Source organism: Gymnoscopelus microlampas (genome assembly GCF_963454915.1).
Source record: "Gymnoscopelus microlampas genome assembly, chromosome: 10".
NCBI classification, from domain to species: Eukaryota; Metazoa; Chordata; class Actinopteri; order Myctophiformes; family Myctophidae; genus Gymnoscopelus; species Gymnoscopelus microlampas.
Window position 1 is genome coordinate 31,590,745 of NC_139947.1, and position 250,167 is coordinate 31,840,911.

Genomic DNA, 250,167 nt, shown 5'->3' on the forward strand with positions numbered 1-250,167 from the left:
CCAGGGAGGGAGATTATGTTTTCACCCCTGTCTGTATGTGTGTCTGAGGAGCTAATCTCGCAAACCGCTGGACCAGTCAGCATCAAATATTTTGTACAGGATGCCAGTAGGTATTGCCAGTAGTATTTTGCAATGTGTGTGTGTGTGTGTGTGTGTGTGTGTGTGTGTGTGTGTGTGTGTGTGTGTGTGTGTGTGTGTGTGTGTGTGTGTGTGTGTGTGTGTGTGTGTGTGTGTGTGTTTGTGTGCGTGCGCGTGCGCGTGCGCGTGCGCGTGCGCGTGCGTGTGCGTGTGTGTGTGTGCGTCACACTAATCAATGTAATAGTTTATAAAAAAATATCCATTTAAATAAAATAGTCAAAATCCCATTTTTTAGCAGATCTACAAGCTCACAATGTGTCGTATCGCAACAACGCGTTGTGAACTTGTAGATCAGCTATTTTCAGTATTTTGTGCAACAACATTGTACGATGAAGTATAAAATATGGCTTAAGTGGTTCATTACACTAATCAATTTAGTCAATTAAAGTAAATTAAATATATTCCGCATACATTCGTTAATTTATATTATTATTATGTTACATTATGCCGTTTTGCTGCTTCCAGTACAGTAGCTTGTGAGCATGCAGCGCCACTCAACTGGTGATGGCAAGCTTGCATATCCCCAGGCTTTGCACTCCTATAATGTTTTCTCACAAAACAGTAGGAGAGGTCAAAGCAAACAGCACAAAGTGGAAGCCAAAGTGAAATGGATTACACTCCAGGGGTGTGAAGATATAGGCCTACCTCACTTTTTTGTGTTAGAATATCAAGTGTTCCTGAAACTCCCATGCTTGGTATTTCAAAATAAGAAATAAAAGAAAGAAAGTAAAGAAAGGAAAAAACAAAAGAGAAAGAGAAATGGACCCATATAACCAGTTTCACTCTGCAAGCTAGATCCTGCTCAGGTGTACCTTACCTTTCACAAGACAGGAAGATATAGTGGAATTAACTTGAACAGGTTGTGTTTTTTTAAATGTGACACAATATATTTGTGTGCTTTTGTGACTTTCACATGACAGCAGGTAAGACAATACAGTTCTGCTAATCTAATACTGTTGAAGTGTCCTCTTTTAGCAATGTAGGAGCGTGTGGATCGAAACTATAAGAAAGACATCTATAAAAACCTAACAAAATAAACAATAAGAGTGTCTGATGAGTGTCAACAGGTTTGATACAGCAGGCAGCTGCAATAACAAAAAAAGAAAGGAAAAAAGGCTTGCTAAAAGGCCTGATTCCTAATAAACTATTTTGACACAAGCAGAAAATAATTACACTTTTGACATTTGAGCTGAAGTCTCTTATAGGTGAATAACTGAATAAATAGATAAATAAATAAGTCAATCACATTCTGAGTGCATGCGTGTCACTTAACCATAAAAACCAAACCACACACAGTCAACTCCCAGACAACACTCTGCCTCAACAACTATGGTCAGGAGAGTGAAAACAGAATATGGCCTTAATTTGTGTGGAATTCTCTGACTTTCCCAGCATGGGGAATGTGCTAAAGACTTGGGGTATGGCAGAAAACCACGGCCCAGGGGAGTATGGAAAGGATTCAATGGGTGATCATAACTCGAGACCAAATAAGGTTCACTGGATAATGTGGATATCTCTCCAGGAAAATACATGCTGAGGACACTTAACCCTCAGAGAGATCAGAAGGTGTTAAAGGGACTTTGAAGCATTATATAAAGGCATCTTTTTGTAGAGGCTGGACACCACCCCCTATGGCACTTCTCACTGTTCTCAGGGATTATGCTGCATGTGTGCACATACCTGTAGTGTGCGTGTGTGTGTGTGTGCATGAAAGCAACATGTCTGACTCGCTGTGTATGTGTTATTAACATACGTGTGTGTGCGTGTGCGTGTGTGTGTGCGTGCGTGTGTTTGAGTTTTTATAACTGTATATGTATTTATGTCTCTGGAAACCCTTTAATTCAAGTCCTTAGATCGGGATTTTTGCTTAAAGGGCAAGACCACTTTGGTAGAGGTTTGGGTTGTGTAGTTACCTTGCCAGGATGTAAATCCAAAGGTGGGCAAGAAATAAAAAATAATTGCTCCATTGATTAGAAAATGATAATTCAAAATATGCTCCTCATTGACTTGCATTGTACGGTAAAACAGCTCTCAAAGTCACTCTTTTAGCACATAAACGAACGCAAACAAAGTTGATTCAGACAATATAGAACATCACCAAACCCAGTACTGTTTTTTTTTTTTATATAAAAAAAAATGTCAACTTCCTGTTGATTTTGCCATTTTTAATAAGTAGAAAACCCGGACTGGATCCGCGGATCCGGATCCAGATCTTCAAATAGTAAAATCAACAGGAAGTTGACATTTTTATTTAAAAAAAAAACAGTACTGGGTTTGGTGATGCTCTATATTGTCTGAATCAGCTATGTTTGGGTTCATTTATGTGCTAAAAGAGTGACTTTGAGAGCTGTTTTACCGTACAATGTAAGTCAATGAGGAGCATATTTTGAATTATCAATTTCTAATAAGTGGAGCAATTATTTTTGATTTCTTGCCCACCTTTGAAGTTACATCATGGCAAGGTAACTACACAACCCAAACCTCTACCAAAGTGGTCTTACCCTTTAACTGTTATTGCTTTACCTTTCAGAAATTTCAGTTAGCGAAGCAGTAAGGACAGAGAACATTTAAATAAAATCCCATAAAGATCAAGTTTCCTCAAAATCTATATTGACTTCCATACATCTACATTCAAGTCAATTTATTATAACGTGGTATTTGACACACACACACACACACACACACACACACACACACACACACACACACACACACACACACACACACACACACACACACACACACACACACACACACACACACACACACACACACACACACACACAGTCAACCCTGGAGCCAACACAATTGAGAGGAAATTGGGGTTAGGGGCTCTGTAAATGAGGTATATCTTCATAATATTGACCCAAGAGGAGCTTTAGGTAAACTCTTTCAAAATCCTCCACTGGCAATACTGCATTCTCTGGGAGGCATTTCATACAATGAACATCACTATTTATATTCAAAAGCCTTTCTTTTCACACAATGACGTCTCACTAGGATTTGTGTTCACAGAGTATATCCGTTTACAGCGGTGTTCCTGAAACTCATGCTTTGGCTGAGTGAAAGTAATGTGACTTTCAGTACTTGATTAAGTAAGCAGTATTTCTTACTTTGTTCTGTTTTACCCATCATATATGTGTAAAACAGTCAACATACACACACGCGCACACACACACACACACAGTCACACACACGCACACGCACACACACACACACACACACACACACACACACACACACACACACACACACACACACACACACACACACACACACACACAGATAGAGATTTAAGGTTAATGCAATCTGATTATAGTCATCAGTCACCTTTCAGAAGGTCACGTAAAATCCACCACACCTACATGTATCAAACTATCAAAACAAAGCCACCATCTACCAAGATAACCATAATCATTTGTATACATTACTTAATCTACAAAAGGCTTTGCAATATCTGATTTATAGCGATCTTTACAATGAGTTAACAACATAGGAATGGTAGGCCATTAGGAAAAAGCATAGACTACAGCCTATTTATGTGTCATAAATAGGCTGGGTCTGAGTCAGGAAAACAATATTGTTTTAATTACATTACAGAGATGTGAACAAATCCATTAAGGGATTTGGGAGAAATGAACTAATAAGAGACAATTTATTGTGTATCTTATTTGAGTCAACGTCAACTTGTCACATCACAGGTTTTCAGGTGTAAAAAAATTTTTTTTTTGTACAAGCTCTAACCTTTTATCATGCAGGAAAGAGAAGAAGTAACAAGTAACAAGAAATAACAAGGAAAACAGATCAGATATTCCAGATATTAGGGCACTCGGGGTTGTGGGTTTGAATCCACCGTGGTGCATCAGGCTTTGTCATCCTGGTGACAGGTGGTGCTCGGCTCTAGTTCAACAGTCTGATAGTAGCCAAGTGGAGACTGTTCAGAAATCTGGTGGTATGGCTAGTCAGTCTATCAATGTCTGCACTCTGCATCACCTCAAAACATCAGCTTTGACAGACAGGGGCAAAAGAAGGTTTGGTAGGCCTTTACTTCATCTGCATAACAACAGAAAACAGATGTCAAGTGAAAAAACACTGACACAATGAGTCAATGACAGGAATTTGGCTATGATTGGCTTCCAAAGTTATTTGGCTTCCAATTAAAAGTACTTACACAAGTTAGCTAGCATCTAATTTGCATCTGTTGTCCCAGAGTAGATACCACAAAAAAAAGAAGTCACAAAAACATCAAATACAGTACCACCCCAAAAAATAATCAATGTGACAAATACATTGGGACAAGTTCATGCATTTTATGGAAGGCAATCCTTTAGGACCTGTATTAATAGATAGTTCTGCTACTTTGTAATGTGGGAAGAAAAATTATGACCATGTATGTTTTTTTTTTGTACCTCCCCCCCCCCCCTTTCTTTTCATATTGTTATTGTGTATGTGTATGTGTTTCTATGTGATGTCTATCTGCTCTGTTTTTGTTTGATTATTTATAGACATTTTATGAACACAAGAGCCATATTGTTATGTGTTATATAATTGAAAATGCCAATAAATATATTGTTTAAAAAAAAACAGTAAAATAATAGTTATGAGTGTTATGTTGTCTTTTACCAAAGCGTAAGGCTGCTTTTAAGCACTACAAAGCTTTCTGAGTTTCCAAGTATCCAAGTAAGTAAGTAAGTAAAGAAATATTATCATACCTGAGGGGCACTTTTTGTTTTCACATTGGCAGTGTCCAAAATGGACATGGAGCACTGAGGAACAAACATATGCCAGGTCATAACCTTCGTAGTTATGCAGACATAGGGCTCCATTACAGTACCTTTAGGGAGTGGATGTACTTTTAGAGTAATGCAAGCCAAACCAACAAGATCAGCAAATTGCAAGATAAATCAGCTCTCACAATCTGCCTGGTGACAAAAGTGCTTACTTATGTAGTACTTCACTAGGATTTATGCCAGGGTATCTCTGTATAGGTCAATTTTTAATGGTTGCATTCAGTAGATTCACGAACGTTATGACCTAATCTTGAACTAATCAAAAACCTTATGAGTGCTGCCTTATCTTGTACTTCACCTGGAATTATTCCAAAGATTCTCGGCACACTGTATGTCAGTTTTTGGGTACATATAATCACTACTGTACTGTAGGTATGACCAATGACACACTTCTTTGAAATGGTTTGAATTTAGTTTCATTTAACTTTACTTACATTCAACTTAGTCTAGTCTACTTTATTTGAATTGATCAATTAATTAGATTGTACAAAGTTATTCAGATAAAAGCTGAAAAGCAACACACGCACTCACACACAACACACACTGTATGTATGGTCGGTTCAGACATTTTACTTAATTTTGTAGAATATGCAAGGCCAAGGCCCATGTCATAGACTTTGTCTAGGTTGTGGGCATCATGAAAATACTTTGTTTGTTAGACTAAATAACAATGGAAGCAGGTACCACCACTTTTTAATTCCATGCATGCATGTAGTTTTCTTTTAGCCTGGCATTGACCAGACTGATAACGTGGATTCACTCTCACGTTCCTCCCCGGTATCATTCACGTTATCGGAAGTTACGAATGTAACTATGGTTCTGTGAATTCCCGGATGACTGCCAGTAGGCAGTTACAGTAGTGAATAATGCCTCTCGCGCTCCGCGCAGGTCGAGTATTTATATAAACAAAGTCATGTGACGCGTAGGCTACCTGTGCGTCCGCCGTCCCGGCTACATAAGCACATGATAGCCTGCGCGCGGCCTCTAAGAATCTTCTCGCCCTGAAAGATTCCGAGTGACCAGTATTACTGGCAGTCATCCGGGAATTCACAGAACCATAGTTACATTCGTAACTTCCGTTCTGTTTCATTCCCTCCTGACTGCCAGTAGGCAGTTACAGTAGTGGATGACTTATACCAGAAGTGTCACGAGGAATTGCACCCACCTCCTAGTCTGCCGTAGCAGCCAGCGGCAGGATCGCTGACGCCAGTGAGGATCCAGAGGCCACGTCAAGGCGATAGTACCTCGAGAAGGTGCACGGTGCTGCCCAAGACGCCGCCGCACAGACGTCTGTCAGTGACACCCCCTTCATCGCCGCCCAGGACGTGGCTACGCCCCTGGTGGAATGGCAGATGACATTTGAAGGGGCAGGTTTACCGGCTACGTCATAAGCCTTCTTAATTGCGTCAACTACCCAGTGGGATAGCCGCTGTTTAGACAGTGCACATCCCCTGTTCTTTCCGCCGTAGCAGACAAATAGCTGCTCTGAGCGTCTAATACTCTGCGTTGCCTGAATATATAGTCGTAACGCACGGACTGGACACAGTAAGTGGGCCCTTTCCTCCACCTCAGATGTAAACGGGGGAGGATGGAATGCCGCCAACTCTATGGCCTGGTTAGTATGATTGGGGGGCAATACCTTGGGTAGGAATGAGACATTCGGCCAAAGTGTAACCCCAGAGTCGTTCGCCTTCCAATGAAGGCATACTGGACTAATAGAAAGTGCGTGGAGCTCACTCACACGCTTAGCTGTCGTGACTGCTAACAGAAACGCAGTCTTAATTGATAAAGAGCTCAAGGACGACCCTGCCATAGGCTCAAAGGGCGCCCGGCTCAATGCCTGCAGGACCAGAGGTAGGTCCCAAGTTGCAGCACGCCCCACCCTAGGGGGGCGTAACCTCTTGGCACCGCGCAGAAACTGTGTCACCCAGTAATGCGCACCAACTGACCTGCCATCAATATGGCTATGATTAAATGATATAGCGGCCGTGTGTACCCTCAACGTGGAGGCCGCACGGCCGGCATCAAGTAGACACTGTAAATACTGTAGTACATGTTGTACAGGGCAAGAGACTGGGTCTAGACCCCTGTCGCTGCACCACGATGAGAAAGCAGCCCAGCAATTAGAGTACACCAACCTCGTGGAAGGGGCTCTTGCACTCCGCAAGGTCTCACATATCGATGGGTCAAGCACACTCAAGAGTGACTGATCCCTCTCAATGGCCATACCCAAAGCTGAAGGAGGCTCGGTGATGGATGCCATACCTTCCCGTCCAGCTGGGACAGGAGGTTCTCCCTCACTGGAAGCTGCCAAGGATCCCCGTCCAATAGACTGAGGAGCGTTGAATACCACACTCTCGAGGGCCACTTGGGGGCCACCATGAGAACTCTGTGATCTGACAATCGCACCCTGTGAAGCACAGGCAACAACAGGGGGATCGGAGGAAACGCATACAGGAGCGCTCTCGGCCAGATGTTGGCGAGAGCGTCCATCCCAAGTGGCGCACTGGCCTCTGCCAGGCTGAACCACAGAGGACAATGAGTTGTGCCCTCTGAGGCAAACAGATCTACACGGGCTACCCCGTACCGATCCCAAATCAGCTGCACCACCTGGGGGTGCAATCTCCACTCCCCAGAGGGCAGTCTCTGACGAGACAGATAATCTGCCACAGAGTTTACTCTGCCTGGCAGGTGCATTGCCCTCATCGAGGGAAATAGAGGATAAGCCCATGTCCACAGTCGCTGGGCTTCCCTCAGGGACTCCAGAGACCTGGTCCCTCCTAGATGATTGACATGATACACCACTGAGGTGCTGTCTGTCCGAATGAGCACATGCTTCCCCCTGAGAAAGGGTAAGAAGTGCTTCAGCGCCAAGGAAACAGTCCGGAGTTCTAACACATTGATATGGCGTCCTCTCCACCGAGAGCACCATACCCCCTGGACTGACCTCTTCTGCCATACCGCGCCCCAACCTTGAGGCGAGGCATCTGTTGTCACTACCTCTCGTCTCGCCGGGACTGAGCCGAGAGGAACCCCATGCAGCAGGAATGCATTGTCCCGCCACCGGCGGAGATAACCAAGGCACCTGCGAGTGACTCTGACCTTGACCGCCCTGTGTAGACAGGGGTCCATGCGAAGGCCATTGAACCACCTCTGTAGTGGGCGTAGATGTAACAGCCCAAGAGGAGTGATCGCTGAGACTGAGGTCAGCATGCCAAGCAGTCTGAGCCATGTTAGGACAGTCAACATTGCCCCCAGGCGGAAAGACCGCAGGAGGTTGTGTATCTTTTCTACCCTCTGTGTAGTCGGTCGCGCCTGCATCGATACCGATGCTAGGGACATGCCGATGAAGGTGGTCTGTTGTGTCGGAACCAACGAGCTCTTCTCGAGGTTCACCGACATGCCCAGTGCCTCGATGTGAGCGAGGACCCTGGATGTCACCCGTTCCGCCTCCCTGAAAGAGGGGGCGCAAATGAGCCAATCGTCGAGGTAGGGAAGTATCTTCACTCCTGACAGGCATAGCGATGTTAAGGCTGCCCTCATACACCTTGTGAAGATGCGGGGAGCTAGAGACAAGCCGAACGGCAGAACGGCAAACTGGTAGACTTGGCCTTGAAAGGCAAAGCGGAGGTATTTTCTGTGCTCTGGGTGTATAGGCACATGCAAATACGCGTCCTTGAGATCTATTGAGGTGAACCACTCCCCCTGTGTGATCGTCTGCAGGACGTCGATTGTGCGAAGCATCCGAAACGGAAGGACCTTGAGGTACACGTTCAACCTTCTTAGGTCTAGTATAGGCCTGAGAGACCCGTCTTTCTTTGGGATGAGAAAGTAAGTTGAGTAGAACCCCTCGTTCTGTGAACGTGGGTGAACTACTGTTATGGCTCGTTTGTCCAAGAGCTTGGCCACCTCTTGGGCCAAACACTGGGCCTTCACGGGGTCTGTGACCGAGGTCACCCTGACCCCTGAAGGTGGTGGGGGTCGGCGGCGGAACTGCAGCCTGTAACCTTGAGACATTGTTGTCAAGACCCATGCATCCTTGGCATGGTCTGCCCAATAATTCAGGTGCTGCTGTGAAAATCTTCCCGCCGCCGGCCCCCGACCCTCAGGCTGTGCCTGGAGGGTTATTTGGGGGCTTGGGGGGGCGCTGGTTATGCCATTGCCCACGCTGGGGCTGGCGAGGTGGGCGCCGCCCACCTCTGGACTGATGTTGCCATCTGCCTGCAGCCGCCTGGTCCCGTTGCCAGGGCTGCGGCTGAGGATTCAAGTAGCCTGAGCGTCGCGGGTCCCGCGCGCCACGTGGCTTAGAGGGTCGAACAGGGGGGGCCATCATGCCTCTACCCCGTTGACCCCAGGCTTCTGAAGCCTGTCGTGACTGCTGCCTACGTTCTAGTGCTTTGTCTGCCTCTGGCCCAAACAACTGGCCCGGCACAACAGGGAGCTTCCGCAGCGCCTTTCTGCATTCGTCAGACATAGGCGCCTGAGCAAGCCACACCTGACGTCGTGTCACGACCAGGGTGGACATCAAACGGCCAAGTTCACTTGACATTAAGCCGAAGGTCTCAAGAGCCACATCGTTAATGTCGCCCAACTCACTCCCTGGTTGCCCGCTCTCTAAAATCTTGGACTGGGCGAGGAGGAGCACAGAGAGAGAGTTCCCCATACGGGCCATGCAGGCAGCGGAATCATATGCCTTTGATAGGAGGCCATCAGTGACCCGGCACTGCGAGCTGGGACAGCGGGCTGTGTTCTTCAGTGCCTCATCTGGAGGGAGAACCAGCGCCGCAATGCACTGGTCCACAGGAGGTATGTGAACCAGTCCATGTTTTTCTGCCTCACTCATGGAGGCCAGGGCTCTTGCATCCTTGCCTCGGTGGGCAGGTGCGCCTGGATCAGCCCAACACTGCTTCAGCTGACTTAAGTAGTGAGGCGAGGGTGGGACAGCAAAGGGTGGAGCCACAGCCACCCGTCGGAAGAACGGGTTACTCACCACCTGAGCGGCCGGTGGCTCATCCAAACCGACCTTAGCCAGGGCAGCACGCAGCGTTGCACGCAATGTGCAGGGCCCGTCTCCCAGCTCAGTGCTTCCCGAGCTCCTGCGGGAAGTCTCTGAGCCATCCTCAGCCTGCACACTCCCAGGCTGGGGAGTACCATGAGACCCCTGGTCGGGGAAAGGGTCGTACCTGGGGCTATAACCCCCGTCATGGAACATAGAGTCTGAAGCTGCAGTTGACAGGACGTCAGCATTGTCTTCCTCCAATTCCCAGGCCACCTGGTGTGGAGGAGGTGCTGGAGGCAGGCGAGGCAGTGGCTGCACCATTGCCTTAAGGCGTTCTACTTCAGCTCGCAAATCGTCCATCTCATGGCGATATGGAGCTGTGCCAGTTGCCGCCGACTTCCTCGGGTCAGGGTCACCGCAAGACCTGCGCTTGCGCTTTTCCCTCCCACCGGAAGGGACCCCCGAGGGTGGAAGGTCTCCCCCTTTGTACAGGAGGTTCTCCACCTCACGCAGCCTGGCCTGTCTCACAGAGAGTGGCAGGATGCTACAATTCATGCATGCCTGGTCAGTCAGAGCTTCCTTAAGATGACCGATACCCAAGCATGATGGACACAATTCATGGCCGTCCTCGACCTGAAGGTGAACCTTGCAGGACGAACACTCCATATCAAGTCAGTTGTGTAGCCAGGCAATACCAGCGAGAGCTGCACACCACAAGTGTAGCTAACCAGACAGGCTAAAGTAGCTTGCTGTTAGCTTATCAGGCTAGGAAATCTGAATACTAACCAGAACGTCCAGCAGATCTGATACTCACCTTCAACAGTTTAGAACAGCTTAAATGTCAATCAGGTGTTTAACCAGGCAATCCTAGCGAGAACTGTGCAGCCACAGTACGCGTCAGGAACTTCCAGTACCTTTAATTAATTGATTATTATTATTTTTAATCAATTAATTTTTTTAATTAATTTAACTTTTTAATTAATTTAACTTTTAATTAATCCAACAAGCTATTATAGCTAGGTAAATCAGGCGAGTGCTGTGGGCAGCCCACAGCACGCGACCGACACCCAGTGTGGAGGAATCACTATCACAACACTCTGTGTAAGACAGTGTGTGTGTAGCTGGTGAACGAGCCACGCTCGAAAATCCTCCCGATAGATAAAGAAAGAGAGGAGGAGATAGTTTGACAACCACAGCCTTAAGAGGGCAATAAATTGCGCTCTCGACAACAGTCACAGGCAGGATGTCAACTCACCAAACAACACGTAGTGTCTTACTCTCTTTGGACCTGCAAAACAAAGAACCGATGCACGGATTCTCCGGAGCAATACCTACCCGCGATGCACGCCAGGTAGCGAGAAGTTCAAAGAGGCCGCGCGCAGGCTATCATGTGCTTATGTAGCCGGGACGGCGGACGCACAGGTAGCCTACGCGTCACATGACTTTGTTTATATAAATACTCGACCTGCGCGGAGCGCGAGAGGCATTATTCACTACTGTAACTGCCTACTGGCAGTCAGGAGGGAATGAAACAGAACAGTCTGTTAGTTTGTTAGTCTATTAGTTTTCTTTCTCCCTGACTGTGGAGGTAACTGTAACCAGCTTATCACCAATAGAGGGGGCTCTTTCAAACAGAAATGCATACAGCAACAACTGCCTATCTGGACAGGATAACATGGAGTGATGTTTATATAGACCATATTTCTTTTCTTCTTCTTTATCAGGGAAAATTAAATCAATATAATAAAAAAATGGTGTATGCATGTCAACAAAGATATAGGATTGACTTAGTTTAAAAGGACAAACGATGGAGCTTATCTTGCTCGATGGATGGATAGATAAATAGATAGCTCTTCTCAGAGCTGTGTGGGTGTCCTCAAACTAGATCTGATTGACACCCCCCTCACTCTCCTGTTAGTTTTGGAAGGGCAGGCCAATTTAGTCATTATTTTTGGTGCATTTTTTGATCCATTGTGTGACCTGATAAAATTGTCAGCAATTACTCCTCAACCTGGAGGAGTAATCAGCAATGAACACCGGTAGGACTAGGAGTGTTTGTTGGGTCATGCTTGACCTACTTTTATCATGTCATTACCCAGTCTATGGTCATTACAGCAATCACTGTCATTGTCTAGAAGTGCTATAAGCCTTGTAATCTTGCCTTTGTATTCCCAAATGAAAGCCATGGGGCTTAAGCAGGTTGAGGGTGTTTTAACATATTAAGCCATGTCAATTTCAGATTTTTAAATAGGCTATAATTTTGGGGTGCCTTGGATTTCTATGAGAACTACTTAGTCAGAAAGCCGCTCATCCACAGAGCATCCATAGGACAGTAGATGTTATATGTGGTGATCTCACTCAAATCTTAATTTAAAGGTGCATTTTTTTAATACTGGAACACTATAATATGTAAACTGATAAATGGGTAGGCCCTACTCTCTTCTGATTGGATGAAATTGATAACCGACCTGAAAATGTATTTTATGTTTGTATAAAAGAGCTGTAGAGATGGGGAGACCAATACAAATTTGAAATACTCCAGTAAAATAAAAAAGACCTCAAAAAAGTATAGTACTTGAGTAAATGTACTTAATTACTTTACACCACTGACCAAAATAGTACTTATTATGTGTCTGCCAGAAAGAGGGCGTAGCATCCTGGCACCATTGAAGGAGGTGTGCTGTTTGGAGGCGGACGGAGTGAGTTTGGCTGAACATCATTCTGCACCTTTTAACTACTGCATAGAGTGAGTTTGTTCACCAAATATGAAAGGGACAGTTGAAGATCTGTCACTCGAGGAGCTGTTATAAACTATGTCTGGATTGCTGGAGATGATTGCAACACATTCCTCCACAATCGTGTAGGCTATGGATTATACATCATTGGAGATTAATTTAAACATGTGTGCTACATCTTTTTATAACGACTGATTTGGGGATTATAACATGGCAAGGATCATCGACACGAGCATGCTTTCCACGGGTCTGGCATTGATCATTTTGCAGGGTAAGACCAATTATTTGTTTACTAACATTGAGACTGGACGCACAGGTGATTGTTTCACACAATCAATTCCCAACCTGTTGTTTCGGCAGCGCACCCCAACCCCCTCTAGTGTGTTGGCTAGTGAGGCGCGTCCTATCTCTATCGAGACCTGATAGAATGGGTTGCATACTGGTTCTTATCAGTGTGACGTCGTCTGTTAAGGGGTCAATAGCCTACAGCAGTGGTTCTCAAACTTTTTCGTGCCAAGGACCCCCAAATAGACACTTATTAGACCGCGCGGACCCCCATTTGAAAAGATAAACCAGGGACCCCCATAATAGAAGATTTTTATGGCTCTCTAGCAGTGATTCTCAACCATTTTAATTTCAAGGACCCCCAGTTTGACATGCATTAGGGCAACGGACCCCCATTTAATGGCATTTCTATCACTTGGACCGCAATTTATATTGTAAAATCTATGTCAATTTAACTCTGAGAGTGTACAAATGGAACGGGTCCATTTGGTTCCATTCGTACACTCAGAGTTACAGACCCATAAGGGTCCATTTGGTGCCTAATCTATCATTTAGCTGGGGACCCCCTGGAACTCCCTCAAGGACCCCTGGGGGTCCCCGGACCCCACTTTGAGAACCAATGGCCTACAGCATAATGTCATTCATTCAACTTTTATTTGAGATCCTCGGAGAAATCACTCAAACAATTAATGATGCCGATATCAGCCACACTGTGGAAAATAAAAACATAAGAACAATTCAAATCAGTTTAAATGTTACCATTTGAATCAACCATATTATGTTGACCTTTAGGCAGTGATTAGCTACAAAAGAGTTCTGGTCAGAGTTTAGCCCTGGAATGGCTGATATTACAGGCTACATTGCTGGTAAAAAAAATACTTAAATGTTTTACTTAAGTAAAAGTATGAATACTGAAATGTAGAAATCTATTCTGTTACAAGTAAAAGTCCGGAATTCAACATTTGCTTGAGTAAAAGTACAAACGTTTTGTTATCAAAATATACTTAAAGTACAAAAGTAAATGTGCTCATTATGCAGCATGTCCCATTTCAAATGTATAAAATGTCTAATAATCATTTGAAAAAAGCAGATTTATGCATGCATTGTGAGCTTGTAGATCGGCTATTTTCAAATGGCCAAAATGTATTTAGTTCGGAAGTGGGTAATGTTTTGTAATAAAATAAAAAAAATCTAAAGTATCTAGCAACGAAAGTTTTCAAATGATTGGAGTAAAAGTACAATATTTGCCTCTGAGATGTATGAGTAGAAGTAAAAGTAGCCTACTGAAAATTGGATATACCCAAGTAAAGTAAAAAGCACCACAAAAAAACACAAAATTGTACTTAAGTACAGTACTTGAGTAAATGTACTTAGTTACTTTACACCACTGCTGGTGACATAGGCTAGACTAGAGCGCGACAAAGTAGTAGCCTACTGTATATGTGTAGTTGTATATTATTTGCGTGTTATATATTTCTAATATGACGTGAAACGGCATTTTCATATTTTCATACAAGGTATCATCTTGGCCTCGGGTGCGGGTGTCTTGATCAGAGCCGAAGCCGACACACCCAGGGGTGATCAGGTCTCTCTGAAGAGGGAGTCTAACCATGTGTCTGGGTCTGGAACCAAGTCAAGATCCAAGCGCTGCACATGTTATTCCTACAGAGACAAGGAGTGTGTCTACTACTGTCACTTAGATATCATCTGGATCAACACACCTGAGTAAGTATGTAGGCTACAACTCACAATGCCTCGCAATGCGAGGCATTGTGAGCTTGTAGATCTGCTATTTTCAAAAGATTTTTATACATTTTATATGAAACGGGACATTCTGCATAATGAGTACTTTCTACTTCTTAAGTTAAAACATTTTACCAATACTTTTGTACTTTTATTCAAATACATTCTTAATTCCGGACTTTTACTTGTAAAAAAAAGTATCCCTACATTGCAGTATTGATACTTTTACTTAAGTAAAAAATGTGAGTACTTTTTCCACCACTGGTAGTTATGTATGTACTGTATGCCCCCCCCTCTCTCTCTCTCTCTTCACACTCCATCCTTCTCCATTCTCTGTCCTGTCTACATCCCTCCATCTGCTGCTCTGTGGCCTTTGATGTGTATTATCAGTGTATTATCAGTGTATTATCAGTTGTTTTTTGGTTTCAAACCCATTAGAATTAGGCTACTAGTCACTGTCCATGGTGCTGATGCAGGGAGGGAACTGAAAACCAAGCCTAAATCATATGCTCTGTACTCCGCATTAGTCCTCCTGTTTCATCATCACCCACATACTGTAGACCAAAAAGTTGCTAGACAGTTGCTTTACATACAATCATCTTAAACATAGAATACATCTGACTAGGCTATACATTTAACATTAACAGCATGATGGCTTAAAAAGGAGCTTAAAGGGCCAACGTGACAAGTGCTTATTTATTGCAGATTGTCCTATAGAGCAGTGGTTCTCAACCTGTGGGTCGGGACCCCCAGGGGGGTCCCCACATGATTTTGGGGGGTCCCCAGATGACAGTGAAGTGACAATTTATGGACTTTTAAGACCTTTTTAATAGCTAAAAAAGAAAAAGAAAATAAAAAGACTATTACTGCATCAAAAGTTATCAACAAACCATACTATAAAACATTGGCCAAATTGTCAAATAATATAAGAAAGAGGCAAATATTGCGAGGCGTTGTGAGCTTGTAGATCAGCTATTTTCACAATATTTATCTGTGGAGCGGAGTCAAACAAAATGGGGGGTCCCCAGTTCAAATATGATTATTTTGGGGGTCACGGCCTGAAAAGGTTGAGAACCACTGCTATAGAGTACAGAAGTCCTGACGTCACTCGTTCATCCCCAGGTTCGCAAAGTAATTTCTCTATGGAGAATAACATTGGGTCATCATAGAATCGTCTCGTATAAGAATTGTGGTGCAAAAATAAACAAACTCTCTCGGCGATATTGTCAGGGAGGAGGTTCTGTATCGTTTATGATAGTCAGTCACTTATATTTGATACAGTCTGTTTCTGGCGAAAATGTAACTAATTCGGCAGAAGTAACATCAGAGTTTTCTCACCGTCAGTTGATGCTTCATATCCATAAGAGTAAAACCGCCGGGGTCATTTGTTTATTTTTGGAACACAGTTCTTATTTGACGCAATATTAAATAGGTCTATGGGATTCAGAATGGGGGTGGAAAACCGTGAACCTGGTAGACAAACCTCAGATTTCGGTGCTCTATTAATCTACATTTTAATGTCAGCAGCTGGATGGCGGCTAGATCAAGCCATAGCACTTTGATTTACACTTCAGCACAATGAGTCTTCTTCCTGATGGCAGAGGTTCATATTCAGAGAGGATGTTGAGAGTCTGCAATTATCTGTGTTACCTATGAGCCACAGAGCCTGTTCATACAGGCTCTGTGGCTCATAGGCTCTCTACTCTATTACATTATTGCTATTTTGTTTATATTGGCCTAATTTCAGCTGCAAATAAATGATGTAGAATTATTTAACCTATCCTATATTTGTCCTGGTATACAGCATAGAAAATTGTCCTGAACAATACAGATTGACCAAACCTTTTATTTTTTGACCCAAACTTCTAATGTCTTTTAATAACTTATTGCACATTTCCTTGTCACCTCTTACACTCAAAATGTATAACAAACCTTCACTGCTTCCAACAGTTTGTCCTGGGCATGGTGCAAACATTCAGTGGTAGTCCAGTAAACTGTAAATAGCTGTAATGTGGGACTTCTGTAATCTATTCACATACCAGAGACAATATTCTCCCATGAGTACAATATAACATGACAAACACAGATGTTTTCAATGATCAGAGAACAAAACACATGCATCTCAAAAGCCTGGACCTAACTTAATCATACTTAAAGCGAGGAGACCTTTACATTTTAAAGTCATATTCCTTTTGTATATTGGAGATATATGCTTGTTTGGTGGACATACAGTATGAAAGTTGCTAAGTTGTCTTCTACTGCCTTGTCAAAGGGCCTGGCAAGGTCTACCGTATCAAATCCAAGTAAGCTGAAATACCACTACCTTGATGTAAAGAGGCTATGAGGTTTGGTGGACAGAGTTCAGAGAGAACTCCCCAGGTCTATCAGAGATTGGTAATAGTATACAGATGTGACAGAACATGATGGGAGGCTACCAATTCATTGACTTCAGGCTTTGATCCTACTTAACATGGTTTGAGTGCACTATAGTATTATAGAGATTGGTGCCTACTGTATACTGAATAATGGTGACAGGTTCGTGCCTTGGCTCTGTAGTGTAGATGAGTTGGTGTAAAGCAAACCATATGGCCATTGGTGTGCGGACTTCCCTTCTTCTCCATTGTATGTATTTTTGTTCAGCACCTGTGGAATCTTTGTTGGGATGTGCCTGCTTCCCTCTTGGACTCTATTTCTGGCCATTGGTTTTACTCATAGAAGTTTGTTACTATATTAACATGGGTTTCGGAGTGCACTATAGTAAAGGTTGGTGCCTATTACTGTATAATGGTGACAGCTGTAACCCACGATTTAGACAGCCCTGGGTAGGTCACCCAGTCTGGCATACTGTAGATATGTGCTCTGCGGAGCACCCCCTTCCGGTTCATTTTATTATTTGTTTATCTTTAAATGCCTTTTATGCCTATACCTGCTTTGCTATGCCTTATGTAAAGCACTTTGAATTGCTTTTGTATTATGAAATGTCCTTTACAAATAAGCTTGCCATGCTTTCACAGTGCAGTTGACCAGACATTCACAGTAAAGGTCTTTTAGTTTCCCTTTTTGTATAAACTTCTTCCCAGCCTACAAAATTGGACTGACAAATGATTTAGTTGTACTGCTTCTGTCATTAATTGTGGCCTTGTCTTATACAGTACGGACAGACAGACAGACAGACAGACAGACAGACAGACAGGTATTGATCCCATAGGGGAAATTTGCCAGAGACAGCATAGCAGTTAAGATACAGTTACAGACTAAGAGAAGTACTGCAAGATACAGCAGGATTGCATACATGATGGAATGTGTTTACATTCACTCCACTGTATACTGATGGCCTGCTCATGCCACACCTTTTTTTAACACCTCATAAATATCAGTCACACCATCTCATACCATAAATTAAACGGTTTAGCAAGGCTTTCTTTCACTTAATTTTTGCGCAAGAACCGCAGTCGGCTCTTTTGAGTACGCTGCACATGTTACTACCTGCCTGATTTACCAGTATACCGTTTGTAATTAATTAATTCAGTTAAAAATCCGTTATTTTCAGCGAGAGGAGTTGCTACTCACGCTCAGCACAAACTGTGGTTATAAGAAACTGCTTCGAGGTGTATGTTTGTGTGACTCACATTCCCCTCCGGAGTATCGTCCCTGTCAATAGGATTACAAGCACACTTATCCCATTTCATGCTTGTATTTAGTCAACAATTGTTTCATGCCAACTTGAAACCCTTGTCATAATCACGACAACCAAAGTTTAAGCTGAGCTGCAAAAAAAAAAAGAATCTCGCTATGCTGGTTGAAAATGTATGGTTGTAGATTTGTGTTATTGTGCAAGAGCAACTGGCACCAAACCGGCACTTGGAGGGCGACTTTAACAAACTGTTTGTAAATTCAGTTTGCTAGAGGAAGTTCTCTCCATTTACAGTGTAACCCCCAGAAAGTAGACAATGCTGACCACTCTGGCTGAGTAGTACACCAGATCTGTCTTAAAGGTTTTTGAAATGGCTACATAGCTATCCACTCTACAAAGAAGAGAACATATTTCTTGACAGAACTTCACAGCCTTCATATTTATATTATAGACTCAAGAACTTACAATTGATCAGAACTGTCAAAACGTACAATTGATCAGAACTGTCAAATCTTTTCCTTATCATACAGTACATTTGACCGTCTGACCATCTTCACATACATCTGTTTGGTATTTCTGTTCTTTTTCTTTGGAAGCAGAATGCTCCTTCTTTTAAAACGTTGCATAATTTTGCTGTCTTTATGCAGTCACTCACTTATTTCCAGTCCAGATAATTTAGTTAGAGAGGAGACTCATGGAGTTAATGGAAAAAGTAATTATCAGATAGGCATTTGCAGTTCATCCTCACCTGTGGGCATTAGGCCTACAAATAATGATTGCCAAGCCACAGCTAAGGATTCAATCTTAATCACATCACATGTATTAGTCCAAGACTATTTTTTTCATCCCAAATGAAAAGAGACTGAATAAACCAATCCAAGTTGTTAAGGAATAATATTTACACAATCAGTTATTTGTTGTTAACTAAGCCAAGATAAATTGATATAGTGCCATAGAGAAGTTGATCTCTTTCCGGCTGTGGTTTTGCTTGGCAGGAAACAAATTAGATTCCGTTACAGATATGAATGCACACATGCTCACGCACACACCAGCACACACAAGCACACACACATAGTTGCAGTGCAGCGCATCATTAACAGCGCAGTTAATGATGTCACACGCATCCGCCGCCATAGCACCGGGCAAGTCCTCCACCCTTCGTTTTACCACTTTGTTTATGTCCCTGTCAGCTCGCACAACTGTGAAGCAGTCTGGTTCAACAACTCAAGACTGCATGCTGTTTATAGTATACGGTCACACTTTTCGTAACTTTGGGGTTGTGGTTCAACCTCAAATTTAAGAATTCCTTGCCAAGTGTGCAGCAGCTAGAAAACTGGAAAAAAGACAACTAACCAAAATTCCCTGGGATTGGCAGTGAACCTTAAAACAATGCAGTCCTCATTTGGGTTCTTTGGCAATAACACTGACTGCAGGTTTCATGTGCACCACGGTACAAAACTTGCACATGTTGCCTTTTCTCAATGCAATTTCTTTTCCCCAGATGGAATTAGATTCACAGTGTAATTTTCAATAAATCCATATCAAGCTACAAGAATGTTACATTCCATGGTGGTCATAGATATAAACACAGATCCACTGCTAAAGCCTTAAGTTTAGTTACACATATTTTCTACACCAATATCTTTTCTAAATGTATTATAAAACAAATGAAATAATCAGGCTACACTGTTTTAAGCTACCGTTCTAAGGGGATATTATTTCTGTGTAAATTCCTAGGATGTCCTTTCCTAGGATTGACAACACAAGCTGATGAAATGATTTGGGTCACCTTGCCTCTGTATGCAACTGAAAGCATTCCAGTGTAAAACAAGCAGCACTTAAAAGCAGCCAAAAAAGTATTGGTCCATTTGCTTCAGACATTGTTTTGGCTTACTGTACTGTTTATATGTGAGAGATAAAGCTGTAAATCTGAAAATGTTTGTGTGAGTAATATGTTGTAAATGTAATTTTCTTTTTTTGTGAATGCAAGAAATTCATACTCATGATACTTGTGTTCTGCCCTTACAATACGTTTGGTATAGTCTGAATGACTTGGCAAACAGCTAACAAGTGCTCCCAATAAAGCTCCTTAGACAGTGGCTCTGTTTAAGCTCTTTACTGGTGGTCACTGTTAATTTGTAAAACTGAAAATACAGAAAAATAGAAAACACAAACATTTCAACATAATACATAATCCAGTAACATATTCTTATGCATCACAATTTAGCAAAATGAGCACATGTTGTAGCTATAGTTACATTCAATTAATTCTGCTTGCACAAACATTTATGGCTTGGCAGACAGCTAACAAGTGCTCCCAATAAAGCTCCTTTGACAGTGGCTTCGTTTAAGCTCTTTACTGGTGGTCACTGTGAATTTGTAAAACTGAAAATACAGAAAAGTAGAAAACACAAACATTTCAACATAATACATAATCCAATAACAAATGATCATAACAAATGACTTGCTAGAAAGTTACAGGTCTTGTTGTGTAACTTAACCAACAGTTAGTAAAAAACAAACTGGCATGGAAGAAAGTAGACAAAATGTGAGAAAACGGTTTACTTTAAGCCTGTTTTATACTTAGTTGTGTCCCAGTGTTAAAGAAGTGTTTTAAAGTGAAATAAATACCCCTTTAAGAAATTGCAAGTAGAGTATTTGTAGGTGTGCCTTTAAATGCAACTCAACAAAATCTTACTCTGCTTTTTGTGTATGTTTGTGTATGTATGGTGCATGAGCTATGAAACATGAAGGCGTCTGTTCTGCTTTCATTCATATGTTGGATACAAATCAAACTACACACTCATGCTTTTGAAATCTGAACCAATAACAGATCTTACTGGTCCCAAAATCTCCTCTTCTATACAGTATGGAATAGGAGAACTGAGAGATCATTAGATGTACCTCACACAGTGCTTCTCAAACATTTTCATGTCAAGGAAGGACCTCCAAATTCATATATATTCCCATTTGATATAATTTGAAAGGAAAGCCAGGGACCCCCATAAGAGAACATTTGTCACGATTCTTCTTTTTTTCTTTCTTTTTTTAAATAGACAATCTGCAAACTCACAACAACACGTTGTGATGCAATGCGTTGTGAGCTAGATCGGCTCTTTTCAAATAGCTGAAAAATAAAATGGGGCTTAAAGGTTTATACTGTTACTCAATTTGCTGCAGACCCCCTGACACCCTTTGGGGGTCCCCGCACCTCACTTTGAGAATCAGTGCACTAATAGAGATAGCTGTGTTGTGGATTTAAAGCAACGTCATTATGTGAAGCCCACTCTGTGATTCATCTGTTTTCAAGTGGGCCTCCTTTGGGACAATTGCTTTCATGTTATAGCCCTGGAAACTGGGTTTTGATAGACTTGTGTTCCACCTTCTAGACACACAGTTCCCTATGGAATATCCAACTATGGTGGACATCAGCGAACCAGGCGCGCTGCTGGAGGGATGCCCCTTGAAGTTGAGGGGGCAAATCCAACTCATCGCTGCACTTGTGCTGCGCTTGTTGGAGACTCTAAGTGCCATGATTTCTGTCAGTCAAGGTAAGCCAACCCTGCACACCAGTTCAATCACTGTAGTGAAATTGTCTCAGCTATCTCCGTCTCATTCTGGGAAGACTACTAACGCTCTGTGCCTAACTGTAGTCCAAGGTTTCCAGAAGGTGGCATACCTGTTTGGTTATGTATGCCACCTTCTGCAAACCTGTGACTACAGTTATGCACAGAGCCTATCCTAGCATTTTCAATGTACTGTACTGTACTGCACACACTGAGTAGTGTGCTGAAATTCCAAATCTCTCTATAATCTCTTTGCCCAGGCCTCTGTGGACCGTGCCAAGGAGGACAAACCCAGGGGGGCTTCTCGGATGGCGGAGGGGGATGGGGGATGGTGTACCACAGGTACACACAATGGATGGTGTACACACAAGAGAAAGAAACATGGGAGTGTGACAATACAGTCATTTCATGGTATCATAATTCTTGGAACATCTTTTCTGCACTCACCAGGCTTGGTTCCATGAACTGGATTATTTATCCTTGACTTTGTGAAATGACTTACTCGCCCTCTGGAAAGCATTCAGCCCCATCACGTTTTTACCCATTTTTGCTGTGCCTTAAAGATTTCAAGAATTATTTCCTCAAATTGTAAAAGACATTTCCTATCTTCACTGACATCTTTGATTGGGGCAGTGGGGATAGACATTTTATCAGAGGTATATATACTGTGTGTGTGCGAGTGTGTGTGTGTGTACTGTATAATATGATTTTGCCGTTTGCACATGACGTATCCTTCCAGTCATAAACCTACTTTCTTTTGGCATGTCATGCAATGGATAGTGTATAGAGCCAGAGAGACAAAGGAGTATTCACAAAATGTGAAAAGTACTGTACTATGCCATCACCGACTGATGTTTCAATGCTGTACATAGGCTACAGTAGCACAGTATACAGTATCGACCAAAATGATGAAAACTATCATTTAATAACTTAAATTTAAATGTATAGCACCTATCAAATTATATATCGCCTTTTATTGTAATATGTACAAATATTCTTTCAACTTGACTGGTTCTTATAACAAACAAAGTTTTGTTTTACACTTTGTTAAATTTGAGATTAAGATCTAATTGGAAATCATGTTTGTTGTAAGTTTTTCTCTGTGCACCATTCCAATGTTGAAAGTGCTCAAAATGTCTGCGGATGTGCATCTTGTATATTAGTTTATATATTAATAGCTAATTTACTAGACTATGTATAGCTATACATATACTTTACACTGTACATACTGTATGTATGTCTATGTACGTGCCTAGTTATAATTGAAAGTTGGGGAAATTGAGATTCTCAGCATAGCTCCACCCAGCTTCAGAAAGAGTTGCTGAAAACACCTGTATGAGTGTTCAGGGCCTTTAACACCTGTAGCTAGCATTTCATGCAATGTAGAGCCTTCAATCTTAACCAATAAAGCTGCTAATTTCACTAGTACAGTTCAAATTGCAGTATTCATAATCAATTAATTAGTACCTATCCTTCCCTATCGGGTTCAACACATTTGACTTATACAGACCTTTTTTTCACCCTCTCTCATATGATTATGAGACAGGGTGAATGTACAAATGTATGATGAAACTGGGTTAAACGTCACATCATTTTACATACATATAACAAATAATCTATATAGGCAACGGTTTATGTAGGTTGCAGCATAGGTGCAACTTCAAATAAAGTTTGTTGTCTTTTCATCTTCACAGAGAGGTCCAGGGATGATTTATTTTTGTAGGCGGAAGGAGGAAATTTGCATCTTCCTGGTTCGTATATTTGCATTGGATTTTTTGTTACTGCTGAAAATAAACTCTGTGGCAAATACAAATTCATGATACTTACAAGTTTTGTTTAGAAAGATAATCTTCACAAATGAAGACCACTGTTATGATTATTGAAGAGTAAATGTAATCACCAGAAGTAAAAAAAATAAAATAAAATAAAAATCTTTAGGCTATAAACGAACTACACCACACGTTACGTCACCACCTGCTTGTGTGTTTGGCGTGATGATGTGTAATGACCCAGACAACCTCTAATATTAAAAGTTACCAAAAAGTGGGGAAGCAATAACCTCCGATGTGTCCCCTAACTTAAAGGACAATACCAGTGTTACTACAGTACATGTACTGTATTATTGTTACTTTCAAGTGTCTATGGGTGGCCTCCAAGGCTGTGTTAACGTGTATTTTCAGATATATAAATACTAATTATGTTCCTTTCACACAAAGATTTGGAATTCCCCCTTTAGTAACTCTGAGGACCCCCTAGGAGTCCTGGACCCCTAGATGACCCCCAGTGGACGGGCCTGAAAACGTAAAAAGTGTTTCTGTTCATGTTTGATCATGATGTTTAATATCAAGTGTCCTTGTGAACAAGGTGGTTTTCCCTAGCTAACCTAATGTACACTATCATTGCCAGCAGCAAAAAAAATAAGCAATGAAGTGAAAGGTAGATATTAAGGTGTATTTCTTGAACAGGGATCCTATCTGCCCTTTAAGTTCCCCTATAATTTACTCATATCCAAGCCAAAAGTACTCTAAAAATACTGTACTAATACAGTATCTCAAATGTACAGATGCATATTTTGTTGATAAAAAAATGCAATCAATCAATCAATCAATCAATCAATCAATGTTAGGGTTTGGGTGTTTGACAAGAGGGCAGTTAGATAGGATATACTGTAGGGGGCAGTCTGATGCGTTTAAAGGCCAGGTGATTCTTACGTTGGCATTTATATCAACATACATTACTGAATGCTCCTCACACAAGGGTCATCAATGTGTCCGTACACAGACAAATGTATCCGAGGCAAGAATTGTCCATGTCTGTGGTAAATCTTTGATTTACATGTTTTCATTATAATGTTCTTGTTTTGTTCTTGTAAAGTGTGATGAAAGTGTACTGATCAGACCCAGTATTGAAATCCCAAATACGGAATAGACTTGGACCATGCTGAATTGATGCCTGTATACACAAATCCACGGAGCGCTGCACTGTAGGTGGCGCAACCATTGCTGCGGTGTCAGTCAGCTGCTGCTGCGGTTCTGTCCGTCTGTTGACGTTAGTAGAGCAGCCATAAACTAGCCTACTAGCACCTGTTGTATAGGTGCCTTGTCCCGATTTTCTGTACATCTTTGTAAAGTTAGTGTTAGTAAAGGTTAGTAAAAAGCAGGTGAAAGAGTAACGTGAGCAGTCAGTGACTGCAGCTGACTGACACCGCGCAGCAGCAGCTGACCGAGTCTGACACCGCAGCAATGGCTGCGCGCAGGGCAGCGTTCCGTGGATTCGTGTATACAACCACTGCACATGCTGACTTGCCAGTCGCCAGGTTTTCTTCAGAATAGGTAGGACACTGTCACTGATTAGTGCACACATTCAAAATGTGTAGCATGTTGGCATAGACACTACGGCACATTAGGAGTACTCTAGTATACATGTAGACTTACATGTTCGTATGAATGAAAAGTTTGTGCATTTTGTTAATGTTTGAGCACCTGGCTGATAAGAGCACAAGCTCTTATGATGTGTTTTATGAGCCATCAGTTGAGAGTTAGACCATCATTCAGCCCAGGACACTATTGAGCTATCCTATATTAAAATTGGCGAATGGGAGGACGTGCGGACCACGGCCACGTCACTCTAACTCAGACATAACCATAAACAAACCCCATATACCCAAGCCCCCAGAACCCAGTGGTTGCATTGAAGCGCATTGGACATGCTGGCCATTCATAGGTACTGCAGCTGCGGCCACTTTACATGAACAAGCGAAAACGGTTTCGACCAATGGGCTCGACTCACAAGCTTGTGCACAGGGCTGCGCACCTCTGCGACGCAAAACGCGTCACAGAAGTGACGCGCAGAAGTCCCAAATAGGCCTCGCCCATCACATTTCCAACCCGGAAGAAGGGGTGATTTCCACATCTGGTGCGACGTAGGTGTGAAGGCCACGTAGTGGCCCGAACCTCTAGTTGAATGAAACGTACTGTGTAAAACCTACAATAGGTTGGAGAAGATGGAGATAGAATAGATGATGGAGAATATAGAATAGATGGAGAAGATGGAAGATGGACAAAATCTACTCAAAACTAAAACATACGTATGGAGCTACTGAACAGCACATCCACAGTACTGGGGAAAAATCTGTTTGGTCTGTGTGTGGTTTGTGGAAATGGCTCAAATGTACAGTAGAGAAATACTGTACACTTGAGAGACTCAAGACTGCATGCATAACATACACTATTATTTATGTTCGACAGACTTTCAGAAGTTTTTTTTCTCCCACTGAGCACAGTTGGTGGTTAATCTGCTCAACATGGCTATACTCTTTACATAGGAAAAACATACAGTATATTTATCCTTCTGTGTCATGAGAATTGAGGAGCTTACAATTTACAACCTCCTGGTCAAAAGCAACAGCGTTAGCAACTACCATTGAGTCCGACCAAATCCCTGCAGTAATGTCGTTTGAATGTTAACATTTTCAGAATGTGTATATTTCCGCGAGTAAAATGCAGAGCTGAGTAGCCTGGGGCTTTCTTGCTGAATCTGGCTGAAAATTAAATGTGTACATGGTCAACTGCTGTGTTTAACCCTTATTTTAACGCTCATTATACTCATAAAACTTAATTTGCAGCAACATCCTAGTGTAATACTGTCAAGCCATTTGGGAACTGGCAGATAAAACTCAACCACAAAATTACTGTAATTAAGCAGTTTGTCACATAAATACCATGCAAAAGGTTGCCACATTGGGCAGTGAGTGGCATTAGTTATCCTTACAGCTGTGATATCATGCACATCTCAAATTCACTTGCTGGTTTTCTCTAGTTTTAAACTAGTGACCTTTGAGTGACATGCTTAATTTAGTTTTCTTCTAACAATAAGGTTACCTCTGGCCACTCAATTTTAATTATTATGTTTGTGGTGGGCTTAAATATGCACGTGTCTAATATAGTTGTAGAGTTGTCTGAAAGCCACCTACAGTATGCCATAAGAGAAGTTAAATAAACTGGACCCTGTCAGTTTTGCTGATTGTAAGCATTTGCAGTTCTCAGCTGATGTTATGCCTTACTATGAACTATAATGCAATAAATAGGCGTGAGTCAAAACTCTACATTCTAAAGTTATCACTGTTGCACCATATCCTCCATTCATTTCCTGCTTTGTTTTGTTTCATCGCTTTCCTTTCCTATTCAATGTTAACAGAAATAACAGACATTTCATCAACAACAATGATGAAGCTTAATGTGAAATATACAATATGCACTTTTGTCAATCAGGACTTGAGCGAGGTTTAAGTTGGATCTCTCTCCTATATACAGTACAGTACAGTACATAGCATATACTTCCTCGGACAGAGTATGAAACTCAAAAACCCCTACTAATACCACCTATCATCTTGGAATGTCCTCTTAAGTCTGCTAAATGCTCCCCGGGGCCCCTGTATGAACTTTTTCAATTGAAGCACCAATAAAGTTGCTCAGTAAACAGGGCCCCATTCCCACAGTGTGCCCTGGGAAAGAAATCTGCGTGGACCTCCCAGCTGATGAGTCTGTAGGTTCACGTCCCCCACTAGGGCTTACGGTTTGTTGTTTATTCTCAGGTTCACAACCAGAAAGCTCATTATGTTCATGGCCTTTTGTGTGCTCTGTGGACGATCCTTGCAGGTTATTGGCGATTGAGGAAGAGACAGAATTGCTGTGGCATACCTACATGTTAATTTGCTATGTGTGTGTATGTATGCGATATGGACCAAATCATGTTATGTCACAATATTTCTGACCAAATACCTTGATATAGATATTGTGTATTCTGCCTTACAAAGCCAAAGTGCAGTAACTATGCAAATAATTCAACTGATAACATTGGCTTTAAAGTGTTTCAATTGGCCAGCCAATTGGGTTATCGGTATAATATTATATAAGTATTATATGTAATGTAAGTAATATTGCACTAATTGTATTTATTTATTTTTATTTATATTTTGTATGTGTTCATGAGGTAATTGTTTATCCCCCAAAATCATGAAGGCTGAAGACAGGACTTCTGACGATAATATCCCATTCTTATGTGACGTGTTGTGAGCTGGTAGATCGGATATTTATTTAATGTTGAAAAATATAAAATAGGGCTCAAGTGATTAAAACCAATTATGCCATCTAACTATATAAATGGCGACCAACTTCCGCACCCTCGGTGTCCACACCCCACAGCTCTGTTATCGACTAAACAACGCACCGCCAGACCACATGTCGCCAACTGACTCGCCACGCCGGCCGCGCTGAATTTACGCCTCGCGTAGGGGACATCTCACTGCTCAATACACCTTTTCCACCGCGCAACATAATTAATTCTACTCACCAAATGTCGGACAAAACGGAAGGGGAGGCAGCTTCGTACCGTTTACCGTGCGCACGACCTCATCACCACAACTGCACGCAGCCGCTGCGGGGGTTTTTTCCTTTTTTTCCAAACTTTTTTTTTGGTCACCATTTCCTCCAGGCACCATTTCTGGTGTAACGTCGGGTGTTTCTTTTCACCAGCCAATCGCCTTTCACGTTGCCACGTCCGTTGCCACGTCGCGCTGACGTACGCTAAACAAGCGCTGCCGTGCGCACAATGCAAACGAGCCCAAAGGCGCGCCAAAATCAGCCGACCATTGCTTAGACACAAAGTCAGACCTGGCAACGCAGCCTACGCCAATCATGTGTGAGAGATCTACAAGCTATGGGGCAGAGACGCCACCGTATCTTAGCAACAACTACAGCGCTCACTGTCATTGGTCGTGTCACGCTAAGAGCAGTCTCCAGACAATGGCATCGCAGACAGCTTGCTGTTACTGCTGTAGCCATCACAGGCAGTTGCAGCACGACGGACAGGGCGCTGTGATAGCTGCCATGTCGCTAACGCTAACCTGGTTGTCATGCCTGCAGCGCCTGTGCAATCACTTTGTCAACAATGCACGTTCGTGTGGTGAATGTCTATATTGCTGCTCAGTTCGTCCATTGTAGATGGTGTATGTTTGTGTGTGTCTTCTGGAGAACTATGTCGCTCCACAGCAACTACAGTAACTAACGTAATGGCAGGACCGCCCCGTGCAACACATGTTAGGCTGCATTATGGTCATGTAGTAATTTCAGATAATTTCGCTCCGATTACAGCAGTGTTTATCAACCCTTTCACGCCGCCCCCCCCCCCCCCCCCCCCCCAAATACACGTACTTGATCTGGGACCCCCCCATTCTGTTTGACTCCGTTCCACAAGTAAATATTGTGAAAAGAGCCGATCTACAAGCTCGAAACGCCTCACGTTCAGAGGCTTTGTAAGCTTGGAGATCGCCTATTTTCTACATGATTGCCTCTTTCTTACATTCTTTGCCAATGTGGCCCATGTTTTCATAGCATAGTTTATTGACTACTTCTGTTGCAGAAATGGCCATTTCCTTTACTTTCGGTTTTTTATTGTCTCCGCCAGGCCGAAAGGCATGGCGCAACACTATGTTTCACCCCCTGTCCGTCCGTCTGTGATAGCTAATCTCTCACATCGTTGACTTGATCGCAGCAAAATAACAGCCCGATGTGGAGAGTCAGTGAGAGCTGGATAAACGACGTAAAATGTGTCAAAAGGAGTCTGTACGGCTGTCGATAAATGAACACATGACGTTGGTGGGAGAGCACATATTGTGTCTTTTGGACAAACAGCAGCGTGGTGCTGATGTTTGTTGTGTGAAGCAGCTTAATGTCAGAGTGTTTGTGTTGGAGCGCCTCAGTGCGGCTGCAGAGTTCATGTGCAACCTCTTCCAGAGAGACACAGAGACACTAGAAACTCTGCTGGGTAAAAAAAACACTGCTGGGCATTGACTTTCCTATGGACATTGATCTACACACTGCAGGTATATCTGCTACACACACAACATCAAACTACACACTGCAGGTATGATGCAGCGTTTGCATTACAGCCAGCATGCCAGCGTAGTTCCCATATGGTTTCAAGGTGGGCTAAACCATATGGACCCCATGTCAGCAATGTCAGCGGCATCCACTTCAGTCCCAACTGCGATGCCCATGCAGGCTATAAGTAGCTTCTACCTGGCCCTTAGGTGGGCCCCAACTAGCCATGTTTATGTGGGACCAAGGCGGGTCCTAACTGGGTTTGCCCATGCAGGCTTTAACTGGGTTCTACCTGGGCCCTAGGTGTACCCTAACCAACCACAGTGCAGTGCCCATCGCTCCAATTGTTGTGACGTCAGGGCTCTCAATACTGCACATTGGTGGAGGAGGAGGGGCCGCAGGGCGACCGCACACATCGCTGAACCAATGGTAGCCCACGGATGTTTCCTCTGTGGATTTACAATCTGCCCCTCTATGCCACATATCATCCGCACTACAGGGACTTCACTGACCGAGCCACGGCCCCACTGACCCTCATGACGCTACGCCACTTAAACGTGCGGCAGCATGCGCTGGGTTGCCAGGTTTGCACAGCCTGCGCCAGAAACAAGCAACCACCTTCATGAAAAAAACAAATACCCCGAAATGGTCCGCAATGTTCCAGGGGTGTCCCCGCGCGTCCCAACACTCCACAGGGGGTCAGTGGACCATCAGGGGGTCCGCGGACCCCCTGTGGACCCCCTGAAACATAACAAATATTATTTCTTCAAATTTTTTCCTTTTTCAAAAAAAATGTTCCACAGTTTCACTCCGGCGATTTGGGTCCCCCAATATACACACGGCTGGGCCCCGTGCGCGGCTGGGGTTGAGGGGGGCGTAGCCCCCCGAAACTCTAGTATCACAATATTACGATGATATCCAAAATCCCACACGATATCCTCCCATTTATTTTACATTTCAAAGTTAGGTACATTTCTGTAGCAGTGTCTAGGACAGTCTTAACATAATCGCGACTTCTGTACCAAACCACTGTAACCGGTCACAGTCAAATGGGTGCACTTACTATATGGCTTATCCAGAATAAGAATTTATTAATTATAATCTGAAAAACTGTGTACGTAAACACACCACCATACCATATTAAGTTGCATACAGTATGCTCATCTATTACACACTATATTTGAAACGTTTCCTATTGTCAGTACTGTCAGTTATACATTCATTACATTGTCAAAGAAGGTCCACAAGCCTGTACATTTTGATGTTATAAGAGCCATTTTCCACGTCTTCTAGCACCAGACGGAGTTACACATACTGTAAATATTGATTGAACATTCCTAGGCAGCAGGAATATAATTTGAATCACTGCATTGCAATATGTCTCCCTATGCTAACCTAGTATCTTGTGATAAATCACTTGAGTTTAGAGTAGTGCATTTATATAGCACATTTATCCAAACTGCTTTACAATGTGCATTACATTCATCCATTCACACACCTACGGCAGAGGAAACAATGCAAGGCACCTACATACTCATCAGGACCAGTTAGAGGTTCAGCGTCTTGCTCAAGGACACTTCGACACTAACCCGGGGGGAGCCGGGCATTGAACCGGGAACCTTCTGATTCCCAAGCTGCCGCTCTACCTCCTGAGCCACTGCTGCCCAGAGGGGCCTGGTGGCTCAGACATTCCCAAAGACTGCTCCTTGTGAGCATGAGGACCCTAATGCGCGTACACACACACGCACACACAAGTGCACACACACACAAGCGCGCGCACACACACACACACACACACACACACACACACACACACACACACACACACACACACACACACACACACACCTATTTCATTTCACAAACAATCTGAACGATAGATGTTTATTTATTGTCTACATTTGTCATTTTTAAAGGTGTAAAATCTTAAATACAAGATCGAAACCGAAACCCTTCCCCACCCCACCCCCAGAATGGTAATGCTCAACATCGACATCATTTGCACCAAGTCCATTACAGATAAAAGAAGAGCAGGTTCACTAAATGAGTGGATCATCAACTAAGCGGGAGAGCTTCCAGAAAATAGCCCCAAATTACATTTTGCAGGTTCTTAATCAGCTGAGTTTTCCGAGCATCAAGCAATTTCATCAAGCAATCTTCTCAAAAACCCTGCAAAGGTGGTATCGTGGGTGAGGGGGTGGGGGGTTGGCATGTATTGTCAGGTCAATGATGCAATTAGGACATCTTCACTGGAGAATATGGCTATTGCCCTGTCAGAGAAAATTGCCCTCTCACAGCCAGCATTCCAGCTCTAATCCAATGATGCTCATAGTTGGTTATCACCTCAGGACATTAGTCAACATCCAGAGAACAGGAATGTTTTTCAGGAAATTCATTGTACAGAACCTTCCACGTGCTTTGTGAGGGAAATCCTCCACCTGTTCAACATGTTGAATGTGCGGCGCTGAGATGCCAGCCCAGCTCAATATCTTACATGTGTGTGTTCTCTTTTTTTATTTATTTGAGGACTGGGGGACTGTAATGAAAACCGAGACTTGCGCTTTGGAGCAAATTGGCACCACGTTGTGGAGGCATTCGGAATGTGAAACGGATTAGGCTGAGTCCACGGAGTAGAGATGATTCTAAGGTTTCTCAGGCCTCCCAGCCTTTGAGGGCAGGGAAGTGTGTTCAAAGAATTCAAAGAGATATATTCAAATAGCATAGTATACAGTACACACTAGACAGATATTATACAGTAAACAGGGAAGGAACCACAAAATAAAACGGTTTCACATATTGAGTTTAACTGTTTAGTATCTATTTGGGTTTTATTTGTTTGTTCATGTATCTGTATTTTAATTGACAGTTGTTGGCTGATGATGTATCATTTTACTCTCGTCCTATCATCACTGCATACCATACAGCAGGAGGTCTCATTAGCAGTCAGTGAACCATACTTTGCATCAGTTGAAGCACCACTGACATCTGCTTCCTTCTAAAGATGAGCAATAGGTGAGGTAGAGGTCAACAGACAAGGCAGGTAAGCTTTGACATCACATTGAACAACTAAAGAAACGTGTGTTTCTAAGATTGTGTTGACATTGTTAAAAATCTCATCTTTGCATATAGAAATCTAACTACATTGAGGTGTGAGGAAATTGTATCATGATGAACTCACTCAATGGATAACAAGATGCTAATGGCCATGCCATAAACAACTAGAAAAAGTGCTCCTCGAGTACAGGTCTCCGCCAGGTCAGGTGGGTTAGTGTGGGCCAGTAATGTTCGGAATTAGCCAATCAGGCTGGAATGTGGGAAAATGGACGGATTGGACGGATCCATCTTGATTACTTGACTAAAGAGATAATATGTAGCGAGTTATGTGATGTTTGGACAACATTTGTAGGAGTAATATAAAAACAAATGTTTCGCAAACATTGGCCTCCTCCTGGTGGCGCTGTAATAGGGCAATGTTCAAAGGGTGGCATTTGTTCCTCAACGTAGTGAAAATGGGTGTGCAAAGTGTCACTGCAATCGGAAGCTGCGATGATTTGCAGCATTTTGTTCCAAACAGGCCACTCCTGCAAACTTTAGATGTCAGTCTTAGCCAATCAGTATGGAATATGAAAAATCTGATCCGTCTTGATCACATGACTATAGAGATCATGTCTGGCGATTAGCGTGAAATTTGGATAAAATCTGAAGGAGTAATAAGTCGACCTCCTGGTGACGCTATAAAACGTAAATGTGAAAAATGCAGGGCAAAGGTTTTTCCTTGGCCTCTAGGGAGTGCACGTACAAAGTTTTACATGGATTGGTGCAGTTGTAGGTAAAAACACGAATTGGCCTGTTATAGCGCCACCATAAGGCTGATTAGAACATTTTCTTCCTCTGCCTAATGGGAATGTACGTGCAAAATGTCATGGAAATAGCACTCTGTATTCATGATTTGAGGCATTTTGTTCAAAAGCACTCCTGCAAACCTAGGAAGCCATTCTTAGCCAATCAGGATGGAATATGAAAAATCTGAAAGACAGATTTGTTTAATGACTATAGAGATACTGTGTACCGATTTTCGAAAAAGTTTGGGTTGAAAATAAACCAATAAGAGGTAAAGTACACTTGCAGCATTGTACAAAGTTCTTTCCGTAACATTATTTTACAGCATTGTACAAAGTTCACACCTGTCATGATCACTTTTTGTAACATGTTTTTCATGACCACACAGTTATGATTTTGACAGATCTGGATCATGCGGTCGCCGACGACGCCAACAGACGATTTTCTCTTCCCGTGAATGTAATCTACCCTCATTTGGGTTTCTATCATTAATGTGTCAACAGACTTCAGCCTTCACTTCCCAAACAAACCAGGACATTCTTTCCGGAACAAGGACAAAGTGCACATCAACCGTGGACATCAGGTGTCCCTTCTCTATGGGTACGTACAGTACTCATACGCTTTTGTGAATGATGACATTCTCTAGTAGGCTACTGTCAGTAAAAGCAGAGACAGTTAAAGCCTGGTTCAGAAAAGCCTGCCTGCCCCTATGATGCTCACTGAAACTGTACATGTTGTGACATTTTGTCTGTTATGAGATGAGGGGGATTTTGTGGAGATACTGAGCCCGCTTCAGGAAATTAATACATAGATAACTCAGCCTTTGGGCTTTAATAAATTCTTGCCTATGACAGTGTAATTATAATTACAATTACTCAATACTCACATTGAGAAGGTCCTCATACATTTCAAGTATCCAATTTCGATGTCTTCTGTTTAATTTCTGAATCAGAGCCATTCATTATATTTTGGTTTGAGAAGTAAAATTTTGTCTTACTTATAATTAAGTCCCAAAAATATTTGGATCCTGTTGTTAAATGTAGCAGATGAATGTAGCATGCCATTGAAAGAAAAATAAGACATCTTGTTTTGCTATCATCTGTAATAGAAACCAAGAGTATGGCCGTTTTAGTGAGATTGTTGTGGACCTGAGGGTTTTACTGTATGTGAGGGACACTGATGGGCTCTGGAACTTCTGGCGAGGATCTGAGCTGAAGTTCAAGTCTAAAGAGTATCATTATTATGTGCATCCAGACATCTACTGCTCATCCATGATAAGGATGTGTGGAAAGAAAAATATCTTTAAAATGGGCCAGATTATGTGGTGTAACTACAGTATAAAAAGCACTGGAGCATGAAAATACTTTGGGACCATCAAATGCCCCATTTGTGTGCTACCTGTGGTTACTACAGACATTGGCACAGTACCCGGTAAGGATATGAACTGGCCTTCTATTTTTGTATAATACGTGACATTAAATTTGAGCTGTGATTGAATGTCAACAATTTTATGTATAGGAAATTAAATCCCATCAGTGTCTTCCTGACATGCACATTATTAGTTTGGATACCAAATTCTGAAGTAAAGGATTGATTCTGACAAATGGATTTTTTAAAATTATAAATAAATCAAAATACAAAATGAGTACCACGGTTGGATGTGGAGCTACTGTGGTATCTGGTCTGTCTACCAGGCGGACCCGAAATATACGACACTACACTGTTAAATGCTTGCTTATTTATTTTGAAAGAGAGAAAGAGGAAATGTTCTGGTTTACGTAATGTTCTGTGCCACTGTTAAGACATGAACAGAGCCCTGTGTTATTGCCAATATCTGCTAAGCAACAGGATAGCAGTCTTGATTAGATTTTTTTTTTATGCATTCCAAGTGTATTTAACTTCTGTCTGTCCCAGACTGCTTCTGGTGTTATGGTTGCGAATGCTTCATTGTCAATCCTCCAGTCTGAAATGCCTAAAGGAAAAACTTGACAGGTAGTTACAAGAATGTTATTGACAATGCTCAGATAATACCTCAGATAATACCTCAGATAATACCTCAAGAGGCTGGAACACAAGCTTTGCTGTGCTAACATCCAAAACCACAGTGGACACATCCAACTATAAGCTGTGGATAGGATGGTAGGATTTAAACTAGGTAATTCACTGTTATTCACTGTGTAATGATTAAACTTCGTGAGATCTTCTGAATATTAGAGTCTGTGTGTAGTATTGGGCGACTAGTTGAATGGCAGAGAGCAGATTAGGTCAATTAATTAGTTAACCACTTGAACCCAGGCGTTCCAAACATTTGGCGAAAATAGCCAACCTACAAGCTAGATAGGGGAAAAGGGTAGGGTACATAAGTATATACTACTGACAAATGCAAATTATAGCCTATATTTGAGAAAATATATAGACTGAAATTAAGCTAACAAACCACATAATATTACATCTGTTTAATCCATAATGAGCACAAAATAATCCTATCACAAGCCTCTTATGAAACACAGCCTTGGGGTAATGACAGAGGTTTGACAAACTATTCAATGATTAACAGTAATAAATCATGTTCCAGAGGAACGTCAGGCTGTTGTCATTACTGCTTCAGTACACCTTGCCAGATTCTAACAGATGGAGATCACTCAATGCTGCTGTAGTTCGAGGACAGACCCTTTCCCTGGTGCAGACTTAGATAAACAGATTGATTTCCTCCCTTTGTGTTGCTGCATTATAATCTCTTCATTGCTCTTGGAGCAGTAGATTTAGGGTCCAATTATGTCCCAGTACCTAAGGTATTTGGGGATTAAGGGACAGCATTAAGGGACAGCAGACCTGCTTGATATTCAAAGGCTAACATTTAAAAAACACAGGTTCAAGGGAGGCTTTACAAAAGGTGTATATATCTATATGTATATCTGCATTTGTCATAGGCTACTGGGCAGAGCTGGATGCTGTGACTATCTTTAGTCAAATCAGGCAAGCCAATGGGGTCAAGGTATATAACCCCCAAGTAAGTTTAATTTGAGTTCAACTGGTCGGAATCCACCAAAATCAATGCCTTCCAAGCTTGAGCCATATCGTACAACAGACAAATGCTTTATTTTTTTTATTTGACATTTGCTTGGATTTTCTCCAAAGTCATTAACACTTTAACAAAATACCTGAATAATTGAATCAATGTTGGCTTAACACCTACTGCATTAACAATTAGGCCTACAGGTCATGACATGTGATGCCAAGTTCAGTTTGAGGATAACAAAAAGGAATTTCAAATCAATCCCCCACAGTGTCAAAGTTACAAATTCGTGGCAGCTGATCAGTCACATTTCAGAAAGCATGCATCAACACGTGCATTTCTGACGGAGCACATAATGCGATGCAGGACCAGGTCCAGATGGTAAAGGCTGACACAGTGTAGCTGTGGAAAATAGCTGTGGTGCTTTGTGTCTTTTGGGCTTCTGCGAAACCTCTGTAAGTTCAGAGATCAATTGGCGGGTCAATTGTCTTGAAATGAGACGTAACATTGTTCCAAAAGAATAGCTAATGGTTATAAGTCCAAAAACAGATTCCTTCCATTCTGTTAAACATTTTTACTCAAAAACATCCATTCACCCAAAACCAAAAACACAGATTTTTTAGAGGTGCAGCTAATGTTGTTATAGAGATTAACTTGCAGTGAATAAACAGAAAATAATTCAGTTGCCCTCATCAGGAACATTGCAAAAGGAAATAAGGCTGTTCACAGACACGGAATTTCAAATACCCTATACTGTAGGGTGACATGCGCCATTTTTGGGAGGGAATAGACGAGAGACCTTTTCACAGCAGATATTTTGAGTGGTAAACACATTGCTGAAGGTAATTGTGGACGTTTTTTCATATACAGTAGGTGTTACTGTGGCAGCATGGACAGCCCCTGTACAGTGTACTTTATGCTGGCACACAGAAACACTCAATGAAACACACCCACAATTAACATGATTACCTGAATGTACCTGTCGAAATGTCTTCTGTGAAAAATGTTGTGGCTATGTTATGTTTCCACTGAACTGCGGCTTCACTTACGGGTGTCATTTGGAGTCCCAGGGGAAGGCAATTGCAAACCCAAGTGTTTGCATTTAACCTCAAATTCAGTTTTCTTTCATGCACATACTGTATTCTCCAACCGTTTTTGTTTTTGTTTTGTTTTTGCAGATTAATCTGATTTTAGACTGCCGCTATTTGCCCTCAATTCATGCTGTAACATGAGACACACATGTAGACACCTTCATTAACCATGGTGTCCCTATTATTATCATTATAAGGCGAACATTTTCAAATCATTCTTTTATTTTTATAATGCAAAAAGAGACAAAATAGCAGTTCACACAACACATCACACAACACAATGCTTTTAAGTGGACACTATTTTGCCACCCTCTAATTCTTTCTGAAATGATTAATTCTGGTCACTTTGCATTAAAGGAAATGCTAACTTCAACAAACTGTTGCTTTGTTTACCCTGTAAGGACTGATCACCTCCACCCGATAGGGAGATCAGAGGCCACCTCTGCTGGCCTCCGACCCTCAACCTGATCCGTAACTGTCACATCCTCGACCCATCATGATCCTTGACCCCTTCAAGTAATGAATCTCCTTGAGTTTCTCATGTGGTCTTGTGAGATGAAGCATTTTGTAGAAGAGGTGTTGTGTCTTAGGTTTCGTGGTCCTTACCATCCCACGTCCCCCATCCTGCTGTTTCACCCTGACTTGGCAGAGGTAGAATGATCAGGCACTGGTCAAAGAATTGCCAAAGGTTAGAATAACTCAGTGCAGTTTGCATATCCAGCTTAGAGCGGATACAGGAATGCTATGTGCGTGCATGTAGTATGTGACCGTGGAAATGACGGGATACAGTAAGCAGGCTCTACAACCCGGATATGTCTTAACAATATGGTAAATAGGTTAGCAGTGCAGCAAATGTGCAGCCATATATCCATTTAGACAGAACTGATGTCTTCACTGTGCATCAATGAGTAAATTTGTTTTATTTATTTTTTGCTAAATCTAAAATAATACTCATAGACTCCGCTGCTAGGGGTGTTGCAGGCTTGCAGCCCCGTCAGCCCCATAGTTTCAACGCCACTGCCAGAGTGGACCTCCATGCTCTGCTTTTCTAACATGAGAGAGGGGTCCCATGACAGTCAAACCCCAACCCATCAGAGGCACACATCCTCCCAGAGACAAGAACCCCAACACTATTTCTGGGAAATCACTTATCTCCCATGATGGTAACATGTATCTGGAAATTCATTTGAATTTTGAAGGTTGAATGAATGAACCAACCAACGAATGAATTAATTCATGAATTAATCAATTAATTAATACATTAATAATGAAATCTACCCTGACAAGTAGTAAGAAATGTAATTCCTTTTGGTCAACAAAAACACAATATGTTATGTCCCACTTAACTCAGGAATACAAACATCATAGAGTTGAATCCCATAATCTCTATTGTATGAAAGCCAGTAAAGACATGATGGATCTTCACAATTTATTGTGCAATTATATCATGATAAATTAATAATAGAAATTAACAGCAGTTTAATACTGAGATCAGAGAGATGTTAGGGGAATACCATAATATCTAAGGGGAAATGCCCCCAGCTTAGCTGTGCCCTCCCTGTAGGCCTATGCCTTGAGGGAAAACAACATGTCAACAAAAAGTCAAGCATGTCTCTCGGCGCCGCAACACCGCCGGAAAATGAAGTATAAATCGGCATTAAGAGTTCTGGAGAAGTCATACACCCTGGGAAAAAAAGAAAGTTCATACATTTTTTAGGTTTACTAATTTGCCCAGACCTAAAAAGCCTCAACATTAGTGTCACATTTTCTCACAGAATGCTGCAAGCATAAATCAATTGTAAAGGGACCTGATGATAACACGATTTCCTCTATAATTACATTCCTCTCATTCTCAGGGAAACATTGTGCTCTCTGCCTGCCTCCAGGGGATATGTCTGTGTCGTGGGAGTACGACAAGTTAAATAAGGAAAAATAAGTCCTGTTAACAGTAGGCTACAGTGTAGAGATTTATGGTGCAGCTCTCTCCCAAAACATGGAAATATTAACTGTACCAAATGTTTTATTTATGTAAGACTGAGCTTTCATCGGGCATTTCAAGCAGTAAAGCTGTGGTCACTCTTGTTCCTCAATGATTTGTCCTTAAGCAAACATTGTGTAATTGCAGCATAACTACTAGTAATATCATGTAATTACACAGTTAACATGCATCTTCAAAGCAAATTAGTGGCTTTCAGAGTAACTGACTCTACAAAGCCAAATGGGGAGAAGCTTTCCTGCTTCTATAACACTGACAATGTACCATTATGAGTGGAGATGATGAGGCAGACCGGTGTAGTTGGTCCACAGGCTTGTGATGATAGTATACTGCCATCATGTGGACAACCTTCTCTCTTCAACATAATTTGGATCAGGCTTGATAAATGGACCACTAGACAAAGTTTACAACAAGCTTTGTGTCCTTGTGCTCAGAGGGCTAAAAGGCAGAGGCAGGCTGTTATGCACTTTACTGTGCGCTCCGAGGCACTTAGTTGGCTTTTAGTTGATTTAATCTGACATTTTGCGTTGCTCAAGATCAACTTGACAGGACAAGTGGCTGATGACAGACACACTTACTTAACCGTTGTAAGGATCAACCCTATTATCTTTCATTGGTCATTTTTGCAGTAATATAAGTCAGATTTATATTGCACACAACATCATTTCAAACAGATCCTTATGCCGTTGGGCTTGCAGTCTGCGAGCTATCATCTCCATATGGTGATTAAGTGCTGGTGCAGTTCAGTTTTGTGGGTTCTATAAGCCATTGGGAGACCCATTTAAGCATGGTAATTATAGTATTTTGTACAAAATAGTTACATACATACACCAGCCCAATACATCACCCACTTTCTTTTACTCATCACACTGCTGCCTCTGCAATTCAATTCAATTCCCTTTATTGTCAAGTACAACATTTGCTGTGCAGCTTCTAAAATGGTTCATCCAACTTCACTTAGCTCTCTCTCTCTCTCTCTCTCTCTCTCTCTCTCTCTCTCTCTCTCTCTCACACGCACGCACGCACGCACGCACGCACGCACGCACACACACACACACACACACACACACACACACACACACACACACACACACACACACTTGCCCACAAAGAACGACAACAATAGAACATCAACAATAAAATAAGTGGCATATCAAAAGCCAATTCTACACTGAACCAATGCTATTGCTCCTTATAAAAACATTATTGCCTGTTATACACAAGCCAAATGTTACAAATGGTATTGCGCCACAAGAAAACATGAGCATGGAACATGAACCATGGAGGTGCTGGTCTCATGTAGGCTATGTTATTTTCTGTTATATTTTATGCTGTTTTTATTCATATGTTTACAGCATGTCTAAGCTGCCATGCTGTTATTATATTAAATGTATGGTTGCTTAAAGCGGCATTATGTATCTTTTTTTAAGGAATAAAAAGTAATTTTGTCCAATGTGTATGGTATGTATACAATATAACTTATACAATTGGATGGTTGTATTTTGTCTCCCTGCCCTTCTATTGAGACATTTAGATTGTGTAAAAGGTCAGGTCTCACCTAGACACAGGATCTGACATACATTTTCAAGATTAAATGTATCCCCTGAGCAAGCAGGCAGGCTAGAAGAGGATAGAAGAGGAAAGTTACAAAGTGCAGCTTTAAATTAAATTGTCTTGAATTCAATTGACTTCACTTTGTCGTTTGACAAACAACAAAAATAGCTCACAACATCTCACTGCGACACGTTGTGAACTTGTAGATCAGCTGTTTTTGGTATGTTGGATATGACATGCCCATAGCAGGGACGCCAGGGATGCAGTGGTTAAGGCCCTGTAGTGCCTTCCAACCCAGATGAGAGAAAAGAGATGGTGACAGGAGTGAGCTCTGCGTCTGCAGAGGCAGATCTGAAGGTGTCTTCCAGTGAGAATCCAATTATTTTCTGGCCTGTCTTTATCACTCTGGAGAGCTACCCTGTCTGCTGCTGAGCAGTTAAGCATGATTTATATTTCGTTGTATGACGGTGTTGCGTACAGAAAATAGACGATCTACAAGCTCTACAAATGAGTAGTATCAAACATAAGCATACAGTGATGTACAGTATGTCAGTACATTCTCTGCAGAGCGGTGATAGAAGGATACATATCATGCTGCAATACTGTATGCCAGTACACTGTCTATAGAGCAGTGTGTGGGTGGTGGCTGATTTAAACAGTTACACTTTTTACCCGCTTTTTCTTTTCTTAAAATTTGGAGTAGACAATTTGTTTCCTCCAATTCCCCCCTATTTTTGGCGTTTATGGCAATTCATTCCTCCCCACACATTTCTGTTGCCACTGCTGTTGTACCCTACTGGCTTACCTGTCAGTGAGAAGCCCCACTGGTAGGACGTAGCGCCTCCACTCTGCTCCTCCTGTTCAACCTTTCCCGTAGACCAGTGGCTCTCAACCAGTGGTCCGGGGACCACCACCAGTTGTCCTTGAGGGGGTTCCAGGTGGTCCCCAGCTAAATGATGGAGAGTTGGTAGCCAAAGGGACCCTTATTAGATCTTTAACCGCGTAAAATGAAACCAAATGGACCCTTACGGGTCCATTTGGTTTCATTTTACGCTCTCAAGAGTTAAATTATTGTTAAACATCTGCATTACTTAATTAAAGAATTGTCATTTTGATCAACGTTTGCCTGTTATGGTGCCACATCAATACAGCATGGAATTGTGGACAAAATCTTATCCAACTATAACCAAGTCTTGGGTCTGAGAGGCTAAATCTCATCAAACGGTGGTCTGTGGCTCAAATGCTGAATAGATAATGGACCTTGATGTGAAAAAGGTTGAAAACCACTGCCGTAGACAGGCGCCGCCCCAGCCTTTAGGAGTACATGCAGCGACAAAGATCACCCTCTCTGCCCGGCATCCCTCCCCAGAATACGGCCCAATTGTGTTTAGACGCTCGTCAAACTGAATGTACCGCAATGGATTTTAACCCAGACTTTGCAGTGGAGAGCATGGGTGCTTTACCCCCAAAGCAGTCACACCTGGGCTGGGTGTGACTACAGACTTGTTGTGCAATTGATGCACACAGGATAACAGAGTGGTGGATATCAGCCAAGGGAGAGTGGAATGGCTATAAAGAAAACTCTGTTCTAAGCTCCTACCATTGAGCCTGTTGCAAGGGTGCAATGGCTGAGAAGACGGCATGGAGCGGCCCTGACAAGGATCAGCAGTGGCTCTCAGCTCAACTACCGACCCCAACAGTGTCGGGATCAGCATCATCTTCACAGGAATGTAGCGAAGTGCATTTGTGAAGAGCAGCCACCAAGACAGGCCATGTATTTAGCAACTTTCATATAGCCACAAAACAAGCAAATATCTCCAATACACAATACACTAGTCTAATATGACTTTCAAATTAAAAGTTGTCCTTGTTCAAGTATGACTAAGTTGGGTCAAGGCTTTTGAGATGTCTTAATCTTTGAACCGTCTTGGGCATGACGTTAAACTGCATCCGACAGTGGGGGCCTGGACCTAGGGGACAGAATGAGGGTACCCCTAACCACTGTTACCTCCGGGCGGCCTTTGGCAAAGGCTCAGTACCTGACAGCCCCCAAACCAGGGTTACGGTGAAGTTCTGGGCAGGTGGGGCTCAGAAGCCTGGGAGGGCAACCCGCCTAGGAGAAGGGAAACTCCAAAATTAAACCTCCACTGCCCTGTGGCAATACCCTACATACGGGATGGGCTTCGGGAGTCAACCCCAAGGACAAATCAGGAGCTGGAGTCCCTACAGGTGGTCCGCTGCTATCCAAAGCAACGTTCCGGCAACTCCTGCGACGACGTTGGTGCCAAGCTGTATTGGCTTCTGCCTTTCCCTTGGATCCCACCAGCAGAGTGGAGAGGGGGGACCTGCTAAGTGGGTTATAGCTGGTCTCCCATACCTTGAAACCCAGGCTTGCGCACTGGAGAGGACACTCCAGCGTCGCTTCACCGCGACGGCACAACACGGGGAGCAGCAGTCTACCGGTGATAAGCCTCGCTTGATTGGCGTAAATGCGAGGCGCCAGGGGTTGCTCCTGACGGTGGGAGAGATTGTTAAGTCTCGACTGAACAGCTACCGCCCGCCTAAGCTGGGCAGCCCCCAGCCCAAAAGGTGCTGTTCCGCCACAATCCGCTTGCTTCACTGGGTGCGTGAAGCTTAAGGTTATACCTGACAGGTGGATGGAAATCCTGCACCAGGAAAAACAACATGGTCTCTCGAGACTGACGGCCGCTACTACTAGAATCTTTGAACATTGAAATAGTATTTATTTGAAAACATGTATAAAACACACATGTACCCCTATGGACCAAATATGTGTCAGCTGTATGTGCTTAAAAAAAAGAAAAGAAAAATAAACATTTGTGTTTGTCATGTAATACTGTCCTCATTGCAGAAGTCCCACTTTACAGCTATACAGTATCTGGACTACCATTGTACTGTACATTTGCACCATGTCCAGGAGAAACTGTTGGAATGGAGGTTTGTTCCCTTTTTTGGCTGTAAGAGAAGGCCTCTTTGAATCAGTTATGAGCGATAACAGTTAAAAGATATTAGAACTACAATCATCATTAGATACTGAATTACAACATGGTTTGGCAACCTAACATTGCAATTGAAAAGCAGGCTTGCCAGTGTACACAAAACAACTATGAAGGTAATAGGGTTAGCCCATACAGAGCCTGTATGAACTGGCAGTCATGAAACAAGCAACGAAGATAATTGCAGACTCTCAACATCCCCTCTTCTCTGAATATGAACCTCTGCCATCAGGAAGAAGACTCCATGTGCCGAAGTGTAAATCAAAGTGATTGAGCTGCTGAACTTTAATGTTAAATCCTGTAATAGAGCATTGTGCAATAAATAAGCACTTAGCATTCTGGTACTTTAATTCTCAGTTTCTTTTTAAGCTGCCATGTTGTTAATGTTAAATGTACAGTCAAATGTATTTTATGTTTAAGATGTTTTTATGTGACGCAACTGTCTGCTCCGTATCAAACGCACTTCGTTTTCATGATGTTTTTTATGTGAAGCAACTGTCTGCAGCCCTGCGCCAAGACAAATGTCCTCTAGGGGACAATAAAGTTTAACCTTTACCTTACAAAGGCTACAATACTAAATTCATTCTCACTCAACAATGCACAACTGAGTGTCATTAATATTAAAAACATTAGTCTTGCATGTACACATGTATTATGGTTACTAATAATACTATAATACCGGATTTTGTTGAAATAAAAACACACCAAAATGCAACAACAATAATATAGTATACACAAAATAATGCTGGATTTTGTTGAAATAAAAAAGAACAAGAAAGATAAGGTTAAAAAGTACAGGAAAAACCCACACTCTAGACCTTCGGTAAAGGGAACTTTTACTTTTGTCAGCAAAAAACTCAAAGAAACTTAGCAGCAGTGGGGAATATGCAATATGGCATTTTTAGAAGGAGGGGGGACTGCCATTTTGTATCAGAAATAGAATTTGCAGTAAAGTACATCTGTACATTCAACATTTGTGAGTTTGGTTTGTAGTCTGTTGCTTACATCGTGTAGTAGCGCTCTCGCTGTGCATATGGCTGAGTTTAATTCCCTTGGGAGGTAAAAAGGGTGGCATAAGAACAAAAGGTACTCCATATTGCTTGACCATGCATGCATGAGAACCATCAATTTCCTGTGGATTACACCAGTTATTTCTGTCATAAAGCAAACACTACTCCCCTGGATGTGTTGGTTTCTCCACCATCCTGTCCATGCAAAACCACAGAGAGAACCATTCTGCTTTTCCAGGTCCATCAAGGTACAGTTGAAGTTAGTCTCATGTCTCAGAAAGGTTCACTATCACTCCATGGACAGTGACTACCTCAAAAACCAGTAACTAATGGAGGAAAAGACTTACATGATACACATCAAGGGCCATAGAGCAGCAGATGGAGGCAGGTAGACAGGACAGAGAATAGAGAAGCAGAGAGGAATGGAGTGAAGAAAGACAGTGAGGGAGGCGAGACCTAGGCAGAGTGCAACATGTTCACTAATGCAAAACATTGGCCAAAGAACCAATTATTGTATTGACTTTATTGTTATTGCATTTCTGTGGACTCCCACAGAACCTTGGGGAAGCAATTACTCTATGTTATGATGTTTGCCTGTAGTACTTGACCCCCATTCAAGTTAGACAAAACCAGCCTCAGATTCTGCTTTTATCTCACTGGAATGTGGCCACATACATGTCTGTCTGGAATTTGAAATACAGATTTATTTATGAAAAACACAAGGGGGCTATAACCTGGATTAAAGAGATGTTACTTAATGCATTACTAACATAATTATGATAAACGTAATGAATTAAAAACAGGGGGGGCGTAGTTTGGACTAGAGGGGTATATTTTGGGCTAGGCTATTTTATACCCCATGGTATAAACTGGACTAGCCTGGAATATACCCCGGGATTTAAAAAAAAATCACACCCAGTGTGAAGTGAGGTGTGGTCTGTGGTCATCACAGTGATGGAAGCTCACTTAAAAAAGTTTGTTGTTGTTGTGTTTTTTTTAAGTGCATAGTCCTATTTATAGGTTATTAATTTCATCATGTGTCTCGCTAGCCAATCACAGTGCTGAATAGAGTCAGCCAATAGAGTCAGCCGATCACAGTACAGCTAGGGGTGTACTAATGTAGAGGGGTGTGCTATTATGAGCCAATCACAGTACAGCGAAGGGTGTACTAATGAGGTGTCCCAACCCCACTTATAGGAGCGGCTACACCGCTCAAAAACAGGCTAGCCCACTTTAACCCCTGGTGTAGCATACTTTGGACTGTTACATCTGGACCCTTAAGTGAACCACATGTTCATGCTGGTGCACATGTAGGCCCATGTGTATACACGCACTGCAGGCTTGTGAGGACTATACTGCTACAATGTAGACTGGAGAGCTTTTCTTTCTCTTCAACATCAGGATTGATAAATTGACCAATAGACAAAGTTCACAAAGCTGTGTGTCCTTGTGCTTCGAGAGCTATGGTGCACTGAATCATTTAAAGTGCTTTATGTTGGATTTAGTTGACTTAATCGGACATTGTGTCTTGCTCAATATCAGTTTGACAGGACAAGTGGATGACAGATACACTGAACTGTTGTAGGGATAAAACCTGTAGTCTTTCATTGGTTATTTGTGCATGAGTCAGATCTATATCGCACACAACATCATTTCAAACAGATCCTTGGAGTCTGCAAGCTATCATCTCCATGTGGTGATTGTGACGGGCCTCAATCTGTCTTCTCTCTCTCTCTCGTATCCTACACATTGGGGTCTAATTGTCTGATTGCTGGTTACTAAAGTGTGTGTGTTTTCCCAGCAGTGTCCGGTTTGGGTCCCTCTGAGGAGGGAGTGTATTTCTGGCCTCCTCCTCTATTTAAGAGGCTGCTCTGGCAGAGTTCATTGTCTCCCCAGCCACCATGCGTCTGCATGGCCCACTGCATTTGATTTGTTTATTTTGCTATGTTTTTGCATCCACACTACTTCGCAATGCATGCATACATACACAACACTACTGATTACTGACACTGACCTTTGTACATTTTCATTAATTCTTTGCCTTTAGTTTAATAAACATATTGTTTCTACTTTAAACCAGTGTGGGCTCTCTCCTTTGTTGCAAACATTGAGCCATGCATGCAACAGTGATTAAGTGATGGTGCAGCTCAGCTTTGCCAGTTCTATTAGCCACTGCTATGGAAATTATTTCCCTGTGTGCATATTTACATTTGTACAAAATTGTTACGTACATACACCAGCCCAATACATCACCCACTTGACTTTCTTCCACTCATCACACTGCTGCCTCTGCAATTCAATTCAATTCACGTCATCGTACATTTTCTGTGCAGCTTCTAAAATGGTTCTTCCAGCATTCACACACACATGCACGCGCGCGCACACACACACACACACACACACACACACACACACACACACACACACACACACACACACACACACACACACACACACACACACACACACACACACACACACACACACACCATTATTGCATAGTATGCTCATTCTGTCATTGTATGGAACAATTCTATTCCAATTGTTAGTCCTGTGGTGTGAAGTGTTATTATGATGATGTTGGGGTGGTGGTGGTATAGGGGACAGTGTTTTATATAGTTTATTTCAGTGATGGCTCTAGGCTAAAAGCTAACAACGCTCATTTTGAGCCTGGTGGTGCTGGTATGAGGCCATCGTCTAGCAAATGCAAAGTCAAGCTAAGCACCTCCTGGTCTGCTGTATGGAGGTGGGGCAAGTGTCGGTGATGTGTTTCATTGTTTGCTCCACTTTACAAGCACACAGTGGGTTTGGGCTGCGGCCCCAGTTGTGAAGGCTGGCCAAGCCAGGGGCCGTGGCCGGTCCAGAATCTATTGGGTGTTTACCACTGTCTCTTTTGGAGGTTGGTGCCAGGGACCTGTTGAGTAGGGTCTGACACTAAATGTTTGTTTGGGACATCCTTGGCCCTGTGGTGCCTTCCAGTTGGCAGCAGAGAAAAGAGATGATGACAGGGGTGAGTTGCATCCTTCAGAATATTTCTGGCACCGTAGCATGATCTGAAGGTATCTTCCAGTGAGGGCAGGGAGAATCCAATTATTTTCTGGGCTGTGCTTATGACTCTCACTCTGGCATGCTCTCCTGTCTGCTGTGCTATTGCAGTTAGCATGCCATGCTGTACAACCGTGTGCTAGTATTTTCTCTATGGAGCAGTGATAAAAGGACATGAGCAGCTCCACGGACTGGTTAGTTTTCGACCTGTCCGAAGTTGCAGGAAGTTGCAGGATGGGCTAGCAATGGACAGGGTTTGGATGGGGTTAGGAGTCACAGGATTGTTAGGGACGGGGAGAGGGATCGAGAGAGAGAGAGAGAGAGAGAGAGAGAGAGTGTGTAATCCTACACACTTCTCACTTGCATGTGAGATTTTGACAAGTTTGTCGAAATCTACTCAGACGTTTGACTACTCCTGATATCTGATATAGTAATTGTACCCGTTGTCAGCTCCACACGCTTCGCGTTTTGCTTCACACTGCCACTTTCGTTCACAGCGCCTTCCTTCACCCATGAGCACAGATCTTGTACTATTTGTTCCATTGTACATGCCACACTTATAGTGGCTGAGCGTGATGCAACGTGATGCAAATCTCAGACAATCAGTGAAGTCGACGGGTCAAGTTGGCCAATCAGTGAAGTCGGTTCCCATACCCCCCAAAGTGGAAATTTTATCGGACCAACGGTGTCTGAGAACCGAAAAACCACGAATATCTATATCTGTATGTCTCGCGGTCAGACAGATTTTTGAATAACAACAATGTTATTCAAAAATCAATATGATATCATCAACATTATGTCAGAGATCCATGTGGAAGCTACACCGTTAACTGGGGATTTGACCCAGTCTTGTTTCATTTTCAATGATACAGTAAATTGTTTTTTGTACACCATCCTTGCTTCATCTCTGTAAGCTGTTACCGTTTGACATAATTCCCACCACTATCTGCTAATTTAATTGTTATTCCTGAGAGGTGTGTGGGGACAGTCATCTAAAGAGAACAGAAAAGGGAACTCAGCAAGCCTTGTGGTGCTGAAGGTAAAAGCTTGGGGAGAGGTGAGGACTGAGTCTGACTGTCTGTGCATGATTGGATAGGAAGCCATTGATCCACATGCACAGGGAGGTCCTGAAACCCAGGTTGTAAAGAAGTTTAGCTGACTAACCTGCTGGGGACAATAGAAAATGCAGAGCTACATAAAAAAAACATATTCATATGTCCCCTTCTGCTGAAGGTGGGTCAATGCTGTGTGGAGGGCTGTGGTAATGGCATCCTTTGTGGATCTATTTGCTCTGCAGGCATACTGATGCTGGTGCAGAAGAGTGAATTTCATGTGCTTTAAAAACAGTCTTTCAAAGCACGCAGCTACAGCATGATGGGTGTGAGCGCCACTGGTCTATAGTCATTCAGAGTCAGACAGCTGATGTTGGTATGTCAGACAGTCAGTCAAAGGATGACGTGTAATTAAAGGAAACTAAGTACTGAATACTTCACAAATCATATTCATAGTAAATGTTTTATGGCCAAGGTCATTATAGGATGTAGTGGCAGTAATGCATTTTCTTTCTATAGAGCAGGAGGGAAATGAAGAAGTACTATCATTTAAGAGCTGAATTACCCTCAACTGTACATGCCAATAGATCTTTTCTACACTTTATATATTTCGCCACTGACAGACTCCTCTAAAGGAGAGTCAAAATGGAATAAAGCTTACGTGCAGCTTGTAAAACGTTAAACCTTCCGGATCCATCACATTTCATATTGGCAGAATAAATCTATCCAAACCTCAGCAAGTGTCAGTAAAGAGTAGCTATTAGATTTATGCAAAGCAAGTGAGCATCGATTTGCCATTAATGATGTCAGGTGCCTATTGCATCAAAACTGCATGTGAATTTGCAATAACTGACAAGGGCTACAGATAGGGCATTGACAGGGGTGGACCACAGTATTGTTCTTTATTGCCTTGATTGGACGCCTGGGCCATGCCTAAATCACTAGGGCAGAGTGATTAGGTGGCCCACGCTCAGCACAGTGGAGGAATTCTGCATGATTGGTTTGATGGTTTGTTAACCACTTTCAACCTGGCATCCCTATTTTGGCCATGTCATTAGGTGAAAATAATAAAGAATAAAAATAATTCAAAAATAGCTAATATCGGATATTTTTGCATGCCACCGTCAAAATATTTATGTAAATTGTCATGGGTACTTAGAAAAGCACTATATCAAGTTGAGATATTATTATTATTATTAGAAAATAGTCAACAGTTTAAGTGGTTATAGTGACTTTGACTGTTGACTGAACAGAAGAAAAAAAATATCAGGAATGAATGGCACAACATTTTCAGGTGGGGGGGTCCGCGGCCACATACATATCAGTTTGGGGGTCCATGGCATGAAAAAGTTTGAGAACCACTGGCCTAGTGTGCATGCATGGCATTCTGGGCGTCATGTGCAGGGGAGATGTGTCTACTCTACGCATCACGCACGGCGTCTAGGAGTTCCCTTCCCTTGCACCGCTGTTACGCCCCTCCACTCTCCTCCTCCTCGCCCTTCTAGACAGCCATCCTGGCCGGTGTGTTGTGGCTCTCTCTCTCTCTCTCTCTGTCTCTCTCTCTCTCTCTAGCTGCTCCGGCTTTATCTCCCTATCTCTCCCCGTGACCGAGAGAAGCGGCGCTCCGGGGCGGTGGCGGCTGCCTGTTATCTCAATGGTCGAAATCCGGATTTAAAGCTTGACACCCGGACCTGACAGAACAGGTAAGGCTGATCGCAGATCGTCCTGCATTTTGACGCTGTTAGTAGTGAATGAGGTTGACAGTGGCACACACACAGGTGTAGGCTGCGTTTTGCCGGGTCGCTACTGTGTGTATCAATGCTCGTGTAAGAACCGGACACAATGACATTGTAGCCCGACGGGGAAGCGTCTTAATGCTGCCATCAGGAATGGATTTGTATGAACAGAACCTCGTACTGTCATTCATTGCTCCGTCTGCGACGATGCCGCTATTGTCCCTCGAGTGTCGTGGATGGACGGAGAGGGAGAGGGTGTTGCCTTTTGCTTTAATCCGAGCAATATGGTCGATAAGCCGTTTTAATAAGCTGCATGGAACGGAATCAGGGCAGCATCCTGCTTTTTCATGCATGTCTAGGCCCAGTAGGCAGCCAGCTAAACAGTGAGCAGGTGCACCTTTTTTTGGCCATGTTTGGAGAACAGGACTGTGTAGTGTTTAAGCCTTACGTTCTGAGAGGAAACAGTTTAGATGTTTGGGTCGAACATAATAAGGATCTGTAAGAATCCTCTCCAGAAACACTCGGGCTGTTATACCAGATAGAGAATAGAAGCTAATTGAAGTGGGGAGTGTTGTCGCCGGGTGTGGCAAAGGGTACAGTCCCCAAATGTGTGTCCTCTGTCATGCTGTGTCAAGTGAAATATTTAACTGACATTTAATTGAATTTAACTTCAAGGGTGATTGATAGAATAATAGACAGCCTAGATAGTGTATTTCGAAAGTGACCAACTCTCCTTGTTTTTTATCTGTTCAATGAGTTTTAAGTTTAGGATATTTAAGGCTCTAATGCACAAGGATTCAAATAAGTTTCCTGTAGGCTTACTTGGCCTACATTTTCACTTTCAGTATTTTATTTTTTCCCCCCGAAACTTTGTAGCCATTTATTTTTTTTACCCCAATACAGTCGTTATTCCAATTAAATCCACCCCACACACATATCTGTGTTGACATTGCTGTTGTATCTTACTGACTCAACTGCCAGTGAGGAGCCCCCACCAGGAGGATGTAGGGCCTTCGTCCTACTCCTCCCGCCCAACACTCCCCGCTGACAGGTGCCGCCCCAGCCTGTAGGAGTACGCCTGGCTTCCCTCCCCCGAATACGGGGGCAATTGGATACACCATGGTGGATTTGAACCCACAATCTCGGTGTGGTGGGCAGGGACTTTACTACTGCGCCACCCAAGCGACCACTTTCAGTATTTGAATCTAAATGTTTATGTAATACAAGAAAGTATAGCCTAGTCTAAGCATTTTTCATAACCTTGAGTGCTCCTAACTCAAAACCCTAATAATAATGGGAGTGGACATTGGGGAATGTGTCTATTTTACTACCACAACAACAGCCACCTAAAACTCAGTTTCAGATACAGGATAAGATTGCTAAATGCTTAAAATGCAATGGGTTTAGGAGGGGGGGTGGGGTGATGGGTTGTTCCTTATGTCTCCTTTATGATAATCTGCCATAAACAAATATTATTTGATCCCCATGCTAAATGCACATGCAGAGAATATGTCATTGGCAAGGAATAATGTTGAACAGTGCTAAAATGTTTATTTAAGATAATGCCCCATTTAATCACACTATTGAGACATGTCATTTTAAATACTTTTGAATATGTGAGATTGTAAATCTCTCCATTATCAGTATTACATCCATCTGTTGTACTAGTTCTCTTCCTAGACCCTCACTCCTGTAGCTCCAATCCAGCCAATGCCATAGGCTAACCCAAAGATTGGCATTTCGTTTTATTTCAGCATGTAGCCTATATCTCTTGAGTGTTACACTCTGCATCATTGTCGTGGTATTAGCAGCAAGTGTGTGTGTGTGTGTGTGTGTGTGTGTGTGTGTGTGTGTGTGTGTGTGTGCGTGCGTGCGTGTGTGCGTGTGTACATACCTGTGTGTGTGTGTGTGTGTGTGTGTGTGTGTGTGTGGGGGGGGGGGGGTTGTTTGCATAGTTGCATGTATGTATTTTGAGTGTGTTCTACTCTCACATTTGTGGCTGAAGGTGGAGGTGGCGACATGATTATCAAACTCATGTCTGTCTGTCCGTCCGTCCGTCCGTCCATCCATCCATCCATCCATCCATCCATCCATCCATCCATTCATCCAGGTCTTATTCTCCTCACTTTCTAATGCTCCCATTTCAGCCTCCCTGGTGTGTGCATTGTAATGGTGTCCCTATTACTGCACTCAAAAGCTGTCTGCTCTGTCTACACCCCCTCACTTTTATCATTAAAGGGCAAGTATGGTTTGTGTTTTTGCATCTTGCGGTTGTGAACGCAACACCTAAGGGGAAATTGTGCAATATCTACTGTATTTTGGTAGGCTCTTGTCAAGGTGGTTCAAGGTTTTCCTCTGTGAGAGTGAATATAATGGAATTACATGCCACATTTCCCACAGAGCAATGTCCCCTTATCTGTGACAGTTTAGATGTTGCAGACATTCAACCTGGGCTTTTGTTAATAATGGAGAGGGCTTAGAAAGGGTTATGGTGGACATTGAAATGGTGTTTCCAGAGCGAACTCCATTACCTTTCAGTTGATACGTAACCTCTGTGCAATCTGTCACTATAGTATACAGGACTTGCCCTAAGGGTAAAGGTAAGGGTCACATGTACAACTACAAGACTCGCTATTGATAGTTTGTGTGTGTGTGTGTGTGTGTGTGTGTGTGAATCAGAATCAGCTTTATTGTCACATCATCACAGGTTTACAGGAGTAAAAAAAGGGGAGAGATTTGTTTTTGTGCATAGTTCCCATCGTATCGTTATTTACATAGAAAAAAAAGAAAGGGAAGAAGAAGAGTGGGAGTGGGGGAGATCAAACAAGTTATCTACATATTTACACATGGTACCTGAGATAAGATATAAAGGTGCGTGAGCATAGCAGCAGACGTATACTGTGCATGATATACTTATGGGCGTTAGTTAAGGTGCTATAAAAAAACGCAATAAAAAGATAAAAGTCAGTACATTGTACATGTGAGTGAATGTGAATGCTTGTGTATATGGGTGCTTGAATGTGTCTTTGTGTGTGCATACTCAAATGCATTTACATGTATCTGTGCCACTGTGTAAACACAGTGGCACTTTACAGTTATGTTAGTACCTATGCCGTATGCGTGTGAATACCTGAGTGAGTACACATGCATCTACGTTTGCGTCCATGTCTCTCCGGTAAATACACCGTGCCACAATGCCTCCCTAGAGTCCTATTTCAAGTCATCCTACAGTATGATCGATTTGTAATAGTTCATTGAACTTCGGCCAGTTGTCTGTTCACAGCCAAATTGGATTCTCTGCCAGATAACCTCACACACTTTTAAGTAAGGCCATTCAAAGTCACATTATGAATGAAGGCATGGAATAAATATTGTCACGTTTTGCATTATCAACAGAAATTATTCATTGCTTTCTGACTCAGCAAGACATTGCACTTTCTGGCAAACCCTTGACCATGTTGAAGTTGAGAACAGATTTATTCACAAATTCTTAGTGCAAAATATGAAGCTGTGTGAATGTTTGGTTATTTTGAGTAATTGAGTAAAGCAGACTTGTGTTTTGAACATTATGAAAGGCTTTTTATTTCTCTTTACAATCCCACATAAACATTCAAAGTATTGTAAAACAAATCCCCAAATGGTGCTTTGATGAATACTGTGTCATGATCTTTTCTGTCAAACAACATGATACTGTACCCTGTACTTAATCTTAATAAGTTCAACATACTGTATGGTAGATCTACAGTATACAGTTTGGACCTGTGTGGTGTGCTTTACGCACTCCTATAATGCCAAAGAAGTCTAATAGAGAGAACATACATAAACAAGACAAGAATGCTACAGCTGGACCAAATGGGGTTGAACCTACTGACATTGCCATCCTTAGAGACCCTCACAACAGGATGAATAATATTAGAAAGAAACAAAGAGAGAAAAGATTAATATTATTGTGGAGTGCGTAGGGGCTGGGATGTGTACATATTGTGTCTATTCACTGAAGGATAACACATATCAAACAACATTAAAAGCTCTAAGTTAATGAAAATAAATGACCATAACTAAAAGTCTACAGTGTGCTGTTTGACACAGAGGAAAGATCATGACATCACTCAATGGTTAAGGTTCATTCTCCAGTGAGCATGAATGCTCTGAGCAGATTTCATGGCAATCTAGATTTTGATATAAAATTGAGATAAACATTTTGGCCTGAAGGCCATGGCACGCTTCCTCCAAACAGCTGTTAGAATGTTAGGATATTGTGGGAATCCCTCTTTCAGATGGCTAAATCAGGGCGGCGTACTTGCTTTTTCCACAGTGATTGGCTATCTGTGAAAATGGGCAGGGTTTCAGGTGCTCTGCACATTCTATTTGCCAGACACATTGTGGGAAACTAATGTATAGTGTGCAAATTACAAAATTGCTTGCATTTGTATTAGCCCAATTCTTTTATTTTTTTGGACACCATATATTCCCGCTTCACCCAGTTGATGGCTACTCAGATGGTTATGATGAGTGCATGCTATTGGGGAGAAGTTGTGCCTTGCTCAGGGATACAGACACATAGACTGGGGAAAGGAGGCAAACTGGTGACCTTCTGATTACCAGACGGCCTCTGAGCCTCTCTTAAGGCTATGGCCGTCGGCCGCATACTTGAGATGATAAAATCCTCGAGGCGCCATCTATTGATCCTGATCAAAACATTGATCTGACCTCTACAGTAAACAGTGAGTGCTAAAAACATTGTGCAGACTCCATTATTATTATTTTTGTACTGACTTTTGCATTCTCATTTCTCACCACCAGGGTTACACATACAAATGGACAGAAATATTAGCTTTACCTTAAAAAAATAAAAATAACTTTGCATAGAGCTATAGTGTACGGAAGCATTCTTTATGCTAAACAACTAAACATTAAACAACATTAATAATGAATTGATCAAAAGCATTGTGCGTCCTCCTGCACACCACTAGTCTCAGATAAATCAATGTGAGGACGTGTTTAAAAACAAGAAAGAATGACATGATGGACGGCGCAGGCCCCCCCCCCCCCCCAAAAAAAAAAATAGTTTTGGGGGTCCAAAAGCATGGGATGAAAAAAAAAAAAAAAAAAGGAGGTCCGCGTTCCCCCCCCCCCCCTTAGGGGTCCCTGGAGACCCTTGGGGGTCCCTGGGGGTGACCTACAGACACGGCGAAGGAAAACTGTAAAGCCACAGCCATGCATGCAAGATGTTGCACATGAACTCTGCAGCCGCACTGAGCAGAGATGCTCATAGGCCTGCGTCCTGCGTCGCTGACGCACAATATTGTGAAAGGACGCATTCATGACACCGTCGTGGCGTCCATGGGACGCACTAGAGTTGTCACCAACAACAGAGAAAAATATAAAAATAATTCGCGATAAAATTATTAGTGCACGATAAGTATCGGCCCGATAATTATCGGTTCGATATCAGGAATTATGACGTCATCCCGATAAAACCGATAACATTAATAATAGCTCTGATGATATATAATATTTGTCAACTGTGATCTGCATGGACTCTCGCTTAGACACCGTTGTACTGGAGAAGTATAACTCTCGGTTAGACACCGTTGTACTGGAGAAGTATAACTCTCGGTTAGACACCGTTGTAGTGTTGTGCTAGTGTTGTGCTAGTTACTGAAAACCAGTGACCAGTTACCAATGCCATTACTAGTTACTTCATTTAAAAGTAACTCAGTTACTTTACAAGTTACTTACACCAAAAAGTAATGCGTTACTGTGAAAAGTAACTTTGAAGTTACTTAAAAAAAAAAGGGCTCCCATTATTGCCCTTATAGCCTTCATTTCAGTACTGTTATTGCATTGGGGAATAATACAATCTGTTGATCAACTTGACATGCATTTGCATCACTGAACTCTGCTAAGCAATGTGGTATACCAGGGGTTGCAATATAGGATTGTAACCTGCTGGTCCCAATGTCCGGAATGAATCAAATTTATCAGACATCTGATAAAAAATACCGGTCATAATTATGTTGAAGCATTAATTACAATTAAGCAGGTGCGTAAATACAGCCTTAAGGTCCTTACACACCGGCGAAAATAGCGAATATACGCAAAATTCGGACTCGTTCTGAATAATTAAAAGACGCTTTTTCGCTTCGCTTTTTCGCTTTTTCGCTCCATGTACGGAGCCATTGACTTTATAAGGTTTTAAAAAAAAACGCATTATTCGCACGAAAAAATCGCCCCGGTGTGTAACAACCTTAACACTTAGGCCTACAGCATTATATTTTGGATTGAGCTATTTGAACATGAACCATATTTGAACATGAACCATGATGAACGAGTAATATACACATTTTATATACAGTAGCAGGGTCATCTTGCACAAATACATTAATTACCTACACTACCATTTGTGCCTGGCAATCTCCTTCTCACCCATTGACTTGCATGTTAAATGATGGCGTTTCCCCTTAAAAATAATCGATCATTTCAGGAGCAAGAGCTTAAAAATCTCTCCTAAATCTAGTCAACAAGGCCTGCAGTAGGCTATGCACTGGACAAATATGCATGACATTATTTCAATACACTAAAAAACTGTGGTGGAAAGTAACTAAGTACATTTACTCAAGTACTGTACTTAAGTACAATTTTGAGGTATCGGTGCTTTACTTGAGTATTTCCAATTTCCAATACTTTTACTACTACTCCACTACATCTCAGAGGCAACTATTGTACTTTTACTCCACTACATTTATTTGAAAACTTTAGTTACTAGTTACTTTTCAGATATAAATTATGATATAATGAAACATACATTAACCACTTTAACCCTATTTTATACCTAGCCGATCTACAAGCTCGATCTGCTATTTTCAAATATTTAGTACTTTTACTTTTGGTACTTTAAGTACATTTTTATGCCAATACTTTTGTACTTTTACTCAAGTAAATTTTGAATTCTGGACTTTTACTTGTAACAAGAGTATTTCTATATTGCAGTATTGGTACTTTTACTTAAGTAAAGAATTTGAGTACTTTTTCCACCACTGCTAAAAACATGGGAAATGTTAGAGGGAGTAATAGCCATGGATACACGACGGTCGACTGTCACGATGTCCTGTTCAACAAGATTTCAAATGTATAAAAATCTTTGGAAAATAGCAGATCTACAAGCTTGTAAATCTGCTATTTTCAAATGGCAGATATGTGTAGGGCTGAAGTGGTTAATGTGTGTGTTGTTTATAATATTCTAGAGCTTAATCTACAAAGTAACTAGTAACTAAAGTTTTCAAATAATTGTAGTGGAGTAAAAGTATAATATTTGGAAATACTTTCCAATACTTTACTACTACTACTACTACTACTACTACTACTACTACTACTACTACTACTACTAGCCTACTACTACTACTAATAATAATAATAATAGTAAAAAAAATACCTCAAAATTTTACTTAAAATTTTCCTAAGTACAGTACTTGAGTAAATGTAAAAAAAAACAAACAGAAAAGGCCTATTTTCATTCCAGCTAATAAAATTCACAATATCGGTTGCATATCGGTTATCGGTGACCGATATAATCCAAACCTCTCTAAAATCGGTTATCGGTATCGGTCACAAAAATCCCTATCGGTCGGACTCTAATTACCAGTGATGTTACATGAAGGCCACTGTAAGACCTTATGTCGAAGGCCATATCCTGCCATGGCTATGTACATTCAGAGGAGAAAAACAATGCATGAGGTGGCATGAAAAGGTATTAAGCAGTCATGTACATCATTGAAGCTACTTTGTGTAGACGTGAATTGAAGTAATGCTGTTGTGTGGGTGGGTCTTTAAAAGTGAAGATGGGATGTGGTTTGCTGTAGGGAGGTATTGTGCTATTGAGATTTTTAAAAAAAATGCATGTGTGTATCTATCTATCGATGGATCTATCTATCTATCTATCTATCTATCTAACCCACCACGACAACAGATAAGTCATCTAGGCTTTTTTCATTTTTGTTATTTCATGTCATATGAAAGCAGGGAATCATAGCTACAAATACTTTTGTAAATACAGTATTCAATCAAAATACAAAATAGCAGATCTACAAGCTCACAAGGCGGCGACGCGTTGTGAGCTTGTAGATCTGCTATTTCATGACACATGTTTTGTTTGTAACTAGTGTTGCCATGTATAGTAATTATAAGCGACCTCGTTCTCTGTGAAGTTGCTTGCAAATATTGCTAGTTGCTTTTTATTTGTTTTTATTATTTTGTTGTGAGCTTGTAGATCGGCTATTTCCAAATCGTCTATTTTCAAAAAGCCGATGCATATAGGTTTATAGTGCTCATATAGCCACTTACATCTTTGGGCTTGTTTTCATTGACCTGGTTGCTTATTACTCTCTCGAAAATCTGGCAACCGTGTCATAGTTTATACCACCGAAGAAGAAAATGCGGAAGTGATCGTCTTTACAAGGCCATGAAAAAGCATAATAACGTGACTTGCGTCGATAAGTAAGTAATTAATAGCGGACAGTACTGTGTTTGGCTAAAAACAGTGTGTTTGGTAACCTCATACAAGCGCATTATTAACCAAGTTAGGCTAGCGCACGGAGGACGCACTGTTATTTTCGATTCCACTTTTACCACACATTTAACCGTATTTACTCCAATTTGCAAATGTTCTTTGTGGTTTTGATTCCTGTGGAAATTAAGATGTCATGGGAAGAATGACTTAATTTTGTGATGCGACAAACATCCGTGTTTATGTGAAACTTGTGTGTTATTGCATCTTTGCGCACTAAAGTTGTTTACATCTGAAAGAGCATTTCATCCCAGCATATGAGAACGACTGCACTTTGAATGCGAGCTGGTAAACAATTGTGCATGGAAAATGGTCATTTTGTGTGTTATTTTATTATACATGTTGTTTGCGTAGTTTTAATAGTATTTTCCATTTGTGTGTTTTCTGTTTACAGTTAAATAAGCTACTTCTACTGCAACAGCATCTTACAATGCTTATCTTTAGCACCCACTTTAAGGAGAGCTAATGTGTGTAGTTTCTCTTGGGCTGGCTGAGGCTATCAGATACTGTACCAAGTATTAGTAGTTTAGTAACCGTGTGTGTGTGTGTGTGTGTGTGTGTGTGTGTGTGTGTGTGTGTGTGTGTGTGTGTGTGTGTGTGTGTGTGTGTGTGTGTGTGTGTGTGTAATAAATTACCAAAAGTCAGTTTCGGTTTTGCGTGTTTTTATGTGTAGTTGTTGTGTTGTAGTTTGAGTGTTTTACGCCAAATCTACTACGTGTATTCGTCCCTGGACCGAAGGGAATAGCTTGAGTTAGGTTGAGCTCAGATATCGGTACAGTTATTTAACAGTCAGCCCGTGCGACGAGGAAAGTACGGAGATTGGTGTTGTTCACGTGAGGAGTGCTAGGCTAGCTCGACGTCGTGGTTCTCTTGTCGACGAGCGTCGTGGGAGAGGCGAAACGTAATCATCTCTGCCAAACCAACCCCCACGAGACGAGAGGGAGTTCGGTTCCGAGTCGGACAAGCAACGTGGAGGACGTGCGGGAGAGCCAGCTGTTCATCAAAGAGCTGAGCAGAGCGGAGCGACCCATTCCGAGAGGAGGACGCGCTCGGTTGGCCGACAACAATTACCAAACCAACATCATCATCAAAGAAATGTGTGCTTTTTGCAATGTGTGATTTTTGCATTTGACTGTGCTGTTGTCGGACGATGAGACGAATTAGTTTAGAACTGTGCATGATAGCACTGAAGGCTAACAATATTAAAATATTCTGTTACAAATGGTCCGGAATTCCACATGTAGCCTACTAGAGTTTCACAAGTACAAAAGTATTGGCTTCATAATGTACGTAAAGTATCAAATGTAAAAGTAGTCATTATGCACAATGGCCCATTTTCAAGTGGTAACATGTAGCCTAGCCTATAAAAAATATGTTTTAAACTGCCCATGTACAAGCTGACCTCATGGCACCAAAGCTAATTGTGTGTACGGGTATTTCAAGGGCTGGCAGAGAATAACGCTTAGTTTGTCGTAGTTTAAGTTGCGTTGTCAGCTCCACATCTGCTATTTGCAAACATTTTTGTACTTTGGGTACTGTAAGCCCATTTAAATACTAATAGTTTTACTGAAGCACATTATTATCTCCGAATCCTTTCTCATCATGCAGTACTTGTACATTGCAGTATTGATACTTTTACTTAAGTAAAACATTCGATCACTTCTTTCCACCATGCCATTTCATTTATATTTGAATCACGTCAGTTTGCAATGCAATTCATAACTAAAGGTCTATAAACCTGTGTGATATAATGACGTTATGAAGTACTGCTAACTGGGAAAGCAGCCCGTCCAGCAGGGGCCATTCACACACACTCTATTTGTCTTGACAATGACGTTGGCTGTAGTACCCCGGATGCGATGTTACAAACAGCTGACCTGAATGTTGTGGTTGTCCTATGCTAAACAACACATACAGTAACGTAAAAAGGAATACATAGGTTTGATGACAGAAAATGCATTTATATACTATTGCTATAAAACAACAAAGCTAGCCTACATGTTTAAGGTGACATTACACTTATGCTATTGTGCTCCACTATGTTTACACATTTCAATGTGTAAACATACAGATGCATTTACTATGTCCATGTGTATGATGCGACAGATTGAATAGCATGTTATTGACTTCATTGATGCAAAACATTTTGTATAAGTGATTAATGTCCCTGAATGGGTTTGAGCCTTATTGTTGTTGTAATGTGTGAACATGATGGCGCTCACAAATTGTGCATTTTGAGACTCGGGCGGAATGCAGTGATTCCGTGCCGCCACGTTAATATTGGAGCGTCGGGTTTATATCCTTAACCCAGCCAGGTTGTGTAGCCTACATAACTCTATGACATAACTCCATAACATAGGACAAGCTACTGTAAGTTTGTAGACCTCACGTGTCCATGAAAAGAATGTCGGGGCTCCCGAAAATGATCTCGCAGAATCGCTGCTGCGCTGAAAATAGCAGATCCACAAGCTCACAACGCGTCGCAATGGGACCTGTTGTGAGCTTGTAGATCTGCTATTTTCAAATAGCCAACGCAGCCATGCAGATCTGCAAGCTTAACCGAGTGACTGTTAAAGCAGTTTGTTTAAATTACTTTATAAAATGTTATATTTTCACAGGGATTATTTATTAGTGTAGATATACATTTTGGAGTGGATATATGTGTCCAGATGCCTGTCAGACCGTCTGCTCCGCAGGTCTAGAATGGAATAAACGGGCGCAGGCAACGTCAACAACTGGTCTCGACCAGACGTGAGATCTCAGCGTAAAGTAGGATGAAGGCCTCGTCAGGATATATTGATAAATGCCGAAAGGTGCGGTGATATCGCCGTACGTTCATTATTCGGGCTGCACCGCGTTGATAAATGAGGGCCACTGTGCCTTCCTTCCGCCAGACAGCTTTTTGTGTATTTACTATGAATATCGCCCCTATACTTAAGGCTGACAAATAACGTAATACACATCCATTCTCTCTACGTCCTGCGTGTCTGGAGGATGTTGGGTCTTTTGAGCAATTGAGCCAATGTGTATTCTCAGAATCCCATTTCACACTCGAGTGTGAAATGTGTCTGTCTGTGTCCCTCATTCACAGAACCGGTTTTCTACGTCATGACATAAGCGCACAATATAAACAGCACACACATGTCCTGGCCTCGTTCTCTTCATTTTTGATTGTTGAGACAGCAGAGAGGCAGCAATGGCACCAGCGTAAAAAAAAAAGTTTGTCCAGAGCAAACTCATCGACGCGAGGACGCCTAAACGAACGGTAGCCACCGCGATCGACCGCCTAAACCACTTTCAGGACAAGCTGCTTCAGGCTGCAGCATCAGTCCTGCTTGGTAAAATAAAGGCTGAACTCAGTGGACATTGGACAATATTTTGCAATAGGCCTACTCGCGTATAAAGATTTTCCGCTTTCCAAACGGGAACTAGTTGCAGTTTGTATTCGATTCATGGAGGATGGAGGACTCATCAAAGAGCGGGCAGTGGAATTTATTGACACCGCGGATTTAACTGCACGGTGCATCACAAAGCGCTCCTAAAAGAAACCAATCATCTACCAACTATTGTAGGCTACCCGTGTCTAAGCTAAAACATAAACATGTAGGTCGCCTACATAGGCTACTTTGGTAAATAAATCTGGTTATTTGAAGAGGTTATTCAACTCTCCAGCTGTCTATCTGCGACTCTCTCCCCCCCTTGCGCTTCAACTACATGCAAAAAGGCCGTTCGCAGCTCGCGATGCTTAAATGAAGAAATGTGCACGGAAAATCATCTAAAACTATGCGAAATAAACCCCAAAAAAATATCAAAAATAAAAGCGGGGCTTTATTGTGGCTTAAATAGATTCAAGTCGACACTTATTAATGTTTTGGTGCATTCTATAATTTAATACAAAATTCTGATGCCTCTCTGCAGAGTGATACTGCATGAAGAACTAACTCAGTGTGTAGAGGGGAGGGCGGGGCTTTAGGCTGCGTGGGCGGACACTGGTGTTGGAACAATGGCGGCGGTGCAAACATGTTCAGTTGTGAGAGGGGGCATGTTCAGACCTGAGAGGGGGCGTGAGAGGGGGCGTCTCCCTGCATGAAGCCAGCAACCAATCGGTGTTTGGAGCAAAGAGGGGGCGTCGCCCTGCATGAAGCCAAGTTGCAGCAACCAATCGGTGGCAACGAAGCAATGACGACGCGTTCCAGACCCTTTTTTACCAAGACCGCCCCCTTTTTCCCACAAACAGAGAGTCCCTGACCAAATCACGCCCCGTTACGCCCCTTTTTCGCCTAAGCCACCTCCTCTCTTTATATAGCTCGAGAGGTTAACTCCCACATACCTCACTTGCCTTTGATCTCTCTCCATAGAGGACGGCTCGCTTCGCTTGAGCCGTCCTAAAAACACACTTTATTTTCAGGTTTCAAAATTTTGTAAGACAAGACATGCAATCAAATAGTGCAAAAAGGAATAAAAAAGACAAGAAAAAAAAGCAAAAGACAGGAAAAAACAAACAAAAAGACCACAACAGTTCACCTTATAGGAATATTGATGTACTGTCTATGTGATAACTGAAAATGGACCACAACAGTAGGGATATTCGATACCAGTAATAGAAACGGAAACATATTTACAGGATTTAAGATGAAATACAATAGAGAGGATGCAGCCAGCAATCACCAGAGATCTGGCCCGCTATCTAAATAGTCCAACCACGAGGACGGTGTTTTAATTAATAACATTTTATTATGCCGCTTGATCATAGTATGATGTCATGTTTCTTTCTGTATAAAGATAATATGGAAGGCTCCCAAATAAATACAGTAGACCCCGCTGTCTTCTTCTTTGACATTTGGCAAACAAAGAAATGATGCGTTACCTCAGTGGGTCACCACACCGCAAACCAACTGTAGTAACTGTTTGACGCAGTCTGACAATACTAACTCATTTGGAGGAAGTGTACTTCATGGGTGGTGCTAGAGGAAAGGCCATATGGGGTCACCAAATCAGTTGGTTCATTCCCTGGGAAGCATGACAGTGCACAGAAAATGCCATGACAAATCAGCTAGTAGTTTTCAAAATATCTTGTTTGGGACCAAAGTTTTGGGTGAACTGACAGACAGACAGGCTGACGGACAGACTGACGTCACCATCCTAGAATGTACTCGTTGATGAGTAGAAGTTCACTCACTATGCTGTGGCCTTGAGCTTTGGCCTATTCAAAAACATTAAAAAAGGAAAATTATTAAAATCAACAGTGCATGACAGGTCCTGGCCATATGGACAAAATAAAATATGACTATTTTTTTAACAAATAAATGCCTTGATATTGTGACGTACAGTGCCATACGTCATGTGCAGCCAAATTCTGCCCAGCTACAACTTGAAGAGCACACGTGAGGCTACTGTCAGGCTACTGTGAGGCTACTGTGAGGCTACTGTGACAAGTTGTCAAGAAGCCTGGTATTACTTTTTTAATGCACTCGACAGATGATGTGCCATGGTTCCCATAGTAACTGTATCTTAAAAAGGCATGCCTGACGGCTTTGTGTTAACTATCGTTTTGGGTGACGCCTCCGCCATTGGCCCTAAAAGGGACTGTTCTGTAGTGCCATTGCAGTGTCTGTCATTTTCTTGTTAGTGTGGTTGCCCAACAGGGCAACCAGACTATAGTACTCTACACACTTTATTTCTTTATAGATAAACTTTTTTCAGACCGCATCTCCTCCCACAGTTTTTATCCCCCAATGTTGTGCCATATGTCAAAATGACCGTCTAAATCGGGAATCGTGCGCGTGTATAGGGCTAAGAAATTGGTTGAATAGTTTAATTGATATTAATTTATTAGTGCCATTAAATGTCCCCATCCACTTTAATGGAAAAGTGAAAAAACTCAAATTCAAGTATTTTTTTCTCAGAAACCGTAAGAGCTAGAGTTATCAGATTTGGAGGGATAATTCATAATATTGTCCGAAATTATTGAAAAAAATATCACACCATTCGGCCTGATGGTGGCGCTATAACAGCCCCCTTTACGTTTTGGCCCGTAACTCTTGAACCGTAGGTCCGAAAATCAAAATTTCTTTTCACCTGGATTCCTTGGGTCACTACGCATCTCCCCATATAGGCCACGCCCATTTGCGTCAGGATAGATTTTTTGATATTGATTTATTTCTGCATTAAATTTCCCCATCCACTTTAATGTGAATTGCAAAAACTCCCATTCAAGTATTTTTTTCTCGGAAACCGTAAAGGCTACAGTTACAAAACTTGGAGGGGAGGTTAATAGTTTTTTGAAAAATAATTAAGAAAATAATCACACCAGTCGGCCACATGGTGGCGCTATAACAGCCCCCTTTACCTTTTGGCCTATAACTCTTGAACCGTAGGTCGTAAAATCAAAATTTCTTTTTCCCTGGATTCCTTGGGTCACGACGCATCTTCCCATATAGGCCACGCCCATTTGCGTCAGGATAGATTTTCCGCCATTTTGAATTTTCTTCAAAACACACTTTTTGCTCCTTTTCCTTCAATTTTTTTCCAAATCTCACACAAATCGGTACACGTGATCTATGGACCCATGCGATAAACCTTTCCAAGCGTAATTTTGATAGTCCGTACCGTCCGTCCGTAAATGGCTTCCAAAGTTAGCGGGAGGGGCCCGTTTGACCAAAAATGCCATAAATCACGAACGAAACGTCCGGTCAATCCCAAATTTGAATCACATGTCGAGGGTGGTATACTAAACCAATCCCCAAAAGCATTTCTACTTTGATCCATAGGGGGCGCCACGAATGCTCAAAATGTAACCGTTTGATGCAAAAACCTTATTTTGGGGGGATCGATCCTCTCAAAATGAAACGCAAGCGATCTCAGGAGTGACAACACAATGTAATTGGCGCAGCCTCCGACGTTATTCCTCCCGGCGTATTCCTCGAGTCCCGGCGGCCGCGACCCGCGACCGGCGTCGGCGCAACCACACTCTGCAATTTCCCCGGAATTGCGACGCGTCTAGTTACTATTGTATGAGTATTGTATAAATATATGCCTTTTCAATTCGTAACACTTGGCTAGTGAAGGCCTGGTATTGTCTGTCTGTGTGTCTCTCTTTGTGTCTGTGTGTCTGTGTGTCCAGAGCTAATCTCGAAAACGGCAGAACCGATCAGCACCTAATGCTGCCAGTAGGCCACAAAAGTACCTCCAATACAGTATGGGTTTTATACTTTTTGAAATATTTTACTTTCATTTTATAATGGAAGTCAATGGGGCTCTGATCGGCTGAAACCTTGCCCAAATTTGAAGTCATATCATAGACGACTGACGTCAGGTCACAGGCTGACCACATGGAGTCCACGATCCACATCGGAGCCATGCCGCTTCCATGTTCAATCACAAGATCCACAAGATCATTTTTTAAAACGTTTTTCCATTTGCTCAGAGAGTGGCAAGGGAATGAATGTGTTGCTGGGAGTGGGTGAGAATTTGCCTGTCATCAGGTTAATGAAATGTGACTAGCATCGGTGGTGATGCGATCGTATGGCCTACACAGTAAAATCTTCAGTGTTGATTTAACTCTTGAGAGAGTAAATGTAACCAAATGGATCTGTACAAATTGATACATTATTTTTTTAAATTATTTTAATGAATTAGCACATTAATTTTCAGTTATCACATTAATATTCCTATATTCCTATAAATGCTAAGGTGAACTGTTGTGGTCGAATACATCTCATTGTATTCAGTTAATTTAATTTAATTGTGCTACACTGGACCAATGTGCCAGGCCAGTGCTCACCCACTACACTTCACCCTACAGCTGTGACTCTTCTGTATGCTACTGTACACTGCTTGAATGCACAAGGCAATGTTATGTTCAAATACTCAGTACCGTCTCTCTGTGACCAATGTACTGAAGGCCTAGATGAGGACGTGGTGTCCTGTATGAATGTAATTTCAGTTGGTAATGTGTTTCTGAACCAATGTCACAGAACGACATTGGTTCAGAAATTGTTCAGACATTGTACATTAATGTACTTTAAAGTAATTCTGAACTTGTTGAAAAGACTTAATGGGTACTAGGCTTGTCCTCTGCATGTTGTCCTTGAATTCAGCTATTTCCCACTAGCTTGGAGCAGCTACTGTCCTCAGTTTCATAATCAAATGCTTAGTTACACATCCTAACATCACTGCCTCACTAGATGGAAATTGAATGTTATATGGCAGGGTAAAATGGCAAAGGTTAATTCCACCATTAGTTAAAATGATTAATGATCTAGAGATTCAGCTCGTAAATCAAACCACGGATACACTCACTGCACATTTTGGGAGATTCCATTATCTGGGTTGTTTGATCAGATTGCAGATTAGCTTGACACTGGCAATGCCCTTATCAGTCTGGCACACACACATTTCCTACGGTAACTTCGTGGACCAGAAGTGATAACGGACCAGACACTGAACTGCATGAAACCGTGTGCGCTTGTACGCCTTGTGCTTTTTAAGATAAAAAAAAAAGAAGCACATAAACTGTGATAAGTTGTGATAAGTTCTCAGTTTGCAATTGAAGATTTTGAACTAAACCGACTGACCAACAGAGTGGCTTATAAATACTGAAAAATATGTAGAGCAAAAAACACGCTTGGAACGGATCAGAGGCAGGGTTTGAGGCATTGTAGTGTTCACGTGTTCAGTTTACCAATCAGCTTCTGTTTGTATGGCCTGATCGATATACAGTATGAGTTTAGTCTATATACTTCATTAAAAATATCTATCATTTTATTTATGTATTTGTTTGCTTAGAGTACTAACTCTAAAAAGGAAATTCGACCACATCACACCAACCCATAAAGCATTACACTGGCTGCCCATACAGGCCAGAGCCAATTTAAAGGTGCTGCTTCTGACCTACTGTATGAAGCCTTGAACGGACTTGCACCATCCTACATGTCTCTAATAACACCATACATTCCAGGACGGTCACTACGCTCCCAAGGTGCTGGCTACCTCACAGTTACAAGGTTTAAGGAAAAAAACTGTTGGGGGCAGAGCCAATGCTCTTCCTTCAACTGTTAGAGAAGCCGACTTTGCGGAGATTTTAAATCTAGGCTTAAAACCCATCTTCTTTCCTTGAATTACGGCTCCCCCTAGTTTTATTGATTTTATTGTTGTGTCTATCTCTTCTGACCTTGCTATTTTTATACTTTGTTATAAATCTTTTGTGATTTGTATATTTATTTACAGTTGTGCACTGCCGCGTATTGATTGTTGGATCATATGTGCAGGCACATATTATACACTGTTTATTCTTTGCTTATTGTGTTTTGCTTGTACAGAGTGTACAGAGACCCCTTGGGGTGATGCTGCACTATAAATAAATAAAAACTGAACTGAACTGTAAGTCGAATGTTTTCAAATAGAAAATGTAACCAAATCTAAGTTTTTCAAATCAATATCAAGGTTTTGCAATCAGTCAAAACTCTGGTAACCTTTAGTCTATGACTCTGCAAAGTCGAGGATCGGCATCGGTCGAGAAATCTGGCATCGGTCATGCTCTAACTGTACGTAAGCATTGTCATTTCCCTCCTCTACAGTGTAAACCCCTCCCATGGGAGCACATACTTGTACTCAGTGGGCCCATGTACTGTAACATAGCGCAGCATCCCCCCTCGGGCCTGCTCTCCCTTGCTGGAGGGGATGAGCTTGCAGGCTCATTGGCTAGGCCGTCGCATCATTTATCTCTGTTGTGTCGTGACACACGCTGCAGCAGACGTAGCAGTTGTGCTACGGGGCTCTGCGTCCAAGACTGCTGAGTGCCAAAGGTTTGCAGGATGTATGTATGCGGTTTTCCCTCGACAAGGACATCCTGACATGCCCGCTTCTTCACAAACCCACCCCCTGCTCTCCAGCCCGCCAAGCCCCCAACCCCCACTCATCCCACCAGTTAGTAAGAGGGGAGAGCCAGACTTCCCGCGGCTTGATTGATGGACTGGGATTGATGGACTGGCTATTAACTCGATTAGAATAAAAGTTAATATACAGTAGCCCTGATAGGTTCATTGAGGCAGGTTCAATGACTAATGGCTAATACACCAACAGATAGACCCGGGAGATGTGAAGACTCCACTAAGTATATCATACTTATTCCAAAAATATGAAAAAGGTAGCCCCTCTTAAACTTCAAGTCAAAGGGGACATATTTTTTTGGCTCACAGCAAATCATGTTTGACCCTCTTCACTAAAATTCTGTGGGATTGAGAAAGTCATGATGCTTATTAGAGGAAATGTTCTAGAAACTGGCTCAGACCCAGAGAGAAAAGTATTGGAGGCACACACTCAGTATTTTGACCCCTATATGGACAGAATGATGACTACAGCTTAAAATGCTTTTTAGGTTAAAGGACGACTTCACCCATTTTCAACTTATCTTCATATAATTTGTCCTCACTAATGCTCATGATAATATGGCACCATTTCTGTCTACTCACTCTGTGTCTCAGAGGAGGGCTGTGGACAGTTGGCTGGACAGTAGAATCCCGCCTACCAGTGACATTAACCCAAGCTAATAGAAACTGCAGGCTTTCTATTCCTGGAAAGTTAGCATGCATTAATCAATCTAATTATATCAATCTGTGTTTGTGATATCATGTGAAACAAAAACTGATTGGTCCCTGCCTGGTGATTAGGTACTGATCTCAGCTGGGTGTTAACTCTGCCCTTGTGTTTACAGTATGGTGAGTTGTATGTGTGCTGTAAACGCTCTGATGAAGGAAAGCTCTTTGCTGAAACACGTAGGCGTTTTTTTGTGCTGTGAGCCAAACAAATATGTGGAAATGTGAGTGTTTTGTCCCCTTTGACTTGAAGTTTGAGACGTGATTCCTTTTATTATAGAATACTGTATGTTTACTGGATTTCGCATTTAGCACCAAGCCCCTTAACACTGAGAATATCACTCTTGAAGCAAAACCTCTTTTTCTAACTCCGTTAGATTAGCCTATACTGTACCTGCCAGGGCATTGTTCCCTTTTCTGCCTCGTAGCATCCAGCACTTTTAAAATAATCTTGAAAAACAGCAATATCCTGGATTCAATATGCTATTGTTGAATTAGTAACTGTGGTCTTGGCACACAGGTGTTGATACCAATGAACATGACAAGAAAGGGTTAGTAGCGATAGTGATGATGATGGTGGCAAAGTGGTGGTCCCTAATATCTGCACAGTGTTAATGTAACCAGAAGTAGGGTTATTAATCATATTAAATATTAATAATTGAAATTCTAAGTGAAATGAAAGTTTCAGTATTGCCTCCACATTGCTTCTGTCATCAAAGGCTGTCTCCGTGCCTTGAAAATCTCTCTGCAGCTTCGCTACTGTGAGGAACCCAGTGACAACCCATGCTGAGGATGCTGTTTCTGCTTAGTCATAAGTAGGGATGGGACGATCTGAAAATTACATGTCTAAATATAATTGCGATTTAAAGATATTATCGCGATAATCAAAATATGCTTCAAACTTAAAATGGCACTTTAGTTAACGTTAACCCACAGCATCCCTATTCTGGGGGGGGGAATGTTTGCCCAAAATAGCCCATCTACAAGTTCACAACGTGTTGCGTTGCAACGCGTTGTGAGCTTGTAGATCTGCTATTTTTGGTGAATTTATTTGTGTAGAGTGAAATGAGAGCATACCAAATGCGCTCTTTACAGGTCCGTTTTATCGAGTATAGAGAGTTTAAGTAGTACTGAATTTGCAGCTCAACAAAAGCTAATTCACCCACATATGAGGACAATTTCACGAAAAAGTTTAATCTCTACGATTATTGAGGAACGATTACGATCACGATAAACGTTAATAACGATTATAGTCCCATCCCTAGTCATAAGGTAGATTAACATATAAAAAAGTGCCCAAAAGGCATTTATAGGCTGCATGCACAGTAAAAACCTCAGTATTTATTCAACTCCAAAAGTATAACCCAAATGGACCCTTACAGGTACTGTATATTTGAGTAAACTTTTACACTTTCACAGTTGAACTAAACACCGCCCTCCTATGACGAGGATAGTTTTTCCCTTGGTGTAAAAGGAGTGGTGCGTAGACAGTGGCAATGTTATCCATAATCGATTGCAATCTTATCTCCTGAGAATAGAGAGATGGTTCTCTCGTTGTAGAGCATGCCATTTTTGCTTGCAATGTGTCCCTTTTCTCTACTTCTCAGACGTCTCCATAAATACATACCCCTCAAAATGCCAGGTAATATTATAAGCAAATTGCTCTGTGCAGCATAATATAACAAAAGTAGAACATAAACTTCATGGACCTCTCAAAACAATACTATAAAGGGCTTTTTCAGCAATAATAAAAAATATATAGCCTATTAAAAAAATAGAAACCATACATGAAAAAACATTAATAATAAAAACAGGAAAATACAATAGCTAAGATATATATATATATATATATATATATATATATATATATATATATATATATATATATATATATATATATATATATATATATATATATATATATATATATATTATTTTTTTTCCTGTTTTTATTACATAAAAATATATATAATTATATCATTTCTTATTGTAGAAGTGAAAGCCCAAATTAAGTCTCTTATTTTGACAGTTTAGGCTTCTCTGGTAGGTAATGGTATTTCAAAGCCTGCCCTGCTCTGATCACCTTTAAAGGGGGACAACTAACCAAAACACTTTTTTAGTTGTTAATCTATCTACAAATGAACAGAATCTCTATCAGAGGAAACGTCATCAGTTATTATCCAAAATGCTCATGCCCCCACTACGCCATTATTCTGTGGCAAAAGTCCCACTGCACCCCCCTCCACTTTTTGACTCTCAAACTAGTGATGGGGGGGGTGGAACTGGGGTTTTGTGATCCTTTTCATAAATTATTTCAAACAAATTGTGAGCAGAGCCCTAAGAGCAATATTGAACCTCCAAATCTAACCATTTAAACAACCGCAGGGCATCCCAGTTTCTTTATCAAACATCGTATGAATAGATTCAAGTTTGAATTATACCCCTTTCAGACTGAATCTGCTGTATCAATGGATTTAATGGTGATTGGCGAATGTGGGAATGGATATCAAGTTAGGTTGAAAATAGGATGGCCAGCTGGCAGCATAGATACGTTGGGGAGAATGGTGTGTTCCCTGCAACAACAGAAACAGATCTATCAGCCAAGTGACATCAGTCACATTTCAGCACCGTAGAAACTCATTTGTGAGAGTTTTGGACAGAATTGCATGGTCAAAGTACTTATTTGTTTTTACCACTTAAACCCTCTATACTTAGTAACCTTGACCGGGGTTGGCTCTGTCGGTTCTTTGCCAAAAATAGCCGAGCTACACGCTCACAACGCATTGTAGATGAGCTTGTAGCTGAGCTTGTATTTTTGGCGAATGTTCCTCCTAGAATAAGGATGCTAGGGTTGAAGTGGAGGCCAGTCTCAGAGCTGTGGATATCGCTAAAATCTGAGATTACTCAGAAAGATGTAGACGTGGATAATATTAATAAATGCAGTTTTTATTGCAGTATAATACATAACAAAAGTAAAACAAACTTTGTGGACCTTTCAAAACAATATTTTAAAGAGGCCTTTCAGTAATAAAACCAAAATGTACTGAAGCATGTGAAGTTTAGCACCTAATATTTTTTCCTTTTTTTTTTACAACTTGGGTCCAGATGCTGGCGGTTTTCCTTTCATCTGCCTTGCTCTGCTATGGCGTGATTCGGAGATGTCACATTTGATGAATTCCTCCTGCCTCCCTGTCCAGCTGATGAAGGATAGGTCTGTAGGCAAGTGAGACCCACCCCAACATGTATCACTTTTTTGTCCCCTTAAAATGGCAGAGTCTGGTGTTTGGAGGATGGCATGAAGACGAATAGGCACAGACAGGCTATGTTGAATGGTGCATCATAGCCATCATTCTGCCCCGAAATGATTCCCCATCATTTCCATTGTAATCTGGCAATATATCTTAAGCAGCCAGCTGCTGTTGATGAGGCTTTTCAAAGTGCATTACATTGTTTGCCTCTTCCCTCGCTGTTTTGCTTGGGAAGGAGTTGATGTTCTGCAGTCTGACTTCGTTCCACTTCAGTGAATACGGCTTCAAAGTAGTGCTGTTGGTGCAGGCATGCAGTACATCTGAAGGGTTTGATGCTCTCAATAATTATATGTGGGCCGAGTCTGATACTGAAGGTGGAGACAGGCCTTGTCCAGCAATAGATGGACAAAGCCAGGCTGATCAAGCTATGATTGTTTTTCACTGAGAGGAGTCGGTGATACTGACGTGTGTGTGTGTGTGTGTGTGTGTGTGTGTGTGTGTGTGTGTGTGTGTGTGTGTGTGTGTGTGTGTGTGTGTGTGTGTGTGTGTGTGTGTGTGTGTGTGTGTGTGTGTGTGTGTGTGTGTGTGTGTGTGTGTGTGTGTGTGTGAGAGAGAGTGTGAGTGATTTCAGTACTGAGTTTTGCTTATCCGTGTGTGTGTGTGTGATTTCAGTACTGAGTTTTGCTTATCCGTATACTTGTCATAAAGGATTTTCAATATCTGTCTTCTGCCAGAAGGAGCTGATCTTGTTGACTTGTGTTTTGTCACACGTATCAATAGACAGTGCATGCCATGGAAATAAATTACATCCAGTTGCTTTGAAGATGCTATGGATTCATAGAGACATTTTAACACTGACTGCACATCAGGGATGTTAGCTGAATCAGTATAATTTTAAAAGTGCAACTCACATAAAGTGCACAAAAGAAGGAAAACCACTGTAATAAGTAATGTTGTAAGGACACATTTTTAGATTTTCAGTTTTCAACACAATGTAGGTATTTACACATTGATTAAAATATTAAAATATAAAAAAAAAACAGGAAAATACAATAGCTAAGAGACAAAATATATTTAATTTCTTATTATAGAAGTGAAAGCCCAAATTATTCTCTTATTTAGTCTCTTATTTTGACAGTTTAAGCTTCTCTGGTAGGTAATAGGATAAATAGGATAAGATAATAGGATAAAAGATAATACAATAACATGGGTGAAGGACACATTTTTAGATTTTCAGTTTTCAATACAATGTAGGTTTACCCAGTCCTGCTCTCAGTTCAGACGATAACATTAAGTCACTGCCCTTTCCTATCCTTTAAGAACTGGTGCTGCTCGTACAAAGCAAATGGATAAACATGGGTATTGCAATATTCTCTTTTTAGTCAAAGGTGATATGGCATAAATCTGTTTCTCACAAGCGGTCTTCTAATTAAAAGTGAGTTTGAATAGCCGACACCCGCTAAACAGTTTTGAGTGTATGAGGTAGGCATATAAAGAATGCAGTTGCGGTTTCCACAGATTTATGGTTCCTAATAATTGAGCATTTAGAATCTCATCATGTGTTGGTGTTGGTGCATGCATAAAAGCTGCAGTGCAGGACCAGTTGCTCACTTAATGCAGCTCGACTCAAATTCTATTCAATCAGTAGTCTAAACGGGTGTGTGTAAACAATGAGAACAGGTCTGCAGAGCCTCCAAAGTTTATCCATCGATATTGCATTGACCTCCGTCTCTCTGTTGTCTAATACAATTAGTCATTTGTTAGACTTTGGGCTCAATGCCACCTTTAGTTGTTTACCGTTGTCATCAGGCCAGAAACGCATTCAGAAGACACATTTTGTTAAAGTGAAGTGCTTCAGCAACAATCAATTTGAAAGTGTTGTCTTGTGCAGTTCATTACAGGCCTGTGATGCACAATAGCAAAAGCCCATCCCAGGTCAGAGCTAGCTTTAGCTTAGCTTTATGAACCTGCAGTACAAAGTACCAGAATGTAGATTACCGGCACGTCTCCTTAACAGAGTGGGCCAAGAACACAGGTAATGCCAGTACTATCACTGGTGACCAAGCTATGCAGTCAAATCCACAGTGTTCATTTATCTCGGAGAGTGTACATGTAACCAAATGGGTCCATTTGGTTACTTTGTGTGAGGGCAGGGTGGTGTACAACATCTAAAGGCTTAACCCATTAAGACCTGGAACGCATCTGTGTCATTTTTAGATTTGAGCTAAAAAGCATTATTTTACACTTTGGCTATTCAAAAATAGCAGATATACAAGCTCATAGCGTGGCACCGAGTGCCGTGCTACGAGCTTGTAGATCTGCTATTTTTGAAAAATCAAGAACATTTGTGCAAATCGTTGACTGATTTTTTTTTAAGCGAACATTTGTAACTCATATATGCTTCTGGGGGTCCCTGGAACAAAATATTTTGAAATGGGGGTCCGCGGCCAAATACATGTAATTTGTCAATTAATGTCAAGGGTCCTTGACATGAAAAAGTTTGAGCAACACTATAGAAACATAAGTCTTTTCAGAAAAAAGTTGGATTTAGAAGACATTTGTAGAATCGGTCTCAGGTTGGGTTAAGGGTGGAAGTGACTATCTATCGCTTATCTGTTTGATATAAATGATATCTCCATAAACTAATCTATCTGGTTATGAACTTGGAAATGCTTTCATTTGTATGACAGTTTAAACTCATCATCATAAAATGCCAAACAAGCCACCCATTTATAGACTGCTATGCTGCCTGGTGACATTCTGGTTGGCTATGAATCAGAAGTTCTAGTATCAGACCAGTCAGTGTCTGATTTTAATTAGATACATAAGCACCATATCTATAAATAATTATTATCTCTACTGCTCTTAATGAATAATAGGCACGCGATTGAAAGTTCTTATCCAATTAAGGATTATTTTTGATGGAAGGAATGAATCTTTCATATTGTGCTGCAAAGTATGGCTTTATTAGTAAGAAGTACCACAATATGATCCTCAAAATACAATGCAGTGGTAAATTAGCCAGTTGTTCTAGTAAATCTGCTCTGAAACAACATTCATTATTGGCACTGAGAGCAGCATTTCTTTTTTTACGATTTATTTTTGGCTTTTTATGCTTTATTTCACATACAGTAGATACAGTGAGAGACAGTAAAGGTGGGAGAAAGTGGGGCTGACATGCAGGAAAGCGCCTGGGGTCAGATTTGAACTTGGTACAGGTGCAAGATAGCCTTATTCATATGGTATGCGCCCTTACTCGGTGAGTCACCGGGGTGCCCCCAACTTTTTACCTTTTTATTTTTTATTTTTTCCTCTTTTCATTGGCAGTTCCCACCATATGTACTGTGGTCCCTGTTGGTGCCAACACCTACTGTTGGTCTGTGGATAGAGTAGACCACCACATGCTTCGGCCACTTCTTTCCACCTGACAGTGAGGACTTTCACTGGGCTAGCATAACACATGCAGAGGTTCAGTCTGTCTCTCCCAGTTCCCCTTCCCACTGAACAGGCACCCTGCCCAACCAGTCGCTAGTGCAGCGACAAGGACACAATCGCCTGCCAATGTGTGCCAAATGAGCACTGCCAAATGTGTTCGTTGGAGCTCCCGGCCAAGCCAGAAGCACCACTGCTGGGAAGCGAACCCGGGCTTCAGCGGAGGTGGTGAGTGGCGAGTGTTTTACCTCCACACCACACAGACACCAACAGGACATTTCTCTGCCATAAAAAGAAAAAAAAGTAGCAGATATAAGACAAAATTATTATCTTTTTGTTTTTACTGACTGGATCAGTGTCAGTATATTCTAGAGTTGAGGGATACACTAACTCCCCCCCACCCCCCACACTCACCCACTGCATCAATACTGCAATGTAGAAACACTCTGTTACAAGTAAAAGTCTGGAATTCAAAATTCACTTGCGTAAAAGTACAAAAGTATTGGTATCAAAATGTACTTAAAGGTACCAAAAGAAGAAAGCACTCATTATACAGAATCTCCCATTTCGAGTTTTCAAAATGTATAAAATCTTTTGAAAATATATAATATATCTACAAGCTCACAACGAGACGCGATGCGACGCGTTGTGAGCTTGAACGGCTTTTTTCAAATAGCCGGAATATTTATAGAGCTTAAATCTAAATCTAAAAAGTAACTAGTAACTAAAGTTTTCAAATCATTGTAGTGGAGTAAATGTACAATATTTGCGTTTGAGATGTAGTGGAGTAGAAGTAAAAGTATTGAAAATTGGAAATACTCCAGTAAAGTAAAAATACCTCAACATTTTACTGCCACCCACATACACACACACGCGTCTCACACACGTCTCACGTACGTACGCACACACACACACACACACACACACACACACACACACACACACACACACACACACACACACACACTTGTCGTATGTTCTTTCAAGTTCATCACCAAAAGGGTCTTAATCTTGTGAAGAAATGAAGCGTTGCGTTAGTTCATGCAGGACAGGAGTCACACGCCCCAGCTGTAATCAGCTGTCAGTCTGCTGGTTGAATGATGGACGGTTCGCTAAGCCCCACCCCCCAATAGCGATTGTCCAATTCGAGCTTGGAAACCGTTTGACAATGCTCTGACAATGCTCCCATTTAACCATGGAAGTCTATGTGAAGTGAACACTGTGGTGAAATGGGGGACCTGCAGCAGGTGTCCACAGTGGTTGGAGGGGGCATTTTTCATGACTTTTCCCAACTCAAAACTGCACTGACAAATGCAGGCTGCGGCCGTGTTGTCAAACACACACACACACACACACACACACACACACACACACACACACACACACACACACACACACACACACACACACACACACACACACACACTCCTCGGAGCACAGGTCTCCGCCAGGTCATGTAGGTTATTGTGGGCCAGCAGTGTTCGGAATTCGCCAATCAGGCTGGAATATGAAAATTTGTTTAATGACTACAGAGATCCTGTGTACCGATGTGTGTGATGTTTGGACAAAATCTGTAGGAGTACTGTCAAAAAAAAATTGTGTGCAAAAATTGGCCTGCTGGTGGCGCTATAACAGGCCCATGTGAATAATTTGGGGCAGAGGTTCTGCTCTGGCATCCAGGGAGTGTGTGTGCACAGTTTCGTTGCCATCAAGCCAACGGTGCCATAGATTAGCACAGACAGACGGACGGACACACAGACACATGGACACACGGACAGGGTGCAAAGCATGGTTTCGGCCATGCCTTTCGGCCTGGCGGAGACAATAACAAATCATATAAATATCAACCGTGTTGGTTACGTTGGCATGGTGCATATTATGAACTGCATGTTTAGAAACACATGTGCTGTTTAAGCCGTTTATATTTTTGAGACAGTCAGTGGTAGAGTCATATTTCTTCCTAGTGATAAACATTTGCCTGTTGGGTGCTCAGGTGGCACGGTGGTAAAGTAGCCACCAGTCTAGGGGTTCGAAGATAGAAGCTGTCAAGAGGAGACAGTAAACGACACACTCCTCCTTTATTCTCTCAAGAGGAGATCTGTACCTCACACTCCTCACTCCTCATCTCTCAGAGGAGACCTGTCCTGAACCTCATACTCCTCGTTCCTCCTCATCTCTCAGACAGATGATTACGTGTGCGTTGACCAGAACAGAAGTTAAATGGGAGTGATTGGAAAAGCCACCTGAGTTAACCCATTCAATTCGGGAACGCTGTGTCACTTAAGATTTCTTTGGCTCTTCAAAAATAGCAGATATACAAGCTCATTGTGCCGCACTATGAGCTTGTAGATCTGCTTTTTTTTTTTTTTCGTAAAAATGTGTGCAAATCTTTGAATATATATACTGTATATATATACATTTTTAACTCAACTTTTTGCTTCTGGGGGTTCCTGGAACAAAATATTCTGAGTGGGGGTGGGGGGGGGGGGGGGGGGTCCGGGGACAAATACGCAAAGAAATCAAAAAATGACACAGATGCGTTCCCGGTCTTAATGGGTTAAAGAATTGATTATCCTGGCAGTCTTGACATATGATGTAAGTATCTGGCAGCTGATACACACCCTGATATTAGGATTCTCCTCAGGTTGGCCTGGTGATTTACTGCTGCACTCTCTGATGGCAGCTGCTCAGGGTTGATATTCACCGGTAGGAGGTTGGCATGGAGGGAGAGATTTATTATTATTATTCATTATTAGACCTTTATTTATACAGGTAAGTCCGGTTGAGATATAACATCTCTTTTTAGAGGGGGCCCTGTCCAAAATAGCAGCAATACAAAACGTTTCAACAGAATACAAATAACATAAAAACAAACATTAAAAAGCAGCCAGATGCGCTCGGGTGGCGCACTGCTAAAGTGCCTGCCCACCACCGTGGAGGTTGTGGGTTCGAATTCACCGTAGTGCATCCGGCTTTGTTGAGTGTCTACACAAACACAATTGGCCCGTGTTTGGAGGTAGGGAAGCAAGGTGGGGAGGGGGATATTTGTCCACTGCACATATTCCTACGGGCTGGGGCGGCACCTGTCAGCAGGGAGTGTTGGGCGGGAGAGGAGTAGGACGAAGGCCCTACTGGTTCTCCTGGTGGGGGCTCCTCACTGGCTGGTGAGTCAGTAGGATAGTGGGGAAGAATCAATTTGCCTGACGACTAAAATTGGGGAGAAAACGGGTAAAAAGCAAAAAAAGAAGCAACAAGATACAGTGTAACATGAACACTTAAAAGCACCTATAGAAATGATGGCAGCTTCTCAGGCTTGACATTCACAGGTGAGAGGTTGGCCTGGAATGAGAGGTGCAACTGCTAATCAAACTAATTGATTTAATTGATTATATTAAGGAAGCCATTTCAATAGATGAATTGATTTTTTTTAGAAGTGAAAATACAGAAAATAACAGATGGGCTATTTTTGCATCACACAATAAAATATAAAATAGGGCTTAAGTGGTTAATCAGACTATTCTAGCCAAATCAGAATAGTTTGAATGGATTCAGTGTGTGTGTGTGTGTGTGTGTGTGTGTGTGTGTGTGTGTGTGTGTGTGTGTGTGTGTGTGTGTGTGTGTGTGTGTGTGTGTGTGTGGGTCTTTTTTTTTAACACACTTAAAGAAAAAGTAATCATTAGAATAACTGAGTTAACTGATTAACTATAGAACATTAGCTCCTCTGTGTCCACAGTAGAGTGAAATCCTGCCATGGAAAGATGTGCCTTAGAGCAAGGCAACTGTGTACTATCTTAACTCTTTGAATACATGCGTATTTTTAGGAGGGTATGTATGTGTCTGCAAGAAGGAAAGATATACAGTATACGGAAAAACATTTCAACAGTTATTGTCCCTAGTTAATGTCCCTAAACAAAGGAGCCTTTCTTTGGGAATTATACCACATTATAGTGTAATTAACACGTAGGCTTGATATATATCAGCAGGATCAGACAAGATTGGGGTTGATTAGAAGATTACAAAAAATGATTTGGTATGAACGGTCTCTCCTGTGTTCTTGAACAGAGAGCACATTAACTTTGATTGTCACTATACTAAATCACTTGAGCTCATGAGTCTCTTTGAGGGTTCCTTGGAGGACTGGGTTGAAGCTGGTATTAAGGAGGTATTTATGCACCAAAATAGCCAGCCTTATCAGTATTCATACATCGTATAGTAGAACACACATTTTGAGTTTGTCTGACAGTAAAGCTTCTTTTTTTGCATCGTGTGTGTATGCGTTCATGTAAATGGGCTGCTTCGCTTGTCAGAGTTTGACATTTTGTCATTGCATAAAACATGAGTTAAATTAGGCAAAAAGTTGAATTTAGACCCAGTGCTCAGTCTGGTGTGGTAAAGTCTTTCTTTTGACTATTGTATCTGTGAATACAAATGAATGATGCCCGGTGGAAGGGATGCGAGTCACTGTTATGACAGCGACTCTCCTATTAAATAGATGTCACATTTTTTGGTTGACAATTAGTTATTTTCAGTGAATAACTGAAATATTTTTTTTTGTGTAAATTAGTAATGTGTGTGTGTGTGTGTGTGTGCGCGCGCAAGTACTGTACACACACTTGTGGGGCAAAATATGCACACAGGTGTAGAATTTCAGAAATAGTGTGACCTTGTGAGGAAAATGTTTACAAGAGTTACTGTATGCTTTTTAGTTGCACGCTGATGGTGTGCACTGAAAACAGCTATTTTAAGTGCGCATCAGCCATGCACAACTTAAAGGATCACTTCACCCATTTTCAACCTCACTCATGCTCTTTATAAAATGACACCATATCTGTCTAGTGTCTACTCACTCAGTGTCTCAGAGGAGGCGTGCGTGCGTGCGTGCGTGCGTGCGTGCGTGCGTGCGTGCGTGCGTGCGTGCGTGCGTGCGTGCGTGTGTGTGTGTGTGTGTGTGTGTAACATCTGTTTACTACTTGTTGGAGCCAGTTTTATGTTTTCTTTGTTTTGTTCACTTCTTTCATAATTTTTCAAATATGTCAAATATTATTTTGGAATAGATTAAGTTATTATTATTTGAAATTTAGAAGCCTCCACCTCTAATTACACCTTTTGAAATAACATTAATTTAATTTTGGAATGTGTCATGTTGATTTAGTTAGCCCACATACATTTCCTCTAGAATGTATTCCTTTCAGAATAAAAGCATCCTTTCCATGCTAATCATGAACAGTTTGTTGTATTTTTGCATTTTATTTTGAAGGGCTCATTTAGACAGGAAGTGGTGTAGCTTGTTTAAGGTGACTTTACTTGTTTTTTGGACACAATGGAAACTGTTTGGTGAGGTCAGTGAAGCATACAGTTTTTGACCCTATTTATTTATTGAGAGGTTATTTTTTGACTTTTCCAGTTTGATTATTCTTGTGGACATTTGTTATAATAAATATTTCTTCGTTGAAATACAATACCTCTCCGCACCTTTTTGTTGGAAATAAAGCGAGTCAAGACACCCCAGGCCCTCACCATGGAAATAGAGGTTTGGTCGTTAAAATGCCTCTACTACTCTTTGATTAAACTCCTTATACAGTGCAAGGTTCTCTCATCTTAAAAGCTGAGAAGTTATCCATCCCAGCCTCCTGAGCTGTAAAATCCAGAGATGTGCAATGAAAGACAGCTGGCTGTGGAGAAAATGCTTCTTCTTTGGTGTCTAATACCACAATATCCACATCGCTTATTTATAAATGCACAGCCTGCCATTATTAGGCCAAATTAATACAATGTTCCAGTCTTCCCTAATGGAGGCTTTCTGTGAACGTTTTTTTTCTTTCTGCATTTCCTATAGCCGTCCTTTATTAATCCCTTTCTTCTCATTAGCGGCATCCCTTATTTTGTGATTTTTATGTAGTATTAGAGGCTTTTAAGCCTTCAATCGACAGCTAACTATTATGATGGCAGTTTAAAGAACTGGAAAAAACACACACTTATATACTCACTGCTGTATAGTGCAGACATACAGACTATAGGCAGGGGAAAAGATAGAACGTAATTTAGTTGGAATTCCAGTTAGCCTTAAACACAAAACCATCTCACACAGAGGAAACCGTTTTCAGAGAATGCTTCTGGCTGATGGTTTGTGTCCTGAGAGGTAATGGTGATGATAGCACACAGATCCCTCCGGAGATAGTTGAGAACACTCTGAAAGGTGCCACTACATGAGAGAACCTGATATATTTGCTGTGAGGCAGTTACTACAGTGTGTTGTTGCCGAATTGGGAGTGGAGTGTGTTGTGTGCTAAATAAAAATCTACAGATGTAGAATTAGGCCAGGTTGAAGAACAGGTCGTGGACCACAGTCCATTCTGCTTTGTAGTTTGTGTTTACTGTGGTTCATGCTTGAGTCTGTTAAAACAAACGTTTTGTCTTTATAATAGACTACAATAGACAGATAATGATAATTCCATTTACAGTGATTGCTAGCTCAAAGGAGTAGTTTAAGACTTTGGATGACCTATGGACTGCGAGAAAATGAGTTCTCAGAGTTATCTTGGGAAATACAGCATTGGTAGAAGCTGGGAGAAGCTTGCACCTTTGTCCTTATGTTCTGTTTTATTGATAGTAAGCGTACAGTGACGGCTTTTATCTTGGACAAACAGAGTTCATTTTTTTTCTCAACTGCACATCCTAATCGGAATATCTGATATATTTTACGGTTTATCGGCAGCGGTGAACGCATTGCGCAAGAGTCCACGTTAGCTTGGGCTCTGAGCAGTGGTCACCTTCAAATGACAAGCCTCATCTGTCTCCATTGCTTGCTTGCTCGTCTTAGCTAGGCGTGGTATCTCCCTTTGTCTCCCTCTCTCTCTCTCTCTCTCTCTCCTGTGTGACTCCTCTCATCTTCTCCCAATCCTTGTGTCACTCCCACACTGACCTCTGGCTCTCTAATTCTGTATCTCTAATCCTGAATATTGTCATGTTTCCCTCTGCCCTCTCTTTTCCCCCAAAACCTCGCCCTCCATCTTTCCTTCTTCTCCCTGTCTACCCATCTGTCTTTCTCTCTTCCCCCACTATCCCTCCCAGTCCCTGCCTTCCCCTCTCTCTCTCTCCCTCTCTCCCTCTGTCTCTGTGTCTGCTGTCTGTCTTGTGTGGTGCTGCAGGGCTCGCTGGCTGATGTAATTCATGCTATCTCCTCTGCTAGTGTGAGAGAGGCTCCTGAAGCCAACGCTCTTCATGCAGAGTGCTCCTGTGGGAGGCTGTGAGCCAGAACTGACTGGCTGTCTCTCCCTGGCCTATACTCTCTCTCTCACTCGTTCACTCACTGATTCTGTTTTCTGTCTTACACGCTCTCTCTCTCTCTCTCTCTCTCTCTCTCTCTCTCTCTCTCTCTCTCTCTCTCTCTCTCTCTCTCTCTCTCTCTCTCTCTCTCTCTCTCTCTCTCTCTCTCTCTCTCTCTCTCTCTCTCTCTCTCTCTCTCTCTCTCTCTCTCTCTCTCTCTCTCTCTCTCTCTCTCTCTCTCTCTCTCTCTCTCTCTCTCTCTCTCTCTCTCTCTCTCTCTCTCTCTCTCTGTGTGAAAAGGCTCATAGCGTAAATCACTGGTTCTCAACGTCCAGTCCGGGGACCACCATGGGGAACATGGTGGTCCGCAACATGCAGGTCCGCAACTCTCAGAGTTAAATTAACACAGAGGATTTTAGTTCTGTGTAGATTGGGGTCACAAAGATAAAAATGTGCATCAAATGGGGGTCCGTGGCATAATGCATATCAATCTGGGGTTTGTTGAAATAAAAACATTTAAAAAAGGTTTGAGAATCACTGGTGTAAATGAAGCTAAACGAACTGAAAGGACCACATCATGCCTGTCTGTAGCAAAGGTGGACTGGATGTGGCGTAGGGAATTTCCTCCTCAGGGTTGTAAGCAGAACCACTGAGTGAATATTTTCATTATTTTTTTCATTTATCGCATAGGTTAGCAGTGATCTGATAACAACTCTTATTACAAAGAGAAGATCTGTCACAGAGGTTCTTCGTAGGCAAATTCAATCTGTCAGCCCTGGCAAGCACTCCAGGTCGGACCTTGGAACCGCAGCAGAACGTTTCGATGGTGACTGACTGACTGACTGTGTTTATGTACGGTTGCAGGATCACAAGCCATCTCTATGACAACAGAGGCGGCTTCGGCTGGGGAATTGAAGAGTGCGATGGAGGGTGACGCCAGGAAGACCAATCAGGTGGGAGCGATGTCGAACCAGCAGCAGCTGTAGATCATTTTACACCGCCTCCCTCAATCACTCGAGGGGGGCTTCCGCCTTGCTGTTTGATATGCAAGACTGCAAACCTCACCCGCTATGCCAGTAACTTAACATCTTAACACATCTCTCTCTCACACACACACACACACACACACACACACACACACACAACATAGTGCCTTTGATAGGCGCTATGAGATGATTAGAGACATCATTTTGGCTTTCAGTTCATGGCCCGACACAATTACGCATGTCACTTGAGGCTCAGTATAACAAAAAAGAAAAATCAATTTTAATTGAAGACCGAGGAGAGACAGGTGCAGCTGCTGGGGTAACTGGCTGACTGCCTTAGGCTATGTTCAGCCCAAATAAGATTTTTTGCCTATCCAGATTGGAATCACACTGGTTTTAACGAGTATGAACAGCCAAAAAACCCATGGAAATAGATTTTTGCGAATCAAATGATTGAACCACATTCCGAGGTGGTTCGAAATGCGTTTCGATTCTGATTTCTAGAGCTGTGTCTCAGTCTGGACAATTGAGCCTGATTCATACTTTGCCGTGCAACGATGTCATTCTGCACAAATAGCCAATCTACAAGCAGACAACGTGTCACATTGTGAGATTGTAGATCTGTTATTGTCAGCGATGTCTGATAACACAACTCCCATCTTTTTTTCTTTTATACTTAATTGAGTCAAAACATGTTAACACATTGGCTGCCATCTTTTTTTTTTTTTCCTACAGTAGACTGCCAGACTTTTTCAATGAGAAAAAAAAAGTACTTAGCCGAGATACAGAATTTTTAAGTTTTAAGTTACAAGGAAGTGGATGGGAGTCTAAATCTTCGGAAAATCATATATCCTTGGTCTTTGGGTAAAAAAAAATAAAAAAAATGGATGGACGCAGATCTGCGTCCATGGCAGCCAATGTGTTAAGACAATACCTTAAGTTCATTTTTTCAACAACAAAAATCCCCACATGTTTTATGTTTAATGCCACAAATCCCATCTGAACACCTGCAAATAACTGTGTGGACAGTCTGTCCCAAAGATCGTATTTGAGAAACAAATTTGCCTGCAGTCTAAACAAAGCCGTTAGCCTAATAATTAGGATTATTGTCTTAAAGGTGCCAGAGGACCACGGAGACATGGATGATAGCTCAGAGAAGACTCCCAGTAAGGCCTCCAAGTCCCCACAGAAAAACTCCAAGCGGCCCAAGACTGTCCCTGTCAAAGTCACTCTGCTTGATGGCTCCGACTATGACACAGCAGTGGAGGTACAGTACAGTATGTTATTTAATTCTCACTTTCACTGATTGCACAAGAACATGGGAGGAAAGTGCCTCAACCGGTCCACCAATTAAACCATACTTCACTAATGGACCTATGTCTGTGTCTACAGACAGAGCCGATTCAAGAGCCAATTATCCTCTAGCAAGCGTTCAATTAGTGTCAGATTCTGCCACAAGTTATACCTATGGGAAGTGTTTTTCTTCATTAGTGATATGTGCAAATGGTGATAGAATTGATTTGGGCGGAAAAGCGGAAAGGTGTTTCTTTCGCACTGTCATCAAATCTTGACTGCGTGTCTCTTTTCCTTGAAAAAACACATGCTTGTAATTCACATCTCGCCCTGCAGGGCGACAAGAGAGAAACCATTTTCAGAAGCATGTGTTACTGTAGATCCTTCCCACAGAGGCCTTGACTCAGCACAGTACTCCAACAAGAATGAATTGGGAACAATATTTTTTTGGGGGTGGGGTGGTAATCAGTAATCTTGTGTTTTCATGTGCAGTGAACCTTTAAGATTCTTGTGGGTGAACAGCCATGCTGGTCGCGTTCATTGAAGTGATACTTTGTAATTATAAAAAAGATAAGACAATTTTTGGTATCTTGCTCAAATATCACATTGAACCTACTTGGTAGTTAGTTGTATGCCTTCCACTTTCCACATATGGTTTATCTAGCAGTGTAACTCATTGTAATGACCATCATTGTTTTGAAACTATGCCTTGTTTCTTTTCTTTTTTTATTATTACATTTTTGTCTTTGTTAAAACTAGAAAAAGTGCTCCCCGGAGCACAGGTCTCCGCCAGGTCAGGTAGGTTATTGTGGCCTCCTGGTGGCGCTACAATAGGCCAATGTCAAAAGGGTGCCATTTGTTCTTAGGTCTTGCACGGCAATCGGACAGTGCATTCATGATTTGAGGCATTTTGTTAAATTTTTTTTTTATAAAATGTTATATAATGCTATAAAAGGCAGGGCAAAGGTTTTTCCTTGACCTCTAGGGAGTGCACATACAAAGTTTTACACAGATTGGTGCAGTTATAGGTAAAAACACGAATCGGGCTGTTATAGCGCCACCATGAGGCTGATTAGAAAAATCTCAAGTGGAATTTCTTCCTCGGCATAGTGGGAATGTACGTGCAAAGTTTCACGGAAATTGCATGCTGTGTTCATAATTTGATTAATTTTATTCAAGACTGAGCAGTCCTGCAAACTTTGGAAGCCATTTTTAGCCAATCAGGATGGAACATGAAAAATCTGAAAGACCAGTTTCTTTTAATGACTATAGAGATACTGTGTACTGATTTGTGTGATGTTTGGACAAAATATGTAGGAGTACTGTGAAAAAATGTGTTTTGCAAAAAGCGGCCTCCTGGTGGCGCTATAACAAGGCCATATGAAAACATTGGGGCAGAGGTTCTGAATTGGCATCCAGGGATTGTGTGTGCAGAGTTTCGCTGCGATCAAGCCAACGGTGCGGGAGATTAGCTGTCCACAGACAGACGGACGGACGGACGGACGGACCGACGGACGGACGGACAGGGGGTAAAACATACTCTCTCGCCATGCCTTTCGGCCTGGCGGAGGCAATAAAGATGTACTTTTGGGGCTTTTATGCCTTTATTGACAGGAGAGTAGGCTGACAGGAAATGGGGGGAGAGAGATGGGAAGTGACATGCAGCAAAGGCTGTCGGGATCGGGACTCGAACCCGCGACATGCTGTCAGGCTATAGTGAGCCTAGATGCTTGGACAGCTACGCCAACGGTCCAGGCCATGTAATTAGAATTTTACAGCCAGCACCTTCTCAAACAATTTGCAGACCATTGACGTGAGCCTCTCGGTCAGATGTTATTTCCGAGGAAGAGGGGGAGGGTGGATGTTGGGCCGGATGTTTAGGCGGGGCATTCCACCACGGCGATGCTGGGCGGGTCTTCCGGCATGGCATCATGGATCATGCGAACGTCAGCGCTGCAACCGCACTGGCCGCCGCTGATGATTGAGTGTGATGTGTGATGTGAATGATCTTGTTGGCTGCCTGGACCGTATTCATGTCAGCTGCATGCTCTTTATGGTCTAACTGTCACCCAGGCAACCCCACTCATACATGAGCTGCAACAGACAGGGAGCGCCCCCCCCGCCCCCACGCCCAACATTTACAATCACCTACCACCTTTAACTCATTAAGACCCGAGGTCGATTCTACAACGGTCTTCTAAATCCTAATAGTTTTCTGAAAAACGTATGTTGCTTTAATAATCAGTGGTTCAAGGACCCCCAAAATTATATGTATTTGGCCGTCGACCCTCATCTAAAAATATTTTGTTCTAGGGACCCCCAGATGAAAATATTTGAGTTAAAATTGTTTGCTTTAAAAATATATATTCAAAGATTTACACATATTTTCACAATTCTTCAAAAATAGCAGATCTACAAGCTCATAGCACGGCACGAAGTGCTATGAGCTTGTATATCTGCTTTTTCTGAATAGCCAAAGTATAAAATATGGTCTAAAATTACGCAGATGCTTACCCGGTTTTAATGGATTAACCTAACCCTCAATCTTATTTGTTGTTGCTGACACACACACACACACACACACACACACACACACACACACACACACACACACACACACACACACACACACACACACACACACACACACACACACACATTGCGCGCATACTAACTCCTTCAACCTAGGCAGTGACTTCAGAGGTATTGGGCTTTGATAGGAAATCCATATGGTTGACGTATGGCTGCTCTTATGTGCGTCCAGGGAGAAAATAGAATGAGAGAGGGAAAGAGCAGGAGGAGAGAGAGAGGGAGTGAGGTGGGGGGAGGGAATGGGAGAAAGATGGAGAAGAGGAAGGCACCATTAGCAGAGAATGGAGTAGAGAGGCACAGGGTCTGTGTGTGTGTGTGTGTGTGTGTATTTGTGTGTACATCATGTGTGCATTCATCTTATTATGGTCCTGTGGAAAATAGGCACGCTGATGAATACAGTGAAACCCAGCAGCATCTATTATAGTGATTACAGTAATGATGTTCGATGAACAACTGGGCTGTGATGATATAAACAGAGGGAAGCCTCTCCCACATTGATCTGTGGCTCACAATGTTCTGGATATTGATGGAGCACAGTGCATTTACATGGTCCAATCCTTAACCTCCGGCTTGGGTGTTAATGGAACAACTCCCACACGTGCTCACCTCATTGCTTCACCCTGAGGCTAGGTGTCCATATGCTCTGTCATTCACGCACGCACTCGTGCACACACACACGCGCGAGCATGCACGCACATAGTCGCACGCACGCACGCACGCACAGACGTTACGCATTACATTGTTAAATTGATAATACCACTCATGAAGCTTATTCATTCAGTGCCCACTCAAGTTAAAGCAAAGACTTGTGTTATTTTCAAGAGACTATGAATATTGATTGATTTTTATCCATAATTAATTACATAATAATTATCCTTGAAAAGAAAGCAATGTCTGAAATAGAGTAGGGTGCATTATTTATTTCATAAATGCCTTTAAAAACATTCCTGGTGTTAATTATTGTCTATTGCTAGTATATTCTTCTATAATCCTGAGGATCATTTGTGTCCACGTGGTTTTCTTAGCCTTGGTTCAGCCAGCCACATGAAATTGTGATTTTAATAAACATTTTATTTCATGGTTAATTTCCAGGTTCATTAGGCTAATACTTATTTATTTTTTGAGCAAAATCATTGTTCAACATGATTATTTCAATCCTCACCTTAGATTATACCTGACCAATACAAATATACTGGAGATATTTTTTTCTTTTTTAAAGAATAGAGAAAAGATAAGTCACTCGTCAAGTTTCAGTTAACACATACAGTACAGTAAATACTGTGTACGTAATTTCATAGAAACGGAACCAAGCTAATCTCCTTTTAAGCAGCTTAAAAATAATCAAACCATCTTTGTCTCTGTTCTGAATCACACTTCAGGTCCTCGTTGATTTGAGCTGCTCTATGTCTTTACTGCGCTTCGTTTGAGCTACAGTGTAGTATAGCGAGATGTTGAATCATACCCTCCGGAATGCCGCTAGGCCATAACAGTGCTTTTCCATCACAAGTCAATGCTGGGGCGTTTTATCTTTGAGATTTCCCTGGTAGCTACAGTACACCATGACTTATTTTGATATCTGTGTGAGCTATAGGATCTCTACTTTGATTTAAAATTGACTGCTGTACAGTAGATACTGCACTAGATAACCTGCACAATGTTAATTGTATTGAAGCACCTACAGACCCCTGCAGGCTACATGCTGTATAGTACGTCTCTCGTTCATTTTCCAACTGCTGCAATCCATGCTGCTACAGTACTCACTCTCTTATATTACTTTAAAGTGGCTCAGTTTGATAGATCTGCTTTCTCCTTGGTCTGTCTTTTAACCCATTAAGACCGTGAACGCATCTGTGTCATTTTCAGATTTCTTTGGCTATTAAAAAAATAGCAGATATGCAAGCTCATAGCACGGCACCGAGTGCAGCGCTATGAGCTTGTAGATCTGCTATTTTGTGAAAAATCGTGAACATTTGTGCAAATCTTTGAATATATTTAAAAAAAAAAGTAAACTAAAATCTTCTCTTCCGGGGATTCTACAAATGTCTAAATCCTAACAGTTTGTTGTTGTATGTTGCTATAATATCAGTGGCTCTCAAACCCTTTTCATGTCAAGGGCCCCCAAAATTATTAATTATATGTATTTGGCCGCGGACCCCCATCTCATTCAAAGATTTGCACGAATTTTCAAGATTTTACAAAAATAGAAGATCTACAAGCTCGTTGCGCGGCTAGCCTTTGAATAGCCAAATAAATCTTAAAATGACACAGATGCGTTCCCGGATTGAATGGGTTAACCTGTCCACACAAGTGCTGTCTGTCTTCATCCGGTTTGCATGGCTGAGGCAATCAGCAAAATGGATTTCTGGGATTACGGCAAATGGCTGCTAATGAAATCAGCCCATATAGAACAAGTGGCTGAAATGTGATTGGGGCCAATTGGAGTGATGGCAGACTCGCATCGACAGCCCCTGATTTGGTCGGCATGCTTGGGGGACCACCTGAACGGCGTGTCGCAATTTTCATTTTGCTGGAAAATCGAATAAATTCTTGACGACCCTACTTGAGAAATCCCAGGCAGCTGTCTCTGCATATTAATCAGCATCGTACTCCCACCCAGAGAAACATCAAGACAAGACAGTGGGGTCTACCGTCTAGACTGTTATTTATTTGATTAGGGCATGGCTTGTGTTTTAATGGTTAATTAATTAGCCTTTCATGAATGTTTAAAATGTATGGCAATTACACTGCTGGATTTCTATTGCAGAGGGAGGAACAAAGATATGTGGCCTGGTTGTCATATCAGAGAGAGAGATAGAGAGAGAGGTAAGAGAGAGAGAGAGAGAGAGAGAGAGAGAGAGGGGTAGGAATGAGCAGAAGAGGGGGAGAGAGAGAGGGCATGCAAAGACAGAAGGGACCTATTACTTCTGTTTCCATGGTAACAGCTGCTTGGTTGCTTTGTCGCCATAGGAGCCGGTTTCCCCAGGAGATGAGTTTGTGTGTGCGTGTGTGTGTGTGTGTGTGTGTGTGTGTGTGTGTGTGTGTGTGTGTGTGTGTGTGTGTGTGTGTGTGTGTGTGTGTGTGCGCGCGCGCACACACGTGCATGTGTGCGTATGGAGACACACACATTTGCCAAGGCCGCATGTGGAACCCACAGAGCCCTGGTTTTCTGCCCTGCAGGTCTAGATAGGAAATAGGTGTGGCCTTATGGAGCACCAGGGCTGTGAAATGCGATTCCTCCCCTTATATGGGCATATTATAGCCCATGGTTCCTCCCACTCAACAGGAGTGGATACTTATTGAGCCCTATAGGTTCTCATCCTGACAGGACCGGGGCTTTAAGGTTGCTGGTATTTGTCTCCCCTTTTAGATCCTTTCCGCCCCTTTTTGTAATGGAAATAATCTGTACTTTTAATTATGAGAAACATACATTTAATTATGAGAAACATACATAATGACATATCAGTTCATCACCAAACACCCAATTCCATACTCAGTGAGATCAAATCAATAATGACTGTAGATGCTTGTGACATCTTCCACAGAATGTATGGTGAATGTATGTACAGTATGTCTTGATAAACATAAATGTCTGTGCATGTGACACTACATATTGTAACCTACATTGTGTGTGTGTGTGTGTGTGTGTGTGTGTGTGTGTGTGTGTGTGTGTGTGTGTGTGTGTGTGTGTGTGTGTGCACAAACAGAAATTTGCCAAGGGACAAACTCTTCTGGACATGGTGTGCGGCCATCTGAACCTGCTGGAGAGGGACTACTTTGGCCTGTCTTTCCACGACACGGACAACCCCAAGGTCACACACACACACACACACACACACACACACACACACACACACACACACACACACACACACACACACACACACACACACACACACACAAACTGATTCTCATTATTTCACTGTTGACGTAATGCAATATGGTTCACACAAATATCGTAATAAAGGCTATACTTTTATTCAGTAGCTACTACAGTCAATACTGTATATTGCCATCATTAGAAGCCACATGGGACAGATCACAGCATGTCACTTATGTTCATCCGCTTTCATGTTTCTGCACTTGATTGATAATTATTAAAGCCCAGTCGGTGGCCATGTAGTCACCACGACAAACAAGGTGAATTACATTTTGTGTCAAAATAACACACAGCCTTAATTTACTGCTGTTGTATATTATGTAGAGTAGCTGTTGGGATAATTACAGATAATCACAGCTTAAAAGTTTGGAGACTCCCATTATAAATGTTCATCCAAATAGAGGATTCCGGTTTATTAAGGCAGAGTGTTGCAGTGCTGCTGCCATCGCCCTGGGGCATGGGGCCTTGCCTTATTATTCAGAGCCTTAACTTCTACTGCTTCTGAAACTTTATTTTCTCGTGAAAACTTAGAACGTTCTCAGGGAAATAGTTTTCGTGGACTCCGAGGTCAAACTGTTATCATACTGATTTATTCAGTTTGACTAAAAAGAGAAAATCTTTCAATAGCTTTTGTGTAGTAGTAGTAGTAGTAGTAGTAATACAGTAGTAGTAGCAGCAACAGCAGCAGCAGTAGTAGCAGCAGTTGCAGTGACATTGTGATCCAGAATTCATCCAAAAATAGCACCATTTTCAAGTCCTAAATCACTGACATTGCATAATAGCTTACAATGCTGTAGCTTCGGCATTGTAAGATTTTTTTTTTAATCACTGACTTATATTTAAGACATAAGATTAGGCTAGCCTACAAACCCGTAGGCTACTTTTAGAATCGATCAGGTAATATGACCCTGGTTGACCTTTTCCCAGTCTTGTGGTGTGTGACCCACTCGCGGCTTGAGGGTAACATGAGTGACCTTTACCCCTTTAGTGTGAGTAGAATCAACATGTCCCCTTCAAAGTGGCATGCGGATTGTACAGAGCACCATGGCAGCGTCCCTCAGAGGGCCATCGGTGACATCAGACCATCTGGTTCTAACACTGGCATTTATATCCCCATTTATAGAATCATCTGAGTCACTGCAACATTCTCTGTACAGCCTTTGAGTTACAAATGGGTCAATTAACACTGAGGATTTGACTTTGTATTGCATTTTTGCAATGAATACATTAAATGTATTCAAAGTCAAATTTTGACTTTCAAGTATATAAAAGGGGTGCTTGAGAAAGAGACTAAGGGATGGTTTTGCTGGGGAATATTTTCTCAAGAGGGATTTTCTCTTCTTCTTATCAGAATTGGTTGGATCCCTCCAAAGAGATTAAGAAGCAAATCCGAGGTAAGTGCAGTAGCTGGCATATGCATTTTTTTGTGTTATCCTTTTAGCCTTAACGTCTGACTGTACCACGTGCTGTTTACATTTTTGACTAATAAAGTATTTAAATGCACACGCACCAATATACAGTATAGTGTATACAGTAAACACAATTTTTCATACCAATACTGTATGCAAAATACATACCTGCTCTCTCTCTCTCTGACACACACACATGCAGACAGGCACACAGCCGTTCATAAAATGGCCCATAAACAAATGCGCATTTAAACATTACCACCATTAACGTTTTGATATTTTTCCACAGTTGGTCCCTGGAGCTTTGGATTTTCTGTCAAGTTCTATCCCCCAGACCCCTCTATACTCATCGAAGACATCACTAGGTAAACCAATCTAATACTGTTGTTCACCTAACAGGAATACAACCCTCCCCCTTTTTTATGTTAACCCATATCTTTAATTTCACACACATCAGCCTGATGGAGGCATTGTTGCATGCCGCAACGCGTAGGTGTATTTTTCTATTCTTGCTATGCATTAGCCAGACTATTAAAGGCTTTTTAATTTTTCCTCAAGAATGCCTTGGTCTCACCTCTTTCTTTGCATCAATATTGTCACCAAAGAGCACCTTGTTGGGGATTTTCACTCCCGCCAAACTGATGCGCTCCCGCCTCCTTTCTCTCTTTCTTCTCTCTTTTTTCTCTGTTTTCACACACATCAATTGGATACCAATTTCTCACATTCGAGGCCAACTTACTTCTGCTTTGACTGTAGCGTATTTACTATTTATTTTCCCTCACCATTGCAAGCAGTTCTAAGAATTAAGCCAGCTTTCTGCCTTCGATTCTATTTTGTTTCAACAGTGTAACACGCTGCCGGTGTTGTCATTAACATATCTTTGTTTGTTTGTTATGTCAGATGACAGCACAACCAGCTATGAAAGTGATTTGTTCGAGGGTCACAAAGCGCTAACAGCCCAAGGAATTACTGTTAGCCCTAGCTACTGTACTGTATCTAGTTAGCATTTTATTACCCTGGAGGGAATCACTTTGTTTAGTCATATAAAAACAAAGAGATATCAATTGGCAACACATGTACCTTTGTATATGTTTACATTGAAGCACACATTAATTGACCACAGACAGAATCAGAGGCGACAGAGAGTTGACTATTTAACATTGCAGTCAATGGTGAGGGAGAACGTACTGTAGGCTGTACGCTACAAATGGCTGTTTTCGTTTCAACTACAACATATTTATTTCTCAAAAGATTTCAAAAATAGCATATGTACAAGCTTGCAGCGCGGCATGAAGTGATGCGCTGTGTGGCATGTGTATTTAAAGTCTTATTTATTTATATGTTCGGAAAATAGCCAATCTACAAGCTCACAACGTGTCTCATTGCAACACGTTGTAAACGTATTAATGTCGTACCTCTTGTGGAAGGTTCTGGGTTACCCTTCGTAGTCAAAAAGACCGAAGTGGAAGTACTGTATTTGGGCCATGTTTCACAGTTTCTGTGTGCAAACATTGCACCCCTCCCCCCCTCCAATCTTTTCCCAGATACTACTTATGTCTCCAGCTGAGGGATGACATGCTGTCAGGCCGCCTGCCCTGCTCCTTTGTCACCCACGCTCTCCTGGGGTCCTACACAGTCCAAGCTGAGCTGGGCGACTATGAGGTGGAGGAGCACGGCCCCGACTACGTCTGTGACTTCCGCTTTGCTCCCAACCAGACGCGTGAGTTGGAGGAGAGGGTGATGGAACTGCACCACAACTACAGGTCAGAGTGCAGAGCTAACTGGAAGGATTGTTGATGATGTGATTCATAAGGCGTTTAATTGAATTGAATGTCTTGGGGCCAGACAAAGAGGTCGATCCTCATGGTCCTGGTAGATGAGACCTTTGTATTTGTATTAATGCATATTCTTTTAGTAAGCTGAATGTCATGATACTATTGGCAAGATAGAACTGGTTGATTCCTCATGAATACGGTAAAGAGGTGATGACTGAGATCATGTCTGACATTTGTGCCACAGGGGCATGACGCCAGCGGAGGCAGAGGTGAACTTTCTAGAAAATGCCAAGAAGCTCTCCATGTATGGCGTGGACCTGCATCAAGCCAAGGTGCACAGGAATGGAATTAACGTGTGCATTACAAGTCCCTGTTTAACCACTTGAACCCTAGCATCCCTATTCTGGGGGGAACATTAGCCGAGCGGATCGGCTAATGCCGGCTGTAAAGAGATTTAAGTATTAGTTTACTAAGTAGAGGGGGTTTAAGCGGTTATTATGTTACGAGATCTGTTTCCATGTATATTAATTATTTCCACAAAATCTAACTATTTAGTCAATATCAGGGGATGTACAGTATTGTGATGGTTTCTATGTCTTCCTTGTCAGGATTCAGAGGGCATTGACATCATGCTGGGTGTGAGCGCCAATGGGCTTCTCGTCTACCGAGACCGGCTGAGGATCAACCGATTTGCCTGGCCAAAGATCCTGAAGATCTCCTACAAGAGGAGCAACTTTTACATCAAGATCCGACCAGGAGAGGTAGCTACTGTACGCTGCCTTGATGTTGTCCAGTGCATCGTGATGGAATTGGTACTGCAGCACTTCACCGCACAGATCTTGGGTCATGACAGTCTTCCCAACAAAGCTGAGACAAGTGGCATAAAGCATGACATTATTAAGAGCCAACTTCACGTTTCTGTGATTTCATGAATTCACATTAGCTGAAATTATGTGATCGGCTGTCATGACCCGTTCCAAGCAGCAACAATGAGTCATTTCATGGTTCGATGAAAATGTTACTTCTGAGCTTCATCTTGGCCTATAACAGTAGCAAACGGTAAGAGATGTCTAGTCTACCAGTGCTAACTGAATAATAACAGATAAGAGAATATCTAAGAGTATCTTTCTAAGCATGATTAATGGCTTTTGGAGATGCAGTACTATTCTTAAAGTTTAGTGTGTTGGGTCTTTGTGCTTCTGGAGAAAATAGGCCGTCTCCCTTTGTGTAAACTTCAAAGCCTGGATGGCCAGGTGTAAAGTTTTGCATTCATTATGCTCACTGTGGGTTTCTATTCCTGTAGTGATTATTTATAGTTTATCACCCGGGCATCCGTCATTGCCTTTATTATCCAACCGAGCCGACTTGTGCAGTTGCGCCCAAGGTTTGATACTGTAACAAGGGAAATTACAAATGCAGAGTGATCTTTTTTTTATATCACATACCCATAGCCTTATTTATTCAGAAAGATGAGAAAATAGCATTTGTAGTCCCACTGGGATTTCCACAGGTGTGCCCTTGTTGGTAAGCAAATCACTTGTGTGCAAATGAGCCATAATGCCACAGGTTGATATCAGAGCAAATTGCCATTGTTAGGCAATGATTTCTATTGTTTGTGACATCCGAGTGAAAGTCATGTGCTTGCAAAAAAAACAGTACAGTACTCAAGTAAATGTACTTAGGCTGAGGGGCGCCTATTTAACCCACGTGTGCCAAACCTCAACAAGCTGATCGACGCATCGCAAAGGGCAAGAGTTAGTGGGGGTGGGAGGGAGATGGAGACCCATGCAATAACCCGGTCAATGCTGGGTACCTACCTAAACACATGATCAACACGTTGTCCGTACGGTTTCTGCTTGTGCATAATATACTCTTGCTGTCTGTTGGCCATCTCTTCTCTGGCCTTTACGGTTGGGATTGTGGTTTCATTTTCTCATTCTGCTTTATCAGGCAATAAAATTATGAAACTGTTTGTCTTATCAGGCAGTGGTAAGTTTTAAACAGCCCAGCAGTAGTGTTTTGAAGAAATTGTATTTTCATACAAGGCAAAAGTTTTACTTGTAGCTTATGATGAATTATTTCTCTTTCAAAACTGCTAGACTTACCACTTTGATAATAACTTATTGATTAGAGAAACACCCATTCAGAAGAGTGAAATCCTGAGAGCATGAATTGTTCCTTTTTGGGTCATTGAGGAATTAAAATGTACCTGACATGGCAATAAAACGGCCGCGGGGAACACAAGCATATACTGTATTTCTGCCAGGAAACAGAAAAACTAAATTGATTTTTTCCCGTCATCTCAGAGTAAACACGATTCAACCCACTGGTCGTCCCCTCCGTCCGCACTACTTCCTCTCACTCTCCTTTTTTCCGTCACCCACTTCTCCTCCCTCTTCATCACCTGCACTCCTCTCCACCATGCCCCCCCTCCCAACCCCACTACGCACCCCCTACTAGTATGAACAGTTTGAGAGCACCATAGGCTTCAAGCTCCCCAACCACCGGGCCTCTAAGCGCCTGTGGAAAGTCTGCATTGAACATCACACCTTCTTCAGGTAGGACATGGCATGCACATGGAAGGCACACACACACACACACACACACACACACACACACACACACACACACACACACACACACACACACACACACACACACACACACACGTGCGCGCACACACACACACACACACGCACACGCACACGCACACGCACACGCACACGCACACACACACACACACACACACTTGCATGTACTGAAATGAAAAGAGAAATGTAATCCAGGTTTCATTTTGGTTTAGATTATAAGTAATTAGCAGATCCTCCAATGTTGTAAGTGTTTTTTTTGTTCGATGCATTCACACACAACAAACACAGGCACACACGCATAGGGTGATTTGTTTTGCACACTGCATGCTCCATTGCACAGCAAACCTCGTTTGGTACAGTAGATTTGTCAATGAAGCAACGGTCTCATGGGGCTGAATCAATAATCTCCCCCGAATTGCAAATTCCTCATCAGTTATTGTAGGCCAATTATAGTATAATAGTGGAGTGACGCATTGTATCAGTTAGTGGAGTGTAGAAGTTATCGAATAAATATATATATATATATTTGACCTCTGTTGTTTTATTGTATTTGACCTCAAACTGAATGATCCTATAGGTTGGTTTCCCCAGAACCACCTCCCAAGGGCTTCCTGGTTATTGGCTCCAAGTTCCGCTACAGCGGGCGGACCCAGGCCCAGACCAGACAGGCCAGTGCTCTGATCGACAGGCCTGCCCCGCAGTTTGAACGCTCTGTCAGCAAAAGGTACCTGCTGCCCCGCAGTGTGGATGGAGGTGAGTACGCTGATAACTGCTGCTCAAAGTGGGGTCCAAGCCGCACTGTTTCCCAAACACTGAGTCTGACTCGGGACCCATTTGTGGGTCGCAAGTAAATATATATATATATATATATATATATATATATATATAAATAAGTAAACGTTTTGACAAATCATTTTTAACAATATAAATCTTCTCTTATGGGGTTCTTGGCACAACATTTCCCGTGGCTAAATACATATCAGCTCGGGGGTCCTTGACATGCAGATGTTTGAGAACCACTGCTGTAACAAAATGACTCTCCACTTCCATTATGCCCACTCTGTGTTTTCTGCACCTTGTTTTTTTGTTTTGTTTTGTCCTTGCTTACTGTAAATGGCTCTGTATTAAAAGCTAAATGCCTAAATTGTAATTATAAATTGTTTAGTTTTTCTTTTCTGTATAATCTGTATACTTTTGTTTTGTGAGGATGAGCTATGCTGTCTCTCTCTCAACTTTCTAGCTTGCTTCAGAATCAGATCAAGGAGGTGTGCCAGAGGGAGTAGACATTATAACTCTGATGGTTGACTGGTGCACTGCTCTGATCTCCTCCCACAGCCTCGGCTCTAGGAGACAGCACAGACCAACTGTCCCAGCGAAGCTCCAGCTCGCGCACCCAGTTCATGTCCAGGGAAGACCTGGACCAAGAGGGTAGCCTGGACCTGGACCACGACCAGTACCACTTTCAGGACCAAGACCAGGACCAGTACGAAGAACAGGAGCTGGATCGGCACTACGGGCACGATCTGGATCAAGACCAGGACCAGTCAGCTGATGCCATCCCAACTCCCACCAGGACCATGGACCATAAGGTACAAGACGGGAAGTTATAGGATAAGCTGAAAGAGCCTTGGAAGATGTATAGTTATGTGTCCATACAATGCCTACTGTACATGAAGTCAGTCAAGATAACGGCATGTGTCTAGCCGAGTCAATCAGTGAGCGATTATTGAGCGTGCACACTTTACAGTTATAGGTGAATATCTATTTTACTGTAAATACAATACTGAGCAGTCTTTTTTTTTTTTTTTTATAACTTTGTTTTTATTTAGGATACATCAAAACAGTTGCATTTATCACTTTATCAAATATACTGAGCAGTCTTAAGGTGACTATAAACAATTCTCCAACCAACAATTGCGCTTGCTTTTTCCTGCGGCACACAGAGTCCCTCACAAACTGTGACAACTAACACAAGTCCACATCCCTCTCTGCAGTCCCCCCCCCCCCACTATCTCTTTCTCTCTCCTGAGTCCCTCATTCCTCGGCCTGATTTCTGTCCTCCCCTAGTCCTCTCCTCACCTCTCCTCCTCCCTCTCCCCGTAAGACTGCTCTGTATGGAATTCAAGGCTCCCTCTCCTTTCCTCGCTGTTCCTTTAATCTGCTGCTCAAATCTAACATGACCTCTTTCCTCCTGACTTGCTTTTTTTCTTTTTTTTTAACGAGCGCAGTTCTCTCCTCTAACAGTCCTTCTCTCCTTATCCCCGCTCTGACGTTAACAAGCCTGGCTAATTCTGCTTCTCTCCTTTTCCTCTCTCTCTCTCTCTCTCTCTCTCTCTGTCTCTCTCTCTGTCTCCCTCTCGCCTTTTTCTCCATCTCCCTCACCAACCTCCTCCTGGGTTGCAGGGGGAGGAGGCAGGCTCACCTGTTGACTCAAAGCCAGAGGTATTTTGGTTATGGACGCTAGTGTGTGTCTCTGTCTCTGTCGGTCATGCACGGCACACTGTGTTGTTTGTTCAGCATGGCCTGCCCCTGTTTTTTGGTTGGTTAGTTCGCCTCTTCAGGGAATGTTAACCGTCATCTTGTTTGCCATGTTTTCTTAGATTCAATTGTATGCAGGGCTATGGGAATTAACAGCACACCAGCATTTTTTAATGGATCACATCTTAGTTGGATAAACGATAAAATACATAATAATGGTCTATTCAGGCCTTTTCTTAATTAGTCATCATGGTATTTTGGGAGCTAACGTGTTGTGAATTCATTCTCTAAGGTTATATTAAATTTAGATTTACATTAACTGGCATTCAGCTCTTAACAACTGGAACAGTAGACTACGCGTTCTAAAATGTCAGCACTTATTTAATAGGTTGTACTGTATGTATTACAGCAGTGCTGTTTGTACGTTGTAATCAGGGGGATTAACTGTTATTAGGGGATAAGCAGATGGTGCTTAAACACCATGTTGATTAATAGTGACATTTTCTGTTTTCATGCTGATAGATATTATAGCACACTGAATGAGACACCTTTAAAGAATCATTTGATCGTTTTAATATAATTCTACAAAGATATTGTTCATCAGTGCACTACTAGTACTACTAGTGTATAGTACAGTATATTGCTCATCAGTGTACTATAAGTGCCTGTCAGTGTGTACTGTTATCTACTAATGGACTGAAGTATTGATAACTACAGAGGGTATTTTGTTGAGGTCACTGAGAGGGATTGATCACTCATAGCTTTGTAATCCCTCCACGTGGAATGTTTGGATGTAGAAGCATGAGACTGTCATAATCTTCTCCGCCAAACGTGTATGTCCAGCGTCAGTCCATTAATGTCTGCATTTCTTGAAAATCAAGTGACTAAAATAGGCATTAGGGATGGTCCCTGTATCCATGGCACCAGAACACGAGATGGCTCCACTGCCTTTTTGTATGAATTTTCCAATGCAGTAAACTGTTTGGTCTGTTTGTCTGTCCATCCGGCTGCCTGCCTTCTCCACTCACCTGCAGCACTTTTGCCTCTTTGTCTCTGCACACGCCCCTCCACCACCCCCCTCCCCCCCCAAATCCTCAACCTCCTGCTTTGCTTACTACACATCACCCCCCTCCCCGTCCCGCCTCATCTTAACCGCCCCGCCTTGGGCTCCTCCCCCATCTGTTGGACCAGGATCTAGCCACCCCTCGGCCCAAACAGGAGGTACTTCTCGTCCCGGCTCTCTCTTTGCCGCGTGCTGTACTTTATGTGACCCTCAGTCACCAGTGTGTGCCGTGTTGTCCTATCTATCATTGTGACCGTGATGCATTGTTAGAATAAATAGAAACGGCTGTGGAGTTATTGCTTGCCACAGTTCATTCAATCATTCAGGTTGTCTTCTTATTCCAACTTGGAAAAATCACTGTGAACATCGTTCACTCTGAAGCAAAGCTGCGACTGTAGTGTGCGTCATGCACCCTCTGTCATTTTATCTGAATATTAAAATCTCTGGAATCAATGGGATTAAGGTTGGCTTCTGTCTCAGCAAACAATTCCAAATGCAAATGAGAATGGAGCGTCGAGCTCTGTCTTCATAACAGCAAAGATTAGCAAACTGCTGTGACGTGCACACCAAGGCAGTGTGTAAAGCTAATTTATCACAATGCCAGGCTGTTGTACACCACTTTAGTAAAACAGCGTAGGGACATCAAAGCTCTTAGGGGAAAATATTAAGACCCCATTAACATTTTGTCACTGTGATCGCAGGATCTTTAATCTTCAATGATAGCATCAGTTGAAGTGAATGTTCTCTTCTACAGCCAGGGCCTCTAGTCAGCTGGAGAGGTCCTCTGGATTGCTTTTCATTAAAGATGTCTCGGCCAAGGGCAGAAGGGAGAGAAAAAAAAAGTTGAAAGTGCTTACATGTTCAGTGGAGTATAATGGGGTTTATATCTGTAGCTGGTCATCATCCAGCCCTCTGTCCTCCATCTGTGCAGTGTGCAGTGCAGTATTGGTCTCGTGCTACAGAAACAGGATTGGACATTTGTTTTGTAACATGCACCACCACACCTTACCAGAATGTAATTTTACATGGAATTTAAAGATGAAAACCACCCCTTAAAAACTCACCCACAAAGACAGGTTCCTTTTTCAAGTTTAATCCCTGTGTTGTTTAATTCTGGAAATGTCCATAAATAGAAATGGTATGCATCGCAACCGAAAGCACTGTTCTAACTCAATGCATCTATTTGATGTTCTGCATTTATATATAGACTGACTCTATGCATCTATTTGTGTCCACATTTGTGCCCTGCTCACTCCACATGAGTAGCAGTTCTTGGACAAGCCAGACGACGTCCTGCAAAAGCACCAGGCCAGCATCAATGAGCTGAAGAGGGCTCTAAGGCAGCCCAACAGCAAACTGGCCCAGAGGGAGAAACGGCTCTCTTCAACCACCCCTCCTGGAGGGACCCCCGAGAAGAAATCGGTAAGAGTTTGAGACATAGAAACCATGTGGCATATACAGTACAAAGACATATATAGGAAGCTAACCACAGTCATGTGCTGATAGTGAATACCCTATTGACCTATTCTTTTCCTATACCAAAATGCTGTGTAATTGTTATATTGGATTGGTCTCGTCATTCTTTTCGTCAGTCTTTTTTTTTTACACACATTCCCCAAATGTAAGGTTTTGGCAGGTTTGCATGCCAATTTGTCCTTCAGATATTGGTTATAGACAGTCTTTTTGAGTTACCCTGTGAATGAATGAGCGAATGATTTCTGTGGTATAGTAGTAGTAGTAGTAGCGTAATGTTTGAGGCTAGGCTAATGCAACTGTTTACTCTATGTCAACATAGGCCACTGATGATGCCAAAATGATTGACAAACAAGATGTTTATGAAGGAGCCATGGATGTTTTCTCTAAGGTGGAAAGAAATAAGACTTCTCCTTACCCTCAGCACTCTACCGTTAGTAGAGACATGTTTGTGGTCATCCCTTGGGATCATAAGGAGTCTGTGGATGGTGTGAATGGAAAAGTAACAGATGTGAATACCAGTTTAGCACCTTGGGAATCTATGAGATCTAGATCGGTGTCCCCAAACTATGAAACAGATCTGACTGCCGCAAGACTGAAGGATGTAAGCTGCATGGAAAATGTAGCTGTAGCAACTAATGGCCATTTGCATGACAGCGTGTACACAAAGAATGGGGTTCAAGAGAATGGGTATGCCATTCCAACGGCAGAAAACATATGCAGCAAACAAAGAACTGAAAGGAAAAACACAGAGTTGCGGCAGCCGTACGACTTTCAAGACAGACCAAAGCACTTTGATGTTCAGGTAGCAGCGGATTCTGTCCCAAAGGGCGGCGGTGGCAGACTTGAAACTGACAGCAAGCAATTCGAAACTTGGAAAACAAAAGACCCAAATCCTGAGAGAGCAAAAGACTCTAACAAAACTGGGAACTCACACTCGGAGGTAACCAAAATAGTTCCTCTCAAGCCACGGAGATCAAAAAAGTCTTTGAATAAGGGGAACAAAGATGCTGACAACTCTCGGACACAAACCCAAACCAACATAGTTGGGGATACACAAATGATGAAATCAATAGAGGGACCTTCTGAAATGACTGCGGTGCAATCTACCACGTACAGTGTGAGGCAAGATACACCAGCTACCAAACACGACACAACTGGCACAGTGTCACTTCAGCAGCAGTTCCAACCTCTTCAACAGCAGAATAATGACGTGGAAGATCAGCAGGACTTGATGCACCTGAGGGATATCACAGGACTAAGTCAGTGGATAGGTGGAGGCATGCTCATACATGAAGAACATCTTCAAAACTACCCAGACTTTAAAGACAGCCTCCCCTGTAGCGGCAAGTTTTCGGGCAGCCACACAACTCCCCCACGGACACTTCCTCTGAAAACCCAGTGGTCCAGAGAGACTGGCATTCGCAACAGACACAGCAACGTGGACACCAGCCACATCCACTACAGGAACTCCGGCCAAGAAACAACCAAGAGGAAGCAAGCGGTAAACCATCTGCCCCGCTTCTGTGCTTGCCCATCATCGGAAACTAAAACATTGCATGAGCTTCAGGCGATATCGTTCAAACCTTGTTTTAACCATTTACAAAATGTACGCATACTTCAGAACACCATGTGGCTGTGTATGAGAGGGTAAAACGCTCACGGTCCCTCGCATCGCATCATTGCCCGACTTAATTCACGTCCATGGCCCCAGGAGCTTACTCTCTCTCTCGTTCCCCTCCGCAAAGCTTAACATCTGCTTGGCCATCCTAGAACCCTACAGGCCTTTAAGCAAAGTCTTCATTGCTTAAACAGTTGATGGCCCTCGTAGCCCCACCTTAACTTTGTTACGTTAACACCCTGGTCTCTCCTTCCAACATCACCCTTTTTCCTCCCTGACTAAAGGTGGTTGCTGTTGCAAGGAGTGCAAGACCTTCCAAACATCTTTCTCTGAAGCTTTTTCCTTAAAAGTAAATGTTCTTTGTTTTTCTAAATGGCTGAGATGGACATTTGTATCAAATGTTCAGACTTGGCACCTCTGTAGCAGTAGTGATCAATGGAAAACCGATTAGGTGGAACCGTTGGCTGCAGAGATGCCAAAAAGCTTCAGGGCTTCGGCATTCACATACAGCAGCTGTCACTGTAAAAGTCCCACTTTACGTATTCATCCTCCCTCAGTCCCACACCAGTACAGAACACCTTTTTTGTATACTAAACAGTAACACTTAATTTGTATATTTTGAAGCATTATTTCAATGTCTTAACAATTCAAAAGCAATTAGTTAACTGCCAAGAGAGCAGAACTTAATTTTTCCAGCAACAATGCTGCAAAAAGTGAGACTTTTACAATGGCTACATCTGTACTGTATTTGTAATTATGAATATCTGAATCCTGGGATATTTTAGAACTTAACCTCAACTGTGCATGGCATCACCATTGCACTTCCAGTCATTTTTAATGATGTCAATTCAAGCTTGAGAATACATCCTATGTGCATGCTACTGAAAATAGCCTGAAGCTTTTAGAATCTCTGGGGGGAGGAGGGGGGGTCATTTCTCAAGTTTGGCATAAGCACAGCAGTTGTCAGACGTGTCAGGTATTTTCATTTTTTTAATTAATGACAATGCGGTAAAGTTAGGTACTGTAGGCATTAGCCAATGCAATTAGCTTAAAAGCTTTATGTAAAAACACACACACACACACACACACACACACACACACACACACACACACACACACACACACACACACACACACACACACACAATGAATGAGCTTTCACTCAATATAAAATGAATGCACTCTCCAACCCTGTGTTGTGCTGCAAACAGCATACCATAATCTACTGAATTGTCAATACAGTGACAGAGATAACCATTCATTCTGTTGTTCTGATCTCCTCTCTTGATAATACAATCAAAAAGACAGAAGCTACACTCAATTATGGTTTATAGCCGTCTATCACCACGGCAAACTGAAAAGGGTTCTCGGGTTGATTATTGATTTCTTGCCGACTGTTATTTTCTCTCTATACTGTCTATAGGAGACACCCTCTACACCTGCCATTCATGAGGAGCCTTTCAGCGAAGCCTCAGTGAGTCAGCTCTCATCTCTGCAAGACAACAAACTGCAAATTTAGATTACATTGTGAAATCCTGAGTGTTAATTTAACTCTGAGAGTGTATAATAATAAAATAAATGTAACCAAATGGACCATTAAGGCCCTTGTACACTCTGGGCCCTGGGCCCTATCTTGCGCGGTGCCATATGCCTTATGCCTAATCTTTTTAGGCATTTTTTTTACTTTGAAAGACATTTTAAAATAGTGGGAATAGCCGAGTAAGGCTTAAGGCAACGCAAGATAGGGCCCCACGTCCAATGTGAAATTTTATTGGTCAGTCTTTTTAAAGTTTTTAAAGCAAAAAGCATAACAAAACCCCACAGGAATTGACCTGGGTTTGAATGAAAAACGTTTAGAGGCAACTGGACAACTGGTTTGCTGGGAGAAGCACACCATTGCAGCCACTCGTCGGGTGGAAATGTTTACATTTTTGTCATCCTGTGTGCAATGACCTTTACACTTCACGTAAATCAGTCCTAAAATTTTCTCAAACGTCCAAAGCATTTCTTTTTGTTTATAGCAGCAAATTGTGGGAAAAGATTCATTCATTACACATTCTTCTCCTATCCGTCATGCAGAGGGAACCATGGGAGAGACGTTTGGGGTCCGTTTCGGAGGACGACCAAGACCACGACATGCTGTACCTGAAGGAGACCCACCTGGGCATCGAGCGCAAGTGCTCCAGCATCACGGTCAGCTCTACATCGAGCCTGGAGGCCGAGGTGGACTTCACCGTCCTCATGGACCTCCACACAGGCATGGAGGAGTTCTCCAAGGGCATGACGGAGCTCGGCGAGAGAGATTTCTCACCCGACGGAGGTCTTCGCTTCGGCATCGACCTGCTCCACCAGCAGCAGCATGTCCCCTCTGAGCTGCCGCCTCCCCTAGTGTCAGATCCTCTCGCCAGAGGAGCAAGTAGCAGCCCTCCAGCCAAGCTCGTCCAGGCAGATGAGGTCCAGAGGCCAGAGGCCAAACGGCACGATGGTCAGGTACACCAACATTAGCTTATTTTCTTTCTTTCTTTTTCTTTTTTTCTTTTTATTATTTTAGTCCCTTGTCGCCACTGATGCCTGCTGGTTGGTCTTAGAGAAGGTGTAGACGAGCATGTGTCTCCTCTGATACATGTGACGCCGGCCTGGCTGGTTCAGCGACGGAGATCACTCTCCCCACTGGGCTTCCCACTCTCGAACATCGCCAATTGTGTTCGTTAGCGCACCTGGCCAAGCCAGATGTACCGGCGGAGGATTCAAATCGTTTATTTTTCTATTAAACATTTATGTTGCATCTGATCATTGCTTTTTACAGTCTGACACGTATAGCAAGGGCATTGTTCTGTCTAATTTCTGATCTTTAATCACCCTCTTTCCCTTAGATGTTGAAGGGGAATAATTGAAGAGCTTATTTCAAAGAGCAGTGCTTATCAAAGGTCCCAGATGCAATTATTAAAATACGGCTTGCTCTGCTTCCCTCAAGCCTGTTGTGCCGAAAAAACCAAAGAGGTCAGTGCCTGTGTCATCGTCCGTGGACAGAGATCAGCAGTCACACAGAGACACACAAAGTCGTGTCACCTCCTACACAGCACTAAGCAGAGAGGCCAGCGATGTTATGGCCCCACCAACCGCGAGGAGGACCGATTGCGATATCATGGCCGCACCAATGGTGAGGAAGACCGACGTGCGGACCGAGACGCAGCCCAATGGCTCAGAGGTCACCACTACTATTGTGGAGTTCACAAATCAGGTAACGAAAAACGTAACCCTGTCAATATGATCAAGATCAAAGTAATACTATTGGCTCTTGATGTGGATAAAATGTGGTGAACAAAGGGTAGTACAAAAATGTTAATATGAAATATTTAACTTAGAAATTATAATTTCTTTATATATTTATTATAATACAATAGGACAAGGCACTTAATGACAATCTGTCTGTTTCAGGATCATGGAATCGGTGGCTTAGGAGAAATTCCTTATTCTACAAGAGAGAGTGTCTCTCCTGTGAGTGAATACTGCCTGACCTTTCCGATTTTAAAATGAACCGGCAGTGCTGTTACTCGAGAGTTGTTCTCCCTCAATGTTAGAATATAAGACTGTGATCCAAAGACCTGAATGGCTGGCTGGACACCCTTCATTGTAGATAGCATTTCAAAAGGAACTGGAAAACAAGAGTATTATCTTTTTTACGGTGTTAAATATCTGTAGAAGTCATTTTCAATGCTATCATCATTAGAATTCAAAAGTGATCAACTGAATGTTTCAACAACTAGAATGGGAATCAGCCTCTAAAGAATATCTTTTGTCAAATAAACACTCAATTTGCCTGCAATCGTTAAAACAATACAACTTGTATTTCTGTGCTGTTGCTGCATAATAGTGTACTCTAACTACTAACTACCATACTGTACATGTGATGTTGGATTTTGAATGGTGTGTGTGTGTTTGTGTTGTGTGTTGTCTGCTCAGGTCCATATGGGTAGTCTGGGAAGAGAGACAACCGGGTCGCCTATTCTTTTCACTGAAAACGTTACCTCGGCAACCACTCAGGTCACAAAGGTAGGAAACCCTCATTAAGTAGTTAATTGTTGCCTCTGATATCCACTACAGGAGGCAGATTGGCTGTTTCACTCTGAAGCCTAGACCTCCGTTTAGCTGGGTTTAGTTTCAGTGGTAATAAATAACTGATAAAGTACAATAAGTAAGTACAATGATAAAACTCACACAAATAAAAAAAAAAGATTCTCATTAACCATCTACTGTAACTATTTTCTTTTAATCTATTAAACCGCTATATACTGTAGTTTGCTGTACGTCAAGTAGCGAAAATAGGAGATCTACAAGCCCACAACACAAACTTTTAGATCTCCTATTTTTGCCTAAGTGTTTGTCTATTTCCGGCAAATGTTTGTCTATTTTTGCCTATTAAAACCTGCCCAGAACAGGGATGCTATAGGATTCATGTTAGCCTGGGATCCAGCCTGCTTGCTACGTTCAGCGTTTTTTTTCCTCACTTCGCTTCACAGTCTGGAAAGCCTCCTATCTCTGTGCCCAAATGGGAGAAAACAGCCCATGGCTTCTGATTGGTCTGTAGGCGGGCCAATGTAAAACTCGAGTCACTTCCTGACTTGCCTATGTAATGGAAATACGAGTCAAATATGACCCTGGCCAGACTGAGTAGCGAAGTGAGAAAAAGGTGAACATAGAGAATCTGGCTGGATTCCAGGCTAGGTTCATGTGGTTAAATAAGGCCTGACGCATAGCTCTTTATAGGATCCCTGGCTAATAAGCCAAATATGCCTTATACATTATAATTGCCCTCTATAACTAAAATAAAAAATACATATTTTATTTATTTTAGAAACAGTTCATCTTTCACTCAATAGGGGCAATGCAAGTTGATGATGTCATTTGCCCATGTGTGGTCTAGCCCTATGGAACTTATGGAATGCATGTGAAAATAAAAACTGACTTGATACTTCCTGAGGTTAATGCGAGCATCAAATCAATATTTTAAATATGTTTTTTATGCACATGCATTCCATAAATTCCATAGGGCTAGACCACACATGAGCAAATGACATCATCAACTTGCGAATGGCATTGCCCCTATTGAGTGAAAGATTAACTGAATTAATTAAGAAGTTTTTGATTTTACATTTTAGTTATTGAGGACAATTATAATGTATTAAGGCATATTTGGCTTATTACTAGAGGGATCCTTTTAAGTCTAAATGTTGTTGTGTGTTGCAGACAGTGAAAGGGGGCTATTCAGAGACCAGGATTGAGAAGAGGATCATAATCACAGGAGATGATGACGTGGACCAGGAACAGGTGGGTTCAGATGGAGAAGTGATTGCTCAAGACAGCTGCATGATAATATCCATCATTGTTTCATTCTGTAAAGGCCAGTTCAGATGACAGATTCACAACGAGACCAAACCGATTTAGAATGTTGCAGAGTAAAATGTCATTGGTGTGATCTACATCTACCCTACCTCAGAACACCTGAAGCTGTCACAGGAGATTAACTTCCATGTGAAACCTGGCATACGGAGAACAGCAGCTTCAATAGAGCAACATAACAGTCCTGTGTTACACTTACGATAACGTCTGACATTCAATGTAGTTGCTAGAATAACATCAGCTCCGCCTCTAACAAACCTACGCCTAACTGTTTTGAAAACAATGTGTATCACCAAAACAATATGAAGGACTGCCCTAAATTATTTGCAATGATTCTGCAATGCAGTGCTCAGCCTATTCAATACGTGGCTTTGTCTGTCTATCCGTCTGTCTGTCTGTCTGTAGCACGAACGCTGATTAATAGACAACTGATTAGCAACTGATTACTACAGTACACAAACAGGACCAGCACCACTTAAAAAGACACACATGCATGCACGGCACACATACGCACACACGGAGAGAGTCTATAACCTGCCATTTTCTATTACTCAATGAAGTAAACTCATCAAAGGCACTGCTGGGTGTGATATTTGAATCTCCAAATTGTTTACACAAGGTTTTAGCAACTATATTGAATGTAGATGTCACAAGATGTAACGGTAGGCAAACTTAAGATCTCCGATCGTCTGGCTACGCAAGACTAATTGGATGAAGATATAGAAATAGAAATGTTCTCCTGAAACACAAGAGAGAGGCAAATGTAATTTGTAGTTGTAGAAAAATCACATAGAGAAAGTCGAGCTCCTACCATAATAAATAATAAATATTTCACTCCCTTGCAGGCCCTGGCTATTGCAATACAGGAAGCCAAGCAACAGCATCCAGACATGCTGGTCACCAAGGCTGTAGTTGTCAGGGAAACGGAATCATCCACTGAGGACCCACATGGAAAAACTGAGGTACAGGAGCTGTCTCAACTTCAAACAATAAATTATAGCTGGCTCTCTTGTAGCCCTGTGGTTCTCAAAGTGGGGTCTGGGGTCCCCCAGGGGTCATTGAGAGGGTTCCAGGGGGTCCCCAGGTAAAATGTGTTAATACAGCGTCAACATGGGTTTAACCACTTCAAATACATCGGCTATTTGGAAATAGCCGTTCTACAAGCTCACAGCGCGTGTGATGCGACGCGTTGTGAGCTTGTTTTCAAAAAGTCTTGAAAGAAGTGTAATAATTTGTAAAAAAAAACTAATTCTTGTATGGGGTCCTTGCCACAAAATATTTTCATACTAAATACATGTGAGTCCTTGACATAGAAAAGTTTGAGAACCACTGTTGTAGCCTGACTGTCTCCTATGGATTTCAAGATATTAAGGTTGATGTTCTCTCTCTTTTGTTTGATCTGCAGTCCTGATTTTCTACTGTCAAGAGTGAGAGTGCCCTCTTTAGGAACAGATGTGTCAGTGCCCGACCTGAGATTGCCACACATTGCCCTTCAACAGATTACTGCCCAAGTGACGGAGACTGACACACACACACACACACACACACACACACACACACACACACACACACACACACACACACACACACACACACACACACACACACACACACACACACACACACACACACACACACACACACACACACACACACACACACACACACACACACACACACACTCTCACACACACACACACACACACACACACACACACACACACACACACACACACACACACACACACACACACACACACACACACACACACACACACACACACACACACACACACACACCTCAAAATCCTTGTCTTCGTTCAACCTGTAACTGGACGCCTTCAAAACCACCATTGTCAAACCAATATAAATTGTGCTTTATTTATATTTCCCCATCGCTCCAGTGACAAGAGATGATGGGATGCTGATTAGCATGATGGACATGCTGCAGTGGAAGGGATTATCCTGAACAACCTTTTGTGATCCTTGATTAGCTGACAATGTGGATCCAGAAGAATCCCTAATGTCTGGAGCAGCTTAAGGGATAAGCCAACTAAATACTCCCACACCTATACAGTATGGTTTTTAAACCACTTGCCTCATTGTAATTATCTTGGAGAGGAAAAGGTTGGGAACTTTTTTTTAAAGATTATCTGTACTCTTGTCAATGTAAAATCCTCTGAGGCCATGCCTTGCATCCCATGTTGACAATACCAACTGGAAGATCAAACAGTTAGACAAAATCGATGGCCAAACTTCAAATTCAACTGCTCACGCATGTCCTGCTGTGAGTAATGGCGACCTCACTCACCCCAGCCCCAACTGTAGAACTCAAACACCTCACCACAGCAACCATCTGTGAGCGATTACATATAAAGACCTTTCTTTGTAAAGACACTAGTATCCGTTAGACTTTAGGTCCAGTACTGTTGAAATGCATGCGGTGAAGCAGGGTTTTAGTGATGGTAGAACAGCAAAACCTACCCTTAGTTTTCATACTTGTGCAGCCAGCAAAATCGATACATTTGCTTCATGCTTCACCCATTACAGTACTACCTGGGGAAATTACTTTAGTTATGTATGTATAACAGTTCAACAGTGAACTGTGAACTGAATGACGCTGAGTCAGTCAAGTCTACCATTTAGGTGGAGAAGCAACCATCCTGATGACCAAACTTCCCTTTCACCTTCCTTGATGGTTTTGAAAATCCAATGTGATGCGAGTGGTGAATGTCACTTTGAGGGATTTCTACAAATGGTGTGTGGCTAAAGGGCAATGCAAGCACATGCTGTGTTCTTGATATACTTTAATCAAATGGTGGCCATGTGGTTTTATGTGCGTGTTGCTGCTTCAGAATGAGTCCAGGTTTCCTCCCTTATCCCTTAATATTATTTAGTTATCCTCAGATTCAGGTGGATGCAGTACTACTGTATAATGGGCATTTTGTGTAGCAAACACATAGAGTAGGCTCACACTCCTTGTTCAAGTTGCCAAATGCGCTTCTGCATCACAGACACTACTATTTGACATAACGTTTGCATGATAATGTCTTGCATTATTAGATTTGAGTGATATTAATGTTAACTCATAACAATGGTGGAACAAGAAATGATATCAGAACTTCTTGGATTAATATGGTAGACTGATAACGTCCATTGCAAACATGAAGAGAAAAAAAAGGAAGAAGGTACAAATTATGGAGAATGAGAAAACTCAGAGAGCTCTGGTGTGTGTTCAGGAAATTAAGCCTCCCAAACAGGAAACTGAAATCTTTAGTGCAGAAACTGAAATCATCACAGAAAGTGGGCACACAACAGATTCCGTTTTGTTAACCCCAATGTCAAAAGAGGACATGTACATGTTAGTCCTTATCGTGCACATCTTCCTCCAGAAAGTAATTATTGGAGCTGTTGATGTTCCAGTGTGTTTTTCCAACTTAAAATAATAATAATAATTTTATATATATATATATATATATAAATAATTTATAATGTTTTTTTTTTAATGTTATGAGGAAACATTGGTTAGACTCTTATGTGCCTGTTTTCATGATTCATTCATTTTAGCTCTGATATCAAACCTTTCACACTATGAATTAAAAAATGTCTTCATCTTACAAGATGCCCAAGATTACTCTCATAGCACATTATGAATAAGAGCCATTAAAATAATTCACAAAATTGTTACAAGTGATATCTGGGAGCAGGATATTTCATTATCTTCAGTTGTGGTGTGTTTTGGTACAGTACATGAATGTTAGAAGGATGCCATAGACTTTGTAATGTGCCAATGTAAGTAGCAGTCACATTGTACAAACAGTTTTTTGTATCAACCTCTTCCAACAACTTTATATTAAGAAGATACTTTTCATGACTGATGGGTTATTAAGTTACTGGCATAAGTATGACATGGTAAAGTTACCCTTTAATTCAAGGATCCTAGCATTACATTACTTGCCAAATATTTGTCCCCTGGCTAAATTAATGTCTTCAACATTTCTACTTGTCAGCTAATTAATGGAGAAAATGCCTGTTTTGAGAAACTGCTGGACCTTTCAGGTTTATGAAAACATTACATTGGCTTTCAGTCACCTTTCAAAGTCAAAGTGCAGATGTGTGTGTAACTCATGTTGTCTTATCTGTGGACAGCCAAGCTGTGTCATATTTTATTTTTTAAATCCTTTCAAGTGTGACTAACTCAAAAGATATGTGGGTGTCATTTGTAACAAACCAGAAAACAGGTCAGTAGCAAAGCATACTTTGTACTGCAAAAATGGTTCTGTATGGTGCATTCTTGTGAATATGTGAACTGGTTTCAGAATAGTGGCAAAGGTACTGATGTACACTAGGGGGCACCAGATACCCAAGAGAGGAGAGCCCTTGCTACAGTGTTCAGCAACATGCATAAGTCCTTCCATTACCATCGGTCACTAAGGAGGGAAAATAAATCGTGAATTCTTAAATCAACCTTGGATCAACATTTAAGGGCAAATCTACAGTCGTCTAGCCAGAAGAAGCCTGACAAACTAATCAACCAGACTGTGATATATAGAGACACTTGGCTGTGGCAGAGATACTCGGTGCCAAATCCTGATTGGGATGACCACTGCCTGACCCCGGTGAACCTAGCTGAACCCCCTAGCCCGCCCTTGTCTGTACTGTAGAGACCTGCTTTCTCCTCTGCAGTCTCCTCCTCTTTAGCTGTGCGACGCTCCCCATTGCTTGGTGCTGTGTCTTTGCTGTACAGTGTACTTGCATTCCTTCTACATGAATAAACAAGTGAAAATACACAATGAGGTGAGAGGGGAATCCTCTTTGCTGTCCTCTACTAACCATTGTCTTCAAGGTAAGAGTGGCATACTGTACTGTGGAAAAATATCTAGCTCTGGTCCATAGCGTTAGTTAAGGAGAACTCCTAACGCTATGGACCAGTGCTACCACTCACCCAAAGGGGAATCACTGCTACTTTGTTCATGGTTAGGGAGATGGACAAAATTCCTACATAGTTCAAGATGCCATGTAATGCTAGCCTGGTAAACCCTCCCTCCGGAAATCTCATTTCCATTTGAAATCAAATGGAAATGAGATTTCCGGAGGGAGGGTTTACCAGGCTAATGTAATACCACTCCTTTACTAAAAATGGTGTTAGTATATTTCTTTGTGATTACAGATATTCAAGCCACAATGAAATGTATCCAGTATCACAGTCATACAATATGGCTGTAGTACGGTACAGATGTCACACAGGCCAAACATTTTGCCCCTTTCTCCCTGTAGTGAATAGTTGTAGCCTACCTTGTAATGTAAAATAGATAACCTATGACGGCTGTATTCCCAAACAAACTGTTTTATATTGGATGGTATTATTATTTATTTTTTACTCCAGTGAGTTCACTGAAGATTTTGTTTGGTTTGCAAGGAGTTCAAAGCCTAGAGTGAAAGTTTTAACTTTGCATATTAATGGAAACTTTTCACAGCAGCCAAGATACTTAATTTAAAAAGATCAAATGTTAGTTGTTGTGGGGTTTCATTTTATGTTTCTGTGTACATTAATTTCTCTGTACAGGAGCTGTCCATGCCGGCACACTAACACCCAAATAAAACACAACCACAATTGATATTATTACTTTCAGCTGTATTTTACCCATAAACATGGCAACTGTAAAATGGTCTATTGAAGGTGATCTCTGAGTAAGTCAGTCAGGACCAGAAGGAATGCTTCTGGAACACATCTTATCAATGTTAATTGATAAAATGTAGAATACATTTTATTGCGATTCCTTACATTCGGTGCAGCCTAAGACTTGATTGCCACTGGACTCCCACCAATGCCAATTTAGAACATACAGTAGAAGACAAAAAGGACTTCTGGTACTGTCAGTAGCTTGAAGGTCAGAATCATTTGTTGGAATGGCTATTTGAAGCTTGACCTTTTGCTTTAATTAAGCTAACTAAGTTTTATGTGCATGACAGTATTTTCAAGCAACATTCATCGACAAACCAAAGAAATACCATTATGGCAACAAATCATGTCGGTAACTTGTATAGTTTAGCTTGGCTGTGAACTTTTTTGGGGAAAACAAACCACTGACAATATAAATGATACTGGCTTGAGCATTCAAATTATTTAACGTCATACTGGTGATGTGCAGAAATTCACATAAGATCAGATGAACATCACAGCAAAATGCTCACAAGGAAAAGGAAGCAAGGAAATTGTTAGCTTTGGCTACGCTATGGTATAATTATGTATTGTTATGACAGTTTGAAATGCATTAACCCTTAGCCTTATGTCCACGTCAAAGGAGGAGATGTGAAAAATGGCATTATTTTTATTAAAAGCAGGTTGATCCATTCAGACATCCTAAGCAACGTAGATACATTGACCATTCTCATGCCAAACAGCAGTTGACAGTAAAACACCACCTCAAAAATCTATCCGCCATTTGTACCGTTACAATGCTGATCATGAGAGATGAACAGGAAAAAGGCATTGCTGAGCCCAAAGGGCCCAATATGAATAACCCCCCCCCCCCCCCAAATATATCCAAACACATGGCCATATATTCTTAAATTATAGAATGATCCATATTTAATACATGGTCGAAGAAAAAAGGAAATTAAATTATAACATGGAAAATAATCAAAGACTTAAGGCTCATTTGGGACCTGAGGATTCCATACATACAGTGTACAATAAGGTGGCTTACACCAGTCACCATGACTTCCAATTGGCTTGTCAGACATCATTAGACATTAAAGACATCAATCAATCAACACAACTCTTTGTTCTCGATGGAAGCCATTTAGATGCGAGTTTCTTATAATGTCCCAACAGGTGAGGCAGAACCATTTTGTAAAAAATAATAATAACGAAGAAAAAGAAAGACATTTGGTTCCAGTCACATTTCCCCACAATGTTGAAGTTCTGATATGAGCTGTGGGTGTCTCATAAAAGCAAGAGAGGAATTCCAGGTAAATGTATGAAGGTCCCAAAATATGTTATGGTCATACAGCGATGAGGCTCATGTCAGGGTCGCTCTGGTTTCTTAACTCAGAACAGTAAGCCTCCCAAAGTCCAAGAAGAACAAGGAATGACTTCATTCACACGTGTCTTTGCATACATGTCTTGAATGAAGTTCAGATCTAAATGTGATCTCACATGTACGAGTTATGTACTGTATGTCCTCTGTTTATAGTCCATGTAACTTTATTCCTCAGTTAGCATCACTGTTGATAGTCATCCAAGAATTGTCGATAATAGTTACACATCCACCTGCCAGAATTCACACATCCTCCCATAGGAAACACATCCTGTTGTGTGTCACGTATCGCTTTGCCTCGGAGGGAGGAAAAAAACCTTACAAGAAAATCCATTGGTACTAAGAGAGTGGTAGTGGTATGGGGGGGGGCTGTTTCAAAGAGACTGCAGTCAAGTCACGACGGCTTTTCAGCTCCATAAAAGCAGCCTCTGAAAGAGACAGTTCTTTTCAATATTTCCTTTTTATAAAAGTAAGGGAAAAGAAAAGATCTCCTACACAAAGAGGCTTTTGTAGGCGGATGAGGAGGGAGAGAGCGAGATGGAGAGGAAGGGAGCAGGTGGAAAGAGATAGCCTCTCTTGTCTTTGTGGGACAGTTTGTCTTTTCCTCTTCGTGTGCAGCTCTAGCACTGGGCCCCCGGAGGCGTTGGTCATAGTATCATAGTCCTGGCTGTGAGGATGAGGGGCAAAAGGTGGACCAGGGATGAGACCAGCGGCGCTGCAGCTGCGGCGGCTATGGCGACGGCACCTGGAATGTACATTGAGACATTGAAGTGCAAGTTAGAGTTTCCCTGTGTGAATGTTGGAGAACTGAGAAGACATCCCGTGCAGGTTCTGGGACGGGCTTAGAATTGCCATTCGGCTTTGTACACCTCAGGGTTATATGAGACACACATGCCAAGTTTGAGACCGAGCGGTCAGACACTGTCCGAGTTATGACGGGCATACATTTTGTGTGACACATAGACACATACACAGACAGAGATCCGTATAGATAATTGGAATACAGACAAAATATAAGTCATATCTATGGATGCAGGACAATGATGGTATCTGGCGATACACAAATGTATCAGTAGGTGGCACTGTCTTACTGCTATCTACCTTCGCCCTACATGGATTTCAAAGAAGTACACTTGAAAGGAGCTACTGCAATACACACCAGCACTGTTTTGTTTGTTTGTTTATTTCGTTTAGTCTTTTAAAGAACATGCATGTAAATGATATTCCTTAGAAAATAAAATGACCATGGTGGACAGAAATTTGTTATGCCAAGTAATAGCTATGAATATAATGAATAGTAGAAATGGTGATATTTGTTACTTCAAGAAACAGACCATATTATTAGTGCAGGAAGAGGACAAAAATATGTGAAAACTTGAAGTCATTCAGAGGGAGAGAGGCAGACTATTCTGTAATGAGCTCAGTTTTCAGGCTGCAAAGGAATACAGAGAGCAACTGTGCTGTCTTGACAATTCAATGCTTCTTGTTCTCGACACTAAAATGACCAAACCAGTATGGTGCAGCATACATGCAGGGTTTCTCAACAATTTAAGCTCTCCACGATAACTATTTTCAATTTTCCACGGTGTGCTACTGTCCTCACCTGCACCTCTAGGGATGGTGATTTGGCGACTGCTGCTGCCCTCCCCTCCCTCACTGAAGGGCTTGATCTGGATTACATAGTCCTGGTTGACTGGCAGAGACAACTCCAGGGAGGTGGTGTTGGTCTCCACCACGCTGGGACGGCTGTGTTTGTCTTGCCTGTACATCACCTACAGTATGAGAGAGAGAGAGAGAGAGAGAGAGAGAGAGAGAGAGAGAGACACACTATGAGAACATGGCAGCAGCATGCAGTGGGAGGAAGTCACAGCAGATACTATACTGTGTGCTTGCTACTATGTATGTGGTTGGATGTAATTTCCGTGCCCTCGAGATGTTTTGACAGTGCAAGATCTTATAACTCTAACCAAATAGTTTCAGTCCAATACTTGTCATTTCAGATGATCCTCCATCCTCCAAACAAACTCCCGTTGGGGGTAGAGTAAAAATGTAACATTCATTCAGCTAGCACATAGTAAAAACGGTGACTGCTATAACGCCTCCATCTGTGTGATGTGGGCAGAACTTGTGCGTTCTTGTTGATGCGTCATGAAAAGCTCAAAGTCCTGTCACCTTCAGACGAGGCTGTGATGCATGATGAGGGCAGCGTGTACTGTACTGCTTCTGTAACGGACAAAAGTGAATCTCTGCTTTAACATGATTGTGTTAAATCTCCTGAGGACAGGGTGAAGGACAGAGGAGGAAAATGCCAATTCAATTTAGCATCAATCCAATTTTTTTTTATTTTTGGCTGTCTTGTGATTCAACTTGGTTGATCCACTGTCTTGTCCAATATAACATAATCTGCTTAGAAAGGGACAGCAATTATATTTACTGAGATTGCTGAACGTCACTCAATCCCAGATAAAAAACAATCAACTGGAAGGATGCAAAAATAACTGCTCCAGTAGTCAAAAATGTTATTTGTGGATCCAACTTGAATTACTGGGGGTGGTTTCATGGTATGACGTATCGAGCTTCATCTGTCTGTATGTATGTAATTTCCAATGTATTTAACTAATTTGTGACGTAAAACACCTAAAGGGTGACTGTTGCATCAATTATTATACAATTGCTAGACATCACCAGATTACACTAGTCTTGTGTGTATAAGGCAAGAGCCACATAATGTGTTGATGCACATTCCCTATACTTGCAATTGTTGACATGTTGTGAAAGTATTCTACCCTTGATTGCACTGTCCCGACAGGCAAACACATCCAGTGTGGACTGCAAAAGCAAGGACCATGCCAATGTCTGTCTGACTCACTGGGTGAGTTATCTCCAACCCTTGTGCTAAAGCTTAGTTACAGGTCTCTCTCTCTCTCTCTCTCTCTCTCTCTCTCTCTCTCTCTCTCTCTCTCTCTCTCTCTCTCTCTCCTGTTCCATCAGACAATCAAAGCAGTAGCATTAATTGGCTCCGTAACAGAGAGGATCCTCTGTTACCTATGCACATCTATTTTTGTGCAAAAGTGCAATATCTAATGTTAAGTATATGATTGATTGCATGCTTAACATGTACCTGTAACTGTTGTGTCTCTTTCCAGTGTGATTGGGCTGGACCATAGTATAGAAAGGCAGAGGGGGGTTTTGATGTGCTTTTGGAATTGCTAAGGACATTGTTTATGTGGTAGTAGTGTGAAGAAGGAATATTTGAAGAAGGAATCATTACTTACCTGTGTAGTTCATGGAGATATATTTTTCTATATGTACCCTAACCCTAACCTTATATGCTAACCCTAACCCTTAACATGGTGGAGTCCAGACTAATTGCCTTCAGGTGAGTATGAAAAGCTGCCAGTGATCATATAGCTGAGCTGGTGGTAGGACATGGTGAAAGAGATGTACCCCACCCATCATGTTTTGGAGCGCCTGTCTTAATGTCACCATTTTCCGTCATCTTTGTGTTGGTGAATAAACACACCTTTTGTTTGCACAGTACCATGCCTCTGTACTCATTTCCAGACGCTAATTGGGCCAGCCTAACAGGCTCATTGGCACTGGTGGAGTTGGTGCATACTGTAGTAGAAGGGCCTGTAACTCAACAGCTTAATTTCAATTTCAGTTGTGCGTGAATAACAATGTGAGTAACCTGTGCTACAGTTTTATTTTGTGTGGTAAATATGGGTTTATTTGATTTGGGAATGTGCGTAGCTGTACAGAGAACAAGGTGATTGTTTGATTGCCGTGAGTGTTTCCTACAAGCACATTGCCCCATTGAGGGATATTGTAATAGCTTGAAGATGTGTGATAAGTGGAGCAATATTGTTTTTATTTATTTTGTATCCATGTGATAATTAGACGTCATTGACTGTTGCTGTGCATATTTCCTTTGGTTGCTGCTGTGCACATTTTCATTGGTGGTTTTCTTTGCTTGCAGAGATCATACTACACTTGTGTTTGAGGCTCTATTTGCAAAAAGAACTGGATAATTACAAAACGAGGACGTCGCCTTCCATTGTCTCCGACCAGGCAGCCTGTTGCGAGTCACTTAACCGTACCGGCAACTACTAGTAAGTTGGCGAGGGCTACATTTGTTCACTGTCATTTCATGTTAAAACCCTCCAGCCTTTCATACAGGCTAACCATATACTAGGTTTTGACCTGGTCAAGGCAGTGAATCGCTTTACAGGCTGCCACGGCTGCGAGGCTCCTATGGGTCATTCCCCATTACAGTCTAATCCATAGTCCCATTCACTCATCACAGAGCTGCAGCCATATCTTCAATGAAGCACACACAGTAGGCAATCCTCTAAAGCCGTGCAAAACTCCCTTCCTTTACTGTACCTTATATCCTGTGACCTCGGATTCATTCTCCAGGGCATGAACCTGGTCCCATTTCAGGATAACCTTGGAATTGGATGTGTTCCACATGATCTTGACTGGGGCCTGGCTGGGAGCTGGGGGGGGGGGGTGGCAGAGGGGATAGAGCCGAGTCAGAAAAACAACAAACGATCAATATACAGTAACATCCAGAACTGACTCGGCGTGAAGGAGCTTTCTCATTATCAGCTTATCATCCCCACTGTTGGAGTTGGCAGCAACAGTCTGAAGTTACTGTATGAGTGGGTGTAAGAGCTGGGTTCCTACACGTCTGTCTCTGTTTGTGCTGGGTACAGGAGAGGACGAGACATAGTGGAACAATTTCTGTTGATAGTCCATATTTCTTTACAGCAAAAGTTACTTTGGTTCCATAATAAAGTAATAGTGCCCTAAATACTGACATTAATTGGTTGCAAAGTGGCTGCACAGTGGCAATATACTGTAGTCCACAGTATGTCACAGAATGTTTAGAGGTGAGAGTGGTGGGAAGTGGCAAATTGCATGTGAACTAACATGAAAAAGGGCCTTTTGCTTGTCTCTTTTTTCATGGAGGAAGGGGAATGGTATAAAAGCAGAGAAAACATGCACACCACCATTTCCGTGGTGCTGCAAAATCATATAGCTCAACGGGAAGAGACGCGTGTCATTTCAGTCTCTCCTTGACACCTCTAATAAACATCAGCAACCACTATCCAAAGACTGACTGACTAGCTATTCTATTATTAACCCATTAAGACCGTGAAAGCATCTGTCATTTTAGATTGTAACCATTATTTCATGCTTTGGCTATTCAAAAATATTAATATTAATAATTCAGATATACAAGCTCATACATGTAGTGCGGCACACTATGAGCTTGTAGATTTGTACATTTTTGCAAATCTTTGAATATATATTTTTTAAAGCGAACATTTGTAACTCAAATCTTTGCTTCTGGGGATTCTACAAATATCTTCTAAATCCAAGCTATGGGATGTTGTTGCTCTAGTCAGTGGTTCTCAAGCCTTTTCATGTCAAGGACCACCCAAAATGATATGTATTTGGCCGCCTACCCCATCACAAAATACGTTGTTCCAGGCCCCCCCAAAAGCAAAGATTTGAGTAAAAAAAGTTTAAATGTGTATATTCAAAGATTTGCACAAAATTTCACGCTTTTCCAAAAATAACAGATCTACAAGCTCATAGCGTGGCGCTCTGTGCCGCGCTCTGAGCTTGTATATCTGCTATTTTTGAATAGCCAAAGTATAAGACAATGGTTAAAGTGGTTACACAGATGCGTTCCCGGTCTTAATGGGTTAGATAAGTACAATATAAGGGAGACAGCCTTATGTGCGTTGCTTTGTGATCACAATGTCTAAGCACCGGTCCTTACGTGGTTTTTTGGTTGTGACATTGACGACGGCACTCTGTGGGCCCACCCCGGCACTGTTATAGGCTCGCAAAGAGACATAGTAGGTAGTGCTGCCCTCCAGGTCCCTGATGAGCACTGACGTCCTGTTCCCCACAGTCCTGATCACACTGGCTGTGTCCTGCTTATCTCTTTCGTTCGAGTACCGCAGCTTTAACACAGCACAGAAAATACAGGTTATCCTTCCTTGGCACGCGTACAGTGACAGCCATTGTACATGTTCCCCTTTTATACATTTATGCTGCCTCTATCCTGCACACTACTTCAAATTATTTTTTCTTGAATGTAATACAGCAGTGCTACATTAGTGTATTGCAGCTCCAGTGAGTCACAACCAAATAGTTACCAGACAATTTTGTAACTTTTGGCAGTTAAAAAGAGAGAGAAATACTGTACTTGCCTCCTAGAGGCAAGTATAAAATGGTAATTCTGAAATGGCTGGTTGGCTGCGTCCGTAAATAATATTACTGGAAGCATACTGTTATCACATATCACACCAACTCTAGACTTGTGCATTGGGCGTCCTGTGGGGGCTTGAAAGTGCTCACATTGATTACTGGCTCCCATGTATACTCGTATACGAGACAATGTCTCAAAAGGTCAATTGCTATTGCGGGAAGAAGAAAAAAATCTAAATATCACAAATGTTGTTGGCTGTGTCCATTTCTATGTTGCATCTCTTGACCGTGAAGGCTCATGCACACCTTCAGTTCCTTGCAGACGGGTGCGTAGGAGGAAATATCCATAGGCCATAAAAGAGAGAACTCCCGCACACTGTTCTCAAACTCGTATTATACACGTTATTAGAGCGGCAACGTTTCGGCCGTTAGACCTTCATCAGAGTACTTTTACTTTTGGTACTTGAAGTACATTTTTATGACAATACTTTTGTACTTCTACTCAAGTCAATTTTGAATTCCGGAGTTTTACTTGTAATGGAGTATTTCTACATTGCAGTATTGATACTTTTACTTAAGCACAACATTTGAGTACTTTTTCCACCACTGGCTGCATGTAGCGTTAGTACAACTGTTGCTATGTGTGGGCATATGTTGGCCTGACCTCATATCCCAGGATGCGCCTGCGGTTGTTGCTCCAGGTGAGGGGCTTCCAGGTGACCTCCACCTCGGACGCTGACACACTCTTCGCCTTCAGTCGCCCTGGAGCTCTGCTGGGCTCTGAGCAGCATGGAGGAGGAGAGATGTAGAAATCATGAGTACAGTGTAATTATGTTGCTTTCACAGTTTGTTGGCCTAATGGTTTCAGTGTTGTGTTAAGTTAATTCTGAAGGTGTGGATGTGTACTGGCAGAGCGTTTGTTTCACACTCTCTGAATCTGTGTTTGGCCCATGTGCATTCGCACATACTGTACAAGGAATGAAAAACTAAAGGAATTAAACACTTGAAAACGACAGCTGTGCATAAGATTACACAGATTCATGGTTTGGGCTCGTCTGTCTGAGGACGACCTAGAGATGGTTGTGTTATAAGCCTATTGTAAGTGTGCAAGCTTCATTACTGCATCATACTGCATAATTTTATACTTTTACGTTTATTTTCTTTTCTTAAGTAGCCATCAACACCAGAAAAGCACATTGTAAATTAGTCATATCTTGAAGCTGGCATGCCAACCAAAAGCACACCTTTGAATGTGAGTTGCCATGTTTTGATCACAAGTGAAGTGACAGATGACAGTGTTACAGTACTTAACAAGCAGGGAATATACACTTTTTCTTTCTTTTTTTGTAACGGCTGAAGGCATATTTAACTTGGATGACTTGAGTAAAACCTGCACCTGAATGCTATTAAACTCATCCGCTACGAAGTATCTGCCTTTTTAATTTTCATAGTTTAATATTTGTGTGACTAAGTTAGGACAATTACAATAGACAAGGCTTACTGAACATATTAACATAGTTTTAGCTAGTGGCAAACTCTAATAGGCGATTGCTAATTTAAAATGGGTTTGATATTTTACTGCACTGCAAATGTGTTTAGAAGAATTGCTATAATGTTTCACATTATTAGAATATAGAGCTACAGTAGAAGAGATTATGTCCGCTCAGTTTGTTCTTCTCCCAAAGTGATTTAATAGTACAGTACAACATTTCAACCTCACTTTGAGGTCAAATGTTGTACTGCTAAATCCTGCACCTGTTGGAATATTTCAGATGGTCTACATCACAGACTTGCTTAACTAGTGGAACGTCCAACCCTCTGCATGCTGTATAAGAGCGGCCTTCATGGTCATCCTGGTAATGTTTTGTAAAGCATTAAGCATTACGTTTGTGATGCAACTGTGCAGCCTATGTGTAATATGCTTACAGTATGTGCTTATACAATCATGATGCCTTATAATGCCTCATTCACAGCTAGCCTAATATTGAAGTAGCGTTACACAGCAAAATCCTTAGTGATTTCACTGAAGATATGCATGAAGCACGTACCTTCCTCAGCTGAGTAGATGGTTGTCACCGGCCCAAAAGGACCTTCTCCCTTGTTGTTGTACACCCCTACTTTGACCTGGTACGGAGAGAAGGGAGGAATACTCTCGTTCTTGAAGACGTATCTGGATGCATCGGGGGATGTGACGGCTGCCTGCATCCAGCCCTGGGCTCCATGGGGGCGGAAGGCCACCACATAGCCGAAGCCAGGGCCACTCTGTTGTTCCTCAGGAACAGGCTATAGGAAGGTGTGAAATGACTCAGAGCAATGATTCAGGACGTCTAGTGTAAATCGTTTTTTTCCCTATCGAAATGAGCCAATAGGCTCTATGCACAGCAGCCATATTGGAAGGAAATTGGGCATCTTCCTTAGTATCATTGGTGTTACCAATGATACTAACTTTTTAATTTCAAGGATCCCCATAACTCTGAGAGTGTACAAATGGAACCAAATGGACCCGTAAGGGTCCATTTGGTTCCATTTGTACACTCTGAGTTACACAACCGTAACGGGCCATTTAGAACCCCCTCACGGAATCACTAGGGTCCCTGGACTCCACTTTGAGACCCACTGGTGTAGCTGGTGGAGTGTTTCCAGTGAGCCAAAATGCACAATATCAGCATCCTGACTCTGTTTGACCAGAATGGAACGCAGCCTTCATTAGTAACATTGGTAACACCCGTGAAGGAAGTAAGAAGAGGCCCAGTTTATTTCCAATATGGCTGCTGTGCATAGAGCCTATTCCCCTTGTACTGTACTGTAGTCCCTTGTCGCTGCTGACCCCTACTGGTTGGTTCGTTAGGGAGGGTGTAGGCAAGCATGTGTCTCCTCCGATTCACGTGCCACCAACAGTTCGCTTCACCTGCCAGTGAGGAGCCTTACCGGGAGGACATAACGCATGCAGAGGAACACACTATTCTTCTCAGTTCAGCTCCCCGCTGTGTGCGGGATATTTGTCAATGGCTGAATTGTCATTGATGAAAATGTACCTACATCACAAATTAAGCATTGTGCCCGATCAAGTGTATTCATATTGAGGTTAAAATGACTATTCACAATGGAGCTATCCTATAATACAATTGGCATATCTGCCCATGTGCGGACGTGTGCAAGCATTTTGTTTCCTGCACGCTGTGCTCCATTCTCACACAGACACGGACTACTGAACGCTTTTGTGGGTCTTTGCGAAATCCCGAAGTGGAGTTTTGGTCATTGGAACGGTGATGCACGTCACCCGTTTGTGAAGTGGGTATTTTCAAACCCTGGAGTGGATTTAGGGGAGCGTCAGAGTGTTTATGTTGGAGCGCCTCAGTGCGGCTGCAGAGTTCATGTGCAACTTCTTGCATGCGTGGCTGTGGCTTTACAGTTTTCCGTTTTCCTTCGCCGTGTCTGTAGGTCTCCAGGGACCCCCAAGGGTCTCCAGGGAACCCCCAAGGGTCTCGTGGGACCCCCAAGGGGTCCGCTATGTTTCGCGGGGGTCCGAAGGGCTCCACGATGTTTCGCGGGTGTCCCAAGACTCCAAGGGGTCCGTGGACAGAGGGGAGCACAGGACACTCAGCGTTGACATGTCCTCTGATTATACGCGCATTTGCCTTACTTTTCACCACAGCGTTGCCATGTCTCAAAATCATAAGCGACTTTGCCCTACTTTCACACAATAGGTGGATCTGCGATGCGAAGTGGACGACGCGTCACGCTAGACGGTCGGGCTGCGCAGCGGCCCGAACTTCTAGTTTAATTACAGTAGCATTATAGTCACTAATTGTATTGCACCCAGAATACATATTCCTGCACTAGAAAGAGGCACCAAAAGTCAAAGACAGTGAAATTAGCTTAATTGAAAATTGCAAATGGCACACTGTATATTCCATTGTACAGTGGTGTGATGGTTTTTATGTAGCTCCGGTCCATAGCGTTAGGAGTTCTCCATAGCACAGTCTCTCGACTTTAGTAAAAATAAAAAATACACTTCAGCTACTCACCAAAACAAAGACGGGTTTAAGGTGTTGGAAAGCCTACTATCCTCGGTGGAACTAAAATACACTTTTTTGGCCAGAAAATAAAGATTTTTTGTTACTCCTGTGCGCCAGATCTTGTCAATTGAAAAATGTCATTCCAATTCCATTACATAGACAAAATGCGCAAAGCGTCGCATAGCGTTAAGGAGAACTCCTATCGCTATGGACCAGAGCTAGTTTTTATGCAAATGTATAAATAATATAATATAATATATTATAAATAAAAGTATTATTATTATTCCACAGAAAGACAAGTTTACCTCCCAAGTGATGACCAGTTCTGATCGACCTCCACCACCTCCATTCACTCTGGCAGGAGTCACCCTTGGAGCTGAGGGATCAAGCATCATTTTGGGAGGTATGGTTTTTATTCCACGTTATCAATATCATAATCACAATCACCAAAATCATCGTAATTTTGATTATACATATGATTCTGATGCAGATGTTGATCACGATGATGATGGTAATGATAATTTATCATTAGGGGTGTGCCGATATATCGTCCCGCGATATATCGCGATACGTTTTCGCGACGATATGTATCGTTTTTTTTTTTTTTTTTTTTTTTTTTACAATCATAATAATCAGGCATGCAAACGGCCCCGAAGTGAAAAGAGTGACAACATGTTTTTTTTTCGGGTCAGGTGTCATACTATTTGGATTCAAAACGGCTATTGTAGCTGAAAAGCTACAAGTTTGCATGTCTGAATAATGCAAAAACAGAATTATTTGTTTGCATTTTCTTTTTTTCTCCTCCATATATTTTCATAATAAAAAAAGTGCGTATCGTATCGTATCGAAATCGTATCGAAGTTGTGAGCCAAATATCGTATCGTATCGTTTCGTGAAATTAGTGTATCGGCACACCCCTATTTATCATTAGTTATTGTCAATTCACAATATCATCACCACCAAAATCATCAGAATCAGCCTTAATATCCTCAATATCATCATTCTCAAACCAAAAGTTGAAAATTGTACCAGTATGTGCATTTTGTATTAGTATTGGGGTTAACCACTTTCAAAGTGTTCTGAGATATCGGTTTAAAGATGTAAGCAGAATTGTACACGTACGCATTTCTTTGGTTCTGGCTTTCTTGGACGGTTTGCTGGGCTCTCCTGTCCCTATGGCGTTGGTAGCCAGGACTCTGAACTCGTACTCCACCCAGGGACTCAGGTCAATGACGGTGGCTGACAGCTGCTTCCCCCCCAGCATCTCTGGCACTGAGACACACCACACAAATAAACTCTCATCAAAAGATTGCACAGTGAAATACTCTGCATTAATTTAACTCAAGAGTGTACAAATGGAACCAAATTGATCCATTTGGTTACATTTGTACAATCTCAAGTGTTGCAACTGGATAAATGAACACAGAGGATTTTACTGTGTGCATGCTCTGCCACTGTAATTCACCCAAGAAAGTAGGCGATGCGATTCACCTAATTTTATGTTATGTTATGAAAAATATGCTAGGATATTATTTCATTGGCGGCATCTCACCCAGGCATCCCCTGTAACAACAGAAGAAGTCCCATTTTTCACTACATGCCTCAGGAGCTAATGTGTTTTTGCTGTATACCCAGGATTAACTTTTTCTCACTATTCAGACGCGGAAGGTTGCAAAAATAATTTAGAAGACAATTGCAATACACTAATATGATGCAGCTATGCATTTTTAAAGAAAATATTTTTCTACTGTTGTATTGCAAGATACATGTACACACACTGGCTACCGCAGTTAGCTAAACACAATTCAAGGATGTTCCTACCTGTAGTGACAGCTTGCCAGCCCAGGGAGAATGGCGTTCTGGCCTGGATAGTGTGACTGAGGATGGGGCTGTGGTTGTCCAGACCAGGCCCCCAGGACAGAGAGGCAGTGGACTCTGTCATCTCCGTCACCTGAAACTCCACAGGGGGGCCCGGGGGTCCTAGGCCATAATTAACATTTTTTAAACTTTTTCTTTAATTTCAGAATTAAATTGACATAACGGATATTGCTGTGTCTACTCTTGCCCTCATTCTAATTGTTTCTGTATAAAAGTGTCAGCTACAGTACATGCCCAAAATATAAATGCACGGATGAGCAATACAAGAGACGCATAATGGGAGTATAATTACTCATGCTTACAGCTGCTGTAATAGAATGATTAGGCAGGCAATATCTCAGGGATGTAACAGCTGCTTACAATTTCTTAAGGTACTTTGTTGTATTGAACTAAAAACAATACCACCACCTGTTTGCTACGCTGGTGGTAGAAGTGTGTGTGTGTGTGTGTGTGTGTGTGTGTGTGTTGGGGGGGGTGTAACTTTTCCACATCCACGAAAACACACCGGATCAAAGTCGGTGCAGATTAATTTGATTAACTTTTATGATTTTAGATGTGGTCTTAACATTTTCATTTCTTAATGTATACACTGGATCTGTAAGGTGTTTACTTAGGGCTGAGTGGACATACCTCTGACTACCACATCAGTAGCAATGGAAACACTGTCCACCTTGGTCTGAACGGCGCATGTATACTTCCCAGCATGCCTTAGCTGAATGTTGCGGATCATGATGTCACCCGCTGAGCGCTGTCAACATAGAATCAGAAGAATCAGAATCAGTTTTATTGTCACATCACAGGTTTACAGGTGGAAAGGAAAATCTAAGATATCTACGTACTATACTGTATACACGTAGCATGAATAAGCAGCAGGTATATACTGTACAGTACATTAGGCTATATGAAAAAAGGTTGGATATGCACACCTCCACAGTTCTTTAAATACGGTGCTGGACCCAAAAATAATCAAGGGAAGAAAAAATGGATGTCCGTACACGATAAACTGCTCCCCCGTCTTTTTTATTTTAACCACAAGTGAACAACGTTTCGCCCATACAGGGCTTCATCAAGTTCAGAGACGGGAGAGCAGTTTATCATGTGCGGACAATCCTTTTTTCTTCACTTCATATACATTAGGTTAGACATATTAAGGTGCAAAAGAGTGGCAACGCAACGCAATCCACATGGTAGATCCACAAAGGAAAATTTGTCCACATAAGGGTAGATAGTGTGGGCCAAATATACAACCTGTCACAACCTCGCTATTCAATAATTGCAAAAATGAAATGAATGCACAGCAAGTATGAGCACAATGCCATGCGTGATTTCTTTTGGCATTTGTTTGATTAAATAATAGAAGAAAATGTTATGGCGAGGACCCAAGGACTCGACAAATGACTTAGTTGCAGGTGTTCCCGGTGAATCATGAGGACTTTCTTTTGTGTAGAATTAAAAGGCTCCTTTCAGCCAGATCCTTTTATTCCATCTCATCCCATTAGCTTTGGACTACAGCTAGTGTTAAGTTTTATGTCTCATCTAGGAGAGTTGGCTACCGTGAAACAGGCTGTAAGATTCAATAATTACTTTGATGTAAAGCCAGGGACATTTTTGAGAGATACAAATTATCTTCGGAATCGTATGACATCCCTAAAATGTCTTAATGGTGGATGGAATGATTTTCAAAACTCTGTTTGATTCATTTTCCAGGCATAAAGATTTATTGGATGGTTTCTTAAACCAACTAAGACCTGAAAAACTTTTACAAAACCTCATACTTGCAGTATAAGTAGTGTGGTACTTAGATACATAGAATAACATTTCCTTTCCATTACAAGTGCACGTACTGTTTTCATTATCTGTACAGCACAGACACACAGTAGGTTTGTGCATACTGTAGTATACTGTGGAAGTCTGTGCAGCAGTGCATCCATGCGATAAAATGCAAGGAATGCTTGACAGGACTGACTGGCTGACTTTTTGACTTGACTGATTGACAGGAATGGGCTACATTAACAAAATATTGTAGGAAATATTCACCAGAGAATTGTATAATTTAAAAACAATGGACCATTAAAGGATTTAGTTTCAACGTGGGACCCATTTTCCTAATTGTTTCCATCATGTCAGCTTTTTTTAAACTACTTTTTTTCCATAGTTGGTCTAAAGGTACTGTATTTATCTTATGCTGTTTTTTATTCCTTAACTTGCCATGTTTTCATCAGGCATATGATGCAGGTGTTTTTCTTTGCCTATAATATTGTCTGCATTGCACCAAGCACCTGGTAGATACAGTTGTATGAATGGAATGTGCATACAATACGTTTTGAAAACTTTAAATAGCACAAGCAACGATACCATATGGACTAAGAAAATATCAAATATCAAAACTTCACAAAGAACCAGCTGCAACTTAATACACCCATGGTTGTGATTGTGAGTGCAAAACCAGCCGTGGACGGACATACAGGATAAGATCCAGAATACTGTAATGATTTGACATTAGTGATTTCACCGCACCATCCACACCATCCACACAGGATAAACATATTACTCCTCAGAAATGATTGAGGGGTGTTTCACGTCTATTGTTAACATGAGCCACAGTGGCAAAACCCCCAAAAGGTAAACTAGAAACAGAACTTCAGTAACTGTCATTTATTTTAGGCGTTTGATCAATGTAGACGTCTTATTGTTGGGAGTTATTTGGGATACATCTTTATGTATGATACTATCGTTTTCATGTCAAGGACCCCAAAATGTATATGTATTTGGCCGCGGACCCCCATCTCAAAATATTTTGTTCTAGGGACCACCAGAAGCAAAGATTTTAATTAAAAATGTTCGATTTAAAAAATATACGTATTCAAAGATTTGCACACATTTTCACATTTTTTCAAAAATAGCAGATCTACAAGCTCGATCTGCTATTTTTGAATAGCCAAAGTGTAAAATAATGCTTTTTGGCCAAATCTAAAAATGACACAGATGCGTTCCAGCTCTTAAAGGGTTAATGTTAAGTTTCACATACTGGAATCAAGGCTTCATGCATCTATCAAATACTATCTGATGAGGAGGCTAAAGCAGACGAGCGCCATGAATCGGTAAAGCACTTCCTTTCAACACTAAAGGCCTCCTATACATGTTCCAATTTTAGCCATCCACCACTGCAGTACCCACCCACCTCGGTGGGTGGATTACTACAAAATGACGTCACTGAGCAGCGGTGATAAGTGGTTTGAGGTGGTAACCTCAGCACACCTAGCTGTTTTTACTCTCCACCCACCCACCCCTGGGAACCAGAGGGCGGCTGGGTCGACCCTCAGAGGAGTATGATGGTGTCTTATCAATAAGGAACTTTAGGTGGATAAGTGATAGGACGAAAGGGTGGGTGGGTGCTTGGCTAAAACACTTCAAGTACAGTACATCTGCCTATCGTTACTGTCAGGCAGAAACCTTGTATCTCAGTACCCCCCCCCCCAGTAAATTCATTCCCTACTTTGTCATACTGCAGTGTCACTCAAAAGTTGCAAAAATAGCCGATCTACAAGCTCACAATGCGATGTGACACATTATTATTTGGAGATCTGTGATTTTTGGTTGCTATTTTTAAATATTAATACAAGCGTGTGACTAAATAATAACTACTACTGACATTTAAGCTTTTGCTGATATTAGTTATTTGAATGGGTACTATTTTCAGCACATACAGAGTAAACAAGGAAGTACAATTGCTCTGTAGACATAGACATGCATCATATGGACTATTACTGAGATTGTTTGTGTGATTGTTCATATTCATAATAATAAATAATGACTAGAATTTATATAGCGCCTTTCAAAAACCCAAGGACTCTTTACATGTACAAAAATAAACAAACTATTTGCCAAAAGCAAACAAGTGTAAACAAGTGTGTTCAGTGCGGACTTGAAAGAGTACAATGTTTGGCCCCATCAGATTGTATTTGACAGCTGCACAAAACTATGATTCCATTTATGAGCACCTCAACATAATGGCAACAAATGGGAAAGTAATGACGCATTTTTTACAACTGTATGCGTTTCTTTTCATTCTAAATTGACACGTTTAACAGAGTTAATCCATAGTGGGGTGAATGACTTCTAGTTCTATATGGACTGAACAGGTAGAGTGGTCTGTCTGTCTGTCTTCTCCAGCTTTATTTTGTTTATCGTGTCCTTCAGGAAGCCAGATGTAAACTCTCATAAAGGGGCTGTGTCTGCAACACAGAGATTTTCATTTTGCTGTAATAAAGTGGGAAGTAAGAGTGGGAGTGATTAATTTAGTAGGACAGAGCTGAAAGACTCTGCCCTCTGCCCCAGCAAACTGGGACTTAGTGTAATTCGCAGCAGCTTTACATTGAAAGCGCTGTTTCAGTTTTTCCTATATTGCATGTGTAATGCTTGTTTGTTCTACTCCCGAGCAACATACAGTCTATAAGCACCATGGCCAGACGGTATCATATAGTCACTTTTCATCTTCTCCAGGTGCTGTTTTGATACATAAAAAATGTGCGACTTAGTGAAGCCCACCCGCTCCCCATGTACTGTAGATTAAAGGCTAGCAATATTGCAAGCATATACAGTATGTTACTTATTATAAAAATAACAAATGTCCCAAGTATAGAATTGATATGAATGGGGGGGGGGGGTTGACTTTGGAACGACATTAAACAATTAAGGCCTACAGTATCTTAGAAACTGAGTAACCTGCATTCATCTGCTCATTAATATACACTGAAAAGCTTCCTCCAAGTTGCTCTAGAAGAGGCGAAAAACAAACAAAAAAAAATATCTCTGCTCACAAACACATTAATTACTCTTATCTCTGTTTTAGCCTCTGCCAAACAGATAATGAAAGTCAATTTAAACTGTTGGACGACTGATCACAATTCATGAGTAACTGGCTCCCCAACCACAACATGTCAACATCATGTCAAGTGTATGGTGCACAGTCAAGTGCTCAACTGAACTGTGGAGGTAAACACAATTATGAAGCACTTGCTGCTGCTTGTGATCAGAGTGAAAGCAGAATCAAGCTGAGGTGATGAGAAGCCAGGACCTTATAATTGCTTTTCCTAATTAAAAGAGAAATATATTTGCTGCTAGATGATCAAATCTAGCGCATGACTGAGCATTGAATCATGTATTCCTTGGCTGGTGCTTTTGTCAACAGAGGAGGTATTATCAAGCGTAACAACCCTCTTGTTGATTCTAAAAGAGGGGAAAAAAAGAAACTAATTTGATATTATTCATAATGAACAACAATTCAGTACTGTACTTCCTGGAAGATACGGTTGATAGAAAGCGAGATTGAAAGACAGGTGAAATGAAAGCCAAATGTGTTAATCATCCTCCTATAATTTGACTAACCTCTGTGGCGGTGGTGTCTTGGGGCGCGCAACCCACTGTTGCCGTGAGTGTTTGGTGCGCGCGCTCGCTCGCGACACACTGTTGCCGTGTTACCGTCTGCGTGGTGTGTGTGTGCCTGTGTGTTCGCGCGACGGCCGTGTGTGTGTCTGCGTCGCATCTCTGTGGTGTGTGTGTGTGTGTGTCCTCATAGCGCGGCACCGAGTGCCGCGCTATGAGCTCGTAGATCTGATATTTTTGGAAAATGTGTGCAATTCTTTGAATATATATATATTTTTAATAAAAACAAAATCTTAATATTTTGTAGAATCGGAACCTCAGGAACCTTAATGGGTTAAAGCATCAAGGCACATACAACTGTAGACACAGACCATGTCATCATGATACATGAGCTGTGTTACATATCCCCCCCCCCCCTCTCATTCCCTCCGAGAGGGGCTTTGAAAAATAACCTTAGAAAAAGAGTACGAAATTGTATGAAAGCACCTACGCTGCCGACTTTCTCAAAATAGCCTCCGTGAGCTCCGAAGTGGATGAGCTGCTCATTGAAGAACCAGGTGAACTTGAGCTCCAGTGTGGGGTCATGAGACACCTGGCAGGGCAGGACAATGCTCTCGCCCACTGTGACATCTAGGTGCCCCGCTGGACTGGTGATCACCGTCGGCTCTGGGGACAACACATGGTCGTAAACAGGACAGGGTTATGAGGGCAGCCATGATGCACACAGCAGGAGGAAGGCATTATATCCAGTATATAATGTACCGGTTTCTCCACAGGCTGGCCATGGTTCCACTCATAGTTTCCTTGTTATTTCAACTTTCAACAACAACAAAAAAGCCAGTGTCATGAACATGCTTTGTAAAAGTGTCTGGCGCTGGCTGTTAAGCACAACATAATGACAGATCTCAGGATATATTAATTTCATTTCCGCCAGTTATTTAAATTGCATCTCTCTGGGCAATTTTCATAAATTGAAGCATGGTTGGCTGCGTCACTAAAGACCCATGGGGGCGAGGGAGAGAGAGAGAGAGGGGGGGGGGGGGGGGTGGAGGGGAGAGAGAGATATCTACCATTTCCACAGGTCAGAGCAGAGTCTATAATTTGCTTCTGTGTGTGTGTGTGTGGCCAGACAAAGAGCCAATCCTATTTCAACCTCAGCGTGTTGCACATCAACATAATCTTTGGTCTGTCTCCACCGGGTGTCTCATTTAACAGCAGCACAGTGCAGAGAGTATAGAATGGGGGCTGAGAGGCCCATACAGCAGGCCCATTGTGAATTATGCATGCATGTCATAAGCATCTAATGGACAGGCAAGCAGACACAGCATGTCAGGGGGAGTAAAGGTCTATATTCGGCTCTGTCAAAACAAGCTGGCTTGTTTATCTTCTTCCCCTTTGAGGGGGACTGACGTGGTTGAAGTGGTACATTTCAGGTAAGCCACAGGAAAGTTTGGCACAAGGCTGCGAAACAAGAGATGGGCTTTTGCTAAAGCTTTGCCCATCTCAGCCCACAGTTGTTACACTAATTTCCTGTTAAGAATGACAGCAAATTTGGTCCGTATGGTGTTTTCTTTCTTGGCGCGATAACATACAGTAGCCTGTGTGTAAATATTGGGAGTAAATATTGGTATTCACGTCTTGGCATTGTGGCAAATGTTTCATCTTTATATTCCTTTATTTTCCTTCCATCATTGATGATGATACGGGTTACTCACTTTCTTCTTCTTTTTTTTAAGGTCAGATTATGTTGCTGTTTGGACTTGATTAAGAATAAGAATTGTTGGCAATGTTGGTGTATGATAATTCTGGGTTTCTACTAAATTGATTGCATTTGAATTTCTGTTATGCTTGGTATTTCATCCCTGGGATGAACTGGAGACTGCTAATACAATATTTCAACCTTTGACTTGGTACTGGAGAAATTTCATGAATATAGTCGAACAATTCTAGCTATGAATGTACACATATGTATAGATAAGGCTCTTGTTTCCCCAAGGAAAAGGGGCTTTGGGGGGAAAAAAGAGAAAGTGGAGATGGGTTGCTACAGTATACGAACCAATTTGCAATTCAAAATTTGTGAGAGGGAATTAGCGAAAGGCATTCTAATAGAGCACTGTTGTTGACTGTGCTCTTTAGAAAGGTCTTGAAAATTCATTGCCTTGCAGATCGCATGTCATTTAAATGGACTCAAATCTTAAACAAACTGAGGATGACTTTTAGCCACATGGGCAAAAAGTATGAATTAAACATTAACGCATAGAAATGTGCATATAGTACTTACTCTCAACCGCTGCAAATCAACTAATTGTGTTGTATCTCTGTCATGTAAATGAAGAGTAGCCTTAGTAGCAGAACATACACTGCTCTATGTCTGACTTAAAATGCAGCAATTATTTCTGTGTTTATAAAAAGGGCAGAATGAATAGCTAAGCCTACACTGGAATCACTAATCCATCAGATTAACACGAAAAGCCTTAGGAAATAACCAATCCCCTCTTACAGACCACAATACAGAATCAAAAGCAGTTTCCACTCACTGTGGAAATCAACCAGTGTCAAAGTTGGAAGATAAACCAACAGAAGAACTGCTCACCTTTAACCAACAGGCTGCCGGCACTGCTCGCCACTCCAAACTGGTTTCTGGCCACGCATGTGTAGAGGCCTGCGTCCATTTTACTAACATTGGAAATCCGTAGACTTCCATTATCCAAGACCGAAACTCTAGAGTTAAAAAAAGAGACTGGGAATTTATCACCATATTAAGTTAGTTGACAGTGCATGACATCAGAATAATAATTAATCCATTAAGACCGGGAACGCATCTGTGTCATTTTAAGATTTCTTTGGGTATTCAAAAATAGCAGATCTATAAGCGCATGAGCTTGTAGATCTGCTGCTTTGTTTAAAAAACGTGGATAATGTGTGCAAATCTTTTTATATTTTTTAAAGCCAGCATTTGTAACTCAAATCTTTGCTTCTGAGGGGGGGGGGGGGTCCCTGGAACAAAACATTTTGAGATGGGGGACCGTCCGCGGCCAAATGCATATCTAAAAATGTTTTATAAATCCTAACAGTATGTTGCTATATCAGTGGTGCTCCAACTTTTCCATGTCAAGGACCCCCAAAATGATGATTTTGTGTATTTGGCCGCGGACCCTCATCTCAAAATATGTTGTTCCAGGTACCCCCAGAAGCACAGTTCGAAGTTAAAATGTTTTGCTTTAAAATATATTTATTTATATATATATTCAAATATTTGCACAAATTTTTCAAAAATAGCAGATCTACAAGCTCACAGTGAGCTTGTACATCTGCTATTTTTGGAATAGCCAAAGAAATCTATACTGTAAAATGACACAGATGCGTTCCCGGTCTTAATGGATTAAGTTAGTTCACAGTGCATAACATCAGAATAACAATTAAAGGAAAATACAACACAATATAGGGCAGTCACCCAATAAAGGCCAGCTACCAATGCATCTGCACCCATAAACCAGTGAGAGAATGAGAATCTATTCCAAACAAGCAAGCTTGATGTGCTAAAGCATACACGGGCAACTGGCGGCTGGCCACATGCGGCCCCCACCTTCACTTAATAAGGCCTGCAGGTTAATATCGGAATACTGATATATTATTGATTTCAGCTGTTACAATTCCAAACATGCAAACATGACCCACTTTAATTACTTCAGTCTATATTAGTAGCTTAATGACTAGTATAAAAATTCTATTGTTTTTTTTTTTATGTCCAATGTATTTGTATTTAAGTTCATAAAGTTAACATAGGTATAACTAAATGCATTTGAAATCAAATACAAATGTTACTCTTCAGGATTTCAATTAAAAAAACAAGGGAAAAAATAGCAGATCTACAAGCTCAAAACTCTGCAACCCGTTTTGTGCTTCTAGATTGGCTATTTTTGCTACTTTTGTGTGACATAGAATGGCGAAGTACGGCATTCATTTACGAAAAAAGTTACAATTCGGTGTCTGCCCAAGAGTATGCAATGTAGCCCTCTGGAGTGAGTGTGGAAAAATAGTGGCCCTCTCCATCATCAAAGTTTCCCACCCCTGTGCTAAAGCATTAAAAAGTTTAGCGCAAAGTTTATCTCAGTGAATTGGCTCCTTGTGCTTCAGTGAGACATGAGTAGAGTGTTAGTGTGAAGAGTTGCATTTTGATTTCTCAGCACTTCACTTGATAGCGCTATACTGCAAGATCACGCTACAGAGGGGGCAGAGTCTTCTCCCGATCCCTTTCTTCAGCACTTTTTTGGGCACCTCATGTTTAAATGATGCATATGCAATAGGAATGAACGCACACCTACACACACACACACACACACACACACACACACACACACACACACACACACACACACACACACACACACACACACACACACACACACACACACACACACACACACACACACTTTTTTTTTACATTAATAAAAGCACACTGACACAAGAAACTGTACCATAGCCCATTCACCACCGGTGCTTCCTAAATGGTTTCACCCTGACCATTAGCCAAGGGCCCAATAAATTAAACGATACAATGAGTCTAAAGCCTGCAAGAAGCCTAGAATCTGTGCTGCTCCTCACATCCGAATGGAAATTTGCTTAAGGTTGGTGCTAGAGGGAAAGCCATAGACTTCACCAAAATCATATCAATCTGCCTATTAGCTAATCTGCCTAACACTAGAGGATAGGCCATGGTGTCATTCAAATATTTAGGGTTCATCTCTCAGGGAGCAAGAATGTGCTCAAAAATGTAAAAGGCAAATTGACCCTTAGATTTTGAGATAACGTGTGCAGGTGGAAAGTCTGTCCGAAGGGTGGTGCTAGCTAGAGGAAAGGCCCTGCGTAGGTTTATAAAATCAGCAGGGTGCATCCTTGCTGACCACATTAAGTGTCATGGTAAACTGCTGCTTAGATTTTGGGATATCATGTATGTACGCAATTGGAAATGTTGGCTTATGGGTGGCATTAGAAAAAAGGCCATTGGGTCACCAACATCAGTAGGGGCCATCCTCTATGTACAGTAGTATGAATGCAAATGCATTCAGTGAGCTTCATGGCAATTAGATTATATTTTGAGATAACTAGTGTGCAAGTTGAAAATGTCAAAGAAAAAGTTATGCACATCCATTTGTCGCTGGTGCAGAAAAAGGTATGCACAACAGCTTGTAGCTACAAAAGTTTTTTTTTCTATGCAAAAAGCACTAGCAAGTTGAAAATATGGCATAATGGTGGCGCTAGATCAGAAGAGGCCATCGCCTGGGGTCCACGAAGGTGCACCCCAGGCGAGAGAATGCCATGGCAATCCAGCCAGTAGATATCAATATGTTGTTTGGGAACAAAATGGCGAATGGACTGACTGACAGCTGTCCTTTGAGCCCTGCCACTGAAATTATTCTTTGTCGGAGACCCATGTCACATCCTAGTTTTGGGTCCTGACCAAACACTGTATCCATACTTTGAGGATCCAGATGTGGACTATAATATCGATGTAGGAAGATATTCTCCCTATTCCAATTCACTATAATCCAATTAATATGACTGTGATTTCCAGTGTTAATGACACGCTGTAAAATGTTTCTGAATGTTACTTCTGAAAAGGTTTTTTCCTTGATCGGCACTTAAGAGCCTCCTTCTCTCTCCCTTCCTAATAGTCATAGGGTTCACAATTTGAAAGTTGAAATATGGCTTCAGCATGCTATGGAGTAAGCAATGTCTGTTTTTGAGCGGTGCAACCGCTCCTATAAGAGGGTTTAGGACCCATCCGTGGTGTAAGTTTTTCTTTCCGTCGTGAAAATTTGTCTTTCGCTGTGACGCCATGCTGTGGAAAACACGCCCATAGGCTAAAAAGAAATCACACCCAGTGTGATGTGCTGTGATTGGCTAGCGAGACACATGATGAAATTAACTTCAAACTTCGCAGACTCGCTGTGATTGGCTAGCGAGACGCATGATGAAATTAATAATAATGTAAAAAATGTAAGCACGTCACTTCGCAGGACGTGCTGTGATTGGCTACCGAGATGCATGATGAAATTAATAACTCATAAATATCACCGCTCACTTCACACTGGGTGTGATTTTTAAAGTAAAAATACAAATGAATAGAAACTATTGAAAGATAAAATGGAAAAGTTATTATTTAGCCTTATGAATTGGCTGTCTCCTAAGCTAGGCTGCATGGACTTCAGATAATAATCATTTTAATATGATCATTTCAGTGCAAGCAGTGATGCGTGTTTTAGACTTCTCATTCCTTGAATGAGATCTCTCTATAATGCTGCTGTTGAGAACTGTAGAAATTTAACAAGTATGACTAAGCTACTTTACCATAATGAAATAACTCATAAATATGTGGCAATATTGAAACTGTTGTATTTATGGTGCATTATGTTCACGCAATGTGACTTAACAGTGCCATTATTGCTTAAGTACTGTATAGGGAGACCACAGCAGGCTTTGGCAATACATTTTGATTAGAGTCCCTGCATAGAGCTGACAATAATAGTATATATATTTTTTTTTAAAGCATTTCTGTTTTTAAAGCATTAAAGTGTCAAATGACAGGAAACAGAGGGCAGAGAGCAGGGATGATGTGAGACATGGGTCTTCAGTTTATTTGAACCCAGGACAAATATGCAAATTAGCTCAAATATGTGATGTGCACTAAGTGGTTACAATTATTACAATGCATTATTTTAAATGGAGTAATTCTGTACTGAAATTAATTCCACCAGCCTGGCTGTGCGGAAGTATACCATAATGTCAACATTGCCAAGATGCTAAATTCTTGCATTGCCACCAAACCTGATTGATTTACTGTGCGTGGTATTTACAATGAAATATGTAAAGCCTATGCTCACTACAAAATGCACACTTAATTTAATGTACCATTTTTATTCTTTATTCAACATCCAATCAGGTCTAGTTCAAAATGGTATACTGAAAGTCTTCTAGGCACAGTAGGCTACCGCAATATCATTTGATTTTAATAGCCACCAGGTGTGCACGAGTTCACATACAGCACGCAAGGGATTATCCATGTTTTATAGTAGCCTGACAGGTGAAATAAGAATAATTTGAAAAGGTTGGGCGAGTTATAGCCTAATTTAAAAGATTGAATAGGCTTGTCTAACTTTGCTTTACTATAACATTATAAATAATCGTCAATTATCCCATACTAAATTGAAATTGTATTGCCCCCCCCCTTACATTGGCATATTCGTTATTGAATTAATCATTACATTACATTTGACCCGTTTAGTCTATAGAAGTGTTTCATTTCTAAGAACCAGCTGATTAAAGGTGGTGTGATATTTGTTGTTAAAATAAGTGTTAACCCATTAAAACCGGGAAAGATTTTCCATTTTAGCTATATTATATACTATAGCAACATATGTTTTTTAGATAACTCTTAGAATTTAGAACAGTGGTTTAGAACAGTGGTTCTCCAAAATAGCAGATATACAAGCTCACAGCGTGTCACTTTGTGCTGCGCTGCGAGCTTGTACATCTGCTATTTTGGAAACAATTTTGAAAAATGTTGAATAATTTAGATTTTTTTTTAACAAATCTTTTCTGGGGGGTCCCTGGCACAAAACCTTTTCAGATGGGGGTCCATCATTTGTACAATCGGCCTCAGGTCTTAACTCTCTCAGTGCCACACAACGAGATATCCCGAGTTTTTTCTGAATGCCCTCAGTGCCAGAACGAAAAATCCCGAGTTAAAAAAAAATAATAATAATTAACCTTTTTTTTTTTTTTTTTTTTAAAACAATTTTTCAGAACCCAATATATCATTATCTGAAGATTTGCAGCTCCATCCACTCCTTGTTTAACTTATAACTGAAAAAGGCTGTATCTCGCTTCCTACTTTTTTTTTACTTTGAAAAAAAAAAAAAAATTACTGGCACAGTATGAACATATTTTTGGGGCGGTGTAACCGCCCCCTATAAGTGAGGTTTGGACACTGACCAATCCTGCACCGTGATTGGCCAATAGTCTACAACGCAGTCTACAACGCTAACCCTTCCACAGTCAATGCAAATCTATACTTTTGCAAAGTCAGCCAATCACATTACAGCTAGTGTCATCACCACTAGCTGTAATGTGATTTCAGGACTGTGATTGGCTAGCGAAACACATGACACATGTGCAGCCCTATGAATAGCAGTATGGACTTCAAACACATTTATGTTTTTTTTAAGTGAGTCATGTTGTGATGACCACACACCGCCCACTTCACACTGGGTGTGATTCTTTTATTTCATTGGCACTGAGAGAGTTAATTGTGATGTAGCCTAATTATCAGTAAAACCGCAAAAACAAAAATGTGCTCAGAGACCACGTCTAATTGTATTACTCGTCGCCTTTCCTTAAAGTAAAGCATCTGCCTCCAATTTTTCATGACACACTTTCAACATCAAGCTTCAAATGCTGATCAGACAGTGATTAAACTACAGATTGTTGCTTCAATTAAGGCCTTTTTACACAAGAAGCGACTGACACGTCTAGTAATTCATTTTTCAATGAGAGGCAAGCAAGTAGGCAGAGGCAGGTAGGGAGGCACGAGCAGCAGTGGTGGAAAGTAACTAAGTACATTTACTTAAGTACTGTACTTAAGTACAATTTTGAGGTATTTGTACTTTACTTGAGTATTTCCAATCTCCAATACTTTTACTTCTACTCCACTACATCTCAGAGGCAAATATTATACTTTTACTCCACTACATTTATTTGAGAACTTTAGTTACTAGTTACTTTTCAGATATAAATTATGATATAATGAAACATACATTAACCACTTTAGCCCTATTTTATACCTAGGCTATTTGAAAATAGCCGATCTACAAGCTCACAACGCGTCGCGATGCGACGCGTTGTGAGCTTGTAGATCTGCTATTTTCAAATATTTAGTACTTTTACTTTTGGTACTTAAGTACATTTTGATGCCAATACTTTTGTACTTTTACTCAAGTCAATTTTTCATTCTGGACTTTTAATTGTAACAGAGTATTTTTATATTGCAGTATTGGTACTTTTACTTAAGTAAATAATGTAGTACTTTTTCCACCACTGACGAGCAGTCTGACAGGCCTAGTGACACACAGGCGAGATTGGGCTTGTCTCACGCACACGTCTGCCTGCTGCCAGAGATGAAATGTGTTTTAGAGATTTTCTCACAGGGAGCGACACTATGTTTGCCGTTGTGTTTCGTTGCGTAGGAAAAAGGTTAAACACAATTCAACTTGTGACGCGGATGGGCGTGTGCGTAACGCGATCATTTCACGGCATTGCCCCCCGCTTGTCGCTACGCTTGTCAGACTGCCCATGCCCATTGCCCAGCTTTTCAACTCGCTCTGACGAAGGCCACGTGTGTCAGATTCAAAACGGTCAACCGAGTCTTGCCTTGCACCTCTATTTTGGAGCGCCGCAAGGCCAGTTGGTGAGGATGGGCTCCAACCCCTCTGCCCCTTGACCCTCAACAGAGGAGCCCCCCCCTCTGCATTCTTCTACCCTCTGTACACCCACGACTGCGTGGCCATGCACAGCTCCAACACAGTGGACAGGTTTGCGGACGACTCGACAGTTATAGATGAGACCAACAGCAGGGGAGAGGTGGAGAACCTGACACAATGGCGCCATGAGAATGTCCCCGTCTCTCAGCATCAACAAGACCAAAGAGCTGACCGTGGACTCCAGGAGGACGGACGGAGGGCACCAACCCCCATTTTCATAGACAGCACCACAGTGGAGAGGGTCACCAACTTCAAATTCCTCAGCTTCCCAACATCCCTGTGAAACTCACCCGGGATGTGCACAAAGGCTGTGTGGTGAAGGAAGCTCAGCAAAGGCTCTTTCACCTCAGGCGAGGTTTGGCATGAGGCCCAAGGTCTATGGGCCTTCTATAGAGGCAGACATCCCACAGATGGGAAATATTTCAAAGTAGGAGCTATGCACACAGCACCTTCAAGCACCTTAGTGTGTACATACTTTGTGATTGTTCTTAATATTCTTTATTAATCCAAACCAAAGAGTTTTACTCTTGTGTCTCTTGTTTTATGAGATACAATACAAATCTTGACTCTTGTTGCAGAGGGTTTGATTAAGACATTATTTGTTTAATGTTACATATGCTTTGATGAAGCACATGCAATGCTCAAAGACACTGTCTAATAGATAAAACATCAAGCATCTCTAAAAGCCAGCAAACTATGATTCATATGATCCATTCACTCAAGTATTCATTACTTTATGCCTAGTGTACACATTTGATCACACCTGAAGCCTGTCTTTTGTTTTATTATCAAGGCGCTTTAAATCATCAGAAAACATTTTCCATTTTCAATCTCCCTTAATCTTTGTAGTCTTGTGTGGTGAATAATATAAGGAGCATTAAATATCATGCTCAGCACATAATTGTCTCCGCCAGGCCGAAAGGCATGGCGAGAGAGTATGTTTTACCGTCCGTCCGTCTGTGTGTGTGTGTGTGTGTGTGTGTGTGTGTGCCCGTCCGTCTGTGAACAGCTAATCTCCGGCACCGTTGGCCCGGTCGCTGCGATACTGTGCACACACACTCCCTGGATGCCAATTCAGAACCTCTGCCTCAAATTTTTCACATGGGCCTGTTATAGCGCCACCTGGAGGCCGAGTTGTGCAAACCCTTTTTTTTTTATTACTCCTACAGATTTAATCCAAACGTCATGCAAATCGGTACACAGTATCTCTATAGTCATGTGATCAACATGGATCTGTCCGATTTACCATATTCCATCCTCATCGGCTATGGTTGGCTTCCAAAATGTGCAGGATTGGTCCATTTTGAACAAAATGCCTCAAATCCTGAACGCAGCTTGCGATTCCCGTGAAATTTCACAAACACATTCCCACTAGGCCAAGGAAGAAATGCCACCCTTTTTCACATTGGCCTGTTATAGCGCCGCTAGCAGGTCTAATTTAGCAAAACACATTTTTGGAACAAAATGCCTCAAATCATGAATGCAGTGTCCGATTGCCGTGAACGACCTAAGAATAAATGGCACCCTTTTCACATTGTCCTATTATAGCACCACCAGGAGGCCACAATAACGTACCTGACCTGGCGGAGACCTGTGCTCCGAGGAGCACTTTTTCTAGTTTCCATTATCTGTTTTGATCGAATTGATGTTATAATTGTATACTGGTAGTTAGGCCCATAAGTTATCAAAATACAATGAATTTCCGATGCTGGCCATTAGGCCATACACTGTATGGGATGATGCTACTGTATATCTTCATGATGATACATCAGATATTCTGAAAAAGTGCAGAGAAAGAATAACTATAGTGAAACTTTGCTGATTTTCCCCCCTGAATCTTATTATTCATAGGAGGACATAAAATCTGACATAATACTTCCCAATGCATTCTGTGTGTCAAAATGTGTCCTTTTGCATAGGCTGGTGTAGATTTCCAATGCCTTTGAAGCAAGCTCTCAACACATTTTCAATTGTCCCCCTCAAAATAGAACGATAGGATTCAGCATTTAAAAAGTTTTACATTGCAGTATGATGGAGGGATATTTTCTTATTTATCATATTGACTCTGAATTTGTTCAATGCAACATTCGGGTCCTGATGTAGAACCAGTTTATAGCCATAATAACAGTGCGCTCTCGGCATGAGAGAACACTTGACAGCGGGCTTTTAGATCAACATCACTTTTGTTTTCAGAGCATAAAGATACAGTGACAACATGCCATGCATAGTATAATCCCAGTCGCTATCACCCCAGAAATAAGGAGTTACAAGACAGACAGAGCAGCTGGAACAAGGGTCTCCCTGAGTATGTGTGGGACGGCTGATTTATCCTGTGTGCATCGATTAACGTCATGCACAACAGGTGTGTAATAACACCCTGCTCAGAATTAGTTTGACTCAGGTGACTGCTTAAAACACCCATCACCTACCCTACAAGCCATTAACTACAGCCATGAGGACATGTGCTGTGCTACTAATTAATTTGGCCTATGCCAAACAATAACTGCTAACATTTCTGATTCATGAATACAGATGGTGACTTACCATTTCACGGCGTGAGATAATTGATAGAAAGGCATAATGGCGTGGCATCATTGGCATTCAGTATGATGTGTAAACAGAAAGAAGATTGATACAGTATTCATGATGGTTGCCATGGGAACATGTCTTGTGATGCCTTTCATCTAGTAGAACTAACGGTTACCTCAAGAAAGGAAAAGATAGCCTTTCAAAATCTGGACTCTAAATGTTGAATAATAGCAGAGGTAAAACCGAGGAAGGTTTATCTCTCTGAGAAAGAATGCACTGTAAAATTCACCAATTACAAAGGGTATGTCACGACCATATTCTTATTCGCTGATATTGCCTATCAACTGTAGTTTTATCTGAATTTCCTGACTATACTTAGCATCCTTCAAAATTAATTAGTCCACTGAAAATGCATATACCAGCAAATCCTGACTTTAAGCTCCCCTCTCATCTTCTAAACTGCTCAGGAGGGTGTGATGTGGTTGAGCCAATGTTTCAGACACGGTAACACGCTTTTAAGAAAGATCTTACAGCACCCCTCCTCTAAATAGATCCCTAGGAGGCAGCCTAGACCTTCCAAGATGATCAGAATGGTCTGCTAAGCCTACAAGGCTGAAAGAATTAAAATACATTAGCCCTCTGCTACAGCGGCCATCCCCAGGGGAGCAGGAAGTATATTCTCCTAACCGAGCCAAGGGCTTCCTTTTGTAATGGACCATAATAAAGAGTTATGGATATGAGATGTCACACGGATTAGACTTGGCATTAAACCACGCGGCCACCAGTGTCTGGCTTCCTCCTTATCAAAGGTAGAAGGGAATGGCTGGAGATGAAGGGAGATAGAGGGATTGTTTCCTCTTTAGAAATGCCTCATATCTCTCTCTCTTTATTTCTCTCGCTCTCTCTCTCTCTTTCTCTCTCTCTCTCTCTCTCTCTCTCTCTCTCTCTCTCTCTCTCTCTCTGGGGGTGTTCTGTGGCAATTAAGGTGTTGGTAGAAATTTGTGGGGTACATAAAACCCTTGCAGTGAGATAAAGTAAACAAGCACTTCCTTCCTCCCGACCTTATTGGCTGGTGTTAAAGTGAGCTACAGGCTGTAATCTCACACCATGGTTGGTCTCTCTATGGTACAACAAAGAACTAAGTGGCCGTAAAATGAACAGGATAGATTGTGCAATAAAGGCAAAATAGAAAGACTTTGGAAATATTCACAAGCATTGCGATATTCAAAAGGATACAGACTGAAGCATTCAGTCTTATATTATTGCTCATCCATCTGATCACGTTTTTGGCAGAGCACTCTTTGAACCGGTTAAAAGAATGTTACACATTTTGACCGGTTTTAGTTGCAAGATTATACATTGATTACATACATTTAAATAATAAATAAATAAAAATAACAAACAATCAGGGTAGTAGTTCTGGTCTGGTCTTCAGACCAATAGGTCCTGATCTGAGTCTCCTTTCAGTCTTGGACTCAATTTAGTTGGGCTCTTTGTCTTGCCACTCTTGGTCTTCTTAACCACCAAAAGTCTTGGTTGTGTTCCGGTATCAAAGGACTTGACTACAACACTGAACTTAGTCACAATATTTCAGTCTAATTGACAATATTGTGCCACTTCCCATTTCAATCTAATTGCCAATATTATGCCACTTCCTATATCTGTTAGGAGCTGGCAGCGGTCAGTGCCACAATCTAATTATGGTAAGCATATTATTGTTAACCTTGCCACTCCCAGTATTAGTGCACAGCAATCCTGTTATAAGGCTATCCTGTTATATATGCCTGGGATATGAACTGTTGTACTGTGGCTAGGACCACCACATGATTTGATTAACTAATCAGATCCCGCCTTGTACTTAGTTGATTTGTTCTCCTCTCCTGCAGATCCTCGTAAACATTATCCCAGGAAGATTAGAGGGAATTATGGGTATTTTAGTAGAACCAGTGGGATGGATTAGTGCTGTGCCACTCCTGTAATAGCAGTGGTAGCAGCGCCCATCTCGATGTGGAGAAAAGTAATGCTAAAGAGCCAGGAACACGGGAATTGGTTTGTGAGAGATGCTGCAATAATGCTAAGCCCCCAACATCTTATATTCAGCTCACCCTCTTCAGGGCAGGGCTGTTAAATCAAATCTCGAACAAGGTTTTTTTCTTTCTCTCCCACGTGTACCATTGATGGTGCACATTACTGTATGGCTGTTTGGTTGGAGATCGAATCCCAGACTTAGAATGATTTTAGCATATGAAATTGGTGTGGGATTGCATTTTTCTTTCCGTGTTTCAGAGGAGTGTTATATTTGCTAGCGAGGGCTCACATTTACTCCTGCATTTGCAACAAATAATCTCTATGCTGGCCTGGGACCATGGATTTCCCAGCACACTGAATGTATCCCTCCTGTTAACCATGATGTCTCAGCCTTGGTGCTGTACCAAGAATGAGTTTTGCTCCACCATGGCCTCACTTTTCTTTAGCTTCTCTAATGTATGGGTGGAGGGATGTGTGTGTGTGTGTGTGTGTGTGTGTGTGTGTGTGTGTGTGTGTGTGTGTGTGTGTGTGTGTGTGTGTGTGTGTGTGGGGGGGGGGGGTCGTCTAAGTCTCCTGCTCCCCCACTGTGGTGAAGATGGATATCCGTGAGGCAAGGCACTGAAAAAGCTGCTGAGCCCGTTGAACAATTAATCCCAGATCAAATGAGAAATTCGGAACCCCGCTAACTCACTGCATGTACCAGCAGGTGTGCCTTGCCTCCTGCTTGGATTTCCGCCTGCACAAATAAAGATGTTATCAAACAGAATGTGGAAACTGTTGCATCAGGTAAATTCCTGTGTAGCATGCGCAGTTCTGGGCACAATTAGAGCTGATATGGATCATGTCTGAATGATTCCACCACTAATGCATAACCCCACTGCATGTTTTCAAACCATTGTCTCCTGTTTGTTTCACATTTCTGTGACAGTGGAGCAGAAATATACTACTGTAGGTGGGGATTTTGTGGTATCTGTGCAAATATAAGTGATGACATTTTAGAACCAGGGAACAAGGAAAGACAATTTTGTGTGTGTGTGTGTGTGTGTGTGTGTGTGTGTGTGTGTGTGTGTGTGTGTGTGTGTGTGTGTGTGTGTGTGTGTGTGTGTGTGTGTGTGTGTGTGTGTGTGTGTGTGTGTGTGTGTGTGTGTGTGTGTGTGTGTGTGTGTGTGTGTGTGTGTGTGTGTGTGTGTGTGTGCGCGCGCGCGCGCAACTTATGGCAGCCTAATTATAATTTCAACACTATTGACTGTAAAAAAAAATCTATTTCACACAATAGATAATCATACTTTGCAATTTAATCTGCAGGAATAAAGAGAAATACAGTATCCACTTTGTGGAAAATATAAGCACACTTAAGGCCTTTGGCAGATATAAGTTCTTCAGTATCTTACAGTACATCAACTGGGAGGGATTTTTGCTCACTCTTGAGTATAGAACTCCTCCAACCATGTGATGTTTGAGGGCTTTCTTGCATTTCCCCCCACAGTATTTCAACTACATTAAGATCTAGGGTTTTACTTGGCAATTCTATAAGCCTCTATTCCTTCATTTCAGCCATTCTTTTGTGGATTTGCTTGTTATGGTTTAGTGCATTGTCATATTGAAAGGTCAACGAATGCTTCATTTCTTTTTACAAATACCCCAGCATCTCAAGTATTCTCTGTTAGAGTGAAGAATTCATGGAGGATTCCTGGCAAGCTGGCTAGATTATGAAGCAGCAGAGCAACAAGAACCCATAACACTACTACCACCATGCTTTACAGTTAGGTATTTATGTTATATTGTCCAACGGCAGTTTTAGGTTTTCACTAAACTTGATGCTTGGCATTGTGGTCAAATAACTCAACCTTAGAGATGTTATGGCATGCTTCTGAGAATAATGTCAACAAGTAGCTTACACAGTCACAGGATTTATCAGGAAGAACATTTTCATTGTTCGAACAAAGTCAGTTATAATATATCCTAAAGAAACCATGAATTAACGGTGACTTTTGTTGCAGTACTTCATATGCGCAATATTGCATACAGCTCCTGGATGGGATTATGGCAGATTCATTGATATCCCTGTATGTCCTCCAGAGAACCATAAGAAAGGTGTGCAGAGTATGTGGCGGGGGTTAAAGACAATAACAGACTTCAGAGGGAGAACCAACTGTGTAGAAAGCCCCTCTACCTCCCTCCCTTGTGAGATGAATACCTTTTTTGCTCCGTTCGATGTAAACAGACACAACCAGCCGGAGATAGCCCCATCTGAGGAGGCCAGCCCACTAAATATCTCTGTGGCTGACGTGCACAGAGGCTTCAAGCAGGTGAACAACCATACTATACTCTAAGTCTACAGGCCCTGATGGCATCGCGGGCCGTATCTTCAGAGCATGTCCAGACCAGCTGGTGGGAATGTTTGCTGATAATTTCAACCTCTACCTCTTTCCAGGGTATTGTTCCCGTGGGCTTAAAGATGTCCACTATAGACATTGTTTTTCAACCCTCCCCCAGGGTGGCACCATTGCACACGTCTCTGTGTGCTGCTGTCTTGTGCTATCTTGTGACTTCCAGATCGCTAGTGACACCAGTGAGCTTGCGTCAACACTACAAGTCTATTAGTCATGTCAGGGACAACTTGTGCAGTGCATGGCTGTGGTTACACACGGTGACGCCTGAATGAGTGTCTGAATAAAGAGTGTGTTGAACATCAACACACAACATCTGAATGTCCCTGTCCATCAAAAATAGCATAAAGCACCACAGAAAACCTTTAACCTGAACAGTGGTTGGGATATGAACGACATCGCCAGAAGAACGAGAAATAAACGGAGCGGAGTCCTGTCGCCTTCACCTCAATTGACAGTAAATGCTTCAAGAGGTTGTGACTTCCTTTGTTCCATGTTCCTTGCCTTGCTGGACCCATGGCAATTTGCATATCGTAGATCTACTGATGCAATTGCCTTGGATCTTCGCACTGCCCTTTCTCCTCTGGCGGGGAGAGCTCAGCATTCAATACAATAGTTCCTGCCAATCTCAAGACTGGGTCTGCACCTGACCGTTTGCAGCTGGATAGTGGAGCCAGATGGTGGGAATGGGACCCTCAACACAGGAGCCTCACAGGGGTGCATGCCGAGCCCTCTCCTCCACTCCCTGTACAACCATGACTTTGTGGTTATGCACAGCTTGAACGTCATCAAGTATGCTGACCACATGACAGTGATGGGTGTAATCATCAACAAGAAGAAGACAGCCTGCAGGGACAAGGTCAGATCACTGAAACAGTGGTGTCATTAGAACAACCTTGCCCTCAATGTCAAGAAGACCCAGGAGCTTGATTGTCAACTACAGCAAACAGAGAAGACAGCACGCCCCATCTCCATCAATGGCGTCACAGTGGAGAGAGGCCATCCACTTCAAGTTCCTTTGCGTACACATCTCCAAGGACCTCACATGGGCCACACACACCATGGACGTGGTGAAAAGAGCCCGACAATATCTGTACAGCCTCAGGTGGCTGAAGACGTTCTACAGTAGCACCATCGAGAGCATTCTGACAAGCTGCTTGGAATGGGAACTGCACCGCCCTATGACCGCAGTGCACTACAGAGGAGGTGTGGATGGCCCAGCAGCACGTCGTGATCATCAAAGACACTTTCCACCCCAGCCACAATCTGTTCACACTGCTACCATCAGGCAGGCAATACTGCAGTATCCAAGGCCGAACGGACAGAGGGGACAGTTTCCACGACCAGCCCTTTCACCATGTCAGTCATGCCATTACATTGGTACTATAACTTTATGTATGACTCTGAATATACTCCCATTCATTTCACAGATAGGTGTGTGTGTGTGTGTGTGTGTGTGTGTGTGTGTGTGTGTGTGTGTGTGTGTGTGTGTGTGTGTGTGTGTGTGTGTGTGTGTGTGTGTGTGTGTGTGTGTGTGTGTGTGTGTGTGTGTGTGTGTGTGTGTGTGTGTGTGTGTGTGTGTGTGTGTGTGTGTGTGTGTCATCTCTTGGTTATCACACATTGCTTCCATTCTTTTCAGAAAGCCATAGCACATCTACAGTAAGAACAGTAGTTCAGGGCTTTTGCCATATAACTATGACAACCCACTGCTGTCTTGACCAGCATCACCCCTGCAGAGCAGAACGCATTTTTCCTGGTTCATTATAATGTTTTAACATCTCCTCCTTTCTTGTTCAGTCTGACCTGTCCCTTTGTCGGTTCCGTCTGTCACAAAGAGATAATGAATTATTCCACAATTAACCTGGATCGTAATGAAACAAGATGTTCGCTTAGGTTCCCTAGTGTCACTGCCACCGCGAAGGCAGAAGAGGTTAGGGGAGGATATGCTAATGCTGAAGCCAGGAATTGATTATTGCTTTTGGGGTATTCACCAGTGTCTTCCATATCTCAATGGTAGCCTGGATCATAGCCTGTAGAGTGCTCTAGTAACAACACTCTGGGCCTTACACACTGCTAATGAACGGATGGATCAGCACATCGATCCATGTGCCTTGGACTAGGAATGGCCAATTACCTTAAGTAAACAGTGGAGAAAACAGCTCCACATGCAGCCAAGAGAGAGAAGGGTACAGCACAGAAGAGGGGGGAGAAATGTAGATGGCTGGGCAGAGTGGTGGAGTGTCGAATGCATTATGCAATTCAAATTGTATTGTGTCGTGCTGTGGTTCTGTTCTTCACAGTGGGTCACTATGAATATCAAGTGTGGAATGCTGGAATATCAAACTGCTGAAATAGCAGATAAAGCAAATAAAGCACTCGACCTAAACCGTTTTTACAGTGGTAAAAGCTGGTCAAATATCAAACTGCAAATAAAGCGTCGGGGCCCAAATCCATTTTCACAGTTATACCCATGGTAGAAGTCCTCTTTCTTGCTTTCCGACCCCCACGTCTTTTCCTATATTAAGCCATTCTCGTTTGAAGGTCTCCCGTGCTGAAAATAGCCGATCTGCAAATTCACAACATGTCTCGATTGCTACACATTGTGAGCTTGAAGATCAGCTTGTGGGACAGCACAAAAAGCTGTCTTGACCGTTATACTGTATAACAAATATTACATTAAATTCGAATGGTTCTGTCATAGCTACTAAGTAGAACATTCCTTGCAGTTTCCAGAGGTTCAGTTTGAGGAAAAACTTTGGCATGAAACGCTTTGATATGGAACGAAAGCACAGCAGTAGTACATCAAGCTCACAGTAAAAAAAAAAAGAAAAAAGTCTGACTTCAACAATAGTTACATCTGGGACTTTCAACTGCAATCCATGGCTCCACACTGCTTCCTGCAATGCAAGTAAAACCACATACCTGTGGTTTTCTCTCAGGGCTTCCTTCCCCTTCCTCCAGGAAATCATGCCCCGAGGAGACATCTTGGGCCTGCATTCGATCAGCACATCACCACCCTGACGGGCCAGAGTTTGGGCCTTCAGCAGATTTTGGGAGAAATCTGGAGCAATAGCTAAAAGAGAGGCATAGAAGATAGAGAGAAAGCCTCCAGTGTGATATTCTGGGGGGGGGGGCAGAGAAAGCTCAATGTCCTCAGAGAGAGTGAGTGAGAGAGAGAGAGAGAGAGCACATGCGGGAGTAAAGTAGCATCGAAAGACATGCAGTTCACTGTGTCCATTAGGAAGGTCAGGTCATATATCCTTGTCCGCACGCACGCACGCAGCACATTCGTAGTCTGCTGTCTCAGCCATCATATGGCTGAGACAGCAGACACAGAGCAATCATCCTTTAAAAACATTAATTCAAAAAGAGTTTGTTTTCCAATTCCTTGCCATTTTCCTTGATAGGGCACAAGTGGCGTGCACAGACATTTTGAGGGGCAGGTGCTCAAGTAAATTATACTTTTTTTTGTTGACTTGGTCTGCTCTTTTTTCCCTCTACACCTATACCTCTTTGCCAAAAATAGCCGATCTACAAGCCCGCAGCGCGAGGCGTTGTGGGCTTGTAGATCTGCTATTTTTGGCTAAAGGGATGCTAGAGGGATGCTAGGTTTCGAGTGATTATGGTAAAAAGAAAAATCATATCACATAAAGAATTGGCGGACCCCCTGTAGTAACTCTGAGGACCCCCTAGGGGTCCCGGACCCCCTGTTGAAGACCCCTGCTGTAAACTTTCTTTATTTCAAAAGGGCACTTCTGGTCAAGAGGGCAAAGGGCAGGTGCTCTAGCACCACCAAGAGTCTATCTGTGCACGTCCCTGTAGGGCACAATGCATCAAGCATTCAGACATGGGCTCTCCAAAGCAATACATGAAAAAATACACAGTCAATTCCTCAGTGTTAATTTATCCCAGTTCCAACTCTACATTTGGTTACAAATGGACCAAATGGACCCATACACTCTCAGAGTTAAATTAACACTGAGGATTTTACTGTGTAGATGTAAAACAAAAGGGAGGCTTTGTTGCCATTTCTTTAGGCCTTAATTACTGAGGCGCCGTCATCTGGAGCTGTTTTGTATGCGAATTGACTCAGCAGAATACTCTTCAAAGCCAACGAGGCGCCCTGGTGCTAGTGACAGCACAGAGCACCTGCAGATGCACATTTTCTATGCACAGCCATAGCCGTGCACGCACGCACGCACGCACGCACGCACGCACGCACGCACGCACGCACCTGACAATTATTTCTTGACACAGGGTGTGAAGTGCCACGTCTTTTTCTAATCCCAACAGCACAACAGATATTGCCATTAAACCCCTAGCCTGAGGTATAACATGCCGAGCTGGCCGTGAGAGGAATAAACGCTTCTTTACTACGATCGTTGACAAAAAAAAATCGTACATGTCAATACCCTGAACCTATTGATGTTGTTTTTGTTGGCATAATGAAAACATGCAGTTTATAAGAGGATGTTCTAAATTGATGACTGGGATATCCTCCTGGCTACAACAATCAAACCAAGAAGAATTTAGTTTCTACTGTTTCTATTAACAAACATGTTGATAAAGTATTCCATTAATCAGTCAAAGGCCTAGGGCTAGCCTAGGCCTACTAACACTGCTCCTGAATTATGGTGCACTGTTGTACAACACTGTCTGCTTTTGAATCTCAACTCAAACGTTTTTAAACTGGCCTATGCTTGTTGAGGGTAGCTTTTTCATAACTGTACATACTGTATACTCATAGCCTTTTCTTTTTAATGCTTTACCTGCTTGTTGTGGTGTTTGTATTTCTGTTAAGCAATTTTAAGCTCTGGGAACGGATAATACAAATAAAATATGATTAATGATAATATATCACGGTCTAAAAAGTTGTCCACCAGAGGGTGCTGAAATGCCAAAAGCAACATTGCACATTTATTATTACACAACAGTACACCAGTAGCTACCATTAATTATTATTGGATTGAATATTTTATTAGACAGAAATGTAGAACAGCACGAGTACAGTCAAACACTTTAACACATTGACTGCCTGAATTATTTTCACTGCCTATTGTTATTCATGCCAGAGATTTTTCAATGAAAAAAAAAAAAAGTACTCAGGAGCCGAGATACAAAATTTTAAAGTTTTAAGTTAACAAGGAAGTGGATGAGAGTAAAGATCTTTGAAAATTCATATCTCCTTGGTCTTTGGCACTGGGTGAAAAGCAATGATTTTGGGAGGGTATCCCTCAGGCATACCCCTGATACTTAAGGGAGTATGTGTGTGTATGCTGCCCTCATTCATTAATGTACCACCTCCCACATACCTCCCACATATTCAGGTGTATGTACCATTTCTGAGACCTTCATTTGCATTTACCCCCTGTGGTGTCTGGCCAGCAAGGACCTCACACACCCACCCCTCCCACCCCTCTCACCCTTCCACCCCAACCACTTCTGAGCATGTGCAGAAAACTACATTTGATTGGAAGCTGTGGCTTATAACCCCACCCACCCACCCCACATTCTGCATGCTAATTCTTGTATAAACCCCCTAGTTTATACCCCCCCCCCCCCCCTCAGTGGGAAGGGTGGTTTATAGCGCCCCCCCCCCCCCCTCCCAGGGGCTGTGGCTTGTCCCCCCCCCCCCCACCGGGAGGGATGGTTTATAGTCCCCCCCCACTACCTGCACTAATTTTTTATTTTTTTTATATATATATATATATATATATATATATATATATATATATATATATATATATATATATATAGAAAAACACATAGGCAGAACTCATGTAATTATGTTTATTGATCAAGAAAAATACATTTATACAAAACAAACAATGGAACAGGAGCACACAGATAAGGTAAACTGTTTCAAAGAAAAGTATTTTGTTCCAGGGACCCCAGAAGCAAAGATTTGAGTTAAAAATGTTCACTCTAAAAATATATATATTCAAATATTCTGAATCAGAATCAGGTTTATTGTCACATCACAGGTTTAATTAAAAAAAGTGGGTGAAATGTGTGTCTATATACTCACACTAGTATGCTACCTGAGATAAGATATGTGCATGAACATAGCAGCAATGTATACTGTGCATGATATACTTATGGACGTTAGTTAAGGTGCTTGGGGAAAAAAAAGTCAAAAGTCAGTGCGTTATACACAGGATTACGGTGCAAAATGTCAGTGTGTGTCGACCGCATAATCCACATAGACTGACATATAGTCAGCAAGTAGTGCCATGAGGAGGAGCAAAGAAAAATAGCGGGAAAAGGAAAACAAAGTCACTTGTAGGCTACTCATGTAATCCACGGGTGGGTCCAAGGAAGAGCTAAATCCAAGTCATGTGTCCCTGGTATAATCCACAGGAAGAAATATATTTTGTTCCAGGGACCCAGAAGCAAAGATTTGAGTTAACAAGTTTGCACTAAAAACATAGTCCTCAAGCTCTTTGTCGTCAAGCATTGGGTCCTGGAGAACACAGCGTTTGGTACAAGGTCCTGGAGATGATCTTGTGAACTTCTTCCTGCTGGAGGGCTGAAGATCCAAAATGGAAGTACATCTTTGGAGTTGCTCTGTGTCCTCAAGCATTGGGTCCTGGAGAATGCAGCGTTTGGTATGAGGTTTTGGAGATGATCTCCTGAACTTTGGACTGCTGGAGGGCTGAAGATCCAAAATGGCAGTCCTTGAAGCCTTGAAGAAAAACAGAAGAAGAAAAAAAGAATTACAATTATTTATTTTCAATTATAACACAGGGGTCTTTGAATACAAAAAGACAAAACAATGCCCTGTAAGTAGGCTACAATAAGAAATACAGGTTTGCTGTTTTCTGCAGGTCTAGCCCACTCTATTAAGATGCAAATAGCTTATGTGAATACTGTGAGTGTATTATGCATGTGCGCTTACCTTTTATAAAAACAGGATCAACATTACAGAAACTAATGCTTAGTTCTCCTAAAAGATGAGCTGCAACATCAATACTATGTGGAGAATTTACCCTGTTGGAAGAGAAGAACCGTGTTAGTTTTTAGTCATGTGCAAATTTTTTTATCAGTTAAAACATTTCACCAGGACAGGAACTCAATCCACAGGCCTACCTCCCCCCACTATCCCCCACCACAAATCAAATTGGTGGGGCTTGGTCTCCCCTCTTACTAAAGCATGATTGTGATATAGTTGAATTTGGTTACTTACACTTCTTTTGGATTGAATGTGGTTATTCTTCTCCGAGTTGTGTAGACGCCTCACAGCCTCCTGTAAACAGCATGATTATAAAAGGTCAATTTGAGGAAATCAATGCTTTTGGCAAACCACCAAAGGAATACCAAAACACTCGCCCCAAACACAGTCACCCGGGCACAAATCCAGCACATATCCGATAAAATCTCTACCTGGTATTCCCCCTAAAATGGTGGCGATCGTGTTTTGGGGTGAGCCTTCCGGTTGCCCACCAGAACATTAGTTACACTTATTTTTCTACAAGCAACTCATACAAAGAATTTTCTAGATAGTAGACACAGGGCCTATATAGTCAGACATAATTTCACTTACCGCAAGGTTGATGTTATTTGCTCTTTGGTGCAGGCAGAGGCAGCAACGTAGACAAAGCATCATCCCGAGCAGCGTTGCTCTCGACCAGCTAAGAGGACCACCTAATAATTCTGTTCTTCTCGGAGTCGAAGGCTGGCGTCTGCGAGGACTCGAAGCAGCACCCGATGCATAAAATAAATCTCTACTCGTGTTTGTTGCCATTTTACTCACAAATTAAACAAATTCATCATGCAGTTAATAGTTTCCAAGCAGAGTTCTCTAACAACAAACTGCTATCCTGTAAAGCCAACTTGGTGCCTTGGCTAATACACGCCCCCGTGCTGTGGCTAGGGTTGCCAGATTCTGTGAGAGAAACAAGCAAGCAGGTCTAGAAAAAAAAGCCCAATAGAAGCGATTATGGGTCACATGACTCACATGAGCACTTTAAACCTACCTACTGTATACATCGGCTATTTGAAGATGGCAGATATACAAGCTATACAAGATATACTCGTGATGCAACTCGTTGTGAGCTTGTAGACTGCTATTTTCAAATAAAATTCTTGGTGCAAATTTATTATAAAAAAAACCTGGCAACACTGGCTCAAAGACATCTCACAGACACGGTGTGAAGAGGCGGTGCTCAGGAGTGAAACATGAAACAATAGGAACATTGAAACCATCAACACCTATCATGCAAATGTTGTGTCTGCATGTAATCTAATCTCTATCCCCCAAAATACAAACGAAAACACACATAAAGTAGCCTTGTTTGTGATATGGGTAAAAAGTACAACACATTTTGGTATCAAAATGTGCTTAAAGTACCAAAAGTAAAAGTGCTAATACGTTTGAAAATAGCGTGTGAGCTTGTTGATGTATAAAATAAGGCTAAAGTGGTTAATGTATGTTTTATAATGTAATCATTTATATCTGCAAAGTAACTAGTAACTAAAGTTTTCAAATAATAGTAAATAAAATAGTAAGTAAAAGTATAGACAATTGGAAATACTTCAGTAATGTAAAATTACCTCAAAATTGTACTTAAGTACAGTACTTGAGTAAATGTACTTAGTTACTTCACACCACTGTTTGTTGTACAGCACCTTGTGTAACAGAGAGGACCTCTGTTACTACAGTAACCTTGGTTATTAGTGTTTTTTCAATCATTTTTAAACAGGGACATTGGTGGAACAAGTACTCAACTGTTTTGCTTAAGTAAAAGTATCAATAAGTGGTGTTCTAGCAACTCAAGCTTTGAGGTACCCCGTTTGGACCCAACTGCCGAGTTGCATCCTCACCCAGACCGGCATTTCTTTGGGAGGCCTGTCGAGATTTGGAATTTGCAAGGTACACGGACGGATTGTGCGCCATCATTCCTACCGATTGAAAGAATAGCATACAGATGTGTTTACAGTGCCACAACTGTACAGTTAAGCCAGATCAAAGAGAAAGTATCAGTAGTTAAACCACTGTGCACAGTAGTTGATATTTAGACCCAAGACCTGATCTGTGTGTGTGTGTGTGTGTGTGTGTGTGTGTGTGTGTGTGTGTGTGTGTGTGTGTGTGTGTGTGTGTGTGTGTGTGTGTGTGTGTGTGTGTGTGTGTGTGTGTGTGTGTGTGTGTGTGTGTGTGTGTGTGTGTGTGTGTGAGTGTGTGAGTGTGTGTGTGTATATATCTCTCTCTCACAGACAGACAGACAGACAGACAGACAGACAGACAGACAGACATCTCACTCATTGTTTTTTAATCAGTAATTGTGCAATAGTCTGTGTTTCTCTCTCTCTCTCTCTCTCTCTCTCTCTCTCTCGCTCTCTCTCTCTCTCTCTCTCTCTCTCTCTCTCTCTCTCTGAGCCCCCCCCTCTATGAACCCCACACCTCCCATTGTTTGAACAAACCTCTAATTTACATGTGTAAGGAAGATTCCCAAGCAGAGAAAAGAGAGACGTATATCCAGGTATCTTAAAGGCATTTTAAGGTAAACAGTCCTCTCCCGCATTCATTGAAAAACTCCCACCTATCATTTATGTTGGGTGGGTGTATACCTTGCCCATGTATCCAGGTATATCACCTTTTTCACCCAGTGTGGGTCAAATTTCTTTTTTTAAAGTAAAAAAAAAAAGAAAATTTGACAAATTTTGCTAGATCTTGGCAGGCAAGTGATGAAAAGCTAAAATCGAGTTAACTCGATCTAGGCAGTCAATAATAAATAGTTGTCTCACGTTACTTGATAATTATTTTGTAGTAGAACAGTAGTAGTATTGTATTTGTAGTATAAAACAGTGGTTCTAAACCTTTTCTGGATCAGGGTCCACTTGTAAATCTGAAAATCTCAAAAGTGTTTGCGGGCCACCCATCCGACCACTTATGTGGTCAGATGGATGACTCTGTATATCACAGCATGGCTGTGATTAAGGCCCGTAATGTGTGTGTCTGTCAATGTGCAGGGCGTTACTGAAAATGAGCACTTGTGCTCAGCTACTACCCTGATAAATAAATGACAGAGTATTACGCCAGCTTGTGGCAAGCTAAAACCCTTGAAAAGTACTAGCATCTTTCTAAACATTACCCAAAAAATATATATATATTAAACTCAAGAGTTAAATTAAGGTGCCTTTCACATCTAAAGCTCACTAGTGGATTTACTCATGCACTCTTACAGGCACAAACAATCCAACATCTAACTGTAAACATAAACAAAAATAATTTACAACTACTAGGCTTCTAATAAAAACTACAGTAAAGAGTAACATATTCAACTCCTTTGAACACTGTTTCAGAGACATAGTGAATTTCATTCTTACATCTTTATGTAATATAATCCTGACCTGAGTGATGATCATTGCGGCTGCAGAGTTTATAATAATGTAACTAGGCTATTGTATCAGACAGACCGCTGACAACGTCGTCAGATGGGGGAGGGGTGCTCTCGGTAATCTGTGTTTGGGCCATTCATCGATCAATTAAAACACATTTAGATTATTGAACCAACTGATGCACAATTCCCTCTTTATGTAGCACTGGCAGTTGTGATGCCATAGCCTGAGAGGACGTTCGGGTGAACGTTTTGCTCAGTCAGTGACGATGCACTTACGCCCGTTCAGAGTATGGGAAGGCAATGTGGACTCCCCATTGGCTTACAGTCGATGAGGAGAAAGTGACTACTAGCACAGGGACTGAATAAAGACCAGCTTGCGCTTCACACAAGCTGGTAAAAACAGCAGCATGTGTCCCACATTAGAACAAGCACTTCCAGACTTAATTAATGTGTTAAATCAAGTAGAATTGCAGATGGTCACTTTGAAAAATAGAACAAGCCTGTAGCACTGCAAGAACAGCGCAGTATTGTATGAGTTACAATTATATATAACATTTTAATTAATATTTATCATTATTATTATTATTATTAAGAACCGTTTCAGTTATTTGGAAAAAATAGTGCCAGTCTTACCTATGACTCTGAGCTCAGTGTTGGTGAAGACTCGCCCATGCTTGTTCTCTGCCACACATTGGTACATACCAATGTCGGCCAGCTTTAGGCTGCTGATGGTCAGCACCCCATTATTTACTTGAACTCTGTCCTGGAAAAACACACAAATACATATGTTATGAAGATATAATATCCAAAGTAAGGTACGGTACAGATATAGCAACATACTGCACACTCAACAAAATCGAATAAATCAATTCGATTTTTTTCTTTTTCTTTTCGAGTTACACAGCGCTAGCCTGGTTCCAGACCATAGACCCCGCCCACTCTCTGAGTGGGGCTCCTCTTGGTCTGGTGTCATAATGTGAGCCTATGGCTTTTCACGGTAGAAGAAATACCTGTCAAATCAGAGTCGGAGGTGGGGGTGGGTCTAACGACAAGCCAATCAGCGCCATGGGGCGTTCTCAAGCTGTGCGACACTAGCCTGCGACTGCGTCACATGACGTCACATGTAGGTGGATCCTTGGATCTCTTGTGATTGGTTTAGGGAAATGCTAATCCCCTCCCCCAAGTAATCGACTACAGTGCAGCCATTTTCAGACTGAACCTCCACGCAGCTTCAGTCTGATAATCAGGTTAACACAGCGCATCAGTCGAGACGGACACGCTGTTCAAGGAAAAACAAACAACAATGGTACTTTTTGCTCTATTTTGGAAACATACTGGGTGGACATGGACACTTGTTGATGTCTCTCTGTTCAAGGAACAATAACCAACGCGTCACGGACACAACTATACTTTTTAACGTGGTCTGTTATCCAAACAGACTGTATAAAGGCATGGGACCACGGACAAAAAGATCACTGCACTTTTGGACACGCAAAGCCGGGAATCAACGCTAGGTTTGAGCAGCAGCAACAGCAAATTATTTAATTTGGTTGCCTTACTTTCTTTACTTGATAAGAAATTGTGCTGCTTATTTGATTACTTCAGCATGGACTTCAGCCTGTTTGTTTGTTTTTTTTTAAACATCTGTTTATTGCAGTTTTGTTTTTTTTTCAGCCTGTTTGTGTTTGTGTGTGTGTGTGTGTGTGTGTGTGTGTGTGTGTGTGTGTGTGTGTGTGTGTGTGTGTGTGTGTGTGTGTGTGTGTGTGTGTGTGTGTGTGTGTGTGTGTGTGTGTGTGTGTGTGTGTGTGTGTGTGTGTGTGTGTGTGTGTGACTTGCAAAGTGACTACTCCTCCCCATGTCTCTGTTATGCCAGGCAGTACTAACACAGGGTGTGTGCGCATGTATGTCTTGCTTCGAACCCACCAAAAAAAGCGTTTGCAAATGCGCTTTTTTGCTTGCCAAACGCGGCTACAGTGCTCAATGCATTTCAATGACAATGCGTGCGCACAAAAAAAAATATATGCCCACAAACTTCACGTGTGCGAATGTGTATGTGTGTGTGTGTGTGTGTGTGTGTGTGTGTGTGAAACACATGAAACACTTTTTTATTGTTGCTGGCCAGTATGTACCTGGATGCATAGTGACAAATTTGCTTCATTCTTGAACATGTCTTGTCATCTATATCATTGCCTTTGAAAATTGTCCCCCTGATGCAACATAAAATTACATTTCTCTTTTTACCACTGCTTCTATGCTGCTACGTGCTACAGATTGCTGCCAAATTCTCTTTTACTGTTCTCTATTACAACCATGTAATCTAACAGCAAATGCTATCTCATTTCCATCATCAACTACCCTTCTGCATATATATACAACATTCTCAACTGGCATAAATCATACCCACTACTCAAAACAACACCTTCATTGCTCACTACATGTACACAATTACTAAATCTTTGCACCAATAAACACAAACGCTGTGTTAACCACATGGAAGTTCTGCACACGCCTGAAGGCCGCTTTTTTCTATTATATATATAATTGACAGTCACAGTAGATGCAGTGTAGTAACAACTCTTGATGCTGAAACAATTATGTCCATGCTGGCCAAGTCTTGCATCCTACCAGGATTTTCTCTTCTACATATAGCATCTTTGTATCCACATAAGTCTGCATATTTTCTCTACTCTAACTCTCTCTAACTACTTATGTACAAGGCCTGCAGATCGCATTGCAACTTGGGGGAGGGAGGCACAACAAGGAATTTTCTAAATTGCTCACTGCAAAATAAGAACGAGAAACTGTAAACACACAGTGGCAGCCTTTGCCATTTGGAGGCCCATTTAAGAAACCATTTGGAACACTATGCATTCTTTTGACACAAACACTATAATTACAGTAAAATAACAGTGTATACTGTACTGTAGATCCCGTAGACTACAACTATGTGTCCTTAAGCACCATGGACAGCACCACATACAGCAACGTTGTTGCTAAATCCTGTTGTTGATCCCCTCTCCGTCATTATGGCTTTTTACTTATTTTTAGTTTTAGTTTTTCTTGTATATTTTTTACACCTCTACAGTAGCCACCTATTTAAGGTATGACATACAGTACACTATTACTTTTTTTCTGTTTCACATATTTTTATTGTGAAGCACAGGATAGGATTATACATTTTCCGTTCACATACATGGCTTCCTTTTTTTTCAAAACAAACAGTCATATACACAAAATAAACAGGTAAAATGAAAAGAATACACTCAAACTTAAACAAAAAAGAAAGGGACGCCCCCGTCTCCCTTCCCCCTCCCCAGAAGTGCTGCCCCAAATTACGTGCGACGCTTTTCGACGATGACTTGCACTAACCTGCAGAATTTTGATTGGGATCCGCTACTCCCATGAAACACAGGGGACTTGAAGGGGAAGGAGAGCCATTGTTAGTGGCACTGGTGCAATTAAGTTGGAGATCAAATTGACCACCACTCCCTCCCTAGTATCCTATCGACCAACGTGAATTTGTTGGACAAGAAACTGGATGAACTCGGGAAACTAAGGACTCGTTATGTGCCTCCCAGAGACCCGGCTGCCATTTCACCAGGGGGATTTACCTTGCTTCAGGCGGCCAGGCACCAACAGCTGTCCGGGAAAAGAGAGGGGGGGTTATGATCAATTACAATGGTGTGATCAAACAAAAATGTGCATTCCCTCCAGTCTTTCTGTTATCTCTCACTACTGTATAGACCATTCTGCCTCCCAAGGGGGGTTCACAACTATTGTTCTATTCACTGTTTACATTCCGCCACAGGCAAACACCGACCAGGCTAACGAACAGCTACACAAGGCTATTAGCATAGCAGAGAATAAACATCCAGAGGCTGCTGTCATCATGGTTGGGGATTTCAACCAAGCGTCTCTGTGGAAAGTATTACCAAAATACTTCCAGCACATGACCATTCACCAATACTCCTCTTACAGCTGGATACTGCACTTTCTGTTGGATCAACGGCCGGTAGTGAGGATGGGCTCCTTTGTCCCACTGACCCTCAACTGTCAGAATGCAGCCTGCCAGCCCCCTCCTCTACTCCCTCTACACTCATGACTGAGTGGCCACACACAGCTCCAACCTGGTGATAGGCCTGACACAATGATGAGACAGCCTAGAGGAAAGAGGTTGAAAACCTGACACAATCGTACCAGGAGCACAGCCTCTCAACGTCGATAAAACCAGGAGCTGATCATGGGCTACAGGAGGCAGAAGAGAGCATGCCACTATCTACTGTACATGGACATCATAACAGTGGAGAGGGTCAGTGAGCTCACGAGGACCTCTCCTGGAATGAGCACAGCGGCCACGTGGTGAAGAAGGCACAGCAACGCCTCTTTCACCTTAGGCGGCTGAAGAAATTTGGCATGGTGCTCAAGATCCGTCTTCTACTGAGGCACTACTGAGAGCATCCTGACCAGTTGTATCACTGTCTGGTATGGCAACTGTACTGCCCTAAACCACTGCAAACATTTTTAATGTATAAATATGTCAAAGTTCAGCTCAATCGGACCTGGGGTGTGTGCATGTGACAATTACAGCACATACAGACATACATGCTTCAACTTTATCGGTCTATAAATGCATTGAGCGCGCGCACACACACGCACACGCACACACTCAAGACCTGTACAACTGATCAATTTCACCGAGGACCCTTTTATGTCCATATTTGGAGATCCCTGACGTTAGACATGTCCATATTTGGATTGCGGGCACACAGACAACAACACTGCCTGCCCGCAACATCTTGAACTTTTATTATAGATAGATGACAAGCAGAAAAGCAGGGCAGCTTGTCCAGGGACAGTGACAGTCAAACAGAAAAAACACGGCAGGACCACAGTCAGTGAGGGAAAGGTAAGGGAAAGTGGAAAAGTGGTATTCTTGTCACAGTACATTTGCAAATACAGAACGTGAAATTTGTCGCCTGCATTTAACCCATAACAGTTAAGCGCAGTGGGTGCTATTAATACAGCGCCAGGGGAGCAGTTAGGGGTTAAGTGCTCAGGAACACTAAGACACAGACCGGGGGCCAGGGGGGCGAACCAGGGACCTTCTGATTCCCAGACGGCCCCTCTACCCATTCAGCCATGGCTTCGAGAAACACAAGAGACCGTGCAGGGACGCCGACAATCAACCAGAGAACCACAACAGTGCACAGGCATTAAGGAACACGAGGCTTCGACGGGACAGCGACAATTAAACAGACTAAACACGGCGGAGCAGAGCAGCGAGATGCGAGAGGCCGCAGGGCGTCTTGCCGACAGTCAAACAGACGAACCACGGGGGGAGCATAGGGAGCAAGGAACAAAAGAATATTTAATTGCACTGGCAGTCAGATTGGCCTGAAAACCTGCTCAAACATGGAGTCATACGTCATACATGTAGATGCGTCATAGGTGATTGACGTCACAGACTGGCCACAAGATGTCTGAGATTCACATGAAGCCACGCCGTTATTGGACCCCACATTGTTCTTTCTACCAGTACTGTGTGGTATACAGTATCAGTACCCCATGGAGTTTCCATTGGAAGACAGAGTCATTTTTCATTCTGCTTTATCAGCCGAGAACGTAATGAACCCAGCACCCTTTGAAAGGCCAGCACCAAAAATATCAGGGCATATTCCCACTACTCTTTCCACTACTCTGCTTACTGTAAGTCGCTCTGGATAAAGAGTGTCTGCTAAATGCCTAAATTTTAAATTGTAATGTACTTTTATCAAACCAAGTAAGCCTTGCCGAGCCATGTGACCCATAGGGCAGGAGCCTCTCCTGCTTGTTGTAGTACATCCCCCAGCCATGATATACAAGTACACCCCCTGGACATGATGTTAGTATGTCACGGTACAGGGACTTACCCCCAATCCAACCCTTGTCAGTGACCCAAAATCTGGGTCACTGACAGCAATTGATATACAGTAGTGTGTGTGTGTGTGTGTGTGTGTGTGTGTGTGTGTGTGTGTGTGTGTGTGTGTGTGTGTGTGTGTGTGTGTGTGTGTGTGTGTGTGTGTGTGTGTGTGTGTGTGTGTGTGTGTGTGTGTGTGGGTGGATGGATGGATGGATGGATGGATGGATGGATGGATGGATGGATGGATGGATAAAAATACATTAATTTATTGATTGATTGATTGATGAACAGCTTCTGTCCTGGTAAAACTCAGACCACTGTATTCAAATCTTAAAAGATGCTGATAGCATTTTGATGTTTTTCATTAGAGAAGGGTTACAAACAGCCCAATTATCACCTTGTACGAATGGCAAATAGTCGATACTGTATGAGATTGCTGTGCTAAAAACACCTCTGAGATGGGTAATTAGGGCTACATGTGGACATTTTAAGTAATATGTCAACTGTGCTGGTTCTGATGAAGAGCCTAATCTAATTCAAGCTTTTATGTGTGTACAGTACATGTGTGTGTGTGTGCATGTGGGGGGGCCCGGCTGTTGATAATTGAAACACTACAGAAGTCTTAATAGGCCTGTAGTGACTAGATGTAACCCCCCTATGCTCAACATAGCACTGAAACCTTGTCAGAAGTCTCCATGCAAGGACAAAATATTTCAGATGTGGAATTTTTCAAAAGAGGAAAAAAAAATGTCTCGAACACATACACATAAAACGACTGCACAAACTGAATTACGTCCAATATCTTCATCTATTTTTGCATCTCTTTTGGCCTTTATGAGGATTGGCACTGCTTTCTGCACCCTTTTTATAGTTTGTCAATTTAAAGTGCGGGCCAGTGCTCATTGTTCTTGCCCTTGATCTTTCCCCATTGAGTGCAGCCGGTCCTTTTAATGTCATTGACAAGAGTAGTCCAGAGGGTGCTGCCGCCAGTCTGTCTGTTGTCTGAAAGCATTACAGCACTGCCTCTTGAAAAGACAAGGACTGTCCCTTAACATCACTGATTGACCCTGTCGAGGCACTTCAAACGGGGTCCTTTCTTAGTGCCAGTCATGTGACAGGCAAGTGGCTGACCCGACGCTAAAGCCAGGGCACTGAGGGGACGGGGTGGAGGGGGAACAGGGGGACCGCTGGTGTGCATACAGCATCTTCCAACTGGCACACAAGTCCCAAGGTTTTTGGCTAGGACAGGATGAGTGAAGGTTTTATACAAAGAGAGGAATCGGTGAGACGGGTAGAAATTGAGGAGAGAGAGAGAGAGAGAGAGAGAGAGAGAGAGAGAGAGAGAGAGAGAGAGAGAGAGAGAGAGAGAGAGAGAGAGAGAGAGAGAGAGAGAGAGAGAGAGAGAGAGAGAGAGAGAGAGAGAGAGAGAGAGAGAGAGAGAGAGAGAGAGAGAGAGAGAGAGAGAGAGAGAGAGAGAGAGAGAGAGAGAGAGAGAGAGAGAGACTGAATAGATGGTCGTTTCTTAGGTTGCGCGGTGCAACGGCCCTGAGGGATGAAAAAGTTAAAAGAGATGTGAAAGCAGTGCTAGTGCCCACGCTACGCTACACTGTGCCCAGTGCCCAGTTAAACAGCCTCAGAGACCCAGTGGGAGCTCTATGATAATCTCTTCAGCAGCAGAGACAAATGGCAGCATACATCTGCCTTATGGTGTTCATTAATTGTGCTCGCCTCACATATAACATCAGCATTATTTGAAGTCGAGATAGGATAACAATTCAGGCACCTTCTTATGGCTAGGCGATATGGACAAATTCAAATATCAAAATGTTTTTGACCAAATACCACTATCGATTTTGTGAAGATAATATTGTGTTGTGACAATATCTCATTGTCTCCGCCAGGCCGAAGGCATGGCCAAGACGATGTTTTCGCCCCCGGCCGTCCCTCCATCCGTCCGTGTGTGTGTCCGTTCGTGCGTGTACAGCTAATCTCCGGCACCGTTGGCGCCCAATTGACGTGAAACTGTGCGCACACACTCCCTGGAGGCCAAAGCAGAACCTCTGCTTATTACAGGCCAATTATTCACATTGGCCTGTTATAGCGCCACCAGGAGGCCGATTTTTGCAACAAATATTTTCTTGATATTACTCCTACAGATTTTGTCCAAACATCATGCAAGTCGGCACACATTATGTCTTTAGTCATGTCATTAAGACGTAGCTGTCCGATTTTTCATATTTTATCCTGATTGACTGAGATTGACTTCTACTACCTGGCCTGGCGGAGACCTGTGCTCCGAGGAACACATTTCTATTTATTTATATATAAAAAAAAGTTCAATAATAGCAAGCATGTAGTGCTAATGGTCGCTTCTTGTTTCTCTACTTATTATTATTCTTCCGCCGTTTTTCGCAGTTCTGGCCTAACCGTCCAGTTGTTTTTTACGAAACTCTGCGTAATGGGTCATAGGAAATGAAAGGGTGGCGCTATAGCACTCAATAAGGCATCGCAGTTCCCACCCACTTCCTGGTGCCACTGCAAAATACTCAATGCATTTTTCCCATTGACTTTTCCAAAAATATTTATATCAATTAATTTAAGCCTAGAATCAAGCTATCCAGGCTCCTGGTGAATCATGACCATAAAACGTTTGATTCTGTGAAGAAAAAAAAATTGAAAACGGCAAAACAAAGGGTATTTATTAAATATATAAATATATAGTATATCATATAATTAAATATAACATTTAACAAATCACAGAAAAAAATGTTTAATGGTCATGATTCACCAGGAGCCTGGATAGCTTGATTCTAGGCTTAAATTAATTGATATAAATATTTTTGGAAAAGTCAATGGGAAAAATCCATTGAGTATTTTGCAGTGGAACCCGGAAGTGGCCGCAACTGCGATGCCCTATTGAAAATGTAAACTTTGAACAGGTATAACTCATGCCCTGTTTGAGCTATTGCCATAGAACTTCAATACACATATGCGTCTCCTCATGCCGAACAACTTTGACACTTTGACTTTTGACCTCTGACCTTTAGATCTCCCACCATTTTGAATTATATGAAAAACAGTTCAAATCTATCTCCTCCTGGGTTTTGTGCTCAATGTGCACGAAACGTTCTACACATGAATTTTGGACCTATACCGACAAAAAAACGTACTGAAATGTTTTTAAGTTAAAAAATGAAGCTTTTATGAGAATTATTCTTCTGCCCCAACACAAATGCAGAGTCACATTTTTAAGAAACTTTGCAGTATGGTAGACTAGAGGGTCATTCCAAATATCACTGAAACCAATCTTACTAGGTTGTACAATCAAAATAGTTTTTTTTTTCTGGATTCCTTGTATCATGACGCAAGAGTTTTCTTCAACGCACAAGCTTTTTGCTACTACTCCTACAGATTTTGTCCAAAAGTCACACAAATCGGTATGCATTCTCTGTGGTAACGTGATCAAGATGTACTGTATCTGTCAGATTTTTCAGATTCAAGCACACAATTCCACACATCACGAACGCAGCGTCCGATTGCCATGAAACTATAGTGTCATATCACGATATCTATATATATATTGCCCAGATTTACACCTTCTGTTGCATGCCGGTTATGTGACTATCCAACTTCTGACATATTATGTGTACCAGACTGTGCTGGTGCCTGAACCAATAGTGAGTCCACAACAAGCATGTGTCTGACTCTGGAGGTCTTCTGTAATAGAAAAGGGGGAAAAAAGCTCAAAAACGCACGTGTGTGTATGTAACACAAGGGGGTCTTGGCACTGGAGTGGAAAAATACAAGCGTGAGTGGGTCCTTGTTTCGCTGGGGTGACATTTTGAAGTGACAGCGCTACTCGACGCCATTTAATTCCCTTGCCAAAATGAGGAGAGAGAGAGAGAGAGAGAGAGAGAGAGAGAGAGAGAGAGAGAGAGAGAGAGAGAGAGAGAGAGAGAGAGAGAGAGAGAGAGAGAGAGAGAGAGAGAGAGAGAGAGAGAGAGAGAGAGAGAGAGAGAGAGAGAGAGAGAGAGAGAGAGAGAGAGAGAGAGAGAGAGAGAGAGAGGGAGGGAGGGGCAACTAGAGGGAGGAGGACTGATCCATTCTAATGAGGAATAACAAATGGCACCCTTGGCCTCACTCTCTTCCCTCTTCCCTCGCTACACTGCTGACCTTTGGGTTTGGAAATTGATTTACTGTTGCCGCTGTTGATGGTGGCATTTTGAAAATGGTAACACCCCGCCTCATTAATATAGCCACATATAGAGAGAATATGTTACCTTGGCACACCACCAAAGGATCCTTTATAAAATGTTATTTACAAATCATTGCTGCAGATGCACAGGTGGAGGGATAAAGGTTTCATATGGTCACGGATGAGTGGCATCTTGAGGATGTAACCTGCTATTGACCATTATTCACTCTGATGGGGTGGGTTTTTCCATCCCCTGAGTATGACATCAGAGCAAATTGGTCGTGGTGTGAATGTGGTCAATTGATCCTTGAGAACTGAGAAATTGAGCAAAATGTTCATGACAACGTTGCTTATATGTAACCAATGGAAATAGCCATCATTAGTCCATTAACATTTTTTTGTGTCATCATTTCACACACATTTGAGAGCCAAATGTTTTATCCTCTGCACTGGGGTCTGCGTTTCGTTCCTATTCTTAATTACAGTGCCCCCAAGCTACGGAAAACCAACACAACCTGCCCTGTTTAAAGGCATGTCCAACACCAACAACGGCAACAGCCCAGTTTAGGGCTCATTACCCAATCCCAACACTGACACTATCAGTGACTATGATTCACTAGAGCCATTTCCTTCAGGCTAAGAGCACACTCGCTCCAGCGGTGGAATAACAACACAACAACAAGGCAAATTGCATGGATGTGAAATGTATTTTGGATGATAAGACGTGTTTCCCCCTTCCCCCCCAGAGAGAAGAGACTTAATGGTAAAATTGAGAGCTGCAGATAGGATAGATCGAGTGCTAGATTACCAATACAACCCCTGTATGATGGCTGGCAGAAAATGGCATAGCTTTGGCTCTTTTGCAAAACAACTCCCAGTCCCCCCACACACACACATACACACCCACATCCAATAAGGATGCCAATTTTGGTCACAGGCAAGTGCAGCCATTTCAAAGTGCTATTTTCTTGCCAGAAGCATCTGAATTAGAACCACTGATTCTCAAAGCAAAATAAATAAATCCAACAAACGGCTTGGTTAAACACTACATCTCAAGTAAAAGTTCAGGAAATCTGCATGTTTGCACTTCGTTAGCACACAGCAATTGAGATTTTTTGTTGAGATTTCACCATCTGAGTTAGAATGTTGTGAGTGCTTTTTTGGGATGGCAGGAAGATGGAAGATGGCTAATCAAGTAGCCGTGTAGCCAAATGTATAGACTCCAGCAAAGTTCTGGCAATGTAATATGTTTTCTGGGTGACAACATAGTTTGATGACTAGGAACAACCTCTTGGTTTTCAAGATACCACCTTGAAATCTATGGATCAGCTGGCAATCTGCTCACATAGATAACAGTCAGCCCAATTGGACAATATTTTGAGACAGCATTATGAGAGGTTTTGGGCATTATGAGAGCTTGGGCATCTCACTGATATCAAGATTTGTTGCATAATCTGCTGTGCAACAAATGCTGTCTGTGGTGGGCTTTCACGATTCAGATTGACCCATGTTTAACCACATTAAACCTGGCATTCCTATTTCTGGAGGGTCATTTTAGGTGAACATATTCAAAAAAATCTAAAATGTAAAAAACTAAGAAAAATGTATTTTCTAAACTTGCCCATCTACAAGCTCACAACACATCACAATAGATCTGAGAGCTTGCAGATCTATGTTTGTTATTCGTCGTATAGTGCTTAAGTGGTTAAAGGACGACTTCACCCATTTTCAACCTATCTTCATATAATTGGTCCTCACTTATGCTCATAATAATATGGTACCATTTTTGTCTACCCTGCCTGTGTCTCAGAGGAGGACTGTAGACAGTTCAGAAACCCGTCTACCACTGACATCATCGATTGGGAATCCAAGCTAATAAAAACAGCAGGATTTCTATTCCTGGAAAGTTAGTATAACATTTTTTTAATAAGATTTTTGTCTCCGCCAGGCCGAAAGGCATGGCGAGACTATGTTTTGCACCCTCTCCGTCCGTCCGTGTGTCCGCCAGTCATTCTGTGGACAGCTGATAATCTCCAGCACCATTGGTTTGATGCCAGGGCCTGTTATAGGGCCACCAGGAGGCCCATTTTTGCAAAACACATTTTTTGACAGTACTCTGAAGTATTTTATCCAAACATCGCGCAAATCGGTACACAGTATCTCTATAGTCATTAAAACAAAACGGCTTTCAGATTTTTCATATTCCCTCCTGATTGGCTAAGATTGACATCTAAAGTTTGCAGGAGTGGCCCGTTTTGAACAAAATGCCGCATGAACGCAGTGTCCGATTGTTGTGAAAATGTGCATGCACATTGGCACTACGTTGAGGAATAAATGCCACCCTTTTAATATTGCCCAATTATAGAGTCACATTTTTTTTGCCAGACCCTAGGGGTCGGCCTACATGAGGCTTGGTCGGTCGGTCGGTCTGTCCCTCTTTTCATCTGCACACACGTCATGCGAAGTCCGGCCATTCAGATTTCAACCACTAGGGGTCTGGCAGTGCTCCGAGGAGCATTTTTTCTAGTTATTTTACTCCTACAAATTATATTACTCACACAAATTGGTACACATTATCTCTATAGTCCAGTGATCAAGACGGATTCATCCAATTTTTCATATTCCATCCTGATTGGCGAATTCCGAATATTGCTGGCCCACAATGACCTACCTGACCTGGCGGAGACCTGTACTCCGAGGAGCACTTTTTGTAGTTTTAAATAATTTTATCATGAGCATTAGTGAGGACCAATTATATAAATATACTGGTAGGTTGAAAATGGGTGAAGTAGTCCTTTGCTGTATCTTGGTAGGTTGGATTAAATCCTTAATCACTGCTACTCTCTAGGACCAGACATACAGTACATTGCCTGAAGCCAGCTCAGGGCTCTTTATATTGGAAAGGAAGAGGCCTAACAATGCCTGATTGAGCATGACATACCTTCATCAGATCAGGCTTAGACGCTCTTCGTGCAATCCTTTTCAAATCCCCCTATAACAATAACGACGCAGCCAGCCGTTAAGCTATAGTGCCCACTCATCATGGAAATGTTTGGATGGAGTCATCTCATACAGAATCCTTTTTTTTTTGTCTCACCTACACTGACTTAATATTGTACTGTATCATACCAGTCTAGACTCCGGTGCATATGGGTTTCACACTCACAGTAACCTGCCCTGGACAATTGTATTTTTGTGAGGCAAGGTCTAGGTAGGTGAGGCTATATCAGAGCTGTTGTAAAATAGCAAAAAGCAATAAAAGCAACAAACATGCTATTGTGTATTTTAAGGGAGACAGCAGCATCACACCTCTCTTCTTCACAGTTTTGTTTCCCCATTTTATTTAATTGTATTCTATTTTATGTTATAAGGAAGCATCTTCTCTAGTCAGTCAGGGCTCTTTTACAGGAGCCAATATTCTGATTATTATGTCTCCGCCAGGCTGAAGCTGTGGCCGAGACTATGTTCTGCCCCCAGTCCATGCCAGAGCAGAATCTCTGCCCCACATTTTTCACATCGGCCTGTTATAGCCCCACCAGCAGGCAGATTTTTGCTAAACCTTTTTTTATATGACTCCTACAGATTTTGTCCAAACATCATGCAAATCAGTATACATTATCTCTATAGTCATGTGATCAAGACAGATCTGTCAGATTTTTCATATTCCATCCTGATTGGCTAAGATTGGCATCTCAAGTTTGCAGCAGTGGTTCTCTTTGAACAAAATGCCTGAAATCGTGAAAGCAGCATCTGATTGCCGTGAAAGGCCGAGGAAGAAATGCTACCCTTTTCACATTGGGCTATTATAGCGCCACTAGGATTTTTGCAAAAAAAAAAAAAAAGTATATTACTCCTACACATTTTGTCGAAACATCACACATATCAGTACACATTATGTCTATAGTCATGTGATCAAGAAGAACAATAACGTCATCAACATTAATCCCTCATCTTCTACAGATTCCACTCACCTCTATAATGACTGATGGCCCACAATAACCTACCTGACCTGGCAGAGACCTGTGCTCCTCACACTTTTTCCAGCTATGTTCTATTTTCAAACCGTTTCCTACCTCCATGGGGTCCAGGGGCTCTCCATTCTTCAGCCAGCGGTAAGAAGGCTTGGGCTTGGCACTGGCCTTGCACTCCCACACTAAGGTGTCATCAATGGGCTTCTGGGCATCTTGAGGCTTCTCAATCAGGTGTGGGGGAGCTGTGGGACGAAAGGCTGCTGTCACATAAAGTGGTACCATATTAAACACAGTTATTGACAGCCATTACAGAAAACCTGCTTCTTGCAAGTATCATGCATCCCTCCCGCATCAGCCATGGGTGCAATACTTGAACATCATGGAATACCACCAGATTAGTATACCATAATGCAACTATCCTCTAATGCTTGATTTCCATCTGCACATCCTTCTTGTCAATTGTTTAGATAGATTCTAGGTACCAGGATGTTGCTTACTTGTTACCCTACTTACTTTGTAGCATATCTATGTTCTCTTAGCTTTCTACTTTCTTGGCTTTGTTGTTTGATAAATGTTCTTGGCACGTACTCTGACGTTGTACCTTGTAAGCCGCCCTATATAAGACCACCTGCTAAATGCTAGTGTTATAGGAAAAAAAAAAAGAATCTTTGGCCAGCCAACTAGTTACCATTGCTTGTTACTTTAGACAGATGGAGATGAACAAAGGGAGAAAAGAAGAAAGAAAAGATGAAGAAAACCAGATTTTCTAAGCAATTCCTCTTGGGGAAGGACCAAACGACTCGAGCACACATTAAGGAGCAGAATGACTATGTCCATTAATCAACAACTCAGTATTATACCTGCGTTTGGCCAGTGGTCAAAATTATCAATAGGTTGCAGTTATGGCAAATAAATCAATGATCCACCCAAGCAGGCAATTAGTTCATTAAGGAAGCACATTCCTCAATCTGCTTCCAACAGAAACCTGACCTCTGCACAAAAAATAAATAAATACAAATCCCTGTAAAAGCTTAAAATGAGCTAGATTCAATAAGCCATCTATTGAAACCATTTATTGTAAAGAAAAATAATATCTGAGCGATATTAACCCCAGGTTATTAGATCAGATAAATTCATATTGACACAGATATTTTATGGGAACATGTTTTACTTGAGCATAAAATACATCCGGTGGCGATTTAGTGTCAAAGGGTTGTATTTCTTGAGAGATACACATTTTATAGCAGGGATGTTCTCTGCCTTTTGTCTTTCAAAAAAAGTCAAAAAACCCAGAGAGAAAATGCCTGTGTATTTATGATGGTGGTCCTGGCGTCACATAAATGACTAGCGCCTTATCTCTGGCGACAAGGGGCTGAGATTTATGGCCTTTTGGAGACACAATATAACTACCGTCCGCCCTGCCAGGGTCAAGGAGACCTGAGGTGGTTCAGAGGGTCTGGCTTTGCCTGTGATTAGAAAATATGTAGCCATAGCAAGGCTATACAGGGATTCTTTCATGTTTAAGTTGGATAAAATGTGAGAAGTTATTACCGTTAAGAAATTATATCATTATTATTGTTGTCTCTTCCTGAATGCTCTCTCCGTCTCCGTTTTTGTGTTTTCCCTGTGTCCGTCATTGTGTCTGTGAGCAGCTAATCTCCGGACAACCCGGCCTGGTGGAGACCTGCGCTCTAGTTCAATTATCATTTAAAAGCCTTTCAAGAGAAAGACAAGTTCTGTATCCCCTATAAAACAAATATGTGTAATACTTTATTATTCTCTGTATTCCCTTTTCACTGACAAATGGTAAGATTAATGTACTAGGAAGTGAGTAAACAATACTGAATTGAAAATACATTACAACAGAAAAAACAGATACAATGTGACACCCAGCCAAAGATATTAAGAATGAGACCGCCAAAGATAAGATTATGTAGACACAAGTGGCTACTTTTTCAAGTCAATCCGATCTTCTGTGGGCCTATTCAAATGCATTCAAGTGCTGCTGCACCGCGATCAAATTTCATAAATCACTTTGGAACTAGGAAAGGGCAATTAAGTGGGAAATTGAAAGAGAAGGCCCACCTTATTGTTCTTGTGCCAGCATTGGTTATATGTTGCGAACACTAGATCCCTAAATCGATTCTCCTATTCCTCTATGGAGTTGATGGATGTCCCACAACCTCTCGTCTATGGGAGTTTAAAATTAGATTACAGAGATTTTTATCACCTGGCGTCCAGCCAGCCTGCTGGGCTTTGAGAAAAGACGAGACTTAAGGCTTACAAGGACAGACACGACTCCCCATGACAACAGCAGTGACGAGAAGGCATTGAGGCCACGCCAAATGGGTGACGAGACGGTGATAGTTATTGCTTGTTTCAGTTTAAGGAAAGTTAATAAGGCGTCATCTTGTTTTCCGGAAATATCCCACCTTGTTATTGTTTTAGGGCCTGTAGGTCATGAAGTCCCATTACTGTGAGTGCCGTATTGCCCTGTGGACGGGCGCTTCTCGCTAAAATGGAGCATGTTTAATCATCAGCCTACCTACTGGTATCGTGAGCGTTTCATCCTACCCACAGGTGCTGAAAAAAGGGCTTTATTATCATATCAAAGCATCTCCCTGGGAGGAAAGAAAAATGTGGATTTGACGATTTCAATCAGGCACATCCCTACAGGGCCCAATGGACTGCCATCATCAATGCATAAACATTCAAATAATGGGGCAGAGAAACCGTAAAAATCCTTCATCGGGTGGCCATTAAAAGCTTTTTCAGTAAATGGGCCATAAGTCCAGTCTTGTTGGGGGTAAAAAATCACCTCTCCCTGAAGGGTGGCATAAATCTGCACGTTGTACAGCCCCAGGTTAGCCCCTGGTCCAATAAAGAGCTTGTCAAGAATGAACTATTGGTAATAGCCTAATTCACTACCTCATTCCACTGTATGATGCAGTTATATATGGTCCAAATAAAAGCTATAGAATGCATGACAACAAATATAACTTCTGTCGGGGGGGGAAAGACATTTGGGCCCCCAGCTAGACCAACGAAGGTGAAGTTTTCACTGTGTGTCTGGTAGCGGTGAGGTCTTTTGGTTTATTTCCTGAAATAAATGAGTGCAGTGGGTGGAGGATATGGTTTTCTTTCTGAACGATAACAAGAAGACTGACAGGTCTTTCCTCCCTAGATACGGTAGATGATGTGATGTGCTCTACACAGGAGAACAAACACATTGAAAGTCTCCTCCCACCCACCGTAGAAAGACAGCTTTCCTTTCACAGAATTCCTTCCTCTAGAGTTTTCAGCCACACATTCATACAGCCCCGCATCCTCTTGTTGAAAGTAAGGGATCTCTAGGACTCCACTAGCTTTGTTCATGTCCACCTTCCTGCCAAATGTAGCTCCGTCTGCTCTCTTCCAGCTGATGGTTGGCACAGGGCTGAAGAAATGCAAACATAATGCACATTCACTGGTACAATATATGAATTCTCTCAGTTTTGTAGTCAGGTCAGTCAAAATTACAACTCTTATTTGTTTTCCTTTCAATGAAAAGTATCACAGTACAGTAGATTGCATTTAAAACTAAAATACAGTACAGTCCAAGTACAAGAAGGACTCATTATGGTGTGAAGCTTGGTGTATTTGTTATCACTTCACAGGGTCTTCAAGGGTTATTCTGCAGCTTAAATCAACTATTCAAAGCTAATGGTGCAGTTAATGGCGCATCATTATGCATTGTGTGATTTTGAAATACATTAAAAAGTAAAATAAAAAAAAGAAACATTTAGAAAATTGTTGTTATTAGCAAATAGGGTCACTAGGATTAATGTGGTTAAGAGTACAGGGGTAATAATACTAACCTGGAATCCAGACTGATTGCTGGGGTGGGGGGTGTGGGAACAGTGTTTTCCAATGTAAAACTCGCGAGTCACTTCCTGACTTGCCTACGTAATTGAAATACGAGTCAAATAGGACCCTGGCCAGACTGAGTAGCGAAGTGAGAAAAAGTCGAACGTAGCGAATCAGTCTGGATTCCAGGCTATAATGATACATGGAGGGACTTACTTTCCAAGTGCAAAACATTCCAGCTTGACCGTGGAGCCCTTCGCAACAGGAACAACATCAGGAAGCTGCACTTCAATCTTGGGCTCATATTCACCCATCACACCTGGCAGTTAAATTAAAAGTTAATTTAATCATGTCTGATGGTATATCACAATTCAAGTTTACACAATAATGATTGACACAATTACATTTCTTTGTTGCGAAAAGTATTGGATTTTCAGCATAAACATTTTGTTTGTGTCCCAAAAACCATCAACAAAAAAAACAAACAACAAAAAAGAAGATAGAAGTTGTCTACCAAAATAGTCAGGATCATCATTATAGATACAATCATGTATCTGCTTACAGGGCCAAACACATCACTAATGCTAATGTTGTTTGATCAGCTATCTTTCTGTTCAAACCCTGACATTTGAATGTGCCAGCTTTGATTTTCACGTCACTGAACACCAAAGACAAACACACATTCAGATCATGAAATTGATGGTTAAAGAGAGGGATCCTGGGTGTATGTACTCGCATACATGCACCAATACACTGAAATGAACACAGATTTACTTTCATTTTCTGCATCGGCAATCTGCAATTTATGCATCTAATTTTCCATCATGACATGTACCGTTATAATTCAGATTATATTTGGATTCAAATTAATTTGTCCCTTTGCTTATCATCTTCTTTTTTTTTCGGGGGGGGGGGGGCGTATGCTGTCAGATGTTTGTTGCTTTTGTTCATTCATCTTTCCGATCTTATATCATCACTGCGCTTTTATTTTAAACCAAAAATACCAGTGGGGAGTATTAACAATCGTACCGTCAATCCGCAGGACCAGGGGAGTCGGGGGCCCTTGAACGCTGGTCTTGGTGACGGTGTTGGTGACCACACAGGTGTAGTTTCCCACGTCAGACGGTTCCACCTTGGCGATGTACAGGTTTCCAGTCTTCTGAGACACGAAGCGACGTGTGTCCTGAATCACAAATGATGGGTATGTGTTGAAGATCCACGTGAAGGTAAGTTCTGTGAACAAATGCACAAATAGATACATGACTCTGTTAAGGGCACAAGTTGGAGGACCCATAGTCGATGACATCCCTCTCACCGTGAATCCCATCATGCCTTGAATCACATCGTACCTACATCATGTTCCCTCACCCATATATTCCTCGTCTGCTTGCACCCCCTGCTGCACTAGCAAGGTTACTAGTGCAACAGTTCAGTTAACCTCCCTTAGGTGAAACGCAAGATGCCCCTCTAGTCATGTCAGGGACCCCCAAATGAATATGTATTTGGCCGTGGATCCCAATCAGAAAACATTTAGTGCCAGGGATCCCCATGCAAGATTTGTGTAGTCTGAAAATAGACAATCTAGATCGCTATTTTCAAATATATATTCAAAATATCTAATACAGTATGTAGATTTAAAGTGGTTGAACTGATATTGATACTGTATTAACACATTTTACTGGAACACCTTCAAGGACCACCGGGGGTCCCCGGACCCTACTTTGAGAACCAATACCCCAAAGCAAAGAATGTCTTTCAGTGACTGTACTGTACCATTGTAGTTTTTATGGATGCCTAGCCTACAGTGGTAAAGCAATGAATGGATCAGCCTGTGTTGATTTCTTTCCCCCTAATCAATATACCACTGTAACTATAAAAAAAAAGAAAAAAACCTTGATGAATGAAGAGTAATTTATCCCACTAGCTGCTGGGCTGAAATTAATGTCATTAAGATGCTCGAAGTCCTGCAGCTTTACTATATTGGAGTGATAAAGCTGGCTGTGATTCTCAGAGGATTTTATAACAGTGTCATGAAGCTGGGTGTGTTCTGTCTTACCCCAGAAACCTTGGAGGTTTTTGGGTATTGTTTAGTTTCCGCATCCTTTTTTTTCTTAGTCTATTTTTTATCTTTTCCTTTGGGGTTATTATTGGAATTTATTAAGGAAATATGCATAGAGGGAGAGGAGTTGAACATAAAAAAATATGAAGCAGCATTGTGCTGTTCATCTCTGTTTGTGGTTGTCACACAGTAGCGGAGGGCTTTAAATCAACCCTAAACTGCAGATGTAGCATGAAAAACTAGGTAATGCCCAATAAAATCAATGTATTCAGGATCACACTATTCAGTAGGGTACAGTACCACCTAGTCTACACTATTCATCATCCATGAAAACAAGTTTCTGGAAAAGACTTCTAGTACTGCATCAGCCAAATGGAGTGCAGTCAGAGGATTTGCCCTAACTATCTGCAACATTATAAAAAGGAATGATGATGTTTTGACATATTGACACAAGGATAGATTGCTCTGGACCATATTGCATCCCCGTCCCAAAAGCAATCTTAGCCGTGGGTAAGAAGTTGTCTAAGCGATGACTCTGCACTACAGTATGGGGAATAATTGAGACGTGAGCCATACACAGTCTACTGAGTCAGTGTTCTTCACAACCTGGTCTTTGGAGGCAAAAGCATGTGTGTGGGCTCTGACCTATTGCCAGCGGTGGACAGTAACAAAGTGCATTTCTAGTACTGTACTTACACTTTTTTGAGGATCTGTACTTAACTTTCTTTACATACCGTTATATGTACCATTCTGTATACTCACTCTGTGTCTCAGAGGAGGGCTGGGGACAGTTCAGAAACCTGCCTACCAGTGACATCAATGGTAGGCAGGATTTATGATTTCCAATGCACAATTTTAACATGCATTTTGATAATGCAATGGCTTCGATTTAAGCATGCTAACTTTCCATCGATGATGTCATTGGTAGGCAGGTTTCTGAACCTTCCATAGCCCACCCAAATGAGAGAGAGACACAGTGTGCATAGGGAAATTGTGGCATCTTATAATGAGCATTCGTGAGGACCAATTATATAAAGATATGGTTGAAGATGGATGAAGTTCTCCTTTAAGTATTAAACCAAGTAGGCCTACTTAACTAGTAGTACTTTAACTCAAGTACACATTTGACTGAGAAACTTTACTCTTGTAGTTGAGTAATATTTGACGAGGAGTATCTATATCTTGACTCAGCAACTGGGGTTGAGTATCATAGTGGGAAAGAGCAAGTTGAAATACTGTTTTGGCCGTATTTGGATAGGCTACTCATTGTTTCCAAGTCCATGGGTAGGCTAAGTGGTTTTGAGTGGGGTTTGATTAGCCACGTGGATGACACCCAGCCCTTGTAATAACACTGTACTCACAGTAATTAAAAATTGAAATGTAGCCTACACAATCAGGCACTCTCATCCCTCCACTCCTATTGGTTTCCTGTCCCACTCACTTAACGGTGTACTGTTGTGTTTTCCAACAAAATGTAGAATAGACTTCTTTGTATACTAGCCATAACAAGAGCTCTATTGAAATGCATTAAATCTTGCATAAACGACTGCCAGCTCACTGTTGATTCCATATGTCTACTGACAACCTTTAGTTATTGATGTGTGTTGATGCCTGTATTAATGACTTTGGTAGGCTGCTTCAGAGAGGAGTGCATATGAATCACAATGCATAGCTCTTCTTAGTACCCTTGCTAGGAGCTCCATTCTGGCGTCTGACTTGGTAGCAACCTAAAGATCTTGCCTTCATCCATCCCAAGGAGGGAGGGAGGGAGAGAGAGAGAGAGAGAGAGAGAGAGAGAGAGAGAGAGAGAGAGAGAGAGAGAGAGAGAGAGAGAGAGAGAGAGAGAGAGAGAGAGAGAGAGAGAGAGAGAGAGAGAGAGAGAGAGAGAGAGAGAGAGAGAGAGAGAGAGAGAGAGAGAGAGAGAGAGAGAGAGAGAGAGAGAGAGAGAACACTAATATCTTCATCTCCCATAAATAATACATCCCGACTCTCATCCTGACGAGGCCATGAATATTTAACGTCTGTTTTTGAAACAATATCTTCCAAAGGTGCAGGGGCACGACAAACAGGAACAACAGTAGCTAAGAGGTTACTAATTGACTAGTTAATGTTTCATTGTGCGAAGACAGGAAGCAGGAAATAGGAAGTGGAAGGCTAGCCTGGTCTTTGATTGGTTGATTTGACTCGAGAGCATTCTGTAGATGTGGTGTAATGGAATAAAGCAATCAGGAATGACAGTGACTGGCAGATTTTCATTGTGGTTCCATTTAGCCATCATAATGAACAGGCAGCATCAATTTCCCCACTAATGATTTGAGAGCAGGGTGGAAAAATAGAACATGACAGGCCAAGGACATACTGAGCCAAAAGTGAGTTTACGTACAATTGGGTAATGCAGTGGTCTTCAAACTTTTTGTGCCCAATTAAGGTACACCAATGGTAAGTCAAAATCTCAAAGCACACCTGGACTTGTCTCGAAATACACCAGTGCACAATGTTTGGGAACCACTGGGGTAATGTATCAGAGAAAAATATGCAAATATAATCTGGTTGCAACGTTGATGCAGTTTTTCGTTTGGAGATAATCGCCATTAACCAGGCTTACCTTGTATCTGTGTTCATAAGACACGAGTTCATTCTACGAAAATAATGAAAAAAGGCCTCCAAGCTATGTGCACAGTTACCAGCAAGCTAGTGGCCTCTGTCTGGGCTGGATTTGCTTCAGGGAGAGAGAACAAGTGATTTCAGCCTTGAGTACATCTAAAAGGCCGGCTTCCATTAGTCAAAAGAGGTCATGTGCATTAGATTCTGTTCTGAACATAGTCATAGAGACGCACTCAGAGTGAGGAATGACACACAGGCACCTAATGCACATTCAGCACAGCACTCTGGAAGAAAGCCATTGTGATTCCCTCATGGACTTTTTTTACATTTATTTTTTGGTCATACTGTTATCTGCAACCTCATTGTGTGCATGTGCGAGCATGCTTTAATAGCTTTTGTGTAATTTTCAAAGCCAAAATTGTTACTAGCAGTTAATTATTCCACTGGTATTTTTAGGTCTATGCATTTATCTTATTTCTTGCATTCCTTTGGTACGTTTAGTTTATTTGTATACAAAATAATCTTGTCTGCACAATTTGTTTCACTTTGTTTCATTTTATTTCATTATCCTGCTTTATCTTGCAACTATACTTGATAATGAAGAATCCTTCTAGAGGTTTGAGATTCTTTACCCCACAGCTAACTACTTCCTGCTGCTGCCTTCTTGAGGGCTGTGAGACGTCGTTAAAATGAAATAATGGCCTCTTGAATTATGTATTAGATATTGACATGCTTTGAGGGGGTGACGAGGCGTAATATTACGTAAGGTATTGTTGTGTTGTGTTGTTGACTGAATGATGTCATATATGCTGCATCACAGTTTATTCTTAATCCATGCACGTCTCTTATCATATTTTATTACGCCATGTTTCTCACTATTCCCAGAAGGTGAGTCTCGATTCAAATGTAAGTCAGGTTTTTTTTTCACCTTTACAAGGGCGGAAAAACACCATCAAAGTATAGTGGAGTGTGTCGCAATTTGTCTGAGCACCATATTCACAGCCTTCTCACACCGGTCTAATGCATACATTACTGTACAGGGCACAGGCCTTTCAAGATCGTTTCCTGTCATTCTTGAGCATCTGCTTTTACTGCTGCATGGTCACAGCTATGCTGAATCTGTAAGTTAGCTTAAATCAAAATCCAGCTACGTATTAATTCCTAAACACTACACGTTGCTGTTGTATATCTATAAATTCAAGGAATTTCTGTATGTATATTTCGTCTGTCTATCCATCACATATCTCGAGAACTGCTCATCCGATCGAGTTGGTCTGTATATTGCTGGGGACCCAAGGGAGTGCAGTGTTGAGTGTGAAGTCGATCGAGTGAGCAATTCTCAAGAACGCTGCAAGCAGCAATATCAGAGGCCAAGCTATTGGCTCGTTCTGAACAGGCACATTTTGAACAGGCACTGCACTAGTAATATGTAATGTTATCGAGTAGTTGTTAGTTTTTGGGATGCTGTGTCCTTTGTGTAAAGGCAGAGAGAGTCAGAGCACATTTTTACGGCGTGGCACCTAGGGGGTGAGCCCTCTAGAAGAGCATTTGTGTGTCCATCTGTGTCCGTGGCTATTTTCATGAACTACTGAGCCGATCAACACCACATTTCTTGTGCACACTGCCAGTACGCCAAGAAAGTTTTTTTTTTCTCAAAATATTGTGAATGTTTTTTATTTTTTTCACATTTTGTGAATTTGTAAGAGTTGGGCAAGTCTGCAGTGACAACATCAACATGACTTCAGCAAACCCACAGGGAGGCCATGCTCTTATTAGACTGTCTTTGTTACAAGATAATAAAGAAGAACTTCAAGAATCGAGAATCAAGAGGGTTTATTTGTGACTTCTTATACAGGTAGAAATAGCTAAATGTTAGTGTGGCAACTAGTATGTCTAACTTTAACTTGAGCAAGCTAAGAAGTTATGAATGATCTTTGATGTATTTATAAACCTCAAGCTACACACTAACAAGCAGTGTTATTTTTTGCAATCTTAAAATAATTTCTAAGATTACAGGTGTTTTTTTATGGCTTTTGATGCCCTGTTCTTCTTTCCCAACAAGCCGTGGCCCAGCTCCACATCACTCAGAATCCTGTTGCATTTTTATACTAAACCCGGATCATTGGATGATATTACCTGTTTCACTGAGGCTACTCGCTACAGGTTTTGGAATTGATTTTAAGATTTTACTGATGTTTCGCTTGGGCTGGCTCCTTGCTGTACCTCAGATTGTTATTTTCACACTGTTCCAAGAAGTGCAGTGGATGGATGCCTCTGAACAGTCCAGCATGGTATATCAACTTTGCTCAGTGTTCACTTCAGTAATATCCTTAAACACTGGCTAGCGTCCCTCTTCTGTGCATGTCAAAATAGTCAAACATTTGGCGAAAATAGCTGCTGCAAGCTCTCAACGTGTCGCAATGCAGCGTGTTGGGAACTTGTAGATCATCTACTTTCGGCAAAGAGATTTTGTGTAGAGGGAAAATAGGAGAGGACCCCCAGGGGTCACTGGTCAACAAAGTAAATGACATAGAATTTAAGTAGGCAAGAGTGTCTAATGCATATAATAGGACTGTAAAAGTGTGTGTGTGTGTGTGTGTGTGTGTGTGTGTGTGTGTGTGCATGTGCGTGCATGTGTATCTGTGTATGCATGCACGTGTGCATGCGCGTGTGCATACACATAATGTGCGCACATACACCTGCATGTCTGAGTGGTCGCTGGTGCTTGAACATTTGTTGTGTGTGTATTATTTGCAAGCGTGTGAGAATGTGCGACTGAAAGTGGAATGAGATGCATCATTACCATGGCAGAAATGGTCAGACCTGCCTTTGAGCAAAGGTTCCAGAAAATGGGAAATGATTCATCGTTAGCACATATCAGCCGTCTCAGCTTCCCCATCAATAGGAATAATCTACGATGACAGCTGCTGAAAACCTGACTAGAGAATGGATCATTACAGGCCCTGTGCAGAGTCTCCAGAGAACAGCAATGATCCATTGTAACACATGGAGATGAATGGGCTATTTGTGTAAATAAAAGCAATTCCGTACATTAGAGGTCGACACAAATAGGCTCTGGTTGCATCTGTAGTAATAGCTTTGATATGAGGGAAATGGCATGAAAGAGAACTATGTGTCTGTTTAAATGAACATGATCAAGGACAGCAGTCAAACGAGTGTATTTTAAGTTGGACATTGCCAATACATCGCTAAATCACCCCAATACCTATTTGGTAGCCCTTTAACATTGTTTCACAGGATTTATTTTTATTTTGTCGTATTTGTTGCACTAAAAAGTATTTCAAGGACAAAGTATTTCAGCCACATTGTTTTATGTTTTCAGGCTACCTTTCTGTCTAATTCTAAATACCGTGTTTGTTCTTTCTGGCCCAGCTATTCGACAGAAACTGATGAAGAAACGTTAAAGATTTGATTATATTTCCCATTATGTTTTCCTTTTAGGATGTAATTTGCAGGGCAATGACGAGTCTGACAATACAGGTTTAGTCAGTCAGTGTTTCACCTTATTTCATTAAGTGATGAAATCAAAATCGCAAGCAGCTCACAACTGAAATCGTGCTCCTTTTTAAGACGGGCACTTTTTTGTGTTTTGTCAGAATTTATCTGACAGATGGGAGCTTGGTGCACTGTAATTCTTTAAGTTGCTGACATCAATCCTTCCAGTAGCAAATGATCACTGTCACACTGAGATCTGTTATGACAGTGGGATCTGAGACTCAAAATAAAATGGCCTGCAATTTGGTAAGTAGAGGAGATGAACATGAATTCTTGAATCGATCTTTTTGCATCTCTCTGAAGACATAGACATTGAGCCTGAGATATCATATACCCAATAATTCAATCCATTGTATACCACAAAATGGTTGAGGATTTTTTTTGACAGGAGACAAAGACAATAGAGACTCCTGCTGTTTTTCCCATCTGTCAATATACATTTTTAAAAAAGATGCCTCATCACCCATGCAAGAACAAAAGACACTGGTGCAATTGGAAGAGAAACATGTCACGAGTAGGAGGAAGACAGCGATGCGCTATGTATATCTGACTCACATGATTACGTGAGGTGAATCTCAAAGGCTTCTTGATGACACATTTTTTAGGAGCAGAAGCAAAATAGACATTTATAGCACTGGTGTAACACTCTGCAAACTTTGACGCAAGAGAAAAGTTTTGATGCGCCCTATCTGATTCTATCATATGATTGATCATCTCCTGGTTCTCCTGGTATTGTAGGCCTAGTCGTAGTACCATACAAATAGCTTAACTCAATACCAAGCTGTATGTCTGTGTCTGTGTCTGCCTCTGTCTAGCTCTCTCACACGTGCACACGCTCTCTATTCAATGTTCACCTTCCTTTTGCTTTGGTTGACTTTGGTTGTCACAGCTGTTTTCCTGCACATAATGATTGATTTTCTGATTTGCGCTTTGCAAAGCTGTTATTTGGGTTTGGGGAAAGAGAAGATAGACCACAGACATTGGATGATACTGGAGACACAAAGCAGAGATGAAAACTTTGCCATAGTGATTTTATGTCATTTTCCTGATGGGGAAAAAGCATTAGACTTTTCTATTTCTGGTCGCAGTACTTTTCACTTACATGATGTGTTTCTTATCATAGGAATATTGTCTGGACACTGTCCACTCGAACCTTTTACTTTTTGTTCCATTATTTGTATTTTATTATTAGCATTATTCGTAATGTTGGTATTTGAAGAATTGGAACTTATACTGCTGTATTCACAAGCAGTGGTGGAAGAAGTACTCACATTTGTTACTTCAATATCAATACCAGAATGTAGAAATACTCTAATACCAGTACAGGTTTGGTCTTCAAAATTTACTCTCTAAAGTACAAAAGTATTGGCATCAACATATACTTAACTCATTGAGTGCCATTAACGTGTTTCACGTGTTTTAGCGCTATGGTGTTGAGTGCCATTAATGTGTTTCACGTGTTTTTGAAAAAAATAGAAAAACCTTTTCTTTTTTTTTAACCCAAGATATCATCATCTGAAGATTTGCAGCTCCATCCACTCCTTGTTTAACTTATAACTTAAAAAGGCTGTATCTTGCTTCCTAAGCACTTTCTTTTTACTTTGAAAAAATAAAAAAATAAAAATTGTAATGGCCGGAAATAGATAATAATAATTTGGGCACTCAATGAGTTAAAGTACCAAAAGTAAAAGTACTCATTACGCAGAATGTCCCATTTCACAAGTTTTCAAATGTATAAAATGTATAAAGATCCTTTGAAAATAGCAGATCGGTTATTTTCAATTAGGCAGAGTAAATATGAAGTGGTTAATGTATGTTCAAAATCTGCAAAGTAACTAGTAACTAAAGTTTTCAAATAATAGTGGAGTAAAAAGTACAATATTTGCCTCTGAGATGTAGTGGAGTAGAAGTAAAAGTATAGAAAATTGGAAATACTCCAGTAAAGTAAAAATACCTCAAATTTGTACTTAAAGGAGGAGTTCACCCAAAAAATGCCTTGTTTTCTATCAATTACACACCCCATGAAGCCTTGATTTCATGGATTTGTTTTTGTTTTTGTGGCATTTCTAAGACAATAATTTCATGACCGTGTGTATTTCCGGTAGGAGACACAAATAATCTACTTTGTGTCTCCTACCGGATACATTAGCCGGTAGGAGACAGGAATCAAATTATTAGCTTAGTAATGCGACAAAAACAAAAAAGAAATCCATGGATTCAAGGCTTCATAGGGTGTGCAATTGATAGAAAATAAGTCATTTTTTGGGTGAACGCCTCCTTTAAAGATGGAGTGCCATGATATTTTTCAACCCTAAAACCTGATCATAAGGTATTATTATTATGTAAGGATTTTTTTCAAAAAAAAAAATAGTGTACAGAAATTGTTAAAAAAAATGTTTTATGTGGACACGCCTCCAGTTCATTAAGTATGCCTGGTTCTCACCTTAGCACCTCCTCCACCACCTTAGCACCACCCACCTGTCCTAGTCCCTCCTCCTCCTCATGCCCACACCTGTTGTGTTATGATAATGAGGGGGAGGGTATGTTTTTGGGGGCTCTGTGATGTCACTATGCCCCTGTTTTTGGATTGGATTGACTCTCAAGGTTTCAGCCTCCAGGAAAAAACTCCAAATAGTCAGAGAAGACATGAAACACCATAAAACCACCAGCGGGGGCCTTAATGAAGTTCTATCAAACTCATAGACACATGAAAAAGTGCAAAACCATGGCACCACCTCTTTAAGTACAGAACTTGAGTACATGCACTTAGTTACTTTACACCACTGTTCACAAGTTACGTATTCTGGGAAAGAGCATTATAACCCGCTTATAATAGTAACAGAATACAATTATGTATAATAATGCTATGCTGTTAACTAAAAAGACTAATTTGCAGTTTCATTAACGCAAATAAGCCATTATATAATTTAATTCATATCAACATATTTTATACTGTAGGTTGCATGACTTTATGAATAGAACTGCTTAAAGAATACATTTCCCAAGCAAAATAGTTTAGTTAAGAAGTGTCAACTACTAGGCCATGAAGGGGTCCAATCCAGCCAGGAGGAGGATTTGGGGGGAAAGAATATATATTTTTTTAAAGTTCAAAAATGTACTTTTTTTTTTTTTATATATAAAAATATTCACGTCTCTCCACACTCTCTCCTCGGTACTACCATACCGGCAAAACTGTCGTACATCAAAAACAATTGAGGCGGCAAGTGAACACCTGCTGTGTGTAAGCAGTGCACCTACTGTAGTGCAAGGGCCCCACTTATGTCATCTCACCCTTGCACGCCAGCACTGCACTTAACCCAACCCTGAGGCCGATTCTACAAATGCCTTCTAAATCAGTAGTTCTCAAACCTTTTTGTGCCAAAGACCCCCAGAAGAGAATATTTGTGTTGAGCTTTTTCAAATCTTACATTTTTTTAAATAAAAAAATAATAAATAACAGATATACAAGCTTGCAGCGTGGCACGAAGTGACACGCTGCAAGCTTGTATATCTGCAGTACTGATTAACTGCTACATACTGTATGAGGCGCAAAAGCATTACTACAGAGGAAGTGGGGAGCAGTGCCTTTCGTTACTCCTTTCTGCGCCTTCATTCTGGTGAGGGATTGTGATTGACCGCTGGCCGGTAGTCGCTGTGATGAGAGTTGTAACTTGTTTTTCCTTGTGTTCAACTTCTTCCTTACGCGTTTGCAATATGCCTAACCCTAACCTTAACCTCACCAAAATGACACCTACACCTAGCCTTAACATCAGCTTAACTCAATATCAACTTGCACATCGCACCTCCCCCGTTTGTCTGAGAAACTATTTAGCTAGTGACGGCATGTGCTTTAAACGGCGCAACAAATGAGGAAAACAACGCACAGTACAGAATAGCGTCCTCTAGGCTCAAGTTCATGTGCTTTTGGTGTGCAGGCAGACCGCAGAGGAGAGATAGTCTGAGAATGAACAGCCAAGGTGTGTGTCTGCGACTCGCACGCGAGTGCGTGTGTGTTACGGACGGTAACTCCACCATTCCAGTCGGAACACGAAAGGGAGAGCAAGACAGAGAGAGAGAGAGAGAGAGAGAGAGAGAGAGAGAGAGAGAGCGCACACACTTACAAGGGAGGGGGGCGGGGGGGTAATTGGGCTCCCCCACCTCTGATCAAAGTGAGGCGCCTATGGACTACAGATACAAGGTGTGATATGAACCACAATAAAACGTTTTCAGGAAAATGTATATTGGTCTAGTAGTCACGGTTCTTGTCTGACTGGCTGCCAAACATGCTGCATATTGCCTGTTTGAGGGAAGAGATGCAAGATGCCCATGAGGGAGAGGCACATGTAATCCATCCTAGGAGAAGCCAATCAATACTGACTCATTTCTGTGCCCATATTCCAGTGCTGGGTAGCACAACTAGAGTTGCTGTCCAGGGAGGGCGGCTTGCTCTTTGTCAAGTGCCCTGGTTTCAGCCAGGGAAGCAATCCTACCAGCCAACTAAAAATTATACACATCACCCAGGTCTGTTCCAGAGCAGAACAGTGCATCCAGAAATAGGAAGGAATCTGGACAGAACTTGGGGGCACGATGGGCTCACTGCTGCCATGACATTCCTGCCATATTGTGACACTGCTGCCATTTCTTTTTAACTGGCTGGAGTATCTGTTGGCATTTGGACATTGCACAGGGATGGATGATATCAAACTAAACTGCCAACGATAAGCACCATTATTCCAGCTACTTTTTTATGTCTACATGAGGTGAGATGTACTATGAATATAAATACCCTTGCATAATATTTAAGGTTCATGTGCGATGAAGATATAAACTCCCCCTCCCCCCCCCCATAACACAGTTGCTATTCCTGTTTACAACATCTGATCACTCAATATAGCAAACTAATCACCCCCTACTTTCCAGGCACCCGGGAAAAGACAGAACAATTTGAAATGAATCCATTTCATAAAGCATATGTGCATTCACTTAAACTCATTACATTTCCACAGTAGATTTAAAAATCAACATTTAGTGCTGCTGCATGGATGAGTGAAAAGCCCGTCTCCAGACCCCCGTGCAGGGAGTTAATGGCAGTGGACACTAACTCCCATCGATAATGTCATGAATGCAGAGGGATGATGTGAAAGCAAACAATGCACCTTCAGAGAGGGGCTCCATTACTCAGCCTGGCAGGGCCCCAGGCTCTCCAGTCTGCATGCCAAAGCCTCTCTTTGTACCCCGATTGAAAACCAGAGTGACAGGCCTGGGCGTCCCAATGTAAAATGACTCACTCCACTGACCTTAACAAACGAAAACAAGTGGCCAGGAGTTCTGAGGGGGACTGGGGACGGGGGCGGTGGGGGTGTCTCCTGTTTGTTGAAGCTAAATACAGAGTAGGCGAAGAATGAAAAGGCGTGATTGGGTGCCGTGTAGACATTTCAATTTACAGTATGGTGGAGCACTAGCTGTTCCACTCTTCATCAGTGTGTTATTTCTCATTATGTATTGTACTTCTGTGTTCCTAGATGCTTGACAAAGAAAGCAAAACAGTAGAGAAGAATAGAGAAGCTCATAAGAGACGTTCTTACCTCCAGAGTGGGGTGGTGGGCCGCACAGTAGGACCACTCCTTGACCCTCACGGACCCTCACTGGACTCCTTCTCTGTGTCTTGAAGTTATCCAGGTCTGTTTACCGCAAAACAAAAGCAATAAAGGCGAATCAATCAATGCACGCTTCACTAAGTCATAAGCACGCAGGTCATGTCTACATGTCTGACAGCAGAGCTAAAATAATTGATGAGGAGTTCATAATATATTCTCTGTCTTACATGGTCATTTCACATCTGAGGTGTAGAATAGAATCACGTAGGCCATTCTTGAGTTCAAGAAATGGACGTGATGCATCACCTTTGTATAACTTCACAAAGCAATCATTTTCTGTCCACATATATGAATGTAGTGATGCTGTAAAATCCTGAGCACCTCTGGCTGGAGCAGAAAGTAATTCCTGAAGTATAAGTCACACATGAGTGAATTTAATTGGAGCTATGTATTGTTATCACTTTCTGTGCTTCATCCATTGCACACGGCCCGGCAACAATTAAATGACTCTGAGATTGAAACATCATTTGTATGGAGGCCGATTACTCGTTGACAACCTGCTGGGAGAAAGAAAATACAACAAGGCAACAATCCTTGAATACTATGCGCCCCCCACCTGCTGTGTCTCTCGGAGCTGTCTGAGATGCTGCGGCTGAATATGCGCCTGTCATACAATAGCATAATCAACCGAATTCAACTATTGGGAGGAGGGAGAAGGTGCTCCTAACTGACATCTCCTGCGTACAAATTGGGTGCGATGTGTGTCGGCTTGATAAATACGTCTTCCTTGCCGCATTTGCTGGGATAATGTAAGATTGTGTCCGGCAGGACAATACATAATTACATACACCGTAATTGAAAGCTTTTCTTTTTTTTTTCTCCAAAATGATTCATTGGAGAGCCCCCGTGTTATTTCACAAATTCATTTCGTTGCTGTCAAGCTGAAACCTTTTATTTCCAAACCGGTTACTTTACAGGAAATGGTAAAAAGAAATAACCTGTGTTCCAATGGATCCAATTTAGTTATTGGTCATAAGCTCTTGTTAATACATTTCATTGATTAAATATTTATAAAACTCACAGACTCAGACATAACCATAAACAAACTCGATACGCCCGTATATAGGCAGGACCACGGTCACGTCACTATGACTCAGACATAACCATAAACAAACCCGATACGCTCATATATAGGCACGTCACTATGACTCAGACATACTGTATCTATAAACAAAACCGATACCCGCTATCGAAAACCGCTATGCCCATATATGGTCATGTGCATATAGGGACCGACCAACTTCACTCGAGGTAGTGCGGTGCCGCCCGTCGAGTCGTTCGGATATACGGATGTCCAGAACCGCCGATCCAACCGATTTGCCAATATATGGGCCTTAATAAATTGTGCATGACACTGTCATATGGTGAAGTATAAAATAGATGGGGCATTCATTTATGAAAAAAAAACTAAAACATACAATGATGAAATGAAAAGATACAAGGTTTCTGTCCGACACTGACAACATTCATTAGCTAGATCATTAACATCTTCTCGGATCTGACTACAACAGGTTTGCGTGGACGCTGCCGGGGCCTCTGTTAAACCTTTGATTAATCCACAGGAAACTATCTGGTAATATCTTTCTCTGCAGGAGTGGGCACAGATACCCGGTCCATTTGGTTCCATTTGTACTCTCTCAGAGTTGAACTAACACTCAGGATTTTACTGTGTAGTAGGCTACTGTTCCTCTCTGGAGAAATGGCCTCCATTAGAGAGAGAGAGAGCCCTGTTGAGGGTGACAATTACTTTTTAAACCAATTTCAATAGACATTTGGGGCCCCATATGAACTTTTTTTTTAAACTTTACCAGAGGTTATCCATGTAAGACATTATAATAGATCCTACGCTTATTATAATTATTGCTGTTATTATTATTATTATTATATTGTTTTGGACTGTATCATGAACACAGCGAAAGTGAATAACTATTCTATTCAGTAAAGATGCATTATAGATGCATCATTTTCACTGAAATAATGTATTCGTTCCAGTCTTTGCATGGACTCCAGGAATCAAGGTATACTGTAGAATGTAGATGAATAAATCCAACTGCAAGGAATATCCAGGACCCAATTACTGGAAATAAGAACACACTACATGTTGTTTATGTCCTTTAATTCAAGGATGGTGGTTATTTAATGCACTTTCTGTCTTTGTCTAAAAGATGATTGTCGCACGTCATAATGGTTCGCTAAACTCCAAAGTAATTGCTTCAGTGTTAAAACTGGGAAATATGCATAACAGCAATAGCAATAGCAGCTTACAGTGCTTCAGAATTTGGCGTACACTGAATATACACATTCATCATTGATACTACAGGCTTCAATGCAAGTACTGTAAGACAAGGATGGGGCCACTCAATGCTAATCTTGTTAATTCATCCGTATTTCTGCTCCCATTCTCATAATTACTGGCATAACCCATTGCAAAGAAATAGACATCTCTCATCACTTCAGATCAGATTTGTATAAAACGTGCACCCTTAAAGACCCACTCCACCCAAAACGGAGTTTTTAATATGTTTTTGAAGCTCATCTATGAAAATCCTGGTGGTTTTTGGCACTCTCTAAAGCATCATATAGATTTTTACCCCAAAATTGGCCTTAAGACCGCCCTCTCTGTGAAAGCGTGGGTTGGGACATGACACGTACTTCTTTCGCATCATCAGGGACATGCCAATCAAATCATTTTCAAAGGCTTGAATATACATAGCGTGCCTCACTGCCTCACGGTGCCTGCAATGCGCTGCATAATGTCAGTTCTGATTGAATAGTAGACCCACCCACATGACAGTAAAAGTAGGAAGGTAGCCTACTAAGAAGTAAACAGAAGCATGTGAAATAATCGAGTCGGCAAATCGCTGCATATAATTTAATTGTAACTAGATTCTGCCAAGCCATCTAGTTGTATAACAATATAACGGCAGCACGCTCGCTCGTGTGCGTGTTCGCGCACAAGTGCATCGCGTTGTCAGCTGTGATTGTGTAGAAACCCAGCTGACTTTTCCCTTAGGCTCAGTCAATGGCCAATGTAACAACATTATGACGTGCGTGTGCGTCTTCTGACGCACACGCACACTGTTATTATTCTATTAAAGTTTGCACAGAACACAACCTTTATTCTATCACTGCCTATTGTAACATTATGGCAAAACTAGGTTACAATATTTACATTGCAATTCATTTATAACTTATTTTTTATTATTATTAATTAATTAATGTATTTATCTATTTGTTTATTGGGGGGGTTCTACATGTTAATTCCAGTGACATGGCATATTATCATATCCTGCAGGCGTGGCATAATGGCATAATTAAAAGATCCTGGAATTGTTAATGAGGGCACAGACAGAGCAAAGTTCAAGGTGCTATAAAACTCATTTATAGATGATTTTTGGGTTGGAAAAAAATCTTGACAGAGGTATTATTGATCAAACATCTACATTTCTGACCAAGTTTGGATGTGTGAACTGCAACTTTAATGTTTTATTCACCTGTTTCCTAGGATGTGTGTTTTCCACTTCCTGTCGATTTGATCCAATGAAATCCAATGAAACTGGTCAGATGACCAATGATATCCAATGAAATTGACAGGAAGTGGAAAACACACAGCCTAGTGTGCATGTGTGTGTGCGTATGTGTGCATATTTGTGTGCTCATGCGAGTGTGTTTGGAAGAAAAAGTTACTTTCCTCTGACTGAGCATCAGTTCTTCGTAGGTCTCTTTCTCTAATATCTATGTGATTAGTTCTGCTTCAGGGGGCTGCTTAAATGGAAAATACAGGGAATATCTTATTTAGGGTTTTCTAGGCGATTAGTTTAACTCTATTTAAAAGAATTTGATTTGATTGTTCCAAGGCCTGGAAACTATTTTTCCTAATAGAAATGCTTTCTGACGGTCTTAATTGTCAGCTTAAACAGGTTAAAAAGGGTAAAAACATTGCAGGCTTGACCGTATTGTACATTGTGCAACACAGCTGCAGTTAATAAAATAAATAATGGGTGTGTTAGATTTAGGTGTGACAATGTGCAAGCATTGACAGTAGTCAACATTATTAACACCTAAATCTAACACATCCATTATTTTATTATTAGCAATTGTGCTGCTTACATCCCTGTGTTCTATGAGGTCAACCTTCCATGTTTTGACCCGTGTGTTTGTTTTGTGATGCAAAGACGCAAAACATGTGCAAAGGTTATGCAAGGAAATCATGCACCGAAGTAAGTGTGCAAACCCCTGTTAGTGGACTTTGGTAACATTTAACATTTTTATGTTCTATTTCATTCACTGTTGTAAACTACCAGATCAGCACCTGTACTCATACTTGTACATAATCTTACTTGAGTTAACATTATTTGTGTTTTTTGAGAAAAGGTCAAACGATTATTTTAGCTTAGGCTCAATGTTTGCAGCTGTGTGGTTACATCATCATTATTCATGTCATTTTGATAAGATTATATTATACAAATATTTATATTTATATAATATATATGTATTTGGTCAAATTATAACAAGCAAAGTCATACAGTACTAATGATTTGTTGTGGTTCATTCACAACCATGAACAAGTGTGTGACTGGTAATGCCTCGACCTCACCCTGGAGGTTTATTAGTGACTTCCTCATTTTGCTGGCAGTCTTCCACTTTGATATGCATAAATATAATTGGATGAACCCACAGTTTTGCATACAGGATCTCTCAAATAAAACAAAGCAGGGTTCCCTTGAACTACATTTGGTCTCCAGTGTGCAGGGGGCAATAGGAACATGAATAATAACCACATTTCGGGCTTAGTGTGCAAAGGCCTTAACATGAACACGGTAGAAGATTTTAGACTTGCTCAACTCACATTGGAGGCTGAAGCTCCCCTGATCAATATTCCTTTAGTGTATGGTGGGGCGTAAGCGAGCTAGACGCACTAAAAGTCAGCAATGCCTGACAAGGCAAGCTGTTCTACTACCCCATGGATCCCCTTATCAAGCCTATCACGGTCCTGCACGTCCATGTGCCTCTCCATGGCAGGGTTCAGCCTATTCTGTGTGCTTTCAGATCCATGAAATTGGATGTGAATTTGCATTTTTGGGCTTGCTACCCCCAGTGTGTGACCCATTGCAATGAATGAGAGGAGATTATAGAGAAGGAAAATTGGAGCCATTCTGTTGCAGTGTTAGCAAGAGGAACATTTTGACGTGGTGGCACCGGTCCCAGAAGCTAACCATGAGACAATACCAAAAAAAAAGTGTAAATTTTCAATCGCTTCGGGGCTCTTATTTGAAGTTCCGAAGTTGAGTGTTGTTTAGCATAATTAGATCTTGTTTAGTTAATGAGCGTTTTGTTCAGAATAATGAATAGAATGGGTGCAAATTATATTTCACAGCAAGGACACTAAACAGGTAAAGTGAAACTAGGAAATTATGTGGATCTCAGGATCCACCAAGAAACGGCATATGGCTCCAGTGTGAATCTTGGACTTTGCTCCAATGTGGATCTGGGAATTCATGTGACCAGCCTGTGTCGTCTATGACGCATCTATGATGTATTACTGGTGTTGGGGGTAACTAGTTACAAAAGTAACTAGTTATTGTAATATATTACTTTAAAAGCAGGGTAAGTGATACTTTTTGTTAAAACAAAAAGTTGTTTGTTAAAAGGTTAAAGCTCTTTATTCTGATTGTAATCATCGCTATAGAGTGTTTGTTCAGTCACAGGGGTCTCCCTGTCTCCCCAGCACTTTAATAAACTGAAAATACATTTTCAGGTACAGTAGGTGACAACATTTAAGCCAATCAAGAGAGAGTACCCATTTATCAGCTTCATGTTGTGTTCCAGTTCCAATTTTGTCTGCTCGTTTATTTGTGTCATCACCTTCAATTTCACTTGTTTAATCTGTATCCTGACTGAGTTCTCTATCCTGTTTGGATAACATTGGTATTCCAACCTGAAAATGCTTTTTCTGTTAATAAAGAGCTGGAGAGACTCCTGTTACTGAACAAACACTCTATAGCAATGAGGGCTATCAGAATATAGAGCTACTTAACACTTATTTTAACCAAAGAAAGTCACATACCCTACCTTAAGTGGTAACTAAGTAATTCAACTCTTTACTCTTTATAATTACTCAAAATGTTTCAGTATGATAATACAGTACAATTCTGTAAAGTAACACGTTACCGACCAAAGTGAAGTGAAGTGTCCTCCACAGACATCTGGGGTTTTAGACTCAACAACTGTTGGTCCAACCAAATTCCCACTTGGCACCGCACACCCCTGTGTCACACCCGCCAAGTTAAAGGACAACCACTCGGACAGCGTGTTGTGACAGACATAAACAGACAGAGGTTTTGTGAATTCTGGAACAAAGCAATTTGGGAACGATGCAAGTTGGGAAGTCATACCCCACCCGGTTATGCAATAGCCGTTGTACGCATTGTCAGAGTACCCATTGTACCCGTTTGTCTGTGTCCTTTTTATGCCCATATATGGATATCTCTGTATCTGTCTGTCTTTGACCCTTTTATGCCCATACTGTATATGGAGATCTCTGATGTCATCAGTATATGCTCGTATGGGCATATCGGTTGGCTCGGCTGGTTCTTGCCAGAGCCTTATATTAGAGAGTTCCGCCACTGAGGGGGCAGAATCAGCGTAGGTCACGTGGTTCATGTAAACTAGAAATACAAACGTCCAGACTCCAATGCATTCCGTAAACTTCCGGTTTAAGGCTTTGTCACTATTCACCAATAGATGTCCTACCTGGCCCGAATAAGTGGACGGAGGTGACGTAACCAAGCCCCCAGAACCCTAAGTTTGCATTGAAGCGCAATGGACATACTGGCCATTCATAGGTACTGCAGCTTAAAACGGCTGGGGCCACTGTGCTAACCTGACTCTGCCAGATGGGGGCGGTATGAAGCAGATTTTCGGATCTGGCTGTGTCAGGTTACCACTGTGCATGAACGAGCGAAAACGGTTTCGACCAATGGGCTTGACTCACAAGCTGGCGCACAAGCTTGTGCACAGGGCTGCGCACCTCTGTGACGCAGAAGCCCCAAATAGGCCTCGCCCATCACATTTCCAACCCGGAAGAATAGAAGGGGTGATTTCGGCCCATGTGCTGTGTGAGCAACTCAATGCAAGTGGATGGGAGGGGATATCCGGTGCCCTCTCTATTATTTTTAGCGGCGCTAGCCGCTCTATACCTTTAGGTATAGAGCGGATATTAGCCCTCTATACCTGGCTTTTGCGTCAACGTTCTGATTGGTCAGGCTCGCCAAGGTTCTGATTGGTCAGGTCCGTCAACGTTCTGATTGGTCAGGCTCGCCAAGGTTCTGATTGGTCAGGTCCGTCAACGTTCTGATTGGTCAGGCTCGCCAAGGTTCTGATTGGTCAGGTCCGTCAACGTTCTGATTGGTCAGGCTCGCCAAGGTTCTGATTGGTCAGGTCCGTCAACGTTCTGATTGGTCAGGTCCATCAACGTTCTGATTGGTCACTATTCATGACATCACTATGTTACTATTCATGACATCACTATGATGTCATGAATATAGAATTAGATGTCACTGGAAGCCTTGAAATAAATTTACAGAGGTTTAATATTGTTTCTCTAGTAGAAACACATATCTATGACAAAATATATCAAAGGCGCCGCTACCTTCACACAGGTGTGATTTTTAACTCTATGGACGTAACTCTCCTGGCTCTGGTTCTTGCCAACCAGAATTCCACATATGCCTATATATGGGCATAAGGGTCGGATTGGCGATTCTGAACAACCACTGATCCGACCAGCTTCATGTCGGGCACCGCACGCCCTCAAGTCCTCTGTGTGAGTTTGAAGTCGAGCGTTCTCAAGATACGTGAAGGACGGGTACTAACTCAAACGCAGGGGTTTGTGTAATTTATAGTTAGATGTACTGTAAGTCAGTGGTGTCTAAAACCTTGCCGAAATATGGAGCCATAATGTCATGGATACGTCATTACGTCATAGACCATGTCTTATTTTCATTGCCAGACCTAGAGGGTCGGCCTACATGAGGCTTTGTCCCTATTTCGTCCATATATGGGGATAAATGTCTGTCCATCTTTTGTCCCCCTTTCGTCCATACATGGGCATAGAAGGGACCTCGCATGACGTGACTCATTCAGATTTGGGGGTCTGGCAGTACCAGGTCTCCTGGTTCCCTTGTTTCTCTAGTTCTCTCTTTTTCACCCTTCCTCTGTAACATTCTTCTCTCGTGTTGCTTTCTCTTCTCTTCGCTCCTCTCCCCTATTCCTATACATGAGGCATCCTGCATTAAGCACTTAAGAGTGAGTGACACATGGCATTTGAGGTATGATAAACATCAAAGGGAAGCTAATGCTCACAGAGCGCTGTTGGTGGTGCCTCCTGACAATTATGATTCTCGATTGTACAGTAAAAGTGCTGCGTTCAGAGCATCAGCCTGTTTCCTTTGACCAGATTATTTTGAAATATACGTTGGGTACTTGGCATCGCAAAGCCAATGAGAAAGGCTATTGGCCCTACCTCTACTGCTTTCCCACTAAAAATGTACCCTAAATTTCGGACTATAAGCCGCGACTTTTTTCCAATTTTCCGACCCTGCGGCTTATATAACGGTGCGGCTTATCTATGGATTTTTATAGCTAACGGCCACTAGGGGACCTCCTAAATCTAGGGATTTTACACCCGCGGTTTATAGTCCAGTGCGGTTTATATATGTACAAATCATTCAATTTAGCTGCTGCGGCTTATATTCAGGTGCGGCTTATAGTGCGAAAATTACGGTACTTACTTTTCCCCCGAGACAAAGCAAAGGCAATGAAATAGATGATACAGGCTGACACTCTGGGAGGGGTTTGATCTGACTTGATCAATCAGATTTCCAGTTGGCTATGCCTGGCTTCCAAAATGTGACGGCCCTGGGTAAGAAACACAGCCTGGCAGAGACCTGTGCTCCTAGGAACACACTTTTCTAGTTTATTTATGAATTGTATTGTATTGTAAAAAGCTAATGTTGTGTTTATTTTACTATTTGATCCCAATCCAGATCTGCAGATACATTCTATCTAGATCTTTTTCCTAATTCCAATAGAAAAATCAACAGGAAGTTGGCTTTTTTTAAATTAAAGAAATCATATAAAAAAAAATACAATCAGTGGAGTAACTATTAAAGATGTCTGGCCAATATTTGGAGTTGTATCATGGGAAGGTAACTACACAACCCAAAACTGGAGTGTCACTTTGCTTTAAGCTCTATTTCAAAAATTGTGAATTACAGAATGAGCTTGTAGATTTGCTATTTTTTTTAATCATTGAAAATTGTAAAACATTTTTCAAGTTTCAGCTATGATGACATGCCCAAGATAGAGATGCCAGGTTGACAGTTCACTAAAGAACAAACAAGTAATGAGATAGAAATATTTGCAAAGTAATTGCACCAATAAGGCAGTTACGTGAGTACAGGAGCCTGTAAGAAAAAAAAAAAGAAAAGCTAATTGCGTTCAATTACAGCAATGAACTGGAAAGGAGGAATCCTAAGCACCTAAGATACAAGGGAGTGGCATCCTGTGTTACGTTCATAAATACAGTTATTTCACCCTTCATTGAACGCTGTGCTCCCCTTGTGGCTCCAAACACAACAGAGCATTTGTGTTGGGACATGCACATTTTTCATAATATGCATCAAAATACCAATATAGCCTATAATGCAGTCCTTGCAGCATGCTGTGCTGTAGTGTATCCTGCAATGGGAAAGCCTTTCGATTAAAAAAACAAATCCCTAGAGATTAGGCAACTCAATCTGGCCCTATAACAACTAGATTATTTTGTCCAGCGCTCGCAACAGGCAAGTGGGACCATTTAAACATTTCAGTCATCTGTATTGTCGACAGGATGTCTTTAGAGGCTTATGGCCATGGAATCTGTTCAACAACCCATCTTCACAAGCTGCATTGTTTTGGATGAAGAAATGTGGGGAGATAGTGTATACATCACACCGTCATGAGCATCGGTTTTGACTGGGAAATCAAAAACCTTATATATTTTCTTGAATGGGGTCCCATGGGTCTCGTCCCTATACACCAAATCTCTGTATATACAGTATATAGCAGATCTACAAGCTCAACGGGTCGCAACACATTGAGAGCATGTCGATTTTCGCAGAATGTTAAACTACCGGTATGACATGCCCAGAATAGGGATGCTAGGGTTCTTGTCATTAATAAGCATAGGTACGGTATAACACCTTGGGCTTTGTTACACAAACTGAGAAAGACTGAGTAAAGATGTTTTTTTAAAGGCAGATGGATGTTGTCAGAATTGACATTGAATTTTGTGATCACAGTGCTGTAGTAATTTTCTGCCATGCCAACATCCTGAAGCATTGGCTCGATAAGATCACATAATTTGAAATCTTGTGATCTCTTCTCCATTAATAGCCTGAACAGTACCTTGTCTTTGGCCGTTATTACAACACTCAGAGGGTGCTAAACCTTGTGATGTCTGAGAAGCCATATTGAGCAACAGTGGTCACAGTCTGTTACAAATGACATGATACAGACTCTCATAACGGACAACCCCACTGTGAATTATTCCCCTGACCCAAGACCCGCTCAATCACGCAACACGCTTAATTAAGTTAAACCGAGAGCAATAAATAAGATGGATGACACATCGGCACCGATGCTTGTCCTCATCCGTTGACAAAAGCCGTAGGCCCTGGGTCAGGCCTGGGCAATAGATGAGACCAATCACAATGACGTACAGTTCAAGTCGGGCCGTGAAAATTGATAGCAAATGTGAATATGATCCAGTGCTTGCCGGCAACTCCTGACAGAGATTTGCACCATGTGCCGAAGATTTACTGCCGCTTCTTGACAGAGAAGCACCAAATAGTGGCCAGATGAATACCCCTGGCACTCACCCCGCCAAGGATCATCTCTGGGTCCGCCATGGCAGAGAAACAGACGTCAGAATTCAATCTGGAGGCGCCATCTGTTCACAGATATCAGCACTGTCATTCGAGATGGGCTGCCCGTCAACAGTGGAGGCCTCAAGTTCACCTTGGCTTCAGAGATGCCTTAGACTTGGGTCTTATAAAACGTGATGGATGAAGGCTGTAAAGCATCAGCTGCACAGGCTCTGTCAAGGCCCACCCCCATGCAATCACACAGTGTTCATCATAAGGAATGCAGCGAGATAGTGCTTCAGCATCACCACACAGAGTAAACAACACTGGCAGCTTCGATGTGGCTTAAAGGATGAAATCCACAGTGTGACATAAGCATGGCCTGTTGATTACCATTTTCTCATTAAAGGCTCGAACAGTATCGGCTAACTGTAACAGTCACTTAACGCTGCCTCAATGTTTTCTGTTACAGAAGATCAGGCCTGTCAACAAACAACTTCCAAAGAATCCTTCGGGGTCATTTTGCGTTCAATGAATCAAATCTTCCAATTTTCAAGGGAAATTTCCTAATGCCGAAAGGAACAAAATTGAGCTCATCTTCAGTCTTTTAACAAGTAAAAAGTCGAGGTAAGGAAGATTTGAATAGGACACATTTGCTTCTTTGCATAATACAAAACAAGGTTTACAAATATTTCATACAAAAAGAAAGGGTATAGTGTCAAGCAATGTCTAGTTTCATATTCAATAACTGAACTTACGGGCAATGTGCAGACTGGCCTCTCTACTGACAATGTTGCCAAAGGAATTGGACGCCAGGCACTGATAGATACCGGCATCTTCCTCTTTGTTCAGATGGCTGATGTGTAGGTTGCCCCCGGTGAGAGAATAGCGTGACCCTGGTCTGGGCACGATGAAAGAATCGTTCAGCTTCCACCTGTGAAAGCAAGAACACGACACAGCTGAACCAGTGTGCAGGAAGGGTTTCATAAGAAGTCAGCCAGTCTGAAAAGATGTTGCCTGCATTAAGATGTTTCAAGGTAAATAGGTTTTTGTTTGGAAAGACCTGCATTATGAGCATGCACCGAGTTCATTTGACACTCAGGGTTTTGCTGAGTACTGCCAGACTGCATAATCACATACTTTCATCAACATCAAACTGCAATGGAAATCCCATGGACATTATTCAGAACAAAGAATAAAAGCATTCTTGTGTGCTTGCTTTGCAGCAAAACAGCAAATATAATTGAAGAGGGAGATAATCAACAAGGCATTGTTCACTTGCAATGATGTTTCATTCATACACATACAATATGTTTCATATTCTTACACAAGATGAGACAAAATAAGTGAGTATATACATATATATATATATATATATATATATATATATATATATATATATATATATATATATATATATATATATATATACACACACACACACACACACACACACACACACACACACACACACACACACACACACACACACACACACACACGTGTATATACAGTATATATATGTGTGTGTTTGTGTGTTTGTAAAATCTTTCATCCCCTGTCCTCTCCGTTGCTTTCAACAAAAGCCATTCTGCAGCACCTTGCAGGAAGCCATCCATGGCGTGCTCAATCGAAATCCCACGTGGCGGGAGGCCCTTGCAACAAGAATTATAAGCCTTCCCGCAATCATGGTGATTATCAGACAGGAGGGCCAGGCACTCAGTCTGCTCAAACAAGATAGCTACACATAGGACAAGGAGTAACAGTGGTTTTGATTAAAGGTCATGCTTTTGAGAACATGGGATCCGGAGCGAGACCAGAAGGACTTAAGTGCTGGCAATCAAGGATGACTACAACACAATGTGACTGCCTGTGATGCTTTTTTGGGGCGATGTACTCCACTCTCTCTCTTCTTTAAGGCATCCAGACAGAAGCTAGTGACTTGATACTAGCGCAACCAAATGTAAAGGATTGTTTGCAACAATGCTTAAGTTACATTGTTCTGTGAACCATGGAATCCTTGAGTTCAAAAACGTTCTGAATATATTCAGATACAGTACGTGTCATCACTTCAATACGTCCTTGAAAATGTCTGCATAGGCAAAGTTATTGTGCCAGTGGCTCATTACTCATCATCAAAGGGGAAAGAAAACCTGAACAAAGACTAGTATAAAAACAAAAAAGGCCACCTTTGTGAGAAGAGGCACAGGAGAAATTGTTTTCCACCAAGGGTAAAGGTACAATTTGGTTGAACACACATTAGCCCCTCTGCACTGATTGGACTTTCACAACGCCTTGAGATGAAGTACTGTAAGCTTGAGGTTTCCATTTCTGTCCTCCAACAGTATCAGTAGTGAAGGTTTGATTGGAGGGTGAGAAAATGAGAGAGGGAGGAATGAAAAGTGGGGTGGGTGGGTGGGGATGGGGGGGCATATGCAGCGGAACAGTGTTCAACGGCAGATTGGCTGATTAGATTGATTTAGAGATTTGCTGTTGCAGCTGGATCAGGTCCAGGAACTCCAGATGAGACAAATCTAGGGGGCCACAGTGACAACTCAGAGCGGGGGGCTCACTGTGGTGCCGGCCATTGGGTAGTCTTAGATAAATTAATTTGTCCTTGGCTCCCCTGAAATAGAGCTGCCTACTCTCTCAGCAGTGAAGAGCCACTTGCTGTCCCCGCTGCAAATGGACCACAAAAACTTTTCTACGCCTGTTTACAGTACTGATACAGGTGACCATAGAGGTTGCACATGTTGGTTTGGCTTTGGCAGCACAATGATGTCCAATAAGCAATAATAAAGGAACTAATAAGCATTGCATGAAAATATGATATTGTAACAGCTTGCGATCAATCTGAAATCCATTTGTAGCATGGTGTGTACTGTAAGTGCCACAGTTGGCGGCACTTGCTGTAATTAAAGAGCTAATTAAAACCAAATGTTATTATGTATGGAGCTGGGTACACTCTCAGAAGAAGTTGAACTCAGAAGGACAAAATACTTGCAGATTCTTACTCATAAATAGCCTCACATTTTAAGTTTCTTTGTGCGTGTGTGTGGTTGCCTATATAGGCAGTGAAATAGCGACTGATTGCTTAATAAGTATTCCGGCCGATCCAACTGATAAGATCTTGTACATTCATTTCAATTTGTGCCCATTAGGCATAACACCAAGGATCTTCAAGCTACATTAACACTCGAACATGCTGATGTTATGAGGGATCGTTTCAACCTATTACACATTAAATGCTTGGCTTTGCAATTTGCATTTAATTACACTGACAGTAGTACAACAGCTATGTGGCCCCATTTGATAGATTGTGAATTAATAGCTTATACGCCCGATGTGCTTTAAAGCAAATCATCGTTTGTCATTTGTTTCCATTCGTCAACACTTAAGCGGCAGAACTACTGGGCATCACTTTGTTCCTAAAGCGATCGCCAGGGGACCACTCACATTGAGGGCCTGAACACCAAACAAGGACGTCAACAAACAGGAAATGCCTTCCTTCAGCTCAATCCATCAAGTGATTTGCTTATCAAGAACTGATAAGCCCTAAACGAGATGCCCCTGTACCGCCGTACAGGGCATACAGTATATCTGTGCAGTCTTTAGCAGTAGCACTAGATGTAGGTTTATTGTACTGGGTTGGATCAGCTATAGAAAAGGAAGCCTCTTGTTAATGGCATAAGCATGGTAATGTGGGATTGATGGATTGATTGATTGATTGATTGAATACTTTATTAACAAGTTGTTATCAGTACGGTAATACAGTCAACAAAGCGATGCTAAAAGGATAAAACAAATAGCCTTGGCAACTTTTTTCCATTGTGGTCCATTGTACTCAATTCATCAACAAGACATTACAATACATCATTTTTGTACATCATACAATACATTGCATATCAGTACAACACCAATAGCAGCAAAATATATATTTACAGAAAAAAAGGGTTGGGGGCGGGGGGGCAGAGGATGCCACTACCACAGGGCTCCTTCCGTGGAGATTGCTGAGGGGGTGTGTTGTTTGGCTCTCTGGGAGCAAGCTGGTAAAGGATATAATTCTAAGTCTAATTGTAATTTGAGGACAGGCGTGTTTTAGGCTAGTCTTTAGTGAGGATAGCAAATCGCGACCTTAAATGGCTGTTGGTAGGGCATTCCATGTTTTTGTGGCAGCGTTGTAGAATGCATTTTCCCCATGTTTGAGCCGAATCTAGGGGGAACTAGGTCAGAGGAGCTCCCTCTGGTGTTATGCCCATGGGCATCTCTCACTCTAGAGAAGTAGTTAGGTAAATCACTGTTCCTTTGAGTATCTTAAAGACCAGGCCCATTGCAAGTTGCTGTCTTCCATCTTGAGCAATTCCAGCCTTGCAAAGTGAGCTGGGGTCAAGTGAGTCCTGGGTGGAGAGGTCTGAAGTTTGTTTTTAGTGACATTAGGGTGTTGGTGAACCATGAGGTGCAAGCATAGTCAATAGTCATTGCCGGCTAGTGTCCTCAGTGCACCCTTATTGACAAAATGAGGAGATCCTGCCCCAAAATCTTGTCCTTTGGTTGACTTTCACAATCGCTTCTGATGCAATTTTTGCCAGACCCAGAGGGTCGGCCTACATGAGGCTTTGTCTGTCCCTCTTTCGTCCATATATGGGGATAATTGTCTGTCCCTCTTTAGTCCATATATGGGGATAATTGTCTGTCCCTCTTTCGTCCCTCTTTCGTCCATATATGGGGATGTCGGAATTGAATTCCTCTTTTCCTCTGCACACACGTCAAGCGAAGTCCGGCCATTCAGATTTTAACCACTAGGGGTCTGGCAGTACTAGGTCTCCTGGTCCTAGTTTTCAAAGGGATAGGTTTGCTATCCAAAATACAACCCAAATAGGTGACCTCATCCTTGCTTGCGATTACATTGTCACCGACTATGACCAACGCCCTGGGGCCTACTGAATTTGGCACTGTTCTGTCACTCGATCTCTGATCCTTGTGTATTGTGGTTGTCGAGTTTCGTAGGATCTTTCAACCGGTCAGTGACACTGGTGACAGAGAGCTCTCACACTGAACCCAACAGAAGATCAATGTCCGCCTGCCGACGCATATATACAACGGACGGCAATTGAGGAGAATTAACTCATCATTCTCAAGTTAACTGCGCCTGACAGTGAAGCTAAGTGCTGCGGGCAGTGAGCAATAAGGTCCACAACCCCCACCCCCCAGTTCTCCCATGGCGATAAATCAAGGCTCACTTGCTTTCTATACACTAAATGTTATACAAGACAGCTCTGGGGATATTACCTTAGGGTTTCAAGATACCAAAACAATAAATAAATACATGAATAGAAATGGCGCTAGCAGGCATTACAGTACCTGTAAAAAGGTGGTGGGTGTCCCTGGGCCTCACAGCTGAAAACCACCTCCCTGTGGCTCTCGCTGGGGTGGAGGGGAAACACCACACTGCCAGGCTGTTTGGTGAATACAGGCTTCAGTAAGACTCCGCTTCCTGAGGGGAGAAACACCAACACGTTATCTTTGATGTCCAGGGTCCCGGTAAGGATGCAACTCCTACAACCAGGAACCCTTTGGCTTTGTGAGGTTTTCTACATTCTACGTTTCCATTTGGCTGGTAACAAAAATAGATGATTCACCGCCTTTTAAGTATTGAAAGCTGTGTGGAGGATGCAGAGAAGAAGAAAAGAGAGCATGACTCGCACAACAAGCAGTGTGATTCTGTGTGAACCAGTCTAAAGTCTCAGTTTGGCATGGACCCATAGGGCATGGTAAATAGCGCAAGAGTATTATTCATAAGAGTTTTTAGATCCCTGAAGTAGTGCATAATCAGATGGTAACCTATATAAGACTTTAATATAAACTGTCTGAAAGTATAAAGTTGTCAACAGGCACAGCAGCAGTAGCACCATCATGTTCGGCACATTTTCATCTGAAGACCGTCTTTCAGTTAAATCACTGCGTTCCCATGGGATGTCGCCCAATAAGAAGTCTCCAAAATGGCAAAACAAATTTCAAGAGTAATATGGTCCCCAGCTCATTTCAGTTGTCAAAATGGTGCCCTTTCGGTGTTGGACAAGGAAACAGTTCTCTCTCTCTCCCCCTCTCCCTCCCTCACTCACTCTCCCTCCCTCACTCACACTCACTCTCACACTCTGTCTCTCGCATATTTCCTTTCTGAAATCAGTCTGGAGCAAACATAGTAGGCTACTGTGCTCCATATACAATTAATTCGTTTCTCTCTCTCTCTCTCTCTCTCTCTCTCTCTCTCTCTCTCTCTCTCTCTCTCTCTCTCTCTCTGTCTCTCGCATATTTCCTTTCTGAAATCAGTCTGGAGCAAACATAGTAGGCTACTGTGCTCCATATACAATTAATTCGTTTCTCAATAAATTCCCTGAGTTGTTGGGAAATCAAGGCATACACATTACTAAAACATTAATCTAAATTGTTAAAGTTAGGCCCCTCATTGTAATTTGTTTTGCCCCCCTCCGCTAAATAAAATCTACATCAAGTATTGCATCACATATTTGCAATGCAATGATAAATCTATGCACTGCATAAATTACACCAATGGACCGAAATATTTACTTTATGGTATTCAAATTGTTGATAGCCTATGATTGCCTACATAAGAAAATATCTCAAACAAAATTCTGACAATGAGGGCAGCAGCACATCTTCTGTCACATTCCTTTCTCAGTTAATTAGAAAGATAAAATAGCAGATGCATGTTGCACAGAGATGGCCTGCAATATTTGAGCAAAGAAACTAGTGACCCACAGGGCAGTCGACATTTCTTCGGAATAACATATTTTGGTAGCCAACAGGGAATTCATTCAGCTTCCTGGAATGGATGCCTTTGCACTACTGTAATGGCAGAGACGTAGGGAGACAGGTGTGGTAGCTAATTTGTATGGAGGAGAGCTATGCTATTCAAGTCTTCTCTGGGAGCACAGGTTTATCCTCAGGACTCAAAAATAACTTGGTGAGAAGGGTGGAGCTGTTTGACGAGGGACCTTGTACACTGATTGTTCCCTTCTCCTCAAGGATAAACCTCACAGAAAGTTATACAGAAATGAAAGGCCGCCTAATTATAGTAGTCTTTGTTAGATGAAGCGTGTCCCTCGAAGCAGTGTGAGTGTTGAATGATTACCAGAAGAAGACACTTCTTGTTGGGTAGTCGCTACTCAAACACACACTGTACACCAACATTACAAGCATGTAAAGCCTCTGGTAAACATGATCGTGTGATGAATTGATGTTGCGCTACAGATGAGTGTGAGCCTGAGTGCATTGATTAATGACGCTAATCAATACATGTGCATTTGCCTTCAGAGGACATGGATTAGTCATGACTACATTCAAATATACGTAATTTGGAAAAGGCTTATTCATTTGGCAAATCTGGCCCTTGAGTTATGAATTAGCCCTTTGATTCGGATTAATTCTAATAACTACACTTGTTTTTTGGTCAGAATAAGCCTTGTGTAATTTTCCAAAACTCTTTTTGAGTTTTTCACACCCTGCAAGGTCTACCATTTTAATATAAAAATGTCATGGTACTGAAATGGTCTCACCTTTTTAGACGTATATCCATGTGAACCCTAACTACCACACATAGAAAATAATAACTACTGTAAACCTAATTATACCACAAAAATCCATTGGGATTTATTTAAATACAATATATATAATACAAAAAGTAGCCTGAGACATGTGGCCCTTAGGGCAGGAGCTACAGTATCTCCTGTTTCTGTAGCATGAGGCGGGGAATGCCATTATGTACAAAAACACCCCCTGGACATGAATGACGTTAGTATGTCGGGGGGACTTAGCCCCTTGGCTGAGTGCCAAGCAGTGAGACATTGGGTCCCATGTTTATAGTTTTTGGTATAAGCCATTACCCGGCAAAGGGATTGAACCGAGCCCCCAGAACCGAGAGAGAAAAGTGAACCTCGAGCAAGTGCAGCCTGGGCCCAATACACGAACGAGCTTCGACCAATTAAACGGTTTCGACCAATGGGTTGGACTCACAAGCTTGCGCACGGGATTGCGCACGGAGGTGACACTATGTCGCATGCGAGACATAACTCTATGACACGAAACGACGTGGAGGAGCCCCGGACATCATCGTCCCAAACACGGAAGTAGGGGGCAAAAGGGAGTATGCGCTGCATGGGCGAGCAACTCCATAGAAGTGAATGGGCAGGGATTTCCGGTTACAACTCTAGTTATGAGATTTGAGAAAATCAACAAGGCAAAGGGCCATGAAGAACGCAGGAATGTAGACAATGCTCTGATTAAAATGCACAACAGCCTGCAACATGCCTAAACCAAACACATTTCAAAAACTACAAAGACAAAAAACATTTACAAAAAAAAACAACAACAACACCACAAACAAACATAACAATTTAAAAAAGACAAAAAAAAAATCTATTCTTCTTATTGTTATTTTCAAGCTGCGTTCGCTTCCCGCGTTCGCGCGTCTTACTTGTTTGTAACCTACCATCTTAAAGCAAATGAATAGTAGTTATACTTAGAAACAATCAATCCTTAAGCTTATCCTTGAGATGCATGACTTTATCATGAATGTATTAAACAATTTGCTAAGCGTTTTTGCCTATGATAGCTATGAGTACTTAAAACAAACAAGGGCATAATATATACAGCATACCTTTATCCATACTGCAAAAGTAAGCATTCGCCCAATGAACACGGTGTGGTGTGGTGTGGTGTGGGTGTGGGTGTGGGTGTGGGTGTGTGTGTGTGTGTGTGTGTGTGTGTGTGTGTGTGTGTGTGTGTGTGTGTGTGTGTGTGTGTGTGTGTGTGTGTGTGTGTGTGTGTGTGTGTGTGTGTGTGTGTGTGCGCGTGTGTGCGTGTGCGTGTGGTGTTTTTAATCAATTCCAAAGTGCCTTGTGGAGTACAAAGTTAACTCAATACTCATTTAATGGGAAATTAATCAACGTAACTGATATTTGGCCCTAGCACACAAGTTACAGCAGGGCTGAACCAACCTGATCTTTTGGCAACACCATGGCAACGGTTATTATTACGGTGAATAAGTGTTAGAATAATAGGAAGGGATTGAGCTCTGGGGGCTGTGCCTGAGGGATCAGTTCAAACTGATGCAAACTCTGTGAAACTCCTCCGTTGCCCAAATGGGAATGCATGTACTGTAGCGTGTTGCAGGGAAGGGGTGGAAGGGGTGGAATAATTTACAGGCCTACTCTCTGGTATTCTATGTGCAACACAGGGTTCCAGCATTATTCGGTTTTAAATGCTCAGGCCTTTGAGAGGATTTTGAGGAACAGTGTTGTTGTTTTGTTGGATTTTTGTTTTTTGTTTTTTTACCAGCACAGTTGATATACTGTAGGCTAAACTTCTAAGAGTTGGAAATGCTTCTGAGCAAACATAATAAACAACATTAAACTGAATGTTGGCAATAGAATGGGTCCTTGCTCCTTTTAAGCGTCTGAAAGCGTCTGAAATGAGATCTGAGCGAGGAGTCCAGAAGTCATGTTGGATTCAGAGTGGTGTTTCAGCTGCCGTGGCCACAACCCCACACAGCCTGATGGCACGCCTCAAACCGGAGCATCCCTAAGAACAGACCGCCAGCCAGCACACTGATGGAAAAGCTCTCTATCAGAGAGAGGTGGTACTGATTCAGAATGCTAACAGGAAGTTGACTGCACAATGCCGCCAGACACAGATGGAGGTCATTATAAGAGTGCCTTTATTTTTATTTTTTATTTTTTCTTAAAAAAAAAAAGGAAGAAAAAGAGAGACCACCTCCACTTATATCTGTCACCTGCTGCCAAACAGTGATATGTGTGTGGCTGGGTTCGAAGGCTTCTCCAGACAACACAAGACTCAGCATCCCAGCGCAGAGTGGAGAGCAAAAGCAGCCTGTTTTGGAAGCCGAAATAAAAACTAATCTCAAATTCAATACTAGCTGACAGCAAATGAATTCCTCCAGCTTACCTCAGCATGTATAAACAGGCACATGGGGAGCCAGCTGTGGGGGAGGTATCGGTCGTTTGTGAGGTCCCAAATCCATTCGCTCCAGCTCAGGGTTTTATGCATCAAATAAAAAAAGCCAATCTTGCTTTTTAAAGCATCTTTTCCTTCTGTCCAGGCTGATAAGGTGCACCTTAAAGGTCTCTCATTCGGGGGCTTCAAGGAGGGTTGCAGCTGAGTCGTGGAACGGTGGTTTGATCATGGTTGGTCTAAATGCTTCAAATATCAATAGGGAAATATTTCAAGGGCCTTCAACAGTCAAGTAATGAAATTAAGCAAGTGAACTGTGAAAATGCTGCTTTAGACACAATGTCTTAGAAAGAAAAACAATGAGAAATCTCAGCGCTGTGAGATTGTCTTATACAATACTCAATAGCCCGCCCTAATGGATTGTAAATAACAGTTGCAATGTAATGAAATAAAACTAAGAGTGTAAAAACCAGCTAACTGTACCCAATTGGACAAAAAGTGGTTCGATACGACCGACACAGTCATCCTTAGAGCCAGACACTCTCATCTAAATTTGACTGTAAGACTATATTATTTGTGCCAAAATTGGAGGAGGGTATATACTGTATATTCACTGAAGGATTAACACATATTGTAAGGAACAGCAAAAACGCTTAAAAGTAAGGGCGGGAGGCGTGTCTAGTACCATAGCTTGGGAGGACAAGACCGCCCGTTCAGAGTATGGGAAAGTATCCCCATTGGCTTAAAGGACAGCCAATGATCGAAAACATGTTGAGAATATGTAGAGAAATGACTAGTGCTGAGTCTCTTTGTCGACCCGCATTGCATGCTGATAAAAAAATCACACCCTGTGTGAAGGTAGTGGCGCCTTTGATACATTTTGTCATCGATATGTGTTTATAATGTGTTTATAGCCACGTGTCACGTGAAGCTTGACCAATCACTTTGTTGACGTGTCTGACCGATCAGAACGTTGACGGTGAACACGGACAAAGTCAGGTATAGAGCAGGATCCGAGCGGCTAGCGCCGCAAAAAAAAAAGGATGACTAGCGGAAAGGCCATAAGAGTCACCAAAATCAGTAGGGTTTACCCTCCGGGGAGTTTGAAGATGCATAGCAAATTCTCTAGAAATCCAGACAGTATTTTTCAGGATATCTTGTTTGAGAGTAAAACTGTGTGCAAGTGGACATTTTGACCTATTTTGGCCTAGAGAAAAGGCCATGGGTTCACTGAAATCATTAGGGACCATCCTCTGGGGAGAATGCAGGTGCATAGTAAATTCCATATACATCCAGCCATGGTAGTTTTGAATGAGTGACCTCAGCATGACCTCAGCATCCAGTCCAGCCACTAGTGGAGCTAAAAAAAAAGATATGAATAATAAATAGCAGCACAAAGGAGGCCAACTAAATGGTTTTCATGAAGGTATTATTTACAGGAGTTGTAAGGGTTATAGGGTTATTGAATAGCTAGTTAGGGGCATTTTGTGACACTTAATAAACTCAATGAAACTTAATGAATCTTTCACTGACTGAAGATATAGTCTATGGCCACTCACATTTGCAGCCTACCATGTAAAATCCTCAGATTGCACAAATAGAGGCAGATGAACCATAAGGGTCCATTTGGTTCTATTTGTACACCCTCAGAGTTAAATTAACACTGAGGATTTTACTGTGTATATCCAATTGTGTCATACCATTTTACACTTAATCAAAACGAGTATACATATCAAGCACTGTTCCATTCCCTGTGTTCCCCGCATTCAATATCATGTTCACTGGGCAAAGAGCATTGATTGAATGCAACTCCATGTGAAGGAATAGCAAATTAAAGATTTTCTTTTTTTTGTGTGTGTGGTTATGTTCTCTTGCTGTTCCCTCTATTGAATGGCTACATAAACCCAAGAACATATTGCTGTTGAGAATGCCATTTATCATCTAATTGGAGTAATATCCCTACCTTTTCCTCTCCAACATTGCTTAGTAGGTTATTTGTCACTTACTAGCTGCCGTCGTCTATAGTAATGGGAACATTCATCATGGTTTACAACAGTGAAGTACTGTAATCCAAACATACTAACTTCCAGAATGCATGATTTGACCATTTGGGGATTTGATTTGGCTGGTTGACAATGGGCAGAGTGTGATTATATGGATCCTTTTTCTTGGTAAATACTATACTTACAATGCAGTATGAGACAAAGTCAACAGCAAGTGTCCAAAACATCATTATGTTTACTGATGGCAAGCTTAACATCTTTATCACTGCCTATTTGCACTGTATATGTAAGTATCTAATTAGTGTGAGGAGGATGTGTTATTTTAATATTGTTCCTTTGTGAGAAGAAATCCTAAAATGGCATAATAATTACTGTCAGTCATTCAGTTATAGTTATAGTAGAATCTTCACATTAATGCATATGAGTCAGACTTTATAGACTAGTAAATTTGGTACTGTATTAGAGTTTAACAAAAATAAAACATACGAAAATGAAAGGGCTGTAGAATACTTGCTATAATAATAACGTAACTATTCATTGTTGTATACAGGAAACATTTCTAGGTTATCTCTCTGTGTATGTAAATTCAGACTTTTGCATACACGCTATTTTCAATGCTGGATGGAGCAAATCTAACATAAATTATGGGAGCAACCTTCACTGGAGAATACTCTGCAGTACATCTTCATCTATAGTAAACTTCAAAGATGCAGTGAGAAACCTTGCATAAGGACTCATAAAGGCTCTGCCACTTTTTGATGAATCAATGAGTTAAATCTGTACATACTGTACTATGCAGGCAATGTGCCCCAGAATTCACCTAGCAGCTATGGTAGTGAGCAAAAGATATACTGTGCAGTCCAAAAATATGTCCTTAATTTCCCATTGACATCACAAGATTTGTGGATCTGCTATTTTAATAGGATAGTTGGTAAACACGTACGATTTCATTGTGGAGTCGGTAAACATGTATGATTTAGGAGCAGTATTGTGTGACTGGCCATGCACATTTCACCACATTACTCACATTAGTCCAGGTATCCCGCACAGCAAAATACAGAGTGTTACATGGACACTTACGGCTCTATTCTTAGACTCAGTCAGAGTTACATTTATACTCAGGATTTTGCAGTACAGAACAGATCTACTACCAGCATTCAACGCATCCATTAATCAATAGTGATAACAATCCAAGAGTGTTTGTTAGATTGAATAACAAAACAGGCCTGCATCATGGCAGCACTACTGTACCTAAAGTGAACATGCTCATGCTCAATGGCAGGTGCTGTTTTTTTTGTTTAGTTTTTTACAACACTACAGTACGTCCGATACTAATCCTGTAATCAAATATGAAAGCTGTAGGTTGTAGAAATTATGTACTATGTGGCTGAAGCTTTCTACTTCCATAATTTGCCAGCTTTATAATTGTGTGGTGATAACCTGCATTTTTTATCTCATTTTTCTCTCTCTCTCTCTCTCTCACTCTACTCTACCATATACTGTACACACACACACACATACTCCCACACGCCCTTGCCTTGGGCATTCCAAGCCCTGAGGGAGAGCTAGGGGAGCTCTGGTTAACTTCAGATGAACTCACAATGGGAATGCCTCCCCTTGGCCCGTCCACACTCCCACACAACTCCATGCAATGTAAAAGCACACACACACACACACACACACACACACACACACACACACACACACACACACACACACACACACACACACACACACACACACACACACACACACACACACAGAAGACACACACACACACACACACAGAAGACACACACAGAAGAACAATCTCAGAGTCGGGATAAATAACCTACATAACATTACCTATCTATCTCCCATCCTCACGCTGTGCTTCCTCCACCTGCTATGGCACATGCGCCTGCATACTGAAATGCTTATCGTGTCTTTCTCAGAACGCAGAGGGCTTTGGAAGTCTATCGTTATGCTATTGCACCATGCTTGTCTTGGAAACTGAGCATATGTAATGTAGCTCCGTCCTGAATATTAATGCTTGGTTAGCTTGAGCTCCCAACTGTGAGGGTGAGCCCCACAAGTGAGGCAAGGGCTGTGCAACACAATACACTTCATCTTAATGTCTCGCCCCCTGCTCCTCTGTCAAATACTGATGTGCTTTGAATGGGTAACTTTAAATGTTGTACCCGTACCTCTTAATTACAACTATAGCTGTTTGCGATGGGGGGGTCAGGGGATTAACAGCTGATTTATAATTCAATATACGATGCAGTCGCTCGCCTAAAATAACAGATTGCGTGTTGGGAACTTGTAGATCGTCTATTTTTGGCAAGCAACACCGTCATACAACAGAGAATAAATTAAGCATTAGTGTACAGTATATTATTCACACAAATCACGTCCTTGGATGGGGTCCTTCAGGCAGTGGCATCTGTGCTTATAAGCTCATGCTAAGATTGCCACTGATGTGTCAGAAGTGTGTGTGTATTTAAAAGGATGCCTAACTAGGGCATAAAATGTGATCTATACTTAATCTTGAAATTACTAATCCCAAAGTGAATCACAGTTCCCTGAGGAAAGCCTCATTAGACAACCACTGATGCGTACTGGATCTAGTGATAAGTGGTGCTAATTGCCGTGTAGGCAAATTTAGGCACCGACGTCACGTGCAGTCGCACTCTTAAATGGAGACACCGCATGCACATACACAAGCATCTACACGCATGCATACACGTGCGCACAGACACACAAACACACAGACACACACACACACACACACACACACACACACAATTATTTTAGGTCCCCAGCTGTGAGGAGGGGTGGCTCTGAAAGTTTACCGATTCCGCAAGATGCCTTACTCGTGTAATGATGAAGTCCTGTATTCATCTTGCTCCCAGCTTCAAATACTGACATTGTTAGGAGCTTTTGACCCTGAACATTTTGTAAGGGGAGGAAATTAGGCCCTTCATTAAAAGCAAGATCAATGACAAGATTTCTGTGCAACGAATGGAACTTCAATTAGGGGAACAATTGAGGTGCACTTTAAAATGAATGATTTTCACATTCATATAGTATGTTACAAGATAAGGGCTGTCTTTAAGAGTGAGAGCCTCACTTATTCTTCCCAAACATGATTCAGTGACTAAAAGGGTAATGAAGGGAATAGTTCCTATTCATCTTTTGAAGGACTGCTGGTGTGCCTAGTTGCCAATAGAATGAAGATAGCATGAACAATTTGTATCCCATTTATACACAAGGTTTTGGAGACTTGTAGATTTAGAAACTTCTGTAAATCCTCAGCCCTAGAATAAAATCCCTCTTTTTTGAGTGCCACCTGTTCAAAATGTGATGCTCCATTTCCATTAATAAAAATGAATACAAAATATTTAAATGATGAACCAAGAAATGTGAATGTTTGGAAGGCTTACCTGCCAGGCATCCCACCAATGATAGTAGCAGTATAAGTTTCATTGGAAACTCCATTTTAATGGTCTCAGGTCAATACAAGCTCACATCCAATCACCGGAGTGCAGAATCTTGGCTTTGTCCCTTCTGACACTTTCTCTGTTCTTCTGTCAAAGGAAAAGAAAAATAGAGTAAGTGAGTGTAATAGAAATGAAGAAAGAGAGAGAGACATGGAGAGGGAAATAAAGATAGGCCATTAGGCATTCAGAACCGGTGGTCATTGGTCACTGGTCTAGTCAGTTGGAGTGTTTTATATCACAAGGATAGTAATTGTCCATGTTTCCAAGGCAACCACTTCTAGGGCTCAGTCTACACACTAGGGCCTTTACATTTGCACGGTGCACCTATCATCCATACTGTTGACTTTTTGACCCCCTAAAAGAAAGGTCCAGGGGATGATGAGAATGTGTTCTGTCTTGAAAGCCACAAGTAAATTTTATTGCTTCACCCTTCATTGAACACTGTGCTCTCGATGCTTTCCCGGTTTTAATGGGTTAAGTCTGGCATGGTTTAGCTCATACAACTCACAGTATAATGCTGACCTCTTTCCAAACCATACTGTACCACAGCTTGTTTGATTTTCCAGGAAGCCATGGTTTCCATTCATTTCAGTACTGAATCAACTTGCAGACTTGATACAGCACTATACTGCAGGTATTCCAACACACAAAAAAATTGATTAAAACACTAATGTAACCTTGACAAAAAATATAATTAAAGTATGGATTGATTTGAAAAGTCTAACCAAAACTCATCCCTGGAGAAGAGACTGTTTTGATGTATAAAATATAAACAAACATGAAATCTAAAAATGGAGCCATTCATGGGAAAATCATCTTTGTTTGTGTATGATATAGCCAAAGCTATAGGGCTGGGTGATATGACACCAGTATCATGATTATTTCAAACTTTTGTAATTAATGAACGATTATTTTTTTACGTGAAAATAGCAGATCTGCATCTGCCATTGCTGTACACCGAAGTATAATACAGGGTAAAGGGTGGTTAATCAGACTAATCGATTTAGTGGATTATAGAAAATCTATTGGCATATGATGGCATATATATTGTGGCAAGGCAAGGAAACGAAGACAACTTCTCTCCAATATTAACAGCTTTATTCTTCCTCTTACAGAACAGTCTTTTTGAACAGATTGGCTTACTTTGTATTATTCGGAGCAGCTAAAATCACATCACTGGTTTTCCTTATACATTATAGCACTTATAGCACGGTTATATTTTTATAATGGAGTAAATTGATTAGTTCGATTAGCTGTTGCACCCCTACACAAATCTTTGCAAAAACATTCTCTATGTACTAGGCAGGCTTTTAATTACACAGTGTCTGTGCTGCCCAAAGCGGTTTATGTTATCTAGATTTACAGGTACTGTTTAATATACCAGATATTTGATATGAACGAACATACAGTAGAGAGCGAGCATGAAACCTTGGCTCCTTGTGCAAACATAGACACTGATTTGTCCTAGCAAAGCTCTTACAAAAGACTTGTAAGAAGAGTTGTGCTTAAGTGTGCTTAACATTGCATAATAGGGATCATGGCTGCAAGTGAAACATAAAGGGATTGTACTGAAACCTGCTGAGACAAAACAAAAGGCAGGCTGGTTGTCAGCCACTACCCTAGCATGTAATAAAGCTCTGTCCTGGCACCTAAAATTCTTCAGAGCCGGGAGGATTTTGCATTTCTGACATAAAGAGCTGACTGTACTGTACGCTGCGTGAAAACCACTTTCGTTCCCCAGGGGGGAGACTTACACAATTGATTTTTCTCAAGGACTAAAGTGTAATTCATCCCTGCTTAGACTCCATTGAAGTCTCAAATAAAGTTGTGACATGATAATGAGACACTGTTGTTTCTCAGTGATAAACACACAGCTGTATTTATGTATTTGTTTTTGTATACTACTGTATATCACCCTACCCAATATGTCGATGTAAGTGATCTTTCCTGGCAAATCAACAGAGTAAAGTTTCTACATCATAGGCTGGTTCGGCAGACTGGCATGTCATTTGATTCGGAGTTAAAACCGGGAAAGCATCTGTGCCATTTCAGATTTTTGCATCGGCTATTCAAAAATAGCAGATGTACAAGCTCACAGTTTGTAAATCTGCTATTTCTGGGCATTTTTGAAAAGTCTTGAAAGTGTGCGAACTACTGAAGGCATTTGTAGAATCGGCGTTTTTAGTCAGCCTGACTACCCGTCACTGGCACATTCAACCTGAACCAGAACGCACAGATACATACATGAGAATAAGAAAGAATTAGTACCTTCATGATGCAAGGGGCAAAAAGGTTCAACCACAGCACAAGGGTTGTATTTTCACAGTTTCTTAGTTATCTGCACGCCTCTTATCTCTGTGCCACTGTAAGGCATGACGGATCATACTGATGCTTATTTAAATACATCAGTGCATTGCCTGACATGCTCGCCCGCACTGCTGCCTCACAGCATGTACTAAACATCACACACACACACACACACACACACACACACACACACACACACACACACACACACACACACACACACAGTAAATCTCATGGAGACTGGGTTTAGAGTGTCAACTTAGTTCTAACTCATCTTGCAGTTATTAATGTTAATGTCATGAGTAAATGTTGGCTTTTAATAACAAAACAGAAAGACTTTGAATCCTTTCTCATGCTCCTCTCATCGGGATATTTTTGGAGCGCTCCTCCTTTGCGGGAACAATTGTGAGAAAAGCGCGGAATAAATTACTCGAGATAATGCCTCTAACATGGGGAAAAGGGGAGCCGAGGAAATTCAACAAAAAATGACGTAACCTTTTTCATATCATGTCATAGTGGTGCCTTTGAAAACGTCATTACTTGTTTGGATACAGAAGATGAAGCTTGAGTCAAACAGCAGTGAAATGTGTTTAACTTGTTTTAGCTTACCAGTCCCAATGAATACATATGCAGTTCTGCAACTCTGGCACATAGGGCTATGTATTGGCAGGTAACTCTCGATACAGGAGTCACGATATGATTGCCAATACGGGGCACAATTGCACATGATCAAAATGCTACAAGATAAAGCCCCCAAAACCTTCCAAATATTTACATATGTGATATACGAAGATCTTTAAGAGCTTTAGTTTCACTGTCATTTTGCATGCCTTCGCCACTCTCCTTTCGTTCTTTCTCCCTCCCTCTACATACTGTACAGAGGGATTTGCCAGTATGTAGTATAGGGATCAGTGCAATACAAATTCAGACATTTTATTAAAAACAGACAAAAAGGCTATCAATTTTTGCAATATGGACTTATCATATTTATGCTGTACAATACAGGCGGCGCCAAAACATATCCCAATATTCAATATTTTGAGCACAGCACTACTGGCAAAGCACAAAAATGTTTCCAGTAAGTCAGCATCGTTTCATGTATGAACATTTGAAACCCAAAAACAAAAGAAAAACTAGAGAAGTGCGATCCTCTGAGTGCAGATCCCCACCAGGCCGGGTTGCCTACCCAGGGCCTGCGAACTTTGGAAGTCAGTCATAGCCAATCGGAATAGAATCTGACTGATACATCTTGATCACATGACTTCAGAGATCATGTATTTCGATCTGCGTGTGTTTTGGACAACATTTGTAGGAGTAGTAGCTAAAAGTGTGTTTTGAAGAAAACATGAAACACATTGCGCTATAACAGTGCTATAGACCTACATGTGAAGCAGGCTCTTCTACTAACAGTCTGCTTCACATTTTACACATTGTGCTATAACAGTGTTATAGCCCCACCCATCATCATGATTTGTGGCATTTTGTTCAAAACGGACCCCTCCCACAAACTTTGAAAGCCAATCGTAGCCAATCGGAATGGAATCTGAAAAGGCTGACAGATTTGATTTACGTCTCCACAGAGATGAATGAACAAAATCTTTGAAATGCGAAATGGCGGAAAATCTTGTCAGACAGAAATGGGCGTGACCTAATGAGTTGAATCATGATCCAAGGAATCCAGGGTTAAAAATGTTTTGGGTTGTGCAATCTACGGTTCAAGAGTTACAGGCTAAAACGTGAAGTGCCCTGTTGTGCCCTGTTATAGCGGGGCAGAGGTTCTTCCTTGGCCTACTGAAAGTGCAGGTGCAAAGTTTCATGCTGATCCAAGTCCAACGGTGCCGGAGATTATCTGGTGACGGATGGACGGACACACGGACAGACAGGGGCGAAAACATAACCCCTGTCCACAGCCGTTCCGGCCTGGAGGGGATAATTAGCATTTACCCAATGACAGTGTATAAATCGAAGATGACCAGAAGGTGGGAATTGTTAAGTTGCTGACCCCATTTTTAAATGCAAGTATCAGTAGACCTATAACAGGGATGTCTTGATCTCTATTACTGAGCAAGCCCAGAGACATGAGACATCAGACAGAGGGGTTAGTGAGGAGGATAAAAGACAGTCTTTTGATCCAAAGAAGCTTGAGTGCTCAGATGATGGCTCTGAGAGTTGGGGCGTGTCTACGGCACAGCCCGACTGTCTCTATAGTACAAATTAATTACCCTTGTGACCCAAGTGGTGACGACAAGACCTATAAATTACTTTCATGCGAAACGGACCCTCTTATTTGTTTGCTGCAAGCGAGGCAAATTCATAATAGGAGAGGCTTTCCACATTTTTTACTTTCAAGGTCTGTCTTCTTTCCTCTCTCTCAGAAACGGGGTGAAATGCATGAAAGATGAACTACAATCACGTCTGAAAATGACAGTATAATATGGGATATTTTCCTTCCACAATCTCTCCAAACTTATCTACAGTTTCCAAAGGAAGTTAACAATGAAACAATATAAAATATCTTCATATATTATCTACATTTACCCTACTATTTCTCCCTGGATGATCCAGTACTGGCCACATGTGGGGAATGAATTATCCCTGTCAGGTATCTCAAATCCTTATGTAGGACCTGAATACTAATGCAAATGCCATCCTTTTTTTCCCTTTTTTCCTTTCTGATGACAGCAAACATCTGTCTGTTAGCGCCTACTCCCTACTCCCCTGTACAGCGTAGCAGTAACTGTGTCCCTCAGTATTTGTTGATGGTCCTTTTGATCTGGCTACCTGTGGACATGAAATAGCTGTTGCTGGTGGCTTGGAGCAAGCTAATGTACTCTAATGGGCTTATTTCTATTACCCGGGGAAGGTGCCTTATGTCCTGCATCACATAGAGTGTTCTGTGCCTGATGCAAGTTCTCATTGGCTCACATTGGGTCCTCACTTTTTGTATACAAGCTAGCAAAGCTGAAACCTTAAAAGTTGTTTATTAAACGGTAACACCTGCTATGCATCCCATGTAATGCATTATAAGCAAACTTATAATGCATTATAATCTGCTTATATCACTGTAGTTATCGTTTTACAAACTCATAAATACTCATAATGCTTTATAACAATAATCATTAAAAGCCTCTTATAATGACTCATAAGGTCAAGTATTATAATACTTCATAATTAATGGTCACTCAGTGACTTTTCTTTTGGCCAGGATCGTAATTATAATTATCATACTTACATTATAAGGATTTTAAAATGCATTGTAATCACTGTTATAATGCAATATAGTATGATGATTATAAGTCATTATAAGTGGCCATTGGGTGCTTAATTAAAGTAAAATTAAATTTCTCACCCACCCTCTAGGCAATTTTAATATCAGATAGGATTATAAGATCAAAATAATGTATTACAAATGATCCTTGCCCAAAAGTCAGTGAATGTCCAGCAATTATGAAGTATATAATACTTAACCTATAAGTCATTATAATATGCTTTATAATGTGTTATGATTATTGTTATAAAGCACTGAGTATTTATGAGTTCTTATAATTATACTTATACAGTGTTATAAGCAGATTATAAGGCATTATAAGTATGCTTATAAAGCATCATAAACATTCCCATAGCACAACGTTCCTCCACACACAGCTGATTCTCATTATGGAGACACTACAGGGCTGCTACACTGTTCTGAATCTAATTCAAAATAACGGCCGAATGGTGCATTACAAAAGTTCTCGTTTTAAGCTTAAACGGTACACTAAAATGTCTAAATGAGATATTTGGGAAGATAAATAGCCAATGCAGTAACATATTAAACATAAACATGCTTCGCCACTGCTTCTCTCTCTCTGCCTAACGGTGTGCAAGGCAGTGTGGTATCCCATAGCCCAAGGTGATGGGACGGTCGGCTGAGACTGGGATTGACCGAGACACAACCAGCCTCCGTTTAACCAGAAACTGTGAAACAATTCACAATAAAGGTAGCAAGAAAGCCACTACAGCTAGACTTTAACCCCAAGGTTCAACCTACAGGAGACGCCATGCATAATTTACTTTTTTCTTTCCAATGTGCAATTATACTCTGATATTTGTGCCTTCTTCTTGTACTGCTACAGCCTGGTCACCAGAGAAAAAAGACAATGGGTTGTCAAGCCATATACACTAGGTTTTGACCAAGTTATGTTTAATTGGACTCGAGCTCTAACACTGTCAGCTGTGTCTCTGAGTTGTCTTCTGTCACTCTATGAACCATGAGGAAGGTTTTCCAACATATTGCCTGCAGACAAAAAAAAAAGTATAACCATGCCCAAATTTATGTACAGTCTCTCCTAGTGATGAAGATGTCTTTAGGTTCATTAAGTCTGCAATATGATGGCTATAGATATGGTGGCTATAAGTGATAGCTATAAATTGAATAGTGTCCATGCACTATATGATACACTGGCCCTACTGTGCTGAACTGTAAATTAGAATATGCAGGACTCCTATCCTGGATTAATTGAAAAGATACAGTAGGCACAGGCATTAAAGGTCCAAACTGTCTGGCATGTTTACTCCACTGACTACAACTCACAGTATATATTACTGCCCACCTTTTTGTAAAGAATACTATACTGTTCGATTTTTGAGGAAGGCATTGGATTCCATTAATGTGTAGCACATATTTTGTACAGTATCAACTTGAAGAGACTTGAAACTTACCGGGGACTGGGGTCCCCCAGCAGGGGTCTATACTTGGTCCCCTCCTTTTTCCCCTGTACACCAAATCTCTTTGCCGAAAAAAGCTGATCTGTAAGCTTGTTGATCTTGTAGATCTGCCAGTTGCATTAACGTTTACCTATTTACGCTGAATGTTTTTGGCTATGTGTGGCTATGTGTTTGGCTATTATGACATGCCCAGAATAGGGACGCTAGGGTTCTTGTAGTTAGTGCACTTTAGTTAGTGACTGATTGAAAACTCTTGCTGACAAGATAGTCCTTTAACATGTCGCTATAGTTGTTCCTGCTACTGAAGGTTTTCAATGTCTCTTCAAGAATGTGGGAAATTGGCTTAGATCAAGCTATAAGCTGGAGTAATGGTAAAAAAAAAAAAAAAAGTACAGTGTTGTTAAGAGACTCCTCCTCTTCCTTCTCTAATCTGACAGTGCACCAGCTGGAGTAGATAAACCATAGATGGCAGCTCAGTCCGACACAGAAGCTGACAGGTGATGGCAGTTGATTTGACCCTCTCCATTCCATCCAATCTCTCTGCCGCCATCAATTTTTCAGGCCATAAAAAAAAAAAGTATTAATGAAATAGTATGCCATGTCCTTTCTGTTGCAGGGATGAAATTCACACAAAATGGGTGAACATCCCCACCTCCAACTCCACCCCCAGCTCTGAATCATGAATGAGACCAAACTCCCACTCTGCACAGGAACAAGAAAAGACCAGAAAAAATCATGCTGCATCTTTAATCGCCGAGGCCTTGACTTCACTTGATCTGCAGACACCAGCTCAATCATAGTGTTTTCCTGCATGTAGAGCTCATCTTCGTCCTCTAAGTGCATCCAGTCATTTAAAATTCATTTTCTGGTGGGGCTTGAGTCGAGACTAGTGGTGGTACGGGACGTAAAATTTCCCTAGAATCCTGTGTACGTTGATTGAACTCGCATATGAATGAAACATTTACGAAGCAGCTCTCTGCAACAGTGGGAGAAAAATTGACAGTATAGTCCTAATTAGATGATAGAATTGTACAGGCTCATTTAAAGACTCAGTCCTTCACCCAAATGTAAATGCAGAGAGGACTAAAATAGCTAGGGAAAAACATATTCTGCTAATTGATGGTCAGAGCTGTTCTTCCAAAGGCAGGCTGGTGATTGTCATCTCATGTAGCTAGGATTAGTGTCTTTTAGTCCATTTGTGTGGCTGCATTTTTTTTGTGTCCATGAAAAGTTTATTTTGACATGTGTTTGTCATAATTATAAAATAATTATTTTATCAATTCCTGAAAATATACTCAAGCTACAGTAAATCCTTTTTTTAACCTAAATACTGCAATGTTGCAGCATGTCTCAAATGTAAGGTGTTAGCTGGTTGTAATGACGGAGATATCAAGATTAGGGTGAGAAATCTTGCTCTTCAAGAAACTACATGCACATACCCACGACTGAGATGCTGAAAGATATCCTCATTTTTAATGTGGGCCAGTACCGTATATTTATTTTTTTACTTTTCTCACAAATGATACAACTCGGGGAGAGAGAGGATGCGCCAACAATATTCCCATGCCATGAAGCTGCCTCAAATAGTGCCACAAGACAAAGAGACTAATGGTGTTTTGATCTAAGCACACAAGCCGCAGGCATGACATAACACACGCCAGCTTCTTCATTTTTCCAGACCTCACCAGGGGCACTTTTTGAATGCACTCGTCCTCGGGTCCCCTGTGACAGGAGTAAGTCATCTGAATACGCTGAAAGCTTCCTCACTCCCTGCCTACATATATGCTTATGATAAAGATACGTGTGTCAAAAACTGGTATAGACCCCACAAATGATGAGTCGTATATGATGGTGTAATTACAATTATGTCGATAAAGCCATGCCTAGAACCAGTGCAAACACTGCTAGTCTGTTTCTTGTTTTCTAAGCCAACCACAAACAGAGAGAGTATGCTGTTGAAGATGGAAAGCAGGCCACATGGGGCTACTATAGCAGCAGTGACAGGTGCATCTTAAAGATTCAGATGAACTATTTTAAAAGTTATACTCAGCAGTGTGTGAGTCACTCTTTCCCCATAATATATACCAAGGGCTTGAAATCTGTAGGTGGCATTCATTACTGTTCAACACACTATCTCATTACTTTGGAATAGAAGGGAATTAGGAAAGATCAACAGCAAGGGATAATTACTGTGCTTGTTCTTATAGTCTCCTGCACGATTAGGCTGGTAGGTTAGGTTTTCTTAAAATGTTAGCTCATGCTTAAAGGTGCAGCAAGTGATTTTTTTTTTTTAATAAGTGTTAAATAGCTTTATATTCTGATAGTAATCATTGCTATATAGAGTGTTTGTTCAGCAACAGCTGTCTCCCCCTCTCTCCAGCTCTTTAGTGAACAGAAAATGCATTTTCAGGTCGGGGTATCAATTTTATCCAATCAGGAAACTGAGGAAAGAGAACTCAAACAGAAGCTTATAGATCGGATATTATCGCCATCCGACATACAACAAAGTCAAATTGTTTTTTTTAATATGCTTTGTTAAATTGCATATCCATGCATCTACAAACCATGTTGTGACTTCACCAGACCCAGGGCACCAGTGTGCACGTGCCATTGCCCAATGAGGTGGAATGAAGTTCATACATGTTCTGCTCTTCTCTGCCTGATATGGTCTGGATCAACTGTGACATCATCAGAGGCGTGCTTAGCCATAAGCATACTTCCCAGAGGGGAAGAGTAGTAGCATTACAATTAGAACCACTTGGCTACACCGAGCGACTGCATTCCACAGGAATCAGCAACGGGAATTTCATCTTTGCTTTGGGTAGTAACGATTCCCTTTATGCCTATATGGAACATACAGGCAGCAATTTGTCAACATAATGGCTTAATAAATCAAAAGGCAGTGCTTAGAATTGTCAATCTTGCCTTGCAGAATGAGTATCAACAGGAGATTCTTAACATCTATGCTGAATTGTGAGCCTGGGAGGGTATAAATTAAATTGCGAGAATGTTGAAACATTTCCAATCTATGTAGCTTTTGCAGGGTACAAGTACACTCTCTGAACCATATGGGCACTTGATTTCACAGGACTAACACGCTCCAGAGGGTACTAAAGACACACACACACACACACACACACACACACACACACACACACACACACACACACACACACACACACACACACACACACACACACACACACACGACAATCAGAACCACAATCAAGCTATAGGAGCTCTTTGATGAATTCCAGTCCCTGTTGATCACTGCTGGAAAATGAGTTTAACATGATGTTTAAATGGGAAGCAACTCATAGGTGAATTGCTGTCCCTTTGTAAAGAAGCAGAGGCATGGCAAAATAATGCCCGGGGTAATTGGAGGACAAAGTGAAGGCTATTAAAATGGGAACCTGTAGAGTTGTGCATTTTACATATCAGTTAGGAAATTGAAAATATTGTGTATACAGTACTAGGATGGAAAGCCTGTGTGTTTGTATTTTTTTATTTTTTACTACATCCATATCCCAATGGGGGAAAATACACATGGCTTTAAATGCAAGGAGCCGTCAAAGGCAGCAGTATGCTCATGCATTCAGAACAGCTGGACACTTTGCCTTCAGTATAGCTTAGCTTGCAATGTGTATAAAATGTTTTTTTGTTACCAAAACAGAGCTGGAGGGGGGAAACATCTAAACAGTCACGATCAGCGTCCCCAGTTAATGTCTCAAATAGACAATGGTCGATTTTCCCCCCTTTTATTTTTTTTACATCTCAAATAATAATATAAGTAGGACCTAAAGATTTCAACCCATGATTACCCTGATGATAGGAATAACATTAGGGGGAATTGTAGCAAAAGGGGTACAGAATTATCCAATATAATCTACAACAGTAAAATGTGTGTTACTTACCTCAGTGTATCCTCTGTAATTTATGTATGTGTTTATTATCCCTTCTCGGATATTATCCATGTTACTCCGCGCATCTCTCACTCCTCGTCACACCAGCAGGATCCAACATCTATACATACAATAGTTGAGTCTGTGTCTCCTTAAAGAAGTATAGAAGTCGTCCACGGAGAAGCAAACTAAACCATTATCTCTTTACTGTCCGTAAACTTAACCTTCTTAGATTATTAGTCTAAATAGGCTACTGTCCGTAGATAACTTAACCTTCTTAAGATAGTCTAAATAGGCTACTCTTTCCGTTTTGCCCACTTGTCCAGAGCTGTTGCAAGCAGCGGGTCGTCTCTATACTACTCAGCTCCTCCACGACAAATCAATTTAGGGCAAAGCAGCTGCGCTGTTCTGTTCGCACCACAGCGGGACTTCAGCTAAAACCACTCCAAATCCGCGGTGGCTTATTAACCTGTCTGTGGCTTTTCTGATTTTCATAGCGGATTTCTTAGCATTTTATAAACGCGTTAAGTGGTCACTGTCGACCAAACGTCTCTCCATCCAGGCTGGGCGTCCAAGTAGCTACTGTACTGTGCTGTGTATGACGAGGAGAGGAGGAATCTGGCTGCATGGCGCGCAAGGCAGTGGCACATGGGACATTTAAAGTGGCTGTCCCCCCCCCCCCCACCCCACCCCACGCTGCAGGTTCACAGTGACTGAATTATCTAGTAGTGGTTTTCAACCCTATTCATATTAAGGTCCATTATTTATTTGGCTTTGAGCCACGGACCACCATTTGATGAGATTTAGCCTCTCAGACCCAAAACTTACAAATATTTTGTTATCGTTGGATAAGATTTTGTCCACAATGCCATGCTGTATTGATCTGGTAGGCTACCATAGAGATAACAGGCAAACGTTGATCAAAAGAACAATTCTTCTGCATTCTCTAATTGTGTAGCCTTATTGTAAATAACAAGTAATACAGATGTTTAACAATTTAACTCTTGAGAGTGTAAATGAAACCAAATGGACCCGTAAGGGTCCAATTGGTTTCATTTTACACTCTATAAGGGTCTATTTGGTTACCAACTCCATCTGGGGACCACCTGGAACCCCCTCAAGGACCACTGGTTGAGAACCACTGATCTACTGTATGCAACTGTTCAACCCCTATCCACAAGTTTCCTAGGGCGTTGTGGGCATCACTTCCTGTCGATTTGATACCTTTGATTCTTCTTTTGTTTTTCACTTCTGTTATTATGAGTGTCCTGCAGTACTGTAGTACCACCTGGTATGGATGTCTGTCTGTAGCTTTAAAGTCACAACTGCTGCAACAAGTGAACATTTGTTCAAAGATTGTTGGACAACCACTTCAGAGGCTCTATACATCTACGTATGATAACAGTATGATAAGGTTGGCAAGGAATATCACTTCAAACACTAGCCATGCTTTGTATGGAGAATATAGGTTGCTGCCTTCAGGAAGGAGATACTGTGTTCCTACATACAATAAGGTCAAACTGAAGAGGTCCTTTGTCCATCAGACGACATTGAGGCTTAATCAGGAGTTATAAGCCAGGGGTAGGCTGAGTGGTGGACATTGCTCTTGTCTTTGCATGTATTTGTATTTTGTTGTTTTCTTGTGTCATGTCAAATGTGTGTACTGTTATATGTTGCATACATGGCTGTTTCTGGGTCGCAAGACAAATTTCAGTGCAAACTGACAATAAAGTATTATCGTATCGTATCGTATACCTGATCAAATCGACAGGAAGTGATGCCCACAACGCCCTAGGAAACTTGTGGATACACTGTGTACAGACAGAGCCAAGTTGGTGTTAGTAGGTAGCCTATGATAGATCTGATTTTGTACCATTTTCTTATGGATTTAAAGTGTACCATTTTCCTTTTCTATGTGTTAATATGGTTAAAAGTGTCAGTGCCTCACGAGCGGCCTGCAACATTGTTTTGGTCTGATGGGCTCCTTCTGATATATCGACAATATTAGATAGCAGGTTAACCTCGATACCCCAACCTTGGTTGCCCAGGAAACTGAGCCATTCAAGCCATAACTTACGGCTGACGTGATGACGAAAGGCGTAACCCCATGCTATGTGTATAATTACTCTGTATCTCTGTTTGAACGTGAAACGTATATATCTGGAACTATGCATGTCCAACACTTGTAAGATCTCTTCTCTGGAAAAAAAACAAATACTATTATAACACGTTTCCTTCCTCCGTTTATTGATGTAATTAATTCTTATCTGACCGATAGATATGGACCGGTATTTATAGGAAAAATAAAGCTATCAAGGTAGTTAGTAGTTGAAGTAGTTAGTGTGGTTGCCCTAAAGGCAACACACTATAGTACTTGGGCGACTTTATTCTTCTTCTTTAATATTATAGATACACTTCTTTTTGTCCCGCTACCCCTCCCACAGTTTTTCCCACATCCTATGTCAAATCGACCGGCTTCATCGAGAATTGTGTGCTTCCATTTTGCTAAGCGATATGTTGTATAGTTTAATTTATATTCAATTATTAGTGAATACATTTTTCCCATTGACATGAATGGGAAAATGCAAAAACTCACATTCAAATGTATTTATTTTTCTCTCGGAAACTGTATGGGCTGCAGTTACACTTAGAACACTTTGTAGAGGTTAACAGTCCAGTGGCCTACGCAGGAAAAAATAATTACACCATTCGGCCTCATGGTGGCGCCATAACAGCCCACTTTACGTTTTGAACCGTAGGTCATAGAATCAAAATATTTTCCCCTGGATTCCTTGGGTTATGACGCAACTCCCCATTTAGGCCACGCCCATTTGCATCAGTGTAGATTTTCCGCAATTTAAAATTTTCTTCAAAACACACTTTTTGCTCCTCCTCCTACAGGTTTTGTTCAAATCTCACAAAAATCGGTAGACGATCTCTGGACCATGAGATAAACGTATATATGCAGAATTTTGATAGTCCATACCGTTCGTCCGTTATATATAGGCGTCCAAAATTAGTGGGAGGGGCCTATTTTACAAAAAAGGCCAAATATCACGAACGAAATGTCCAATCAAAACAGATTTCAATCACATGTCGAGGGTCGTGTACTCAACGAATCGCAAAAAGCATTTCCCCTTAGACCCATAGGGTGTGCCACAAATACGCGAAATGTAATCATTGGATGAAAAAACATGATTTTTGGGGGGATCACTCCTCTCAAAATGATCTCAGGAGTAACGTGACAATGTAATTGGCTTGCAGAATCTGTGGGAGGAGCCTTTTTCTTAAAAACAAAACACCATATATCACGAACGCAGGATCCGGTCAGCATCAAATTTGAATCGCACGTCGCACAGCCTCCGATGCTATTCCTCCCAGCGTATTCCTTAGGTCCAGGTGGCCGCAACCCACTACTCGCGTTGGTGCAACCACACACTTGCAATTTCCCAAATTGACTTCTCTAGTTTATATCCTTCCTGATGCATTTTTTATGCAAGGCAGCGCATTAAGGCGCATTTTACAGCATTAAAACCATGAAACCTCAGAAATAGTCTGTTGGTGGTGAGATTGATGTTGTGAAATGGGTTTGGTCCGTAGAACATTCAGACAGCTACTGGTCAACATAAACATCAGTAGGCGCGCTCTAGGACCCTCCCACAAAACTCTGGAAAGCAAATATAGCCAATCGAGAAAAAAAAAGCTGACTGATAGCGGTTTGTGAGATTAGCTGTGGGCGCGCGCGCGCACACACACACACACACACACACACACACACACACACACACACACACACACACACACACACACACACACACACACACACACACACACACACACACACACACACACACACACACGAAAACATAAGCTCTGCCTCCCGGCCTTCCAGCCTGGCGGAGATAATGAGCCTACCTCTGAGGGAAATGCGACTATACCCAGCAGGTACTTCCCTCTAGGCTAGTGATTTTGTGAAGGGATGGATCATGATGGTGGTGGTTCCATGGGATCTCACTCAAGCTTGTGGGAAATTATCTCTTCATAAGTATTCATTATGGCTAAGAGCAGGGGTAAGCAACCGCCTCTTTTTGATCTACAAGGTGATCAGATTGGGCTATTGAGGTGATCACTTGATTTGCTATTTTTTTTAATCAAAAACAACAAATTCATAGTTTATTGTTTCATTATTAAATTATTCTACTGTTATTCTAAGCAGCAGCCTATAATAAGACATCAAAGCAATGGTGGTTTACACTGTCTGGCACTGGGTGATCACACCAGCCTTAATTTTTTTGTTTAGTTTCCCCCCAAGGTTCTGTTTCGTTATTGTTACAATTTGTGCACATGAGTACAATTATTTCATTATGGTTGCTCATACATTGTAGAAGCAATAATAATAATAAACATTTACAACAACTAGTAGGCTCAAATATAAGAAAGTAATAATAATAATAAAAATAGCAGTATTAAAACCGCTTGTTGGTCCTATAGATAGCGGTTGAAGATGCTGTGTGCAAACTTCTAAGTTAAAAACATCTGTCTGTGCAGTAGGCTACAGTGTCCTTTCCATCATTTAGCACACAGGCTGATTCTGATCCCAGACAGGCAGTGTGTGTATGTGTGGGGGGAGAGGGGGATTTGGACCGAGCTTATAGCTGACACAACGTCTGTCATATACTGTACTGTATGTAGTGTATGTCCTGGATAGAGGGAAGCCCTCATCCCCTTATGCGCTCGGATGTCCACACGACTGTCTGCATTGCTTTACGGTCGAGGTCAGTACAGTCAGTCAGGATGCTCTCTGTGGTACCAAACATCTTCAGTTGCCAGAGTGAGAGGAGAGGTCAGTGTGCAGTGTTGTGGCTATGGCGTTGTCTGTGGGTATGTTTTGTCGGTAGGCAAATTGGGGGGTTATTATGCACAACAAACTATAATAGACAGACCTGTATAAGACAGATAAACATTTAACACCTCGTCATTGCTGTCATTGTCATCTGTCCCCAGAACCATCAGAGAGTAATAGGGAAGCAAAAAATAAAGTAGAGTGTGTGTGTGTGTGTGTGTGTGTGTGTGTGTGTGTGTGTGTGTGTGTGTGTGTGTGTGTGTGTGTGTGTGTGTGTGTGTGTGTGTGTGTGTGTGTGTGTGTGTGTGCATGCGTGCGTGCATCTGACACTCAGTAATGTATTATGCCATTGAAAACACATCTGAATATTGCATGACTAATTTATTGTTCAAGGCTGGATGGAAATTTTCTGTCCTTTTGATACATCTGTTATGATGGTTTCTGTCACGTTCTTTGAATTTGATCTCACACAGGTTACTCATTTCCCTCAACTTTCCACAGAGACAAATGCTGTGTTCTGGCATCCCACAGTAATCCTTTTGTTGTTGTTTTGAGAATGTCACCTATGCATACATACCAACATGTACTGAAATAAGATGATGCCACAATCAGCAACATGTCAAAAATATCAGAAACAACCATTTCTCGTCACTCATCCCACCAATCAGTTCAATCTTCTGTGGTATAATATGCAAACGAAGGGCGAAAGGATCTACATATCTCTGGGAATAATATGTATAAATCTGCTAAAATATGTATGGTAATTTGTGTCATCTGTGCTTTTCTATCATACTGTAGACTGCCAATCACAACAGAAGCTCTCTCTGTGCTGATTGAAAAGGACGTGTGTGTGTGTGTGTGTGTGTGTGTGTGTGTGTGTGTGTGTGTGTGTGTGTGTGTGTGTGTGTGTGTGTGTGTGTGTGTGTGTGTGTGTGTGTGTACAATTGAATTAGATCAATCATGTTCTAATGCACAATGTACATATGTTCTCCAAAGTATCATAAAAAGATCTTAAGTAAGAAGGGAAACGCCATGTTTAGACAGTCCCATCCAAGATGCCCACCACAGTGTGGTTTTGCTCCACTTCTTCCTGTTAAGGACAGGTTGTGATGTGTTGTCTGTGGCTGTACTTCAGGATCTAACTCCATGTCATTAGGACAAAGAAAGGTATAGGGACAATTGCCAGAACACTCCACACCCAAGCTACAGTCACTTCTACAAACCTTTTCTGTGAGAGACACATCACATTAACACATCACCTAAACTACTCTGGCTCAACAAAGTTTTTACCTGACTCAGTCAGGGCTCCAAAGAACCCAACCACTCAACTAGACCCTGAGAAAGTGTACACAGCCAACATTGCACCCCCCCCCCCCCCCCCCCCCATTGTATATGTTACGTGTGTGTGTGTGTGTGTGTGTGTGTGTGTGTGTGTGTGTGTGTGTGTGTGTGTGTGTGTGTGTGTGTGTGTGTGTGTGTGTGCGCGTGCGTGCAAAGCTAACCTATAAAGGTATGTTTTTTGGCATTGCTTAAAGTAACTGATCAGCTGATCTGATATGAGCCAATTTAAAAGTCAGCAGCACAACATCCCCCAGGTGGCCATTTACCGCTTCAACAACACGGCTGAGAACCATAGTTGAACCAGGGTGAGATGGGCTGCTGGGGAGTTTGTTTGGATGTCAGTCCAGCTCTCCCCAGTTATGAGTGTGTTCACTTGTGGCACATGCTGGTATGAGGCTGATAAGAGGCTGTCCACCTCTCTCCTATACATGGACATTGTTGGTGAACAAGCCCAGGCAGTATGTACTGTTGGTGTAACGAGAGGCAGTCATCGAGGTAGTGGCACAGTTATTTCAGTAGAGTTGGGGGGAGAGAAAGAGATCCCTGTGGTGCAAATGTGCTCACAGCAAGGGGGTCTGACAAGTATGACAGGTCTAAACCATAGAAACTACCTGCTATCTGCCAAGAAGTCTGATATCCACCCACTGATTGTGGAGGAGACATCCAGCGAGGGTAGTTTTGCCATGGGGCTCTTCCAGGAGGATGATTGTTACTGGGCCTGTCATATTATGAGACAAGGGGGTCCAGCCCTTCATGGACAACATGTAGGTACGTGTACTGTACAGTAATCTTTTTTTTTTGTCAATTAAGTCATTTCACACTTGTCCTGTGCTATAGCTTAACCCTTGTTAACACACTTTTTTGTGTGTGTGTGTGTGTGTGTGTGTGTGTTTTAGCCAAACATCCAAAATGGCAGACACATTTTGCTCTACTCCACCTGCTGATTTAGAAAACACTATAGTGTGAACAGACAACCATTGACAGGAAAACCATATATCATGAATATCCAATCATACCCAAATTTGAATCACATGTTGAGGGGCCTCTCTTAGTGTCCTTATGACTGCAACCCACGACTGACATAGCCTTTTGTAGGCAACCCGCCCTGGAGGGGATCTGCGCACTTATTTTGTCGCCTGCAATTAAATGTAGTACTGTAAAGCACTGCAAGATGAAGCTTTTGATATCAGCTTGTTACTACTCTACCCCCACAGGCCCAATTGTCTGTGTGGGAAATATCTCACAAAAAATCGTGAGTGTTTCTCCCTCTTACCAGACTAGCGTTCACTTGCTGCACACTAATGATTCATCTTGCCAAAGCATTTAACCTTGAGCCAATCTGTCTTCTCTCTTTAAAAAAAAGCAGAGTTCTTGAACCATGAAATAGAGGTAGCTGTCCCTCTTAAAAGGAGGTTACAACCCAGGGTCTTTCAGGATTAATCAATTATTGCCATTCCAAATGTCACAAAGTCATTGACTTCGAATCACTCTGAGACCTTTGCTATCTCAATTAGCATCATATTGCCTCAATTATATTCACAGATTTTGAATTAACGACACAAATAAGAAGACTAAATCATAACATGTGGTGACATTTGACCCAATGAGAACTTTCTTTACCCATGCAATCATATAATATTGCTAAGATAATTTCAGAACATACCCTGATCCAAAATGATTCTGCTGCCACTCAAGGTAACCTATTTCAAATGTTGAGTAACATCCGTTTCTCATGTACCCAGCTGCCTTAATGTAACCATTGGGCATTTTGAAAAGGGGGGAATAGAGCATAGGAAATGATCCACTGAATATACAGGTAATATAAAGTACTTGAAAGAACATAAATACATTATTTTCATATTCACACGTAACAAGACAACAATGGGCCCCAACGCGAGGTGGTCACTGCAGGCCCTAAACTGTCGGTTCTCTGTGTTTCCTTAATTTTAGAAAAGAAAGGAAACGAAATTTGAGGTGGAACACAACACATAGAAAACAGCCCAAACTGCGCATTTCAGTCCATAAACTAAGAGGACAGCAGCGTACTGTACAGTATAATTGCGAGGTTGAAATGAACGACGCACCTGCCGCGATTGTGAAAAGAGCAGCAGCAGCAGCTCAGCGCAGTCAGGTGAGCCTGCGATGTCCTCGCCTCCATATGATTAGCCTACCCTCTCCATCAGAGCTATTCTCATGGACCCAGCAGTCTTAATGTAACTGTTGGGGGGAATAGACCATAGGAAATGATCCGCTGAACATAGGGAATATAAAGTACTTGAAAGAACATAAAGAAATGATTTTCATATTCACACACACACACGCATGCACGCACGCACGCACGCACGCACGCACGCACACACACACACACACACACACACACACACACACACACACACACACACACACACACACACACACACACACACACACACACACACACACACACACACACACACACACACACACACACACACACACACACACACACACACACACTCACAGTGGTGGGTCCGCAGCGGGTGCTTGATAAACGGAAGGTTCCTGGTTCGGTACCCGGCTCACCCCTGGGTTAGCGTCAAAGTGTCATTAAGCAAGACACTGAATTGCCCTAACTGCCAAGGACGCAGAGAGCATTTATATATAATATAAATGCTATATATATAATATAAATGGATATCCCCCCCCCCCCCCCCCCCCACACACACACACACACACACACACACACACACACACACACACACACACACACACACACACACGCTTTACAGTACACACATGCATACATTTTAGCAATGTTTCTTTTTTACTGTTTCACCTTTTGGAAAAATTACATTATTTATTGATTTCTATGTACAGTCGTTTTTTGTAAACAAAATGACTGAAATTAACTAACTAGCTAATCATCATCAACATTTTGTAGGTGAGAGATGTGATTTTGTCTCATCTTATGTACAATCACTTGGTACAGGCCACCCACTTGTGAGATATTTTTTGTGTTACAACAGGGTGATTACTATGTATATTTATTCTGTATGTAATGGGCTTAGGTGATTTGAAAATTAATGTCATAACACTCTTCAGCTCCTGTCATGATGATCAGTATTTAATTTGCAACAGTCATATGCTACTTCTAATTATGTTTCCCTCTCTCATCTCTGCTTACAAACCTGCTTTAAAAGCTCAGTTCGGTTTCCAACTGAACTTCCAGTGTCACTTTGTAATAGGTAAAGATGGACATTTACGCCACCCATAAAGGTGAACATGCGTTGAAAGAAGATCGTAACCTGAACCTTCTTCCACATACTGTAGCTGCTCAGATGTGGTTAAAAGCATATTTTTCTCCTTTTGTCTTCAGTTGTTTATTGTAATCCTGGCTTAGGCCTTGGAAAGAGGATGAATAGAAATAAAGCAACAGCCATCAATGGACGTTAACCACTTTCAAGTTTCAACCTGACATCCCTATTTTGGGCATGTTAGGTGATTTCCTAATACAATTGGCTTAAAGGAGAATTTCGCCTCAGGCTTTTTCTTACCTTTATTTGAGGCCCGTATCCTCCCGTTTCAGAACTGCGGTGGGGGTCCGCCAAAATGGACAACATCGCTGGTTATGAATTCGCACTCCTAAACCACTCTTATGGGTTAGAGTGGTAACAACTTCAAATAAAGGTAAGAAAAAGCCTGGGGAGAAATTATCCTTTAAGGGAGGACCGGTGCGCGGGCGGACCTCTGATGTCACGTTCATGTCACCATGACTCAGGCGGCATCAGGCTCGAACTCTAGATGTGAAGCCACGTAGGCCGCGTAGGCCTCACAATTTTCTTTTCGAAAATCGCAGATCTGTCTTCTCACTTGTGTCAGCTTGTAGATCGGCTATTTTTGCCACGTGACACCGTTGTACGACATCCTACATTAAAGGCTAATGGGAGGACCGGCCAGCCGGCGGACCACGTAGTCACGCTCATGTCAATATGACTCGGCCATAACCATATAAGGCGTTCCCATTGTAGCTACGCCCAAATATGGAGTGTGTTGTCTAACATCAATGTGTCGTCATGGCATAAAGTGCAATACAAATCAGTCAGCTCCATATATGGAGCTCAGCGACAGATGTGAGGGCCTTGAAACAGCCCGAAGTCTAGTCACTTAAAGGGTTAACTCCTCTCACAGAGCTACATCAAGGCAGACAATACAGAATGCAGCTCTCCTTTCTCGCAGTGGACAATCCACTCGTCTCTCTTCTGTGGAGACCACACACTGATACCGTTTTCATTTCAAACGGTACAGTGTCTTCAGATGTTGTATTTTAACTGCCCTGATACGTGAAGAAAGAGAGAGAGAGAGCATGAGAGGACTAAATTCAAGGAATTGCATTACTACTGCTCTGAGATTTAGGGGACAGATAAGGTTAAGCTTTCATATTCTTTGTCTCCAGTACACCTCGACAGCGGCAGCAATAGCGACACTGTCTCTCCTGTCTAATGAATAATGCACATGAAGACATTCCTGAGTTATCCAAGACCAAGCTGCTCTCATCCCTGTTTGAGTGCATTGATTTCCTGGCTCACGCCAGCATCTGCAGAGGCTCAAAGGCTGCTTGTACTGTATCTATGGGGCTAGGTGGATCTTAAAACAACAACATTAAAGCAAATGCACCAACCCAGGAGTGCACTTGTGGGCTTGCTTTTAGTTTACTAACTAGCATTGACATGAAAAGCTGGGAAGAGCACTTCATCACGATTTGTGTATAATAATAATAATTGTAATGTTAAATAAGTAACCCTTTTCGACTTTGTTGTGGTGTTCTTCAAAACACCAGGTGAGAGCTGTGTAACTGACTGACATTTGCCCCAGGCGGGGCTTTATTTATTTCAATTGACAGAGAAGGTTGCACCGTACCCTACACTACAGTATGTAATTAACTCCCTGCACAGAGAGAGAGAGTCCTTTCTATTGAAGATGCAGACAAATAGGCCAAAACAAGCCTCTATTATACACTTGAAACCAATTCACATTTATCACAATCAGTAACATCACTCACCCAAGAGAATTAATTATATGCAACATCTATTTTAATCATAGACCCGTCATATTACTGACTTTAGAGAGTGCAGCTGTGGTTTATTAATTTGCCAGTTATCAGCACCTTGTAAAATGAGAAACAGCATTTTATTTACTCAAACATGAATTCCAAACAAATGTTAAATTACCAGACTTATCCCCTGGGGGATACATTTTTTACTTTGAACCATTATTTTTCAGTGGCTGTCACTTGCGGTAATAGCTTAAAATTAATTCTTATTCTTTTGTTTATCTTCAAAGTTTTGCTGTTGCAACAAACACAGGAGAAGCTAAAGACTTTTTTTGTATTTGCCTTATAATACAGTGAGACCAAATTGTACATTTTGTCAATGCACAGAAACTAAGAAAGAGACTTGGGGTGTGTGTGTGTGTGTGTGTGTGTGTGTGTGTGTGTGTGTGTGTGTGTGTGTGCGTGTGCGTGCGTGTGAGTGTGAGCGCGCTCGTATGTATAGTGTATACGTTATATAATTATGGTTTGTTGTTTCGAAATTCAAGGTCTTCCAACAAGCTGTCCCCATCTGTCCCATATTTAACAATTTCAGATTAAATCAATATTAAACCTGCAATGACCAAAGGGGACTTCACTCCCATTCAAATAAACCAATCCAATTTGATAAGGAGCCAGGCTATTTGGATAAGCGTCGTGAGCAAATCAGCAAAGATACTCTCTTGGAGATTGTCTATTTTCTCGTCATCCTTGATTGCTTTAAGGACTATAGTACATTGGAGAGTAAGTTTAGGATGGAGTTTCATCATTGCTGAGGACAAGTCACTTGAGAGGAGCTTGCTGAATACTCAAATAACTGAAAAAGCAATGCTCTTACAAGTGCAAAGTATATGCTATCATCTCAGTTCTCATGTCAAACTGTAAGTATCAGGAAAATGATGAGTGGCCTCTAGCCATGCCCCCTATAATCCACCTCAAAGGAACATTTTTCACTGTGTTCTGAAATATATAGAGAGATCGATACTTAATCTGCACCAAATATTGGCCAACGCAAAAAAAAAGAAGAAATCCAGAGATACTAAATGCTGGACAGTTGCAGGGGTTCTTTGCTGTCAATGGATGACTAAGCATTCGGAAAGGACTAGAAATAAACTGTGGCTGGAGAGGCATCACACTTGCATAAAATGTCATTTCGAATGACACGCCTAGTATACTTCCTGCTGGGCATGTTGTTGCCAGTGACCTTAGCATAAGAATAATAAGTTCTCTTGACAGTTACAGGGGGCTCTTCGCTGTCAATTGATGACTAAGCATTTACAGAGGATTGGAAGTAAAGTTTGTTCCTGGAAAAACATCGCTATTGCAGACAGTATAATTTGTAACACCATACCTGGTGCAGTGTGTTTTCTCCTGCGGATATTTTGTTGAAGGTGACCTTAGCATAAGACAGAACAATAAGTTTGCATGACATAGCTGGCAACCGTGGCTATGCTCAAGATGGTAATTCATGCCTACACTGTGCAGCGACTTATTTGCGTAAAAATAATTGTTATTCGTGTGTGTGTGCGTGCGTGCGTGCATGCGTGTACATGTAAGTCCATTGTGTATGTGTATGTGTAGGCGTGTGAGTGTCCACAGTCTGAGGGATATGTCTTGTGCTTGTTCTAATAGGCTTCGCTCCAGTGAGTGCAAGCTTACAGGTGTATTGCCTCCTATCACTAGACACACATATACGCCCTATACACTATAAATGCACTCACACACAAGCCTGCACACCCAGAGACACATTCAATTTCAGGAGTCGGTTCACCTTTCTGCTTTGCATGCGACTTAGTTTGTCCCAGTCTCTGTGGGGAAGTTTTCACCGTACTAATCAGGATATGTTTTTGAACTTGACACCACTGTGGGGTACTATATGGAAAAAATGCTAACACATTTTTGGCCATTTCACAGCAGCAAATCCACTTAAATTATTTCCGGAGTTTAGCTGTATTCCCTATTGTTGAGGGGAAATAATACGCAAATACAAACATTCATGTATTCTGTTGCGGAAATCAAATAACTCTGACAATGATTGATCATCCTTATATATAGCCTAGCATTTGATTCACAATGTCAACATGGCAACCTGTTTTCTCTATGACCAAGAAGAGATGCATGGAGATCTGTAATCCTTTGAGTATTCCCCTACAAAGATTTGACATTTCAGCAACACTTGAAAGCTTGGCTGACCAACATGGACACCTGGCTATCCACCTGTCGCCAACTTCTGTTTCCCAAACATTGGGTCGGAACCCATTTTGTGTCACCAACCAGTTTTAATGGGTCGTGAGTAAATATCCCGCCTTTCCCCCCCAATATTTCTTGTTGCATATTTTTATTCTTGGAAGTTGGGGTCGCTGGAAGAAAATGGAACAAATTTGGGTCTCAAGCTGAAAAAGTTGGGATCCTCTGATAAAATAGAGCAAAAATAGTATACGGTCTATGTAAATTATTACATACAATACAATTTAACACACTATAATAAAGAAAACACTATGTATCCTTTCTGGGGGAATATTTTTGAGATATAGAGAATCCAGTCAGTAAAAGTGATTAATTTGTCATCCAAATATTTAACATGCCTAAGTATGTCCTGTGAAAATGTTTATTATTTATACTATAAATCACTTTGTAAGAGAACAGGTAATTTTTTATGAAATGGCTTCAATGGTTTCACAACTAAACTCTTCAGATGACTCCTGGGGCATAGAGATAATATACACTGCAAGGCTCTACCCCATACATCTGTTCTTCATCAAATGGGTCGCACAAAGGATCTTCATATACTAATACTGTACCGTATAAAATGGCACAATACGTGCCGTGCAAACACTTGGAGCTGTGACATCATTAACATAAACAGCTTATGCCTCTAGAACAGGGGTCTTCTGTGTTTTTCAGGCCAAGGACCCATAACTAAGAGCGGGACCCCCCTACATATTGTATAAAATTGTGTTGCAGATTACCCTTTTTGGTAACACTACTTAAAGGTCGTTAGGTTTAAGTATTATAAATGATATAATAATATAATTTATAAGTGCTGGTAACACTTTACTTAAAGGTCGGGTCTATAATGCATTCACAATTATAATGCATCATAATGCATTACAATGCACGTATAATGCTTCATAACACTTGTTATAAATGTTTATAAGTATGCATAACAACTTATAACAACAAAGACACTTTTTAAATAATTAAGTTATGGTGGTTATAATATGCTGTTCCATTTAGCATATTAATGCATTATGACCAGCACTTATAATACATCATAAACGTTGTTATAAGTTGTTATGCATAATAAGCATTTATAAGGAGCGTTATAATGCCTTATAAGCACATTATAGTGCATTATACACGATTATAATGCAGTATAGACCCGACCTTTAAGTAAAGTGTTACCAACTTGGGTAATAGATTTCGTATCTTCATCTTGTTGGACAGCACTATATCATCAGTGTTTAAATTAATGTTGTTTGTTTGTTTGTTTTCACATACTGTTTTCTATTAATTTATTTAATTTATTATGTTGGATTCATGTTAATGTGTATTTTCAGATATTTAACAACTTAAACTCCCAATACTTTTAAACTTGACCGTTGGCTCTGTATTGGTCTGCTCTTTTTTCCCTCAATACACCAAACTCTTTGCTGAAAATAGTAGATCTACAAGATCACAACGCATCGCAGGGCGACGCGTTGTGAGCTAGCCTATACTATTTTCAGCAAATGTTCTCCCAGAATAGGGATGCTAGGGTTCAAGTGGTTAATGTAAAAAAAGAAGGAAAAAAAAGTTCCTATCACACAAAGATTTAACTCTGAGGACTTCCCAGGGGTCGCAGACCCCCTGTTGAATACCCATGCTCTCTAGAATATATAATATACAATACTTGTACATAACATCCCATGTAACATCCCACATACTATGGGTCTATATAGTATGTGGGATGTGATACGGGAGGTTCTGAAGTTTTGCTGTGTGAAACAATCGGCATAATAAAGATGGTGTCATCATGATCAATTAATCCCTGTATTGTCCATTGGTTTCTCTTGTGCTTGCTCACAAAATGTGGAATTGCTGGCAGCACTCCTAGGCCTTGTCACTTGGAGGGAAAGGCCCAGTGAGAGACAGACAGCTTGCCTCACAGTTGGGCTGGGCATGAGCCTGCCAATGTTAGCAAAGGTCAAAGCCACCACATGCTTCCCTAACCAGAGCCATGTCACTGATGGGCTTCCAAAAACCCACGTCAGACTTACTAACAAAGCTAGTGCATTATCTGCTGTTTGTGGTATTGAGGTGAGGTCCACTATAAGACTTATCAGAAATCTTAGATGACCAAAAAACTGTTCTGTTAACCACTTTTCCCCAATATTCTTTTTTCTACAAGCAGATCTACAAGCTCATAATGCATTGCATCATGATTCAGTACATTGTGAGCTTGTAGATTGGCTGTATTTGTTATTTGTCGTGTGACAAATTATGTGGGGCTTAAGTTGATAAATGTGTGAAGAAACAGATTATAGGGGTGAGACAAGTGAAGCAGTTTATTCAAATAGTTTATTCATATTAGTTTAAAACCCTTAGTTTTAGCATAAAAAGAACAAAGTCTGCCCAAGGATAAGCGTGACCCTTGCGTAGGAGGAGCTCGGTCTCATGACAAATTCACAGAGGACCCAAAGCAGTGGTACATGAAATAGTCTCTCTGCGGGAGGCTTTCTCCAAGCACAGCTTTGTCATTATAAACACTTGAGCCCCAAAAGACACTGCATGCGACATATTTTTAATAGCACAGAGATTAATATTTCATGCACATTAGGGTGCCTAAATTATGAACGCATTGTCATTTCCGTAGAGATAAAAATCCCAATGGTCGACAATAAATAAATAAATAAAGGTGCTGATTGTTTTGTAGTTGGGGCAAAGTACAGTAGACGACCATCTGTCACTTTCGTCCCCTCTGTGTATGACACATGAGGATATTTTGTTTGATTATTTTGCTAAAAGTTGCACTATGAAAGATTTACCTCTTTCTTTCTTTCTTTCTTTCTTTCTTTTTTAAACATATTTATAGAAAATGGGATGCTGGTGGTTGTTTATCTTCTGCCCCATTGATATACAGTACTAAATCCGAATTAAGATGAATTTGCTCATCACTGCGTCTGGCTGTCCTATCACTTGCCTCACATAACTTCACCTGCTCAGCAAAGGTGCCACTTTGAGCAAACATTATGTGAGAGTAGTAGTGCCCACTGAGCATTCCCTGGACATAATAACAATGTTACATTCCAAAAGAGTTCTCCCAAGAGTTGTTCACTTGTGGTATTGATCCAATATTTTGTTAACTGAACATTGTTTTCCATCAAACAATACATCAAGCTTTCAAACAAGCTCTCTGAATCAATGGCAAAATTCCAGACAAAGCACAATGATACAGTAGCAGCCATTCTCTTCTCCCCATTCATCACTATTTATTTTTGCAGTCATTTTGATCAAAGCCCAGCGCATCACTGGTGATAGTTCTGTTGTCTAGCAGCTAAAATGCAACCCATTTCTCAGTTGCTGAATTGAATAAAGGGTTTTCAAAATATGCGTTATTATTGCTTGAATGACAGTAGCTTGTCATAGAATGCAAAAAGTAAATAAGCGCTAATTCAATTGTACTTTGAATGGCTTTTGTGTCATTTGACCGCTGTTCATTATAGTCATTTTGGGAGAACGTTGCAACTTTAATGAAAATACACATGATATCAATCTCATTCCCCAAAGGGGTTCCTGTTAATGCATGGCACTCTGACATCAGGCATGGACAGGGTTTCTGAACCACTGGCCTAGACAGGCAGTGAACACGGGTCATAGATCTCACTCAGAAAGATACTGTATGGGGTATACACACACAAACCGCACGCACACACCCACAGGCTACATGCACAGCTAAAGGTGGAGCAGTCATTGAAGAACATTATAATGATGTTTGTCACCACTGATGATTCCGCTCGGGTAGAGAGGGACAGGGGCGTGAATGCTCCATACTCAATGGAGCAGAAGAATGTCTTGAAGTAGAGGGTGTGATTAGGTTGCCAGACTGAGATGGAAAAGGCTGGTTGAGAAGTCGGTACGTGACAGGAAAAGGTGTGTGTGTGTGTGTGTGTGTGTGTGTGTGTGTGTGTGTGTGTGTGTGTGTGTGTGTGTGTGTGTGTGTGTGTGTGTGTGTGTGTGTGTGTGTGTGTGTGTGTGTGTGTGTGTGTGTGGGTGGGTGGGTGGGTGGGTGGGTGGGTGGGTGGGTGCGTGTACGTGCGTGCATGCGCGCGTGCTTGTGCAGGGGTTAATAAGAGCTTTGATTAAACATGGCAGAGAATGTAATTGTATTAGCATAGATACTAGATTAGCTTATATAAATGTATGTATTCATATCCACCCAGTATATGAACCAAAACACATTTTGTACATATTGTCATTATTGATGTTATACATAGCCTACAATAGATGATATGTAATGTTGCTGCATACAGGGTCAACTGTTATTCTTTTGTTGCCAAGGGAAATGCCTCAAGGATGCCTTGGTGCTTTGTGTTAGACAAATTAGTTTGACAGGATGGATTTGACCGCTGTTCCAAAGTAGAGACACACTGAAGCCACAAGGGACTGGCCTAGGTTTAGTGAATACATAAGCTTTTTGTGCGCTCGCAATTCAGAACTCAGAAGCGACTTTATTGCCAGAATCTAGGACATACAGGAGAGGAGTTGGTTCTGGTCAAAATGCCAAATGAAACATAGGACAGTAATGATTAATAAGACAAACAAACTAATGTTCAAATGATGACAATGTGCAAAAGACAATATCCTTGGAAATCAGTGTTTTGTGAATAAATTGTGCAAAAATCATCCATTCCATGATGAACAGTTCAGCATTAGGCTTGGTGTGGTTAGCCGATGTGACTATAGACAATGTGGGCTTGTAGATCGGCTAATTTTGCTATTTGTCATTCAACAAAGTATGACGGGCTAAACTGGCTAAAGTAAACAAGCTGCAGAGCATACTGTTGGTTGACACACAGTGTTGCACCAACCTACCTAGAACTGACATAATGCAGTATTATATGCCCGTATTATAAGGCCAGCATGCCCTATGGATACAGAAAACAATGTACATAGATTTCATAGATAGATTTAATATATACTGTCTCCTGTAGTCTGCGAATACGGTATGTCTGGAAATATGTGTTGTGTCTGTCCTTGTCCTGCAAAGTGAAGCCTAATCCCTGTGTGTGCGTGCATGCACGAGCATGTGTGCGTGTGTCCGTCCAAAGAGCATATAGGTTCAGCCTTGAACTTGTAGTCCATCACTCTTTACTCTGGCCATCTTTCTTTTTTCTGTTTTTCTGTTGTCTATCTCAGTGGTTTTCAACCTTTTTCATGCCAGGGACCCCTAAATTGATATACATTTGGCCGCGGACCACCATCTGAAAATGTTTTGTGCCAGGGACCCCCCCCAGAAGCAAAGATTGGAGTTAATGTTCTCTTTGAAAAAAAAATATATTCAAATATTTGCACACATTTTCAAGATTTTTCAAAAATAGCAGATCTACAAGCTCATAGCGCGGCACTCGGTGCTGCGCTATGAGCTTGTATATCTGCTATTTTTTAATAGCCAAAGCTAAGTGGTTAAAATGATTCTGAGGCTATGTTAACTAAGTTAGCT

At 41.7% G+C, this 250,167-nt stretch overlaps 3 protein-coding genes and 1 long non-coding RNA gene across 6 annotated transcripts; 2 read left to right on the forward strand and 2 right to left on the reverse strand.

Moving 5' to 3' along the window:
- Window positions 1-12,693: 12,693 nt before the first annotated feature.
- Window positions 12,694-23,684, forward strand: LOC311054502 (endothelin-3-like). Its single transcript, XM_084070514.1, has 4 exons — window positions 12,694-12,933; window positions 14,465-14,672; window positions 21,714-21,875; window positions 22,151-23,684. The coding sequence occupies exons 1-4, from the start codon at window positions 12,873-12,875 to the stop codon at window positions 22,281-22,283; spliced, it is 564 nt and encodes a 187-aa protein (XP_083926640.1). The 5' UTR covers window positions 12,694-12,872; the 3' UTR covers window positions 22,284-23,684.
- A 27,314-nt stretch (window positions 23,685-50,998) lies between these two features.
- On the forward strand, window positions 50,999-116,382 carry LOC311054184 (band 4.1-like protein 1; the record flags this gene model as incomplete). The annotated part of the gene is made up of 24 exons (XM_084070062.1): window positions 50,999-51,094; window positions 85,099-85,187; window positions 86,338-86,487; window positions 92,810-92,914; window positions 94,334-94,376; window positions 94,681-94,756; window positions 95,936-96,154; window positions 96,411-96,498; window positions 96,775-96,927; window positions 98,627-98,724; window positions 99,335-99,510; window positions 100,093-100,346; window positions 101,161-101,199; window positions 102,427-102,456; window positions 103,565-103,720; window positions 104,094-105,275; window positions 106,816-106,866; window positions 107,472-107,882; window positions 108,367-108,633; window positions 108,831-108,890; window positions 109,356-109,445; window positions 110,640-110,720; window positions 111,638-111,754; window positions 116,359-116,382. The coding sequence occupies exons 2-24, from the start codon at window positions 85,116-85,118 to the stop codon at window positions 116,380-116,382; spliced, it is 3,942 nt and encodes a 1,313-aa protein (XP_083926188.1). The 5' UTR covers window positions 50,999-51,094; window positions 85,099-85,115.
- A 732-nt stretch (window positions 116,383-117,114) lies between these two features.
- Window positions 117,115-231,788, reverse strand: cntn3a.1 (contactin 3a, tandem duplicate 1). Of its 3 annotated transcripts, none has more exons than XM_084069535.1 (23): window positions 231,229-231,788; window positions 220,244-220,384; window positions 210,187-210,319; window positions 205,584-205,759; window positions 193,847-193,942; window positions 181,112-181,315; window positions 180,299-180,401; window positions 179,488-179,672; window positions 176,339-176,478; window positions 162,805-162,934; window positions 154,754-154,904; window positions 137,939-138,066; window positions 135,836-136,011; window positions 130,591-130,708; window positions 129,904-130,062; window positions 129,205-129,354; window positions 128,388-128,458; window positions 126,112-126,346; window positions 124,728-124,843; window positions 123,630-123,816; window positions 122,222-122,334; window positions 119,439-119,607; window positions 117,115-118,580 (listed from the first exon to the last, which is right to left on the reverse strand). In XM_084069535.1, the coding sequence occupies exons 2-23, from the start codon at window positions 220,296-220,298 to the stop codon at window positions 118,483-118,485; spliced, it is 3,093 nt and encodes a 1,030-aa protein (XP_083925661.1). In that variant the 5' UTR covers window positions 220,299-220,384; window positions 231,229-231,788; the 3' UTR covers window positions 117,115-118,482. The 3 variants fall into 3 exon arrangements, with proteins under 3 accessions (XP_083925661.1, XP_083925660.1, XP_083925662.1); XM_084069534.1 differs by having other exon boundaries at window positions 220,244-220,387; XM_084069536.1 differs by lacking the exons at window positions 220,244-220,384; window positions 231,229-231,788 and adding an exon at window positions 214,810-214,934 and having other exon boundaries at window positions 210,187-210,315.
- On the reverse strand, window positions 157,700-159,774 carry LOC311053832. Its single transcript, XR_014601689.1, has 4 exons — window positions 159,375-159,774; window positions 159,018-159,077; window positions 158,730-158,821; window positions 157,700-158,516 (listed from the first exon to the last, which is right to left on the reverse strand). It is a non-coding gene; the product is annotated as an uncharacterized lncRNA (long non-coding RNA).
- Window positions 231,789-250,167: the final 18,379 nt, after the last annotated feature.

Bases quoted from the DNA above. Each gene is read 5' to 3' on its own strand.
- cntn3a.1 (XM_084069535.1), bottom strand. From the start codon at position 220,298: ATGGAGTTTCCAATGAAACTTATACTGCTACTATCATTGGTGGGATGC. The intron at 193,943-205,583 runs GTAAGTTCAGTT...TGCGGTAAACAG, and splicing joins GGCCAGTCTGCACATTGCCC to ACCTGGATAACTTCAAGACA. The intron at 179,673-180,298 runs GTAAGTCCCTCC...GCATTTCTTCAG, and splicing joins GAATGTTTTGCACTTGGAAA to CCCTGTGCCAACCATCAGCT.
- LOC311054502 (XM_084070514.1), top strand. From the start codon at position 12,873: ATGGCAAGGATCATCGACACGAGCATGCTTTCCACGGGTCTGGCATTG. The intron at 12,934-14,464 runs GTAAGACCAATT...TTTTCATACAAG, and splicing joins GGCATTGATCATTTTGCAGG to GTATCATCTTGGCCTCGGGT. The intron at 14,673-21,713 runs GTAAGTATGTAG...TCCACCTTCTAG, and splicing joins ATCTGGATCAACACACCTGA to ACACACAGTTCCCTATGGAA.